The 242,907-nt window shown below is 42.0% G+C and overlaps 3 protein-coding genes across 8 annotated transcripts; 2 read left to right on the forward strand and 1 right to left on the reverse strand.

Moving 5' to 3' along the window:
• Positions 1–24,453: 24,453 nt before the first annotated feature.
• ddx42 (DEAD (Asp-Glu-Ala-Asp) box helicase 42) lies at positions 24,454–98,732 on the reverse strand. Its single transcript, XM_048560464.2, has 19 exons — positions 98,504–98,732; positions 84,065–84,292; positions 81,165–81,324; positions 77,164–77,225; positions 74,916–74,952; positions 71,904–72,050; positions 68,333–68,437; positions 67,450–67,569; positions 65,072–65,248; positions 60,907–61,035; positions 59,525–59,624; positions 57,880–57,927; positions 55,991–56,088; positions 45,886–46,162; positions 38,629–38,730; positions 33,313–33,437; positions 30,844–30,954; positions 28,335–28,433; positions 24,454–25,466 (listed from the first exon to the last, which is right to left on the reverse strand). Exons 2-19 carry the CDS (start codon positions 84,283–84,285, stop codon positions 24,738–24,740), a joined length of 2,847 nt encoding a protein of 948 aa, XP_048416421.1. The 5' UTR covers positions 84,286–84,292; positions 98,504–98,732; the 3' UTR covers positions 24,454–24,737.
• Positions 98,733–99,109: 377 nt separating this feature from the next.
• strada (STE20 related adaptor alpha) lies at positions 99,110–195,733 on the forward strand. 6 transcript variants are annotated; one of them, XM_048560984.1, is made up of 13 exons: positions 99,110–99,179; positions 113,942–113,997; positions 116,982–117,039; positions 128,792–128,820; positions 143,519–143,621; positions 148,425–148,546; positions 155,538–155,646; positions 156,624–156,747; positions 166,392–166,563; positions 167,436–167,540; positions 193,260–193,501; positions 194,391–194,433; positions 195,158–195,733. In XM_048560984.1, the coding sequence occupies exons 2-13, from the start codon at positions 113,986–113,988 to the stop codon at positions 195,308–195,310; spliced, it is 1,272 nt and encodes a 423-aa protein (XP_048416941.1). In that variant the 5' UTR covers positions 99,110–99,179; positions 113,942–113,985; the 3' UTR covers positions 195,311–195,733. The 6 variants fall into 6 exon arrangements, with proteins under 6 accessions (XP_048416941.1, XP_048416946.1, XP_048416944.1 ...); XM_048560990.2 differs by lacking the exon at positions 99,110–99,179 and adding an exon at positions 122,245–122,352 and having other exon boundaries at positions 113,940–113,997; XM_048560987.2 differs by lacking the exon at positions 128,792–128,820 and having other exon boundaries at positions 99,120–99,179.
• Positions 195,734–206,681: 10,948 nt separating this feature from the next.
• On the forward strand, positions 206,682–235,145 carry myl4 (myosin, light chain 4, alkali; atrial, embryonic). Its single transcript, XM_048560979.2, has 7 exons — positions 206,682–207,059; positions 226,587–226,614; positions 228,032–228,181; positions 228,744–228,917; positions 230,311–230,388; positions 230,881–230,923; positions 234,869–235,145. The coding sequence occupies exons 1-6, from the start codon at positions 206,949–206,951 to the stop codon at positions 230,907–230,909; spliced, it is 570 nt and encodes a 189-aa protein (XP_048416936.1). The 5' UTR covers positions 206,682–206,948; the 3' UTR covers positions 230,910–230,923; positions 234,869–235,145.
• The last annotated feature ends 7,762 nt before the right edge of the window (positions 235,146–242,907 follow it).

A 242,907-nucleotide genomic window follows, 5' to 3' on the forward strand; every position in this document is an offset into this window, starting at 1 on the left:
TGAGCACTAATTCTGACATGAGCAATTCTGCTGATGAAGCAAGTTGTTTTCCTTGACAGAGTGACTGCAATGAAACAGCCCTGTCAGATAAACATCAGCCGAATGCAGTTGCAAGGCCAAGTAATATTCCTGCTGCTGAGCAAAGACTGCTTGCTATTAATCATTAGAAATAATCCGTAACTGCTCATTGCCGATCACTGATAAACCCTCAATAAAAACCAAAAGAACTGTGGATGCTGTAAATCAGGAACAAAAACAAAGTTGTTGGAAAAGCTCAGCAGGTCTGGCAGCATCTGTGAAGGAGGAAACAGAGTTAACGTTTTGGGACCGGTGACCCTTCCTCAGAACTGATAAACCCTCACCCACTGTTCCTTCTACAGATGATATTGAGTGAATACACAGCTAGAATATCACTCACCTTTCAATTGTTCAGCAACATTCATAACCTGGTCTATGTTTGAAGAACGGTCACTTTGTTGAGGGAAGTCATTTCTTTACTTATAACATTCAGGAGAGGGGATGAGAAACGAACTCAGCCTCAGGGTTTCTAACATTGCTCAATATAACATTTTCCAGTCACTGCACTTGAAATTGAAGGGTAACTTGGTTTGATAATTGCAGATTCTGAGTTAGATCAACAGGAAAGTATGCAAAACAAGAAGTGTTAGATGGTGTCAGAGATAATGGGAACTGCAGATGCTGGAGAATCCAAGATAATAAAATGTGAGGCTGGATGAACACAGCAGGCCCAGCAGCATCTCAGGAGCACAAAAGCTGACGTTTCGGGCCTAGATCCTTCATCAGAGCGTCTCTCCCACCTCTCCCACCAGTTGTTTCTTTGTCCCCTTGGATATTATCAATTTAGGTGCAGTTTCTTTTTGGCATGGTCCGAGATCTACATTTCAGGTCTAATCTTAACAATGGACTCAAAATCAAATCAAACCCTAAACCTCAAATATGTTACTGTCCCCTCCCCACCCAGTCTTACGTGCTGGACTAAATACGTTAAATGCTGCTGAACAAACCATAAGAATTGTTACAATACTGACATTTATATTATCTAAGAGATTAAAATTATGACAGTAAAATGTGAGGCTGGATGAACACAGCAGGCCAAGCAGCATCTCAGGAGCTCAAAAGCTGCCGTTTCGGGCCTAGACCCTTCATCAGACAGGGGGATGGGGGGAGGGTTCTGGAATAAATAGGGAGAGAGGGGGAAGCGGACCGAAGATGGAGAGAAAAGAAGATAGGTGGAGAGAGTATAGATGGGGAGGTAGGAAGGGGATAGGTCAGTCCAGGGAAGACGGACAGGTCAAGGAGGTGGGATGAGGTTAGTAGGTAGATGGGGGTGCGGCTTGGCGTGGGAGGAAGGGATGGGTGAGAGGAAGAACAGGTTAGGGAGGCAGAGACAGGTTGGACTGGTTTTGGGATGCAGTGGGTGGAGGGGAAGAGCTGGGCTGGTTGTGTGGTGCAGTGGGGGGAGGGGTCGAACTGGGCTGGTTTTGGGATGCGTTGGGGGAAGGGGAGATTTTGAAGCTGGTGAACAAGGGAGTCACGGAGAGAGTGGTCTCTCCGGAAAGCAGACAGGGGTGGGGATGGAAAAATGTCTTGGGTGGTGGGGTCGGATACCCCACCAACCTCCGGATACAACGCATCATTCACCGACACTTCCGCCATCTACAATCCGACCCCACCACCCAAGACATTTTTCCATCCCCACCCCTATCTGCTTTCCGGAGAGACCACTCTCTCCGTGACTCCCTTGTTCGCTCCACACTGCCCTCCAACCCCACCACACCCGGCACCTTCCCCTGCAACCGCAGGAAATGCTACACTTGCCCCCACACCTCCTCCCTCACCCCTATCCCAGGCCCCACGATGACTTTCCACATTAAGCAGAGGTTCACCTGCACATCTGCCAATGTGGTATACTGCATCCACTGTACCCGGTGTGGCTTCCTCTACATTGGGGAAACCAAGCGGAGACTTGGGGACCGCTTTGCAGAACACCTCCGCTCAGTTCGCAACAAACAACTGCACCTCCCAGTCGCAAACCATTTCCACTCCCCCTCCCATTCCTTAGATGACATGTTCATCATGGGCCTCCTGCAGTGCCACAATGATGCCACCCGAAGGTTGCAGGAACAGCAACTCATATTCCGCCTGGGAACCCTGCAGCCTAATGGTATCAATGTGGACTTCACCAGTTTCAAAATCTCCCCTTCCCCCACCGCATCCCTAAACCAGCCCAATTCATCCCCTCCCCCCACTGCACCACACAACCAGCCCAGCTCTTCCCCTCCACCCACTGCATCCCAAAACCAGTCCAACCTGTCTCTGCCTCCCTAACTTGTTCTTCCTCTCACCCATCCCTTCCTCCCACCCCAAGCCGCAACCCCATCTACCTACTAACCTCATCCCACCTCCTTGACCTGTCCGTTTTCCCTGGACTGACCCATCTCCTCCCTACCTCCCCACCTATACTCTCTCCACCTATCTTCTTTTCTCTCCATCTTCGGTCCGCCTCCCCCTCTCTCCCTATTTATTCCAGAACCCTCACCCCATCCCCCTGTCTGATGAAGGGTCTAGGCCCGAAACGTCAGCTTTTGTGCTCCTGAGATGCTGCTTGGCCTGCTGTGTTCATCCAGCCTCACATTTTATTATCTTGGATTCTCCAGCATCTGCAGTTCCCACTATCTCTAAAATTATGACAGTGGTGCCTTCAGTTCAAAAGTAACAATTCCAATCTCTCCTGATTTTATATTTCTACTCCATTGATACCGAAGCTCTGACAACAGGAAATAAAATTCATAATTCAACTGCAGACTAAAGCACAATAGGGAGAAACCATCAATTTAAAAAGATTTTAAAAGTTTTGAGTGTAATAGATATAGATTGTTCCACTAAATCAGCACTGAAATGTGGAAGTCTGCGTCATGTTGACTGGTGACTAATCAGCATTAAACAGAATCTTTTGATGTTCTCCATCACAGATCGTTTGTTCTGCTTCAGCTGATACCTGTAGTCCATGGTCTGAATTAAATTTCATTTGATTACAGTCATGATCACACACATTAAATGCAGTCTGTTGCCCGAGTAACTTGATTTCATCGGTAATTAAACTGAGTATTTAACATATATCAAGAACTGGCACAATGCAACTCCAGAAAATATGGGAAAAAAAAACTGGAAAGAGGAAACACACATGACATTGATGGACACAAATCTTTTGCATCTGTTTTCCACCTGCGTTTGTCACGTCATCAGTGTTTTAGGCAGAATGAGCATAACTTCCTGACTTTTGTACTCACACAGTATTGGGCCAGTATTGTACTTCACAGCCACTGTGGTGCTTTTATACTGTGCCATATTCAAACCCAAACACCAAATTGGATGGTGGCTACTTGATGGCATGGTGTAGCCCTGTGGCTACAGTATAGCCAGTGGAGGGCTGCCTATTTTCAGTGTGGGAGAATTCCACTCAGCATTTTTTCAAGACAGCCTTGAGCAGCGCTGGGTCTTGAAGATCTGATTTCAGGCCTGCAGATCCCAGGTCATGGGTGGCAGCACTCTGTGCAGCTTGGCCAGCTAAATGGTGGAATAGCCAAGGTGGCAATGTCAATACATCCAACCCGAGAGAAGACAGCAGGTGCTTGCAGCACTCAGTAATCAGGAATTTGAGGGAAGCTGTGTCGAGGAGGGAGCGCAAGTACAGCCAATTCTAGTAACTTTGGTTATTGCAGTGAAGGGTGTACTTTGGACAAAAAAGTGAAAGAACTTCAGAAGCTGGAAATCAGAAACAAAAACCGAAATTGCACGAAAAGCTCAGCAGATCTGGCAGTATCTTTGGAGGAAAATCAGAGTTAACATTTTGGGGTCCAGCAGCCTTTCTGCAGAACTAATAGGAGCTAAGAAAAGGTTACATTAACCCAAAACATTCAGCTCAGCCTCATGCCTTCTGATGACTCCTCCTACTTTTTCTTATCTAAATCTACCATTGCAACCTCTGCTCCTTTCTCCCTCACGGGCCTGTCCCTGAAATCTAATATTATTCACATTAATCTCTCCCTGTTGTAGAAGTTCCAAATTCTCACCAGCATCTGGGTGAAATTTCTTTTGATTTCCCAATTGGATTACTTGGTGGCTGTCTTTTACAGACAATCTGTAGGTTTACTCATCCCCATTAGAGTAAACATTCTCTCTAGACCCACTCCAGCAACCATTCATGTTTTAATGACATTCACCCTCCAACCTTCTGAAAGGACTAGAATCTGCTAAATTCCAGGACCAGATAATCTACATCTCAGCCATGGATGGCTTTGTAAATAATGGATGCTTAAAGTTGTTGAGAAGATTTGTAGCTCGGGTTGTGGATGAAGTTGTAGACTTGCTTGCTGAGCCGGTGTGTTTGATTGCAGATGTTTCATCACCCTGCTAGGTAACGTTGTCAGTGTGCCTCCAGTGAAGGGCTGGTGTTCTGTCCCACTTGTTATTTATGTGCCTCGGTTTGCTGGGGTCGTTGGCCTGACTTTCAGTTCAGTTTTTCAGAAGTTTGTATGTTGAATCCAGTGCAATGTGTTTGTTGATGGAGTTCCAGTTGGAATGCCAGGCCTCAAGGAATTCCCTGGCATATCTATGTTTGGCTCGTGCTATTATGGATGTGTTGCTCCAGTCGAATTTGTGTCCTTCTTTGTCCGTGTGTATTGATACCAGTGAGAATTGGTCGTGCTTTTTTTGTGGCTAGTTGGTGTTCATATATCCTTATTATCAATTTGCTTCCAGTTTGACCTATGTAATGTTTCTCAAGTCCTTGCATGGTTTCTTCAGAGACATGCCAGGGAATTCCTGGAGGCCTGGTATTCCAAACAGAACTCCATCGACAAACGCATTGAACTTGTTCTGATATTCAAACTGCTGTAAAACAGAACCGGAAGTAGTGCCAGCCACCCCAGCAAACCGAGGCATACAAATGACAGAGATAGTAGGAACTGCAGATGCTGGAGAATCTGAGATAACAAGGTGTAGAGCTGGATGAACACAGCAGGCCAAGCAGCATCAGAGGGCCCCAAAACTGTTCATAATTATCCAGCTGTAATCTGATTAATGCCTTACATAGTTTTAGCAAGCCCTCCTCTTTTTTTATATTAAATTTCCTATGCGATAAAAGTCAACATTTCATTTGACTTCCCAAAAATATCCTGAATTTAAATGCTAGCTTTTTGTGTTTCATGTGCAAGGACTCCCAAATTTTGTTGTGCTGCACTTTTCTGCAGTCTTCTTTAGTGCACAATCTCACACTTTCCTGCTAAGTTTTGCTCACTTTATTAATCTATCAATATCTCTTTGCATGCCCCTTGTGTCATACTCGCTACTTGCTTTCCCACCTATTTCTATGAAATCTGCAAATTTAGCGATAGTACATTCACACCTGTCATCCAAATCATTGTAAATAACTGTGGTTTGATAATAACAATAAAAAAGCTGGGCTGAATATAGAATATTTAGAGGAAATGTGGGAAAGGAAATAAGAAAGGCAAAGGCAGCATATGAGAAAAGACTGGCAGCAAACATAGTAAGTCTTCTGTAGATATTTAAATAATGAAAAGGTAGAAGTCAAAGCAATGTGCCAATTAAGGACCAGAAAAGGGATCTACACTGAGAGGCCAGAGCCAGGATATTAATGAGCCCTCTGCTTTTGTCTTACCAAGGAAGAATTGGGGCCCAAAGTCAGAATGAAAAAGGAAATAGTTGAGACAATGTATTGGTTAAAATTGATAGAAGAGTGAACAGAAAAGCTTACTTAAAATTGAAAAGTTGGCAGGGCTGGGATGGGGGGTAATCAAGCATACAAAGGGAAGGGGATAATTGTGGTGGCATTAGTCATAATCTCACAATACTCCTTAGATATATGGATGGTGACGTGAAATTATAGACTCACAAATGTTAAATCCTTTTTCAGAAAGGGAGCAAGTATAATGCCAACATCTATAGGCCTGATAATTTAGATTCAATGTTGGGAAATCTTTTAGAGATGATAATGCGCAACAAATGGCTATTTGGACAAGTGCTATGATTGAGGGTTCATGATATATATTTTCCACTATTTGGAAATTTGGGTTCTAAAGTTGAAGAACATGTACAAACATAGTTGTCTGGTAAAACAGGACCTTGCTTGTTGTATACAGGGACATAATCAAATTGATCTGACAGTCTTTGTGATAAATATCAAAGTAGCTGTCATTACACTGGCATTGAAATTCATATGCCACATTGCTGTGTGAAACGCAGATTGTCTTTTTGGCTTGACAACAGCATCCTGTTTTGGTGAACACCACTTCTGTTGTTACTGCATAGGAGCTGTCTGTAACAACTGTGTTAATCTGTTGCTCAAATATTTGAGAGGCTATACTGCTGCAGAATAACATGAGTTCTTTTCAGGGCTTCAGGGCCATTTAAGAATTTGTGTGATATTTAGCAAGAAATGATCTGATCAGTTCTACAGGATGACTTTGATGAGACTTATTTCAGTATCAAGCCTCCAAAATGAATAAATCTCTTGGACCCTACTTGGGAGGTTGGCAATAAGGCCAATCTTAGTGAATGCAACTGTAGAAATCACAACGCGAATGCTAATAACTAGCAGGATACATAGGGTTCTGTTCTTTTACAGACAGAATTAATATACACAAACACTGCAACTGTTTCAGCCCAATAAAACAGGTTGCAGCCATTCACTGATTCATTTCTAAGGGCAATGCCTTGATGAATAAGACTCATCTGTTTGAAATATGAACAAAGCCTGGTAATTAAAAACCAGTCATCATTAACTTGTGAATTCTCCATGGTAATACCTCTACCAATTAAGGTTGACTTACTAACCAATCAGTACTCTCTCCTCACACAGTATAAATTTTTTCTGCCCTAAAATTGGTATTCTTGTATGTTGTCCTGAAGAGTGATAAAATGTGTCTTTTTTTAGCAACGCTCAATCATATAGAGGTTCAAGTTTGATTTGTATTTCAAAATATTGCATGTTAAAAAGGAAAAACATAGCTTTTAGTTTTATTTTTGAGTTCTGTCAATGGAACCGTGTTGTTTGGTGTTTTGCTTACATGCATCTATGTGAGGTCTTTAAAACTCTTGAGGAAGAGGCCTGTAACAGCAGCAGAGCAGTTTAGCAGTCCCCAAAACAGTCAGGACAGAAGAAAACAAGTCCTGTGTGGCTTCCAAAATTTGTAGCTGACTCCATACTTAGACATATGGTCAACTGTGATGAGGACAAGTGATAGACCTTTGGATAAAATTCACACACCAGGGGAATGGAATGGGCAGGCACATTCTGTATGAAATTTAATGCAAAGAAGTATGAAACTATTCCTTTGGGCATAATAACAAGTGGAGACAATAAAAAACAAACAGGGATAACTGTAAAGGTGCATAGGAACAGATTATCTTGACATTTGTGCACAAAAATATTGACAAAGGAAGGATAGGTTGAGAAAGTACTTAGAATGTATAGAATCTTAGGTTTATATTTGCAAGCATTGAGTCCAAAAGCCAGGGAATTATTATGAAATTTTATAAAACACTGATAGTGAACAATGAAGCTGCGGAGACTATTACTAACTGGTTGACCTATCTGGGAGTGAATGAGTCCAGTATCAAAGCTGTAAATGGAGCATTGATAGGTTTATCTGAACATATTTATTTCATACTGCAGTTTGTGAAGGGCATAACAGTCTTGGGAATGCTGTGGCAAGACGGGGTGGAACTGTTGTACATACTGTCATCCTTCTACTTGATTGTACATAAGTAGTTAGGTACACGCAGACTGGTTCCTGATGGTTAACCAGTTTCTCTCAATTCCTTCCTTGGAATTCCTATCTCACCACCAGTTACATGAATTTGGAACGCATGCCTAGCTCCAGAAATATATTCAACTTAACATTTAATGGTGGATCTTCTAGGACATTGTTTGAGATATCCTAGAGATTGGGCAGAAATGATCATTGTTTGTAGAGCTACTCTAAAGCCCCAGGTTAGACAAATACCAGGTTAGACACTTGCCCTCTGCCACTTGCATGTACAGAACAGAGATAAGTGGAGTTAGGTCAATCTCCCATAGACAAGGAGGTGGCTGGCTGGAACACAGGAGTAGTACAAGGGACAGGATGATTGTAAGGCAACAACTTCAACAACACAATGAGCACTCAAAGAAAAAAAGGTTTGCTTTTATCTTAGGCCTCAAACAATAATGACTGACTCCTGAATCTTGCACTAGCCTGGTAGCTTTGGATCCTGAATAAGTTCTATTCAGTACGACTGATGACTTGGAGCATGTAGATCTAAAATGTTGAACAGTCTTTCAGAGGACATTGGATCTTTGGAATCATCCTTTACCTAGGTAAGGAGGCACAAAGAAGGCAATCAATCCACCATGTTCACTCAGTTATAATCACACGGGGATTTGGTGTGGCCGAAAAGAAGTCACAGGGTGTTTGCTTAATACTGTCATCAGTTGGTGTAGTCAAATCAGACACCCTCATACTGAGATCACTGTGAGATCAGACATCGCAACTGTGCTGTTCCTGACTGATCTTTCCATGAAGGAGGTGGCTGGCTGGAACACAGGAGGAGTCCAAGGTACAGGATGATTGTAAAAGTGACACTGTTGTTTAAGAAGGGGGCAAAGGATAACCCAGGAAACTATAGACCTATCAGCAGACATTCGTAGTGTGAAAACTGATGGAGGCCATAACATGGGATAAGGTAAAGAGACACTCAGAGAAAATTGAGTACATATTACACAGTCAACATGGCTTCATCCTGGCCAAGTTACATTTGACCAAATTAATTGACAAGGTGAGGATAATGCTATGGACATTCTATATTTAGAGTTTCAGGAAGAGCATTTAATATGGTGTTACATGGTAGGTTGTTTCACAAATTAGAAATGTTTGGTATTGATGTATGCTTGGCAGCATGGATTAGAAATTGTCGAAGAGGTAGCAAAAAGAGGACAGGTATAGAGGAGCATTTCTCAGACCAGCAATTAGACACAATGAGGGACCAGGCGTTATGGTGGATGCAAGTTTCAGGAAGGTAGAAAAACTGCAGAAGTAGTCAGATAGATGGGTTACTCTAGGAAAGGTAGGTGAGGTAAACAGGTAGTTCAGGAATCTCCTGTGGCTATCCCCATCTCAAACAAGCACGCCGTTTGGAAAATGCAGATTAGATTAGATTCCCTACAGTATGGAAACAGGCCCTTCGGCCCAACAAGTCCACACCGCCCCTTGAAGAATCCCACTCAGACCCATCCCCCTATAACCCACTCACCCCTGAACACTATGGGCAATTTAGAATGGCCAATCCACCTAGCCTGCGCATCTTTGGACTGTGGGAGGAAACCGGAGCACCTGGAGGAAACCCACGCAGACACGGGGAGAATGTGCAAACTCTGCACAGACAGTCGCCCGAGGCTGGAATTGAACTCGGGTCCCTGGTGCTGTGAGGCTGCAGTGCTAACCACTGAGCTTTCGTGCTGCCCAAAAGAGAGTGATGGACTCTCAGGGTAATGTAGCTCTGACAGCCAGGTCTCTATTACTGAGATTAAATCTACTGTAATGAGGTGTACATCAGGTTCCAAGCAAGCGATTGTGATAGGAGACTGTCTATTCAGGGGCATAGCTGCCGATGGTGAGACATCAGAATGTTGCGTTGCCTTCCTCAATCCAGGGTCAAGGGTGTCTTGGAGAGGGTGCAGAATATTCTCAAAGGGGAGAGTGACCAGCAGGAGGTCATTGTATACATTGGTACCAAGGGCAGGAAGAGAAAGGGACGAGATTTTGAAAAGAGAACATAGGAAATTAGGCAAGAGATTAAGAAGTAGATCCTCAAGCGTAGAAATATCTGGATTACTTCCAGTGCCATGTCCTACTGAGAACAGGAATAAAAAAATAGAGCAGATGAATGCATGGCTGAGGAGCTGGTGCAGGGAAGAAGGATTCACTTTTTTGGAGAATTGCAATCTCTTCTTGGGTGGAAGTGACCTGTATTGGAAAGGGCCAATGTCCTGATAGGGAGATTTGCTTGTGCTACACGGGATGGCAGGGTTGGAGGGGGTGGCGGTGGGGGTGTTGGGGAACAGGACACCAGAAGAGATAAGTCTGAGGCTGGTATAGTTGAGAGGAGGAATGAGTCAAATAGTCAAGGCAGGCAAGAGCAAGGCAGAGAATGAGGTAAGACTGATAAGCTGCATAATTTCAAGCAAGAGGCCTGACAGGTAAAGCAGATGAACTTAGGCGTGGATGAGAACATGGGACTGGGATATTAGTACTGTCACAGAAACATTGCTAAGAGGTGAACAGGACAAGCATTTTTATGTTCAAGGCTATAGATGCCATAGAATGTGGAGCAAGAGAGGAGGGGGAATGGTGTTTTTGGTAAGGGATAACATTATGGCTGTAATTAGGGATGATATTCTTGGAAGTACATTCTGTGAAGTTACTTGGATAGAACTGAGAAATAAGAAAGGGATGACCACCTTAATGTGATCATCACATTAGGGAGCTATAGCTCCCTAATAGTCAGCAGGAAATTGAGAATTAAATTTGTAAGATGATCTCAGACATCTGAAAGAATTATTGGGTCAAACATGGTAGAGGATTTTATCTTTTCAAATATAGATTGGGACAGCCATATTGTTAAGGGTTTGGGTGGACAAGAATTTCTAAACTGTGTACATGAAAGTTTTCTTTTGCGGTATTTGGATGTAGCTACTATAGAAGGTGCAAAACCTGAACCTTCTCTTGGGAAATAAGGCAGGGCAAATGACTGAGGTGTCAGTGGGGGAGTACTTTGGGGCCAATGATCATAATTCTATTAGTTTTAAAATAGTTATGGAAAAGGATAGACTGAACCTAAAAGAATTCTAAATTGAAGTAAGGTCAATTTTGACAGTATTAGGCAAGAATGTTCAAAAGTTGAGTGGGAGAAGCTATTCACAGGTAAATTGACAGTTAGGAAGTGGAAGGCCTTCACAAATGAGTTAACAGGTGTCCAGAGGCAATGACTTCTTTTTGTGTGAACGGCAAGTCTGATAGGGATAAGGAATTCTGGATGACTAGAGAAATTGAAGCCTGGTCAAGAAAAACAAGGCATATGGCAGGCATAGACAGATGGGATAGAATGTATCCCTCAGATTATAAGGGCAGTAGGCGGTTACTCAAGAGGGAAATCAGGAGGGCAAAAAGGGGACATGGTAAATAGGGTTAAGGAAAATTCAAAAAGATTCTGCAAATATATCAAGGGCAAAAAAGTAACTACGGAGAGAATAGGGCCCCTTAATCACCAACAAGGCCATCTACGTGTGGAATAGCAGGAGGTGGGTGAGATACTAAACGAGAATTTCACATCAGTTATTGCTGTGGAGAAGAATATGAAAGCTAGAGAACTTAGAGAAATAAAGAATGACATCTTGAAAAATGTTCATATTATAGAAGAGGCGGTGCTGAATGCATTAAAAATGCATAAAGGTGGATAAATCCCCAGGATCTGATCAGGTGAATGCCAGGACTTGGTGGAAAGCTAGGGAACCAATTGCTGGGCCCCTTCCTGGGTTATTTGTAGAATCGAGAGCCTTGGGTGAAGTGCCAGAGGACTGGTGGTTGGGTAACATGGTGCCATTATTGAGGAAAGGTGGTAAGGAAAAGCCAGGGAACTATGGATTGGTGAGCCTGATGTCAGTAGTGGGTAAGTTATTGGAGGGGATTCTGAGGGACAGGATCTACATGTAGTTGGAAAGGCAAGGGCTGATTAGAGATGGTTAACATGGCTTTATACATGGGAAATTTGTCTTACTAACTTGATTTGAGTTTCTTGCAGAAGTGACAAAGAAGCTTGATGAAGACAAGAGTGATGGACATTGTGCATAAAGACTTCAGTAAGGCGTTCAACAAGGTTCCTCATGTAAGACTGGTTAGCAAGGTTAGATCACATGGGATCTGGGGAGAGCTAGCCATTTGAATACAAAAACGTCTCGAAGGTAGGAGACAGGGGGTGGTGGTGGAAGGTTATTTTCAGACTGGAGGCCTGTGACCCAGGGTGTGCTACAAGAATTTCTGCTGGATCCATTGCTTTTTGTCATTTATATAAATGATTTGGATGTGAATATAGGAGGAATGGTTAGTAAGTTTGCAGATAACACCAAAATTGACGGTGTAGTGGACAGTGAAAAGATTATCTCAGAGTACAAAAGGGACATTGATCACGTGGGCCGACGGGCTGAGGAGTGACAGATGGAGTTTAATTTAAATAAATGTGAGAAATGGCATTTTGGAAAGGTTAACCAGGGCAGGATTTATACTCCTAATGGTAGGGTCCTGGGGAGTGTTGCCCAGCATAGAGACCTTGGGGTGAGTCAGTGTAGTGAAGAAGGTGTTTGGTATAGGTGACTTTATCAGTCAGTGAATTCAGTTTAGGAGTTGGGAGATCATGTTGTGACGTACAGGTCACCTTTGGAATACTGCATTCAATCTGGTCTCCCTGCTATAGGAAAGATATTGTTTTGTTTTTGATTTCCAGCAAGTGCAGTTCCTTGATTTTTTTTTTGTTTCAAGTATTGTGTTCAATTCTGGGCACCTTACTTAAGGAAGGATGTTAAAACCTTGGAAAGTGTCCAAAGGAGAGTTACTAGAAAGGTGCCAGCAATGATAGATTTTAGATAAACGATTAGATAAATTGGGCTTATTCTCCTTGCAGCAGATAAAATCAAGAGGTGATCTTATTGTTTGTTTCGACTGGTTGGTATGTCAATAATTAGGGGTCACAATTTCAAAACTGTCAGCAAGAGAACTAGGAGTGAAATGAGGAGAAACCTCTTTCCCTAGAGAGTTGTTAGGATTTGGAATGCACTGCCTGGGAGAGGTGAAAACGGATTGCATTGGAGGTTTCTAAACAGAGCTGGATATATATTCAAAAGGGATGAATTTAGAGGGCTATGGGCATGGGGCTGGAGAATGGGACTAGCTGGGTACCTCTTTTGGGAGCTGGTACAGATGCATGGGTCGAATAGAATTTTACAGTACAAAAGGAGACTATGATTCTAAGAATTGAACAGGTCTACTTAGTGAAAGAAGTGTGACCAATGGCTAGGTCATCAACGAGTAGGTTAGACAGAAAACTGCAGGTACTGATGGCGTTTCTCAACATCGTTATTACACATCATTATTAATGAACGTCTCAGTGAGCAATTTAATCAGTATAACAAACACAAAGAAAATATAGATGCTGCTACGGGAACATGCTGAGCATAGGACATGGAAAACACATCATTGCCTTCAGCCTGGTTCCAGGATTTAGGGATATAGCAGGACGCAATAACTGGAGCCTGCAGCTCTAGGGTGCCACTCTGCTGGGGATGGGCCACAGTGCTCAGGATAGAGGCAATGCTGCTGTAAGATAGACAAAATGCTTTCATGCTCAAGATAGGGACAGGGCCACGGCTTAGGATGGAGTAGGGCCACTCTGCTCAGGATGGGGCAGGGTGACTGTTCTCAGGATGGGAGTAGGACCACGGTGCTCAGAATGGGACAGGGTCACTATGCTCAGGATGGGACAGGGCCACTCTTCTTAGGATGGGACAGGGCCACTTTGCTGGGTGGCATCAGGGTTGCTGTGCTCAGGGTGGGAAACTGTGGATCCAGGCCAGGACCAGCACTGATGCTAGTGATTTCTCTTCCTGCGTATTCTTAACACCAACTGCAAACCTGTGGCAGAACTCAGAACTAATCCCTGAAAAAAAACTGCATTGCAATATGTGCAACATATTTTATAGCTTTCCTCATATGGAAACTTATTCAATTCAGAAATACCGCATACAGATTCTGATTACAAATCTTCACTGGCTTGTTTCTGATGCCAGTTTTGTATTAAAAGAAGAAGATCTATTGCTTCTGGAGTCAGGCAACTGACAATTTGTTTCAAGAACTTTTTCACCACCTTACCTTCATTCTTCAAGTCTTGACCCTGAATTCCTTCGCACCCTTAATTAGTCATTCATTCTATTCCAAAACTATGATGGATTCTCCTGTCACTTTGATGGATGCATTTTCAGTAAACAAAAAAAAAGGACCAGTTTACAATCTCGGTTGATGTCATTTCGTGTGAAGTTGGATGAAATCTTGATTTGCATAATTGAATGCAAATATTACACATGAAGCCAGAGGATGGATAGAAGCGTTCATTTTACTTGTACTCCATCATGATGAAGGTACTTAACTATATTCTCCTCAAATGTTGAAATTGCCTGATGGCAAAGACATCTCTGTTTTGATTTATTCAAGGTTGTTTTTTTCATGCATCGGGATCCAGCTTGCAAGTTCTATAGTTTGCTTTCAGATTGCTCTTTATCTATGTTTCGGACATCCTAGGGGGAAGGTTTCTGCCTGTGACAACATACTGTAGAGTACTGTGTCTGCATCTGGGAACCCTTCATGTGAGCTACATAATCAAAGTTAAACTTAGTGGTGCCTGTCCAACATTTTCACCAAGGTGAGGCCCTTCACTTGATGAGCCAAATATTGGCATCACAAAGCAATTTTCACTCCCACTGGCACTACAGCGAAATCACATATGAAAAGAGATTTGTAAGTTTGAGGCAGGAAGTTACATTGCCAGATTCAACGATGGAAATCAAACTGAGCGGCATAGTGACTTAATGGTTAGCACTGCTGCCTCACAGTGCCAGGGAACCAGGTTTGATTGCACTGTTGGGTGACTATCCGCGTGCAGTTTGCATACTCACCTCGTGCCTGCACTGGTTTCCTCCCACACTCCAAAGGTGGATTGGTCAAGGTAATTGACCATAATGTCCAAGGATTTGGAACCAAATGGATTACCCATGGAAAATGCAGGGTTACAGGGATAGGGTAGGGGGTAGGTCTGAGTGGGATGCTCTTCAGAGAATCAGTGTGGATACGATAGGCTGAATGACCTGCTTCCACTCTGTAGGGATTCTACAATTCTATGAATGGATTCTGGCTGATTACTCTGGGATTGAATGTGGATGTGCAGAGTGTCGGAACTGCTTTGCTTTGTGAAACTGAGGCTGCTGTAAAAGATTGATTTTCACCTGCCCTTGAAAGCCTTCCTATTAAAAACATAGATTAATGCTCAGTGGGTGACAGTTAGGCATTCTCCACAATCAAACAAAGCAACTGGGAGCATTTTAACCTTGCTGTCTTAGTTCACTTTGCAATATCAGGTTGCAGGACAAAATTCCCAACTCCGAGGTTCTCACAAAACATTGCATACTCACCACAGAAAGCTTGCTCATCAGACCTCAGTTTTGGCCTGTTGTTGTAAATCAAGACTTGGTATAAAGCCATGCATAAAATGACATAACTTAAACTTTAAGCTGATCCTTTTTTCTCTTTTAAAAAAAGTTTGTAGACTCATCAAAGTGACAAGAGAATCCATCAACAGTTTTGGGGCGAAATGAATGGCTAATTAAAGGCAGACGATGAGACGGAACAGGTCAATAAATGAATTTGCTTCTGAAATTAATTACCAGGCTCAGAGCTACGTTGGAACTAACAGAAGTGGTAGCTACAGAAAGTTGTGAACACAGCGCAAACTATCACATGAGCCATTATCCCATCCACTGACTCCATCTACACTTCTCATTGCTGGGGAAGGGCAGCCAACATCATCAAAGACCACCCCACTCAAATTATACTCTCTGCCAACCTCTTCCTTCTGGCAGAAGACACAGAAACTGAGGTGAGCCTGATGTTAGTGGTGGATAAGTTGAAGAGGATTCTGAGGGGCAGGATCTACATGTATTTGGAAAGACAAAGACTGATTAGGACCAAAAACAGAAGTTGTTGGAAAAGCTCAGCAGCATTGGCAGCATCTATGAAGAAAAAAATCAGAGTTAATGTTTCTGATCTGGTCACCCTTCCTCAGAACTGATGGTAGCTGGGAAAATGTCAATTTATTTGCCGAAAGTAGGGAGGGGGATGGGGTAGGGAGTAAATAATAGGATAGAGTCTGAAGAGAGGAAAGAGAAGTTGGACAAAGGAGTTGATAACGATCTGGCTGGGAGGGCAAATTGTTGTTAATGGGGAATGTTAGTGACTAACAATATGATTAGGGATAGTCAACATGATTGTTAACATGGGAAATTGTGTCTCATTAACTTCACTGAATTTTTTGAAGAAATGACAAAAATTGATGAAGGCAGAACAGTGGATGTTGTCTATATGGACTTCGGCATGGCATTTGATAAGGTTCTGAATGGTAGACTTGTCAGCAAGGCTAGATCACATGGAATTCAGGGAGAGCTAGTCATTTGAATGGAAAAGTGGTTTGAAGGTAGGAGCCAGAGGGTGATGGTGGAAGGTTGTTTTTGGACCAAAGGCCTGTGACCATTGGTATGCCATAAAAATCGCCGCTGCGTCCATTGCTTTTTGTTATTTATACAAGTGATTTGGATGTGAATGTAGGAGGAAATTATTAGTAAGTGTGCAGATGACAAAATTAGTGGTGTAGTGGGCGGTGAGGAGGGTTACCAATGGGGGAGGAGAGTACAATGGAACCTTGATCTGATGGGCTGATGAACCAAGGACTGCTGGATGAGTTTAACTTCTGAGATATGGTATTTTGGTAAGGCAAATCAGGGCAGGACTTATACACTTAATGGCAGTGTCCAGAGGTGAGTGCATGCAATGAGCTGCCAGAGGAAGGGGTAAAGGCTGATACAATTATACTTAAAAGGCATCTGAATGGGTACATGAATAAAAAGGGTTAGGGGGACGTGGGCCAAATACTGGCAAATATGACTAGATTAATTTACAACATCTGGTGAGCATGGATGAGTTGGACTGAAGCGTCTGTTTCTATCTATGCCTGTAGTAAAACACATTGTATAAAACACTTTAGCAACTTGACCTGTATTGTTCTTTTTTATTTATTCCATAAATATGTTTGTCTATTTGTCTGTTTGGTGTTAATGGGACTGAAAACAGAGGCTTTTGAAAAGCAGACAAATCCAGTACCTCTGTCCTGTGCTTAAACAAAGGAGACTATGAAGGAATGAGGAAGGAGTTAGCTAAGGTAGAATGGTAGCAAAAACTTTATGGTGGGTCAATTGATGAATAGTGGAGGACTTTCAAAACAATTTTTCACAGTGCTCAGCAGAAGTTTATTCCAGTGATAAGGAAGAACTGGCAATAATATGCCAAAAACTAATGGCAAGAAGGTTATAGCAGGTGAGGACCTAGAAACTATCATTATCACTAAGGAGGCAGTGCTGGGCAAGCTAATGGGGATAATGGTAGACTAATCTTCTGGCCCAGATGTAATGCATCTCAGGTACTAAGAGAGGTGATGGGGGAAATAGCAAATGCACTAGTCATTATTTACCAAAATTCGCTGGGGTGATTCCTGCATATTGGAAAACAGCCAATGTGACGCCACTGTTTAAAAAAGGAAGTAGACAAAAAGCAGGTAACTATAGGCCAGTTAGCTTAACTTCAGTAGTGAGGAAATCTGGATATATATGGTCCCAATGGGAACACCCAGCATGGGTTCATGAAGGGTAGGTCATGTTTAATTAATTTGTCGGAATTCTTTGAGGACATTACTTGCATGGTGGACGATGGGGAACCTGTGGATGTGGTGTATCTGAACTTCCAGAAGGCATTTGACAAGGTGCCACACCAAAGGCTGCTACATAAGATAAAGTTGCACAGTATTACAGGTAATGTATTGGCATGGATAGAGGATTAGTTGACCAGTGGAAAGCAAAGAGTAGGGGTAAATGGGTGATTGGCAGTCAATGGCTAGCAGTGTGCCTCAGGGATCAGTGTTGGGACAGCAATAGTTTACAATTTACATAGATGATTTGGAGTTGGGGGCCTAAGTGTGGTATGTCAAAATTTGCAGATGACACTAAGATGAGTGGTAAAACATAGTGTGCAGAAGACACTGAAAGTCTGCAGACAGATATAGATAGCCTAAGTGAGTGGGCAAAGGTCTGGTGGATGGAATACAATATTGATAAGTGTGAGGTCATCCATTTGTAGGAATAACAGCAAAATGGACTATGTTTTAAATGGTGAAAAATTGCAGCACGCTGTTGTGCAGAGGGACTTGGGTGTCCTTGTGCATGAATCGCTGAAGGAAGGAGGTACAGCAGGTACTTAAAAAGGCAAATGGAATTTTGTCTGCCATTGTTAGAGGGATGGAGTTTAAAAACAGGGAGGCTATGCTGCAGCAGTACAGAGTCCTGGTGAGGCCACACCTAGAGTATTGTGCACAGTTTTGGTCTCCCTACTTGAGAAGAGATATACTAACACCGGAGGGGATGCAGAGATTCACTTGGTTGAATCCAGAGTTGAGAGGGTTGGATTTTGAGGAGACTGCATAGACTAGGATTATACTGATTGGAATTCAGTAGAATGAGGGGAGGTCTTATAGAAACATATAAGATTATGAAGGGAATAGATAAGGTGGAGGCAGAGATATTGTTTCCACTAGCAGGTGAAACTAAGACTAGAGGGCATTGCCTCAAAATAAAAGGAAATAGATATAGGACTGAGGTCAGGAGGAACTTCTTCACCCAAGGATTGTGAATCAGTGGAATTCCCTGCCCAGTGAAGCATTTGAACCTACCTCAATGTTTTTAAGGCAAGGCTAGACAAATTTTTGAATAGCAAAGGAATTAAGGGTTATGGTGAGTGGGTGGGTAAGTGAACACAGAAGAAAGAACATAGAACACTACAGCGCAGTACAGGCCCTTTGGCCCTCGATGTTGTGCCGACCTGTGAAACCAAACTGAAGCCCATCTAACCTACATTATTCCATTATCATTCATATGTTTATCCAATGACCATTTAAATGCCCTTAAACTTGGCCAGTCTACTACTGTTGCAGGCAGGGCATACCATGCCCTTATTACTGACATCTGTCTTATATCTATCACCCCTCAATTTAAAGCTACGTCCCCTCGTGCTAGCCATCTCCATCCGAGGAAAAAGGCTCCACTGTTCACCCTATCTAATCCTCTGATCATCTTGTATGTCTCTATTATGTCACCTCTTAACCTTATTCTAACAAAAACAGCAAGTCCCTCAGCCTTTCCTCATAAGACCTTCCTTCCATAACAGGCAACATCCTGGTAAAATCTCCTCTGCACCCTTTCCAATGCTTCCACATCCTTCCTATAATGCAGCAACCAGAACTGGATACAATACTCCAAGTGCGGCCGCACCAGAGTTTTGTACAGCTGCAACATGACCTCATGGCTCCAAAACTCAACCCCTCTACCAATAAAACCTAACACACCGTACAACTTCTTAACAACCCTTTCAACCTGCGTGGCAACTTTCAGGGATCTACGTACAGGGACACAGAGATCCCTCTGCTCATCCACACTACCAAGAATCCTACCATTAGTCCAGTACGCTGTATTTCTGCTACTCCTTCCAAAGTGAATCACCTCACACTTTTCTGTATTAAACTCCATTTGCCACCTCTCAGCCCATCTCTGCAGCTTATCTCTGTCCCTCTGTAACCTGCAACATCCTTCCGCACTATCCACAACTCCGACTTTAGTGTCATCTGCAAATTTATTAACCCATCCTTCTACGCACTCATCCTGGTCATTTATAAAAATGACAAAGCGCAGTGGCCCCAAAACAGATCCTTGCGGTACACCACTAGTAACTGAATTCCAGGATGAACATTTCCCATCAACCACCACACTCTATCTTCTTCCAACTTGCCAATTTTCGATCCAAACCACTAAATCACCCTCAATCCCATGACTCCGTATTTTATGCAATAGCCTACCGTGGGGCACCTTATCAAATGCTTTACCAAAATCCATATACACATCAACCACTTTACCCTCATCCACCTGTTTGGTCACCTCTTTAGCCTCATCCACCTGTTTGGTCACCTGAGTCTCAAAGATCAGCCATGCTCTAAAATGGTGGGGCAGGCTCGAGGGGCCAGATGGCCTACTCCTGCTCCTAGTTCTATGTTCTTATGATTCCAGTTTTGCTAGGTTTCAGTAATGTGACACTTAGTCAAATGCAACCTTGATGCAACACTCGGTTGAATGCAGTCTTGATGCCAAGGGCTGTCACTCTCACCTCTGGTATTCAGTTCTTTTGTCCATGTTTGAACCAAGGCTGTAATGAGGTCAGGAGCGGAGTGTCCCTGGCAGAATTCAAACTGGGCTTAAACAAGCAGGTTATTGCTGAGGAGGTCCTACTTGATACACACAGACAAAGAAGGACACCACTGAAGAAAAATCTGTTAAGCGTAGAGAAACTGCTTTCATGAATAAAAGATGACTATTTGAGCATTCACGCCCCTCTCTATGGTTATTGGGGTGGTCAAGTTACCGTTCCCTTCCACCACTGTTGAGTTGCCAGTGTATAGGTCTTTAATAAGACTTACAAAGGCTTTCGGTAGTTGCATTCTTTGCAGAGATTTGATTAATAGTTTGTGCCCAACCGAGTCGAACGCTTTTGCCAGATCAACAAAGACAACTGCGAGGTCCTGTTTTGCTCCCTTGATGATATTTTCGAGGATAACAATGTTCTCATTGCATCCGGGAGTGGCTGCTAGAAACCCTTTTTGCCTGGGGTTTATTTCGACTGTTTCACTTAGGCGTTTTGCCATTATTTTCGTGAACAGCCGGAGCAGCATTGGACCGATGGTTATTGGTCGCCAGTTATCAATGTTTTTCAGGTGTTCCTTATCCTCGCACTTAGGAATCAGGACTGTTCGACTCTTTTTTAGTGAATCGGGGATTGTACTTGACATTAGCCATAGGGAGAAGAGGCGGGGTAGACGAGTTTCCTCCTCCTCGTGGAGTGCTCTTATGTCCTGCAATTTCAGGCTGTCTGGCCCGGCGGCACTGTTCTCGTCTATCCCCTTGATGGCTGCTTCGACCTCCTCTGCCTCTATGGGTTTCATCAAGGACCCGTCATCAACTTTGCCTGAGTATGGGGCATACTTATTGATGTTGGATTTCTCGTTTGCTTTAGACAGTTTCTCACGGAAACATGTCTCCAATTCCTCTTTTGCGAGAGGACAAGCGGATGAGGTCGGCGCCCCCATGATCTCGCGAGCTAGTTGGCGCCGATTGGTTTTGTAAAGCAGCTGTGTTGTTCTGAACAGCGCTTTGCTTGCTGCCCACCGTTTTTTTGCTCCGGTATTGCTACCGGGCTTTTTGTCTTTCCTGGCCCGATCTTTTCGAGGCCTTTTGTTTTTGTCCTGTCTTTTCCTACAGTTTATTAGTAGGTCGGTAATGCTTTCCACTAGTCCGATTCCGATGAAGGGTCTAGGCCCAAAACGTCAGCTTTTGTGCTCCTGAGATGCTGCTTGGCCTGCTGTGTTCATCCAGCCTCACATTTTGTTGTCTTGGATTCTCCAGCATCTGCAGTTCCCATTATCTCTGATACTATTTGAACATTGGTCACTGGAAGTTATGAAGGTTCAGATTTCATTATTTGAAAACTTGGGTCCCCAAGTGGAAGGAAATTGACTTTAGGTTTCAATTCTGTGAGAATCTTTTTTTAAAAACTGTCAGCAAGCTACCCGAATAATGAATTCAAGACAACATTTACAGTGATTGCAGCAACCAGCAAGAAAACCGTTCAGGCGTTTGCCAAATTGAGATTATGTCACCTAAAGAGCAAGCTGCAACCAGGCTCAAGCAAGGGGAAACAGGCCCATAACAGCAGTCATGTGCTGTTCTTAGCAGTCAGGGAAATGGAGAAGTCCTGAGGTGCTTAGCAGTCAGTGGGACAAAACTTCCAAAAACAGAAGGTTCTGGGGTGCCAGAGGATAAGACACCCTACAAGATTGAAGGTATTAGTTTAGAGAATCTATGCTAAGTAGTAAAAACAGAAAGCTCTGGAGAATGCAACAGCCCTGGCAGAATCTGTGGACAGAGAAACAGACTTAACGAATTGAGTCCTATACGATTCTTCTTCGGAACTGAATGAGACAGTGAAGTGCTGGGTTTTATACTGTATAAAAAGAGGGGAGAAGTGGAACAGATGATGACAATGCCCCAGAGTAAAAGACAGAATATTAATGGTAGTGAAAAATACAGATTAGTTGTTCATAGCCAATAATGTGGATTTCCTGAGAGTAATTCCATGGAAACAGGGCATTGCGGAATCGTGGATGCATGACTAAACTAGTTTAGGAAGTATGATGACTATGTTAAATAGTGAGCTGAGACAGAAATATGACTTGAGGATTTGAAGGAGAAGCTGAAGAAAATAGCATCTAGTCAATGTGCTGAAAGGAAACTACATTTGCAGCAGCTGAGCAAAATACCTTCATGTAAAAATAGGTGTGTCCCTTCACTGAGGTTTGAATGTAAGCACATTGCTGAAAGGGTTAAATGTTTCTTTCTCACATTTGTAATGAGGTCTTTCCATTCTTTACCGGTCCAGTATATTATGGCTCAACTTTTTTCTTTTGTTAAAAGTACATCAGCAGCCTTGAGACAGTCTTCTGTGTAAGAAACAATTTTGTTTTGCCTTGCATGATTCTTTTGTAACTTACTCACTCCATTCAGTCAGACCTCCCTTTTGTTCTTTTCCTCTTCTCCCTGTTTGAACTTGCCTGAAACTGGTGACATTCTCAACTTTTCATACTTCTATTGAATGCAACTGATCAGAGATGTAATCCTATTTCTCTCCCTACAGATGTCGCCTGAGCATATTCTGTACAAAATAATGAGTTGAATCTTCTGAGAAATGGTAATCAGTTTGCTAACACAATTCCTTTTTCTCACCTTGCCCAGGAGCTCCGTATTTCTGATCTGGGCCTCTTGAAAATTGTGGGTTGTACCTGTTTTGGGATGTGCAAGATCTGCGATGAAGACAAAGCCATACCCCATTTTTCAATACTCACCAAGAAAATCTAGGGTTTAAAGGTTCCAAAGACACTTTCACAAGCTATGGAAGGAAGATAAGTGGGCAAGGGAGTAGGGCAGCAAGTAAGAGAGTTAGAGAGCCAGTGTTAATTTTATTGTAATCTGGAGTTAGATCAGGTATTAATTCCTCTAACCCTTGCTGAGAAGTACATAGATATGAGAGTCAGACACCTCCAAACTGGACTTGGAGATTTTTTTGGACAGTTACAGATACTGGTGATTGTCAAGCAGAAGGCCCAGTTGTTCATCCTTTATGATACATTGTTATGATCATTATTTTCCAATAACAAGAGTGAATCATTGTGTAGATGGGATTCATGAGAGTCAGTGGCATGGTTATTAAGCGAGAAAAGGTTGATTTCAGCAGACAGGCCGAATAAAGCCATTCTAAGGTCCAGTGCACAGAAGATTGCAAAACTACCCACTATATCAGGATCTCTGTAAGATTCATCTTACCACTGGATCACGACAATTCAGGATGGCACAGAGCAAAACAATTCAGGATGACAGAGCAAGACAGACGATGGGCAATCCCCCTGCACTATAATCCAATTCATGTACAAGTCATGTTTAACACCTTTCTAACATCTGCCAATCTGTTACAAGCCCTGTGGCAACAGCTAAGTGATACAACAGCAAATATGAATTCACTGGGAACTGCAGCTGACAAAGTGCAGCACTCTAAATGACCACACAACTTGCAGTTTGTAAATAAGATCTAAATATTATTTCTTCAGCTCTTTGACCAGCTCACTCGATTAACTGATCTGTATTTCTTTGCAGCCTCTTGCATTTCCTCACAATCTACATTTCCATCCAGGTTTGTAACGTTAACAAAGTGGGACCTACACTGGTATTTTACCCCAACTTAATTATAGAGTGTAAGGTGGTAAGGCTAAACTTCTTGCCGCATTTCGCTAGTTATCAAGCTGCCAACTTGAAAATGCCTCATCTATACCTACTTTTTGTTCCTGTCAGTTAGCCAAACCTTCATCAACGCTAATATAGCTACCCTGAAGTTTATGAACCCTTAGACTGTGGCGTACTTTACTGAATGCCTTTTGGAAATCTATCTACTGGTACACTTTTCTGGCTCCATCTTTAAAACTCTCTAATAAATTTGTCAAAACAGATTTCCCTTTTCCCTAGGAGAGCAACATGCACAACAGCAAACTTGCAGTACATAACTGTTCTTAAATATTGTTAGCAGTGCATCAATTAAAAGAGTTTCTTTAAACATTTACTTGGAACATCCTTTTAAAATTTTATTTCATAAAAGAGCCATATTCTCAAACATATGCGCAACTTAGTGATCAGGTTTCAACCAGAGTCTGCTAGCCCTAACCTGGGAAAAAGAAAATAAGAAAGTTCTCTCTTTTATAGCTTTCTCCTGTCAGAATAGCAATGTCAACTCAAACAAAGTTGTCTTTCACAACGCAAATCAGTGGAAATCAAAAGTAGACAGGTTTCAGGACAATTCCATAAACATTTGAGATGACTTTACTGTTTCACAAAAAGAACAGAGCAAAGGCAAAACAAGTGAAACAGAATATAGTCAAAGTACCTGACAATATGAAAAAGTTCTTTCCGTTTCGAAGACCAACACTAACATACAAGATACATAGTTTACTACTCTAAGTAAAAATCCATCCTGTAGTGTCCCTTTTTTGTATTGATGGTTAAGCGGATGAAACTATGCACTGAAGTTTCTAACAGAGATTCAAAATATAAGCCTGCAAGAGAATGTGAGATACACAAATGTTGGGATTTAACTGTCCCATCTGCTCTTTTTCTTTCTGGGAGGTGGTTCTGGCACAGCAAAGCCATCATTCTCAGCAGAACTGATTCTATTGCCACTTCTGCTGTCTCCATTCCTGCTTTCATTGCTGCTCCCGGTCTCATTCATGTTCCCACTCTCCACACCACTCCGGTTTTGGCTGGAACTCCTAGAATCGCTATGCCGACTATCACTACTTCGACTCTCACTGTGCCTATCACTATGCCGACTGTCGCTACGCCGATCGCTGTGCCGACCGTCACTGCGGTCCACATGCCGTTCACTGTTCCGATCACCATGCCTCTCACTGCCCCGTTCGCTGTGTCTGCCGTCACCTCCACGATCGTTGTATTTGCTGACAGAATGGCGGCTGCTGGAATCACTGTGGCGACTGCTGCTATCACTGTGACGGCTGCCACTGTCGCTATGACGACTGAAGTTGTCACTATGACGACTGCTGCTTTCAAAACGGCTAGAGCTGCCATCAACAAGACGATTGCTCTTGATCTCAGCAGAACGACTGTTGTTGTCTTTATTCCGAGCACCACTTCCACTGTTACTGCTGGGAACTGGCAGCTGGTTGGTGATTGGATTGCCCTGAGGACAAGTAGGAATAATACTGAGGCTCCCAGCACTTGTCCAGTTGCTAGTGCCAGCAGCAGACCCTGTGATCTTAGGAGCACTACCAGTGGCTGCAACAAAGTGTGATTTGTATTGTGACTGGTGGAATAAAATAAGTACATGTTAGTATGCAGTGGTTTACATTTGTAAACACCAGCTTTAGCACTGTAGACACTAAATGTATATTCAAAACAGTGGAACTATGGATTGAGCTAAGATGTGTTACTACTTCATGTTGCGGATGATATAATTAACATATATCAGAAAGGTCTGTTTGGGACTGAAAAAAATGGAGACTTTTTGAGTGATCCTCCTTTGCAGGATACTGAATGTGAAATGCAAATGATTTAGTCGGCCTGAGATACTTTCTATTATTGCAGAACACAACGGTTTACATTTTGTGGGGCCACTCATCTCAAGAAACCTATCAATTTGCCACATTCACCTAATGTTTGGTAGTATTCACAAAAAAAAATGATTATGGTTTTGTTGGTTTTGAGGTGAAACTAAATTGGTTGCACAGTGTAATGGAGCTACAGCAGATTGCACCCATACAATGAATGATGGAATGATGTTAGTGTTGGGCCTCTGCTTGTCAAGTGTTCAGCTAGTGTTCGGCTCCAAGCTTTAGAGAAGAGGAGGACTCAGCTTACATCATTATTCAATGCTAAACTAGACATTATTAGTAAGAGATTACACAGTGGGGAGCTGGAGGAGCACACCAAGCTAGGCAGCATCAGAGGAGCAGGAATGTTGATGTTTCAGATTAGGGCCCTTCTACAGACCCTTTTCTGAAGAAAGGTCCTAAACTGAAACATCAACTTTCCTGCTTCTCCGATGCTGCCTGGCCTCTGGGTCCTTACCCAAAACGTCAACGTTCCTGCTTCTCTGTTGCTGCCTGGCCTGCTGTCCTCCACCAGCTCCACTTTGTGTTATCTCTGACTCCAGCATATGCAGTTTTTACTACCTCACTGACAGTAATAGTACTATCATGATTGAGCCTACTGATTACCAGCAATTTTGATTGACATTGGAATGATTCAGATATCTGCATATGAGCCCAAAAATACAATGTGAGAACAACGTCCACAAGAAGATGTTCTTATGATTTTGGTGAGTACTGGAAACCTGTATAAACTTTGATGAGGGAATTAGAACTCATTCTTGTCCTTAGCCAATATGTTGCAGGAGGAAATCCTTCTACCAGCACATTGATACTAAAACCAATGCTGAGAACAACTAATGCAGCAGGTACAGGAACTAAATCTGGGGCACAGAGTGTGCTGGAATGACATTTTTTTCTTTACTTGTAGTAAACCATGTTGGGAAAGAGAATTCAAACGGAGCGAAAGACTGGGGAATGAGATTAAATTAATGACACATTAAATTTGATCTGTTGTGTAGAATTCTCTTCCAAATAACCTGCAATGCAGCTTCACTCTGAAACAAATCAAAATATAGTTGCAAGAACCACAAAGGTCATGCACAATCCTGATAAATGTAGCTATCATGTGGAAGTGCAGGGGTTGGACTGGGGTACACAAAGTCATAAGTCACATGACACCAGGTTATAGTCCAACAGATTTGTATAGAACACAGAACCGTACAGCACAGTACAGTACAGGCCCTTCAGCCCACGGTGTTGTGCCGAACTTTTACCCTAATCCTAAGGTCCAGCTATCCTCCACCCCTACCTGATACTATTATCCATATGCCTATCTACTTACTTGAAATCATTTGAGCTTTTGGAGCACAGCGCCTTCATCAGGTATAATAAGAGAGGGCAGCACACAGACACAACGTTTAGAGGCAGAGAGATCAAAAGATCATACAAATGATGTGAGTGGAATGTTCAATAGTAAATATTTGCAGGTGGCCAAGAGTGTTAGATTGCGAGTAAAGTGTTTATAAAGTCAATGTCAGTGCTGTACTATCATGACAATCAGGCAGAATGATAGGAATATACAAATGTAAAAGGCCTCACACCTACAATTCAGTGCCTGACCTGAGATGCCACCTTTTGTTTATTCCTAAGGCTCTGCCTAATTGTCATGATAGCACAGCAATGTCAGTGACTTTATAAACACTTCACTCGCCATCTAACACTTTGGTCACCTGCAGAGACTTATTATCTGACACTCTGTTCACACCAATTGTATGATTTTTTTTATCTCTCTCCCTATCAACTCTCTGTCCATGTCCTCTCCTCTCTCACTGCACCTGAAGGCTTGTGTGATTTCAAATAAACCTGTTGGATTATAACCTGGTGTTGTGACTTCTGACCTGGTTAATGTAAACATTTCTCTAAAAGAGATTTGCTTAGTGTAATGTTTAAAAGCAATTCCCCTGGAAACAATAATTTTGATTGGGTTGAACATCGTACAAAAGAGTATCTGTGTGGTCACCAAAGAGCCACCTGCATCTTCAGACATTTTTACTTGGTGCAATTCTGTTCAACTAATTGTTTGTAATGACTAGTTACTGATCAATGTGTACTTTTAAAAACCACACATCATTTGATATTTTGCTCCTGCAGTTTAGCCCTGTCCATCTTGGTGGTAGTTCCCCAATTAATACTTCAGTAACATCCTTGAGGATTTTGTATTCAGATGGCTATTCATACCACAACTAGGCCACTAGTCACCTTCAACTGATTAACTGTAAAAAGATTCCAACAATGTCTCATTGAATAGCTGAGCTCAGTAATATTTAAATACCTCCAGTCAGAAGGCCAGTTTTATTAATTCAATTTCAATTCAAAGGTGCCAACTTTTTGAGTGTTACATTGAAAAGTGAAGTTGTGCAGTTATTTTAGCAGCCATTTGAAGTTCTCTTCAAGTGAAAAAAAAGGATCATTTTTAATAATCCCAGGAACTTCAAATCAATTTTCCTGAAATGTGTTAGGGTAGCAACAACTTACCAAATGCTAGTCAACCTAATACCATAGCTCCATCAGACGACCTTTACCTGAAATGCTGCTTTCATAGCTGACATTCTATCTCCCATTGCTCCTGTAGATGGTTTGTATGCTTCATAGTTAGACAGCACATTGCTTGATGTTCTGTCCTGTATTAGACAAACAATTAACCATATGGTCACTATGCATCAAGTAACAGGTTTAAGGTTAGAGAAGAAATAAATCATCACAAAACTTATAAAATAGCAGAAATTCATGATCTGAGCAGGATACCATGTTAAGATTTGATGGAGGTTTTATATAAATGAATTGTAACCTGGTTATTAACTCTCTATTTTCAGCATTTTCTGTTCCAAAGAAAACACTAGCCTATCCAATCTTTCTATAAAGCTAAAATTTTCTATTGCAGGAAACATTATCATGAATCTCATTTGTACTCTTGCAATATCTTTCCTGCAATGCAATAACCAGAATCATACCCCACTCTAGCTATGGTCTGGCTAGTGCATTTTATGCCCTTCCATTCTAAATCCCAACCCATTAAGGAAAGTGGCCAGTGTGTTGGACATGACTTTCCCTTACAAAGCCATGCTGACTCTCCTTGATGAGTTTGTGCTTTTCCAAAGGTTGATTTATGCTAATTTTAAAATAGCTTCTCAACAGTTTTCCTGTCATTACGTGCTTTTACTCAGCGTACTCCTTTTTTCCCGTTTTAAATAAGAGCACAATGTCATCAACCATTTTTTTTTAAACACAACATCCACAGTCAGACTACAAAACGATGGTCAGAAGCTCATCCCTATTCAACTTCTCCTTGCACAGTGACATCGAGGCCTGGCAATTTATCCATTTTCAAAGATGCTAAACACCTTAATATTTGCTCGATTATTATGTTTATTCCACCCAATATTTCACAGTGCTCCAGCTATATGGTTTGCATTATCTTCCTCTTTGTGATGATAATTGCAATATTTCTATTAAGAACCATGGTCAAATCTCTTGTCTTTATGTACAAGGTCTCTAATAGACATTAGTTGTTCCTTAGTGTATTTATGGAACACTTGTGATTTTCTTCAATTTTACTTGCCAATATTTTTCCATTCAGCTTTTGCTTTTTTAATCTTTTTTTATGGCAAGCCTATACTTTTCCCACAGTACTGAGCCCTTGTTTTTGTTTTTGTCATATCTCACTCTGTATCCACTTTTGACTTCCATGGTGGGGTTATATAGATTTGGGAGTTCCGTCTGTTTTATTCATGGGAATGTATCCTTCCTTTGTCTCTCACTGCTCTGACACTGATTTATCTCCCAGTAGCTTTTTCAAGATCACTTTTGCCAAATTATATCTCAGCTTAGAAAAATTGATTTTTCCTTAATTTAAAACTTATATTTTTGGTCCAATTTTGTCATCTTCCCTAACTGTTAAATTATGATCGCTTTTACTAAAAACTGCTCTCCTGCTTTTTACTTGATTAGCTTTATTTCATAAACCAAATTTAACATTTGTTAGGTTTGCTATGTACTGACTAATGACGATTCTCCTAATTGCTGTTGAAGTATTTTATGCTTTCCTTTTCCCATATACTGAATTTATCACAGTTAATATAAGGACAATTGAAATCCCACTATTACTGAATTACACGCAAGAAAAATATTCAAAATAAGTCACTGGCTGTAGGGTGCTTTGAGACATCAGGCGGTTGTGCCAAGCACTGTATAAATGTCAGCAGACTCAAAACATTAACTCGTTCTTCCCACAGATGCTGCCAGACCTGCCGGGTTTCTCCTTTTGTTTCAGGTCTCCAGCATCTGCAGGTTTTAGTTTCATATTACTGTCTATCTTTCTTTACCACTCCTGTATTTTTCAGAATTTTGCAAACATTTTTGTCTTTCTGTATTTCTGACTGCTTAGGGATCTGTAGCATACCTCCAAAAGTGTACCATTTTTTATTTCATAACAATGCTTTTGAAGACCCTTCTTAGCATTATCACTTCTATGATAAGCCACAAATGTGATATTTTTTCTTTGTTCAATATTATAAGACCCATTTCCTTCATATTCCCATTTCTACCCTATCTGAAATCCTGTGTCTAGCAAATTTGAACTGCTATTCTTGCTCTTCCACAATCAGTTTTCCAGTAATAGCTAGTATACTTCCAAGTGCCTATTTATCAACTTCTTTATCTTAGTCACTGGACTCTGAAATAGGGTTTAACTTCAATTGGTTTTCATGGCTCAACATATCTGAACAGAGCGTAACACTCTTGAATATTCAAAACAATTCCACAGCACTACATTGCAACTGTGGACTAAACACGAAATTAGAACATTAGCTTTAGTTTAATTCACGCTGTTTTTGGCCATAATGTGGTTGGGAAACTTAGACAAGTCCTAGGCAGAACATGAAATTAACGGTAGTTTTCAACATACTAAGTCTTTTATATTTGCATTCAGCAGAAAAAAAACAAGTGCTTCAGTGTGATAGTAACTACACTATTTTCAACTCATGAGTATTTACTGACATTGATAACATCAAGCTTATCATTTGCAGTACTTACTGAGGTATCTGAACCCAGTCCTGGACGCTCTCTGTAGCCTAATCCTCCTCCTCCAATATTCATCCTCTTCCCTTTCCCAGCTTTGTAACGAGACTTTCGAAACCATGGATTCTGACAATTACAAAAATTATTAAAATGCTTATTCTAAACATAAATAGTAGCACAGAAAGTAAGAAACCAAAAGTTAACATTTTATATGAAAGAATTGGTACACAGTAACAAACTGAAGGCAATCCTTTAAATGTAGGAAGTTAATTATTTTGGTCCTATCTGTTTGTTTCTATTGCCATTCATGGTCAAGTTAGCAGATGATCCATCACCTGACCGTGATAAACATCAATGAAGCAGACAGTGGTGCAAGATATAGAATGAGAATTATCAGTTCCCTTCATTTTCTCCCCTTGCGGGTATCAGCTGTAATAGACAGATAGCCTTCAGAAGAAAATCTGTGTATACTCAGTAACCAGGTACACAAATGAAAATGGTTTCTAGCAGTAGAAGGAAATGTACAACAATGGCCATTATATTATGCAACTGCTTAGATTTGAAGGGGCTAGCATCTGAAAATAGAAAAAAGTGTTCTTAATATTTTGTGGGAAGCCCCTTTAAAATAGCTTGGGGAATTTTATTTGATGTTAGCCACTGTATATTATGACAGAACTATGAATTTCTAATGAATCATACAAGGAGAAAGCTGAGTACCATCAATGGATTCGGGAAAAAAAAGTCGTGAGTTGGGTAAGAAAAATTACATTTTTACATCTCATTCTACATACAAATAGTTTTTTAAGCATATCCTGTTTAATCAGTGACTGTGGGCCTAAATTATCTGGAGATATGGATGCACAGTGTTTTTGGTTATTCTCATCTCTATATTTGTATGGTAATTTTTTTGAATGATTGGCTATTTTGTACTCAATCAATGTTCCAGGTTTCATGAACAGTTTATGCAATATGTGAATGTAAAAGCTCTATCGCAAGGGATAAATTTTGGTCTGAAGTGGAGTTTGCATATTTGACAGTTAACAGTCAGGAAGCAAGTAATTTGAAAGACAGAAACTAGAAAAAGAATGAGATAGCTCTGCTAATTAAGAACATCATTAGTACAATGATGAGAGATGATCTTAGTTTGAAAGATAAGTTTGAAAGTTTCAAAATAAAAACTTTGAGAAAGCTAATTAAAATCAGTAAGTTTCAGTAAGTACTTAAATAGGAAATGAGCGGTTGTTCGTCCTCCAGAAAGGGTGTTTAGAGAATTGCGAACAGAAAACCAGGAAATAACAGGAATTTGTGCCTGTCTTCACACAGTAGGAGACTGAGGACATTTTTCCAAAGTTGAAAGTCGAGAGGTGCAAGGGAGGATGGAGCAATCACCAGTATCAGACAAGTGCTGGTGAAACTACCAGAGCAAGTCTCCTGGACCAGACGACATGTACCTCCGACCCTTCTTCAGAAAGATACGGGGATAGCCATTATAATCTAGAATTCCCCAAATTTTGAAACAGCAGATTGGAAAATTGCTAACGTAACACCATTTTTCAAGGAAGGCAAGAGAGACAAAAACAAGGGAGTGAGGCAGGCAGATAGGAGGGAGGAAAAAAGGGACACATACAGACTGAAGGGATGAAGAGAGGGAGGGACAGAGACAGACAGAGGAAGGGAGGGAGGGAGGGAGGGAAACAGAAAGGAGAGAAGAAGTAAAAGGAGACAGGAAGGGGAGGAAAGGAGAGGGGAGGTGGAAGGAAGGAAAGTACAGGCAAGTTAGGCTACCATCAGACATTGCTAGGGAAATTGCTAGAATCCATTATTAAGGAGGTTAAGTAGGATGCAGAGAAAATCATAATCTGATCAGGCCGAGTTAATATGGTTCTGGGAGAAGTAATTTGTGATCATTAACCTATCAAAGATTTTTAAGTAAGTTACAAGCAAGGTGAAATAAGAGGGCACCTATGGACGTTGTGTACTTGCTTTTCCAGAAAACAAATCTGATAAAGTGCCTCATCAACAGATTCTACACTAGACAAGAGTTCATGGTATAAGCGATTAGCTAACATGAAGCAGAAAGTAGGGATAAAGGGAACTTTTCAGCTACATTTCAGATTTTCTCTCTCTTGGAGAGCTGGTATGGCAATTATAAAAAGATATGACATAAAAAGTCATATCAGACTCGAAACATTAACATTAATTCCCTCTGTACAGATGCTGTCAGGCCAGCTGAGTTTCCCCAGCTCCTTTAGCTTTCATGTCCAGCAACCACAGTATTTGGTTTTTATTTGGGAGAAAAAGTGTGTTGTCTGTAATTGCGAGTCTTTTAAAGAGGCCTCAGAGGCAAACCTAAGAGAACTGAACATGGCCCTTAATTGACAGGCTTAGTGATCTAAGTGTATATTTAGATCTTAAGCACAAATTTTAAATCTTTCAGACACAGGAAAAAAAATTCAGTATCAATGGTCTTCCATTTGCGTCTACCTGCATAGCCAGGTCCAACAATTCTTTGGAAACATACTGGTTGGCTCCTTCCAAATTGCGAACAAGATCTCCAGCAAAATTACTGTCTTTGCTTGTCATCAACGTGTATGCAACACCTTTCTCTCCTGGATAGGGAGGAACAGAAAAAAGAAGTGGCAGCATTAAAATTTCCCTATAATGAGGCTAGAGTTAAATGGTTAAAATGAGTTCGACATTCAGGGAGGGAAATGCATTTTTGTTTAGAACAAACATGTATTTAAGTAAGACTTTTCCATTCCACAAAACATCCCAAAGCACCTTACAGGCCGTGAAACAAAAATAGAAATTGCTGGAGAAACTCAACCCATCTGGCAGCATTTGTGGGAAGGACAGTCAACATTTCAAGTCCAGTGACTCTTCATCAGCACTAAGTGACTAGGAGAAACCAGTATTAATGTTAAAGCTGGAGTTGAGCAGATAGGTGGAGATGGAATCCAGAGTGACAGAGATACAATAGAAGAAAAACTGAATAAAAGATAGTAAGATCTAGGAGTAGGAGAAAATTAGTCAGCTGTGCTGAATGCAACCCATATAATAAGAGACAACAAGGTGTAGAGCTGGATAAGCACAGCAGGCCAAGCAGCATCAGAGGAGCAGGAAGGCTGACGTTTCGGGCCTAGACCCTTTTTCTGAAAAAGGGTCCTGAAGCCAAAAACAAACACGACATCTGGTGCCGCTTTGTATATTTTTGTTTAGTTTTTCTCTGATCTCTGTCTTAGGAACTGTGGGTATGCCAGGATGGAGAACATCGACAACCATTTGCTTGCGTTGAAGCAAGCGATTTGTGATGAGCTTTCTGGTTCTAATGGTCACGGTGTCATTCTGCACTGCTCTGCACCTTGTTATCTCAGATTCTCCAGCATCTGCAGTTCCTGCTATCTCCCATATAATAACAGGCTGGGAGGATGTGAGAATGGGTAACTGTGCTAATAGCAACGCAAATCATATCAAGACTGAGTGCAGGGTGGATAAATATAGAAGAACAGAATCAGGTTCTCAAGTTATTGAACTTGATGTTGAGTTCTAGAGGTTGCATGATCCCTAAGTGGAAAATAAGATATTGTTCTTTGAGCGTGCGCTGAGGATTATTGGAACACTGCAGCAGAAATGCTGGCATGGGAACAAGGTGACGTGCTGAAGTCGCAGACACCTGGAGGTATAGGGTCATTTCAGATCTCCAGCATCCATTGTTTTACTTTGAGTCATCACTGCTATGAAGACAAGCAGCTTATTGTGCACAACAAAGTTATGTAAAAAGAGAAATAACAAGTTCCCTTTATTCATTCACAGGATGTGGGTGTTGCTGGCTAGGCAGCATTTATTGCCCACTCCTATTGTTCAGAGGGGAGTTAAGAGTCAACCACACTGCTGTGGGTGTGGAGTCACATGTAGGCCAGACCAGGTACGGATTGCAGTTTCCTTCCCTAAAGGGCATTAGTGAACCAGATGGGTTTTTTCCAACAAATGGCAAGGGATTCATGGTTGTCATTTAACTCTTCATTCCAGATTTCTTTTTTGGAATTCTAATTCCTCCATCTGCTGTGACCGGACTCAAACCAGACTCCCTAGAACATTAGCTGGGTCTCTGCATAAACAGTCCCGCGATAATACCACTAGACCATAGCTTCCCTCTTCCTCTTGCTGCTTTGTTAATTTTATTTGAGGAATACACATCACAGGATAACAGGCACTAGGTCTTTTCACTTCCTTTTCAATAGATGTGTACAAGCCTTGTTCAATATTTTATCCAAAATGGGCAACTTCAACAAATGCAGCAGTCCCTCTGTACTGAAATGAATTGTCATCATACTCACTAGCATGTTATAACTGAGCCATGCTGGTATAATTGCAAGGCTTTCGAGGTCAGGTATCTTCCAATGCGTTAAACAGGATGTCACCTGTGGCTTGGTGGTAGCCTTCTCACCTCTAAATCAGAAGGACTCAAGGTTCACTCTAGAGACCTGAGCAAAATGTCTAGGCTGATGTTTCAGGTGTTTTCTTTTGGACGAAAATTTAAACCAAGGTTCTGTTTACCCTCGCAGTATTCTATGGCACGATTTGAACAGCAGCAGGGAAGTTCTTTCCAGTGTCCTGGCTGATATTATCTCCTCTACCTGCTACAGAACAGATCCTTTGCTCAACACATTGCTGTTTGCAAGAGCTTGCTGTGCACAAGTGGCTATTGCATTTGTTACAACAATAACTACATTTCAAAATGACATAATCATCTTTAAAGAACTAAAATTTTGTACCACTGAAATTGCACATTCAATTAGGGGTTAGTGAGCAGATTTCCTAAACTATTGAAACCACTGCAGTGCTGGTATTTCAGTGATGGGGCAGTAAATTTGGTCATGTGGTGTGGAATAGCACGTAAGGTAGACAAGAAGTGGAATGTTTCAAGAAAATCCATTTGGAGTGTTATAGCAATCAGAGTTAATTATCTATCTATTTCATGTGCTTTGTGCACCCAGATCTAAAGAAAGCTATTGGTATACTTAACAACAATCTCCTTTCTGAAACATGCAATTGCTCATTATAAACTTTGTAGAACATCAATTGAGAACGAAAGGACAAGATTTGAAACAACACAGTTATGAAAGTGAAAGGTGTGCAATGCAAGAGCAGTTCTGGGGTCACAGTTAGTTTGAGAAGATGACACACAAAGATAAATGCAAGCTAAATGCAGAAAAGAACTGTTAAATTGAACTGATGAAAAGCCAACTGAACTACAGTGATACAGAAAAGGTCTACTAGGATGTTGCCTGGTATGGGGGATTTCAGCTGTTAAGAAAGGTTGGGTAGACTAGGTTTGTTTTCTTTGGAACGCAGTATGTTGAGGGGTGACAACAGTTTATAAGATTGTGAATGGCATGGATAAAATGGCAAGTATGAAGCTTTTCTCAGAGTGGAGAGGTGAATTACTAGGGGACATGGATTCAAGGTGCGAGGGAGTAAGTTAAAAGAGATGTGCGAGGCAAGTTTTTCACACAAAGGGTGGTGAGCGCCTGGAATGTGCTGCCAGAGGAGACAGTGGAAGCAAACACAATAGCAGCTTTCACAAAGCACTCGGACAAATACAGGAATAGGAAAAGAATAAAGGGATATGAATCCTATGAATGAAGACAGTTTTAGTATGGAAGGACAAAATGTAGTGGCACAGGCTTGGAGGGGTGAAGAGCCTGTTTCTGTGCTGTATTGTTCCTTGTTCTTGAATGGTTCTCTGCTCGTTAGAACTCGGAGAAATTCTAGGAGTTAGTATGCAGCTAAGTATTAGAGTCAGGAGTCCAAGAAGTCCTGGGATTTATGGGTGCTCAGAAAGTTAACTAGGATAATTCCATGTATGGATGGGACATTTCTTGAGCAAAGGCTAAACAGGTTGGGACTCTACTCACTACAGCTTAGAGAATGAGAGGGGATTTCATTGAAGCATATAGGATTCTTAAGGGATTTGCTCAGAGGATGTCTCCCCTTATGCCAGAGTCTAGGGCCAGAGGGCAGAATAAAGGGGTGCAAATTTAAGACTGAGATAAGGAGAAATTCCTTCTTGCAGAGAGTTGAGTGCCTTTGGAACTCCTTGACCCAGAGAACTATGGGGGCACAGCCCTTGTACATATGTGTATGTTCAAAGCCGAGACAGACAAATACTTGATCAGAAGGGAAAACAAGGGTTCTGGAGAAAGAGCAGAAAAGTGAACATGAGAAATGTTGAATAAGTCATGATCTTAGTGAATGGCGGAGAAGGCTTAAAGGGCCAAAAACCTGCTCCTATTCCTATTTCATATGTTCTTAAGCAGTGTACTATGAAAGGTTCAGTGCAACTGTAAGCAAGAATGAAGAAAACACAAAAGCAGTATTTATTTTGTGTGAATCATCCAGATTAGAGCTCAGGTAACAAACCTAGGAGCAGTACCGGCTTAGTGAAGCTCACTGTTTGTGAAAAATTGAGTAAATGCTGGAGGACAGTTTCTAAGAATCCAGGGGAGTGTAATTATTGGAAAGGAAGGTGGACCACCAGAAATAAACAGTCATTGAGGCAGTACATAGCAAAATGGCATTCATGGGAGTTTTTAAAACCAGGTTGTCGAAAGCGAAGACAATTTGTGGAGCTTTGATGAGATAAGGTGACCAGTGGAAGAGTGGGACTGGAAAAGATTCATTGTTTTACTCCAGCCTTGCTCGAAACAATGCAAAGTATTTTTTTTACATATATATAGAGATAGAGATAACACAGTATGGAGCTGGAGGAACACAGCAGACCAGACGGCATCAGAGGAGCAGGAAAGCTGACGTTTCAGGGTGGGATCCTTCAGAAATGAAGAAGGGTTCCAACTCCAAGCATCAACTTTCCTTCTCCTCTGATGCTGCCTGGCCTGCTGTGATCCTCCAGCCCCACACTTATCTCTGGCTCCAGCATCTGCAGTTCTTGCTATCTCTGAGTGAGTTATAACCCCACTGCGAAGCCTCTTCCAAGGATGCCCACCTTGAAGAAGTTGCCCTTCCCCCTCCGGAAAGACCTTAGTAGATCTCTCCCACCGCAACCCTCTGGTGATCTCTTCGGCCCTGAAACTCTTCGACCACATACTCAAGCAGACCAGGTACAACAGCCACATCTCCTTTCTATGTACCTGCCTATGGAACTGGATCATCCTCAATAGACTTCAATCTACATTCAGGCCATCGCAATTTGGCCCTGACCGTGACAATCCCTACACATACAACATCCAGAGCCTCCAAAAATGGTTTCCTCTACGGATCCTCAAGTACTCACTCTCAGTAATGCGCCTCCATTTATGAAATGTCAATTTTCCTGCTCCTCTGATGCTGCCTGGCCTGGTGTGTTCCTCCAGCCCACACTGTGTTATGTCTGACTCCAGCACCTGTAGTTCTTGCTATCTCTAATCTTTATAGATGTTCACTTACTTTACTGCTGACATTTGTAATGAATTGGAAAAATATCCTGTTACTGCTGAATTTATGGAATGATGCAAAGTTTGGAAGAGTTAAGGAAGAATGATTAATAAGCTGTTTGGAAGATATCTAGTGCAAAATTTCTTTAGTAAACAAACTGAAAATTGTAGAAAAACTGGTCAGAAAACACTGGTCAGAATTCCAGACCACTTGGAGAATTCTGCTAAGCCTGTATTATCAGAGTGTATGAAGTGGACATTCACCCATTCATGATCATTCGTACACAATACAAAATAATGCAGACTTTGTGAGTCTGTTGCTGGACATTAAATTGCATGCACATTGCTTAAGATAATATCTCCTTACCTGCTCTGCCAGTACGCCCAATTCTATGAGTGTGTGTATCAATATCACGAGCCACATCATAGTTAATCACTGTTTTAATGGATGGAATATCCAAACCACGTGCTGTAAAAACAGAGCAAAGAGATTATTCTAACATCAAAAGTTGCGAGGGACCTCAAAAACAGGCACATATTTGAAAGATGTTCAGCATCCTAGGGCAATTACAGACCTTGTTTATAAAGTGTGTATTTGAATAGTGTACAAATCACTTTGATCATTAACCTATTTACACCATACAACAGCATTTCACAATGTGCTAACTTTTATTCTCCCCCTGCTTGAAGGCAATGGTTGGCAACTTGACAAGCACTAATTCCTTACATGCATTTCTGAGTAGAAGACTACTGCTCTTGGGACTATTACTGTTAAGGGTCTGGATTAGGAATACTAGACTTATTTTCACGGTTTGCAAACTAATGGAATCCCACAAGGATTAATGTTTGCTTTAAATTAGACTATCAGGGGAATTGGAACCCAAATGAGGAGGCACAAGAATGGGAAAAAAAGATAGAACACAAGAAAGCAAAAATGAAGGCAGAAGAATCACGGACTAGCAGCAAAAATGGCCATTGGACCGAAAGAAAGTGGAAAAATGTTAAAAGGACAAACCTAACATTCTATATTAGATTGCTTCGAGCACTCAATAAATGTGAAAGTAACAATGCAATGAATTATAATCTCATTTGATATTATTCTGATTACATGTACAGCAACCAGGACTGGGAGCTGGCTATCTGGTGCTATTTAAAATTTAGGAAGAACAGGCAAAAAAAAAGGTATAATAAGGTACAGAGCTGAATGAACACAGCAGGCCAAGCAGCATCAGAGGAGCAGGAAAGCTGATACGTCAGGTCAGGACCCTTCTTGTCCCAACCCAAAACTTCAGCTTTCCTGCTCCTCTGATGCTGCTTGGCCTGCTGTGTCCATCCAGCTCTGCACCTTGTTATCTCTGATTCTCCAGCATCGCAAGTTCCTACTGTCTCTGTAACAAAACACAAAGGGAGATGGGATGGTGTTGTTATTAAAGAATGAAATCAATGTGATTGTAAGATAATATTGGCCTGGAAAATTTAGTCTGGAATCAGTCTGGGTGGAGCTATGAAATAACATGACGTAGAAAGCATTAGTGGGTACTATCTAAAGGCCTTGAAACAGCAGTTGTAAGGCAGGGGTCAGCATTTGGCATTAAACAAGAAATTAGAGATGCGCATGACAAAGGTGTTAAGTAATCAAGGTGACTTCAATCTACATACAGACGGAGCAAACCACATCAACAATAATTTGGTGATGGATAAATTTTTGGAATGTTTATAAGATTTGTTTTTACACTAGAATATTGAGAAACCTACTAGAGAACAGGATATCTTGGATTTGGTTTTTTGCAATGAGAAAGAGTTAACTAATAACTTTATTAGGAGAGGCCCTTTAGGAAAGAGTGACCATAACTTTAAGAATTCTTCACTGGGATAGAAAATGATATCTAGTCTGAAGCTAGGGTCCTGAAACTAAACAATGTAGTTGAAGGCGGGAGTTCACTGCAACAGATTAGATAAAATCTTTAAAAGGCATGATAGTGGATAGGCAACTGCTAATGTTTAAGGAACAAATGCACATGTTTCAACAGTATATATATTCCTTTTGGATACAAAAATACAATGGAGAAAGTGCCCAATCACAGTTAACAAAAGAAATTAAGGATAATAGTTGATCCAAAGAGTAGTATATGATGTTGCTAAACAAAATAGCAAGCCTGCGCATTAGGACTACTTAGACTTCAGTAAAGGAGGACCAAGAGATTAATTAAGAGGAACAAAAATAGAGTACAACAATAAACTTGCAAGGGACACAAGTAGATTGTGAAAGACTCTGTAACAATGTAATAAGAAAAAGGTTAAGCAAAGACAGATCTTTTACAGTCTAAAATGGGAGAGTAAAAATATAGAACATCAGAGATGCCACAAATATTGAACAAATACTTTTGTTCTGTCTTCAAAGAAGACAACGCATCATCTCAGGAATGTAAGAAAGCCTGGCTCTACTGAGAAGGATGAACTAAAGGAAATTGGTAATAGTAAAAACAAGTGGAGAAATTAATGAGAAAGAAAGCTGATAGGTCCCCACAGCCTGATAACCTATATCCCAGGGATACTCAAGGAGATGGCCACAGAAATAATGGGTGCTTTAGCTGCTGTTTTCCAAACTTCTGTAGCTTCTGGAACAGCCCCTGCAGAATGGAGGGTGGCAAATGTAACAAAAAAGGAGAAAGGAGGGAGAAAACAGGGAATTACAGACCAGTTAACATATTATCAATAGCAGGTAAAATGTGAGAATCTATGATAAAGGTGCATTAATAGGACACTTAGAAAATATCAAGGGGATTATAAAAGTCAACATGAATTTATTAAAGGGAAATATTGTTTGACAAACATATAGGAGTTTTTGTTTTGAGGATATAACTAGTATAATAGAAAAACGTACAATCAGTAGATTTGGTTTATCTAGATTTTCAGAAAGTGTTTGAGAAAGTCCCACAGAAGAGGTCAGTACACAAGGTTAAAGATTAGGGTAATATACTGGCATTGACTGAGAATTGCTTAGCAGACAGAAAACAGAATAGGAATAAATGGATTTTTTTCACTGAAAGGCGGTGACTCTGGAGTACTACAGAGACCAGTACTTGGGCCTACTTATTCACAGTAAATTTCAATTTTTTTTAATGATGGAATAAAATGTAATATTTCTCAGTTTGCTGATGTCAGAAATCTAAGGGGAACTGTGGGAGGCAAAAGGGAAATAAAGAGACTTCAAAATGATTTAAATAAGTTGAGTAAATGGGCAAACACATGGTAGATGTGGATAAATGTGATGTTATTCACTCTGGTGGGAAAAACAAACAGCAGAGTATTATTGAAACAGTGACAGATTAGGAAGTGTCCTTGTACACCAACCACTGAAAGCAAGTATGTATGGTGCAGGTGCAATGTGCAATTCAGAAGGTAACTGGTATAATGGTCTTCATTATGAAGTGTTTGAGTCCAGGAGTGAAGATGTTTTGTTGCATCTGTACAAAGCCTTGGTAAGCCCACACCTGGAATCTATGTGTAGTTTTGCTCTTCTTACCCAAGAAAATATATATTTGCCATATAGGGCGTACAATGAAGGTTTACCAGACTGATTCCTGGGATGGCAGGCTTAGTGTATAGAGTGTCAACCTGGCCTGCATTCACTGGACTTTAGAATAATGGGACAGGATCTCATTGAAATGCATACAATTCTGACAGGAGTTGAAAGATTGCGTGCACTAATGATGTTTCCCTGGACTTTGGCAGGAGAAGATGCAGAAGATATTTGGGGAAGTGACATGAGTGGGTAAAAAACTGTCAATGAAATATAAAGTTGAGAAAGTGGAAACCTTACATTTCTTACTTTGGTAGGAAATATAAAATTAAATGGAAAGAGGTCCACAACAGAGGGCAAAGTTTCAGAATAAGGAGTAGGTTGTTTAGGACTGTTAGGGTTTTCACTTTTTGGAATCCTTCATCCCAGAGGGCTGTGGAGGCTCAGTTGCTAAATATGTTTAAGACTGTGATTGATAGATTTCCTCACATTACAAACATTATGGAGTATGGCAATAGTGCAGGAAAATGGTGATGAGTTTGAAGATCAGCTATGATCTCGCTAATTGTCAAAGCAGGCTTAAGGGACTGACTGAGCTTCCTACTGCTCCTACTTCTTTTATTCTTACGGTACAAATCTTGGAAATACAGGAAACAATAAGTGAAAAGGAGCAGATCTCAGGGGCAACACTGTGGTCAAACAGGCAGACAGATGATGAAAGTTCAAAAATTAGAAAGAATGAGGGATGGTATGGTGAACACGAGAGCCTACAAATTTAAGTCAGCAGTCTGTAAACACAGACAAAAATCTTATGAAGGTGACAGAACAAACTGAGAAGTCTATTTTAAAAAATACAGGATGTTTTAAACTTTATCAATAGAGAAACAAGGGTACTAGTCCTTTTCTGAAGAAGGGTCTAGGCCTGAAACGTCTGCCATCCTGTTCCTCTGATACTGTTTGGCCTGCTGTGTTCACTCACATCTACACCTTGTTATTACAAAAGCAAGTAGCTTAATCAGTTTTAATGCAACACTGGTTAGGCCTTTGCCGAGGCCATGTGTTCAGCTATAAGCACTGTACTTCTGAAGGATTTCAAGGCCTTAGAGATAGTACAGCTGACATTTACTAGACTGGCATCAGAAATGAAGCATTTCAGTGATTTGGGGATTCTAGAAAAGCTGGGTTCTTAGGGCAGAGAAGGTTAAATTGAGATTCTGAAGAACCATTGGGTTTCTCAAGCACTTTGTTTTTATTTCAGATGTTCAGCAACTACAGTTTTTTGTTTGTTGTGCAGATTAGATGGTTTGGACATGCTAAATTACTCATAGTGTTCATGGATGTGCAGGTTGTGAACATTGGCCATGGGAAATGCAGGGTTAGAAGGTAGGGGTATGGCTCTAGGTGGAATGCTCTTCAGAGGGTTGGTGTGGACTTGTTGGGTCAAATGGCCTGCTTCCACAGTGTGGATTCTATATAAAAAAAGGATTCGATAAAAGAATGTTTTTGGTAGAAGTGTTTGAAATACTTCTGTTTGACATAATTCTATGATTTTATGTGGGTGAGGCAATGCTTTGTGGTTTAAATAACAGTAACTGACTTCTGACTGGAACTAGTTCAGTGCTGTGGAACGACCAAGTTATTTGTCAGGATTAATTCACAGAACATTAACAGCAGGATCTCAGGTTCATAAATGTTTAACACGCTTTTAGAATTTAGTTCAAAATGTAGAGTATTAAAAATCAAGATTCAACGAGGTGGTAATCACACCTCGGAGAAAAAGGTATTCTCTGAGTTGTTGTCAGTTCATTAAGAGATAATGGGAACTGCAGATGCTGGAGATTCCAAGATAATAAAATGTGAGGCTGGATGAACACAGCAGGCCAAGCAGCATCTCAGGAGCACAAAAGCTGACGTTTCGGGCCTAGACCCTTCATCAGTTCATTAAGCTGTTTTTCTAATTACTCCCATTACAATAACCCGACCAAGCACTGCAGGGATAGCTAAGTGAACATTTTTTTTAAAAAGGCACCAAAATACTGTGGATGCTGAAAATGTGATGTAAAAGCAAAAAAATGCTGGAATGGATAATGGGTATGATGAAAAATTATAAAAACTGAAAAGTTAACTCTGCATTTCATTCCAGGCACAGGATTAGCATTTCAGCTATTTGTGCTTAGTCTCCTTATAATCATTAAAACTCCTTTTGCTTTTTGTTTGATAGCGTTCTTGGTCTCTAAACACCCTCACCTCACCTGATGAAGGAGCAGCAGTCCAAAAGCTTGTGATTGCAAATAAACCTATTGGAATATTACCTGGTATAACGTGACTTCTAACTGTCCAACTTAGTCAAACAACGGCATCTCAACACTGCTCTAACTTTTATTTAACCTTTCACAGGAGCATAATATCCATCAACATTCCACCCTCTTCCACTTTAGTAGAGGTAAAGAAGATCACAGAATCCCTTACAGTGGGGAAAGAGGCCATTTGGCCTATCAAATCTGTAACCACCCTCCGAACAGCATCCCACCCAGACTCCTGCCCTATCCCCATAACCCAGCATGTACCTGCTTAATCCACCTGACCTGCACATCCCTGGGCACTATGGGGAAATTTAGCATGACCAATTCATCTAAGCTGCATGTCTTTGGGCTGTGGAAGGAAACCAAAGAACCCGGCAGAAACCCACACAGACAGAAGGAGAATGTGCAAACTCCACACAGACATTCACCCAAGACTGAAACTGAACTCTGGTCCCTGGTGCTGTGTGGTAGCAGTGCTAACTACTAAGCCACTGTGCTGCCTAAAGATGATAAAAGTACATGTAGAAACGATGTTTCTTCATATGAGGTAATCTAGGATAAGAGTTAATAGTTTTAGGAGAAGGGCTAGTAGATTTAAAACAGCAATAAATAGAAATTATTTCTCTCAAAGGGTAGTGAATCTGTGGAATCCATTAGTCCAGAGTATGATGATGCTGGGACTTTTGAGTAAATTTAAGGAGGAGATAAACAGGTTTTTAATTAGTAATGGGTTGAAAGGTTACAGAGAGCATGCATGGAAATAGAGTTGAGGCCAAGATGAGAAATGGAACTGCAGGCTCAAAAGACTCCTGGTTCTGAGTTGTGAAGAAGTGCCAAATTGGACTCAAATCAGTAATCGTTTAGCTTTCCATAGATACTGCCAGATCAATTCAGTTTTTCCAGCAGTTCGTTATTATTTTACTTTTAGCTTTTTATCATTATTTACCAGGGTACAAACAACAATTGCAAGAGAAGATCAGTGTTCAAAGATATCAATTTGTGCCATTTTCAAAGAAAGAACAAAGAACAAAGAAAATTACAGCACAGGAACAGGCCCTTCGGCCCTCCAAGCCTGCGCCGATCGAGATCTTCTGTCTAACCTGTCAAGTAAGTTTCTTTCATGTACCTTTCATGTAAGTTATCAATGAAACTTTAAACAGATTTCATTGAAGGAATAATAACTAAGTGCTGACGGGGCTATTTTCAGTTATAGGAAATACTTTTGTCTATTTTGCAATTTATTTAGGGCCAAGAACTATCAGCTCAATTAACTGTCCTGCTTGTACAATGAATAAGTTGCATGAAACTAACAGACTGACTATAATCATACAGTACCCACAATGGAGAAACAGGCCATTCAGCCTATCAAGTCCACACCAGCCCTCCAAACAGCATCCCACTCAGACCCGCTCTCCCCACCCTACTGCTGTAACCTAGCATTTCCCAAGGCCAGTCCACCTAACCTGCACATCTGAGGACTACAGGAGGAAACAGGAGCACCCAGAGGAAACCTACTCAGGCACTTGGAGAACATGCAAACTCCACACAGAATGTTGCCAAACGGTGGAACTGAACCCCGGTCCTTGGTGCTGACAGACAGCAGTGTTAATCACTGAGTGCCCATAAATGGTGAAAATTGCAGTGATTCACTTACAAGAGTAAGTAAAAGTCCCCACACTGCAGTATGCATTTTGTAGTTCCACTTGCAAAGCGCTGTAAAGGCATGGCAAAAAACACTGGAGGTGGTAATCTTGACAAATGGCCACGATTAACCCCTCTTGGGTAGGGAAATACTCACCTGCTACATCTGTAGCCACAAGAACAGGAATTGACTTCTTTTTGAAGTCGGATATGACTTTGTTTCTTTCGCTCTGATCCATATCACCATGTAACAGCCCAACAGTGTATCCTTCCTGGTTTAAATTGGCAGCAAGCTCTTCACTGTTAGCTTTCTTGGTCACAAAAATCAGTACACTGCCTCTAGATGTCAATTCTACCAGCCGTCTCATGAGCCAGTCCCACTTGTCTGGACCAGCTGCAAGAATCTCCACGATCTGAGTAATGTCCTCGTTGGCCTAAATCAGAAAGAACATAAGTTTGGTGAAATACAAGCACAAACAGCCATGTCGGTAAAGGGCTGTATTGCCAATTACAGTTTAACACCTGAGGTTAAAGGTTCATCCGACAGAACCCAGGTGTATGCATTTCAATTTACACATCACAAAACTCTAACACACCTATTACTTGTTCCTTATGTAGAATCTGTACTGTGCGGAAACAGGCCATTCAGCCTAACAGTCTACATCGCCCCTCCGAAGAGCATCCCACCCACGCCCAGTCCCCTAATTTCCCATGTTTAACCCACCTAATCTAAACATCCCTGAGCACTACTGGCAATTTAGTATGGTCAATCCACCTACCCTGGACATTTCTGGACTATGGGAGGAAACCAGAGCACTTGGAGGAAACCCACGCAGACACGGAGAGAATGTGCCAACTCCACACAAACAGTCATCCGAGGCTGGAACTGAACCTGGGTCCCTGGTGTTGTAAGGCAGCAGTGCTAACCACTGTGCCACTGTGACATCTATCAAATGTGTGTATGTATGTATACACAAACACACACACATACAATCAGTTCTCACCCAATTGTTGGCTAATTAGCACATAACCTTCAGCCCTGCCCAGATGCTTCTAGAATGACAATAGGTGGCAGTATAGGTTAGAGAAGAAAGGATGAACAAATCCACAGAAAAATCACAGAGATGAGTAAGAACTACAATACAGTGTTGATAATTAGGGTACATAAGTTACCCAATATCAACTGGAATAAATTTAGAATAAAATGTAAGGACTGGGAGGCATTTCAGGGGAACTTACTCAAGGACATAAGATCACTAAAATAAAAATCAGAGTAAGACTTGGCCATTCAGCCTCTGAAACCTGTTCAGCCATTTAACACAATCATGGCTGATCTGAATGTGGTTTTAATTCCACTTACCAGACTGCATTCATAACTTCAACTCCTCTGTAGATCAACAATCTGACAATATTCAAGGCCAAGTTAGACAATGGTCTTTCAGATTCCTCTTTACAAGGCAATATCCTCTCAACATCTTACTGTTAAGCCTCTCAAAACCTTACATGCTTCCTCATTCTTCAAACTTCAGTGAGCACGGCCAGACCAGCTGAAACCTTTTTCATAAAGCTAATGCCCAGAACTCATGTTTCAGTGTAGTGAACCTTGTTTGATTTGCTTCCATCCAACTATATCCCTTCATAAGTAAGGAGACAAAAATTGTATCCAGCACTTCAAGTGTGGTCTCACCAATGACCTCTACAATGCTATCAAAACTTAAATGCTTCATACTCTATGCCTCTCACCTTTTCTTTACACATGCATAGTACTTGACACTGGTCTGGCTTCCTGACAGCCAGCTCTCAAAGTGAACAGAACCTCTGACACACCCGTTTATATCTGTCAGCCAGGGTTCTCTGTATGGACCAGGCTCACAGCCCTAATTGGGGAACTCTTAATCTGACGTCCATCTGGCTGACCTCATTACAATCACTACACCTCTTGCAATAAAAAAAGACAACATTTCTTATGCCTGCCAAATTATTTGCTGTACCTCCACGTTAATGTTTTGAGTTCTGTGACGGACCTGAAACGTTAACTCTGTTTTTTCCTTCACAGATGCTGCCAGTCCTGCTGAGCTTTTCCAATAGCTTTGTTTTTATTACATCCTTTCTGCAGTCTCTCCGTATAAATATGCTAAATAACGAATACAAATTACTTGATTCTTCCTACCAAACAGGACGACCTCTTATTTTTCCCAGATCTTTACTGCATAAACAAAATTTTATCTACTCACTCAATCTAACTACAGCCCTTTGTAAATTATTTGTATCCTCCTCCTGACAAACTGTCCCAAACACACACTATACCTAACTTCAATACTAGCTTTGCTACTATGATTGCGCTAACTTATACGATCATTCAGTACTCTTGCAGCAACTTTCATATAAACACCCACTATTTCTCGATTTATACTGTCTTACAGTATAACTACTGTTAGAAGGGCAATAAAACTACTCACCAGTGATGTCGTTCATTTGTTATTTCTTATCCCCACCCAAACTAATTCAATATCTTGATCTTCTGAGCCAATATTATTTCTAACACCTTTCCCAACAGATCTATCCAATTTCCTTTACCTTCCTTCCTGTCCTTCAGAAATTTCTCTTGAATATGCAAATCTCAGCCTCGACCACTTGTACCATGTCTCTGAAGTGGCTATCATTTTCTTGTTTAGTTAAAATTATACCATCAATTCTTCCATACAGTTATATTTTCTCCACCCACTCAGGTAAAGAGCCTTTAATTTTATATTTTTACAATTTTTCTCTACATCAGCAAATAAGGTTAGTGTGAAAAACCAAAAGAACTGCGGATGCTGTAAATCAGGAACAAAAACAAAATCGCTGGAAAAGCTCAGCAGGTCTGGCAGCATCTATGGGTTAGAGTGTTGTTTGTTGTATTCTGCACCCCTTCTATCACACCATGGTTATGGAAATCATATTACTGTTCCATTGTCTTGACTCTAACTGTCCAAATCTCTCCTCATAAGAGCATTTTTTGCACAATGAACAGTCATACAGCCACAAAGCACAGGACAGGTCTTTCAGTCCATCAAGTCTGTACCGATTCTTCCACACTAATTCTACTTTCCAGCACTTCACAAAAGCCTTCAATGTTATGACATTTCCAGTGTTCAAACATATTGTTAAAATAAATGGGGTTTCCCATCTCTACTAAATGTGCAGACAGTGCATTCCAGACCACTACTACTCTCTAGGTTAAAAATATTCCCTCAAATCCCCTGTAAAATCCTCAGTCCTTCACCTTAAAATTATGCCCCACATTAGCCACTCTTAATTATGAACAGCTGCTTTCTATCTACCCTGTCCATGCCTTGCATAATCTTATACACCTCAATCACATCCCTTCTTAGTCTTCTCTACTCTACAGAAAACAACCCAAGCTATCCAGCCTCTCTTCCTAGCTCTAATGCTGCAACCCAGGCAACATCCTGGTGAACCCTGCAGCCCAATGGTATCAATGTGGACTTCACCAGCTTCAAAATCTCCCCTTCCCCCAACGCATTCCAAAACCAGCCCAGTTCGTCCCCTCCCCCCACTGCACCACACAACCAGCCCAGCTCTTCCCCTCTACCCACTGCATCCCATAACCAGTCCAACCTGTCTCTGCCTCCCTAACCTGTTCTTCCTCTCACCCATCCCTTCCTCCCACCCCGAGCCACACCTCCATCTCCTACCTACCAACCTCATCCCACCTCCTTGACCTGTCCGTCTTCCCTGGACTGACCTATCCCCTCCCTACCTCCATCAATTCCATCTCGCCGCCCCCACCCCCACCCCCCGACTCCCATACTCTCATCTGTACCATTCATACATTTATACCACGAAAAATAAGGGTGGGAACACTGATTTCTGAGGTGCCCCACTTGACACTAGCCTTTAGTCACCCAGCCTTCTGTATCAATGTCTGTCTCCCATTACTCAGCCAATATTGGATCAAATTGCCAAAGTACCCGAGATCTCTTCTTATATCAGTATCTCACGTGGTACCCCATTAAAGACTTTGTTGAAATCCACATAACTACCCTCAACTGCACACCTGACCACCGGCTTGAAAAATATCAAATTTGTTTGACATGACCTCCATCTGGCAAAGCCACAATAACACAATAACAAGTGGTGATTAATTCTCTCCCTCAGAATTTTCTCCAACCATTGATATTAGACTCATTGGTCTGTAATTCCTGGTTTATCCCAGCCACCCTTCTTGAAAAATAGGACCATATTGCTGTCCTCTAGTCCTCTGGCACTTCCCTGGTGACCAGAGAAGAATTAAAATTTGGGTCAGAGCCCATGTAATTTCATCTTTCACCTCCCATAGTAGCCTGGGACACAATTCATCTGGACCTGGAAGTCTGTACACTTTTAAGCTTGCCATATCCTCTGACATCACCTTCCTCCTTATGTCAATCTGCTCAAGAGCCTCACGGTTCCCCTCCTCAATTTCTGACCCTGCATCCTCCTCCTCCCAAATGAATGCAGAAGTGATGTACTCATTTAACATCCTAACAAGGTCCTCTGGCTCCATGCACATATTGCTCCCTTTGTCTCTACTTGCTAGATCCCTGAATTTTTGATGTAAAACTTCATCACTTATTCTATCTATACAATTCATACCAATGTGTACTGTGACTTCTGGCTTATCATCCCCTACCCTTCAGATGCCCTGTAATTGTCAGTGACATCGCCAACTGTGGCTCCTGGGAGCAAACACGCATTCCAGGATACTGACCCAGTGACAATGAAGGAATGGTGGTATATTTCCCACTCAGCATAGTGAGTGCTCGGAGGACAACTTGCGGTGGTCCCATGTACCTGCTGCCTTTGTCCTTCTAGATGTAATGGTCGTGGGCGTGGAAGGTGGTCTCCAAGGAGCCTTGGTGAATTTCTGCAGTACATCACGTAGAGGATACACACTGCTGCTACCGAACCTCTGGGATAGTGGGATTGAAAGTTTCTGGGTGTGGTGCAAATCAAGTGGGTTGCTTCGTTCTGGATGGTATCAAGGTTCTGCAGTGTTGTTGGAGCTGTACTCAACTGGGCAAGTGGGGAGTATTTCATCACAAACCTGACTTGAGCTTTGTAGATGAAAAACAGCCTTTCAAGACTTGGGAGATGAGTCGCTGTCTGATTTGATCATGTGGCCACAGTATTTATGTTATTCCAGTTAAGATTCTGGTCAATGGTAACTGACAGGATGCTGTTAGTGGATGGTACAGTGCAGGTGATGCCATTGAACGTCTAAGTGCGAAGGTTAGTTTCTCACTTGTTGGAGATGATCATTGTCCGGTTCTTGTGTGGCTCAAATGCTACTTGCTATTTTCCACCCCAAACTGGATACTTGCTGCATTTGAACAAGTACTGCTTCAATATCTAAGGAGATAGCGTTGCACATTGCGTAATCGTCAGCCAACATCTCCACTTCTGATCTTACAACAGAAGAAAGGTCGTTGATAAAGCAGCTAAAGTTGATTATTTCTAGGGCACTACCCTGAGAAACCCCTGCAGTGATGTCCTGGAGTTGAGATGATTGACCTCCAACAACCACAACCATCTTAGGTTGTGGTTGTTGGAGGGGGTATAGCTTTAAATTGAGGGGTGAAAGATATAGGACAGATGTCAGAAGTAGTTTCTTTACTCAGAGAGTAGTAAGGGAATGGAATGCTTTGTCTGCAACGGTAGTAGATTCGCCAACTTTAGGTACATTTAAGTCATCATTGGATAAGCATATGGACGTACATGGAATAGTGTAGGTTAGATGGGCTTGAGATTCGTATGACAGGTTGGCACAACATCGAGGGCCGAAGGGCCTGTACTGTGCTGTAATGTTCTATGTTATGTGCCAGGCACGACTCCAACCATCACAGAACTTTCCCCTTGATTCCCATTCACTCAAGTGTTGCTAGGGCTCCTTGATGCCACACTTAGTGAAACACAACATTGATGTCAAGGGCACTCATTCTCACCTCACCCTCTTTTGTCCATGCTTGAACAAAGGCTGTATCCAGGTGAGGAGTGACCCTTGAACTAGCTGATGGCTGGCATCCACGATGCTGGGGATCTCTGGAGGAGGTGAAGATATATCTCAGCATATTTGGATGAGGATTGTTACAAATGTTTCAGCCCCAACTTTTGCAATGATGCGCTGGGTTTCTCCATAATTAAGGAGGTGGACAGTTATTAACCTTCTTCCTCTTATTGGTTTAGTTATTCAACATCATTCATGACTAGATATGGCAACTCTGTAGAGGTTAGATCTGATTTGTTGCTCATAGAATTGCTTAGCTTTGTCTATCACTTGCTGCTTATGTTATTTATCATGCAAGTAGTCATGATTCTAAGCTTCACCGGTATAGATATGCCTCATACTGCTCTGGGCATGCTCTCCTAGTCTTAACTGAATTAGTCCTGTCTCTGGCTGTTGAATAAAGTGTGGAATATGAATGGGCCCAAGATTGCAGATTATGTTGGAGCACGATTCTGTTGCTGCTCCTGATGGCTGACAGCACTTCATGTATGCCCAGCCTTGAGTTGCTAGATCTGTTTGAAGTCTATGCCATTTAGCCGTGCATCGTGTTGTGTAACACTATCAAGGTATCCTCAATATAAAGAAGGGACTTTGTCTCCACAAAGACTGCGCACTGGTCATTTTTACCAATACTGTCATGGACAGACGCATCTGCAACAGGCAGAGGATGAGGTCAAATCTGTGTCTCCTTCTTGTTAGTTCCCTTACCACCTGCTGCTGATCTAGTCTAGCAGTTATGTCTGAAGTCAATTTTGAGGAATTCCAGGGAAATTCCCTCCAGAATTTATTCCACTGCACCACCAGCTCTGTTTGGTTTGTCAAGGATGGTGGTGGTGGTGGTGCTGGTGCTGCCCAGGACAATGCATGGAAGTTGCTCAAGTGACTTGTGAGAAAACTCTTGAGGCCGCAGTGGATGCAGTCCAGACGGTGACTGGAGGCAGTGGTGGCAGCGGTAATAGGGATGTCCACTTGGCATTCAGGGCTGGTGGTGGCAAAGCTCCTCCATCAACTGGAGGCAGCAGCAGTTGTGGGCCTTTCAAGATAGCTAGCAAGCAAGGAGACATCTCAGAGGCGAGCAGCTGGAGAGAGACTCGTGGCGTTGGTTTGGCAGCAGTTGTAGAATTGTATGCCTAGAGCCAGGATTCCTGGTTGTGGGGCGAATATGGGTTCAGCACGGAACCTGACATTGCCATTGACGAGGTAGGCCCAGTGATGTAGAGATGGTGTCTAAAGATTGGCGACTCCTAGGTGAGGCGGTGGAGGAGAGGTGGTGGTTGGTAAGCCAGCTCAGGACTCTCCTTCAGTTAGATCTGTTATTCTTATTATTTTTAAACTATTCAAAGTGGTACCAAATTGTGGCAACTGTTGAAGCTTTTCACTGTATTTTACTGTATTATTCACGGTAAAATGCAAGTGACAAAAAATTATTCATTCATTCAATTTTGGCACTGTCTTCCACGTGCTATCAAGGAAGGCCTTGTAGGGTTTAAAGGGCTGAGTATGCCATTGCTGTTACTGGTGCTTTTGGTGATGCTAGATGCTGTGTCCGGTTTCATTCCCCTTTTGAGTCTTTTTAGGGGCCAATACATTTAAGTGTCCTGCTGGGCTATTTCAGACAACAGTTAAGAGTTAACCACACTGCTATTGATCTGGAGTCACAAAAGGACACTGGGTGAAACAAATATTTTTACAACGGCTTTATGATCAACATTAGGCTTATAATTTCTGATTTTAATTGAATTCAAATTTCACCAACTGCTGTGATAGGATTCAAACCTGGGTCACTAGCTCATTAACTGGATCCAGCAGAAATACGACAATGCCACTGCCATCGTGCAGTATCAAGGGGAGTTATTCTGCAGACACATCCATGTTGCTTAGTCATGTCATACATGTCAATAGAAAGTGGGGTATCTGCACTAAATCTGCAAAGTGATCCTGACATAATTGTTAAGTCGAAAAATTAAAACTACACACCACAAGTTGAATCCAAATGGAAGCAATGGTGTAGTGGTAATAGAACATAGAACATAGAACAACACAGCGCAGAACAGGCCCTTCGGCCCTCGATGTTGCGCCGACCTGTGAACTAATCTAAGCCCATTCCCCTACACTATCCCATCATCATCCATTTACTTATCCAAGGGCTGTTTAAATGCCCCTCATGTGGCTGAGTTAACTACATTGGCAGGCAATGTTACTGGACTACTAATACAAAAGCCAATAAATATGCTGGGAGCTAGTAAAATTCAACTGATAAAATCTGGAATTAAAAATCTGGAATTAAAAGCTAGTCTCAGTCATGGTAACTCTGAAACAACTTTTGATTGTGAACAAGATGGGATTTTGTAACAAATGTTCTTTAGTGTAGTGTTCTTTAGTACACATGACTCCAGCACATCTGCAAAGTGACTGACTCTGAAGTGACCTTTGAACTAGCATCACAGAGTCATACAGCAAGGAATCAAGTCCTTTGGCCCAACTCATCCAAGCCAACGAAGTTTCCTAAACCGAACTATTCCCATTTGCCTCCATTTGGCCCATATCCTTTTAAACCTATCCCATCCATGTACCTGTCCAAATGTCTTTTAAAAGTAGTAACTGTACCCATCTCAACCATTTCCTCTGGCAGCGTGTTCCATATAGGCATCATCCTCTGCGTGAAAAAGTTGCCCCTCAGGTCCCTTTTAAATCTTTTCCCTCTCACTTTAAACCTATGCTCTCTAGTTTGGACTCCCCTACCCTGTGGTAAAGATCTTAGTTATTAACCTTATCGAAGCTCTATAAACCTCTATAAGGACACCTCAACCTCCTAGGTTCCAGGGGAAAAAATCCTAGCTTATCCAACATCTCCTTAAAACTCCAACCTTCCAGTCTAGGTAACATCCTTGTTGATCTTTTTTACACTCTTCCAGTTTAATAACATCCTTCCTTTAGCCGAACAACCAGAATGGTACACAGTACTCCAGTGTGGCCGTACCAATGTCTTGCACAGGTGTATTATGACATTCCAACTCCTATTCTCAATAATTGTATCAGAGATAATGGGAACTGCAGATGCTGGAGAATCCAAGATAATAAAGTGTGAAGCTGGATGAACACAGCAGGCCAAGCAGCATCTCAGGTGCACAAAAGCTGACGTTTCGGGCCTAGACCCTTCATCCCAAAACTTCAGCTTTTGTGCTCCTGAGATGCTGCTTGGCCTGCTGTGTTCATCCAGCTTCACACTTTATTATCCTATTCTCAATACTCTGACCAATGAAGGCAAGGGTGCCAAACACCTTCCTCACCATCCTGTATACCTGCAATGCCACTTTCAAGGAACTACAAACCTGCACCCCTAAGTCCCTCTGTTCAACAACACTCCCCAGGGCCGTATCATTAACTGTCTAAGTCCTGCCCTGGTTTGTCTCATCAAAATGCAACACCTCATTTACCTGAATTAAACTCCATCTGCTATTTCTTGGCCCACTGGACCCTTTGATCAAGATTTTGTTGTACTCTTAGATGAGCTTCTTCACTGTTCACTTTATCGCTAATTTTAGAGTCATCTGCAAACTTACTAACCATGCCTCCTATATTCTGATCCAAATCACTTACAAATATAAATCATTTATAGAAATGGACTAGCAACCATTAAGCTGAAGGGCAATATGGTAAGTAACAAGTGCTGATATTGCCAGTGAAGCTTCCATCCCACAAACGATAAAGATGTTGCCTCAGGAAGAAAAGGCTAATAATAGTCAATATATATTTTTGTAACTGGAAAGCTTTTTCCAATGAGGTTCCACAGTGCGGTATACCAGAAGCTCTTTGTTTTCATCAATAATTTAGACTTAGATCAAAGTGACATGAGTTTGCCACGATTGCAGACGACATTAAAATTAATGTATTCATATAATTTCCTTTGGAAACAATGTTAAACACAAAATTACAAAGGATCTCAGCAAAGGATTATGGGTGTCACTTTTGGTTTCAAACACTGTTGCAGGGATAAACCACTCCTAATACCTCTCTTTGCTTCCCAGGAAGAAACACCTAACCTACAGTGAAGGTTTGGTACTCAGTTAGCAAAAGATTTCAGCACACAACTCAAAAACTCTGACTCCTATTCAATACATCCCATGGCTGCAGCTGGAAATAGCTCAAACTTTATTGAGTTTAATATTCATATGGAAGATCAAGCCATGATCAACAATAAGATGGCCATTACCTCTCCTATGTCTCCCTGTACAACTCGAATAGGGTCAACGAGAATGTCACGAGCCAGCCTCTCAATCTTCTTCCGGAAGGTGGCACTGAACAACAGAGCTGTAAAACAATCCAAATTTAAGTGTATGTTGATAACACATCCATGAAATCACTCAGCCTGGCTGTGAAACCTACTGCCAGCCAATCACTGAAACATCAATTTCATATGTTTTAATCTCAAGTATAAAATATTTAGATTATGAGGGGCCAGAAAAGTAAGGCTCTGAGAGGAGGTGACTTCAATGGTAAACGTGGCTAAACGGAATAAAAACGAATGGATTCTAAGGACTGCTTAAGTACAAACATGATTGTGAACCCCAAACATGGGTGGAAGGTAACTTCAGGACATGCAGAGTAGTCAGTGCATAAAATTGTATCATTATGGTGTAACTCAATTCCCTACTCCCAAAAGCTTGTCCATCACCTACAAGGTACAAGTCAAGCGTGTGATAGAATACTCTGGATTTGCCTCTTTTGGGTGCAGCTTCAAAAAACTTAAGAAGCTTGATACCATCCAGGATGAAGCAGCCTACTTGATTGGCACCACATCCACAAGCATCCACTCCCTCTACTAATGTTCAGTAGCAGCAGTATGTAACCTCTACAAGATGAACTACAGAAATTCAGCAAGGTTCCTTTGGCTGTACCTACAAAATCCCTTACCACCAAAAAAGGCAGGGTCAGTAGACACAGAGGAACATCACCACTTGCAAATTCCCCTCCAAACCATTCACGTTCATGATCTGGAAACATTTTGTCGCTCTTTCAGTGTCACTGGGTCAAAGTCCTGGAACTCCCCCTGCTAACAGTTTTTGTAATCCAAATGAACTGCAGCTGTTCAAGAAGGTAGCTCATCACCATCTTCTCAAGGGCAACAAGTGATGAGCAATAAATGCTGGCTCAGCCAGGGATACCCATATCCCATAAATGAAAAAAAAGTCTCAGCCCTGGAATCCTGCAGCGTCTTTTTAAAATTTATCCTTAGCAGGCAGCCATTGTTTTTAAGGTCAGCACTTATTGCCAAAAAGGTGTCACTGGACCACCTTGTTGAATCATGGCACAAACGAGCAGTGAACCTGACCAGGTCACTTCAGAAAACAGCGAACAGTCATCCATTTGGATGTAGGACTGCGGTCATTTCGTGACAGACGAGTTCAGTTTTATTTTCTGCTTTTCTTAAGTTATAGTTAATTAGACACTTCCCCATCCACAATAAGGAGTAACGAATAAATCTAACAAATAAAACTGGTAATTGCTGCGCTCTTTCAAGCTGGACAAAGATGGCTACCTTTCTGATCGAAATAGAGTAAACAGTAAGGTTTATTACATTACTGCAAACATTTTCAGATTACATGAATATGACCTACATCACACCTACCAGCTCACCCTCTGGCAACACTGGTACAACACTACACAACAATAATGGAATCGCTACATCCAAGCAATTCATCAGTTCAAAAAAAGCCCAGAGAAGCTGCAGGAAACCCTAGTACCAGAGGGTTCTGGGAATCACTGATCCAAAATCACTTGATTTTCCCAAGTATTCTATACTTAGTATGTGTCATTTCTCAAATTACACGTAGTCTTAAATATTACCTTTTTCCTGAAACAAGTTGAGTCTGTATCTAAATTAATCATCCTAACTGGTTCCACCATCTCATGTGTTTCAACTAGCTTCTAAGGATTAGTTTTGAGTTTACACCCTTCGTTATAAAACAATTCAAAGCATTTCAAGCCATTGAATGAATAATAGCTCAAATTTCTCAGTATAATCACTGCTGTAAATGGTAAATTTTAGTTGAGCTCATACTGGTTACACAACTAAGAATACAATAAAACATCAACACTTACTTTGTCTGTCTGGACGGACATGATTTGCTAATGATCGGACCTGATACTCTGCAAAAGATAAAGAATTTATCATTAGATATTACATCATCAAAAGTATTCATCGTGATGTTATTATCCATGAGGTAACATTGTGTGTGTATGGCATCTAGAACATAGAACAGTATAGCACAGGAACAAGTTCTTCAGTCCACTGTGACTGTGCCGAACAACTGGGTCATTCTAAAATAATCATATCTACTTGCACATGGTCCATATCCCTCTGTTCATTACCTGTTCACAGGTATGACTAAGTTAAACTAAAGCATTGCTCCTACCACTTTCCCAGGCACCTACCACCCTCTGCAGTAAAAAAACTTGCCTCGCACACCTCCTTTAAACATTACCCCCCTTCACCTTAAACCTACACCCCGTCTTATTTAACATTTCCACGCTGGGAAAAAAAATCTGACTGTCAATCCCTAACTATGCCCCTCATAATTTTATATATTTCTATCAGGTCACCCTTCAGCCTCCAATGCTCCAGCAAAAACAATCAAAGTTTGTCCAATTCCTCTCCTTATTGCTAGTCACTCCAATCCAGGCAGCATCCTGATAAAGTTCTTTTGCACGGTCTCCAATGCCTCCATATCATTCCCGTAGTGTGGTGATCAGAACGGCACACAATACTGCAAATGTGGCTCACTAAAATTTTATTCTACTGCACTATGATTTGCCAACTCTTATACTCAATGCCTCAACTGATGAAGGCAAGCATGCTATAGCCTTCTTTACCACCTTACCAGTTATGTTGTCGCTTTCAGGGAGCCACAAACTTGCACCCCAAAATCCCAATGTATATCAATGTTCCCAAGGGTTCCCTCATTTACTGTACACTTTCCTCTTGCATTTGACCCCGCTAGATGCATCATCTCAGTTGTTTGGATTAAATTCCATCTGCTGTTTCTCCAACATTCAATTGGTCCACTGATAACCATCCTCACTTCCCATGATTTAACAAATTTTCATATCGTCTGCAAAGTTACTAATCAGACTACCGACATTTTCAATCAAAACATTTGTACATATTGTAAACAATGCTGATCCGAGCACTAATCTTTGCAGAACACCACTGGTCACAGATCTCCAGTCAGAAAAACACCTCTCACAACTACCTTCTATGGCCACGCCAATTTTGCATCCAACTTGCGAACTTACATGGATCCCATGTGACCTAATCTTCTGGACCAGCCTACCATGAGGGACTTTGTCAAATGATTTAGTAAAGTCCATGGAGACATCCACTGCTTTACCTTCTTTAATTAAAGCATCTAAAATCGTAATTTTAATGTTGTAAATAAATGTATGCTGGACAGAACACATATAGCTGAAGTACTTGTGTGTACCTCTGACAGCAATGGTAGGAGAAGCAGCAGCAGTTTGTGAAGATGCCTTTAAAACAGGACTGTACAACATAAAAGAATCCCATTCAGCCCATCATTCCTGGTTCATTGAAAAATTCATTTAAATATGTGCAAAAGTGTAGTGGCATAAAATTACAAAATATCATGTTCATTAAGATATAAGGATCCAAGACACCGCCATGTTAAATTCACCAAATCAACCAGAAGTAATTTTTTTTTACTTTTTTACAAATTTAATCTCTTACCAAAGCCCATGTCAAACATTCTGTCAGCTTCATCAAACACCAAATAGGTCACTCTCTGGAGATTGGTAGCTTTCTTTTTTACATGGTCTATTAATCGACCCTAGGGGAAAGAACAAAGTAAGAAGGAGCAACCAGAATGTAACATCCAACAATCTGTATTGTGTTTCAGATGGACACAAAGTTCACTGTTCAAATTTTGCATCAATTTCTATTTCTTGAATATTAATATGATTGGAATTTCAAAACATTTTTATAATTAATTGTAACACTACTGTTTTTCAAAGATCATATTTTCAAAAGTCTTGTATACATTCTGAATAACCCCAACAAGAAATATTTGACAGCCATTGCAAAATTGATGAAAAATGGTAAAAATAATTCTCAATCCAGCACAAAAGGGCAGAGGTAGTTTAAAAAGTAGTGACAGTGTCAGCAATGGCTCAGTTGGGAGTACTCTTGCCTTTAAGCAGAGGTCGTTAGTTCAAGTCAGGTCTTGAGCACAAAAATCAAGGCCAACACTTCAAGGTTGTCATGAGGGAGTGTTGCTCTGTCGGATCTGCCATCTTTCGACTGTGACATTAAATCGCAGTCTCATCTTCCCTCTTAAATAGATGTAAAAGATTTCACAGTACTATTCAGAAGAACAACTGGAGTTATCCCTAGACTCTGGCCAATATCTATTCGTTAATCATTACAAAATGTGATTGATGTTCTTAGAGCTTGTTATGTGCAAATTGACTCCCTTGCTCCTTATATCACAATAATTATAGTTCAAAAATATGTAAATTGTCAAATCGCCTCTGAAACTTCCTATGCTTGTGAAAAGTGTCAGTATGTGCTCGGATTTATTTTTCTTCTTAGTGAATTCTGAAAAGTGTATAATTTGAAAATCTAGATTTTAAGGCTAACTTTACAGATGGGCTAATCAGCTGATCTTCAATGTTAACACTTCGTTTCTTTTTTAACTCATTCGCAGTAGGTGTCAGTAGCCAGGCCATCATTTATTGCCCATCAGGCAGTGAAGAGTCAACCACATTGCTGTGGGTCAGGAGTCACACAGAAGCCCACTTGATAAGGACATTAATGACTCAGATGGGCTTTCATAACTGCTGTCAGTGAATTTTAAAAAAGTGTATAATTCCAAATTTTAATTTCCAAATTTCATCATTTGATTCTAGATTCTGGGTTTCTAGATTACAAGCCCAGTGACATCTTCACTCTGTCACTGCCTCTCAGAATCTATTAGACATTTCAATTCATAAACATTGTACTGTACAGCTTCACTATTTTTGACAGCAGCAGCAATTTACTTCTTTAATCTAGTACTCTGGAAGACATTTGGTTATCCAATCTCTTCAGGTTTTCCACCTCTTTATACTAACCGGTGTGCAAACGACGATCTCTGCCCCTTCTTGAAGAGCCTTTGCTTGTTCCCACATGCTGCCTCCACCGTAGACAGCCACTGACCTCAGGTTGTAGGCTTTTCCAAACTTGCGACATTCAGAATGGATCTGTATGTTTCATGAAGTGAGCTAATTTAATTTTGATCATACAGGGAGACTTGTAGTCACATCATGCAAAGTTATTTTACTACAAGAACCTAAACTGGGGGTAGCTGTGACAGTAATTGCTGAATTTATATCATGAAGTGTGTAAGTATGAAATCTGACCTTCTGTTGACAAGTACATGAAACGTCTAACAAACCAAGGTGGAAGACTTCAATGTTTGGACCAATCCGAATTCACTACAATAGACAATGAAAGTAACAGCAGATTCAAAATAATTTCTTTAATTACAATTATGATGTGGAGCAGTGCAAATGATTATTCCCACTGAAGCAAACTAGAGTTAAGGCTTTGGTGGCTCAATCTGTTAATGTGCAGCTGTAACAATCCTGCTTTTTTATTTTTCTGTGTTTTTGATTGTGGGCTGAAATGGGGATAAAAGACTTTTAAAAACCAAGGATAGTGGAAGATTTTGAAAGCAAGAGATCTGACATGCGTTATAAGCATTGTTTACACAGGTGCTGGTTCAAGAAGTAGTACGTAAAGGTGCAGATGAGCAGTAGTCAAAGATGAGTATGAATAGAGATTCAACCAACAACATGATTGATTACTGCTTAGTAGTGCACAGACTAATGATAAAGGCCCTCTGCTTGTCAACAACTGTAAGACTGGTTCTCAGTAGGTGAACAGTTTGGGGCTTTTAACAGGGAAGTGAGAAGCCACCAGATCTCCACCAGCTCAGCATTATTTCTCCTTGCGCAGTTGCTGTAAAGCTGCACTTTTAATTAATTAACTCAAGAGAACTTTACAAGTGTGAACCAGTCACCATGTGCCTCCTGCAAACTGAAAACTTTTGGTTAAAGGGCATCCAAGAAGCAGCCTTCTGATCAGCTCAAGAACCATCTCAACATATCCCGTGAACAGGAACAACTGAAGTGCTTTCCTAATATTTCCCTCTGGCCAGAATATCCATGTTTTTTCCGTCTGTAAGGGGCAGTTTATAAGGGGTTAGAATTTTAACTAGTAAGTGTTAAAAAAAACTCATGTCTACAGAGTCAGTTTGGGTTGAGGTCAGGAACAAGAAAGGAGCAGTCACTTCTTTGGGTTTGTTTTTTTTAATAGACCCCCTAATAGTTACAGAGAAGTAGAGGAGTAGATTGGGAGACAGATACTGGAAATGTGCAGAAGTCACAGGGTTGTAGTCATGGGTGACTTCAACTTTCCAAAATATTGATTGGGAACATTTTAGTTGTAATAGTTTAGATGGAGCAGATTTTGTCCAGTGCTTTCAGGAAGGATTCCTGACACAGTATGTAGACAGACAAACATGAGGAGAGATGACTTTGGAGTTGGTGCTTGGCAACAAACCGGGCCAAGTGTTAGACCTGTTGGTAGGAGAGCATTTTGGCGGGAGCGATCATAACTCTGTTTCTTTCACAATAGTCAAAGATAAGGATAGGTACATACGGCAGGGTAAAGTTTATAATTGGGGCAAGGGTAATTACAATTCAGTTAGGCAAGAACTGAGTAACATAAATTGGGAACAGATATTGTCAGGGAAGAGCACCACAGAAATATGGAGATTGTTTAAGGAATGCATACTGCATGTGCTCGAAATGTTTGTCCCTAGCAGGCAGAGAAGATGCGGTCGAGTGAGGGAGCCAAGGTTCTTGAGAGAGGCCGAACGACTGGTTAAGAGGAAGAAGGAGGCTTATGTAAGGTTTAGGAAAAGAGGAACGGAAAAGACTCTAGAGGGATACAAGTTAGCCAGGAAGGAGCTGAAGAAAGGGCTTAGGAAAGCTATAAGGGGGCATGAGAAAACCTTGGTGGATAGGATCGAAGAAAACTCCAAGGCTTTTTCCACAAACGTGCAGAATAAGAGAATGACCAGAGTAAGGGTAGAGCCAATCAAGGATTGTAAAGGGAAATTGCGCACAGAGCCCGAAGAGATAGGAGAGGTCCTAAATGAGTACTTTTCTTAAGTATTCACAACTGAGAGGGACCGAGTTGTAGAGGAGGATGTTGTGAAACAGGTAGGTAGGCTAGAGGAGGTTGATGTTAGTATAGAAGATATGCTACGAATCCTGGAGGAAGTTGAAGATAGATAAGTCTCCCGGGATTTATCCAAGGGTTCTATGGGAAGTGAGGAACGCAGGGCCTTTGGCGATGATCTTTTCGTCCACACTGTCCATGGGTAGAGTGCCGGAAGATTGGAAAGAGGCAAACATCATTCCCTTGTTCAAAAAAGAGAACAGGGATAACCCTGGAAATTACAGGCCAGTTAGTCGTATGTCAGTGGTGGGCAAATTACTGGAAAGGGCTCTGACAGACAGGATTTATGGTCACTTGGAAAGGCACAGTTTGATTCGTGATAATCAGCATGGACTTGTGAGAGGTAGATCATGCCTCACAAACCTTACCGAATTCTCTGAAGAGGTGACCAGCACATGGATGAAGGTGGAGCAATGGGTGTGGTATACATGGATTTAAGTAAGGCATTTGATAAGATTCCCCATGGTAGGCTCATGTAGAAGGTAAGGAGGCGTGGGATAGCGGGAAATGTGGCAGATTGGATTCAGAATTGGCTGACCCTTAGAAGACAAAGGGTGGTAGTGGACGGAAAATATTCAACATGGTGCTCAGTTATGAGTGGTGTACCACAAGGGTCTGTTCTGGGTCCTCTTCTATTTGTGATTTTTGTAAATGATTTGGAGGAGTGGTAGGGTGGATTAGCAAATTTGTGGACGATTCGAAGGTGGGTCACGCTGTAGACAGTGTGAAGGGCTGTTCTAGGTTATCAGGGGCATTGGTAGAATGCAGAACTGGGCTGAGAAGTGGCAGATGGAGTTTAACCCTGAAAATTGTGAGGTGATTCATTTTGGGAGGACAAAATTGAAAGCAGAATACAAGGTTAACAGAAAGATTCTTGGGAGTGTGGAGGAGCAGATGGATCTTGGGGTTCATGTCTACTGTTCCCTGGAAGCTGCCACCCAGGTGGAGAGAGTTGTTAAGAAGGCATATGGTGTGTTAGCTTTCATTAATAGAGGGATTGAGTTCAAGAGCTGTGAAGTTATGTTCCAGCTACACAAAACCCTGGTACAGCCACATCTGGAGTATTGTGTCCAGTTCTGTTCACCTCATTACAGGAAAGATGTGGAAGTGCTAGAAAAGGTGCAAAGGAGATTTACCAGGATGTTGCCTGGAATGGAGGGAAGGTCTTACGAGGAAAAGTTGAGCGATCTAGGGCTTTTCTCTTTAGACCGATGAAGGATGAGAGGTGACTTGATAGGGGTGTACAAAATGATCGGAAGTATAGATACAGTAGACAGCCAGAGACTTTTTCCTGGGGTGGAGGTCGCTTTTACGAGGAGACGTGGTTCCAAAGTGAAAGGAGGGAGATATTGGGGAGACATCAGAGGTAGGTTCTTTACTCAGAGTGGTAGGGGCATGGAATGCATTGCCGGAGAGGGTAGTGGAGTCGGCCTCACTAGGGACATTTAAGCTGTTATTAGAAAGGCATATGGATGATAGTATAAAGGTAGTGGTGGAGGTTAGATAGACCTTAGGTTTAGGGTAAACGTTCGGCACAACATTGTGGGCCAAAGGGCATGTATTGTGCTGGACTGTTCCATGTTCTACGTTCTATGAGTTATATGCTGACAGTTCATAAACACCTATAGCTACAGTCTATTCACTTGTAATGGGCAGAAAGTTTTGGTGTGTTCAAAAACCTTGTCTGTGCTTTCTGTCAACTTGGGTCTCAAAATCAGGTAAAAACTGGGGCATTTTGCACACTTCTGAAAGATCTTTAACTTTTGAGATTTCAGGTATTCTTGTTGCAGGTTTGTACTGGAGCTTTTTTTAAATTAATAGCTCCGCCTTAACATTCAAAGACAAAATTTTAGAGGATAAGGAACAATCATTTCTTAACTTGAGAAGCCATTACATCCAAAGCTCTGTTCCTAATTGGTACTGCATTAGCTGCCAGCACTGCACAGGCAGAAACCAATCGCTTTTGTAGACTGGGATTGTTGACGGTACCTGCTGACAAAGTTCTCTGGTTGGACAAACAATCACACCAATAGGCCCATCCCCAGGCTCCAGTTCCCTCTGGTCCATGATGTGAATCAACATCGGCCAGATAAAGGCTGCAGTTTTACCACTCCCAGTTTTGGCAATTCCGATCATGTCTCTGCCACTCAGCGCAATGGGGACACCCTGTGTTCAAACATACATGCGTACATATATAATTAGCACCGTGCAGTTATCCTTTTCTTAACAATCTTACTTTACAGCATTCGAAGAAAATCAAGGTTTTTGTTATGAATTTTGGTTGTTATAGATGAGGAGATGTGCCAGTCAATCAAACACACTATTTCAGACATCTAGCGTTAGGACAATGCATTGTCTAGCATGGGAGAACACAGTGGAAATCAGAGCAAAGTTTCCTTTACTCCGCAGCAATGTTATAATACAGCTCAATCTTAAAATAAAACAGTCCTTACTCCACCATTCCCAATGACACTGCTCAATTTGATCTAAGTAATGCTGCAGTGGAGACATGTTTAAATCTGAACTCCGACCAACAAGAATGACGCTGGGATAGATGTACCACAACGCCTTAATATTTGTGGCATTTTCTGTTTGTATTTCAGATTTCCAGTATCGATATAATTTTGCTTTGTCCTCAAGGTAAGTCAATTTGAATAAGAATAGATTACGTGACTTAAACTAGGAGCAAAGCGATTTTTCAGAACACAACAATGAAATGACTTGGCTGTCAATGAAAATCACTCAGCAAGGGGTGAAAGGGAATCAGATGCTACGTAAGGGATCCATGGGACAATGGAGGAGGCTGCAGCTTGACACTTAAAACAAAAGAAGAGCTTCTGTTTTAGGCAGACGGGGCTTAAGGAGATAGAATCAACATCAACACAGTACTGGATGAAGGCAAGTAGGGTGAAGAAAGGGAGTGATGTGGATGTTATTGATGAACAATGAAATCTTAAAAGTCTGAGTTTACGAGTAGAGCAGTGATAGAAATGGACATGAAGTAGGGGAAAATACGTTCACTTAAAGCAAAGGCCAAAGTGAAAAAATCAGATAAGGAGGATCAGTCAAAACATTTAAAATTAATTGATATAATTTCAAAGCAAACAAATGGTTAAGAAACAGTTAAATTCCAAAGGTAATGGAGCCACTGAGAGTGAAACAGATGGAAGAATTTAAGGATGTCTCTGCTTCACCGTCAATGTTTAAGGGATTCTTGTCGGGCAAACGATGCCTCTTGTTATAGAAGCCATATCCTTTCTTCCTACATTCCAACAGATAAAATGAAAAAGGGGATGGGTTGACCAACAGATTGCTTGAAAAAGAACTCCCATTTCCTTGGGTAATTTGCAACTCAACTTTAGGAAAAAAAAATTACTTTTCAGAATTTTACTGTTGCCTAGAGCTGATGAAGCTTCTCAATTAGAGCTGGCTGATGCAAACCAGGAATGGCCCAGAGAGCTACTAATGCCTTTGTCAGGAAGAAACATTACTGGACTTGTGCTCTTCTAGTGAGAACTTCACAAGAGCTGACTGGCAAATAGTAGTGTAACTCATTCACTGCTGGCATCAGTTAACCGTAAAAGTATCCAAATGGGACAGCAAGAATAGATGAGATAACTAGGTGTAGAGCTGGATGAACACAGCAGGCCAAGCAGCATCAGAGGAGCAGGAAGGCTCACATTTCGGGCCTAGACCCTTCTTCAGAGATTTCTGAAGTAGGATCTAGGCCCGGAAATGTCAGCCTTCCTGATCCTCTGATGCTGCTTTGGCCTGCTGTGTTCATCCAGCTCTACACCTTGTTATCTCAGATTCTCCAGCATCCACAGTTCCTACTATCTCTGGAGCAAGAAATAGATGTTGACTGTCATTTATTGATAAAGAGTTTTGTCTAGTTTGGGCTGCTAAGTCATAGGTCATAAGCAACATTGGTGCCAAATAAGTGCCACAGGTTGTCCTTTACATACAATGGCATTATTATCACTGAATCACCCCATCGCTCCATCACTATCAACATTCTGAGGGATGCCATTAACCAGAAACTGAGCTGGACGGGGCACATAAACACCATGGCTTCCAGCTTGGTGGGATACTTGGAATCCTGCAGCAAGTAACTCCTGAAAGCTTATCCACAAGGGACAAGTCAGAAGTATAATGGAATATTCTCCAATTGCCTGGATGAGTGTTGCTCCCTTTTGTGTCATTCTGTTTTCATACTCTTTCTTTTCCGGTCTTGGTTTCAGCTTCACTTTCCTTTTTAATTCATCATAGGTAGCCATCAACATGAAAATGTGATTGAGAACAGTCTATAATATTTGTAACCTTGGGTAAACAAAAAAAGGATATCTGTGAAATGCCTAAGTTCTTACCTGACACTGTATTGGTGTTGGCTGTGTATATTCTGACTTCCGTATTTGGTGCATTAACTGCTCATCAAAGCCAAAGTGAGCAAAACTACTGCAAGGTTTTGGGGGGTCAGCACCAGACACCTGGAGACGGAAACATTCAATTCTGTTCAATACTGTTCAACATACCTTTATGGCAAATAAACTCAGGTTACCAACTTCAGGACATACTTTTTTTGATTGCTGATTTTTCTCTTTTAATTATAGTTTAAGGATACAATATACTTCTGCAGTAAACTGTGAAAACTGTACCTGAAGTGTTCAAACAGTGATACCAGGAAAACAACTCAAACATTGCAGTCGTGTAACCATGCAAGATGATAAGGAGCTGAGTTATCCAAACAGAGCCATAACAATAAAAGCAAAGCTTAAAAAGACTGCACTGTAGATACACGTGGAGTAATCACTCTCACTATACACAAATACATTTCAGCTGACTTAAAGCACTTCACATCAACATCAATTCAGTTGTGACATGGCACAGCTAATAAGAAGTAAACAGTAAATATTTCACATGAAATTTGGCAGTGTTCTTGAAATGGGAAAGTCAAACACAGAGTTCATTCCCTGTCTGATTGAAACACAGGGTCTAAAATTCAGTGACGGCAACCTTCCACTCAGTGCAGATGAACACAATGTGATCACTGTCATTACACTAAGCTAGTCAGAGAAAACATTCAGCAGATTGATCAGCTTTGACCAAATTGCGATGTGAATTCAAAGATTAGGTGCTCACTTCCTCAGGCAGACTCAGTTGAAATTTTTAACAACAGAAAACAAACTTTTCATTTGTCAACTACTGTCAACACATAATGCAAAGTATTAATAGATAAAATTCTAAACTTACTCTCAAATTCAGTTTCTGCCGGAGTTCAGCTAATGGTATGAGTGAAAGTTTCGCCAAATCTTCATGTTCAATGTAGAAATTCTTCTCAAATGGCTGGTACTCGATCTAAAAGGATTTAAAAGTTACTGACACCACCTGCCTCATTTCAACAAGATATTAAAAGTGAAAAACAACCAAAATCTGATGTTTCTCTTTTGTTTAAAAGTAAGTTCTCACATTTCTTCAATGTGATGCAATTTTCTATTAGGATTGAATAACTCACCAAGCATTCACTGATTTGGGGTCAGTTCGCCCAGTGGACTGGGCGGCTGGTTTGTGATAGAGAATGATGCGACAGTACAGGTTCAATTTCCATTCCAGCTTGGGTCACATCTTAGCAAGCTTCCCCCCGCTTCAGGAATGTAACCTTCAGGTTAAACTTGCCAACAATTTATCTCTAATGAGAAAGCAGCTTCTTCTGCGGCTATGTTAACTTGCTATATTTTCACTAAACTGAGAGCGCAAGATCTCCTGATTAATATAAGCCTTATAGAAGGTCCAAAGCCATTTCAGAAGGCTTGTTTTTACTTGAGCTTCTTACATTTGGCGTCCTAATGAACTCAATCCATACTTAAGGCTCCACTGTTGAATATGTTTATGACCTTGATTTTGATGTAGCTCCAAGCCAGTTTTAATGGACACAATAATAAAATCTGCCCATAATTCAATAACACTCAGTTCTCTCAATGCTTCATGAAGACAAGTCGATGTGAAAATGATTCTTTTGTTTTAGAAAAGCGAAAGGAAGATTCTCTTAACTCAATATTTTTGTCAGAAAGATGGGTCAGCCGATCACCAATGGACCGAAATTAACGATTAAGACAGAAAGCAGTGCAATAAAGGAACTATAATTGAGCTAATATTCTACAGCCCTTGGTTAATGCTTTGGGAACATTGGTTTGAAACCTGTGACAAATGAAATTTGAATTTAATAATAAAAAATCCTAAACTAAAAAGCAAGCCTAATGAGGCAGATTAGTGTGTTCTGGAGAAACGGGATCAAACTGTCTTCACCAGCCAAGTCAGTTGTTTACAGCTGATACTCCATTTCAAACAACATCAAACAGAATAGAACTCTAACAGAATCCAACAGACAGAAATGAAGAATGATGGAGAAACTCAGGTCTGCCAGCATTTATGGACAGAGAAGCCCAGGTAACATTTCAAGTCTGATTTGACCCTTCCAAACACTTCCGACTCAAAATGTTAACTCTGTTTTTCTCTCCACAGATGCTGCCAAAACCGCTGAATTTCTCCAGCATTTGTTTCAAATTTCCAGCATCACATTTATTCGCCAGACACTGAGCAGCTTGGAAACTTTTCATACAGCCTTACAGCACAGAAACAGGCCATTTAGCCCATCCTGTCCACACTGGTTATCAAAGCACCTATTTACTCTAGGCTCACTTTCCAGTATTTAGCCCACAGCAGAGTATCCTTTGGCACTTCAAATTATCATCTAAATACTCAAATGCTGTGACTGTCTCTACCTCTGCCATCCTTTCAGGCAGTGTTCTCCAGACACCCACCACTCTCCTTAGAAAAAAAACTTCCTTAAATCCCCTCTAAACATCCTATCCTTTATGCTTAAAAATAAAACGCACCCTGGTTATTGATTCTTCTAAGGGAAAAAGTTTTCTCCTATCTACCCCATCCTTCCCCCCTTCATAATTTTGTATCCCTCACTCAGCTCTCTCTCTCTGTTCTAAGGAAAACAAGCCCAGTCTATTTATTTAATCTCTCTTCAAAATAAAATCTCTCCAGCCAAAGAATATCTTTGTGAATCTCTCTGCACACTCTTTCATGCTTTCACATCCTTCCCAACTTCTGATGACAAAAACTGCAGACAGTACTCCCGTTGTGGCCTAACTAATGTCTTAACTCAGCTCCATCATAACCTCCATCAGTCATACTCTCATCAATCATACTCTCATCAATCATATTCTCTCCCAATCTCACATGCCTTCTTAACAATCATATTTGCCTTCCGTTGCCTTCAAGGATCTGTGATCATTTACACAAAGGCTCCTGTAATTATCTGCACTTCCTAGTATTCTACTATATGTCCTGGACCCCCTTACTTTGATAATCCTGTAAAATGTATCATCCTACAATTTTCAGGATTAAAATCCATCTGCCTTTGTTCTGCCCATCAAATCAGCCCATCTATAGCTTCCTGCTGTTAAAGCTTTTGTCTTCACTATTTATCTCACAATTTTCATGAATTCTGAAAATTACTAATCATACCGCTTCTATTCATGTCTACATTATTAATATACACTACAAATAGCAAGGGGCCCAGCAATGCATCCTGTGGTATGCCACTGGTCAAAGGTGTCCAGTCACAAAAACATTCTTCAACCATTACCTCTGCCATCTGTCACTATGAAAACTTTGGTTCACCCACAGGCTCTCACCTTCTTTACCAGTTTTCTATGAAATCTTGGCACAAACTTTACCAAAGTCCATGTAGACCATATCCAGGCAATTAGTCACCTCCACAAACTCAGACAGGACTGCCCTCTGTTGAAGCTATGCTGAATATTCCTGATTAATCATTGTTGTCCAAGTAGAGGTTACTTCCGTACCTCAGATGTTTTTCCAATAATTTCCCACCACTGATGTTAGATCCACGTGTCTGTGATTCTCAGCTTTATCCCTATCACCCTTCTTGAATAATGGTATTATCTGTCCTCCAGGTGTCTGGCACCTCTTATGTGTAGAGAGGGAGTGAGAATTAATGTGAGGTTCCTGCATTTTTCCACCTTCCACTTCCACAGCAGCCTCGGATACATCTCATCTGGACCTGATGACCTATGCAATTGCAACCTGCTAAAACTCCTAATATCTCTTCCCTTTCAATTGTCATTTGTAAAGCACACCTTCCTTGATTTCTATACCTACACTACTCTTCTCTATCTAGAGTATAAACGTAAAGTAGTCATTTAAAGTCTCATTTATATTTTCTAGTTCCCCGCACAGTTTGTTGCTTAGGTCCCTAATGGCCTCTTCTCTTCCTTTACCTGGTTACACTCTTTCCCCTAATATACTTAGAAAATGCCTTCAGATTTTCATTTACCTTATCCATCAGCGCTTTTTCATGATTTCTTTCCACTTTGCTAAATTCTTATTTTCGTAACTGCTGCACTCTCTGTATGTACTCTGGTATTCTGAAACTTCAGTATCGACCATAACCTTCTCTTTCTTTCCTTGTCCAATGCATTCCTCAGTATTTGGGTTTCCCAGAACTTTTGGTCTAACTCTTCACCCTTATAGGAACACAATGGTTCTGCACTTTATTTCCTTTTACACTGCTCTCATGTAGACTTTCCAAGAAGTAGCTGTTCTCAGTCTGCTTTGGCCAGATGCTATTTTATCATATGTAAATCGTCCTTCCCCCAATTCAAAACCTTTAGTTCTGGTCCATCTTCGTCTTTTTTCATTTTTCATCTTAAACCTTACTGAGTTATAGTTACTATCACTGAAGTGTTTTCCCACTAACATTTCTACAACTTTTCAGATTTCCACTTACCTCAGAATGATCAATAGGAGGCAATGGATCAATGACTTTTTTTTGTGGAGGAATAGGATTACCATCACTGTCATATTCGATATCATCCTCCTCCTCCTGAATCACACCGGCATTTGGATTTTCAGCCATGTATCGAAAATAGGCTTCCTGCACATAAACGTAATCCACAAGTCAAACTGGAGAGAGAACGTAACACCAACTCAGTGTCCTGAATGCTTCTTCTACCTACATCAATCACCTGGAAAATTCAATACTTTCAAACTGTATTGATAAAGTTGACTGTACATTCAATATAAAAATAGTGTAAAAATTATTTGAAAGGGCACTCACCCTGAAATGACAAGCATTGAAATCAGTATGCAGTGCCTGTCTGCTGCCACAATATTGTTAGCTGTGGTATTGTGACTGAGGGAAGCGTTTTCTCCTTTAGTTGCGTCTAATAAAATTAGCAACCTGTGCTTTCGTAAGAATGTTGAAACACATACCACACACTCAATGGCAAATTTCTCACCAGTTTATAGTATAATCCAAAAAGACTTTTATTTATATTATTAGCATATAATTGTGTCATGATAATGTTCTGGAACTTCACAGAAAGTAACAATTTGTGATTCATACATGTATTTGATAAAAGAGTTACTCCTGAAATATTCTGACAGGAGCAGCCATGCATTTTCAGTATTTTCTGCCCTTTTCCTCATATTTGTTCTCACATTGTTTTGCTGTATTGCCCTCACATCTTGGTCCTCATTTGTTAATCAGCAAACCTCTACACCTTTAATCCTTCAGCTCAATGTCCCCCTAACCCTCCATCAGTATATACCTTTTGCTCCCTCAACGTGTGCATCTCTCGTCATTCTCCCCTATTTGACTCAATATTTCAGTTTCTGTTCTTCCTCATCTCATCATTTCTTCCACCGCGTCTCTATTGCTTTTTCAGAAGACTTGCCTCTTTCATTTAGCTGTATCTCATGCGATCATTCAAGGGGATCGGGGGAGGATTTTGTGGAGTTGTCAATGGACCCAACAGCCAGCTGGAAAATATGCAACACACCCATTCTCTTCAAGATCATATCTTATCCTCTTGGGCACATAATAGCCACTGGCAGATCTTCCCCAGTATCATGGGCCCAGAATGGATATGCCGCCATCTTTGAGCTATTCAGTCAGAAGCTGGCAGCTCTTTTGCTCAGTGTCACATTGAAAGCAGAAACAGCAGCAGCCAAAATCCATGACTGAGGAGCAACCCAAACCACAGACGCTTCATGACAGGTGGCACTATGCAAGACCACAGGGGAGGAAGGTGGGCAGCATGAGTGCAGGTACCTCTCAGCCGGTAGCCCACTTTCCAATGCTAGGTCTTTTAATCATCACTGTGGATCAATGACCCCCACTAGCAGCCTACAGCTTTACATACCCTGCATGTCACATGTTAACAGGCAGACTCACAGATGGATTATTACAGGCAGTAACACGATGAAGCTTTTAAGTGGTCATTAATAGGCATAAATTGATGGTTGGGTGGAAGTCCATCCATGGGTCTTCCTACCCAAGAGCTAAGTTTGGCTTAGGTGGGATACTTGTATGACTCCCTCCCGTCTTCAAACATGCCATGAGAGAGGATATAAAATTATCCCTCCAACTTTGAACCTCATTTTGCACTGCTTCATTTCCATGCCTTAGTACCTCTCACCTCTTGCTTGCTCTCTCTACCCTTCATCTCTGTCTACTCTTTTCACACCCCATCACACACTTACTTTTTTAAATGTTAGTTTATCCCTATGTCTACCTCACTCCTGCCCCAGTTTATTTCAGTATCACTGCCTGATACTTGTGTTAAAGATGCAGCTAGATAATAAAAGCAAAGATATATACAGTTAAGGGCAAATACTCGAAATGATAGTCAATCAGAAAAAAGTTCCCACTGTTTTCCTTTCAGAATTTGTTTTGAAAAAAATCAGGACTCATAACAAAACTATGGCAGTATAAAACCACAACAATTATTAATGATACTTCTTGAGCTAGTTACACCTACAGTTAGACAGACCACCAGACACCACAGCTAGTATAGGATTTATCTTTTGCTCAGTATGCCTGAGAAGTAGCACAAGGGCGAAATGCAAACAAGCATGCATCAACTTTTTCATGATATGAAAGGCATAGTTTATGTTAGCTTACTCATCCTTTTTGATAGTAAGGGCTGCTAAATGGAAACAAAATTAGCAAGAACACTGTTTTTGAAAAGAAACTAGTTGGAGTACAGGAATACCAATAACAAAAATCGTTCAATCACTTTTACAAACAGATTCTTACACTGCAGCCTAGAGTTAGCACCAAGTCATTGATATGAATCGGAGTTGACATGTTGAGCTTTTTTCATAAGTCAAGAAAATCCTTTCAGTGATGAGTGGAATTCAGTCAAAGCATCTGACAGGAAAGACAGAGATAATGGGAACTGCAGATGCTGGAGAATCCAAGATAATAAAATGTGAAGCTGGATGAACACAGCAGGCCAAGCAGCATCTCAGGAGCACAAAAGCCGACATTTCGGGCCTAGACCCTTCATCAGAGAGCTGATGAAGGGTCTAGGCCCGAAACGTCAGCTTTTGTGCTCCTGAGATGCTGCTTGGCCTGCTGTGTTCATCCAGCTTCACACTTTATTATCTTATGACAGGAAAGACAGTCTACTGACAACATCTGAACCACAAGTAAATTGTTAGAAATGTCAAATTAGGGCATCACTTATAACTAGATATTTGTGGTCCAGAGCAGTAGATCCTGAAAAAATGCTCCTCATGGAACAGCAAAGCAGAATTCTCTTTCAAAATGTGGACCTGACTTATTGAAAAACCTCAAGTCACAATAAGGGGTGGAATTAATCACCTCTTGAGAGATATGGCTGCATGACATGATTTGATCCAGACCAAGGCTACAGTGAATGAACAACAATCCACATTATTTGTTTAAAAGGTTATTTTCAATATATTCAAAAAAGACAACTCAAGAACTCACATGGTCATCTTCCTCTTCAATGTCATCCCTTATACCCCTGCAAAAACAAAGGGAAAAAACCAACTCCCTACAAGTGTTCAACAGACCCAGCGCAAATGCAGCAAAGCATGAAATGATCACAGTGTGAATAGCCAGAAGTTCCTGATTTCTTGAAAATCTTTACATATTTTACTCCTGTTTTAATCAGGGAGATACAAATAACAAATTGATTCTTCTGCTCAGCAGATTTGCCAACAATGTGGGCAGTTCTGTGCAGCATCCTTCTTAAGGGACAAATTTTAATTCCATTAAAAATAACAGTATTTTACAAAGTAATACTTGTTGATACTTTATTTGACTAGTACCATGTTACATAAATAAAACATAATATTCTTGAATAATATTTATTGTTGTGAACTATCAAAGGAATAATCTGGATATTATCACATTCAAACTGCAAAAATTACAACTATGAAGTGATGCTAAAAAATTGATTTAGACAACCACAGTTCTTAGTAGCTTCAGTGCTACTTTTGTTCAGCAAAAACAATTCAAGATGATTTCATTTCTGCACCTCATCAATATTCAATATATGTGGTGCTGTCATATATCTGAACAGATTAGGTCAATACTCTCAACTACTTTTGCTGCATAGTTTAAAAAAAATCACAAGTAATAAAGAAAAAGGGGGATATTAACTATGGTTTATCGAGAGGACCAATACTTGAAGCCCTGATCTCAGATAGTGATTACTCTTTCACAATATGCCTTAGCCTTCTGACTTCAGCCCAAGTGGGTATTGAAGGTATGAAGTGCCTTGCAAGTAGGGGGCAAGGCAGAGGTAAAACTTTTGAAGTCATCTTTCAAAAAATTTCTGCATCCAGAGTATAGCTCACATTGGCTTTGTGAGACTGTGCAGTATAAATCCTTCAGAAGGTGCCGCGATTCCACAAACCGCAGTGGTTTGGGAGGAGAACTGGTAAAGGGAACATGTGGGCACAGGGAAATTCGGGAACCAGGTCCTGCCCACCATTCTTAAAAGTCTGTAGTGTCTCTGTAACTGAAAATACTGTTCCATCTGTCTATGGAGATGGATTGCTATCAGCCCTGTGCACCAGAGCTAATTCTTTCCTTTTGGGGCAACTTGAGGCTAAGGAAAATTTAGTACATCCATTTAAGTACTCTATGCCATCCAAAATGACCCATCAGTCTTTACATCCTACTTAAATACCGCAGTACAAGTCCATTAAACAGGAAGTGCGTATTTAAAGTTTTTCAATTTTACAAAGTAAAACAGATGCACAAATTTTCATCATTATAATTACTGTAAAAACTTATCAGGGTCCTCAAATCAAGTCTGCTTCATGCTTCATTCAAAAAGGCAAGGCAGCTAGAAAAGTATACTGAATTTGAATATTCCATGAATATCAAAAGGAAAAGGAAATGGCATTTACAGATACATTCAGTCTTGATCTAGCTGAATGGCAAAACAAGCTTGAGGGACATTTTTCAATTTCCTATATTCCTACTTATTGGCTCCATCGGAATAGTAGGACTTGGTTGCAGATCCTTCTCATTCCAGCATTCAAACTTGTATTCAAATGACTGAATGTTTTTCATTAATTAATTCTGATGTACCTCAAAGGTTCTTCAAGGATGATCTAACATCTGTATTTCCACCCCCCAACCTCCACTGCTGTCTTTCCCTTTCTCAGTGCCCCTCCCAAATCACTGTAGTTGTGGAATTAAGCCACCCTCTGAAGGATATGTGCTTCATATTCTCACTGTAAGGATAGCCTGCATTACTGGAGATGACACTGTGTAAAACATTTCTACATTTTCATTACAATTTAAGGTGAAATAAAATGTAACAACTTTTGTTTTTGAAAATGTTGAGAAAACTAATCAATGTTTCAAAGCCAACACAAGCTAGTTCATGGGCATCTTCCATTGCAGGAATCATTATTTCCATGATGCAGTAAAAGATTCCTCTAGGCTCTCTGTATTACTTTTCAGTAAGAAACTTGCTTAGGAAGCATTTTGTTTGGCTATCCTGATTTCAATTACGATTACTTTATGTAATTAAACATGAACTGTACTGGAAAAGGATTGTCAATTTTATGTTTTTTCCCTTTTACGTAAGAAGACTAAGACATATTTATTAGTTCTGACAGGTGAATAATAAAGCACAGCTTACTGTAACAATGCAGTTACACATGAGTTGTGAGAAATTAAACAGTGGAAATTAAAGAGTAGAAGTGTTCCTTACTTTGCATTTTTCTTCTCAAACTCCTTTTCATCCAACCTTTTTATATCTTTTGCAGCCTGGTCCTAGAAAACAAAAAGGTACCACAATGAAAATCATAATCCTTTTAGTTAGTCGCTCTAGTTAATGAGGTGAATTATTTGTCACATTGCACGACCATTATATCAATTCATTTTATGCACCTTGAGGAAAATTAGCTGATTGCTGCTCTAATTTCTGCTGTTCCCAATGGTGTGAACCATATTTTCCATATCCCCAGTGTTAATACTTTAGTTAGCTATAGTCCCATGAACAAGGGCCTGCTAACTTTTCTGAGTGGATAAGCATTAACGAATATTAGTCGCTATTTAGCATAGAGGGGTCAATGTCTTGTCCAATTTCAAACTCTCCACATATATTTACTAAAAGATATGCTTCAGCTGAAACTGAGATCATCTAACTCTGTAACGAACACATATTGAACACAATGTGACTCACTCATTTGAACAGTTGTTGCAAATTTGACCAAGTGGAAAATTTCTATTTTATTTGCTCAAGTCTTGTTTGGTTATTATGTGGTTCATTTTTGTCTCTGTTACAAGTTGTTAAATTGAAACTAAATAGCCAATTCCACTAATTCCTGAGGACTAGAAACATTAATTACTTCGCAAGCATGTCAGAAGACAACGACATGGTGAGGACTGTTATGAAGTGTTATGAGGAATGGTGAGTCTTTTCAGCACAGTTCGTAGAAAAACAATGTACCCTATTAACCCCTCAAAATTCTTATATACCCCTTTCTGATTTATAAACCCAGATGACATTAGAGTTATTGATGTCCATGTTACTCTGGGACAGTACTTTGGATCAATATTTTATAATGAGCATTCAGGAGTGTAATTGGAGACCACGTACAGTTAATCTTACTTTTCATTGTCTCCAGTACACAGTATATGAGATTCACTCAATACATAATGGCCTAGGATTTTGGCTTTGTAAAAGATGCCAGATGGTGTGTTTTGTTTTGGAAGATTACAATTCACCTTCCAAGCTTAGGGAAGAGCCAGCATGTGTGGAGGTTAAAGCATGTTGATTTTGGGGAACTTCAGTTACTTATGTATGAATTGGGAAGATGTTGGAGAAAAGGAAGAGGAGGGGAGAATTTCTGAAGTGTGTTCAGAACCTCTTTGACTAAAATATTCTTGGGGTTCAACTGAAACAGAGATATTGCTAGCTTCAGTGATGGGAATGAGATAGGCCAAGCGGACAAACTGTCAGTGGGGGATTGTTACCTATTGTATATGCAAGAGTGACTATTTTTTTTCTAAGGTTTGGATTAGTAATGCAGAACTGCAATGGTAAAGATTGGAAAGAGATGAGAAGGCATCTAACCAGGCCAAAACAAAACCAAATACTGGCAGGGAAAAACATAACAGGAAACGCATGATTTTAAGGGTTTTTTTTCTTTCAGGACAGGCTAAGTGCATTCCAACAAGGCTGATAAGTAGGATGTAAGGACAATCCTAGTAACTACAGGCCATTTAATACAATATCAGAAGAGGTTGGTTTTTAAAAAACAATAAATACAGAAAGAAAGTTAAGAGGCACTTACAGATAGTAGGAGCTGCAGATGCTGCAGAATCTAAGATAACAAGGTGTAGAGCTGGATGAAGAAGGGTCTAGGCCCGAAACGTCAGCTTTCCAACTTCTCTGAGGCTGCTTGGCCTGCTGTGTTCATCCAGCTCTACAACTTGTTATCTCAGGCACTTAAGAGAAGTTTGAGTTAAGAAAGAATAGCTTGCACACATTTGTAAAAAGCAAAGTATGCTTAACTACACAAGAACTATAAGTAGTATGCAATTCAAACCCTCAAGCCGCCTGTGCCATTTGACATGATCATGGTTATCTCATCTTGGCCTCAACTCAACTTTCCTTGTCTGTTCTCCATAATCCTACAACCCACTACAAATGAAAAACCTGCCTATTTACACAAGGTCCCAACATTGAGACACAGCAGGGTAGTGAATTCCACTACCTTGTGAGAAATAACTTCTCATCATCTGTTAAATTCTGCTACCTTTATCATAAAACTATGATGTCTTATTCTAGATTATCAAAGTAACATCTATTCTTCATCTACTTTATCAATTCCCTTTAGCACCTCAGAGTCATGGAGTCATGCAGCACAGAAATAGAGCCTTCAGTCCAACCAGTCCATGCCCACCATAATCTCAAACTAAGCTAGTTCTACCTGCCTACGTTTGACCCATATCTCTACAACAATTTCTTATTTATGTACTTATCCAAACATCTTTTAAATGTTGTGACTGTACCTGCATTCACCACTTCCTCCGATAGTTCATTCCACACACAAAACACTCTCACATGTGAAAACAAAGAATAAAGAAAATTACAGCACAGGAACAGACCCTTTAGCCCTCCAAGCCTGCACCGATCCAGATCCTCTACCTAAACCTGTCACCTATTTTCCAATTACCTGTATCCCTCTGCTCCCTGCCCATTCATATATCTGTCTAGGTACAACTTAAGTGACACTATCGTGACTGCCTCTACCACCTCCACTGGCAACGTGTTTCAGGCACCCACCACCCTCTGCATAAAGAACTTTCCACACATATCTCCCTTAAACTTTTCCCCTCTCACTTTGAAACTGTGACCCCCTAGTAAGTGAGTCCCCCACTCTGGGAAAAAGCTTCTTGCTATCCACCCTGTCTATACCTCTCATAATTTTATAAACATTACCCTTCACGTCTTTTTTAAGTGTTTCTTCTCTCACCTTAAAAAAAGACCCTTTGTCTTGAAATCCCCATCCTAGGGAAAAGGAGCTTGACATGCACTATATTTATATGCTTCTATAAAGGTCACCTCTCAACATCCTATGCTCAATGCAAAAAGTCCCAGCCTATAAAAACTCTGCTTATTACTCAAAGTCCACATTCCCGGCAACATCCTTGTAAATCTTTTCTGAACCTCCACTAACTTAATAATATCCTTCCTATAACACGGTGACCAGAACTGGACATATTACTCCAGAAAAGGCTTCACCAACATCCTGCACAGCCTTATCATGACATCCCAACTCCCTTAATCAAAGATCTGAGCAATGAAGGCAAGCGTGCTAAATGTCTTCTTAACCACCATAACTACGTGATGCAAACTTCAAAGAATTATGTATCTGAACCCCTAGGTCTCTTTGTTCTACAACAGTAGCCAAGGACCTACTTTTAATTGTATAAGTCACTTAGGTCTTGTCTCATTTTACTAATCTCCAGACAGTATAGGTCTACACTGCACAATCTGTCTTCATTAAGACAAGAAAAACCTCATCTCTAAAATCAATCTAGTGAACCTCCACTGAATTAATCTTTGACTCTGATTAATCGAAATTAATTTTCTAATGAACTAACAGTGAAGTCTGATGAAGGAAACACAAAGGATGTTGTCTTCATGGTTTTTAAGGTAGATTTGTCATAAGCGTAAAGGCTGGTTAACAAATATGCTCATGGAATAGGATGACCAGTTTCAACTCAGATTAAAAAACAATGGCATAAAGCAGAAGAAGGTGAATCAACTAAACTGTTATGTTTCTAGATTGGAGGAAGGCAGACAGTGGTCCTCCTAATAGTGAATGCTAGGCCAATGTTCATTTGGATATATTGATTTGGATAATGCTAAATTTGGAAATATGGCAAACAAGACTCCGCTAATCAACTACAGTAGGACACACATAGGCTACTAGAATGAACAGACAAACAGCAGATGAAATTTATTAGAGAGAAGTACGGAGCTTGTTATACCTTAGTTTTGCAAAACATAAAATGAGACACATATGAAAATGTGCAGGAATAGACAACCTGAGAATTTATGTGCACACTTTTTTTTCATCAGAACACAATGAGACCAATTAGCAAAGGATGTGGGATCTTGATCATCAGACAGTGGGATATTGAGTATAAAAGTTAAATATTAGCACAAAATAAAATGAAAAACAATATAAAGACCACCTCCACTTCAGCCATGTATGCATCCAAAGGATCTTCCTCACTGTCTTCAGAGTCATCAGCTTTAGAAGCAAACTGTTGTCTGGTTGGAGAATTTTCTGCAGGGATGTAAGGCAAGTCGACACTTGCTGAACTGTCATCTTCGTCATCATCTTCAAAGTACCTAGAAAACCCAGCTCAACAATGTGAAGTTTTCTGCAGAGATAGAGGCAGTACAAATTACAGATCTTTCAAACCACAATGAAACAGAAGAAATTGTAATAACATACCAAACTGCACTGATTTGTTATCTTAAGCGAGGGAATAATGGAATTAATTGCGGTCTAATATTTTCCCATAATAAATAAATTTCATCCAGGAAATAAATGAATGATGCCAGACTGACATGTAAGCCAGACCAGGAAAGAATGGCACATCCCCTTACTTAAAGGATATTAGTGAGCAGATGGCAGTCGTTGCAGTCACCATTACAGAGACTGGCTTTCAATTTCAGATTTTATTGGTTAAACTTAGATTGCACCAGCTGCAGCGGTGGGATTGAAACCCTGATTCCAGAACATTAGCCTGGGCTTCTGTATTATTAGCTTCTCAATCTGCCATCTCCTCAATAATCTGTCAGAAACATGGACAGTTCTTCAAATCGGCTCTGCTCCAAAGAGAACAGCCCCAGCTTTTTGAAATTTAGCTTGTAACTAAAATACTCATCCCCTGAAACTATTCTGGTAAATCTGTTCTAGGTACTGTCAAAAACCCTCAATTTGCCTAAAGTGTGGTGATCAGTAATGGATCCAGTTACCAAGACAGGGTTTGATAACATTCCGTGTAACTTCTAGGCTTTTCTACTCGATGCCTACTTATGGTGCCTAAGATGCTTTGCTAATTACTCTCAATGTGTTGTCACATTCGAATGTCAATGCACCCCCATTCCGTTGCTGCACATTCTTGGGGCTGGATCTCACCATGTGACATGGCCCCTACATTTCCAGATAAAAATTCAGAAAGGAGACCATGCAGGGGAAAAATGGCCTGCTTTTGTTTAAGGATCAGTTGGCCGTTGGCTGCAGCCAGGATTTCCACCCTTCAGGGAAAGGAAGTCTGCTTGAGGGAGTGCCATCCAAACTGGATCTCTAGCCACTCTTGTTCTGGCAGCACCCAGTGGGAGTCGTATCCACTGGTGAAATACAGGCGGTTCCCCATGAAGATCTTCACTGGAACTGGACATCAAAGTTAATATGGGAAATTCTGCTGTCCAACTCCTACAGACACAAACGTGCAAGAAGGCCACAAGCTGCACTTTACGTCTGTTCCCACTTTCAAACCTGCCAGCAGGCCAAAGTGTAAAATTCAGCTCTTAAAAATAGTGACATTCAGTCTCCATTGCAATTTCTAATCTCTTCTGCCAAAAATGTATCACCTCATACTTTTCTTCATTAAAATTTTTTTGTCTTTACGTATATCCTGTTGCAGACTACTTGTATCATTCTCACTGCTTTCAAGTCCTCAATCATCAGCAAATTTTGACATTGTCATCATAGGATCCTAGTCATTGAGGAACTTCAGTCTATCATCCTTCATTCTGTAAAATAACTATTAACTCTGATGATATTTTTAATCTAACTGAACACTGATGCTCCTATGTAATGAACATCAATTTTGTTAGCCAGCCTCCTCAATTCCACATAAAAACTGAAAATGCTGGAAAAATTCAACAGTTCTGGTAGCACCTGTGAAGCATGAAACAGGGTTAACGTTTCATGTCCAAAGACAGCATTTTTGGTTTTTACTTCAGATTTCGAGCATCTGTAATATTTTGCATTTTGAGTCCTTAATTGCCTCAATAAGTTTTTTTATTCTTTCATGGGATGTGGTATCTGTGGCAAGGCCCTTGAGAAAGTGATGGTGAGCCGACTTCTTGAATTGCAGTAGTCAACCTGGTATCTGTACCGTTTTCTACAAATGAGTGCTTTGTTCTTTTTTACTAAGAAGCAACCACATTGTTGTGGATCTCAAGTTACATACAGGATAGACAACGTAAGGGCAACAAATTTCCTTCCCTAAAAGACATAGATGAACAGATTACACCTGATGATAGTTTCATGTTCACCTATGCTGAGACCAGATTTCAATTCCAGCTTTAATTAATTGAATTTAAATTCCTACAACTATCATTTAAATCACATGTCTTCAAGACACTAGCGTGGGCTACTGGAATACAAGCCCAGTGACATTACTACCATCTTTCCTATATATCCCATCAAATGACTATTGCCCATGTTTTGAACTCAGACTAAGGATACTTGAACTTTTTATTTGCTCAATTATAATTTACAAATGACACTGGGCTTGCAAACACCACAAAATCAAACAGTATTAACATTTTGAATCCAAAGATACTTTTCAGTTCCGTTTTTGTTATTGTTGCTTCAGGTTCCTAACATCTGCAATATTTTGCATTTTTTGAGTCCTCAATAAGTTTTTCTTAAATTCTTTCATTTGATGTGGCATCTCTGGAAGAGCCTTAGAAGGTGATGGTGAGCCTCTACTTGAACACCTGGTATCTGTATTGTTTTCTACAAATGAGTGGCTTGTTAGGCTTTTTCACAAGAATTTCATGACAGAAGAAAGAAAGAAAATGGCATAAAAGTCAGAGGTTGGACTTCAATTGGAAATTTTGAAAGAAAAAATTAGTAATAAATTTGCTTTATGAAAACCTCAAGAGGTACAGGACCAATGCAAGGAAATGGAGTTAAGATATGGATCAGCCATTGCTTAAATCGAAGGGAACAGCTGTCAGAGCCTGACTAGCTTCCTTATGTTTGTACTGATAGTAAGGTGACTTTCTTTCTATTTTACCCTCTGATTAGTTTACATAATCTGCAAACAATTAACAAAAAAATACTCACGCATTTTCTTCATCGAAGTTTGGACGTTTAGAACCCACTTTATAGAAACAAGGTGTTTGAGCAGGCTGCGTTTTTCCATAGCCTGCTGACGGGCCCAGCACACCAAATACTGAGTGCGCTGCCTTTGGCAGCTTTGGCTCTTCTTTCTTCCCAGGTGTAATGGCAAAGCCGCCAAAACCAAATCCCCTCTTTGCTCCACCACCTCCTTTATTCCAATTCATTGTTTAGCTGCATAGACATAAATCAAGTGTCAGAGAATCTCCCCAAAACATGTCCAACTGAATATTTCAGTTTATGGACAAGTACATACAGGAGAAGATTTTCTCCACTATCACAATAACAAACCATTTGGATTAAAAAGGAAAATGAATAATGAAAATGTCACCTCAGAGAAAATACAGAACAGCAGGAGTAATATATCCAATACATTGTATATCTATGAGAAAACTATTCAATACGGTCACGTTAACAGTCAGTGAAATATTTGACAATCATCAACTGGGCTCACAGTTCTAAGGAAGACAGCTTATTAACAGGACAGCTGGCAAAGAAATAAATATCAAATATTTAAACAGTTACACTGGCAATATGTTTTATAAAATCATTAACAACCCTTGTATGTGCAGCATACTACACATGAAAGACACAGGGTTAGAGTAACAGAAAGGGAATATCAAAAGAAATTTACAGAAGTTATAAGAACATAGATAGGAGCAACTGTAGACTGTAAGGTCTTTCAAGCCTATTCTGACATTCAATAATTGTGGTTCTTCATCAGCCTTAACTTCACTTTAACACCTGGTCCTGATATTCCTCGATTCCCTAAGACACAAAAAAACTGTTTGTCAAAGCCTTGAATACCTGTACATTCAAGACTGGAGCATTCACAGAACCCTAGTGTGCAGATTTCAAAAGATATCACAACACTTTCAGTGGAAAGAAATTCCTAACTCAGTACGAAATAATTGGCCACTTATCCACAACCATGTCCAATGTACTATATTCCCCTGCCAGATCAAACAACCCCTCATCCTAAGGCCATCAGAATCTTGTCAAATTGTTAAAGCAGAGAAGATCATTCAACCTATCATGTCTGCACTAGTTCTATGACCTAACATCAATTATGTCTTTTCTTCATATCCTCATGTCATTTTTACCCAAAAATGCGTCCTCTTGAATGCCTCAATTCAACTTCCCTTCACATTTCCAGCCAAGACATTCAACACCCTAACCATTCAGTGTGAAAGATTTTTCTTACGTCATCCTTGCTTCATTTGTAGTTCACTTCAAATCCATAGAGATGTTGTTCGGTTCACCGAGCTGACAGGCTTTCATGCAAACATTTCATCTCCCTTCTAGGTAACATCTTCAGTGCTGTCTACCCTCCGTTCAAGTGTTGTTGTTCTATCCCGCTCTGAATTTGCATGATCCAGTCTGTCATGGTGGGTAGTCCTGTTTCCAGTTATAGATTAGATTAGATTCCCTACAGTATGGAAACAGGCCCTTCGGCCCAACAAGTCCACACCGCCCCTTGGAACATCCCGCCCAGACACATCCCCCTATAACTCACACACCCCTCAATGTTACAGGCAATTTAGCATGGCGACCCTATCTTATATTAGAAACACATCAGAATGGACTACAAGATTCCTACAACCTCTTGGAATAAAGATAGCACACAAACCAACAGCCACACTTCGCCAGTTACTCTCCAAAACGAAAGACCCCACACCCACAATGAGTAGGACAAATGTAATATACAAAGTACTATGCAGCAACTATGAGAAACACTACATAGGACGGATGAGCAGGAAATTACAAACTGGATGGTCTGCCCTTGGGCCGGACTGGAACCAATGTCCTTGAAGGTGCTTTTGCTAATACTGTTTGGGGAGGGTTTAAACTAATGTGGCAGGGGGATGGGAACCAAATACTGGACAGGTTATTGGACAGAAAGGAGGTAGTAACTAAAGCCTGTAGGGAACTAGGTAATGAAGTCAGTGTGACTAAAGGGAAGAGTAGGCAGCAGATGATGAACACAAAGGGACAGGTGGTCTGAGGTGCATTTGTTTTAAAGCGAGAGGTGTAGTAAATAAGGCAGATGAACTTAAGGCTTGGATCCGTACCTGGGAGTATGATGTTGTTGCTATTACTGAGACTTGGTTGAGGGTAGGGCATGATTGACAACTAGATGTCCCAGAATATCAATGCTTCAGACGGGATAGAGAGGGAGGAAAAAGGGGTGGAGGAGTAGCATTACTGGTCAAAGATTGAAGGAGGGCACTATGGAGGACTCGAGCAGTGAGGCAATATGGGCAGAACTCAGAAATAGGAAAGGTGCAGTAACAATGTTGGGGCTGTATGACAGGCCTCCCAACAGCGAGCGTGAGATAGAGGTACAAATATATAAACAGGGTATGGAAAGATGTAGGAGCAACAGGGTGGTAGTGATGGGAGATTTTAGTTTTCCCAACATTGACTGGGATTACTTAGTGTTAGGGGTCAAGATGGAGCAGAATTCGTAAGGAGCCTCCAGGAGGGTTTTCTAGAGCAGTATGTAAGCAGTCCAACTTGGGAAGGGGCCATACCGGGCCTGGTGAATGAGCGCAGTCAGGTGGTTGGAATTACAGTAGGGGACTACTTCGGAAATAGTGACCACAATTCTGTAAGTTTTACAATACTCATGGACAAAGATGAGAGTGGTCCTAAAGGAAGAGAGATAAACTGGGGGAAGGCCATCTATACCACAACTCGGTATGGATCTGGGGGATGTAGATTGGGAGAAATTGTTTGAAGGTAAATCCACATTTGATATGTGGGAGGCTTTTAAAGAGAGGTTGATTAGCGTGCAGGAGAGACATGTTCCTGTGAAAATGAGGGATAGAAATGGCAAGATTAGGGAACCATGGATGACAGGTGAAATTGTGAGACTAGCTAAGAGGAAAAAGGAAGCATACATAAGGTCTAGGTGACTGAAGACAGACGAAGCTTTGGAAGAATATCAGGAATGTAGGCCGAATCTGAAACGAGGAATTAAGAGGGCTAAAAGGGGACATGAGATATCTTTAGCAAACATGGTTAAGGAAAATCCCAAAGCCTTTTATTCATATACAAAGAGCAAGAGGGTAACCAGAGAAAGGATTGGCCCACTTAAGGACAAAGAAGGAAAGTTATGCGTTGAGTCAGAGAAAATGGATGACATTCTTAATGAGTACTTTGCATCGGTATTTACAAGGAGAGGGACATGATGGATGTTGAGGTTAGAGATAGATGTTTTATTTCTCTAGGTAGGTAACAGGTATCTTGGTAGCATTCTTTAGCACGGGTGAGGTCCCGGAGGACTGGAGAATTGCTAATGTTGCCCCCTTGTTTAAGAAGCGTTGCAGAGATAATCCAGGTAATTATCGACCAGTGAGCCTGACGTCAATGGTAGGGAAACTGCTTGAAAAGATACTGAGGGATAGGATCTATTCCCATTTGGGAGAAAATGGGCTTATCAGTGATAGGCAACATGGTTTTGTGCAGGGAAGGTCATGTCTTACCAACTTAATAGAATTCTTTGAGGACATGACAAAGTGGATTGATGGGGGAAAGGTTGTAGATGTCATATACATGGACTTCAGTAAGGTGTTTGATAAGGTTCCCCATGGCAGGCTGATGGAAGAAGTGAAGTTCTGTGGGGTCCAGGGTGTGCTAGCTGGATAGATAAAAAACTGACTCAGCAACAGGAGACATAGAGTAGTAGTCGAAGGGGGTTTCTCAAATTGCAAACCTGTGACCAGTGGTGTTCCACAGGGATCTGTGCTGGGACCACTATTGTTTGTGATATACGTAAATGATTTGGAGGAAGGTATAAGTGGTCTGATTAGCAAGTTTGCAGATGACACGAAGATTGGTGGAGTAGCAGATAGTGAAGGGGACTGTCAGATATTACAGCAGAATATAGATAGATGGGAGAGTTGGTCTGATAAATGGCAGATGGCGTTCAATCTGGGCAAATGCAAGGTGATGCATTTTGGAAGATCTGATTCAAGAACAAATTATACAGTAAACAGAAAAGTCCTCGGGAAAATTGATGTACAAAGGGATCTGAGTGTTCAGGTCCATTGTTCCCTGAAGGTGGCAACGCCGGTCAATAGAGTGGTCAAGAAGGCATACGGCATGCTTTTCTTCATCAGACAGGGTATTTAGTATAAGAGTAGGCAGGTCATGTTGCAGTTGTATAAGACATTGGTTTGGCCGTTTAGAGTACTGCGTACAGTTCTGGTCACCACATTACCAAAAGGATTTGGATGCTTGGGCAAGGTGCAGAGGAGGTTCACCAGGATGTTGCCTGGTATGGAGGGCACTAGCTATGAAGAAAGGTTGAGTAGAATTGGATTATTTTCATTAGAAAGGCAGAGATTGAGGGGGAACCTGGTTGAGGTCTACAAAATCATGAGGGGTATAGACACAGTGGGTAGCAAGAAGCTTTTTCCCCCCAGAGTGGGGGACTCAATTGCTAGGGGTCACGAGTTCAAAGTGAGAGGAGTAAAGTTTATGGGAGATATGCATGGAAAGTTCTTTACGCAGAGGGTAGTGGGTACCTGGAATGCATTGCCAGCAAGTGTCTTTTAAGATGTATCTGGACAGGTACATGGATGGGCAGGGAGCAAAGGGATACAGACCCGGAGACATGTTTAGACAGAGGATCTCGATTGGCTCAGCCTTGGAGGGCCAAAGGGCCTGTTCCTGTGCTGTAATTTTCTTTGTTCTTAGTTCTTTGAAATTCTCCACCAGAATACACGAACATCAACTTGCAGCAAAACAGCACAACCAACTCTCCTTCATTTCAATACACAGAACATAGAACAGTACAGCACAGTACAGGCATTTCAGCCACGATGTCGTGCCGAACCTTTACCCTAAACCAAAGGTCTATCTAAACTCCACCCCTACCTTATAATATCATCCATATGCCTATCCAATAGCCGCTTAAACGTCCCTAATGAGGCTGACTGCACTACCTGTTCCAAGCCCCACCGCTCTGAGTAAAGAACATACCTCTGACGTCTCCCTTATATCTACCTCCACTCACTTTAAAACTATGCCCTCTCGTAATAGCTACCTCCACCCTAGAAAAATGTTTCTGGCTGTCGGCTCTATCTATACCTCTGATCATTCTGTTGACCTCTATCAAGTCACCTCTCATCCTTTGCCATTCTAAAGAGAAAAGCCCTAGCTCTCTTAACCTTTCCTCGTAAGACCTTCTCTCCATTCCAGGCAACATTCTGGGAAATCTCTTCTGCACCATTTCCAACGCTTCCACATCTTTCTTATAATGAGGCGACTAGAACTGGACACAACACTCCAGATGTGGCCAAACCAGGCTTTTGTATAGGTGGAGCATAATTTCACAGCTCTTGAACTTAATCTCTCTTTCAATGAAAATTAACACACTATGTGCCTTCTTAACAGCTCTATCCACCTGGGTTGCAGCTTTCAGGGAAAGGTGGACACGAACCACAAGATCCCTCTGCTCCTCCACACTGCCAAGAATCTATCCGTTAACCCTGTTTTCCGCTTTCAAAGGTGAGCTTCCAAAATGAATTCAACACAGACAGACATCAGTTTAACAGACAAAGTTACAGTATTAGGACAAGGCAAAATAAAGAGAACATGAGAATTTCTGGAGGCCTGGTTTTCAGCCACCGGTGCGATAAACACTTCATGTTGAAAAGACTCCATCTGCACACCAATATGGCACAAAACCAGAAACAAGACTTCTGGCCATTACAGACTGGACCAGATAAATTCAGAGTAGGACAGAACAACAGCCCTTCAAAAGCGGCTAAACAGCACTGAAGATGTTACCTAGAAGGGAGATGAAATGTTTGCATGAAAGCAAGTCAGCTCAGCGAGCCAACCAACAACTCCAACCACAACCACAGCTACAGATCTTTGTTAAAATATTAAAGTTCAAATCTATTCTCATTCCCTCTCATTCTTTTTTCATAAAGATACCCTCTCATTATTCTAAACTTCACAGTATCAGCCAAATTTTCTCAGCCTCTCATCACAAGACAACTCTCTTGTCCCAGCAACCAATCTATGGAACCTTCTCTGTACTTAAAACAAGTATATTCTTCTAACAGGTATATTCTTCTTTAAAAACGATTACCAAAACAGCATGAAAATCCAGAAGTAAAATCCAAAAATGGTGAAAATATTCAGCATGTCACGTAGCGTAGAGAGGAAGTGTTAATGTTTCAGATTAAAATACATTGCCATCCTGTAATGACCGGTGTCCTGACCTTTTCCTACGTCTCTACATCAACTTTATAATCCCCTACATTATATACGATTGGCTACATTGCAGCCCATCACTTCAACTATTTATTTTTCTCTGTATCCTCTTTGTGGAATTCTCGCAGTTTACTAGCATTGTATTGACGTTTTGTATTGTCAGAACACTTAACAGATTACCCTTGATTTCTTTGTCCAATTAATATAGATTGTAAATAGCCAAGTTCCCAAACTTTGGGAACTCCAGTAGTCACAGACTGCAAACTTGAAAATTAAATTCTACTCTCTATTTCCTGTCCAATCACTCTTCCATGCAGAAAAATTGAATCCATATCCATGAGTACTTACCATAAAATCCTGACGTGTGGAAACAGGCCCTTTGGCTCAACAAGTCCACACCAACTCTTGAAGCATCCCACCTGGACCCATTCTCTTATAACCCACCGAAGCTACACATCCCTGAGCACTACAGGCAATTTAGCATGGCGAATCTGCCTAACCTGCACATCTTTGGGCTGTGACAGAAAACTGGAGTACCCGGAGGAAACCGATGCAGGCATGGGAAGAAAGTGCAAACTCCACAGAGACAGTTGCCCGAGGGTGAAACTGAACCCAGGTCACTGGTACTGTAAGGCAGCAGTGCTAACCGCTGAGCCACTGCGCCACCCTCAGGTGTGCAGCTTAGGCGAATGCTTTTGGGAATCCAAATATACATTGCCTGGCACACTTCCATCTATTCTACCAGCTAGCATTACCAAAAAACTCAAACTTATCAAAGATGATTTTCCTTCTGCAGAACCATTTTGCCCTGTTCTAACCATACAATAACTTTCTAAGCACACCGTTAAGATTTCCATAAGAGATTCAAGCATTTTCTGGAGGACTGATGTCAGCCTAAGTGGAACTAAATTCCCTGTGTTGTCTGTTCCTTCCTTCCTTCCTAATCAGCAGGGGAAAATGCCATAACTTTCAATCCACAGGTATCATTTGATAATCTAAGGAATTCTGGGCAATTACAATCACCAAATTCAATATTCCCATAGCTACTCCTTTTCAAGGCTGTGGGCTATCACACTCTCGGGAATTTTAGCCCTTTGTGTTTATACAATGCTTTCTTTTCAGCTGATATCAATTACTTTAAGTTTCTTATGCTTTTGAGCACTTGCTTATTCTCCATTTCTGGTATGTAACTTGCATCTCCTCCAGGAACAGAGATGAAAAATATTTGTTCAGTGTTTCTGCCACCTAGGCATTCCTCATGGTAATTTATTCTGGCTGTTTCTAAGGGAGAAATATAAGGGACAAATATTTTCCTGTGCCCCCCTATTTTTTTTTTAAAAGACCTGTTATATCCTTGGATATATTCATATTCTACTCCCTTTTTATCAACTTTCTGGTGGCTTTTTGCTGATTTCTACAAAACTCTTAATCTTTTATTTTACCACTATTTTTTCCAGATTATAAAACTTCTTCTTTTAATCTAATAGCTTTAACCACCCTGGGTTTTCTTTATCAGATCTTTTTGTTTCTAAAATGTACTTTTGTTTAACATTTTGAATTGTTCTCCCTTTTGTTTATCACTATTTGTCAGCTTTCCGTTCATTCCCATGTAATTGGTTTTGATTGAAAGTCTTAATTGAGTTTAGGTTATATTATTTCCAGACTAAAAAGGGGATATTTTTGTGTTATAAGATAACAAGGTATACAGCTGGATGAACACAGCAGGCCGAGCAGCATTAGTGGAGCGGGAAAGCTGACATTTCGGGTCTGGACCTGATGCTGCGTGACCTGCTGTGTTCAACCAGGTCTACGCCTTGTTATCTCAGATTCTCTCGCATTGGCAGTTCCTACTATCTCTGAAACTATTTCTGTGTTATGATCTGTTTTGAATTACAGAGAACTTCTACAGTTTATGAACTAATGCAATGAAATAGTCTTGACAACTCCTCACTGTATCAGTTAAAAGAAAATGAATAAGTACCAACGTGACAGTATGGTGCACCCATAGAAATGGCATAGAGACAGCACCAAAGGAAGTAACAAGCAAAGTGGATAAAACAGATCCCAGGAAACGGGAAGGACATGGATTTCCATCAAACATTTGACTAGGTGCCATATCAACAGTTATTAACAAGAGCAGCTCAGGGTGTAGGGATAATAATAATAAAGCACGGACACAGGACTGTTGAGCTAGCAGGAAATTGTATAAATAGATGTCCCATTTTGGGCTAAGAAGACATAATAATAAGTGTACAGGGATCAGCACGAATTTCTCAACTACTTTCAATAATACTCAAGATTGTAAAAAGATGTTTTATTAAGATTCATTGGACCAACTCACAAGAACAACCATTTAAGGGCAGAAATCAACATTTATTTGAGGGAGCAGATCCTGACTGGTTGGCAAGTGATCTTTGGCTGGTAAAGGCATTGTCATAGAGAATGGATAGAGGATCAGCTAACTAATAAAATACAGACATGGGATAAGGCAGTCACTTTCTGGATGCCAACCTGTAACTAGCAGCATGACACAGGGATGAGGCAGGGAGATTAATTCTTTACACTATTTACCAAGGACTTGAATGAGAAAGTGAATATATTGTAGTCAAGTCTGTGAATGACACAAAAATACATGGGAAAGCAACTGGCTAGGATGACACAGAGTCCACAGAGAGATAAAACGCACTTTAGGTAAGCGGGCAAAAACGTGGCAAATGGAATATAATGAGGGAAAATGCAAATTTATGCACTTTAGCAACAAGAATAGAGCAGGTGCATATTATTTAAACAAAGCCAGACCAAAGGAAGGTACTGAAGGGAGGAATTTCCTCAGCCATGAATCAGAAAAAGCCAGCATTCAACTTCAGCAGGTGATAGGGAAGGTAGATTAAATGTTGGCCTTTTATTTAAAAGGAGCAGAGCATTAAAATAGGGAAGTTTTGCTGAAACTATACAAGGCACTAGTCAGACCACAGCTCCTGATCTAAAGGAGAATATACCAGCATTGGAGGCAGTCCACAGATAGTTCACTAGGTTCACACCAGGTAAGGAGGGCTATATTATGAGGACAGGTCGAGGAGACTGGGACACACTCATTGGAATACAGAAGAATAAGAGGTGACCTTATTGAACTGTACAAGATTAAGGAACTCGACAGGTTACAAGCAGAAAGGTTGCTTCCATTGTGAAAGAGTTTACAACCAGAGGACATAATCTCAGAATAAAGGGTTGCACATTTTAGACTGAAATAAGAAGGAATTTCTTCTCTCAGAGGATTGTAATCCATGGAATTCTTTATCAGAGGGCTGTAAAAGCTGTGACATTAAGTACATTCAAGGTTCAGAAAGACAGATTTTTAAGCAGTACAGAAATCAAGGGTTATTGGGAAAAAGCAAGGAAATGGAGTTGAGGATTACCAGATCAGATATCTCACTGAATCATGAAGCAGACTCAACGAGCTGAAATCCTACTTTAGTTCCCAACTTGTAAGGTAACACTTCTACCTCTTGGTTTTTAAAGTGTTAGATTAGATGGAACACAATCTAATGGATGTGAGTTTGCTCGGTGAGCTGGAAGGTTAGTTTTCAGACGTTTCGTCACCATTCTAGGCAACATCATCAGTGAGCCTCCGATGAAGCGCCAGTGTTATGTCCCGCTTTCTATTTATCTGTTTAGGTTTCCTTGGGTTGGTGATGTCACTTCCTGCATTGGTGATGTCAATAGAAACTCAACCTGAGCTACAAATCTTCTCAAAACTCGTTAACACCATCTAATTTACCAGTTTTAGTTCTTCATAACTAATAATACTCCCTGGAAATCCAACAAAACGGTTTATGTTGACAGTTCACTTCAACACATTGGTATTGACAAACATCACATATCTATATAGGTCCCTGGCAGTCATATTATTAGCAAGTTCAGTCCCAGATGACTGTTAAAATTGGGTCAGACCGGAACGTGGATTTGAAACCACAGTTAGATCACCCATAATCTTATTTGAATGAAAGAAAAGACTCAAAAAGCCTTCATTTTCTTATCCATACAGAAAACTTCATACTGAAATTATCTCAGTAGCCATTTGCCCTGCACTTCATAGAGTCCTTCCAGCGCGGAAGCAGGCCATTTGGCTTATTTAGTCCACACTGACCCTCTGAAGAGCATCCCACCCAAACCTCGACCCCCATCCCAATCCCCAGCCCCATAGTTCTGCATTTCCCATGACTAATCCACCCAACCTACACATCGTTGGGCACTGTAGGCAATTTACCATTGCCAATCCAGCTACCTACACATCTTTGGATTATGGTAAGAAACTGAAGCACTTGGAGGAAACCCATGCAGACACGGGAAGAACACACTCTTTGCATAAACAGTTACCTGAGGGCAAATCAAACCTGGGTCTGTGGTGATAAAATGTGAGGCTGGATGAACACAGCAGGCCACGCAGCATCTCAGGAGCACAAAAGCTGACGTTTCGGGCCTAGACCCTTCATCAGAGAGCGGGATGGGGAGAGGGAACTGGAATAAATAGGAAGAGAGGGGGAGGCGGACCGAAGATGGAGAGAAAAGAAGATAGGTGGAGAGAGTATAGGTGGGGAGGTAGGGAGGGGATAGGTCAGTCCAGGGAAGACGGACAGGTCAAGGAGGTGGGATGAGGTTAGTAGGTAGATGGGGGTGCGGCTTGGGGTGGGAGGAAGGGATGGGTGAGAGGAAGAACTGGTTAGGGAGGCAGAGACAGGTTGGACTGGTTTTGGGATGCAGTGGGTGGGGGGGGAAGAGCTGGGCTGGTTGTGTGGTGCAGTGGGGGGAGGGGACGAACTGGGCTGGTTTAGGGATGCTGTAGGGGAAGGGGAGATTTTGAAACTGGTGAAGTCCACATTGATACCATTAGGCTGCAGGGTTCCCAGGCGGAATATCAGTTGCTGTTCCTGCAACCTTCGGGTGGCATCATTGTGGCACTGCAGGAGGCCCATGATGGACATGTCATCTAAAGAATGGGAGGGGGAGAGGAAATGGTTTGCGACTGGGAGGTGCAGTTGTTTGTTGCGGACTGAGCGGAGGTGTTCTGCAAAGCGGTCTCCAAGCCTCCGCTTGGTTTCCCCAATAGGCCCTCCAACCCCACCACACCCGGCACCTTCCCCTGCAACCGCAGGAAATGCTACACTTGCCCCCACACCTCCTCCCTCACCCCTATCCCAGGCCCCAAGATGACATTCCACATTAAGCAGAGGTTCACCTGCACATCTGCCAATGTGGTATACTGCATCCACTGTACCCGGTGTGGCTTCCTCTACATTGGGGAAACCAAGCGGAGGCTTGTAGACTGCTTTGCAGAACACCTCCGCTCAGTTCGCAACAAACAACTGCACCTCCCAGTCGCAAACCATTTCCACTCCCCCTCCCATTCTCTAGATGACATGTCCATCATGGGCCTCCTGCAGTGCCACAATGATGCCACCCGAAAGTTGCATGAACAGCAACTCATATTCCGCCTGGGAACCCTGCAGCCTAATGGTATCAATGTGGACTTCACCAGTTTCAAAATCTCCCCTTCCCCTACAGCATCCCTAAACCAGCCCAGTTCGTCCCCTCCCCCCACTGCACCACACAACCAGCCCAGCTCTTCCCCCCCCCCACCCACTGCATCCCAAAACCAGTCCAACCTGTCTCTGCCTCCCTAACCTGTTCTTCCTCTCACCCACACAACCAGCCCAGCTCTTCCCCCCCCCACCCACTGCATCCCAAAACCAGTCCAACCTGTCTCTGCCTCCCTAACCTGTTCTTCCTCTCACCCATCCCTTCCTCCCACCCCAAGCCGCACCCCCATCTACCTACTAACCTCATCCCACCTCCTTGACCTGTCCGTCTTCCCTGGACTGACCTATCCCCTCCCTACCTCCCCACCTATACTCTCTCCACCTATCTTCTTTTCTCTCCATCTTCAGTCCGCCTCCCCCTCTCTTCCTATTTATTCCAGTTCCCTCTCCCCATCCCGCTCTCTGATGAAGGGTCTAGGCCCGAAACGTCAGCTTTTGTGCTCCTGAGATGCTGCTTGGCCTGCTGTGTTCATCCAGCCTCACATTTTATCATCTTGGAATTCTCCAGCATCTGCAGTTCCCATTATCTCTGGGTCCGTGGTGCTGTGAGGCAGCAGTGCTCACCATTCAGCCACTGTGCTGACCAATTGCAGGATTGTGGGCATTTTCAATGAACACATTCAACAGTAATACTGACAAAAGGGACAATTCTCAGGACACTCTTTACTCCGGTCAATATTGTTCAACAGCAGTTGTCATCGAGAAAGATAGACTCACCCAAGACCCTCCCTACTTGCTATCATAATATCTGGACTCTTAAATAATCTGCTTTAGTAGTACAGCTGTACCTGGGAAAGCTTAAATAAAACAGCACTCTCAACCAGGCCTATAATTCACAATGCAGAAACAGCTCAAATAGATTTCAACTTTGAGACAGTCCCTTGGCCACCACACAAAAATTTTTAATATGGTTAGTAAAATATTTGGAAGTCAAAATTACACCTCTGCCAGTCTGTTAACAAGGTAACTAGCAAACAGACAACACCTGAGAAGAATCATTAACATTTCAGATCAAAGCCTTTCAGGGAAAAGAGGGAATTATAGACCAGTTTGCCTGACATTGGGAGCAGGGAAAATGCTTGTGTCTTTATTATATATTTAATAGTGCAGTACTTGGGAAAAAAAAGTGGCATGATTGGGCAACGTCAGCATGGATTTACTAATGGGAAATCGTGCTTGACAAACCTACTGGAATTTTTCAAGGACCTTACTAGTAGAATTGTTGAGGAGAGCCAGTGTTTGGTAAGGTCCAATATAAAAGGAAACAACATGGGATTGGGATTAGTGCACTGACATAGATATTGAACTGATTGGCAGACAGGAAACAAAATAGGAATGAACAGGTCATTTTATGAGGGAAAACTATTGACCAATAGGGTTCAACAGGGATCAGTGCCTGCATCCCAGCTGTTCATAATATATATTAATGGTTTAGATTAGGGAAGTTTGTAGATTATACAAAACTGAGGGAATTGCTGGGAGGAAGAGAGATGCTATGGTTTGATTTGGACAGTTTGAGAGAGTGGGGCAATGTATGGCAGATAAATTGGAATATGAATAAACGTGAGGTTATCCACTTTGGTAGCAAAAACAAGGATGATTATCAGAATGGTGATAAATTGGGGAAGGGGAGAAGTGCACTGAAACTTGGAGACGTTGCACACTAATTGCTGTAAGTATGCATGCTGGTGCAGTTGGCAGTGAAGAAAGCAAAGGTTGGCCTTCATAGCAAGGCAATATGACTACAAAAGCAGGGCTGTCCTGGTGCATTTTAAGGCCATAATTGAGGTATTGTGTAGAGTTTTCATTTGATTATTTAAGGAAAGATGCTATGTCTTAGGAACGAGCACAGGAAATGTTTACCAGATTGATTCGTGGGATGCAGATAGAACCGTATAAACTAGAGATTGAGAATGTGAAGAGATCTTATGGAAGTCTATAAAAGTTTAAGAGGATTAGATGGAACAAATGCAGGGTGTTCTTGTTGACGGGGGAAGTCCAGAACTAGAGGCCAGCCATAAGACTGAACAGAAATGCCTTTTCCCACCCGAGTGGTGAACTTATGGAATTCTGCCATAGAAAATAATTAACAGAAAAACACCATCTCTTCAAGGAGTTCGACATAGTTCTTAGGGCTAAACGGATTCGAGGGTATGAGGAGAAAGCGAGAAGGGGCTACTGAGTTGATGATCAGCCACGATCATATTGAATGGCGGATCATACTCGAAGAACTAAATGGCTTTCACTTGCTCCTACTTTCTATCTGAGAAATGCGTTCGAAGGAGTCTCCGATCCAAATTCTTCCGCGGATTCCCCCTCGTTAGGCCTGTCACGATTGTAATATTAACTCGCTTGGCCAGCTCTAGGTACCTGCCGGTGCTCGGTATTTAAGCAGGACAGGTAAACGGTGCAGGTATACTGCTTAGATTTAATTGCTCGTGTTCGCAGTGTTGTAAACACCACCCGGGACGGGGAGAAGGCCCAGATCGAGCGGAGGGTCCAAATCGAGGCCCCAGGAGCCTACACTAGGGAGGACGAGCACTTGGCAGTTACACACCTTGTGACAACAGCCCGACCCTTTGTCTGCCCTCGGCTGCAGGCGCCACCCGGCCCAAGGAAATGGAGAAAATCCTCGAACGTCGTCGCCACCACCGAGCCGCAGCTCCCCACGCATGCGCACCCCTCGCCTCTTCTTTCCCCCACCTCACACATTTCACTTTTTTAAAAAACTGATTATTTTCCATTCATTTCTCTCAGAAATTGCCGGGCAGTGGAGGGAAACTTATAAATTCTGTATTTGGAGATCGCACAGTGCCACTTACGAAACTTCTTTTAATCAAACTGCCTGACGTCACTAGGTCAAGGGGTAACGCGGTTTTCCGGTTACTTTTGTTTTCGGAAATGACGCTGGAAACCGCAAAAGAGGCCGGGAGAAAATAAAGATGAAGGAAAAATAATTTCTGACTGACAGAAAATTTCAAAATACGAAAAGAGTTCAGGTCCGTGGTCTGGCGATGTCTAGGACCAAGCCGTGGCCGGTGAACTCTGACCTTATTTGCCGAAGGGTGGCGATTGACAGAGCACTAATCCAATCAGAGATAGGGACCTGTGGTACCGGACATGTCAATCATGGGTTCGGTGCCAATCGAAATAGTGATAGAAGGCGGGATTTCCGCAGGTGGCGGGTAGCCGTGAAGAAACGGGAGACGGCAGCGGCGGGCTCACGAATTGAGGTGAGTACAGGGACAAGATTGAGTTGACTCGGCTTGGCCCGTGGGGTTGCAGAGATAGAGCCACATGTATGCGGTTCTGAGGAAAGGTCACCGGACCCGAAACGTTAACTCTTCTTCTTCACTGATGCTGCCAGACTCGCTGAGCTTTTTCAGCAACTTTGTTTTTGTTCCTGATGTACAGAATCCACAGTTCTTTTGGTTTTTATATGCGGGCTATATTGACCAAACAGTCTGACTCTGCAGCATTAACCTGCGGCCAGGGCTGACTGTCAGAAAACGACAAAAACTCTTTACACTGCTCAGCTCAACTCAAATCAGCGCTGTGGGAGCGCCGTGCCAGAGGAGGGCTAGGAGCCTGTTTTCATGTTTTATGAGATTCAAAAATGTCTTTATGCCATTCTTTTCCTTTCTTGAAGTGTAGTGAGCTGTGCAAGCTATCGTGTATGTGGACGCCCTAAAAAGAGCAAATGTGTTAAATAATCAATGAATTGTTGCTAGGTATTAATGAACACCTATGTGTTTGATGAGCCTGGCATGGACTTCTTACTGTGTTTTGAAAAGTTGGTTTACCCTTGATTAGTTAGATTGAATTGCACTATAAAAACCTGAATGAATTGATAGTATCTAATAAAACAGTGCTCCCTGTAAATTCTGTCTGAGGGGAAGTATTTCAAAAAATGGTCATTGGAAAAAGTTGCTATGTAGCATTTACATTAAATCAAGTTAATCGGGCAGAGTCAGGATGGTTTTGCAAAAGGGAGGTCATGTTTGAGGAAGTAATGTGCTGTGGATGGAGGGGAACACGTAAAAAACTGAACTTGATTTCCAGATGGAAATTGTGAAAGGTTATTGTGGAAAATGAAAGCTCATGGTGTAATTGCTAGCTTATTGTCATGGTCAGAACTTTGACTGGATAACTGGAAGCAGAACGTAGGGTCTCTTTCAGTTTGGCAGTATGGAACGACTAATGGGCTGGTGCTTGGACCTCAACTGTACAATTAATAGAAGTGACTAGGATGAAGGGATGGACTGTTGCCAAATTTGCTGTTATGCACGTATATGTGAGAAAGTGACATAACAAGGAGACTGCAAAATGATGCAGGTAGATTACGTGAATGGCCAGGTGAAGTATAATATGGGGAAAATGAGAAAAATGTCTATCTTAACAGGAAGGATTTTAAAACAAAAAGACAACTCATCTAAACGGTGAGACACTGCAGAGGCCAGAGATGCAAAAAGATCTGGGTGTCTGCTAGTACACTAATTGAAAAAGTTTAGAATGCGGGTACAGCAGTTAATTAGGGTAACTTATAGAATGTTACTGTTTAATGCAAGAGGATTTAACTACAAAAATTGTGAATGCATATCTAGCATTCTGTGTACTGTGTTCGTCACTTCATTTACAGAAGCATGTAAATGCTTTCTAGTCAGTTTGGAGACTTACCAGACAAATAGCTGAATTGAGTGGATTGTCATTTAAGCAAAAGTTGGACAGTCTAGGTTTATTTATGGTGGAGTTCTGAAGAGCGGGGTGGGGGGGTGATCTTGATTTAAAACATAAGACTTTGAGAGGTCTTGACTCAGTAAGTATAGAGCTGGTGTGCATTCTTTTATTAGAGTTAAGAACTAGGGGTTACTGTTTAAAGCTCAGACGTCACCCGTTTAAAATAATCTGAGGTTTCAGGTTCTTTAGAACTCTTTTGAAAATGTGGTAGCAGAATCTCTTGTATTTTTTAAAGCAGACGTCGATAGATTCTTGATAACGGGTAGAAGATTGGAGTGAATCGATGACCTAGTGGTATTATCTCTGTTAATCCAGAAACCCAGATAATGTTCTGAGGACCAGGGTCCGAATCCTGCCAGGGCAGATGGTGGAATTTGAGCTCAATAAATACCTAGAAACAAGAATCTAATGATGACTGTGAATCCATCATCAATTGTCAGGAAAAAACCCATCTGAATCACGAATGTCCTTTTAGGGAAGGACCTGCCATCCTTAGCTTACGTGTGACGCAACCCACAGCAATGTGGTTGACTCAGCTGACCTCTGGGCTGTTAGGTATGGGCAATAAATGCTGCCCAGCCAGCAATGCCCTCCTCTTGTGAATGAACAAAAAAAAGGAAGAAATGTAGAACTGTGGTTACAAAACAATGGATTGAATAACCTACTCTTGCTCCTTCATATTGATACTCTGGTGGGGTACAGTAATTGCATCTTCCTCTCCTCCCATACCATGTTCCTCATTCTGTAACCCCAAGATGGTGTCATTAACTCTGACACTGAGTAGGCTGTCAGGGGACTTGTGTTCTGGGATGCAGAAAATAAGAGACTCCAACTGTACTGTCTTCTACGCCCGGCCACAACATTGCATTTTATTCTCAAATTCAATGGCTCCTGTATCAGTGGTCACTTTTGCTTATCCTCCATTTAGCCCTGGCTATTGGGGTGGCACAGCAACACTGGTCAGCATTATTAGCTCGCTGCACCAAGGACCTTTGTTCGATTCCACCCTTGGAACTGTCTGTGTTTGTATGTTCTCCCCATGTCTGCATGCCTTTGCTCTGGCTTCCTCGCACGGGATAGGGATAGGGTGGGTCTGGTTTGGATGTTTTTCAGGAGGTCAGTGTGGACTCGATGGGCCAAATGGCCTGCTTCCACACTGTAGGGATCCTATAATTCTTTAAGCACAGTATCAAGAAGCTTGAACTTGGGTGGATATGTGTCAGGGTTGTAGCTCATTCATTGCTATCTGATCTCTCACTGCTGCACGTCATCTTATGAAAAAAATGTGAATTACTTAGCCCCAGGGATGTGACTGTCTCTCTGAATACAATACTGAATTAGACCCCTCAAACTTCTTTTTCTCTTCTCCCCCCCCCCCCCCCCCCCCCCCCAGCCTGCACTTTGTGTGCATTTTTTCTTCAAAATATAGGGCAGCACAATGGCCCAGTGGTTAACAATGCTGCTTCAGTGCCAGGGACCTAGGTTTGATTCCAATCTCTGCTTGGAGTTTGCACGTTCTCCCCATGTGTTCCAGGTGCTGCAGTTTCCTGCCACTGTCCACAGATGTGCAGATTAGTTGGGTTGGCCATGCTAAATTGCCTATTGTGTCCAGGGATATGCAGGCTAAGTGGAGTGACCATGGGAAATGCTTGGTTACAGGGGTGGAGCGGGATGATTTGTGGATTCAATGGGCCAAATGCGGCTACCACATTGTACGGATTCAGTATCTCGCACCACCACCACCATGACCCTATGTATAGCAGTGTTTTAAATTTGGACTCTAGCTCATCAACTCTGAGGTGATGTTTCTCAAGCTCTGGACACTTACTGCTGATGAAGTTGCCATACAGTTGGTGTTGATCACTAGCTTTCAGAAACTGGAGCAGCATCACATCACTTGCATCTTAGTTTTCTTGATTAGTGTTTCAACTTTTGAAATGTGGCTCAACAATTGTGTGAAGTTATGTTAATGATTAATGATTTGCTGTGGCTAAGGTGATCAACCTTCAAACAGCAAAACATCCTCTTTATGGAGGTGAAGATCTCTTTAATTTTTCAGGTTCATTGTAGCATAAAAGGAAACTGTTCAGTCCAATGAATCCATGTTGGCTTCCTGTACAACAATTCAGTTAGATCTTTTTTCCTCCACTCTATCCTCTTTCCCTGAATGTTTCTTTTCTTCAGATGCCAGTCCAGTTTCCAAGTGACTCAGCATTCATTCACCACCCGCAGGCAGATGGTACGCATTAGTGCCACTCACTTCAGAAAAATGTTCCCCTTGCAAGTCATGCTGTGAATACAATGGATATTGGCTACTGGATGAGTGCTGCAGGGATCAACGCTCGAGTTCCACTGATGAGGGAATCACGTGCAATATTTCCATGTTTGCTGATGATGCAAAACCAGGTGATATTGTGAGGGCTGAGGAGAAGGTCAAGAAGCCTCGAGGCAAATTACACCAGTTTGGTGCATGGGCAAACGTGGTTGATTCAGTGTAATGGTGAACAGTGTGAAGTTATCTTCTCTGCTAGGAAAAACAAGGCAAATCATTACTTCACTGGTGAGCAAACAGGCAGGTGCAGTAAACACTTAGAATCCCTACAGTGTCGGGGGCAGGCTATTCAGCCCATCGGGTCTACACCGACCCTCCAAATAGCATCCCTCCCACCAGACCCACCTCCCTCCCCTACTTCTGTATTTCCCATGGCTAATCCACCTGCCCACTATGGGCAAGTTAACATTATCAATCTATCTAATCTGTATGTCTTTGGACTGGGGCGGGGGCAGAACCGGAGCACCAGGAGGAAACCCGCACTGACACGGGAGGGGAGAAGAATGTGCAAACTCACACCCTCGGTTAACTGTCTCTGTTAATTGAACTCGGGACCCTTGGTGCTGTTAGGCAGCAATACTAGCCATTGTGCTGCCTAGCTAGGCAGGCAAATGGTATGAGGTAACAAAGTTTTTGATGAAGGGTCTAGGCTGGAAACGTCAGCTTTTCTGCTCCTAAGTTGCTGCTTGGCCTGCTGTGTTCATCCAGCTCTACACTTTGTTATCTCAGATTCTCCAGCATCTGCAGTTCCTACTATCTCGGGCAAATGGTATGTTGGCTTTTAATGTGAGAGGATTTGATAGTTTGATAGAGCAAGGATGGTGTACTGTATCTGTACAGAGCTTTGGTGAAGCCACACGTGGAGTATTGTATGCCATTTTGGACTCAGTTTATCTAAGAAAAGATATACTTGCAAAGAGGTAGTTCATTTTATTGAACAATACAGGTTTCACAAGGAGATATTAGGTCTACTGGTCTTATATTCATTGGTTTTAGAAGAATGAGAGAGGATCTCATTGAAACGTAAAATTCTGACAAGGCTGGACAGAGTGGATCGAGAAATGTTGTTTACCTTTGCTCGGGTGCTCATCCCCTCAGGACGTGGGGTAGGCCATTCAGTACTGGGATAAGAAATTTCTTCACTGATGGTAAATCTGTGTGGAATTGTCTACCACAAAATGGCAAAGGCCATGTCACTGAATGTATTTATAAACGAAACAGATTCCGAAATACTAAAGGTGTCGAGGGATATGGAAGGGGCACAGGCGTGGCATTGAGCAGATCAGCCATAATCCTTTTGAATTGTTAAGTGAAACAAGGCTCCCAACCCAAAACGTCAACTTTCCTGTTCTTCTGATGCTGCCTGGCCTGCTGTGCTCCTCCAGCTCCACACTGTTCCTCTGACTACAATATCGGCAGTTCTTGCTTTCCGAGTGTGGTCTTAATGTCGTAACTAGGAAACTAGAATGTGGTAACATTTGAATTCAGTAGCAATTTGGAATTAAATATTAACGTAATGATCATGTAATTAGTGTCAATAGTTGTTAAAAAGAAATCTATTCACTCAAGTTCTTCAACAAAAAATATCTGCCATGCTTGCCTGGTCAGGCCTACGTGTGACTCCAGTGTGGTGACCTTAACTGCCTTCTGGGCAATTGAGGTTCAACAACAGATGTTAACATGGCCAGTGACACCCACATCCCATGAGCAGATTAAAAAAAATTTTCAGATCATAGACTCCCTACGGTGGAAGCAGGCCATTCGGCACACCAACACTCTGAAGAGCATCCCACCCAGACACACCTCCCTACTCTGTGTAACCCTGCATTTCCCATGGCCCAATACACCTAACTTGGGGATCTTTAAATTGTGGATGGAAGCCGGAGCACTCGGACAACCCACACAAACACGGAGAATGTACAAACACACACAGACAGTTGTCCAGGGGCAGAATCGAAGTCAGGGCCCTGGTGCAGTGAGGCAGCAGTGCCAGCTAGTCAGTTTCTGTTGCTTCAGGGAGAACAACGCCAGTTTTTCCAACTTAATCTGGCAACTAAAATCCCTCCTCTGGAACCAATCTGGTAAATCTCCTCCAAGCTTTCTCAAAGTCTCACTACCTTCCTAAGGTATGGTGGTGAGATCTGAAGGGAATGTTGTAATTGTAGATGAACCAGAATTTATAAAAATACAATATAATTTCCTTGCTTTTGTACTTGTATCTCTAACAATGAGGTCCAAGATCCCATGTGTTTTGCTAGCTGCTTTCTCAATTTGACCTGTTTTACTAGGCTCTTTGAAGCCACTTTCTATCAAATGCCGGAGAGCACTCTCCTCTCTCCTGGATTTCAGTTCTTTGGTCCATGCTTGATCATGGAGTCATAGAGCACGGAAACAGTCTCTTCTGTCCAACCATTCTATGCCAAACATAATCCTTAACTAAGTTAGTCCCACCTGCCTGCTCCTCGCTCAAATCCCTCCAAATCTTTCCTATTCATTTACTTATCCAAATGTCGTTTAAGTGTTGTAATTGTACCCACATCCGTCATGTCCTTAGGAAGTTCATTCTACATACGAACCACCCTCTTTTTGTTAAAAAAAAACAAAGTTTTTACCCCTTGTGTATCTTTTAAATTTCTCTCCTCTCCCCTTAATGTGCTCCCTAGTCTCGAAATCCCCCACAATAGGGAAAAGGCAACTGTCATTAATCCTACCTATACACATTATTTTATAAACTTATTATAATATCGCTTCTTGACTCCCTACACTCCAGTGAAAGAAGTCCCAGTCTATCCAGCCTTTCTTTAATTATAAAGAATGTGATCTGAAATTGAACCATACTGGTTAAACCCAAACTGAGTTTTGATGATCAGATGTTTCCTACGAAATTCATTCGTTGCTGCAATCATTCATTTCTGAAGATGGGTCTAGACCTGAAATGTCACTTTCCTGCTCTGCTACTTGGCCTGCTGTGTTCATGCAGCTGTACACCTTATTATCACAGATTCTCCAGCATCTGCAGTTCCTACTATCTCATGCCCATGAAATTGCAGCTTGATTGTGTATTTTGCTAACTTTCACTTTTCTGATATTTGAAGGCAAACTGGGAATGGTCATTGGTTGTTTGCATTTGTTCAGCTTTTTGTAGATGGATTGTACCTTCACGATATTCTACTTTTGTGTCATCCTGGTTCAGAGTCCAAATCAAAGTACAAAATATGTGCCCACAGAGGTTTTTGCATATTTCGAAAACCAATTAGTAAGTATGCAGATTGGAAATGTTGAAATACAGTATGACCAAATCCAGTTGGGACTGTTGGGGCCAATTAGAGACGCTTTCTCAAAAGTATGCAGCATTTGGCAAATTGCCAAGAAACATCAATGCTGTTCTGCTATGAAATTGTTTTTGAATTTTGATATCTAGTTTTATGTTTTTCTAATCAACTTTCACAGTGATGTCCTCTCAGGTATCTGGAGAAAGTGAATCTTGACCCCAGGCTTCTTAGCTCTGAGGTAGGCGTACTATTACTGCACCAAAAGAGCACCTTAATCTTCTGCTTTTCTTTCCCTGATGGTGCCTGCATGATGGGTCACAACCTCCAATCAAGAAAATGTAATGGCTGATTGAAATAGGGATTGATTGCAAATCGAACACCAGACTGCACCACCTCTGCTTTGAACTGTCAGCAGCAAATTTACTTAAGTGCTGAGGAGCCTTGATTGATATTGTGCAAGGAAGTCCTGTCTCCCTCACACAGGCAGTACTTTGAGGGCGATTTGCTGATTCCTGTGCCCTGCTACCCTCGAAATGTGGAATGTCAGAACTTTGCCAGAGGAGAGAGATTTTTGAAGTAAATGACTTCATTGCAACCCCTTTTCTTTTTCTTTTATGTATATAAACTTTCCCCAGCATAGATTTAAAGCAAGCAACTAAAATTGCATTTGTTTTGGCCTGTTCTTTGTAAAGTGGGAAATTGTGGTATGATGTTTCCGTCTGACTTCTTTTTGACCTTTGTTAGTAAAAGATAATGGAACGGTAGATATCTCATCCAGTTGAATCAGAAACAATATGGACCCACCATCACTAAGAGAACTGGTGCCAAAATCATTGTTTTAAGCATTCACTCCTTGCACTACTAATGTACAGTGGGAGCAGTCCGTGCCATCTACAAGGTGCACTGCAACAATTCACCCAACCACAGAGAGTATGTAACTTAATAGATGGTGGTTAGGTATTGCAGAGTCATGAGTTACTCACCACAAAATACCAAGTCTCTGACCATCTTCTGTAGCCACAGAATTTAATATTTATTATTTAATTCAATTTCTGATCATCACTAAATCCATAGAATTCTTAGGAAATAGGCCCTTTGGCCCAACAAGTCCACGCCAGCCCTCAGAACATCCCACCTAATCTACACACCCCTGAACATTACGGGCAATTTAGCATGGTCAATCTACCTAGCATGTGCGTCTTTGGACTGTGGGTGGAAACCAGACTTCCTGGAGAAAACTCATGCAGACACAGGAAGAATGTGCAAACTCCACACACAGCTGCCTGAGGGTGGATTCGAACCTGGGTCCCTGGTGCTGTGAGGCAGCAGTGCTAACCACTGAACCACCGTGCCACCCTAATTGTTGGATATACTTTAGTTTATTAGATGACCGTGTTCTGGAACATCCCAGAGAGCAGATTGAATTGGACCTAGTGTTGTATAATATGACAGGATTAATTCATCACCGCAAAATAAAAGCATCCCAAGGTAGCAGTGAGCCAAGCAGCATCTCAGGAGCACAAAAGCTGACGTTTCGGGCCTAGACCCTTCATCAGAATATTCCAGAACCCTCACCCCATTCCCCTCTCTGATGAAGGGTCTAGGCCCGAAACGTCAGCTTTTGTGCTCCTGAGATGCTGCTTGGCCTGCTGTGTTCATCCAGCCTCACATTTTATTATCTTGGATTCTCCAGCATCTGCAGTTCCCATTATCCAAGATAGCAGTGTCCGTTAGATGATGGACATTTTCATTCAGTTTGAAAGGAGTTTAAGACTTGTTTTTCAAATCTAAATAAGGACAACTGCGTGGGCATAAGTCTGCAGAATTCTTTGGTACGAGGGCTCCAGGGTCTTTAAACATCTAACTCAACCTTGAACATATTTAATCAGTAAAGGAAACGAAGGCAATGGCAAAAAGGCAGCAATGTGGAGTTTAGGATTGTTGGATCAACTCGTATCTCATTTGATTGCTGAGCAGATTTGAAAGGTTATATGGCTTACTTCTTATGAAAGTTGTGAGCTGAAGTAAAGAAGTGTACTAGGTTAGGGATTCTAGATCAATAGAGACACACTGGCTGATGTTTAAGGGGATATTGCAGAATAGGAATGTTCTGACTATCAAGAAAAATGTCTAAAGTGAGGACTCACTCTGTAGTTAACGGATTTCCTTAATACATTCAAACTTAAGGAGTAAGCCAATAGCTGCACAAAGGTGAGTCGCAGATCAGATGATTGGTTAGAATTTAAAGAATGGAGTGAATTGGAAGGAAGAAATTTAGAGTATGAAAGGAAGCTAGCTAGAAATGAAAAAATGCTGGTGATGGTTGCTATGGGTATTTAGAAAAGTGTAGGTAAAGGAAAACCATAAAACAGAAATTGCTGAAGAAATTCAGCAGGTCTGGCAGCATCTGTGAAGAGAAAGCAGAGTTAACCTTTTTTTGGAATCCAGTGACTCTTCAGAACTCAAACAAGACGGAGTAACTTGGGCAATGGAATGAAGTCTATACAGGATGTATAGTCCAGGTAACTACGGGAATTGTAGATTTACGGTGGATATTGGTGGCCAGTTTATTCCCAGAATTGGAAACATGGATTTTGAGGAAGGGTGGAGTTAGTTGGGCCAGGCGAAAGTGAGGGTTGCAGTTGGAAGTGAAATTCATTTTAAATTTTTCTAATTCCAAATGAGAGAGAGTAACAGCACTGTCATCGATTTTTAGCAGTGTGTGTTGTGGGGAGGGCTCCAAATTGGACTACAACAAGGAATGTTCCACGTACCCCACAAAGACAGGCGTAACTATGCGAGTACTAATGATCACAGCTTTGATCTGAGGAAAGTGAGAAGAGTTCAAGGAGAAGTTTTTCAATGTGAAAATGAGCTTGGCTAGGCAAAGGAGGGTTGTGGTGGATGCAAGTGTTTCAAACCTTTTTTCCAAGAAAAAAGCAGAGTGCCCTGACACCATTCTAAAGAGCATGGATGAATGAAGGGATTACACTTCCATGATGAAGGGGAGTTGGCTGGAGGCCATGAATTGGAAATTCCAGAAGTCGAGGTAGGAAGAGATGAGTTCTGTGCAGCAGGAGTTGGCAGAAACAATGTCAGCCCAGGCAACCCTGTTTCTAGATTTTGGAAAGGAAGTAGATGCTTAGTCTCCCAACCCCTAACCTGAGCTTGAAGGCTGTGTTGGGGAGATCTACAGATGTAATGCGATTAGTGATCATGTAGACACAATAGCCTGATGATTGGTGGTGTCATGGTCCGAGGGGGAGAGTTCAACCCATCTGAGAGTTGGGGCCTAAGCTCTGCAATGAAGTGGTTGGTACGGCAGACGTCAACAGCACCGCCCTGGTTAGCAGGCTTGATTGCAAAGTTAAGAGTTCAGTCTGAGAGCATAGAGTACAATGCATGACGTTAAGTGGGATCTCAGAATGCAACAGGAACCATTTTCTGAGGAAAGTTGTACCATCACAGAGATGTCTGTCATCCTGAGTGGATTGAAAATATGAAGGATAAAATTTCAGTTGGAATCCACGCAGAATGAGTCTAAGACTGTGAGAGAGTCACCAAGGATTGTGATGTGGCTGTGGAAGCAAGTCTTAGCAAATACGTTGTCAAAAACCAGGAATGAAAGTGAAAGTAATAATGGTGAGCAAGAAACAAAGATTAGAATGTAAATCCTGTCCAAGAGAGGAGCAGAACTTCTTCAAGGTGGGTGTACCTGGAGGAGATTTGGCAAAGTGTTAAGCACTGATATAAACCAAAGAACTCTGGATGCTGGAAATCTGAAGCAAAAACTGAAATTGCTGGAGAAACTCGCCAAGTCTGGGACTTTTGAAGAAAGGTCACTAGACCCAAAACACTGTCTTCTTTTCTCTCCACAGATCATAGAAACCCTACAGTATGGAAAGAGGCCATTAAGTCCATTCAATCACACAACCCTCTCGAGCATCCCACTTAGATCCAGCCCCGTAACCCTGTATTTACCATAGCTACTCCGCTTATTCTGCATGTCCCTGGAACATACAGGGAAACTTTAACATGGCCAGTCACCTAACCTTCTCATCTTTTGACTGGGAGGAAACTGGAGTACCCAGTGATAACCCTCACAGACACTGGGAGAATATGCAAACTTTCTACAGTCGGCTAAGGCAGATGCTGCCAGATGTGCTGAGTTTCTCCAGCAATTTCTGTTTTTATTTCTGATATCCAGTATCTGCAGTTCTTTGGTTTAGTTTAGGTAAAATAAATGTCGATCCTCTAGACATCTGACTTCTAACATTAACTAGATTTCTTTTTGTATCTTCTGTAGTGAAGACAAGCAAAATAATTATTCTTTTCATCTATATTTCCTTAATATCTACTAATAATTTTCCAATCAATTCTAGTTCTAGCTATAAATCAGAGTGGAAATGACAAGGGAACTTAAGATTAAAGTCATGAACTAAGTGGTACTAAACTTCATGGAGTTGAGGTGGCAAGTTTCCGGGTCTAGATGGAAGTCATCCTAGGTACTTAAAAAGCAGTAGCTAATAAGCTGTTTGCATTTTGTTTATTTTCCACAATTCCCTTGATTACACAAATGTTCCATCAGACTTGGAAAGTAACAAATATCATACTTCTGTTCCTGAAAGGAGAGAGACAGAAAACAGGAAATTATAAGCTTACATCTGTTGTGGAGAAGGTGTTAGAGTTGATCACTTAAATTGTCGCTGTACGTTTTGAAAAGCTGAAAGTGATTGGAGAGCGACAGCATGGCCATATTAGAGGGAAAGTATGTTTAACCGATTTTAATGTAGTAATTTGAAGGAGTAACTTGCTCTGTGGATAAAGTCAAACCTGTAGTTGTTCTGTACTTGGATTTCAGGAAGCTATTTGATAAGGTACCACGTGAAAGATTTATTGCAGGAAGTAGAAGCTCAGTATGAAAACCTACTTCTCTTCAGATTAGTCTGCTATGACAAGTGGACCCCCATGCAGTCAGTGCTGGAGCCCCGATTATTTTTTTTTCTCTCTGTCTCAATTTAGATTGATCACTTAGTTGAGGAGCATAAAGGTGTGGCAGATCAATGGACAATGGCTCAAAAACGGGTAGGAAAGTATTTTGTGAAGAAGACATAATGAGGTTGCATATAGTTTGGTATGTGGGCTTAAAGCTTTTGGATGGATTATAATGTGAGATATATCAAATTCTTTGTTTCAGAAGGACAAAAATGTGTTACTTTAATGGAAAATGACTGTGGAATTCTGAGATGCAGAAGGTTTTGATAGTTCTATTGCATTAGTCACGAAAGGTTACTGTGCAAGTACAGCATGTAACCAAAAAAAGCTAATGGGGTACTATACTTTATTATGAGAGAAATGGAACGTGGACGGATTTTGAATACCACTTACAGTTTTGGTCTCTTCATTTAAGGAAGGGTACAAATACTTTGGAGGCAGTTCGGAAGACGTTTTTTGGATTGATATCTAGAATGAGTTAGTTCTGTTCAGAGGAGAGGTGGAACAGACTAGCTTTGCTTCCACTGGCCTTTAGAAGAATCTAAAGGGATGTCATGAATGAAGCAGATGAAAATAGTAGGACTGGAGGTTAACCTGAGGAACTCCTGTAGACAGAGGGCAGCACGGTGCCTCAGTGATTAGCACTGCTGCCTCACGGCGCCAGGGACCCAGGTTTGATCCCACCCTCGGGTGTCTCTGTGTGGAGTTTGCACATTCTTCCTGTGTCTGCGTGTGTTTCCTCCGGGTGCTCCGGCTTCCTCCCACTGTCCAAAGATGTGCAGGCTAGGTGGATTGGCCATGCTAAATAGCTCAGTGTTCAGGGATGTATAGATTAGGTGGGTTATAGGGGGATGGGTCTTGGGGGGGATGCTGTGAAGTTCGGTGTGGACGTTTTGGGCCAAAGGGCCTAACCCTATCGCAGGTTCATTTTCTTGTACTAGAATGATTAATCTCCTCACGTTAATCCTAATCCTACGTCTGCTATGTGCTCTGCACGACTCCAACCAGTGCAGAGTTTTTCCTCTTCATTCTCATTGGCTCCAGTTTTGCTAGGACATCTTGATGCCACACTTGGTAGAATGCTCTCTTAATTTCAAGGGCAGTCACTCTTGTCTTCCAGTTAAGCTATTTTTTCCATGTTTGGCCCATGGTTGGAATGAGATAGGGAGCCAAAAATGACTGGCAGATTCTAAACTGAGTGTTAGCGATCAGGTGATTCCTCTTCAAATGATACTTGATAGCATTTGTCAACGACCCCTTTGATTCATTTCACTTGCTTAGACATCAGTCAGGATTTGCCTGGCTTTTGTGGACAGGGCGTACCTGTGTAAGTTCCCATGCTGCTGATGAGGTGTCTATGTTATTGAATTAACTCTCTTGGTAATTTATATCTTTAGCCATCCAGCTAATACTAGTTGTACATAGTGTTTACAATGCTGCAGCAGTGGGCAAAGTGAGAGATGACATAGAAGTGGGTGTGTATGCAGAACACAGTTGACTGGCAAGAAGTAGATGATTAGTTTGTACAATTGTGACCAGTCCTGGATGCCAGAATTCATCAATCCGATGACAACTCCAGGATTGCTGGGCAGCTGATGCGCTTTGTGTGTGTGTGAATGGTTCGTGGACACTTTCCAAATCTGATCAGAAGATGATGTTCAATATTACTTTGTCTCCTGAGGTAGTTATTCAGCTATGCTTCTTTCTCTCTTCTGAAACGTGCTGGTTAAGAAAGTTGGTTTCTATATTGAGAGAATTGGAGTTCGCCATTTTCACTTGTAGTTTGTTCTTGTCTTGTTATAATTTTGTTTGCAAACTGCTCCTGCTTTCTTCCTTCCCATTTTTTTGTTCATACCAAACAGTTCATTAGGTCCTTTATTTATTTCCTGAATCTGTTTTGACCCTTCAGCCAAAGCGTAATAATTTACTTGATCAACATTACCATTCACTTCTTTTAAATCATTTTTTTCTGGAATACTATGTAGCTCTGTTAATTTCCCAGCCATTACCTGTTTTGAACCAGGTCTGTTTCTGTCACAATGTGTACAGCGTGTACCTGCAGCTCATAACCTTATTTACTATGCCACATGCTTCTGTGCACATGCGACTCTATGCACTCCAGATCAATTTCAATCTGCCTCCCTTTTCCTAATCTGATCACTAGTTCTGAATTATTCTTTAATCTGGTGCCAGTACCAGTTCATTATGTGCCTTGTTTCTCATGGTTAGATCATTCCTAGAGCCCACATTCCCATATTTACTGAGTCTAAACTGTTTTGTCCGGATCTATATTAGGAGCGTAGATCAGACAGTGGAAGAAATAGGATTAGTATCAGTTTCGTTCTCCAAATATGATGAAACTACTAGGATGTGTAAAATCTATCTGGTCACCAATTTGTTTGCATTCTTTATTTGATGCTAATATAAGTGAAATGATATTATTTTCAAATAATAACTGATGTCACGTTGGTCCAGTGTTATTGAGATAGGTAATAAGTCATTGAGGAACAGGCCTTCTATCCTGTTGCCACATTTGAGGGAGGTAATTTGGTGAACATTCATTTGTGCTGCTAACCTCAAGAGTTTATGTATTCTCATAAGATAGGTGTGACGCACTGTGAAGTCATTGAATTTATGCTGTTGCTCTGTTTTGTGTTAGATATCTTAATGGCAGTGCCTATTTGGTAACACACCAGCTTTTCCATGTCATTTTTGGTAAGTCCTTTTTCTCTTCTGCATTTGCATGAATCTAAGTTTTTTTTTGTGTGAAGTATTGTTTCACCTGATAATTGAGCTAATTGAGATGCGATTGAATGCTGGATGAGAAAGTTTGTATATCTGGCCGGCAGGTGAATTGTCACAAAACACCAAATTCTTCCTTTAGTTTTCTTGAATCATTTTGCTGTGTAATTTCAGTGTTTAACACTGGTAAGGCTGACACAAGACAAATTATTGCTTCTAGACTTCAGAGATCTGGAGCTGGACTGCTTAATGTTAAGTTAAAGATCTCTTCACTCATATTAAAAGACCCCTCCCCCTGTTTTACACACCATTTGTCTGGTAATCTTAGCTGCAGGGGCAGCTTTGTCCTCCAGACTTGTGCTCACTTGTTGGAAACTTGCAGCCAGAAGTCAACATAAGACTTCAATCTAATCGGCGTGGTCCTTGCTGAATCTGGGCCAGTATTGAATATTTTGGCTGTACCCAGACCAAGTGCAAAGATAGTTATTGTGTCTAGTCTTTTTAAATAAAAGAAAATCGTATGTTGATACACTTAGTTTATTTCCAACCAACATTTCTGAGTTTGGAATATCAGTGTGAAAATCTCTGACTTCCTGGTAGTTTGTGTGAGAGGGGGTCAGTTGAGGGTAAAGATGAAACCTGTGATGCTATACGCAGAACAGAGTTGATTCCTATAGGCATAATTGATTATCTGTATTGTATATAGCAGGTACCTTTTTTTTTGGTTTTTCTTTGTGGGGCTCTGCAAAAGCAGCATATAACTGTGCTCCTTTATAATGTGTGGTTAGTACATACATCATGAGTAGGAAGGTCTATGAACTCCTAATAAGTTATTCAACAGTTTTGAGAAAAGTTAGAGTAAGAAATTTAAAGTGAATAACTACAGTTATTGATTTAAGTAATTGGATGTTTTGAAAGGATTCAAAAACAAATAAATCAGGAAGGGTTATCACCTAACACAGATAACCCTTCCTGATTTATTTGTTTTTGAATCCTTTCAAAACATCCAATTACTTAAATCAATAACTTTAGTTATTCACTTTAAATTTCTTACTCTAACTTTTCTCAAAACTGTTGAATAACTTATTAGGAGTTCATAGACCTTCCTACTCATGATGTATGTACTAACCACACAATCTCTGCCATTATTTGTCTTGTAGTGGGTTGACTTATGGACACTCCACTTAGCATATTTCCTCCAGTTCCTACTTATTAGTTATGATGGGAAGAATGTACATTGTACGGAGCTGTTCATTATCTTGCATTTCACACTTGCTCTGGAAATGAGATGGATGAACTTTAAATACAAAAGATCATTTCTGTGTCCTCAGTTATTGCCCTTTTCTAGCTGAGAAGCAGAGGGCCTGGAACATTCCTTGTCAATTTTCAGTGCAATTTCCCTGTGTACCAAGGCCTAAGTCAAGGGGTAGGAGCTTTCAGCGTAACAGTGCAACCTGTCCCTTTCCTTCTCCAGGTCCTAGAACAGTTGTGAAACTCCAGACCCGGCTTAAAGTGTTGATTTCTCACCGGGGGGATAGTTGAGATGAGAGAAGCTACCTTAAGAAAACAGAGGGAATGATGAACAAGAAATGCCTGGTATGGATGCCATTTTGTGCACTCACCTAGTGGATTATTCTGAGAGCCAGATTTGGTGTGCCTTTCAGAAACTTTACCCATGTAAAAGTAAATTTTAGGGGGTAGCATGGTGACTCAGTGGTTAGCACTGCTGCCTCTCAGCACCAAGGACCCAGGTTCAATTCCAACGTTGGGCAACTGTCTGTGTGGATTTTTCTTTTAGATTAGATTCCCTACAGTGTGGAAACAGGCTCTTCAGCCCAACAAGTCCACACCGCCCTTTGAAGTATCCCACCCAGACCCATCCACCCACTAGCGCACACACCCCTGAGCACTATGGGCAATTTAGCGCGGCCGATCCACCTAGCCTGCACATCTTTGGACTGTGGGAGGAAACCAGAGCACCCGGAGGAAACCCACGCAGACACGGGGAGAACGTGCAAACTCTGCACAGACAGCTGCCTGAGGCTGGAATCGAACCTGGGTCCCTGGCGCTGTGATGCTGCTGTGCTAACTAACAAGCCACCGTGCCGGAGTTTGCACGTTTTCCCCGTGTCTGCGTGGGTTTCCTCCAGGTGCTCAGGTTTCCTCCCACAGTCCAAAGATGTGCAGGTTAGGTGGATTGCCCATGCTAAATTGCCCATAATGCCTAGTGATGTACAAGTTGGTGGATTAGCCATGAGACGTGCAGGGTTACAGGGATAGGATAGGTTGGTGAGTCTGGGTGGGATGTTCTTCAGGGAATTGGTGTAGATTTGTTGGGCCAGATGGCCTGTTTCCACACTATGGGGATTCTGTGAATCTTTGAAAAATATGTTGTTGTAACCTGTTGTCCAAAATGCAAGTATATATGCAGCACAGACATTAGGTGCAGAAGATTGGTTGGACTTTCCTCTGTGACATCCAAGGCTATCCGTCTATTTCAAAAGCCTGTTGCTGCAAGCTGTCAGTAAACCTAATTGTTAGCACTTAACTACTCAAGATGTCCAATAGATTATTGCTTGGGCTCCAATCATGTACAGGTGCACAGTGATGAAGTGGCAAAGCACTGGATGATTGTTTATGTCCAAGGCCCAGTTGGCCGCGAATCACCGTCTCTAGAAAAGGATTGAGGGCAGATATTTAGAAGAGGGGATGCAAAGTCACTAATTTGTGATTTAAAAATTTGTACCCTCAACCTGAAGGCCCATACTGCAGACTTGGTAAAGTAATGAATTCGAACAAATTGCTCATCAGTTTCTCATCTTGCTTCTCGAATTGTTTTCTCATTATTTTGGAGTGACTAAACTCTTGTAAAAGCAGCAGCAGATTGCAAAACAAAACTGCTAATTGTGATTTCTCATCTCTTTGTCTGTTTTACTTATTGGAATTGCATGATCTAGAGGTGGGTGTCTGAGAAACTGAGCGTGGAGAGCCTGCAGGATGTGGGACTGTTTGGTGGTAAGTTAAATTTGAGTCATTGCTGTTTATTGTGAATAGGGCAGATAACTGAGGTGGGAGAGGGGTGGTCATCCATAAGGGACAATGACAATACTTTAGAATATCTTCTACAATTTCTGTATCTATCACTTGTCTTGTGATTTTTGCTGTTTCTTCTTCTCATTCCTATCATGCTATCAGTGTGCCAAAGGTATTTTTTGAGGCAAAGGGAATTGGTAATGGGTCCCCTGTCCCTCAATAGCATTCTGCAAATAACTCTTAAAATAGCATTTAGGGGGCAGGGAATAGTTCATAATTTTTACTGAACCAAGTCATTAAAATACGCTTTCACAATGCATATTCCACTACAACTTGTAACCTGATTTTTCAGTTTATCTTTCACGCTACCATTAAAAGTAAAGGAAAGTAAAGCCGCTGTAGTCCCAGAGGACCATCGGGCAGCTCTGTCATTGGAGAGATGACTAGTTGTGGTTCAACCTGAGGGTCAGCATGTCTCATATGCAGAGAAAGGTTGAGAAGGAGAGTCCTTGTCTCTTAGCAAGTTGTTCAATCATAAATGGGCTATTTCTGATTAGCATGATGCGATGAGAAGTGTGTCACGGGGATGTGTCACGGGCTGGAGCCTCAACTTTTAAAAACAAAAAAAATTGCATGAACAAAGTGGGTAAGTTTGCTAAGTTTGCTGATGACCAAGATAAATAGAAAAGTACATTGTAAACTACTTATGCTTCTTCACAAAGAGACATAGATGGGTGACTTAATGTATAAAGATTTAACAAGTGGAGTATAATGGGGAAGAATGTGAAATCATCTGTTTTGACTGGAAGAAGACAAAAGAAGCCAATAATCTAAATGATGAGAGATTGCCAAACTCTATAATTCAGAGGGATCTGGGTGTTCTAGTGAATGAATTACAAATCATTGTGCAGGTGCAACAACTAATTAGGGAAGCTCATAGAATATTGTTTGTCAGGGGAATTGTGTAAAATGTATTGGAAGAAGCCCAGATTAATACCTGGAATAAACAGGTAGTGTTATGAAGAAGAATTAGAGAGGCTTGACACCTAACTTCTGGATTTTACAGTAAGAGGTGACTTTGTTGAATCATAAGATCCTGAGAGGTCTTGACAGGGTTGATGTGGAAAAGATATTCCTTCTTGTGACAGAATCTACAACTTGGAACCCTTGTTTCAAAATAAGGGATAGTCCACTTCAAATAGATGAGAATTTTTCTCACACAGGGTCATGAGTCTTTGGAACTCTACTCTTGAAAAGGTGACAGAAGCAGAATCTTTGAATGTCCAAAGAGCAAAGTTAGATTCTTAACAAGCAAGGGGGGATACATTATCCAGTGGAGGCTGGATTGTGGAATAATCTGATCAGCCATGATCTTTTTGAATATAGCAGTATCAAGGAGCTGAAAAGCATACTTCTCTTAATTTATAATTATGCTTGTTGGATGTCATTTATCTAACTTGTGATATTGCTGCAGGAGTTCCTGGGTGTGATGCCCTAGGCTCAATCACTTTTAGCTGTTCCATCAATAAGCTTCCCTCCGTTAAACGATAAGATGTGGGGATGTTCACAGATGTCTACAGTGTTTATCATTCTTGACTCCTCAGTTACTGAAGCAATCAGTCATATAGGGCAGAAAGAGACCCTTCGTTCCACGCCAATCAGACGTACCAGCCTTACCTAATCCCATTTGCTAGCATATGGCCCTTACCCTCTTAAACCCTTTATACCCATCCAGATGCATTTTAAATGTTATAATTGTACCCACCTCTACCACTTCCTCTGGCAATTCGTTTCATACACGTACCACCCTCTGCGTGGGTGGGTGGGGGTGCAGAATTACTCCTCAGATCCTTTTTAAATCTCTCTCCCATTTCACCTACGTCCTCTAGTTTTGGACTCTCCCACCCTAAGAAAAAGACCTTGGCTAGTCACTATGTCCATGCCCCTGGTGATTTTATAAAGCTTTCAGCCTCTGACTCTCGAAAGAAAAAAGCCCCAGCCTATTCAGCCTCCCCGAATAGCTCAAATCCTCCAGACCCAGCAACATCCTTAAATCTTTTTGCTCCCTGTCAAGTTTAACAAGCCTCCTTGTATAGAAGGGTGACCAAAATTGTACATAGTATTGTGAAAGTGTTTTCACCAATCTCCTGTACAGCTGTAATCTGACCTCCCAACTCCTATACTCAAATGTTCTGACCACTGATGGCAATCACCACTTTTACCATTCTGTCTACCTGCAATTCCACGTTCAAATAACTGTGTACTTGCACCCTTGGGGCTCTGTTCAGCAACACTCTCCAGGGCACTGTCATTAACTTCTCTGGTCTGCTTTATCAAAGTACAACAACCTCGCATTTATCTCCCAAATATAATTTGACCTAAAAAGCATTTAAGTTTGGGCTGATCAGTGCCAAGTAGCATTTGCTCGATGCAAGTGCCAGATTACATGTATTTCCAAAAAAAAGACCAAGCTATCACCCCTGAATATTTAACCACCTTACCATTGGTTATGTTCTCTCTTGTTTGAGATAGTTAATCATTGCCGAACGTTTGTGGCCCAAATACGATTTGCACTCGTGAGCCAAAATCTGGGTATTGTATTTGAGTTGCAAATGCTGCTGAACATGATGCAATCATCTGTGAACATACCCACTTCTGACTTTTGATGGAGGGAATGTCGTTGATGAAGCAGCTGAAGATTCCTGGGCCAAGTATACTTGCCTGAGGAACTCCTGCAAAGATGACCTGGGGCTGAGATGATTTACCTCAAACAGCTACATCCATTTTTTCTTAATGCAAGCTAAGACTTTAACCAGCAGAGATTTTTTTTTCCCCCCTTAGTTCCCATTGGCTCTAGCTTGGCTGGAGCTCCTTAAAGTCAAACTTTATTGAAGATTGCCTTCATGTCAAGAGCAGTAACCTTTTATTTCCCCTGCCTCTTGAGTCAGTTTTTATCTCCATTTTTGCAGAGAAATCAGCACCAATTGTGATCCAACCCAGGAGCTTCCATCTTGCTTCCTTATACATGCCTCAGCAAGACTAGGTGGAAGTTTCCTGAGGATCTCCAATGCATTGTAGTTTTTCTGTTTCATTTCCTAAGACAAATGAGGGAGTATCACATCTCTCCTTAGGGTATCTAGTCTCACCCAGTTCTGTTAATACAGCTGCTCTATTTGATGTGTGAGCCTTGAAAACATCTCTCGCTGTCTTGTTACGTTGAATCCACTCAGCAATTGCTGTATTGCATCTGTACACGTGTATGACTAAATCTCCTCCCTCTGAATCTCAAACCCATGCCATGGGGAACTCCTAACTTTTGAATTGTGTTTTGACTCTGCGTATTTTCTTTCTTCTTTATCATCCCTCCCTGTGAGACACTTGCTGGAAACAAAGAATGTTTTGAAAATCCTGTAATTCATATCTATTGTCTTCAAAATCCTCTGATACCTGTCAGCAAAGCTGATGTGTCCAGACACATGTAAGCCAAGTGGAATGACACTCTGCCGTGATGCGCTGGCTAAGTGCAAAAGGTGTCCCCTTGTTAGCTTTGTACCAAATGAGAATTCATCTGTAAAACCATAGGCAGCTGGAAGTGTGCAGCCACATCAATGCCTGACTGAGGAAAGACTTAGACTTTCATGCAAACTGTTTTGGTATTGAAAGATCACATTGAATGTTCAGCATTTACTGTCTTCATTTCTGACGTCATAACAGAGAGATTAAAGTTTGTGTGCTGTTTGGGTGCCATCAGATGATGATGTGATATGGCATTGCACATGATTTCCCTGTGTCTTGAGCTGCCTCAACTATCATTGGTTTAGAGACAATGGGAACTGCAGATGCTGTAGAATCCAAGATAACAAAGTGTGGGACTGGATGAACACAGCAGGCCAAGCACAAAAGCTGACGTTTCGGGCCTAGACTCTTCATCCCAAAACCCACTGCATCCCAAAACCAGCGCAGCTCTTCCCCACCTGCCTAACCTGTTCTTCCTCTCACCTATCCCCTCCTCCCAACTCAAGCCGCAGCTCCATCTCCTACCTACTAACCTCATCCCACCCCCTTGACCTCTCCGTCCTCCCCGGACTACCTATCCCCTCCCTACCTCCTCACCCATACTGTCCTCTGCAGCCGTCTTCTCCTCTATCTATCTTCAGTCCGCCTCCCCTTCTCTCCTATTTCAGAATCCTCTTCCCATCCCCCTTTTCTGATGAAGGGTCTAGGCCCGAAGTGTCAACTTTTGTGCTCCTGAGATGCTGCTTGGCCTGCTGTGTTCATCCAGCCCCACACTTTGTTATCATTGGTTTACAGTTTGCCAGCTGACTCTACTCTGAGCCCTTCAATGGCGTAATTGTTGAAAAAGCTCATCATGGGGCTGAAAGTTACAGGACAAGAGCTAGTTTTGCTCTGTGAGACGTGACAGAAGAATGGTTACCTCGAGCTTATGTGAACGCTGAGAAATGGCATTTATAATCCTTAAGAGTGATTTTAAAGGTTGTCATTTTTATTTGCAATCCTGGTTGGATCTATGAAGTGAAGCAGAACTTTGGCTCTTGGGATATGAAGAGAAATGGCTTTCATTTTTGTCAATGAAGTGCTTTGCTGTCCAGGTATCAGCACCTCTCTGTCCTTGCCTGACTATAAGCCTGGTCATTCTGTCTCATTCTGACCATTGTCCCATGGAAGGTATCGCACCCAAGCCTAATCCTGTCCTCACCTGACACACCTCTCAGTAGGGATCACTGAATAGCAATTGAGAGCAGGAGCCTCACCTTATTCTCCTTTCAGTACCAGTGGCTGAGTGTGAGTGTCCAGTAGCTAGCTAGAAATCAAAATGATTTTGAAGGTAGAATATTGATGTAATATGACTATATTGCTTCCTTCCTTGTACAGAGAATCATCAAAATCTAAAGCATTGGAGGTCGATCTCTACCTCTCCTCCTTCTGCTATGGGTTAAGTAAGCATAGATCTTCTCTTCCTGCACACATTAGGAATTTGCTCAAAACCCCAAGCCTTTAATAACTTCGCCAATCAGAGTGGACTCTGTTTTTCTGTAATATAAATTGCTTAAAATTTGGTGTTCTTGGTTTTTGTCCTGATGAGTGCAAAATTGAAAAGTTTGCCAGCATGTAATTCTTGTGCCTTGTGGAAATTTTGGGACTCATTTCCTGGGTCTGTGTGCATAGGCAACGTCTTTTAGCTGAGGATTTATGAAATGCAGAGCATCAAGGAGGATGAGATTACGAGATCGAAAAGATGGCAATGGCGCGCACAGTAAGAACTCGTAATAGTTGGTAAGTAGGACCCTCAAGGTGATTTGGAAGAGGCAAGAAATACAGGAACCTTTAGGGCATATCGCATTTTCAAACAGATACTCTGCTTCGGAGATTGCTTGGAATGATAACATCTTGAAAGGGTGCAGTCCAAACCATGCTACCAGTGATCAAGGGACTACACCAGTAGGAACAGCAAAAAAATAAATATGCGGCTCTCAGAAGAGTCACTGTGAATGAGTCAGACGGACATCTCCATAACTTTCTTCGTGGGTCCCATGTGATATGTTGCATCCCTGCCAGGGCTAAAAGGCATAACAGAGGATGATATTCTGTAAGGAGCAGGGAGTGAGCATGAAATTTTGGCATACGCTCGTTAAACGCCATGGAGAGACAGACATCTAGATCCAGTGGTCAGATTTTCACAAGCACTACAGAAAATAGAAACTGGAAGATAGCAAGGATGACTTGAAGCTTGGCATTGGAGGGAAAGATTAAGATTCTTGGGAAACTGGGACCAATTCTGGAGCAAAAGCTCCTATTGAAAAGGGACATGCTGCACCTCAACAGCAATGGGATCAATATCCTGGGGACAGTCAGTAATATGGTTTGAGAGGATTTAACCTAAATTCACAGGGTCTGCATCAGCATATAGAAGAATAGGATACCAGATGTACAAAGTTAAATATTAGGTGGTCTTAGCTAGAGAAGAGAATTGTTTCCTAATAGATAGGAACAGACTAACATAAAATAGTAAGTTATTAACTAGGTTGAAAATGTGGTGAAAGCAGCAGTCTTAAAATCTGGCTGTTGGTCAAGTATATGAATGGAGTATGGTAAATAAGATTGATTTTGAGGTTACTTTGTAGGGAAATGGAATGTAGCTATAATGGAAATGTGACTCCAAGAAGTACAAGTAGGGATATTAAATATTCCTAGGTGTAAGATATGCAGGAGAAAGGAAGGGCCGACTCTATTTATTGAGGAGAACATTGCCGTTTTGGAGAAAGATCCTTACAGCACACTGGAAAATGCTGTTTGACCTGATCTGAGGAAAATTACAATGTCTACCTTAAGAAGTTATGTGGTATACTTGCCTTCATTAGTCAAGGTATGGATGTTATGCTGAAACTCTATAAGATGTTGCTTAGACCACATTTAGAGCACTGTGTGTGCAGTTCTGAGTCATGGGAGGGATGTGATCGCACTGGAGAGGGTGCAGAAGAGATTTACCAAGATGTTACCCGGGCTGGAGTATTTCAGTCATGGAGAGGTTGGACAGATTTGGTGTTGTTTTCCTTACAGCAGAAGAGATTGAGAGAGGACATGTTTAGGATATATTACATTGCAGGGCATTGAAAGTATTCACAGGAATAAACTTTCCCCTTGGTGAAGTGATCAGTGACCAGAACGGATAGATTGAAAGTATGGATGGAAGGTTTAGAGGATATGTCATCACCCAGGGGATGGTGGGAATATAGTTTACTGCCTCTTAAGGCAGAAACCTTCAAAACATTTATGAAGTATTTAGATGTGCACTTGTGATGCCAAGGAGTAGAAGGCCAAGAGCCCAGTGTTGGAAAATGAAATTAAAATAGTGAGTGGCTGTTTTTGACCCACAGGGTAATGATGGGCCAAATGGTGCTTTTTCTGTGCTATAAATCTGTCTCTGTGACTGTAAGGGAGCAATTGCATTGCTTGATATTATCCACAGGCCACCAACTACTGAGAAAAATGGTAAGGAGTAAATTTGTAAAGAAACTACAGGGCGAAGTAAAAGTATGTCGAGGATGGGAGACCGTCACAATGTTGATTTCGACATGGATAGTAGTCATACTAGAAAGAGCAGAGAGAAGCAAGAGTTCCTAGACTAGTACAGGAGATTTTTTTTCTTTGGTGGATTGGAAAACAGTTGAAAAAGAGAGACATTGCTGGACCTACTTCTTGAATGAAGTGGATAAAGCATCAGTACAGAATCCTTTAGGTGACAGCAATTATGGCGTCATAGGGTGTGGGCCAGTCATCAATAAGGACAAGGAGCAATCCTGAACAAGTAATTGTAGGAAATCCAACATAAATGGGGTGAGAATGGATCTGGACCAGGACAACTAGAATCAAAGGTTCAGAAGAGAATTGAAAAAGAAAATAAGAAAAGCAAAGAGAGCGTGAAAAACTAACATTATGAATCCAAAAGTCTTAAATTGGCATATAAATACTAAAAAGTGGTTAGAGGAGGAGTGAAGTCAGTTAGGGACCAAAAACAAGATTTACATGTTGAGGTGGACTTCACAAACTTCAAAATCTCCCCTTGCCCCGCTGCATCCCAAAACCAGCCCAGCTCGTCCCCTCCCCCCACTGCATCCCAAAACTAGCCTAGCCTGTCTCCGCCTCCCTAACCTGTTCTTCCTCTCACCCAACCCTTCCTCCCACCTCAAACTGCACCTCCATTTCCTACCTACTAACCTCATCCCGCCTCCTTGACCTGTCTGTCTTCCTTGGCCTGCTGTGTTCATCCAGCTTCACACTTTATCTTATTTACACGTTGAAGCAGGTTTAAGCATTAAGTGCCTCTCCACCTATCTTCTTTTCTCTCCATCTTCGATCCGCCTCCCCCTCTCTCCCTATTTATTCCAGAACCCTCACCCCATCCCCCTCTCTGATGAAGGGTCCAGGCCCGAAACGTCAGCTTTTGTGCTCCTGAGATGCTGCTGGGCCTGCTGTGTTCATCCAGCCTCACATTTTATTGTTAAGCATTAAGTGAATGCTTTGCATCTGACTTGACCAGGAATATATTCCTGAACGATGAGATAATTCGGACAATTGCAGACTTAAAACCGAAAAGCTAAGGTATTTTGTAGGCGGTCAGCACTTACAGATGATAAAGCATCATAGGCAGATGTTGTGCGACCAAGGATGCTGAAGGAAGTGAGGGAAATTGCAGTGATACTGCCCATAATTTGCCAGTCTTACTAAGACTTGGCAGTGGACTGGTGAATTATAAATGTTATGCCAGTGCTCAAAAACAGATGTAAAGGTAAACCCAACAACTGCAAAAGTGAACTTTTGTGGCGGGAAAGTTTAAAACAATAATGCAAGACAGAATTAATAGTTGATTAGGTGCATAGAGGTTAATTAAGGAAAACCAGCATGGGCTATTCATGTTTAACAAAAATAAAAGCAAAATGTTGTGTGTGCAGGATATCTGAAATAAAAATAGGAAGTGCTTGAAATGTTAACTCTCTTTTACTGTCCACAGATGGTGCCACACCCTTTGAGTTTCTCCAGCACTTGTTTTTATCTAAATTGCTGGGCTAATTTGCTCAATTAAATGAGAAGGTCAATGAGATTAATGTGTTTGTGTGCTGTACATGAACTTCCAGAAAGCATTTCGCACTCCAGTTCATAGAATAAAGGGGACAGGCACAACATCGATACAAGATGAGACAAATGATAGGAAACGCTTTTCCTGATTTTTATATTATTAACCTAAACTTGAGAATTCAGAGAATGTATTCAAAATTTGCAGGTGATTCAAAAATTGTACCAGTTGGAGGAGGAAAGTGTAGAAGTAAAAAAGTACAACACCTTGGTAGAATGGTCAGACATGAGACAAAATTAATGCACTAAATTACACAATTACACACAATTACAGAATACAAAATAGAGGATGCAGCTGTAGTGGTGATGTAGCTCCGGTTGTATATGCACGTAAATAATTCGAGGAGGTAAGAGTTTGAGAATGTATATGTTTCATTAATAGAAACAGGACACATGAGCAGGTAGATAAAATTGATCACTACTTTGGCCTTAGCCAGAGTATTGTTTTTGTCATACAAAGTGCTGGAGAAAGCTCCGGCAACATATGTGAAGAGAGTGTGTTTCAAGTGCAGTTTGACCTTTGGAGCAGTGAGTCCTGCTGAATTTCTCTAGCACTTTATTTTTGTTTCAGATTTCCAGCATGCATGCACTTTTGTTTCTGAGAGTAATGTGTACCGTTTTGAGTGTCACAGTTTGGGAAAGATATGAAAACATTGGAGACAGTAAGAAATGATTCACTAGAATGGTTCCAGCGCTGAGGAGCTTCAGTTTCCTTGAAGCATAGTAAGTTGAGGTGATTTTATTTAGGAATTTACAATCTTGATGTTTGGACTGAATAAATAGAGAATCTCCTTTCATTTTTGTAAGAATTGAAAGCAAGATGACACAGATTTAAGGTGATAGGCAAAAAAAAGCCATTGTAACATGAAAACCTAGTTCATACAGCAATTGCATGGAATGCACTGAGAATAGAATAAAATGCCTACAGTGTGAAAGCAGGCCATTCGGCCCGTCAAGTGCACAACAACCCTCCGAGAATCCCTGTAACTCTGCATTTCACATGCCCAGGCCACCTAACCTGCCCATCATTGGGAGTTGGGGGGAAACGAGAGCTCCTGGAGGATACTTACACAGACGTGGGGAGAGTGTGCAAACTCCACACAGACAGTTGACCGAGAGTGGAATCAAACACCTGTCTCTGGTGCTGTGAGGCAGCAATGCTAACCACTGAGCTACCGTGTCGCCCTGCACAGCCTGAGATAGTTGTGTAGGGAGGTACAATTAAGGTTTTCAAGAGCGAAATTGCTCATTTTCCAGATAATAAGCAATGTGCAGTCACAGGGAGTGGGCAGGGCATTGACAGTACATGAATTGTTCTTTTGGATAACTTTTACGGACACATTGGGCCACAGAATTTGATTCTGTGAAGTTGTAGTGATTGAAATGCACTGCCTAACAGGGTAGTAAAAACAGATTCTATTGTAACATTTAAAAGAAATACATAAGGGGACAAGTGTGTACAGGTCTATGGGAAAGACCATGGCAATTGGATTGATTGGATGTCTCTACCAAAGAGCAAACCCAGTCGCAATAGACTAAATGTCCTCCCTCCTATTGATCTATGTCAATACATGGACAATAAGATATATTTATGGAATAGCCTGTCCAGAGTGGTGGTGGGAATAGAGGATATTATAAATTCTGGAAGAATAATTTATCATATAAAGAATGTGTAAATCAAGGAAAATTGTAAATTGAATAAGAAATAATTGAATTTAATAGCGGATCATTAGCAATCATTGTGCCCTGAAATTTCTGTAAATATTTTGCTGAAAAACTGGTGTGGGCCCCATTTCTCTGTTGCCTTCCTCAGGCACTGGTATTAAGGTTGGGAAGATGGTTAGGGAGAAGGATGCTCACCAACCTGTATGTCAATGAGCCTTTACTCACATTTATATCTGATGAGTAACCCCTTTCTTAAACCCTTGCTTACACTGAATCTGGTTTGTATCTATTTGACTTGTTTTTAGGATGGTCTTAGCTATCTGTACTTGCCTTTTTTGTTCCTCCTGCTTCTTTTCCATAAACCCTAACTTTAAAACCTTCTTTGACTCTTGTTCCGTCAGCACTTAAATTTGGATCAGTGTCTTGCTTCCCCACAGTGTGTGCAGGCTTTAAAATCTATTTTGGTGGCTCTTTAACATCTTGAAGATCACCATCTGTCGTTGAGCAGTTTTTTTTAATTCTTAGATGGGATATGAGTATTACTGAGAAGGCCAACATTTGTCCATCCTTACTTGCCCTGGAACGGAATGGCTTACTGGGCCATTCCAGAGCACAGATAAAAGTAAAACACTTTGCTGTGGATCTTGAGTTGCATGTGAACTCGATCAAGAAGTTTTTAGCACATTTCCTTCCCTGAAGGGCATTGACGAACCAAATGAGTTTTTGCAATAATCAATGCAAGTTGTCATTGTCACCATTATTGAGACTATTTTATATTCCAGGTTAATTAATATAATTTAAAGTCCATCTGCCATCCCATTTCTTCTGGATACTCGTCCATTGACGCTACAGTTATCCACTGCCATCTCCCTGAAGTACGATGTGAAAATTGTTTTTAATAACATTGACTTCACTTGCACATTGCAATCCACTAGATGAGCATCCGTTGCTTTCCCCAAATGATCTTTCTATCCAATGGGAGAACAGTACTCTGAATTATAATGTACGCTATGTATAGTAATATAATATTATAACATATAATAATTTGAAATCTTGTAGTTTGGGATGTTTGTTGGGATGTTAATTCCATCACCTTTCACTCATGCAATCTAGCAATTGAGTTACTCTGAATTACTACTCTCTATTAATATCGTCATGAAGTCTGTAATATGTGCAAAATTAATGTAATTGGGTACAACTAATCTCGTACTGGTGTCGATGTTCAAAAACTACAGAAATCTCATTAATCATATGCTGTTATTGCTGTAAAATGTAACCTTTTTACTTACCCTCTGGAATCTGTAATTCTGTGCCTGTGCCATGTGACCATGATTTGGATTGAGGTGTCAGTTATAATCATGATTGCCAATTGTTCTGCCCCACAACTGAAAGTCAACTTTTAGTTTCTTTACTTCAGAGCGACCTCAGGCGGAATATCACAAAAAGGTGAGTACTGAGTACTAAAAGGTTGTCATATTGGTTGCATGTTGGTCATTGTGTAATGTCGTATATGACTTATGTTGCAGTCAGCTTCACAATAACTGCATCCTTGTGAAATTTGCCTTCCTGTATGTCCAGAAATTGCTGAAGAGAATTTTATTTTGTTGGCTTGTGTTTAAAAACAAGTTCCTCTTCTCTACAACATAACAAGGCGTAGAGCTGGATGAACACAGCAGGCCAGGCAGGAAGGCTGACGTTACAGGCCTAGACCCTTCATCAGAAAAAGATGGATCCTCCAGCATCTCCAGTTCCTATTATCTCTCATTTTCTCTACGGTATGGTAATAAAGGGAGTGATGTTTCAAATGATATTACATAGTATTACAGCACAGAAACAAGCCAGAGATAATAGGAACTGCCGATGCCGGAGAATCCGAGAAAACAATGAAGGGTCTAGGCCCAAAACGTCAGCTTTCCTGCCCCTAAGGTGCTGCTTGGCCTGCTGTGTTCATCCAGCTCTACACCTCGTTATCACAGAAACAGGCCATTTGACCCAACCGGTTTAGGACTATGTCATGCCTCACATGATCCTCCTCCCATTCCTCTTCATTTAACCCAGTCAATAAGTCCTCTTATTTCTTACTCCCTCAGGACTTCATCTAGTTTCACCTTAAATGCATCTGTGCTTTTTGTCTCAGCTACTTCATGCAGTAATCAGTATCATATTCTGACCACCGAGTAAGGAAGTTTCTGAATTCCTTATTTGATTTATTGGTGACTATCTTAAGGGGTCCTAAGATTTGTTCTTCCCTAGATAAAATCATGAAATGGATCATAATTCTAAACACATCTCTAAAAACACCCTTCAGTTCTCTCTAGAAAAGAGAAGAGCCCTTGCTGAATCAAAATTTCGTTCCAAGTACGTAACCTCTCGGCTTTACTATAGTCCAAGTCCATATTTTCCCACTTTTCCATTATGCGTTAAGGTTAAAGCTGTGCTTAATCTCCAAGGAATTTGATTCACCTGGAACCATTTCTAAAAATGTACATTTTAAAGTATGCAAGTTATCATTCTGTTGAATGGTAAGGTTTTTGATTTTGTATTTTAGAAGGGGAGCATGATGCCAGTAGCACTCAAATCTGCATAGCAGCCTTTGAGTTGCTCTAAAATTTTCCATTTGATGAGTTGTGGCTGCCTGTCACTCTTAAGGATCCCATCTGTCTCTAAGTATTACAAATAAGTGATCAAGGCGCTATGAAGAGCCCTTTATAACACCTCACCAGTAAAGGCAGCCATGACCTGAAGGCACAATGTTTGCATTCATTATGAGATGCTGAGGTTCACCTTGGGATGTGGAGCTAGCCAGAGACTCATCATTTGCTTACAGAGAAAATTTCAGAAATGGCATTGAGAGTAGGAGCAGAAGTAGGCCTTTGGTCTTTCAAGCCTGCTCAGCCGTTCATCCAGCTATATGCTTTGATCCCTTTTAACCCTAACAAAAATATCTAACTCCTCCTCCTTGAAAACATTGTAGTTTGCCCTCAACCCCTCATTCATTTTTTTTGTCAGTTCTACTTCTAGCTTTATCTTAAATTCGTGGGTACTTTTTGTCTCAGCTACTTCATGCATCAATAACTTTCACATTCTGACCATTGAATAAAACTATTTCTGTGGTAGATAATTCCAAAGGCTCACCACTCTGAAGAAATTTTCTCCTTATCTGTTCTAAGTGGCTATTCCGTATCCATAGACTGTGACTCTTGGGTCTGGACTTCCCAGTCATCAGGAACATCCCATTGTTAACCCAGCTAGCCCTGTTAGAACTTCATAGTTTCCTACGAGATCCTTCTGCCTTCTCCTAAACTCCAGTGAATACAGTTCTAACCTATCAAGTCTCTCCAATGTATCAGTCCTGCCATCTCAGGATTGAGCCCGGTAAACCTTTGTCACACTCCCTCCATGAGCAGACCATCCTTCCTCTGATAAGAAGGCCAAGACTGCATGCACTACTCCAGGTGTGGTCTGAGCAAGGCCCTGATCCATTGTAGCAAGTCATCCCTGCTCCTCCACTTGAGTCGTCTGGCCAGGAAGGTTAGCATTTGCTGTCTTCGTTGCCTGCTGCACCTGCACGCTTGCTTTCAGTGACTGGTATACAAGGGTACCCAGGTCTCATAGCACTTCCTTGTGTCCCAATCTGTTGCCATTCAGGTGTTGATCTTCCTGTTTTTGCTATCAAAATGGATAATCTCACATTTATGTGCGTTATACTCCATCTGCTGTGCACTTGTCCACTTGCTCAACTTGTCCAAATCACATTGAAACAACTGCATTCTCTTGGCAGCTTATTCTCCCACTCAGCTTTGTGTCGCCTGCAAAATTAATGAGGTCATTTGGCGACACACTGCTTAGTACATTGCTGCCAAATTCTATATATGGATATCAAAGACTTCAGGATTTTCCAGATTTTTAGTGTAAGTCAGTAGTTCAGCACAAACACCCTTCTCCTGTGCTCTTTTGCTGTTGAGAAGCTAACCCTGAATAGTGGAAGCTGTCAGTTTTTCTGTATAAAAGAAAAAAAATTACAAATGGCAAGAACCCAGCTTTCTCAACCAAATCATCAAACCACCAAGAACCAAGAATTAGGGGAAGATGAAGAAGGGTGACAAAAACAGTGTGGCGTTGGTAAGGGCAATAGTGCACTGCAGTCCCCTCAGTGTCCATCTATCCCAAAATGCTTCAAGCTTTTCAGTAAACATGTTATGCTGTCTCTCCAAGGCCACCCAGGGAAAGAACCCAACCTGTTGTTTTTTATTTGTGTTTTAATCAATGTGTTTGAACATGTCACAACACCCCTTCAGAACAGGTAGGACTTGAAGCTGAACAATCTGGTCCAGAGGAGAGACTACTACTGCACCACAAGAAGCTCTGAATTCAGCTGATTTTATTTTCTTAACCAATCTGTTCAAGATTTTATTACATTCCTCAGGAGGCTTCCTGGCTCAGAGGTAAAAAGTGCTATCATTATGCCATGGATCCAAAACCCCAGTGTTATTTTTATAGAAATTTTTAATCAACCTTTTATGACATCCAGCTCTGGAGCAGATATAACTTGAACCCAGGCCTTATGACTGAGAGGTAGGCACACTACCATGATGCCATTAAGAGCTCTCCAGCAAGCCAAGCCCTTGATACTTTCTAATTAACCTGTTCAGAACTATTATTACACACCTCCGCAGTCAATAAGAATTGAACCCAGGCGTCCTGGCTCAGAGGTAGCACCACATAATGGTGCTGCAAACTTGAATTTTTTTTCTCTTCAGAGATGCTATTACACTTCTTGGTTGGAATTTTTTAACACCCACCAAATCACCCATGTGCAAACTGAGCTCTTTCAGATATTTGTTTATTCACCCTGTTCAGGGTTATTCTGAACTTTTTTTTTTCTATCCAGAGATGCTGTTACATGCTTCTGGTCATTTTTATTTTTGGCCACCACCAACTGTTGCATGTCCAACTGAATCCAGCTTTTAATAAACACAAAGGACATTAAGAGTAGGTAATCAGCTTAAAGGGACCTGAGTTTTTAATATTGACAGTACCTCCCAATGTCCAGGTTATTTGCAAAAAGTGCTATCAAGTACAGAATGGTGGACAGCCATTGATGTTCACTTCTCACATGTGAATGAAAACAAACTGAGGGTGGTGGGGAAGGCGACGTATCGCAGTTATAGCAGGATAATTGATTAATATGGAACAAACTTCAAAATCCATTATATCAAGATCTGACCATTGCTCTATAGCGTTGACTTAACTATGGGAAAATATGACCGTTTCTTGTTAAGTTGCAGGTTATCATTTAATAGTGTATGCTACAACTTGGGAGGATACAGCAACCTTTGCACAAACATCTCTGCAGAGACCCTGACTGCTGCTCCATGGCTAAGCTGCTTTGGAGTGATGTTATGCTTATTCTCACGGCAATTTGAGATCAGAAAGATAATTTACAAACTGGATTCAGACTCCTGATATTGAGTGAAACTGTGTATGAATAGCAATGTAACATGCTCCTCACTGTTTTCTCTTCCCCACCCCTTCATTCATTCATTTTAAACCATCTGTATTTTACCACCTCCTCTTCTCTGAGCTCTAAATTACTGCATGTGAATACACAGCCTCGTAGAACCCTGCCCAAGTTTAAGCGTAAACAGGACCTGCCAATTGCAGCTACTGGAGCAACATCAATCTTGTGTTAATTCTACTTTAACCAATGAGGGGAGGTTCCTGGATGACGCTTGAAAATATGTGCATTGTGTGTAATACAGTGTCTGCGCAGTGTGTCTGCTGCATGGCTTTTGAGTTAAGTATATAGTGCTGTCATTCATGAGTTTAGCAATTTTCCAGTATTTATTTGTGGTTTGTCTTTGCCTCAGAAATTACTGCATTTGACAATGGAGGTGAAATGTAGTCAGGTACAAGGAGAAACTGGTAGCAGATTTCCCAAATTTCTAAACTGAGGAATTAAGATAATTAAACCATGTGCTTGGCTAAAGAACCTGCTATTGATAAGCAATATACCAAGGGATTGGAGGTCTGCAAATATTGTGCTATCATTTTTAACAGGTGTGTGGAATTACAAAATAATTCTCAGCCTTTCAATCTGATCTTGTGGATGATGTAAGCTGTTCAATAAGACCCATGGTTTTGGAAGTAATATGTTAGCATGTTGTGGTGGTGCCAGTGTTGGACTGGGATGGATAAGGCCAGAAACCACACGACACCAGGTGAAGAAGGAGTGATGCTCCAAAAGCTTGTGTTTTCAAATAAACCTGTTCAACTATAACCTGGTGTCACGTGATTTCTGACCTCTGCTAGCAAGGATAGTGAATTAGCTAATTAATAGAAAGAGTTGGTATAAGCAGAAGGCATTTTTGAGAACGAAAACCTGCAACTGGGATCCGTACCTAGGCCACAAATATATTTACAACATATTTAGGTGACATGAGTGGTGGAGGTGAAAGTACTATAGTCCAGCTTATGAATGACACACAAAAACGTGAGCAGACGAGTGGTGGAGGTGACACAAATCATTTGCACAGAGATACCAACAGGTTAAGCAGATATACAAACACTTGTCGAGTGGAATATGATGTGGAGAATAGAGGAGCTTAATGTTAACTAAATGGAGAAAGAGTGGATATGGAAGCAACGTGAATATAGATGTCCTTGTGCATAAATCGTAAAATGCTAGCATACAAGATCAACAGGTAACAGGGAAGGGAAAAAGAATGTTGCTTGCTTTATTTCAAGGGGAATTCATTGTAAAAATAAGGAAGTTTCAATAAACTATGCAAGATACACTTAGACTACCTGTGAAATATTGTAAACAGTTTTGGTCGCCATATTTAAAGAAACCATGATGTGGAGTGCCAGTGTTGGACTGGGTCGAAAATTACATGATACCAGGTCATAGTCCAACAGGTTTATCTGCAGATGCAAGCTTTTGGAGTCTCGGACGTTCAGGGGTCAGTGAGAGGTGGCATCGACACAAGTTATAAACAGAAGATTAAAGGGTCATAGAATTAAAGCAGTGTTGAATAAGTTTAAAATAGCTGTTAGATCTTTAATCCTTTCTAAATGATTAGCGATTTAATATGCAAATTCCATAATTTCTTTCAAGTCACTTCCCCTGAGATAACTAATGGTTTTATAAATTCCATCAGTGTACCAGAGGTGACACCCCAGCTCAGACAATCCATTTAGGTGTGAGGCCTTGTTCTGTGTATCAACTTGGAGTCAGATTGGTTTTACTTCTAAAGTAGGAATTTATAAAATGTCTCTTGACTGTCCACAAATTGTATGCTTTTTGAACAAAATAGAATGTATCTGCAAATGCAAACCTAACCCCTTTAGATTTTTGTGTGTGTGTGTGGTCGGTCACCTGAAGTGCATCTGTGCTTTGTGTATCCTGAAGTGCCCCCTCTGAGGACGTTTACCAAAGATCCAGATCATGTCTTCTGCTTATAAATTCTGTGTCTGATGCTACCCCTCTCACTGACAACTGAAGAAGGACCGAAACTCCGAAAACTTGTCTGCAAATAAACCTGTTGGGCTATAACCTGGTGCCATGTGACTTTTGACCAAATTTAAGAAAGATATGCACGCATTATAGGTGGTTCAGAGAATGTTCAAAGTTGGTCTCAGGTTTGAAGGAATTGCCTTATGACGAGAGAATGATCCTGTGTTAGTTGGGAATTTTTGAAAGATGAAGGGCAGCTGTATTGAGACATACAGAGAGCTTTAGAAGACTTACGGAGCGGTTGGCCTCACCGTCATGAGAGAGTCCAGGATCAGAGGACGTAATCTAAGAATAAGGAGTCACCCATTTTAGACACGGATGAGAAGGCATTTAAGGTTTTGGAGTAGATTTGTAGCTCAGGTTGTGGTGTTGAGGTTGGTTGGCTTGCCAAGCTGGTTTCTTATTTTGCAGACATTTCGTTTCCATGCTTAGTAACAACCATGCATGGTAACAACCTCAGTGCAGCCTCCGATGAAGCATCAGTGTTCCCGCCTGGGGTTTTTAAACTCTGGGGTCTGTTCAGATGAATTGCCTCACTTCCGGTTTTCCTTCGTATCATAGAATCTCTACAGTGTGGAAACGGGCCCTTCAGCCCAACGAGTTCACACTGAACCTCCGAGCATCCCACCCAGACCCATCCCATATAACCCACCTAATCTACACATCCCTGTGTGCAGTTTAGCATGGCCAGTCCACCCAACCTGCACATCTTTGGACTGTGGGAGGAAACTGGGGCACCTGGAGGAAACCCACACAGACATGGGGAGAATGTGCAGACTCCACACACAGTCGCCCGAGGGTGGAATTGAACCAGAGTCCCTGGTGATGTGAGGCAGCAGTGCTAACCACTAAGCCACCATGCCACCCCGAGTGGAATGTGTTTATTAATAGCATGCTTTGTGGAATGCCATGCTGCCAGGAATTCTCGTGCCTGTCTCTGCCCAGCTTGTCCCAGGATCTGGGGGTTGTCCCAGTCGAAGTGGTGGTTCTCCTTGTCCATGTGGATTGACATGAGTGAGTATTGGTCACGTCTCTGTAGCTTGTTGGTGTTCATGTACTCTTGTTAGTTTTTTTCCTGTTTGTAGTGTTTCTTGCAGTCTCTGCAGGGGATCTTGTAGATGACATTGGTCTTGTCCTTAGTGGGGAGTGGGTCCTTGGTTTAGGTGAGCAATTGTCGTAGGGTTGACATGGGCTTGTGTGCCACTGATGCCCGGTGGCCGTAGGAGTCTTGTGGTGAGTTCTGACATGTTTCTGATATAGGGTAGTGTGATGACTGTGTCAGGGCATGTAGTCTCTTTCTGGTGCTGCTCGTGTAGGCTTTTTTTAATTAATGGCATGCTTCATGGAACTTCTTGAGTGTAGTTAATCTGTGGAAATCTCTGTTAGCACAGAGCTCTATAAAGGCTGGGTTTCTGATTAAATTCAAAGCAGGGTAAAATTTTAATCAGGAAGGAAATTGAGAGTTACAAGGCAAGGGCAGGAAAGTGGTAGAGTTGAACACTAATAATCAGCCATGATCTTATTGAATGGCAGAGCAGAAGTTGAGGGAAATGATGCATTTCTGCTCAGTCTTAACGATTTTCAAGAAAATGGCAAGGTTTGAAAATTGCATCAGTGAGGAAAGCTCAGATTAGCTTAGGTTGTTTTCCTTAAAGCAGAGGAAGCTCAGGGTTGACGTAGCTGAAGAGTACAGAATGATTAAGGGGCTGAGAGTGGAAAAAGAAGTCTGTTTTCCATTTCAGCAAAGTTAATTACCAAGGGACACAGATTTAAGGTGTTGAGTGGAAGGATTAGAGGGCACGTGAGGGAACATTAATTTTTCACCCAGTGTGATATTTCTACTAGTTTTGGGGTTGAGAAAGAAACCATCAACTCATTTTAAAAGGGAGCTGGATCTATCTCTGAAGCACTGTAACTTTTAAGATTACAGCCTAGGTGGAAAGTGGGAATGGAATAGTTGGCCAGTTTATTAAAACATGCAGTCATGATGGCTGAATGGCCGATTCCATGCCATAGCTTTTCTGTGGTTTTATGTGAAATGGTTAAGATCAGGTGTTCCTTTTATACGCACCAGTGAAGATGAAGGCCCAGAAATCAGGAACAAAAACAATCAGAGGCTGCACTGAGGATGTTACCCAGCAAGGTAATGAAACGTCTGCGACAACAAGAAACCAGCTCGATGAGCCAATCAACCTAAAGTTTCCGAGAAAGTTCAGCAGTCTGGCAGCATCTGTGAACGAAATAAAATCAGTTAATGTTTCAGGTCCAGTAACCCTTTCTTTGGGTCTCAGCCCCAGAAATTGGGTATATATCTACTCCGTGCTTGATGAAGATTTTAGAGAGCCAAAGCCTGGTGTTGACTCCAAGGCCCAAATATTCTGGTGTCTCTGTGTGCACTATTTTGGCCAAGTGAGACATGTCTCATGCTCGTTTGTGTTTCTTTTTTTTTTGATCGTTCTTTGAACGAAGCCTGCTCTATCGTTGGCTGCCAGACTGAAAATGTTTAGCTGTTCAAATTGGGACTGAAATAGTAACTGAAAGACACATCAAACACCTTTCGCTTCAGAAAAGTGAGATTCCAGTCCATTGCTTGGGAACAGATTTGCAGTAATTAATTTAATTTGCAGTAATTAAGTTAGTAATTAAGCATGTTTTAACAGTTTGAGACCCCTTTTAATGCGCTGTTGCCTTTTAACAGAGCATTTAGCTCAAGATAAAGGGTACTAATTGTGGTTAAGGGACAGACAAGCCCCTGATAGTTCCAAATTGGACCAAGTAACTGCAGGTAGTTGCTGTACCAGAGCAAGATTGAAGATCATAGGTCATTATGATCTATGGTAAAAGCGCTAAAACAGGGGTGCACTGTGAAGTCATGGAGAATAACACTGATCTTTTTAAGATCTGTTTTGTAAACCAGGGATTCAATATTTAGTAACTCATTCCATTTTAGTTAACAACTGGGAGTTTCATTCTATCTGGGCTTGGAGATTTGTCAACCCACAGCACTATCAAAATTTTTTTCCTACCATTTCCCTTGTGATTGTAATTTTACTAAGTAGTCTCTGCCTTGCACTTCCTGACTTGCAGCTAGTACTAACGTTATCCCTGTTTGGGGCAATGCACAAGAATTGAAGCCCCTCTATCGTCAATTAAATTCAAAGTCTTATTAAAAAAAATACAAAACCCTCTAATTCTTTAATCCAGTTTGACAGAAAGCACAGACTGGGTTTCTATACTGAACAAGAGTTAATACTTATTACAACTAAATGGATCCTAACTACAGATAAATGATTATGAACTGTCAACCTATAATTAGTAGGTGAAACTGTAACCCTAATCTTTTCACACACGTCCAGCCAGGCTCACAGGAAAAGATACATAGGAGCAAAAGATTGAGAACCAGTTCAGTGATCCCTGTTCATAGTTTACTGAAAGAGTCATTGATTTTCCTTCTTGAGATATTTCAAGCCAGGATGGTGAGTGGTTTGGAAGGGAACTTGAACATGGCGGTGTTCCCGTGTATCTACTGCCCTTGTCTTTCTCGATGATAGTGGTCATGGGTTTGGATGACGCTGTCTGAAGATCTTTGGTGAATTTCTGCAGTGCATCTTGTAGATAGTACACGCTGCTGCTACTGAACTTCAGTGGTGGAGGAAGTGGATGCTTGTGGATGTAGTACCAGTAAAATGGGCTGCTTTGTTCTGCATGGTGTCAAGCTTCTTGAGTGTTGTGAGAGTGCACTCATCTAGGCAGGTGGGGAGTATTCCATCACACTCCTGACTTGTGCCCTGTAAATGGTGAACAGGATTCAGGGAGTCAGGAAGTGAGTTACTTGCTGCAGTATTCCTAGCTTCTGGCCAGCTGTTGTAGCCACTGTGTTTATCGGGTGAATATAGTTGAGTTTCTGGTCATTGATAACCCCCAGGATGTTCAAACTCAGAAGCCACACGGCACCACATTATAGTCCAAGCGGTTTATTTGAAATTGCAAGCTTTCGGAGCACAGTCCCCTTGCCAGGATCTGATAGTGGGGAATTGCACAATGGTACTGCCGTTGAATGTCATGGGGCAGTGATTAGATTGTCCCTTATTGGTGATGTTCATAGCCTGGCATTTGTGTGGAGTGAATGTAATTTACCACGTCAGCCCAAACCTGGATATTATTCAGATGCTGCATTTGAACTTGGACTGCTTCAGTATCTGAAGAGTCACGAATGGTGCTGTACATCATGCAATCATCGGTGAACATCCCCACTTCTGATCTTTAGGATAGAAAGAAGGTCATTGATGAAACAGCTGAAGGTGGTTGGGTCCAGAGCACTACCTTTAGGAACTCCTGTAGAGATGTTCTCAAGCTGAAATGATTGACTTCCAACATCCACCGCTGTCTTCCTGTGTGTCAGGTGTGACTCCAACCATCGGAGATTTTGCCCCTGATACCCATTGATTCCAGTTTTGCTAGGGCTCTTTGATAACATACTTGGTCAATTGCAACCTTAATGTCAAGGGCTGTCATTCTCATCTCGCCTCTGGAATTCTGCGGTTTTGTCCCTGTTTGAACCAAGACTGTAACGAGATCAGGAGTTGAGTGGCCCTGGTGGAATGTGGCTGAGCAGGAATTGCTTGAAAGCACTGTTGATAACACCTTCCAACACTAGTGATGAATGAGGGTAGACCAATGGGGCAGTAATTGGCTGGGTTGGATTTGTCCTTCTACATATTCCATTATTATATTGGCCCTGCCTTTCATTTATCCCTGGTTTTTTTTGTTAATCCCTGTATCCAAAAAAATACACCTTTATTAAAATCACAAACGAAGCAACATACCACTTTCCTATGGTGTTACTGTTTTGATTTGTTTTCCCAGTTGGCAATCTCCTGCAGCTGCTAGACTGGGAACCCCTTCTCTCTGCTCAGTTGAAGCTGAAAAATGTGGCCTCACAACTATAAATCCTGAAAAACGACCTTACTTCAAACAGCAATACAAAAAGCACCTTTTCCCCTGTGCACTGAACTTGCACTGAGCTCTCCATGTGTAGTATCTCTCACTTGGACTGTACCGCACTCTGGAAGTGCATTCTCTCAACTTCTCACAAAGCATACTGAAGCATCATTTAAAAACCGCACCCTTACTTAGACACACACACGTGCACGTGCACACACACGGGGACTCATTCGTGTTTTGCCCTTTTTATCCCCTTGCCTTCCCAAACACACACACGCACACTCATGCTCTCTCTCTCAAGCATGCACTCTGGCATGTGCACGTAACTCTATGGGGTGAATTTGTACTTGCAGATACATTCTATTTTGTTCAAGAAGTCCACAATTTATAGATGGTCAGTCAGTGTAGCATTTTATAAATTCCCATCTTAGAAATAAAACCAGTCTGACTCAAAACCAAATCTCTGATTATCGATAAGGCCTCTCACTTAACATGCATTATCTGACCTAAAATGTCACCTCATTTGCACTGATAAAACCTTTAGTTCTCTCGGGGCAATGACTTGAAAGGAATTCGGGGATTTACATATACATTTTAATGAATTAAAACATTCTAACTGATTAAAGATTTAACAGCATTTTTGGTTTGTTTAATGCCTCCTCATCAGTGGTGTTGCCCTTTGATCTTTTGCTTGCAAATTCTGTGTCAAATACCACCTCTGTCATTAACACCTGGAGGAACAAAGCTCCAAAGGCTTGTGTTTTCAAATAAATCTGTTGGACTATAACCTGGTGTTGTATGATTTCTGACCTTTTCCACCCCAACTCAACACTAGCACCTCCACATCATACAACTGGAGTCAACTAAAGTAGCTCACTTTTTAAACGTTAGTCATCCCCATCTGCTGAAGCTGTAATCAGGCTTCAGGTGATTGAGTGACAACTATCCCTTATTGCCTTTTAACTAGACTACTAAACTCAAAAATAAATAAAAGAAAAGGCTTCACTAGTTCATTTCTGACAGTGCACTAAATTTCCTGTACATTTCTGTCACTTGAGTTGTACCTCACTGTGGATATGCCTTCTCCCAACTGCTCATGCAAAGTGTCTCAACAAGTCATTTGAGGATCCTGAATGGAATAGAATGATGCCAGGTGGAGAAAAACCTTTAAGTGGAAATATGTTATAAAAAAAGTGCCATCCTTGATGAGCTTTTCTAATCAAGGTGTGTAGTGATTATTTACACCAACGTCCAAAGAGGGAAATTCCAATTTGGTGCTGGAGAAGATGATTTGGAAAACAAAAGCAACACACCTCGTCCAGAGACACATCCTTACAATGATACCAGAATCAAATAGACTCGATGAATTTTTATCTGTTGGATTCTGTTGCAATTGATTCACTGAGTTTCATAGAACATTACAGCGCAGTACAGGCCCTTCGGCCCTTGATGCTGCACCGACCTGTGAAACCAATCTGAAGCCCATTTAACCTACACTATTCCGTTATCAACCTTATGTTTATCCAAAGACCATTTAAATGCCCTTAAAGTCGGTGAGTCTACTACTGTTGCAGGCAGGGCATTCCACGCCCTTACTGCTCTCTGAGTAAAGAACCTACCTCTAACATCTGTCTTATATCCGCTCATCCACTTTACCAAGATTCTTACCATTAGCCCAGTACTTTGTATTCCTGTTACTCCTTCCAAAGTGAATCACCTCACACTTTTCCGCATTAAACTCCATTTGTCACCTCTCAGCCCAGCTCTACAGCTTATCTATGTCCCTCTGTAACCTGTCTTAGCATTAATTTATTCAATGAATTAATGCCATTTTAATATAATTTTTTCTACATCACAAAATGACTTCAAAAATTAATTTGTACATTGATATTTATGGTAATTATGTGACTTGATGATAAGACTACTAAGAAAGGGTGGGGGAATGGTGCTGGCTGAGTTTTTCTTGCAGGGATCTCTTTTTGTGCTCTATGAAATTCTATGAAATCACTATTGGGCCCAGACACCATAACTCTCTAGCTAATCAACCTATCCAGCTCTTGCCCTAACTATGCAGTCCTTTTTTGTCTCCAAAATATGAGTAGTTATACTTCCAATCTCAGTTACCTTTCCCCCATGATGATGTTCTTTCAAAAGCCACTGTTAACAAAAGTGAAACTCCTGGAATAAAAGTGGTGGTAGCAACATGGGTGCAAAGTTGAGAACAACATCGAAAAACCAAGTCATGGTGCCCGGCTCCTTTTCTGTCAGTTTAAAAGATTGTGGGTTTCAGTGATGGAGCTTAATATTAGGCATGAGAACTGCTGCTATTTTTAATACACATTTTGTGTAGGGAGCACAACCTCGAAAATGTAGTAAATGGAAACAAGTCATAATAGACTTCAATGGGCTATAGATGTACTGAAGCACAGTAGATGAAATTTATTACACGTGTAAGGCATTTTTGGAGGAAGAATGAAGAGGGGAAAAATGTGTTTTAAATAATAGAATTTTATAGGAGGTGCTGAAGTGGGTGTTTTAGGTCTTTGTTTCGTCACCTTTGAAAATGACAGGAAAGATTTGCAAAAGTTAGTAGAGCCTGAGGCATCCTGCGTATTATAAATAAGGCATGGAGTAGAAAAACCTAGATGTTGTGTTTAAATCGGTATTTTAAAAAAAAGTTATAACTGGAGCCAAAGTATCAAGTGCAATTCTAGGCACCACATTTCAGAAAGGATATGAAGGTTAAAGTATAGAAGAGATTAGTATGGTGAAGTGAGATGTTATAGATACGTGGATAAACTGGAAAAGATGAGGCTGTTTTCCTTTTATACCAGTGAAGGCTAAGAGCTGATGTAATTTAAAATCAGTAAGGACTGAGACAATAGGTTAAAAAGTGCTGAAGAGTTGCTAACCGGAAGCATAGATTTAAGATGACTGAAAATTTGATATTGAGGAAATGAGGAAGAACTATAGGATTTGCAGTGTGCTTCCTGTTAGCATGGTGGTAATAGATTTTAATAACAGCTTTCAAAAGCAGTTTGACAAATGCTATGAGAAAATCTTGTAATGAATGGGGAAAGAACAAAGAAGTAGAACTAACTGGTTTGTGCTTCAAAATAGACTGGCTGTGTCCTGTGCTATGTTACTCTTTCTGCGATTACTGATCGCATTGAAATTGCCTGTGTTATCTGTGTCTGCAGATGCTTTTCTTATCAGCTTACCTTCCTTATTCCTGCTTGCTGTTGACAGTTAATTGGAATTTTAACCTCCTGATCTCCGCCCCAATTGCTGCTGTTGATATTTTTAAGTTTCTGCTTGTTGTGTGTACCCTGCTCTGATATTAAATATCTACATATTATGCAACACCAGCTGATGGAACCATCTAACGGCAATGGAGAAAATGTGGCTGGTTTCTGAGATATTTGTTGTGGTATTGATTGTGTTGTTTTGAACACTATTATTAGTATGGTGATCTTGAAGGGAACTTGAATTGGACAGAGTGAACAGTCTTTATCACAAAATAAAGTCTGAATTAACAATTTGTAGAGCTGTGAAGATGTGCCAATTGAACTGAATGGCTCAACTGAACCTCTAGCTGGCAGCTTGTCTTATAACAGATCAAACTGAAGCTGTTCATTCACCAGTCTGCTACAATATCCATGTTCTGTTTCTTTCCTCCCTCAGCCAGATGAACACCCATCAGAAAATAGTACATCTCCCCAGAGCTGGGATACCGTGAACCACTTCCCAGCAGACAGTAATTCGTATGAGTTGCTGACTGCAATAGGTAATAATTCCGTGCACACACATGCGTTTGTATGCATTTGTGTAACTTGCCTGTGTTTGTTTTTTGTTTGCGGGTCATGTGTTGATGTGTCTTAATTTTCACTCCAGCCCAGTGATGTGATTGGCTTTGATTCATTTACTGTCAGCATACAGGGACTCATTATGAGAGTTCTAGGTTTGTGGTCTCTTAAGCATTTAAAGCTATTTGGTTCATTCTTCCAGCCAGATCAACACTCTAACTGATGATTGTCTATAACATGTTAATCACAGAAAATTAAGCATACCTGTACCATCTGGGACATTGAGACTGGGGTGAGGCAGGAATGAAGTGGACTCCAACAGTCCAAAAATGGGCTTGACGATTGGAAAATGCAATTGTCCCCTTCCTCTTCTCTCCTCTTTTCTTCTTCTCTCCTCCCCCGCAGCCCCCCCCATACTGAAAAATGACTCTGACAAAGTGACTGGCATATCTGAGTTAACAAAGAACTATATTTATCATCGATAACTTAAAAACAGGGCATGCCGTTTTTTCAAAAATAAAATGACTATGAACAAACTTGTTTGAACACTAGGCAGTAAAGTTAATTCCAGCATCAAAATAGGAGGATAACCCTGACGTTTTTGCTGTGCATCTGATTAATGTGAACGGATCATGGTGTCCCTTCTCTAACAACTAATGTAGTTTATGCAGCAGAAGTGAAAGTCAGAGACTGAACAAGATTTTTGTTAGCACTTGAAATCTTTGATAGAACGGACTTGAGATGGTTCCATTTAGGGTGCCCTAAATTATGACCATGGTATGTACGCATAGTCGCTATTAGGCTTCCATCTCATCACCACCAGTTCTGTCAACCCCTGCAGCAGTCTCTAAACTAACAGGTTGCTTTTCTGCCATTGGGAAATTGGCTAAGCGAACATTTTCTCCATTCTCTTTGGATCCAACTACAACTTTATTTCTGAGCCATGATTCCAACCTTCTCTTTGGCAGTTGTCACAGGTTGAATCAGATTGTGCGCGACCTTTGATATTTAATTCTGAAATGAGTTTCCAACTCCACATTTGCGTAAATTAATATAATCTATTTCTGACCCTGCTATTGCTTCAACTCATTTATTGAAGCACTCATTCATGCTTGACTTACTGCTCCCAATATGCTGCTGGCTAACCATCTATATTTTACTCTCTGTAAAATGTTCTGCTTCACATGTCCTAATTCACCCCAAGTCTCATTCATAGATTCATACAGCGCAGAAAAGATCCTTTGGGCTTGTTGCGTCTATACTGACATAACTAACTACCAAAGTGTGTGAATTCCAATTTCCACCACTTGTCCCATATCCTTGAAAGTCATGATATTTGAAGTGCTCATCCGAATTTTTTTTTAAAGGTTGTAAGATTCCCAGACTCCCCTACCTTCCCAAACAGATTCCCACCATCTACAGAGTGAAAAAGCTTTATCTCCTCTGAATCTCCTGCCTCTTACCTTTAAAACTATGTCCTCTTGTGATTGACTCCACAAACGAAGGGAACAGCTGCTCTCCATGCACCTTGTCCATACCCCTCAGTCTTCTACACCTCAATCGTGTGCCCCCTCAGTCTTCTCTGCTCTAAAGAAAGCAATCCAAGCCTATCTAGTCACTTATAGATCAACCACTCCATCCTGTTAACATGGTGAACCTACTCTATACCCAGGCCAGTGCTCTCACATCCTTCCTGTAATCAGGCAACCAAAACTGCACACAGTACTCCAGCTGAAACCTGACCAAGGCTCTGTACAACTCCAACATTACCACCTTGCTTTTATACTCTGTGCCACGACTGAAAGCAAGTGTTCCATGTGCTGCCTTAACTATCCTATTCACGTGCTGTGCTAACTTCAGGGATCTGTAAATAATTGTCCTAAGATTACTGTTGTTCCTCTAAGCTCCTGTGTCCTGCCATTCATTAAATACTCCTTCATCTTGTTTCTTCTTCCAGATTGCATCACCTCGCACTTAACGAGGTTAAGTACCATCTGCCTCTGTTCTGCTCATCTGACCAACCCATCTATGCTTTCCTGTAACCTACAGCCATCATCTTCACTATTAACCACTCTACCAACCTCTGTGCAAACTTGCTGAATGTGCCCTGGACATTTTCATCTAAATCATTTATGCATATAACCCAAACAATAAGGGCCCCAGTACTGATCCTTGTGGCATACCACTGTTTGCCAGTTTCTGACCCATCTCGCTATTTTCCCTCAATTCCAAGTTCTTTAACTTTCTTAATCAGTCTCCCATGCGGGACCTTGTCAAAAGCTTTGCTAAAATCCACATAAACTACATCAACTGAACGTCCGTCATCCACACATTTGAGCACATTTTCAAAAAATTCTAACAAATTTGTTAAGCATGGCCTTCCTCTGACAAAGCCATGCTAACTATCCCTAATGAATTCATACGTTTCCAAGTGGATATTAATTCGCTCCTTCAGAATTTTCCCCAATTGTTTCCCTACCACTGATGTAAGACTCACTGGTCACTAATTTCCTGGTTTATCTCTACCACTGTGCTTAAAAAGTGGAGGCTTATTTGCCGTCTTCCAGTCCTCTGGCACTTCACCCGTGGCCAGGCAGGAATTTAAAAATTTGTGTCAGAGCTCCTGCAATTTCCTGCCTCACCTCCCACAGCAGCCATGGATGCAATTTGTCCAGGCTGAGGGATTTGTCTGTTTTTAGTACCTTGCCATTTCCTATGTCAGACTGTGCAAGTTTCTCACAGCCCCTTTTCCTGAATTCCGTACCTATGTTTTCCTCGTCCAGAGTGAACACCAACGAGAAGTATTCATTCAACACCCTTCCAATATCCTGCAGCTTCTCTCACACAGGTTGCCCCTCTGGTCCCTAATGAGCCCTATTTATTCCCTGGTTAACTTTCCCCTTTTAATGTATTTATAAAAATTTACACCACATCCCTTAGTTTTTTGACCTATATTAACAATTTGTTCAGCAACACCTCTCTTTAAAATTCTGATCCTTGCTTTCAAACCTTAAACTTCCCTATCTCTGCAATTTCTCCTCGCCATACAGTCCTTCAAGTTAACTTACTGACTCCATTTCTCACCTCCTTGAGCATCTCCAATTTAAATTGCTCCATTAGCAGCTGTACCTTCAGCTGCCAAACCCTAAAGCTGTAAAATTTTCTCTCTAAACATCTGCAACTAAATACCTCTTTCTATCGTTGTAACACTCTTTGTAACAGAGCAGTATGGCCTTTGTTTTAAATAACCTGTGCAATATCCCTGCAGTTCAATGTTAAGTCAAATTTGGTGACACTTTTTAAGTTGTTTCAAGGTGTTTTCTTACTATAAAGATATTCTATGAATAGAAATTGTTCCTGTTAGTGGTGGTTCTGATCCCAGCTGGTGCTAACTATCCCTAATAACAATTGGGGAAAATTCTGAAGGAGCGAATTAATATCCACTTGGAAACGTATGAATTCATTAGGGATAGTTAGCATGGCCCATTTGATAAGTCAGATCACAGAATGAAACTCGATCCTTTCTTTGTTAGTTAACTTGGCAATCTATCACTGAGACCCATTCACACAAGACTGCAGATTTTCTTTACCAACTGAACAGAAGATTAGAAATGTAGAAACTAGGAGCAGGAGAAGGCATTTGGCTATTCAAGCCTGCCTTGCCATTCGTTATGATCATAGTTGATATCTTCTATCTCAATGTCAGTGACTTGGCCTCTATAGCCTTCTATAATAGAGAATTTCTTAGGTTCATCGCCCTCTGAGCAACAAGCCCTTGTTTTGGATCCCTCAGCCAGAAGAAACCTCATCCCCCCACAGCCAGTCTGTCCAGCCGTGTCAAAATATTATTTTGCAATGAGAACCCCTCATTCATCGAAACTCCAGTGAATACAAGCCCAGTCAAACTAATCTGTCACCTTAAAACAAACCTGTCTTCCAGGGAATCAGTTTGGTGAACTTTTGCAGGATTATTCTGGGACTGACTGGTTGGATTCTGCAGGATCCAAAGTTGAGCTTGAGATGATGAAGCCTGTGCAACATCTGTGAACAAACGAACCATTCTGTTGAATAAGCTGGTCAAGAATTTATCTCAAAATTAAAACTGAAATAAATAATTTGAAAAAAATCTTGAGTGAAGTTCATGATCTCCAGTGAGCCTTGTCCTTCACGAAAACTACAGATCTCTCAGATGAGGAGTTTGATCCTGGAATTCTCGGTCACTGAAGACCTAACCCCTGCATTTTCCATGGAGCTAGTGGCATTCTTGGTACCTATTTTGTCTGCAGCAAGTTCTCTCAAACAACATAAGGTCAAAGATAAATTAATCTAATTTCCATATTTGAAGAAGAAATCTCGGTGTGGATACCACGAAAGCTTCTTAGCTTCTTAACTCCTCACAGTGACAAGTAATTGTTAACATTAGCTGGAACAGATAAATAAAGCCATACTTTAATTATCTTAGAGGACAGCAACTTTGACAGTGCAGCATTTCATCATTACACCGGAATGATTATTCATTCAAGTCCTGAATGATTGTTCTGACTCAATCGATGAAATGATTGTTAACCTGACATCAACCAACAAATACAGAACAAAAATAATTGGAGACCTCAACTGAAGCACTACCAGCCTATTGACAATTTACCAAAAAAGCAAAAAGGCATATCACTTCTGTGCAAGTGAGTACAAAATGAATGAAATGCTGTATTGAAATCTATGGACCTGAAACTCTACTAGTTTTTGCTTTTTGCTCCCAGAGTGAAATGGTTGTGTCTCTTATACAGGTAAAGGATTTAATGACGTTATGACTGTGACTTTGGGGAGGTACAAGCGGACTGGTGAGCAGGTGGCTGTTCGAAGAATTAACTTGGACAACTGCACCAATGAGATGTTTGCTTTATTACAAGTAAGAACTTTTTGTTAGCTAATTTTGGGAAAACACAACAGCACTTGTTTGAAGGCTGCACTGATGTTACCCTGCAGGGTAATGAAACATCTGTGATCTAATGAACCAGCTCGACGAGTGAACTAACCACAACATCCACAATCCAAGCCACAAATCTACTCTATTTAGGAGTTAGTGGAGGAAAAGATGTTGTGCTTTTAGATTTGAAAGGACCCTAAGTGGTGTTTTATCAGAGATTCCCTACCATGTGGAACCAGGCTGTTCAGCCCTCCAAGCCCATACTGACCCCAGAACATCCCACCCAGTCCCATCCCCTTAAGCTACATATTCCTGAACACTTGAGCATTTTAGCAGGGCCAGTCCAGCTGGCCTGCACATCTTTGGACTGTGAGAGGAAACCGGAGCACCCACATGAAGCCCACGCAAACAAAACATGCAAACTCCACACAGTCACCGGAGGGTTGGATCGAACCTGGGTTCCTGGCGCTGTGAGGCAGCAGTGCTAACCACTGAGCTACCATGCTGCCCAAATTAAATTTAAATTAGTAGAGTTCCAGGTAACTAGTTGAAGCCAGTTTAAAATAATGTTTAAAATTTTCCCTCCTCATTCTAGTTCATGTGATTGATAATGTAAAGCTTGTAATATTTTGCTACTCTGAATGAAAAGCAGCGATCTCAAAGAACGCAGATTAATTAATTAATTAGATTTACCCTGCTCTCCTAGGGCTTTTGTAGTGCAGTGTAGTGTCCCCCCCGTCTCTCTGGGTTCTGGTCCCACCTGGTCCATAGGTATGCCATAACGTCTCAGAACTAGTTGATTAGAAAATATCTAGCACTGCTGTCCTGCAGTTTAAATTCACTGTCCGATCCATAGGTTGGATGCTTTATCACGGGACAAGACAATTTAACTATTACTTGATGGCTTGTAAGAAAAGCCTGGGTATATTAATGAAATATGTTAAGTATTTTAAATTCATGCTCCAGATAAGGAATAAAGGGCTAATACAAAAGATGTATCTATAAATCGAGAATGTAAATTTTAAGGGATGACTAAGGCAATTGATTGTGGTTTTGAGATAACAAGGTGTAGAGCTGGATGAACACAGCAGGCCAAGCAGCATCAGAGGAGCAGGAAAGCTGACATTTCGGGCCTAGACCCCTTCTTCTCCAGCATCTGCAGTTCCTACTATCTGTCATTTTGCTTTGGAAGAAAGATGACTTTGAGGAGATTGAAGATTTGAGATTATGAAGGGACGTGACAATTAAACCATAAAAATTGCATTGTGTGATAAAGGATTCAAATCCCATTAGATACGGGGTAAATTGAAAAAGCTAAGGGTAATCATACCGTACAGACAAGGTCCTTCAACACATCAAGCCTGTACACCAAAGCCACACCCAATCTGCACCATTTCCGCCTTCCAGCACTGGGCCGGTGGACTTGAATATTCATGACATTTCAAATGCTCATGAAGTACTTGTTATAATGTTACGTGCCTCAGTTAACCTCCTCGCCGCACTCTGGGTCGAAAAGTTTTTTTTTTCTTGAATCCCGTCTAAAATTCCTGCCTTTCACCTTAAAATTAGTAGGAAGTTTTCAAACAAGGCTGAGAGCTATGATATGAATTTGAATTAGGTTATTATCATGTGTTTTCACGTGAGTACAGTGAAAAGATTACAAGTCACCACTTGTGGTGCACCTTGGGCACAAAGGTACCTGGGTAAATAGATAAGATTATAGAAGCTGGAGAATGTGAATGGCTTCAATATTCAACGGAAGTGTATTTCTAGTGAAAGAATGATTTTGAGTGATATGATAGCATTTCATACTTAGAATGATAGAAAACTTACAGGACAGAAAGAACCACTTGGCTCATTGTGTTGCTGTGCATAAAATGAACTCAGCTAGATAATGATGGGATAGTGTACGGGGAGGGGCTTATATTAGTTCACAGGTCAGCGCAACATCAAGGGCCGAAGGGCCTGTTCTGCGCTGTATTGTTCTATGTTCTGCTTCCATGCCGTTTCGTCTTAACCTTCAAATGTTTCTCTTCAGATAATTATGCAATTTCATTATTCAATTTCACAATGTTCCCAGGCAGTGCATTCAGGAGCCAAAACTTTCAGGATGTTTAAAAAACAATTTCTTCATGTCATTTTTAATTTTAGAAAATTGAAGGCAGAAGAATCAGTGTCTTCTGCATTACAGGCAAGGTTGGTGGGGTGTACTGATACCTTGCTAGTTCCGATCTCCCACTAGTCATAACAGTGCCAATATAGCTAGTTATAAAGCTTCTAGGTTCCAACTGGTTTAATATGAGAAACAATTCAGCTACGGTTATGGTTAACAAAATAGGGTTTGACTGCAACTATAGACTACTTCTCTTTCTAACATCTCAAATCCAGTGAGACAAATATGGTTCACAAAAAAAGACAATGGTTGAACACCCCACAGAGTAAACCAAATGGGAAATGTGATCAAACGCTTCCTGGGGACAGCTACACCACCATCCATCGACCACCAACTCCATCATGGGATGCTTTACAGATGCTCATGTTTTGATAATGCATCTTTCTTTTCTGTGACTATCCCATGGATTCTTGGGACTGCACTTCAGCACTTATTGACAGGCTCTAGTTGTTCAGAAACAGCAAGTTTTACCAAACAAGTATTGCCCTGGATTTTTCTGAGGTCTAATCTTCCTCTGGTACCAAAAGAAAATACTGCTGATGGCATTTCAACATCCACTCCCTTCTGTACTAAACTGTTGTGCTATTATTATATTATATTATATTTTTATATTATTTGTGCTATTATTATATTATTATATTTTTCACAGCTCTTGGGACATCCTGAGTCCACTCAAATGCTCGAGGACTTCCCTGAGCCCCAACTGTACAAGACACACTCGGTTCAGTTTCCTAACATTAATTTTCTGGGGGCTTTCTTCAAGCCTTTCACAGCTTCTGGAACTCACTGAACCCTCACCCCACAAAGCTACTCAATGGCTGTAGGACATCCCTGAGTCCCAACTACACAATACCCATTTGGCTGTTGATTTCAACCAATTTACCCGAGCTACCAATATTTCGCAACATCTCTAACAATACCCATTTGTTAAGTATTTTGAGCAGCACCTGAACACGGAGTCCATGGGGTGGCACGGTGGTAGAGTGGCTAGTGCTGCAGCCTCGGCGCAGGGACCCGGCTTCGATTCTACCTTTGGGCGACTGTCTATTTGGAGTTTTCACGTTCTCCCTATGTCTGCGCAGGTTTCCTCCAGGTGCTCCGGTTTCCCCCAACAGTCCAAAAATATGCAGGCTAGGTGGATTGGCCACGCTAAATTGTCAGTAGTGTTCAGGGATGTATAGATTAATTGGGTTATGGGTGATGAGTCTGGGTGGGATGCTGTGAGGATTGGTGTGGACTTGTTGGGCCAAAGGGCCTGTTTCCATACTGTAGGGATTCTATGACTTATGTACATGCTTACTCTCGCATGCGTGCACTCAAGACTCATTACCTGACCTCTTGGGTAACTCCTGTGCTGTCCCGAGTGACCTATCAGAACAAGGCAAAACTGAATATAAGTAAAATTTTACAAGTCAAATGTGTCAAATTCTGAGAAGTCTGTTCCTTAAATGTTACCATTTTGACAATGCTGGCTTACAGCACAAATTGCAAATGACAAAATAATGGAAATTCTTCATGTCTATTTCTCAGCCTTTCCAGCAATGGGTAGCCACATCTTCCATGTTCAAACACCACTGGAGTTAGATTTACATCTCCCAATGACAGTTCTTCAATCCATCATGAAGTTACAGATGAAAAACAACGAACAGATCTTCAAATTAAACAGCGTTTTAACACTTAAGTGGATCAGGACAGATCTAATTCAATTCTATCTTAGTCATGCTGTTTAAAATCACTCTTATAAAATTCATCAGACCAAAAATATTTTTTCCCTCCAAAGTTTTAAAAACCTCCAGACTGAAATGCTACAACTTAGTTAAATTCCTCTTCACCACTGACCAATGCTAATGCATATTGGGGAATTAGGTGCGCTGCACATGTTCAGCATGCAATCCACATTTTCCTCTAGCGATAGATCTCGGCAAAGTATGTAGCTTCCAGAGATGATGGAACCTTCAGCTAAAACCTTTTGAGATGGTAAAAGAAACAAAACAGTAAACAAATGAACAGTGCAACCTTATTTTGAACACATTCTAATCACTGAAAGAGAGAACAGCATTTAAAATAAATTGCAGAAAACGTTTTGGGAGAATTGTTTTAGTTCACCAATGGGATTTTGCTATATTTGTTCTAGGTTAAGTCACGAGGATTCTTGCAGTATGGGAGGAAGTCATTTGATTCATCATTCCTGTGCATCTCTCCAAAGGAGCATCTCACACAGGAAAATGGCACTATCTTCTCCCCATAACTCTGCAGATTATCACTTCTGAAATAACCATTCCTTTCATTTTTGAAAGGTCCTAGATTGAATCTGACTCCTCCACTGTATTCTAGATCCTAACTAAAGTCGCCATAGTCCTAGCGGGCCATTGGGCTGCTCTCATGAGACAGTGACTGTAACTACTTGCTGCATGAAAGCGTTTTATCTTGTATCACTTTTCTTTGAATCAACGTCCTCTTGTTCTCGACCCTTACACAAGTGGGAATATTTTCTCCCCATTTACTCAGCGGAGACCTCTCATGATTTTCAAAACTTCAATCAGATCTGCTCTCAATGGTCTCCAAGGAGAGCAATGCTAGTTTCACTAGTGTTTCTCTATAATTGAAATTCCTCATACCTAGACACATTCTCATGAACTAATTCTTTGCCCTGTCCAATGTCTTCCCATCCCAAAGAGTGGCACCCAGAATTGGATGCAATGCTCCAGCTGAGGCTAAACTAATCACAGATAATAAGAACTGCAGATGCTGGAGTCAGATAACAGTGTGGAGCTGGAGGAATACAGCAGGCCAGGCAGCATCAGAGGAGCAGGAAAGTTGATGTCTCGGGTCAGGACCCTTCAGATTTGTGTCTTGTGGATTGTATATGTTTGAAGTTTTTCTTTTGCAGTTATTGAGCCATAGAGATGAACAGCACAGAAATGGACCCTTCGGTCCAACTTGTCCATGCTAGCCACACATCCTAAATTAATCTAGTCCCATTTTCCAACATTTGGCCTGTATCCCTCTAAACCCTTCCTATTCATGCACACATCCTGATGTCTTTTAATGTTGCAATTGTAACGTCCTCCATCACTTCCTCTGGTGGTTCATTCCATAAACACACCACTCTCTGCATTGAAAGGTTGCCCCTAGATTCTCTCTTAAATCTTTTCCCCTCTCACCTTAAACCTATACCCTCCTTTTATAAACTTCTCCAGGGTCGCATCTCAGCCTCTGACTCTCCAGAGGAAGTAGCCCCAGTCTATTCAGCCTCTCCCTGGAGCTCAAACCCTCCACCCTAGCAACATCCTTGCAAATCTTTTCTGAATGCTTTCAAGTTTCCTATGGCAGGATTAACAGAATTGAACGCAATATTCCAAGCATAAGATGTGGTGAGATGCTCTTGGAGAATATGCAATCTTAAAAAAAATCTTCCTCCTTAATACTGCAATGTTTCCACACTTAGCTTTCCTCTGTTAGCTCATTGACTATTTTTTAAGTGAGTCCTTGTCTGACTCTTCAGCAGAGTTGGATATCACAGTCATCATGCTACAGATTAGAAAAGATTCCCCACAGTGTGGAAATAGGCTCTTTGGCCCAACAAGTCCACTCCGCTCCTTGAAGCATCCCACCCAGATCCATTCCCCTGTAACCCATGCACCCCTGAACGCTATGGGCAACCTAGCATGGCCGATCCACTGAGCCTGCACATCTTTGTACGGTGGGAGGAAACCGGAGCACCCCGAGGAAACCCACTCAGACATGGGGAGAATGTGCAGACTCCACACAGACAGTTGCCCGAGGCTGGAATTGAACCCAGGTCCCTAGTGCTGTGAGGCTGCAGCGCTAACCACTGAGCCACTGTGCCACCTGTACCCAGATGGTTGGGTATGAGGAGAACCCCGAACACTGGTTGATTGTATTAATTTATCTCCCAGCCCATGGATTCTAGTAGGAATGTGGGTGAGATTGGTCACTTTGTACAGCATAACTCGATCTTGCATGGTCTGAGAAACTTTGACACCCTAGTCCAATAAAGTTGCATTGAAGAAACAGTTTATGTTCAACTTTGGGAGTCTGATACACAGAGTATGGCATTTATTGCATCAAGTTCTGAAGAAGGATCCCTGGACTCAAAAAGTTAATTCAGTTTTCTCTGCAAAAATGCTGCCAGGTCTACTGAGTTTCTCTACAAAATTCTGGTTTTGCTTGTATCAGATCTCTAGCATCTATAATTGTTTTCTTATTTTGTTATGGTATTTATGGCATTGGAATAAGTTTTTATACTAACAGATGGCAACACTGAGATTGTTCTGACTATACATGGCAGAGACATGCTGGTCCAGGGCGGCAAGCAGGTGCTAGCCATGGCATAACCATCACAATAAGCATATATTCAAAAGTTAATCCTGATTTGCTTAAGGAAAAGCTGCTGGAAACTCCACAGATCCATCCAGTATAGCTTCATTGGGTTCGCACATTGGGTTTATTTGCTGATGTCATAAAGTTTAAGAATTTGGTCAGAGCTTCAAACCTCAATTTTTAACTGAAAGACATAAACAGGGTAGCAGACAGTAAGTATGAGAGCTCACTGAGTGTGTGAAAGATTGCATTGGTCTTGGCCTTTTGTACAAAGAGTCTAGCACAAAGTACATGATGCTGATTGAGAGCCAGTTTGTGTTAAGAAGCAGCATTCGAACCACCTTGAAATGGTGGATTAGTATATAATTTGCTGGTTACCTCTCCCCTGTCAACTTATTAACAGCTGAAGCATGAGTGGTTTTGATGTGTAACCTAACAGTGCGTTTACTTCCCTAGAGTGAACTCCATGTATCGAAGCTTTTTCATCACCCTAATATATTGCCATATAGAGCCACATTGATAGCCAACAATGAGGTGTGGGTTGTGACACCATTCATGGCCTACGGTAAGTCTGTCTCTCGTACTATAGTTATTTTTCTCACTGCCAAAAGGCAACTTTGAAAAATGTTGTAGTTTTTCATGTTATTGACACCTCTTGCTCTAGCAGCATATTTGGAGTGAGAAAGAAGACTGGAGATATTTAACATTGCCCATGAATGCCTAGGTGTCAATCAAAGGTGTGTTGAGATATGTGCTATCACAATGACACAATGCAAGGTGTAGGATTATTACACGGATTGGATGGATCTAATGCTACCCTTGACACTGGAATATTGTTCACTAACTTCTGGAACATGGAAACAAACTTGGCTCCTAGTAAGGCAGTTTCAATCCTGTTCCTGATGTATGTGATTACAGTACGAAGATGTCTCTCATTCACCATGAAATTCAATGTGCTGTGCTTATCCTGGAAAGTGTAGTGGGAACTTAATTCTATCTAACCCCATATTGTACCTGTCCTGAGAGTGTTTGATGGGGACAGTGTAGAGAATCCTTTACTCTGTATCTAACTCTCTGTCGTACCTGCACTCAGGTTTTGTTAAGACCAGTGTAGAGAGAGCTCTGTTCTGTATCAAATACCATGCTGCATCTGTCCTGAGAGTATTTGATGGCGACAATGTAGAGAGAACTTTATATCTAGCCCTGGGCTGTATATGCCCCGGTTGCTTCAATATCATGCTAGCATTTTCTACTTCTTTTAATGTGAGAGGCACAATTTAAATGAAACTTGGCAAGAAAAGCTTTAAACATTCTCACTGAATCTAAAAGATAAACTACATGTTATAAATGAACGTGATTGTATAGTGTTGAAATTATTGAATCCTGAATATCTAATGAGTCTGAGATAACAAGTTGTAGAGCTGGATGAACACAGCAGGCTGCGCAGGAGAGCTGATGTGTCAGGGTTATGACAGATTTTCATCCCTGTCTTAGATAGGTCAGTTTATTGATTTTAATTGTTTTATCCCATCTAATTGCCAGGTTCTGCTAAAGATCTGATGAGCACCCATTTCACAGATGGTCTGAATGAGCCCACAATTGCATACATCCTGCAGGGGGTGCTAAAGGCCTTGGTTTATATTCATAGAATGGGATATGTGCACAGGTAATATGACTAATTGCTCAGATTGCAAAACATGAAATAGATATGCTGACATTGGAAACTCCTAACAGTGGTATTTATACCTCAATGATTTGCAAAACATGAAATAGATATGCTGACATTGGAAACTCCTAACAGTGGTATGTGTATCTCAATGATTTTAAATGTCTCCATCAGATAATTCTTTTATCTCCATTGTTCCAATCATTACACACCCTAGTTTCACACCCTAGTCCTTTCTCATATTTGTATTTTTCCCTGCCAAGCAACATAATCTATATCTGACCTCCTCTATTGGAAACTATGGTACACAAAACCATCAACACAGCCCAACTGTGAATATATAGATTCTTTTACATCCCTCCTTTAATGTTCTGTTCCTGTCATACAGCCCTATGTTTAACAGCATTTAGGGTCTTATTCACTTGAGGTTTCTTTAATGTCATGTGAGCCTAAGTTCACAGGTCCCTCTGCAGTTCCAAATTGCCATCCTGTTATCTAGCTGGTAAGTGTCAAGCTTTTCATATGCCCACCATCATCCGTAGCTGAGACATCAGTCATTGTAATTTTCTTTCAGAGTATACTCGTTCATTACATGGACATTTTACAGCACAGAAGTAGACAATCATGGCCATGCTGCTCAGCAAAGATCTGACTACATCAGTCCCGATTTCCTATTCTTGGCCCATAGCCATGGAGGCTATGACAATTCAGGTGAATATCTAAATATAGCTTAAATTTTATCAGAGTTTCTGACTCAGTCACCCTTTCGGGCAGAGTCCCAGACCCCCACCACCCTCAGGATAAAAAAAACTTTCTCCTTAATTCTTGTACCTTCTACATCTTGCCTTTAAATCTATAACCCTTGGTATTGACCCCTTTGCTAACGAAGTTAAAGTGCCTTCCTACCCACCTTGTCCAAGCCCCTCCTAATCTTTTATACCTTTAGCAGATTCCCTGTCAATCTTCTCTCTTTAGGGAAGACAGCCCAGTCTATCCAATCTATCCTCACAGCTTAGATCCTCCAGCCCAGGCAGCATCCTGCCACCCTCTCGACTGCAATCCATCCTTCATACAGAGGTAGTAGGAACTGCCGATGCTGTAGAATGTGAGATAACAAGGTGTAGAGCTGGATGAACACAGCAGACCAGGCAGCATCAGAGGAGCAGAGAGCTGACATTTCGGGTCAGACCTGAAACATCAGCTCTCCTGCTCCTCTGATGCTGCCTCGCTTGCTTTGTTTATCCATCCTACAGACAACGTGGTCACCAGACTACGTGCCATACTCCAGTTGAGACCTAACCAGCTTTTTGTACAGTTCCAACAGAGCCACCTTGTTTTTTCTTTTCTATGTGTCGGTTAATAAAGGCAAGTATCCCATTCCCTTTGCAACTATTTTAACCACCTGTCCCGCTGCCTTCGGGTATCTTTGAATGTGTACGCCAATGCCCCTTTGTCCTTCAGTACTTTCCAGGGCCCTACAATTCATAATGTCATCCCTTGCCTTGTTAGGCCTCCCCACGCTTTTCCAGTTTGAAGTTCATTTGTCACTCTGCCCACTTAACAAGTCTGTTAGTATCCTCTCGCCATTTACTGCTATCATCCTCACTGTTTATCATCGTCACTATTTATCACTCTGCCAATTTTCATATCGTTCTCAAACTTCACGATCTCACCACCTACATTTAAGTCAAAATCATTAATGTACATCACAAATAGCCACGGCCATGGCAGAGTCCTGTGAAGCACTAATGAAAACAAATATGTGAATATATCCTGGCCCTCTGAATTCCTTCTCATAACTTCTCAACCACTGAGAATTTTATCTTCAAAAGCTTACTTGATTTCCACAGTGTCCACTTTATATTTTTGCTCATCCTTCTCAGGGTTTTTTTTGGTTTGTCTTTTGTTACCCAATTGCTCTTACTGTAAAACATCTCAGGGCTAATTTATGAAGACCTGCGTAAATGCAAGTTGTTGTTGTGTCATCTGACGCGAATTGTGAGATTTGTCAGGTTGGGTGAGTTGGAAGAATGATAAAGTACACAGCGCAAATGATTTAATTCCCATGACACATTTAATTTAGCAGGTATTGCATTCACCCTTGTGGAGAGATGGTGAAATGCTAACCCCTACCAGCTCTGGCACCCTCCCAAGTTTATTACAAACCAAAACACAAAGTCATCATAGGTCTTCATTTGTTCACTTCCCTGGAGGCAATCATCACAGGGAATCTGGCTGGCATATGGATTATCATGGTGTTTCACCAAGCCTGAAGCTAACCTATCGGTTAGTAGAGTGGGAATATGACATTGCACTCATTATCTCAATGATCAACCTTACTTGATTTTCAACGGAGTTTATCTTTCTCACCTCTTACTAGGGCTCTTAACCGTAAACATGCAAATGGTCAACAAATTTACTTAAGAACTAGTCAGGTCAAAACCTGATGCCAAAAGGCTCATTTATGGAGATTTTAAATAAAAACCAATGTCTTGCAGTTGCAGGCGGTGTATTTATAGTAATTATGCTTTCAGCCTGTGGATAACTTTAGTCAGGTTGAATTTATTGCTTCTGCAAATGTGTTGGTGGTTTCATGCAATGATTATTTATAAAACGCTGACAGTTTCTTGCTAGGTACTTCATAGAATCCCTACAGTGCGGAAACCAGCCATTCAGCTCAAGAACCAATGTGTTTTCCCTTTCCCTTTCCCACCGCCGTAACCCTGCGTTTCCCATGGCCAGTCCACCTAACCTACATATTTTCAGACTGTGGGAAACCAGAGCACCCGAATGAAACCCTCTCAGACATGGGGAGAATGTTTGGAGTTTGCACAGACGGTTGCCCAGGGCTGGAATTGAACCAGTGTCCCTGACACTGTGAAGTAGTAGTGCTAACCACTGAGCCACCCATCCTGTTGCTTCAGAGAACATTGAGTCAACAATGTAATGTGGGGCTGGAGACCAGTGAAGGATGAGAGTTTATTGATGGTGGGTTTCTTCTTCTGTAGGGAATCAATAAGCCAGTTACAGTAATCAAGCAAGTTCTTGATATTAGTTCACATGCCGAAACACGACTGTCTAGATTTATGGAAATCAGTTTGCTGAATTGGAATGGTTCCTTTGTATTGATGCCCACATTAATTGTATCAGTTGAAGTTCAGTGAAGGATGCCAACTGAATGGCCACTTGAGCACATGTGGTGTTTGTTTACCCAGAGACACAGAAGGGGGCAACCAATCCGAATACCACTCCTGGAGTCTGCTTCTGGACCTGGCCAGGATGGCTATAAACAAGTCCTGGCAGTGAGCCTTGGAGAGAGTCATGAGCCCATCTGCCTGCCTCTGCACAATTTCTGCCAGTAAACTTGAAGCCTTCACAACCAGTAGGTGCTGCAGTGCAGCATCATCCCTTCAAAACAAAATTTTAATTTAAAGGTCTCAAGGGGAAATTAAGTTTAATGTTGCAGTGCCCCTTCAAAGGGCTGTTAACTCTAATTAGAGCTAATCATTTTTCTTAGTTTGAGTATAAAAAGAACATAGAAACTTTGGACTTATGTAGGAGGCTGTTATACCTAATTGCCTGTAGGATTCTTGTGGTGCAGTGGTAACATCCCTATCTCACAGCTAGTAGGCCTGGGTTCAGGTGCCGTTGACTCCAGAGGTATTTCATAACAACCCTAAACAAGTTGGTTTGAAAATAGCTACCCAACTGCCTGCCTGTCTTCAATGGTTATGTCCATGCCTGGTGTCTGAATAGAGAGCATTTGTGTCCATTGGCATGCTTGAGACCTTCCATGATTGTTGGACGCGACAGGGGCTGAAATGCATCATCTTCAAGTAAAGTTACATTTTAATTTAAACTTGATAAGTTTTTAATTTGAATATTTGATTTAAGTAACAGTACTTCATTTAAGGTCTATCATCTTTTTAATTTGATTTTATTTGACTTTAAATTTGTTTCCAAGAGAATGAAGAAATACTTACTGACACCAGTTGAATGGACTCAGGACCTGAATACCTGTAGTGTTTCACTCTAAATAAATCTGTCTGAAGTAAGGACCGGTTTTGGATTCTTTCACCAACTGGCTAACCGGAATATAACAATCAAGCTTTATAATTACTGCACCACCAATCAATTTGTTAAAGTAGATCATAACCGCCATTGACCATGTGTAGTTTTCTGAGGCTGCAATAAGACGCAGCATCTCTTTGGAGAGAACCCATGACATTTGATGTTCAGCTGCTGTTTCCCTCCTTCCCCATCATAGTTATAGCAACAGCTATTGCTTCTCATCTTTCACCAACATTTCCAGCTGACCTATTTTTAGCTGCAGGTGTGGGAATTGATGGAAGCTATTAAGAATCTTTGAACTGTGTTGAAGATAGCTGTGGAAAGCAAGACTGCTTCTAAATGCTCTGCTCGATAAGGTCAGAAGCCCAGTAAAAGCACCTAGCCTGACTTGTGTATATATAAGTATTACTTTGCTATTTTGCCTGACTATCCAGTTGGAAGCAGTACACTCTTTGGCATTCAGAGAGGCTATTGTACAACTTCAGAAGTTTACTCTTCTAGGGTGCACACTTGAGGTATCGGGACCAAACAACACAGAGCTAAAGAGACTGTCAGATGCATTCTGCATTATTAGAAACCTGCAGGGAAGAGCCCTGATAGGTGAAAGGTCATTCCCTACAGCCACTTACTTAGCATCCTTCAGTCCCCTTCCACTTGAATCAGTATTCATGAAACTGTCACCTGAAGAATGAACCTGAAATTTTCTGATAATCTGGATTTGATGTTACACTTATTTCTTGGCAGAACTTTATGATAACTGGAATGACCATTTCTCCCACTAATTGGTATGTTGCAACAGTGTGAGGAGAATAATGAAAGGTGGAGGGAGGGATTGAATATCTTGCAAGTACTAACGTGTTTATTCCTGAACGAAAATCTGCTTGTTATCACTTTGTGCATAACTTGACTGCCATATTTCCTAATAGACAATTTAACTAAACTATTGATGTGTCTTGGAACATCTGGAAGGTCATGAATGGTGCTATGAAAATGCAAGCGTTTTTCCTTTATTATCCTGTGTCAAATGTAATGTAACATATTTGTACCATAATCCCATCCAACCATTCCTTCAAACCTTGAAAGGATGGCAGTTTTGAACTTACGGTTAAGAATTACTTCAAATTGAACTTTCTTAATGTCCCAAGTGCAAAGCGTGGGAAGTGATGAGGAGCAGTTTCATCATGGACGTTGTGAGCTGACTTTAAATAAAGTTAATCAAGTTAGGTGTGATACTTGATACACAAATGCCTCCAAATGCAATTACACCCATGGAGAGATTTCACAGCTCAACATTTCTGGTCTTGTACAACAACATAAACAGGAATTTGTGCTTAAATAGCACATCTAACATTCAAAACTTCACTACACTGTACAGAAGGCAACAAGGTTAAGTTTGAAGCAGGATTTGGAGAGGCTCTTATTTTTGGTTAAGCTCATTCCTTTGTGGAATTTGCGATGCAGTACAGCTTTGTTGAATCTAACCACTACCACTCCATGGCTCTGAGACTTTGTCTCCTTCAAATATTTATTTAATTCCCATGTGAGATCAATAATTAAATTTGCTTCCACTACTTTTTCAGGTAGCACATTGCAGTTGAAACAATGTGATACAAAAAAAAAGTTTCTCATCTCACATCAGGTTCGCTTGTCAATTGTTATAACTCCAACCTGTGGCTATCAATCCTTTTGCCGGGGAAAAACACTTCTCATTTGTTATACCAAAATCTTTCATAATTTTGAATAACTTGTCAAGTATCCCATTAATCTTCCCCGCTGTAGGGAGAACAAAACCATGACAAGTTATTGGGTAACTACAGCATGGGAGGGAGACCATTTGTCACCATTTGATCTGCGCTATCTGTGGGGCAATCCAATGGATCACATTTCCCTACCAACTCCCCTGTAGCTGTTAAGTCAATTTTGTTCAAATGTACATTCAAATTACTTTAGAAATTGTTCATGGCGACCACTTCTGGTTTGATACTCACTGTTTTATATGTACGATATATGTCTATATATACATAAAATTGTCCTTCAAATCGTTTTTGTCTGTCTTGTTTAAACTAGACTATAATCTTGTACTCCTCCATCAAATCTCCCCCATAATTTCCTTTGCTCCAAGGAGAACAACCCCCATGGGGAGGAGGGGGGTCCTGATTGAGGTTTACAAAATCATGAGAGGTATAGACAGGGTGGATGACAAGTACTTTTTCCCAGAGTGGGGAACTTATTACTAGGGGTGATGACTTCAAGGTGAAAGGGCAAAAGTCTCAGAGAGATATGCGTGGAAACTTCTTTATGTAGATACTGGTGGGTGCCTGGAACGCATTGCCAGGAGGTGGTAGAGGTAGCACGATAGTGGCATTTAAGATGTATCTAGACAAATACATGAATGGGCACGGAGCAGAGGAATATGGATCCTTGGAGACAGGTTTAGATAGAGCACCTGGATCGGTACAGGCAGGGCCTGTTTCTGTGCTGTAATTTTCTATTATTCTTTGTTCTTTTTCCAACCTAACCCTTTCAATAGAATCCTTCATCACTGGAAGCATTCCCATAAATCACATCTGCACTTCTCAAGTCTTTCACATACTCTGTTAGTGTGGCAGCTGGAGTGGGACTCAATGCTAGTTGTGGCCTAATGAAAATTTATCCTATTTTTGTACTTCACCTTATTAAGTCCAAGATCCCATACGCTTTGTTCATGGATTTCCCACTTCTCTCAACATACCCCTCACCTCCAAAAATCTATGCATATACACAAGGCCTCTTCTTTAAAACTGCTCTATTTACTCCATTATTACCTCTTATTCCTTCTGCCAAAATGCATTCTCTAAAACATCTGTATTAAACTCGACTGACACTTTTGTCCATTTTGCTGACCGTCCATGACCCATTACACCCTTCTTTTGAATTAGTGTCACATTTGGCAATCCCAGACCGTTGGTATTTTCGCATGTCTCCACTGTCAACCTCTTGTAGCAACCTCGGATGCAAGCCATTTGGAACAGACAATTTATCCATGGAATACTTCACCCTATTACCTCTTTCAATTCGGTGTCAATCACAATTATGTAAGATGTTTTTCTTTAATTAAATACTGATAAAAGTGCCCAAGTCTTCTAGTCTTGTCTTCTGACACTAAGCATGTAAGATTTTTGTCTCTTGACGGTCTCGGTCTGCTTCTTAGTATCTGCTGTCTGCTTGCACGCTCATAGATGTTTCATTTGCTTTTAACAACTATTCCAATCTCATTATCTACCTGTTTTTCCTAATTTTCCCCATTCTGTTATTCTAAATGACCTGTTTTTCTTTCTTGAAACATTCTGTTTATATGCAGCATATTCCATTTTATTCTCCATTACCTTTATCATTCAAGGACCTCTCTTTTATTCCTCTACCTTTTGCCCTTGTTGGCATTCCTGTATCGAAAGAATTTCCTCCCCTCAGACCATTATCATATTGTAACTTTTCCTGTTAATTTTTTGAATCATTTTGCCCTGGTTAGATTTCAATTTATCCCATTGAAGTTAACTTTGATGTTCTGCTTTACCTTGTTCTTTGCTTTTCTCCAATGCTAATCTAAAGCTTTGGTAATCAATAGTTACTCTTAACCCAGTGCTTACCCACGTACATTTGGCCTAATGCATTTTCCAGCTTCAGATACAGCAATGCTTATTTCGACCGATTTATAAGTGAGACAGAAAAGAAACACGAAATATAGACCAATTCGCCTGATGTCAGTAGTGAGGAAAGTGCTTGAGTCCATTATCTTAAATAGAAGCTGAGCATTTGGAAAACAGTGGCAGGATCAGGCAGTAAGCATAAATTTATAAAAAGAAAGTCATGCTTGACAAATCTACTTGATTTCTTTAAGGATGTAACCAGTAGTGTTCATGAGGGGGAGCCAGTGGATATGCCTTATTTAGACTTTCAGAAGGCACTTGACAAAGTCCCACAGAAGAGATTAATGTGTAAAATTAAAGTGTATGGATACGGGGTAGTGTATTGATAAGCGTATGAATAAATAAGCCCTTTTCTAAATGACAGCCAGTGACTCATGGGTACCATGGGGACCAGTGCAAGGATCCCAGTTATTCACAATTAAATAATGTTGAATGAAGGATCTAAATGTAATATCTCCAAATTCGTATATGAGCTAAAGTTGGGTGGGAGGCTGAACTGTGAGGAGAATGCGTAAATGCTTCAGTATAATTTGGACATGTTGAATGAGTGGAAAAATGCATGACAGATGAAATATAGAGCAGATAAATGTGAGGTTAAACACTTCGGTAGCAAAAACAGGAAGGCAGACCACTATCTGAATAGTGATAGATTGAGAGAGGGGAATGTGCAATGTAACCTGGGTACCCCTTATACATCACTTTCCTTCAGAAAGTATTCAAGTGTAGCTGGCAGGAAAGAAGCAAATGGAATGTTAGCCTTCAAAATAAGTTGGTTCAATACAGGAACAAGGATGTCTTAATGCAGTTATATAGGGCCCTTGTGAGACCACACAACGGATATTGTGCGGTTTTGTTCTCCTTACTTGAGGAGGGCAGTTCTTGCTATAGAGAGAGTGCAGCAAAGGTTTCCAAGATTGATTATTGAGATGGTGGGACTGAAACATGTAATGTTGAAATGTGTCAGATTATATTTGCTGGAGTTCAGAAGAACGAGGGAGAATCTCATAGAAACCTATAAAATTCTAACAAGACTAGACAGAGTGAATGCTGAAAAGATGTTCCCAATGGAAGAGTTCAGAACCAGGGGTCACCATCTAAGGATACTATTTAGGACTGAGCATGGTGAACCTGTGAAATTCGCTACCACAGTGAGCTGTTGAGGCCAAACTATCGTACGGTTTCAAGAAGGGGTTGGATATAAGACTTTGGGCTAAAGGGATCAAAGGATATTGGATAAAATTAGGAATAGGTTATTGAGTTGGATGATCAACCTTGATTATAATGAATGACAGCAAGGTTGATGGAGCGAATGGGTGACTGTTCCTGTTTTCTATGTTGGTCTAAGTTATCCTGAAAGCATCTTAAAATACAGTCCCCTTGCACTAAGCCCCCTCCTCCTGCTACTCCCCCCTCATATCCACGCTCAGCCACACCCTCTGTTATTCTCACATTAAGTTGATTTTTGGGCACATAAAATCTTTTCACGTGCCTGTCTATTTCTATCACTAAATATTTGAAGGTCTATAAACATATTCCCGGTAACATGATCACTCAATTTTTCCTGCCAAGCTCAAGCTAAATGAGTTCTGTCTATGCCCCTCCATTTTCTCTTCTTCATCTTCTCTTTCCAAGATCACGATGATGGAATTGAAGGGTGATATGAGATCAGCCATGACTGGCAAAAGGTGCAGCAGGCTTGAATTGCATTTTCCTGCTCTATGTTCTCTCTTTCCAATGTGTCTGCGCTGCTTCCCACGGATTCTGTGCTACTGCTGTACACTGTGGGTCTTATAAATTGTTCTTTCTTGAAATCGGACACTTCAGTTATTGTTTATTTCACCATGCTGTAAATAGGGTAAAGTAATAAACCAGTTTCCTCCCTTTCAGGAGTGTTCAAGCAAGTCACATTCTAATATCATCAGATGGACAAGTTTATCTATCAGGACTCCGCAGTATTTTCAGTATGATCAGCCATGGGCAACGGCTACGGGTGATCCACGACTTCCCGAAATACAGTGTTAAGATATTACCATGGCTAAGCCCCGAGCTGCTGCAACAGGTAAGTCCATGCATTCTTTAGCCAAGATCATTTTAAACAGACTGACAGTGACGGAATTCTGATACTTTAGCATGGTGATCATTATAATACACGCATCTGACTTAAGAGGTGCAGCTTGCCTTGCTCTCAGAACTTTGCTGTTTATTGACCTGTCTTTCCACCCCATTAAAATGCCTCCCCAAAGTACCTTCTCGAACCAAAAATGGGGATCACATTGCATTCCCCCCTCCATTCTCTTAACAATATTCAGGCGCTCACAAGCAAGTGCTGACTTTTCAGGTACTTTTATCAGGCATGTTCTTCACTCAACAGAAAGTCATACCTATTAGTCAGGCTCATTACCAAGGGCACTACTCCTAGAAAAAATTCCATATTGTGGAATCAGAATTAGAAACATGTTCTGTGCAAAGCTATTTGCCAATGCCTTCCATACCTTTGTTGAACAGGATTGGAGGTATCTTTAAGACTCCTGACCAGATTCCAAGATACATGGCATTTATTACCCTGTTGTTTTAAAGGAGATCCATTGCTATTGGAAATCCATGTCTAATTACAGTCACTGTGCAGCAGCAGAGTCACCATCAAATTGATAAGTACCAGGAGGCTAGGTGTGAGCTCAGAGTGCGGTGATGAGAAGCCCACATTTTTGTTTGGATAAAGTAGCTGCATATATACTGTGTGTTCTTAGTAATCTCAATTTAAGCCTCCGAGTGTAGTCAGCCAGATTCTATGTGGTCCTTGCAGCTGATTGTGAGATACCTAGTCATCAAGCTGTACTTGTGTAACAAATTTTCCTTTGAAAACTTGGTGTTAATGCTGTGTTAGAATATTTACAACTAATGCATCCTGTAACTGTTTGTTCCTTCCTGTAGAATCTGCAGGGTTATGATGCCAAATCTGATATTTACAGTCTGGGAATAACTGCCTGCGAGCTAGCTAATGGACACGTTCCCTTCAAAAATATGCCTGCAACTCAGGTATGAGTGTTACAACTTCTGTTTTATCAGTAATTAGAAGCAGGAGTAGGTTCTTTAGCCTTTTTGAACCTGCTTCTTCATTCAATATGATCATGGCTGATCCTCTGTCTCAATACCATATTATTCTTTTCTTCCCATACCCCTTGATGTCTTTAACATCTAAAAATATATCCAACTCTTGAATATTTTCAGTGACTTGGCCTCCATAGCCTGTGTTAGAAAATTCCACAGGTTCACTAACCCCTGAGAAGAAATGTTCTTCCCTCAGTTCTAAATGACCTATCCAATATCCTGACACTGTCCTCCACTGTTTCTGTCTCCCCAACGAGGGAAGACTTCATCACTGTATCTAGTCTGTCCAGCATTGTTAGAACTTGTGCTTAATTCTACCCTTATCAATATAGACTGTAGCATGAAGTTAGAGATAATGGGAACTGCAGATGCTGGAGAATCCAAGATAACAAAATGTGAGGCTGGATGAACACAGCAGGCATCTCCTACCTACTAACCTCATCCCACCTCCTTGACCTGTCCGTCTTCCCTGGACTGACCTATCCCCTCCCTACCTCCCCACCTATACTCTCTCCACCTATCTTCTTTTCTCTCCATCTTCGGTCCGCGTCCCCCTCTCTTCCTATTTATTCCAGAACCCTCACCCCATCCCCCTCTCTGATGAAGGGTCTAGGCCCGAAACGTCAGCTTTTGTGCTCCTGAGATGCTGCTTGGCCTGCTGTGTTCATCCAGCCTCACATTTTGTTATGTAGCATGATGTTAGTGTGTTTCAGGGTTTTGGTAATGTCATGTTTAACAGATTGAGGACAAAGATAAAGGAGGATTTAATTGACAGCTTGAGAGGTAAGTGTTGGTCACACATTGAATTTCATTCAGTCATAGAATATCACTATCTTCCCTTTTAACTTTATAAAGTAAAACTTGATTGCACAAATCAAGACGTTCTTCTTTGTTGTTAAAGATATTTTTGTATTTGCTCAGGTTAGTTTCTACTTCAAAGGCTGAAAGTTGAAGTAACTGTAATTGTTAAAGATTAAATTCTAAATTATACTTTGTGTGCTGAAAGCCCAGAAGTAAGCTACTAGAAATACTTGTCACTCACACTTGAGTGAATCTAATTGTTGGTGTTACTTTTCACACCATTCTCAATGCCACTAGACATCAAATGTCTAATCTTATCTGATTAAGAAGCCACTGCTATGAGGCCATTATAGATTGGGCAGTTTATTGTAAAAAGGTGACAGGAAGATGGAACTGCTTTATTCAACTTTGTAAGGCAGACTTGTAAGGAGTGGAGGAGAAGTGAGGTAAGAATAATGTTGGGTATAAGTGAAGTGCAAGGAATTTCACAGTCATCATACAGCATGGAAACAGACCCATTCGGTCCAACTAGTCCATGTTGACTGTGTTCCCAAACTAAACTAGTCCCACCTGCCTGCGTTTCGCCCATCACTCACCAAATCTTGCCTATTCGGGTAATTATCCAATATTTTTAAACGTTGTACTGTATCTGCATCCAGCACTTTTTCTCTGACAGTTCGTTCTACGCATGAACCACTTTTTGTTTAAATGTTACCCTTCATGTCTTTTTTTACAACTTCCCCTCTCACCCCCTAGTTTTGATCTCCCCAACTTTAGGCCTTTCACCTTATCTATGCCCCTCATGATTTTATAAACTTTTGTAAAGTCACCCTTCAACCTCCTATGCTCCAGTGGAAAAAGTCCCAGCCTTCCCAGTCTTCGTTTATAACTCAAACCCTTCATTCCCAGCAACATCCTGGTAAACTTACTGAACCCTCTCCAATTTAATAATATCCTTCCTATAGCAGGGTGACCAGAACTGCACACAGTACTCCAGAAGAGGCGTCACCAATGTCCTGTACATCCTCAACGTCCTGTACATCCTCAACATGACATCCCAACTCCTGCACTCAGGTCTGAGCAATGAAGGCAACTCGTGAACTTAATTCTGAAAGAAAGTGACAGAACAGCCCCCTGTCTAATGGCAGGTAATGCAGATGTAATTGTATTGCAAGAGGTGGTTTGAGTGAAAGTAGATTGCAGCCATAGGAACCAACACCAAGAAGGATACTGTTTGCCCCATTGTGTGATAAGAACTTGATTACGCTTTCAATTAAAACAAACTAATAGATGACATTAGAATTTGAGCTGAGAAGACATTCAAGCAGATAGGAAGAAGAAATATTTGCCAAGTCAATAATTTTGAATAAGCAGCTGGATAAATAGAAATGATGGAATTGAGAGCAAGGCACATGATGTGTATAAAAGCAAAAACTGCAGACGCTGGGAATCTGAAACAACCACACAGAATGTTGGAGAAATATAGCAGTTTGAGCACATCTGTGGAGAGAGAAATGGGTAACATTTCAAGTCCAGTATCTGTATAGTTTGTAGGATGCAGAAAACCCTGGATCAGGAAAGGGGTATTTGTGTTGCTGATGCAGACCAATGCTAAGGACAGCTGGCTGCACCCTGTACCATATAAAGGAGAAAAATCTTCTGAAAGACACAGATTGGGACTTAGAAAGTGAAATGGGGAGTGGGAATCAGTAAAAGGATCACTAGGAACCATTTCATGAAAATCATCGGGTCTGCATTTTTTTTGACCACTTGCATTGCCTGACATCTATGACAAGTATAGAGGCACTTGGGGACTAACTTTATTCACTAATTTGCCATGATGTGGAAAAAAGGCTGATCCATAAGAATGGACCTTGGTTAGGAGTACTGTTGATCAAAAAAATCATAAGATTGTATGAGCGATTGATTTAAACCTATTTGGGGCAGGCACACAGTACTAAAAGCATTTTCAAATCAATGATTATGGGCCAACTGGAAGCTGAGATACAGGAGTGACCTAAGGGACATGTGTAGTGACATGCATCAGAAAGGTTTAGAGTACTGAGGATGGCAGGTGGAGCTAGACAACAAGTAAATACATAGATCAGTGGCAACATAAGATTAATCCAGTGGGAAAGAAAATGAACATGTGGCTGAACTTTTGAGATGGAGACTCAGCTGAGTTTAAGCATTGGGCACCAGAAAGAGGGATGATTCAGCCTTGGAAATAGTACACTTCTTTTAGGGTTGTGATTTAGGGTAGATATGTGTTCTGAGCCCTCTGAAATTCAGATCTCTGCATAGTGATTTGAATTCAGGGATTACAGCAGATGAAATTTGGGATAGTAGAGTGCAAAGCCTTAGATGGTGGAATAAAGTTGGAGCTGTAATAAAAGTAACCAAAATAGCTAAAGGAAAAGCTGAAAAATTTGTAACTGGTGAGAGGATTGATAAGGTGATGGTTCCACTTTCAACATGGAATTCTAAAACCAGAGAGTCTATCACTGACAATCCTGCGACATTTGCCATCAAAACAGAACTGATCTACAAGTATTCACCAAGTCTGAGTCCAAGGTAGTGGAGCAGTTTGATAAAATCAAGGAGGATAATGGTGAGGCAGACAACTGATAAAAATTCCAATGCAAAAGTACTTCTAATTCTTCAACGAACATAATGAAATATTCCTGGTGGTTTACAGTAGAATTCATAAATGCAAAAAAGGAAGATGAGGCAAAGTTAGTGGTTAGAAAACAACAGAATTTAAATATTGTAAAACAACTCTGCTGCTAGGTTCAGAGATAATGGGAACTGCAGATGCTGGAGATTCCAAGATAATAAAATGTGAGGCTGGATGAACACAGCAGGCCAAGCAGCATCTCAGGAGCACAAAAGCTGACGTTTCGGGCCTAGACCCTTCATCAGAGAGGGGGATGGGGGGAGGGAACTGGAATAAATAGGGAGAGAGGGGGAGGCGGATCGAAGATGGAGAGTAAAGAAGATAGGTGGAGAGAGTGTAGGTGGGGAGGTAGGGAGGGGATAGGTCAGTCCAGGGAAGACGGACAGGTCAAGGAGGTGGGATGAGGTTAGTAGGTAGCTGGGGGTGCGGCTTGGGGTGGGAGGAAGGGATGGGTGAGAGGAAGAACCGGTTAGGGAGGCAGAGACAAAACCAGTCCAACCTGTCTCTGCCTCCCTAACCGGTTCTTCCTCTCACCCATCCCTTCCTCCCACCCCAAGCCGCACCCCCAGCTACCTACTAACCTCATCCCACCTCCTTGACCTGTCCGTCTTCCCTGGACTGACCTATCCCCTCCCTACCTCCCCACCTACACTCTCTCCACCTATCTTCTTTACTCTCCATCTTCGGTCCGCCTCCCCCTCTCTCCCTATTTATTCCAGTTCCCTCCCCCCATCCCCGTCTCTGATGAAGGGTCTAGGCCCGAAACGTCAGCTTTTGTGCTCCTGAGATGCTGCTTGGCCTGCTGTGTTCATCCAGCCTCACATTTTATTATCTGCTGCTAGGTTGCAGGGAGTCAGGCAATTCACGACTGGCAGAAGATATCATTTTCAGCTTAGCTTTCATTTGTTCCTAATGCTTTTAAATTAAAAATGGGTTGAGGAGTTTGAAATTGATAATATCAGCAAGTGTTCCATTGCTAAAATGAATTAAAATAAGTGGAGTAGCACAGATCCCAGTTCTTGACTGCTACTTGGAAATAATGCTGTGTGTTCGTGTTAGAATGCAAGCTCACCTTTTTAAGTGTTCCCTACTTGCAATCATCTTGATCTGCCACAAATTTGAGAGCTGCACATAGTGTAACCATGAACAGTAAATCTATTCCCAATCAACAGAGAAAAATTTTAGCCATGTCTATATGGATTGAAAATGGTCCAAAGCAAATATCAGTCAATGACCTCACTTGACCAATCTTGGAATTCTTTGAAGAAACAGTAACTGTCAGATAAAATGTAGTAAATAGGAATTTAACAAAAAGGTATCAAATAAGAGATGGGAAAGATTAAAATCAAACAGCCTTCAATGGAACGTGGGCGTATGGAGAGATGCTTTTGTGAAAGAAAGCAAAATTTAAGAACTAAAGGAAGTCTGTTAGACAACAGAGATATGATAAGTGTTCTGTGGAATCCCAAGCTGTGATAAATGATTGGACTTGAGAATTGAGGAATCTTGACCTACAATTCCAATTTTGTGTTGGGCCAAATTTAAAAGGAGAATGTACATCTAAAAGAGCACATAGGTAGGATGATATGATGGGAAAATCTGAAGTACGAACGGGGGGGTGGGGGCTGGAGAAATTGCAAAAATTTCAAGTGGAGAAATCTGGATTGTTAAGAGTGATAACAAAACTAGGCAACATTTTAAAATGAAAGCAATGAAATGAAAGTTAAGGGCAGCACAGTGGCTTGGTGATTAGTGCTGCTGTGTCAGCGCCAGGGATCTGGGTTCGATTCCATCCTCGAGCGACTGTCTGTGCGGCGTTTGCACATTCTCCCCTTGTCTCTGAGGGTTTCCTCCAGGTGCTCCGGTTTCCACCCGCAGTCCAAAGATGTACCGGCTGGGTGGATTGGCCATACTAAATTGTCCATAGTGTTCAGTGATGTGTAGATGAGGTGGCTTATGGGGGGGATGGGTCTGGGTGGGATGCTTTATAAGAGACTTTATAAAGCTCTAATTAGGCCCCATTTAGAATACTGTGTCCAATTTTGGGCCCCACACCTCAGGAAGGACATAGTGGCACTGGAGCATGTCCAGCAGAGAGTCACTCAGATGAGCCCTGGAATAGTAGGCCTATCATACGATGAACAGCTGAGGATCCTGGGATTGTATTCATTAGCGTTTAGAAGGTTGAGGGGAGACCTAATAGAAACTTACAAGATGTGTGGGTTAGTAAGGGTGCACGCTGGGAAGTTGTTTCCGTTAGGCGGGGAGATTAGGACCCGTGGGCACAGCCTTAGAATTAGAGAGGGTCAATTTAGAACGGAAATGAGGAGACATTTCTTCAGCCAGAGTGTGGCGGACCTGTGGAATTCATTGCCATGGAGCGCGGTGGAGGCCGGGACGTCAAATGTCTTCAAGGCAGAGATTGATAATTTCTTGATCCCACAAGGAATTAAGGGCTTTGGGGACAGTGCAGTTAAGTGGAGTTGAAATGCACATCAGCCATGATTAAATGGTGGAGAGGACTCAATGGGCCAAATGGCCTTACTTCTGCTCCTATGTCTTATGGTATTATGGACTTGCTGGGCCGAAGCGCCTGTTTCCACACTGTAGATGTTCAGCTGGTAAGGAAAAGCAACCAGCAGAGCAAACGGTGTGAGCCTTGCTAAGTAAAATCATCATGGAAGCTTTGATCTTCCACGGGAGAGCTGAAAATAGAACTATTGCTTTGAAAGTAGAGATAATTGAAGACTCGAGCATAAGATGACAAAAGAAGAGATTAGTAAAAATGAAGGGAAGAATTAACAGTCTTTAGCACAGGATCCCAAGTTTCTGTAGCCAGTGTATTGAGCTGCAGCCACCTTATGTGGACTATGTGGTGATGTTCATTAGGTCATAACAGCAAAAGAACTAACAAAAATTTATATAACCGTTTCATGTAATTTCACAGGAAATTTTGAAAAGTCATGGAAATTCTAAAGAGAGGGATGAGACTTTTCTGGCTTCAGACAGAATCATAACTTTTTCCAATGTCCATTTAACTCTTCCAGTTATCTTTTGCTTTGCTTCACATGTCCAGAATTTAGTACAAGTTTTTGTTCTCCTACCTGATCCTGTTCATTTCTCCTGCTAACTGGCTGTAATGCCAGAACTGCTTCAGCCATTGGCTGAACGTTGCACAAGTTGCACAACAGATTCCCAGTCCCTTCTTTGGCAATATCTTCAGATTATCAGCAGTGCATTGATGACAGTTCCATATTTTGATTGTCGTGAAGGCAGAGGGCTTGGTTGTTTTCTTAAGCTAAGCACAGTAAACAAGGTAGGGCAGAGAAAGAATAGCCACCTACTGGAAGTGACAGTGCAAAATGTGGTATTGCACGTTCATTGTCCAGATCTTCTCTGATCTCCTGTGCAAGAACCACTGTAAATATCTTTTTAAACATGGATAAATCATGCATTTTTAATGAAATAAAATTCCAGGTAACCTGAGTATGATGCCAAGTAGCATAAAGAGATATTACATCAGATGGCCAAGAGAATTATTAAAGGAGTTTCTGCAAGTCATCTTAAAGGTGGAAAGTGGTTTGCGGCTGGAAGCCCAGAACATGGGGGCTGGGCAGCTGAAGGTATCTCTCGCAGTTTTGGAGAGATTATAATTGGGAATCAACATGAGACCAATATTAAAGGAATAGAATGGTCTTAGTGTCATCATGAATTTGAGATCAAAAATGTATCTCCAGATTAAATGTGACACTAAACTTGTGAAAGTACTGCTTTAATTTCCATGTTACATAGAACAGTACAGGCACTTCGGCCCATGATGTTGTGCCGACCTATTGTCCTACTAAGATCAATTTACCCTGCATACCCTACACTTTACTATCCTCCATATGCCTGTCCAAGAGTCGCTTAAAAGTCTCTAAATTAACTGACTCCACTACCACTGCCCCAGCACATTCCACACGCCCACCACTCTCTGTGTGAAGAACCTACCTCTGACATCCTCCCTATACCTTCCTCCAATCACCTTAAAATTATGCCTTCAGTGAGGAGTAATGTCATTACCAGGACTACAGATGTTTGATTAGGAGCTTAAGTGTCGGTCTTCCCAGTATTTAATTTGAGGAAAGTTCGGCTTGTCCAGTGCTGGATTTTGGTTAAATAGTCCGATAATTTTGCACCTGTGGGACAGTCCAGACAGGTGGTGCTGAGGTAGAGTGACTGTCATCAGCGTATACTTGAAAATTGAAATTATGCCTTCAGATAATGTGGCCAAGGTGCAGCATGTCGAAGAAAAATAGAAAGGAATCAAGGATTGATCCTTGGGGTGCATCAAAGGTAATGAAAGCAGAGAAACCTTTTTGCAAGTGATTCTGTGGCTACAGTTAGATAAGAATGAAGCCAAGTTAGACCAGTCATCCCCAGGCGGATGACAATGAAGAGAGGGATTGGCGGGCGATGGTATAGGTGACCAGTTTGTTAAAGTCCTTTTTTTTCATAGAATCCCTACAGTGTGGAAATGGGCTATTTGGCCCATTGAGTCCATGCTGACATCCTGAAGACCATCCCACTCAAACCTAGCACCCCCCCCCCCCCCCCCCCCCCCCAACCACCTCAACTCCACATTTCCCATGGCTAATCCACCTAGCTTGCATATCCATGTACACTATGAGCAATTTAGAATGGCCAATCCACCTAATCCACACATCTTTGGCCTTATGGAGGTCAAACTGGAGTACCTGGAGGCATCTCACGCAGACATTGGGAGAATATGCAGACTCCACACAGTCAGTTGCTGTCTCACAGGGACCCAGATTTGGTCCCTGTGAGACAGCAGTGCTAACCACTTAGCCACCATGCTGTCTCAGCCAACCAGAGACCAGGCCTTCTAGACCTGGTATTTTGTAACGATGGAAGACTATTTAATGATCTCAGAAGGTGCCTGTAAGTGGCAGCGATCATAATATGATTTGAGTTCTACGTTCAGCTTGAGAAAAAGAGGAGTGGGTCCAAGAATATTTGTTGAAACTTTTAGATAAGAGCAGTAGCAAGGGCGTGAAACCAGAACTGGCTGATGTGAATTGGCAGATTAGGTTAAACAGTGGATTAATACAGATGCAGTAGCAGAGATTTAAGAGGCTATTTCAGATTACACAAAATAGATATATTCCAAAGAGTATCGTAAATCAAAAGGGATGGACCCTCTGTCCATGGTTAACGGAGACAGTTGAAGATAGTATCAAACTTAAAAGGAGAGCATATAATTGTGCGAAGGCATTTGGCAGATCAGAAGAATGAATGAGAAAGAGAAACAAGGAACCACCAGAAACTGCAAACCAGACATGTTCCTGGCAAATCTCCTCTGCACCCTCTCCAGTGCTGTCACATCCTTCCTGTACAGTGGATTCCAAATCTGCACACAATTCTTTGGCTATGGCCTAATCAACATTTTGTACAGTTTCTGCATAACTTCCCTGCTCCTTATTCCTGGCCTATTAAAGGCAAGTGTAATATAATCCTCAACTACTTTATCTGCCTGTCCGGCCACCTTAAATGACACACACGGAGGTCCCCCTTATTTTTAAAAAAAAGTCTAAAGAACTCTGGATGCTGTAAATGAGAAACTCTGAACTGACAAAGGGTCTCTCAACCTGAAACATTAACTCTGATTTCTCTCCATAGATGCTGCCAGATCTGCTGAGCTTTTCTGGCAACTTCTATTTTTGTCCCTCTTATCTATGGTGCTTCCCAGGGTCCTTGCATACGTCATACGACCCTTAGATAACACGAACAGAATTAGGCCATTCTGCCCTTAGAGCCTGATCCCCAATTGGATTACGGATGATGTGTTTCTCAACCCCATTCTCCTCCCTTCTCCTTGTAACCCTTGATCTCCTTACTAATCAAGAACCCATCTATCCCTGTCTTAAATGCACTCAATGACTTAGAACATAGACTTGCGGCAATGAGTTCCATAGATTAGCCACCCTCTGGCTGAAGAAATTCCTACTCATCTCACTTCTAAAGGGTTGCCCTCACTCTGAGGATATGCCCTCAGGTCCTAGCCTCTCCAGCTACTGGAAACATTCTCTACGTCCAGTCTAACCACACCTCTCCGTATTCTGTAAGTGTCAATCAGATCCCCCTTTGTTCTTCTGAAGTCTAATGAGTACAGATCTAGAGTCCCCAAATGCTCCTCATATGGCAAGCCCTTCATCCCCAGGATCATTCTTGTAAACCTGCTCTGCGACTGGAGGCAGAGCCTAGCGGGGAAGACTGAGCAACAATGGCAGGAGTTTCTGGGTGTAATTGAGGGCACAGTACAGAGGTTCATCCCAAAGAAAAGATAGATTATCCGGGTTGGGATTAGACAGCCGTGGCTGACAAAGGAAGTCAGGAAATATATCAGAGAAAAAGAGACAGCCTATAAAGTGGCCAAGAACACTGGGAAATCAGAAGATTGGGAAGGCTACAAAAACAAATAGAGGATAACAAAGAGAGCAATAAGGAAGGAGAGGATCAAATATGAAGGTAGGCTAGCTAGTAATATTAGAAATGATAGTAAAAGTGTCTTTCAATACATAAGAAACAAACGAGAGGCAAAAGTAGATGTTGGGCCCCTCCAAATTGATGCTGGAAGGCTAGTGATGGGAGATAAGGAAATAGCTGAAGAACTTAATAAGTACTTTTACGTCTGTCTTCACAGTGGAAGACATGAGTAGTATGCCGACAATTAGGGAGAGTCAGGGGGCAGAGTTGAGTATGGTAGGCATTACAAAAGAGAAAGTGCTTGAAAAGCTAAAAGATCTAAAAATTGATAAATCTCCTGGCCCCAATGGGCTACATCCTAGAGTTCTGAGGGAGTTGACTGAGGAAATAGCAGAGGCTTTGGTTGTGATCTTTCAAAAGTCACTGGAGTCAGGGAAAGTCCCAGATGATTGGAAAATTGCTGCTGTATCCCCCTTGTTTAAGAAAGGATCAAGGCAAAAGATGGAAAATTACAGGCCAATTAGCCTAACCTCGGTAGTTGGTAAAATTCTAGAATCCATTGTCAAGGATGAGATATCTAAATTCCTGGAAGTGCAGGGTCAGATTAGAACAAATCAGCATGGATTTAGTAAGGGGAGGTTGTGCCTGACAAACCTGTTAGAATTCTTTGAAGAGGTAACAAGTATGTTAGACCAGAGAAACCCAGTAAATGTTATCTATCTAGACTTCCAAAAGGCCTTTGATGCGGTGCCTCACGGGAGGCTGCTGAGCAAGGTAAGGGCCCATGGTGTTCGAGGTGAGCTATTGGCTTAGATTGAGGATTGGTTGTCTGGCAGAAGGCAGAGAGTTGGGATAAAAGGCTCTTTTTCGGAATGGCAATCAGTGACGAGTGGTGTCCCGCAGGGTTCAGTGTTGGCGCTGCAGCTATTCACCTTGTATATTAATGATCTGGATGAAGGGACTGGGGGCATTCTGGCAAAGTTTGCCAATGATACAAAGATAGGTGGACAGGCAGGTAGTACTGAGGAGGTGGAGAAGCTGCAGAAAGATTTAGACAGTTCAGGAGAGTGGTCCAGGAAATGGCTGATGAAATTCAATGTGAGTAAATGTGAGGTTTTGCACTTGGAAAAAAGAATACAGGCATGGACTATTTTCTAAATGGTGAGAAAATTCATAAAGCAGAAGTACAAAGGGATCTGAGAGTGTTGGTCCAGGATTCTCTAAAGGTTAACTTGCAGGTCGAGTCCGTGATTAAGAAAGCGAATGTAATGTTGTCGTTTATCTCAAGAGGGTTGGAATATAAATGCAGTGATGTGCATCTGAGGCTTTATAAAGCTCTAGTTAGGCCCCATTTAGAATACTGTGTCCAATTTTGGGCCGCACACCTCAGGAAGGAGATACTAGTCCTGGAGCGTGTCCAGCGGAGATTCACTTGGATGATCCCTGGAATGGTAGGTTTAATGTATGACTGGCTAAGGATCCTGGGATTGTACTCATTAGAGTTTAGAAGGTTGAGGGGAGATCTAATAGAAACTTACAAGATAATGTATGGCTTAGAAGGGGTGGACGCTAGGAAGTTGTTTCCGTAAGGCGGGGAGACTAGGACCCGTGGGCACGGCCTTAAAATTAGAGGGGGTAAATTTAAAACTGAAATGAGATGACATTTCTTCATCCAGAGTGTGGTGGGCTTATGGAATTCATTGCCACGGATTGCAGTGGAGGCAGAGATCGACAAATTCTTGATCTCACAAGGAATCAAGGGCTACGGGGAGTGTGCAGGGAAGTGGAATTGAAATGCCCATCAGCCATGATTTAAATAGCGGAGTGGACTTGATGGGCCAAATGGCCTTACTTCCACTCCTATGTCTTATGGTCTTATGGATCCCCTCCAGAGCAGGCACATCCTTCTTTACATACAGGGCCCAAAGTTGTTCATGATATTCCTGTGGTCTAACCAATGCCTTGTCCAGCCTCAGCAGTACATTTCTGCTGTTGTATTCTAGCGCTCTCGAATTAATGCAGTCATTGGATTTGCCCTCTTAACTGCCAACTGAGCCTGCATGCTAACCTTAGGAATCCTAGTTCAGGATTCTCCTAAGTTTCTTTCTACTTCAGATTTCCAAAGCCTTTCCCTGATTACAAAATAATCTACGCCTCCATTCTTCCAATAAAAAATGCATAACCTCACACTTTCCCGCATTGTATTCCATCTGCCAGTCCTTCGTCCACTCTTAAAACTTGCCCAGCCTCACCACTTCCTCAACACTACTTGCCCCTCAACCTATTTTTGTGTCTATTGCAAACTTACCAACTGTGTTTTCGGTTCCTTTGCCCTCCACACGTGGAGAATGTGTTTCTAGTAGCTGGAGAGGCTAGGACCTGAGGGCACATTCTCGGATTGTTAATGTATAACATGAATAGTTCTCCCAACACTGACCCCTGTGGAACTCCATTAGTCACTGGCTGCCATCCTGAAAAAAATCCCTTTGTTCCTAACCTGCGTTCTGCCAGTCAGCCAATACTCTATATTTGCTGGATGTGAGTTTGCTTGCTGAGCTAGAAGGTTAGTTTTCAGACGTTTCGTCACGATTCTAGGTAACATCATCAGTGAGCATGCCAATCGGAACTCCATCAACAAACACATTGGCTCCAAATCAATTTACCATCCTCTGAGAAAAAGAACAGGAAATGACATCACCAACGCAGGAAATGACATCACCAACCCAAGGAAACCAAAACAGATAAATAGAAAGCAGGACATAACACCAGCACTTCATCGGAGGCTCACTGATGTTACCTAGAATCGTGACGAAACGTCTGAAAACTAACCTTCCAGCTCAGCAAGCAAACTCACATCCAGAAACTCAACCTGAGCTACAAATCTTCTCAAAACTCGCTAACTCTATATTTGCCGCTATCTTCTCCCCCCACCCCGCCCCCAAACCATTGTCAAAGGCCTTCTGGGAATCCAAATAAATCCCAACCACTGGCTCTCTTTTGTCAAATTTGCTCATTAGCTCCTCAAAGAAACCTAACAGATTTTTCAGGCATGACTCCGCCCTTGATAAAGCCATACTGATTCCACCTCACTTTACCATGCACTTCCAAGTACTCCACCGTCTCATCCTTACTGTAAAGGTCTGTAAAATCTACCAACGATCAAAATCGGACTAACCAGCCTACCCTATCTTCTGCCTCCCTCCCTTCTTAAACGGGGATACAATACCATCTTATAGTCCTCTGGCACCCTCCTTGACTCCAGTAATTCCTGAAAGATCACCATCAAGGCCTCTATGATCTCCTCAGCTGTCTCCTTCAAAATTCATAAGTTCTGGTATGCAGCTGATGTCTTCTACTGTGAAAACTGATGCAAGTTACCTGTTCAGTTTCTCCACCATTTCTTTGTTCCTCATTACTACTAATTCCACATTTTCCAGTGATCCAACATCCACTTTTGTCCCTCTTACTTTTTCAATATCTGAAAAAAAATCTTTTTTCTTTTGTATTACTAACTAGCTTAGTCACATTCCCCCCCCCCCCCCCCCCAACTTTTTTTTTGTTACGTTATCCTCCCAATAGTATATTTCTTCATCCTTGGGATGGATTTCTGCTGTGCCTCGAGAGCTACCCCCAGAAACTGCTGCCATTGCTGTTCCACCAATTTCCCTATTAGGCTTCCCTTCCAATTAACTCTGGCCAGCTCCTCCCTCTTGTACCAGTGATACCTCCCCATATACTCTCCTCTCCACCTATCTTCTTTTCTCCATCTTCGGTTCGCCTCCCCCTCTCTCCCTATTTATTCCAGAACCCTCACCCCAACACCCTCTCTGATGAAGGGTCTAGCCCAAAACGTCAGCTTTTGTGCTCCTGAGATGCTGCTGGGCCTGCTGTGCTCATCCAGCCTCTCATTTTATTATCCTCCCTCTTGTAGTTACCTTTACTTCATTGTTACAACACTGTATCTGATTGCAGCTTCTCCCCCCCGCCACCGAAACTGCACGGTGAATTCTGCAGTATTCTAGCAACTGGCACCTAGGGGTTCCTTCACCTTAAGCTCCCGATTCACATATGCCTCACTACACATCACTGACAGTAGGCAGTAGCCTAGTAGTATCAGAGATAATGGGAACTGCAGATGCTGGAGAATTCCAAGATAATAAAATGTGAGGCTGGATGAACACAGCAGGCCAAGCAGCATCTCAGGAGCACAAAAGCTGACGTCAGCTTTTGTGCTCCTGAGATGCTGCTTGGCCTGCTGTGTTCATCCAGCCTCACATTTTATTAGCCTATTAGTATTATCAGGGGGCTCTTAATCCAGAGACCAAGATGACATTCTGGGTTCAAATCATGCCATGGCAGATGGTGGAATTTGAATTCAATAAACTATCTGGAATTAAGAAGGGTAGGTAACTTAAGGTTGGGGCGGAAGGCATAAGTGACGTGGATATGAACTGTTCAAGCTCCTCATGGGCGCACGAGGTGGTGCCAATACAGTCATCAATGGAATGGAGGAAGAGGTGGGGTTTAGGGCCAGTGTAGCTACGGAAGAGGGATTGTTCCACATAACCTACAAAGACACAGACATAGATTGGGCCCATGCAGGAAACCATGGCCACCCCCCTCCTTCCTCCGTTACATTGATGACTATCGGCACCATCTCGTACGCCTATGAGGAGCTCAAACAGTTCACCCACTTCACCAACACCTTCCACCCCTACCTTAAGTTCACCTGGACCATCTCTAATACTTCCCTGTCCTTCCTGGACCTCTGTTTCCATGTCTGGCAACCAGTTAGAATCCGGTATCAACTTCAAGCCCACTGACTCCCATAGCTACCTAGAATACACCACCTCCCAACCAGCTTCCGGCAAATCTGCCACCCCCTATTCCCAATTCCTTTGCCTCCGCCGCATGTGCTCCCAGGATGAGGCATTCCACTCCTGCACATCTCTGATGTCTACGTTTTTCAAGGACCGCAACTCCTCCTCTTCCTCCCACCCCCAGGGGTTGAGAACACCCTCGACCGTGTTTCCCGCATTTCCCACAACTCATTCCTCACACCCCCTCCCCACAATTACAACCAAAATAGAATCCCCTCGTCCTTACGTACCACCTCACCAACCTCCGGATCCAATGCATCATCCTCTAACACTTCCGCCATCTCCAATCCAACCCCACCACCGAAAACATTTTTTCCTCCCCACCATTATCTGCTTTCCGGAGGGACCACTCTCTCCATGACTCCCTTGTCCGCCCCACACTCCAGCCCCACCACACCCAGCACATTTCCCTGCAGTCGCAGGAAGTGCTACACCTGCCCCTATACCTCCCCCGTCACCCCCATCCCAGGCCTCAAAACGACTTTCTACATCAAGCAGATGATCACCTGCACATTGCTTATGTGGTATACTGCATCCACTGTTCCTGTTGTGGCTTCCTGTACATTGGGGAAACCAAGCGGAGGCTTGGGCACTGCATTACAGAACACCTACACTCGGTTCGCACTAAACAACTGCACCTCCCAGTCACGAGCCATTACAACTGCGCCCCCCCCACCGGTTCCTCAGACGACATGTCCATCGTGGGCCTCCTGCAGTGCCACAACGATGACACCCGAAGGTTACAGGAACAGCAACTCCTATTCTGTTGGGATCCCTGCAGCCCAAAGGTATCAATGTGGACTTCTCAAGCTTCAAAATCTCCCCCTCTGCTACCATACCCCAAATCAGCCCAGCTCTCCACTTCGTCCCACCTACTAACCTCAACCCGCCTCCTTGACTTGTCTGTCTCCTCTCTGTCCCTATTTATTTCAGAACCCCCTTCCCCTCCCCCATCTCTGAAGAAGGGCCTAGGCCCAAAATGTCAGCCTTCCTGCTCCTCTGCTGCTTGGCCTGCTATGTCCGTCCAGCTGTACACCTTGTTATCTCTGGAATTGAGAATCTAGATTGGCATGGGGGTGGATTCCCAACATCAAGGAGGAAAGCAGAAGGCTGGAAGGACATACAGTAATCGAAAAGTTCAGGAGACAGGTCATGCTCTCATAGGACAAGTGGCAAGGAATGCCTGTTGGATTAAATTACATCATTTCAATGTAATAGGGCTGACAGATAAGGCCCATAAAACTCAGGGCATGAAAAGGTACTTGGGGCTGGGATATTGTAGCCATTACAGAAACGTGGCTAAGAGAGGGACAGGACTGGCAGCTTAATTTGCTGTAGGGCAGATGCTTTAGTTGGGATAGAGGGGGAGGAAAGAGTGGAGGGGAAGAAGGTGGCTCTTGAAGCAGGGTCCTGAACTGAAACACTGACTTTCCTCCTCTGATACTGCCTGGCCTGCTGTGTTCCACCAGTTCCACACTGTGTTGCCTCTGACTCCAGTATCTGCAGTTCTCACTATCTCAGAGAGCAAGGGGAGTTGCATTTTTGATTAAGGGGAGTATCTCAGCAGTAGGCTGAGATGAACTAACTGAGGGATCATACAGCAAGGCTTTGTGGTTTGAGATAAGAAATAAGAAGGGGATGGTGATGTTATTGGGTTTGTCCTATAGGCCCCAAATAGTCAACAGGAATTAGAGGAACAAATGTGCAGGGAGACTTGTAGGAGAAATAGGGTTCTCATTAGTGGGGGTTTTAAATTTTTCTAATATAGTGGACTGCCATAGCGTTAAGGGCTTAGGTGGGGTGGAATTTGTTAAATGTGTTAGGGAAAGCTTTCTCAAGCAGTATATAGAGGGTCCAACTGGGGAATGGGCAAAACTTGACCTACTCGTGGGAAATAGGGCAGGACAGGTGACTAATGTGACAGTGGGGGTGACTTTGGGACCAGTGACAATAATTCTATTCTTTTTAAAATAGTTATGGAGAATGACAAAACTGGCCCACAGGTTCAAGTTCAAATAGGTGCCAGGCGATTTTTGATGGAATTAGACAGGAGTTTGCAGGCGTTCATTGTAGTAGTTTATTTGCAGGTAAAGGATTCTCTGACAAGCAGGAGGCCTTTAAGCTCGATAGCTAGAGTTGAAGGTTTGTATGTCCCTGAGACGGTGAAAGGCAAGGTTGGCAGGAGTAGGGAACCCTTGATGACTAGAGATATTGAGTCTTTAACCAGAATTAAGTAGGAGGCATGGCTCAGGAACAGGTAACTAAGATCAAGGGTATCCCTGAAGGTAAATCAGCCTCCTCCTCCTCCCCTCACCCAGTTGAGAACTTTGAAATCAAGCCTATCCATATACTGGAAGAGGCAAGGGAGCAGATTGCTGGGGCCTATGGATGGGTCTGATTTCAAAGTTCTCAACTTGGTGGGGTGGGGAGTAAAGGCTGATTTTGACAAGATCAGATATAATATGGCCAGGGTGAACTGGGAGCAGAAACTTACAGGTAAATCTCTCTCAACACAGATGTGTTCAAGGAGAGAATATGGAGAGTACAAGATCAACATGTTCCAATAAAGAAAAAGGGTGGAACCATCGAATCCTGGATATCAAGGGGCGTACAGCTTTGGATTGAGAGAGAAGTGGGGTGGTGGTGGGGGGTGGGAGGGGGGGTGCAGTGGAGGCTCGCAGAAGATATCAAGCTTGAAACAGCCAAAGCACTAGAGATGTATGGAATGTGCAAATGGGAATGTTTGAGAGCTGTAAGGGGATATGAAAGAACGCTGTCAGATAAAATAAAGGAACTTCAACATTGTTTTACAAGTACATTAAGGGTAAAGGGAAAATGAGGGGAAAAGATTAAGGCCCATTAAAGACCAGAGTGGTGATTCATGTGTGGAACTAGAGGCTGTGGCTAGGGTATTCCCTTAAGCCATAAACAACCTCTGAGAAGACTGGAGAATAGCCAGTTTTGGTCACTTGTTTAATAAGGGCAACATAGATAATCCAGGATGTTACAGGTTGGTGAGTCTTATCTCAGTATTAGGAAAATTATTGAAGAAGATTCTTAGGCACGGGATTTACTTGCATTGGAAAAAAGAGGATTTATTAGGGATAATCAGCATGGCTTTATGTCTGGGGAGGATTGTCTCAAACTTGAGTTATTTGAGGAAGTGATGAAGGTGATTGTTTAGGGTAGGCCAGTGAATGTCTACATGGATTTGACTAGCAGGATTTGACAAGGTTCTTCATGGTAGGCTAATACAGAAGAATCAGTCATATGGAATCAGTGATGAAATGACAAATTGGCTGCAAAATTGACTTTGTCATCGGAACCAGAGGGTAATTGTGAAGATATGTTTTTCAGACTGGAAGTCTGTGGCCAGTGGTAAGAGCATAAGATGTAGAAGTAAAATTTAAGCCAATCGGCCCATCTAATCTGTTCCTCCATTCAATCGTGGCTGATCTGTTTCACAACCCCATTCTCCTTCCTTCTCCCTGTAACTCTTAATCTCCTTACTAGTCAAGAACCTAGCTCTGTCCTAAATACACTAAGGCTTGACATCAGTAGCCTTCTTTGGCAATGAGTTCCACAGATCCACCACCCTCTGGCTGCAGAAATTACTCCTCTCGGTTCTAAAGGGTCATCCCTTCATTCTGAAGCTGTGCCCTTTGGTTCTAGTCTCTCCTATTGGAGGGAACATCTCCTTCACATCCATTCTATCCAGGCTGCTCAGTATTCTGTAAAATTCAAGGAGATTGCCCACTCATCCTTCTAAGCTCCAATGAGTACAGACCTGAGTCCTCTACCACTCCTCATATGACATGCCCTTCATCCCCAGGATCATTTTCGTCAACCTCCTCTGGACCCTCTGTAAGGCTCGCACACCCTTAGATATAAAGTCCAGAATTGCTCTCAATATTCCAAATGTGGTCTAAATGTGTTTGTGCAGAGGAGATTTACCAGGATGGTGCCTGGTCAGGAGCGCAGGCCCTGTGAAGAAAGGCTGAGGGGCTTGGGTCTATTCTCATTGGAGAGGAGGAGGCTAAGAAGGGATTTAATAGAGACATAGAAGATGATCAGAGGATTAGATAGGGTGGACAGTGAGAGTCTTTTTCCAAGGATGATGACTTCAGCTTGTACAAGGGGGCATAGCTACAAATTGAGGAGTGATAGATTTAAGACAGATGTCAGAGGCAGGTTCTTTAATCAGAGAGTAGTAAGGGCCTGGAACTCCCTGCCTGCCAATGTAGTTAACTCAGCCACATTAGGGGCATTTAAACAGTCCTTGGATAAGCAAATGGATAATGATGGGATAGTGTAGGGGGAGGGGCTTAGATTAGTTCACAGGTCGGAGCAACATCAAGGGCCGAAGAGCCTGTTCTGCACTATATTGTTCTATGTTCTAACGAGGCTACACAGCCTGAACTGTATATCTCTGCTGTTGTATTCTAGCCATCTTGAAATGAATGCTAACAGTATATTTGACTTCCTAACTAGCAAATGAAATTGCATCTTAACCTTAAGAGAATCCTGAAGTTTTGTGAAGTCTTTTCCCATTTAGAAAATAATCTACACCTCTGTTTTTCCTACCAAAGTGCTCTGGAATGATCAGTGCTAGGACCTCTATTGTTTGTAATATGTCAATCATTTGGATGAAAATGTAGGCATTCAGATTAGTAATTTTGCTGGTAGCATGAATTTTGGAGGACTTGTGAATAGTGAGGAATATTATCAAAGTATGCAACACAGTATAGAGCAATTGGAAGATTGAGTGGATAAATGGCAGAAGGCATTTGATCCAGACAAGTGAAAAGCGATGCATCTTGGAAGGTCAAATGCAAGAGGAAGATACACAGTGAATGGCAGGACCTTGGGAGTATTTATATACAAAGGGTTTTGAAAGCAGTAACATAAGTGGATAAGGTGGTAGACAAGATGGATGGCATGCTTGCCTTCATCAGTTGCAGCATTGAGTATAAAGGTTGGCAAGTCATGTTGCAGCTTTATCAGACTTCAAATTGCCCATTAGTTGGGTATTCTGTACAATTCTGCTCACCATGCTCTAGGATAGATTTGGAGAGGTTGCAAAAGAGGTTTACCGGGATGTTGTCTATATTGGAGTGTATTAGCTGTTAGGAGAGGTTGGACAAACTTGGATTTTATTTGCTAGAGAATCAGGGACTGAAGGGTGCCATGACAGAAGCGTATAAAAGTATGAAGAGTGTTTTTTTTCCCCCCAAGGGTAGAAATGCCAAATACTTGGGCTGTACCAGTTGGCACAGAAATGGTGGCTCAAAGGGCCTGCCCCTGCGCTGTACTGATCTATTCTATGATTGTTCCCCATTGATACTTCAACCACTTTCCCAGCTTCATTGCCTAAAATTAAGTCCACAATTTCCCATCTCTGTATGGCCTCTATTTACTGGCTTTAAAAGCTCTCCTCGATACATATTAAGAATTCTGCTGCCTCTAAACTTTTCACACTATTATGGTTTCCCCACTTAATGTTGGGGAAGTTGAAATGCCCTACTATCATATGCCTACTACTTCAGTTCTTCTCTGAAATTTGCCTTTATAACTGCTCTACTATTTCTCTCAGGCTATTTCAGCACCTATAGTACACACCCAGCAATGCAATTGCTCCTTGCTGATTTTAAGTAATAACCATATAACTTATTTGATGAGAGATAATGGGAACTGCATCCTGGGCCTCCTGCAGTGCCACAATGATGCCACCCGAAGGTTGCAGGGACAGCATCTCATTCTGCTTGGGAACCCTGCAGCCCAATGGTATCAATGTGGATTTCACCAGCTTCAAAATCTCCCCTCCTCACCACTGCATCCCAAAACCAGCCCAGCTTGTCCCCACCTCCCTAACCTGTTCTTCCTCCCACCTATCCCCTCCTCCCACCTATCCCCTCCTCCCACCTATCCCCTCCTCCCACCTCAAGCCGCACCTCCATTTCCTACCTACTAACCTCATCCTGCTCCCTTGACCTGCCGTCCTCCCCGGACTGACCTATCCCCTCCCTACCTCCCCCACCCATACTCTCCTCTCCACCTATCTTTTCCTCTTTGATCCACCTCCACCTCTCTCCCTATTTATTTCAGAACCCTCTCCCCATCCCCCACTTTTCTGATGAAGGGTCTAGGCCCAAAACGTAGGCTTTTGTGTTCCTAAGATGCTGCTTGGCCTGCTGTGTTCATCCAGCTCCATGCTTTAATTTATTTGATGAACCTTCTAATGTTTCATCTCCTACTGCTTAAATAGATTCCCTCGTCGAAATTGTGACATACCCTCTTCTTTCACTACCTTTCTTATCTCTCCTGAAGACCCTGCATTCTGGAATATTGAGCTGTCAATCCCGCCTTTCCTCAACCATGTCTCAGTGACAGCAACAACGTCATACCCGTATGTTTTAATTTTTACCCTCAATTCATCTGCCCAGTTTGTCAGACTCCTAATATTAAAATAAAATGCTATCTAACCTTGCCAAACTCTGTGCCTTAACTGGCCTATGATGCCTATGCCTTCCTAAGTCGCTTGCTGTCACTTCTAATCTTGGCTGTTCATCTTCTGCTGAACATTCTCCCTGAAGCCCATACTTCCTACCAAATTAGTTTAAACTCTCTCTAACAGCAGGAGCACACTTTCCCATTCCAGTTCAAATGCAACCTGTCTGCCTTGTACAGATCCCACCACCCCCCAAACATGGCCCCAGTGTCCCAGATATCTAAAGTCATTTCTCCTTGTGCAATCTCTCCAGCCGCACACATCCAGACTAACCTGTGGATTGGTTTGCCCTCTCTTTCCTTTTTGTGGGAATATATCTCGACTCCGCCTGATTCATTTCCCCTGAGGGTAGTCCGTTTTTCAACTACCTTTTTTTCCTGCCAATCTTTGGTTCTAATTTATCCAGCCCAGGTCCATTCTTGCCCCATTGAAGTCCCCTCTCTGCCAGTTAACTAATCTCGCTCTCAATTGTTCACAGCCATTTTCTGCCATCATCCTAAGTGTAATGATGCAATGATCACTGTTGCTAAATGCTCTCTCACTGACACTTGATCTATTTGCACCCGTGTGCATTCACAACAACCAAGTCTAGCAGTGCATCTTTTCACATTGGAATTGACACACGCTGCTGTTCAGAAATTCTCTGAACACAATTAACACCATCCTAGTCTATATTTAGGTATTGAAGATCCCCATTATGACTATTCAAGACTTATTTCCTTGCAGATTGTTCCCCTGCATCCTTTTCAAAACTGGATGGTCTATGAATTACGTCAAGCAATGTGATTGCACTGTTCTTGTTCCTTAATTCTAGCTAAGTCAATTCTATCCGTGAACTCTACAGCTCTGCGGTGCTCTCCTTAACCAAAAACGCTACCTTTTCTTCCTTTCATAAAAAGGAACATCTTGTAATCGGGAATATTTATCACCCAGTCTCACCCTTCATTGAACTAGGTCTGTGTTATCACCTTGTATCATAACATCATATTCCCACATGGCAATCTGTGCCTGTAATTTCTGCATGGACTTCAGTAAGGTGTTTGATAAGGTTCCCTGTGGTAGGCTGATGGAGAAAGTGAAGTCGCATGGGGTCCAGAGTGTACTAGCTAGATGGATAGAGAACTGGCTGGGCAACAGGAGACAGTATGTTGTGGTGGAAGGGAGTTTCTCAAAATGGAGAACTGTGACCAGTGGTTTTCCACAGGGATCTGTGTTGGGACCACGTTTGTTTGTGATTATACATAAATGATCTGGAGGAAGGTAAAGATAGTCTGATTAGCAAGTTTGCAGATGACACTAAGATTGGTGGAGTAGCAGATAATGAAGGGGACTGCCCGACATTGCGCGAAATATAGATAGATTGGAGAGTTGGGCAGAGAAATGGCAGATGAAACTCAATCCGGGCAAATGCGAGGTGATGCATTTTGGAAGATCCAATTCAAGAGCGAACTATACAGTAAATGGAAAAGCCCCGGGGGAAAATTGATGCACAGATCTGAGAGCTCATGTCCATTGTACTCTGAAGGTGGCAACACCGGTGGATGGAGTGGTCAAGAAGGCATGCTTTCATTCATCAGACCGGGTATTGAGTACAAGAGTTGGCAGGTCATGTTACAGTTGTATAGGACTTTGGTTCGACCACATATGAAATACTGCGTACAGTTCTGGTCGCCGCATTATCAAAAAGATATGGATGCTTTGGAGAGGGTGCAGAGGAGGTTCACCAGGATGTTGCCTGGTATGGAGGGCGCTTGCTATGAAGAGAGTTTGAGTAGATTAGGATAATTTACATTAGAAAGACGGATGTTGAAGGGGGGGACCTGATTTGAGGGGTATAGACGGGGTGGACAGCAAGAAGCTTTTTCCCAGAGTGGGGTCTCAATTACTAGGGGTCACAATCTCAAGGTGAGAAGGGAAAAATTTAAGGGAGATATGTGTGGAAAGTTCTTTACACAGAGCGTGGTGAGTGTCTGGAATGTGTTGCCAGCGGAGGTGGTAGAGGCAGGCACGATATCGTCATTTAAGATGTATCTAGACAGGTACATGAATGGGCAGGGAGCAGAGGGATACAGATCCTTGGAAAGTAGGCAACAGGTTTAGATAGAGGATCTGGATCGGCACAGGCTTGGAGGGCCGAAGAGCCGGTTCCTGCGCTGTATTTTTCTTTGTTTATTGTGTATACTTGATGTATTCACATACATTCAACATATCTCTGATTTAGACTCCAATTATTTCTCCCTCACTCTGACTGTCTATTAGCTTTCTACTGTCCAGACTAGTGTTATCTGCTTCTCCCAGTAATTGTGCACCTTGTTATTATCATTTGGTTTAAACATCCGTGCTGAAATTAGCTTAAGTCTTGCCAAACAGCACGAGCAAATGCAGCAAAAGGAGCTTGCCTCTGGCTCTTTTCAGATGCAACGTCCAGCTTGTAGATATACTATTTCCATCAGTGCACTCCAGTAGTTCAGGAATCTAATGTCCTGTCTCCTGCACCATCTTTCAGCGACATTTTCATCTATTTTATGTTCCTGTTCCTACACTCATTTACACATGGTACTGGGAATAATTTGGAGATTGCTTCTTCAGTGGTTCTGCTTCCGAGGTTAAATTAAGATTGCAATACCATATTCTGTTTCCACCTGTGTCACTGGTTCCAATGTGGACCACAGTCTCTGGCAGTTCGCTGTCCCTCACAGGAAGATCTTGTGGCTGTTTTGTAATTATGACTGGCACCAGAAAGAAGCAACATTTCATCCTGTAGTCACATTAAGAGCCACAAGAAAAGCCTGTTTGCTTTCCTAACTAAAGAATCCCTTCTCTCTAATGCTCTCCCACTCATCTTTCTTTTCCATTTTGTACAGTTTAGCTACCTGTGGTGCCCTGAGCTTGGATCTGACTGCATTTCTCTGAGGAGCCTTTGCTAGTCTCCAAAATGAAAAACGAATTAGCAAACAGGATCGCTGGGGACTTGTGCACTGATTACCTGTTTATCTTGACCACTTCACAATCATCCATTGTTTCTGCTTGTTTGTCCGTAAGCCGCTACTCCAGCTGCTACTTGAAGCCAGTAGCTCAAACTTTTGTGGCCTGAAACACTTCCTATGCATGATTTGGCTGGGTCATGTGAAGTGTCCACGATTTCCCACAGGCCATAGAATGGACGTTCTGCTTCACTGAGCTGTCCAGCTGTACCATTGCGTGTTGTTATAAACTTAGTTTAACTTTACTGACTTTTCCTTATTTTAGCATTATTTTTGTATTGTAGTCTATACCAGAGATTGGTGGAAAGTAGAACTACCTCATTCTTAATATGAACCAGCTCCCCCTTCTGTACTTTTAAATTCTTAAATTTCTATTCCATTCTGGGAAGTTACTGCCACATATACTTCTATATGAAAAATATACCCTGTACTAGTTAAGAAATTTGTTTTACTAAAATTACTAAAATTTAAACACAATCTCTAACAGCAGCGTTAGGAGATGATGGCCTAGTGGTATTATAGCTGGACTGTTGACCGAGGGACCTATGTTCTGGGGACCTGGTTTTGAATCTCGCCACAGCAGATGGTGGAATTTTGAATTTATTAAAGAATTTGGAATTAAGAGTCTTGTATAACTCTATGGTGACCATCTGGTTCACTGATGCCCCTCTTGGCAGTTAGGGATGGGCAATAAATCCTGGCCTAGCCAGTTATGCCATCATCCCATTAATCAATTTTTTAGAAAGCTGCTCAACAATCAATCAACTCAACAATTTCCCTCTGATGCTACTAGTGTTATGATCCAATAGCGGGATCATGTTGTCAAGTCTCTATGTCTCCCTTTCCCTCTTCCCAGAGGGCCTCCACTGGACAATGTGCTTTACGGTCATTAAGGTCAATAACCTCCTGTACCATAATTATTCTGAGAGTTCTCTGATAGATATTTGTTATTTTTCTCTTTGCTTTCTTCTTTCCTTGTTTGCCTGTCTGTTGGAAATTATCCCCCAGGTTGAATGTTTAGATAAACCATCTTCTTATTTTCCTGCTAAAGACAGGCAACTCGCAACAAACTAAAATTTTGGACTGCACAGTGTTGAGAGTGCAGCCAAGTAAATCAATAGTGCAGAAAAGTTGTAGCAAACAGAGGATCAAAGGCAAGACAGTAGAGGCAATGATAGGGAAGGACCCCATCAAGTCCATGAATTCCTAATATTTTCTCCCACAGAGAATCAAGTTCATTGATTTGTTCGTTTTCAATACTTAGATTTCCACATTTCTCTCTCATTCCCATTGATCTTTTGCCGTCCTCAGATGTTGCTTGAGAAGCTGAATGGTACCGTGCCCTGCCTCCTGGACACCACTACTATCCCTGCAGAAGAGCTGTTGATGACAAACTCTCAGTCAGCAGTGGATTCAGGCATCGTGGAGAGTTCCGCTGCGTGTGGAACACGAACCACAAATGGAGAACAGGTGCAACATCCATACAACAGAACCTTCTCTGGGCTCTTCCACAACTTTGTGGAGTTGTGTTTACGGCGGGAGCCTGAGCAGAGGTACGATCATTGTGAGCGCAAACATGCTGTTAGCTGTTTCTGGCCTGGATTTCATTCCCAAAATTAGTCTTTACATAAAAATAAATCTTTAATGAACAAATAAGTTCTAATTTTTAGTTTAAACATATAAATATAAATGTTATAACATTGATAATCCTGGAAAGTGAAACCCTTTCCATTTTGGCTTTCTGACATCTTGAGGTCAGATAGAAGAATGTGTTGGATGTAAAGTTCCTTTGATTCTGCCCACTGTAGCTCTTGCTTTGATGCTTCGGCCAACCAACAAATCAATCTCTATGAATGAAAATAAAACAAAGAATTGTGGCTGCTAGGAATCTGAAACAAAAACAGAAATTGCTGGAGCAACTCAGCAGGTGTGGGACATCTGTGAGGAGAATGTAGAGTTAAAGTTTCAAGTCCAGTGACCTTTCTTCAGAATTTAGAAGAAGGGTCACTGAACCTGAAACATTAACTCTGCTTTCTCCTCACAGACACTGCCACACCTGCTGAGTTGCTCCAGCAATTTGTTTTCGTTTCAAACCTCCGTACATGATCTGAGACATTTGTTATTTCAGGACTGTCATCCAAGTCCGATTCTGATAACGACTTGTTCAGATTTCACTGTGGGTCATGGATTATTTGCTACTGTCTCCAGACTGATTTATAGCATTTGGCTAAAATTAATCAGTGCAACACAGTTAGGGATTGAACCCAAACTGCCTGGTCAATGTGGCACAGTTGCTCATTGCTGGTTTTACTAACTGCAGCTTTGAGGAGGCATTTTACCAACCTGTGATTTATCTGCATCACCCTCACTGGAATACTGCTTCAGTTAATGCAGTTTATTTCAACATTTTAACTGACTCTTGTTCTTGTGTGTTCATTGTAGACCCTCAGCCAATGCATTGCTCAACCATTCATTTGTGAAGCAGGTATGTCCATGTTGTGATTTATCCTTCATATATTCAGTTGTCCCATAAGTCGGTATCCTTCCACTTTATTAGTGGCATGGAGGACATGTTCTCAAGGGACAGGGCTTTCTCTTAAGCTCCTAGTAAGTCTGTCATTTTGATGAAATGTTCTTACTGTGAGGCATCTTGGGATGAGAGGTGGGAGTGAGAAATGGGAAGGTGGGAATGAAATGATGGGAGATAAAACATTGGAAGAATTACGAGAGAAGTATGCGCAAAGAGTAAGGTTCCTTGTCTTTTAATGGTTAGTGAGACGAACCAAGTATAATTCTGTTCAAGATTGATTGGGACTCCAGATACTGGGTGCTGAGTTATAAAAACACATTACAAAAGTGAATATAATTCTTGCCATTATTCCTCAGCATCTCAATACTGTGACCATTTAGGATACTTTTACTGGTAATTTCATAAACTCTCTAGCTAAGGATGTGCAAGAAATGCTCACCCACATCACAATCAGCGATGCCCACATCCCAAGACTGAATTTGAAAAAAAGTTGTTACAGATCTCAGCCTTGCCAGTGGTCCCCTCCCTTGCAAGAATATTTTTTTCAATTTCAACACAAAGGATTTGTGCAGGGAGGGGTTGTTGCTTTACGTTCGCTAGCTTATCAGCTCACCAAAGCCGTCATTTCCATTACTCTGACTTATGATACGAACTGACTTTGTTTTCTTTATTTTTCAAGCTAAAGCGTCGGGTGGTGGAGGTGCTTCCTGACCTGCTTCGACCCGTAACACCTATGACAGATCTGAAAGGAACTCACCCACGTGAGTTGCGAGGAGTGGCCGGGCTGACATCCAGCCTGGAGCAGCTGGATGTGGATGATTGGGACTTCTGAAAGTGGAGACCATGCAAAAACAGCAGCTGCATGATGCTGCTAGTCTTTCTTTGTATTTTTTTTTACATAAAAAGCTAACTTCATTAACTTACAAATGTTAGCTGGGATCCGGCGACCTGTGTGATCGAAGCTGAATAATGTGCGTGTCCTTTTGAACCAGCTCGGGTGGATCAGGGACCACCATCTGAACGTTGTTGCTCAACTGAACTTGAGAGATGTCAGATCAAAACCTTTGCCCTTTTGCTATAAATGTACCAGCAGTCAGTGAATCATGGATGCGGGTCTGCTGCCTTTGCATCCTTCATCACAGCGGAGGGGGTACGATATTCTCTGATGTTTCATTACCATCTTAAATGAAATCCCTTTATACCTGAATTGTTATTTATTCAGACTCAGTCAATATTAAAATAACATTTGAATATATATGCGTGGAACATTATATATTGAACAAGTCCCAGATGCACTATTATTGTTTGGCTCCTGCAAAGGAGAGAATCCAGCTGAAATTTCCAATTCTGACAGGTCGGTTGATTGGCTTTATTTCATCACACAGCTCTAGGACCCAGGATCATTTTCTAGTCAGTTGCTGGAATTTTACCTTGATTGCTGAGTCAAATCCAAATAAATAATGGCAGTCAGCAGAACATGGCCTTAACTCAGCTGTGTGAGACAATCCCACACATTAAGATTGTGATCACTCTTACTCCCAACAGAACTAGAACAGGAGTAGCAGCAATGGCAGTTATAGTTTTGATGAATCAGGGTCTCTTCTCAAAACTCCCTTCTTAACTGTCGAGCTGAGCCACAGTACAGAGAATTGGACGTCGTTTTGATGCCCCAGTCAGCGTCCTTCAAAGGATCTGAGCTGCCTCAGACCCTGCAACTTAACCAGATTTTCACAATCCCTTGAAATTCACACAAAGCTGTCTGACTTTCGGAGTCTGGACAAGTATGATCCTCCACCCCTCCAGGATTGCACTGGAGTCTATGGGAATTATAGTTTAATCTCTTGAACATTGCTAAGAGAAACCTACAGAAAATGAAATTTGATAATAAATATGAAAGGTGTCACTGGAAGTGACCTAACCAGATAAATAGAAAACGGGACATAACACCAGCGCTTCGTCGGAGGCTCACTGATGTTGTTACCTAGAATGGTGACGAAACGTCTGAAAACTAACCTTCCAGCTCAGCGAGCAAACTCACATCCAGTGATGTTTTTTTTTAATTTTAGCTGCTTGACCAAAATGAAGTATCAAGGAATTTTACGAGATTTTCACTGGAAATATAGCATGATGTGAAGCAGAATTTCAACCTCTACCAGCCATAAAACTGTATCTGGGCACATTGAATTGAAAACCTGAGGTTTTCATTTTCACAAATAAATGAGAGTTGTTTCAGTCAGTGATGAGTCCAACCAGTTTACTCTCCACAAGGTGAAGTTAAAGATTCTAAGTCATCCCCTTTCACCACCTCAAACCTGGATCCATCAAGTAAAGAAACTTAAAATGCTAACAGTCTCAATGTTTATAATTTAAAAAGCAAGATATAACTAAAAAAAACTAAAAAGCAACTCGAACAAAAAGGAAGATTTGCATTAATACGGCATCTTTCCCAACTTTGGAACACTCCAAAACACTTCACAGCAAATTAATAATTTCTGAAGCATGGTGGCTGTTTTAATACAGGAAGCACAGCCGTCAATATGTGTATAGTATAATGCCCAGATCTCCCAGTCAGTGTTAATGACGCATACATTAATTTTTGCCTGCAAAGATTTCTGCAACCTGAACCTTCTGTGACTCTTCCTTTCCCAACTGAAGTATCAACAGATCGATGCAGGCAGCTGCCGAAAAAAATGATTGAGCCTAAACTAAGAGTGTCAAGGATAGGATCTGTCCCTTTTTGAAGACAGTATTAAATCTTTGAAGGTCTCAAGAATTTCAGTTAATGAGTGTGTGAATGGATAGTTGTAACATTGATATCACAGCATCAACTTACACCAAGAGATTCCACTGGTGGCAATGACGAGGTGATGCATTCTAATGCTGGTTGAAGGGTAAATATTGCCAAGGTGCAATTGGTTATTTAGTTATAGTGAGACTGCATACTGTACATTTCACCTGAATTTTGGGCTCAATCCTGGTCAGCTGGCTTTCTTCGATGTCAGGAAATCCAACAGCTAAAGGGAGGTGAGGACTGCTGCATGGAAGAAGTAAACATTGTTTAATCCTCCTGTACCAGAAGGAATTGGGATGCTTGACCACTCCTATCTTTGGAAGCAAGTGGATTAATTTCAATGTTTTGGACCACCCAGGATTGTACAGTCCTTCCCATAATCAGTAACTTCTGGCCCTCAGCATAATGGATCTATGCTAAAATTTGGATCCCCCCCAGAATTGCCGAGTATTCCCTCTGATCTCCATCTTCATCCCAGGATCACCGATCCCCTCAGCCAACTTACAAGCTCCTGTGTTGTTGCTGGTCTGTCGCTTACTCCAGGACATTCCCACTTGACAAGGAGGCCTAACCTGGCAATTGTAATCACCCAAGTATTCTCATAGGAAAACATCACAATTAAGATTCCAGCCTTTAGCCACTCAATGGTATTTGTTCTGTGTGAGCAACTAGATCATGGCAATATAGTCCCTCTGGGAGCTGTATTAGATATTTATAAATTTGCTTTGTTTTTCTGCTTAGAATGTTGATGGGCTAGGATGATAGAATAGCAGAGTCAAGTAGGGATAAGAGCCATGGTCACAGATTGAAGGAGCAGTAAGTTCAGGCAATAATCTCAACTAACTAATAACCTGAACAATGTTGCAATTATTCAACACTGTCTACTGAGACTGGGTATGTTCCTGGAGAATCTTTAGCTGTAAAGTACTTTGGAATATGGATGTTTAGATTTAGGTGGCATGGTGGCTCAGTAGTTAGCACTGCTGCCTCACAGTGCCAGGAGCCACTGTTTGATTCCAGCTTTGGGGGATTGTCTGTGTGGAGTTTGCACATTATCCCTGAGTCTGCATGGGTTTCCTCTGACAATCCAAAGATGTATAGGGTAGATGGATTGGCCTCACAAAATAGTGTTCAGGGATGTTTAGGTTAGGTGGGTTAGACATGGGGAAATACAGGGGTAGGGGAATGGGTCTGGGTGGGATGATGTTCGGAGGGGCGGTGAACTTGTAGGGCTGAATGGCCTGATTCTGTACTGTAGGGCTTCTGATTCTTTTAGTAACCAAACATCTAGATTTAAAGTAATTGGCAAAATAGAAAAGGGAACTGGAGGAGAATTCTATTACAGAGTTAATGTTCAGAATTCACTACCTGATAGGGTGTGGCAATTTGATTTTGACTGAACAGTGAGCAGTATTATCATAGATTCTCAAACACAGAGGAAGACTTGCAATAATATGGTGTGCGACCCAACCGTGGCACATTTCAAAGTACTTTACAGCTAATTAATAATTTCTGAAGTGTGATGGCTGTTTTAATACATGAAGCATAGCAGTCAATTTGTGAACAGTACAATGCCCAGTTCTCCCAGCCTGTGTTAATGATGTGCACATTGATATTGCCTGCAAAAATTTCTGAGCCTTTTGTGACTCTTCCATTCCCAGCTGAAGTATCAACAGGTCGATGCAGACATCCACAGAAAAAATGATTGAGCCTAAACAAGCACTGTCAAGGATATGATTGTCCCTTCTTCCCAGTGTGGAAAGCAGGTCATTTGTCCCATCAAGTCCACACCACCCCCTCCCCACCCCATCCAATCCCTGTAACCCTGCATTTCTCATACCCAGTGCACCTAACCAACACATTTTTGGACTGTGGTGGGAAACAACAGGAAACCCTTACAACCATGGGGAGAACGTGTAGACTCCACACAGACAGTCACTTGAGGCTGGAATCAAGCCCGGGTCCCTGATACTGAGAGGCAGCAGTGCTAACCGCTGAGCCTCCATGCCACACGCATTATAGGGGAAGCCAGTCTGGAACTTTGCGTCAGAACTTTGTTTTCAATGAGCTGTCAGGAGTCTGCTGAAAGAGCTCTGACTGCTGTAAGATTCTAGGATTCCTGGGCCTGTCTGTGGTGTAATTGGTGTTGCTACTCAGCAGATTCCAGGAGTTTGTTGAAACTCCTGAGGGGTGAATTTTGTTACTGTCAGCATTAGCAGCCTCGCTAACCTTTTTAAAAATAACAGCATTCTCAATAACTGAATAGTGCATCACGGGTCAGAACAACGTGGGTTCAAAACATTCAATAACTTTAAAGAGCAAGACTGTATCGTAAGACAGTCCTTTAAGGGATCATCCAAGTGAATCTTCTCCTTCCAATTAAATAATGCCTTTCTTTAAATAAGGGGACCAAAATTGCTCAAGTACTTCAGATTTGGTCTCAGTAGCACCTTGTACAGTTGTCGTAAGACTTCCATACTCTTATACACTCCAACTCTCCTTGAAATAAGGGCCAACATTCTATTAGCCTTTCTGATTATTCCCTCCACCTGGAGAAAGAGAGGTTTTGGTTGAGAATGAGAAGGAAGTATATGTTGGGTATATACAGTAGAGATCTAGTGAATTCCTAGAAGAGTATGAAGGCATTGGGGTATACTTGAGAGAAATCAGGAGGGCAAAAACAGGACATGAGATAGTTTTGTCAAATAGGTTTAAACAGAATCCAAAGGGATTCTAGAAATACATTAAGGACAAAAGGGGTAACTGTGGAAAGAATAGGGCCCCTTAAAGATAAGCAAGGCCACCTGTGTGTGGAAAAGCAGGTGATCGGGGAGATACCAAACACTGATACTTCTATCAGTGTTTACTGTGGAGAAGGATATGGAAGGTAGGGAACATGGGGAAATAAATGGCAACCTCTTAAAAAATGCCCATGATACAGAAGGGGTGGTGCTGGACATCTTAAAATGCAGAAAGATGGATAAATTCCTAGGACCTGATCAGTTGTCCCCTAGAACTCTATGGGAAGCTAGGGAAGTGATATCTGGGCTACTTGCTGAGATACTTGGATCATCAATAGCCGTAGGAGAGGTGTCAGAAGACTGAAGATTGGCTAATTATGGTGCCACTATTTAAGTAAGGTGGTAAGGAAAAGCCAGGGAACTATAGACCAGTGAACCTGATATCAGTGGTAGACAAGTTTTTGGAGGGAATCTTGATGGACGGGAATTACATGTATTTGGAAAGGTGGCAAGCACTGATTATGGGATAACACAGTGTGGAGCTGGAGGAACATAGAAGGCCAAGCAGCATCAGGGGAGCAGGAAAGTTGACATTTCAGGTCAGGACCCTTCTTCAGAAATGGGGAAGGGGAAGGGAGCTCAGAAATAAAGAGAGAGGGGGCTGGGAAGGTAGATGGGATGGTGATAGGTGAGTGCAGGTAGGTAATAGTGGAAATTGGACAGTGAGGTGGGAGAGAAGATGGAAAGGTTGTGACAGGTCAAGGAGGTTGGGATGAGAGGGAGGGTTGGTCATGGAATGAGGCTGGGGGTGGGGAGATTTTGAAACTGGCAAAACCCATGTTTAGGTCATAGGGAGGAATTGCCCCAGTGGGTGCCCCCCCCCCCCATCTTTCTTCCCTCTATTTATTTCCCAGCTCCCTTTCCCCTTCCCAGTCTTGAGTAAGGGTCCCGACCTGAAACGTCAACTCTCCTGCTCCTTTGCTGCCTGCCTGCTGTGTTCCTCCATCTCCACACTGTATTGACTCTGACTCCAGCATCTGCAGTTCTCGCAATCACAGGCAGAAGGTTGGGAGGTGGGGCAGGGGGGATTGCCTTTCAGGCTGGAGGCCTGTGACCAGGGTGTGCCACAAGGATCAGGTCTGCTGCTTTTTGTCATTTTTATGAATGATTTGTTTGTAAACAAAGGAGGTGTGGTTTATAAGTTCGCAGATGATACCAAATTTGTAGGAGTAGTGGACAGTGAAGAAGGTTACCTCAGAATACAATGGAATCTTGATCAGATGAGCCAATGGGCTGAGGAGTCTCAGATGGAGTTTGATTTAGATAACTAGGAAGTGCTGTATTTTGGAAAGGCAAATCAGGGCAGGACTTGTACGTTTAATGGTAAGGTCCTTGGTAGTTTTGCTGAACATAGAGATCTTGGAATGCAGGTTCATAGTTCCTTGAAAGTGGGGTAAGATGTAGAACGGATACTGAAGAAGGCATTTGGTATGTTTGCCTTTATTGGTCAGTGGATTGAATATAGGAGTTTGGAGGTCATGTTGCAGCTGTACAGGACATTGGTTAGGCCATTATTGGAACACTACATGCAATTCTGGTCTCCCTGCTATAGGAAGAATATTGTGAAATTTGAAAGGGATTTGGAAAAGATTTACAAGGATGGGGGGAATTGAGCTATAGGGAGAGGCTGAACAAACGTGCTATTTTCCCTGGAGCTTTGGGGGTTGAGGGATGACCTTAGATCTATAAAATCATGAGGGGCATTGGATAGGGTAAATATACAAGGTCTTGTCCCTGGGTTGGGTGAGTCTAAAACTAGAGGGCTTAGGTTTAAGGTGAGAGGGGAAAATTTTAAAAGACGTAAGGGGCAGAGTCTTCATGTAGAGGGTGGTGTGTGTACGGAATGAGCTGCTAGAGGAAGTCATGGAGGCTGGTAACATTTCAATGTTTAAAAGGCGTCTGAATGTGTATATGAATGGGAACAGTATAGATGGATATGTACCAAATGCTGGCAATTGGGACTAGATTTATTTAGGATACCTGGTTGGTATGGACACATTGAACCAAGGGGTCTGTTTCCACGCTGTATATCTCTATAACTATATGATTATCTGCAGTACCCATGTACTAGCTTTCTGTGTTTCATTCAAAGTACCCCCAAGTCCTTCTGTTGCAGCTTTCTTTGACATAACCTTTTGGAAGGTACCTTGTCAAACAAGTCCAAATGCAACAAATCTACAGGTTCCCCTCTACATTCACTCTATTGAGTCTTCTTGAAAGCCTGTCATAAATTAATCAGACACAGTTATCCTTTCATGAAGCCATACTGACTTTGCTTGATTGGATTATGATTTCCCAAATGTGCTGCTGTTACTTCCTTAATATTGATTCTAATGTTTTCCCAAGAATAGGTATTGGGTTAATCAGCCTGCTTTTTGCTTCCCTGCCTTTCTAAATAGGCATTTCACACTAGGTTTCCAATCCTCTAGTACTTCTCCAGAATCTGAGGATTTTTGGAAAATTACAACCAGTGCATCTATTATCTCTGTAGCCACCTTAGGATCCTATGATTCAGGCCATCAGGGCCAGGAGAATTATTTGCCTTCAGCACCATTAGTTTGTCTAATATTACTGTTCTCTAGTGATAGTGATGGTACTTAATTCCTCCCCTATATTTTTTAGCATTAATTGGATGTTCAAAATATCTTCCACTGTAAAGTTTGATGCAAAGTACCTGTTTAACTCCTCTTCCATTTCCTTGTTCCCCGTAACTATCTCCTGAGGTTCATTTTCTACTGACCTAAGTTCACATTGACTTCTCTCTTCCATTTTATATGTTTAAGGATGAACTTTTATTGTAAGTTTTTTTTATTTTCCTTGCTAGTTGCTTTGTAGTTTATTTTCTCTCTCTATCTTTATAGTCCTTCTTCACCAAATTCTGAATATATCACAGTTTTTGGGACGATCACTTACTCTGCCTCCTAATTCTGCTTAACTTCCTTGGTTAACCAGGGTTGGTTTATCCCTCTCTTAGGATCTTTCCTCATGAGTGCAATTTATTTTGGATTAGAGTCTTGAATTTTCTCCTTTAAATGTCTGCCACTGCTTGCTTACTGTTTTCTGGTCCTGCTAATCTATCTGCCGAATCCACTTTAGCTACGTTTATCCTCGTTTCATCATAATATCCTTTATTTAAGTGAAACACAGTTGTTTCTGACCCAAGTTTCTCACACTCAAACTGAATTCTATCATGTAATGATCACTACTTCCTACTTGCCTCTGCTCGTTTAAACTAGAAGTCAAGGCCTTTCTGCAGCATCCCATTTAAAGGCTCCCAGGACAGATATAGCACTAGCTTCTTCTGCTGAAATGAACTTAAACTGAAACGAGTGCTGGATTAATCAAATTGGCCAGTGTAGCTTCAAGGGAGAGTTCATTGAATGTATTAGGGATTTGTTTCTTGGAGCAATATGTTGTGGAACTGACCAAAGAAGCCAGCTATTCTGGATTTGGTATTGGGATTAATTAATGATTTCAGTAAAGGATCCTCTAGAGAAGAGTGATCATAGAATGCTAAACTTTCAAATTCAGTTGGAGTGTGAGAAACCATATTCACGGACCAGCATTCTAGAGTTAAACAAAGATAATTATGTGGGCATGAGGACAGATCTTGTCCTAATGGACTGTGTGGGTTGAACAGAAAGTAGAACAGTTGGTGAGCAGTGACCGATGTTAAAGGAGATATTGAATTGCTCCCAACTAAAATATGTTTCAGAAATGAAGAATGATTGTAAGCGGGGGAGAAAACACCCAAGATAACATAAAAACATAAGGCATACCATGTTGCAAGGATGAGTGATAGCCTGAAAGATAAGGAAACTTCTAAAGATCAATAAAGGCTTATGACAAAAGTCCTAAAAAGAGCAAATGTAAACTATGAAAGAAAACTAGTACAAAGTATAAAAATGGATCCTAAAATCTTCTGTGAATATATAAAAATGAGAAGATTAACTAAAGTGAATGATGTTCCCTTGGATGATGAAACTGGGAGGTTAATAATTGTGAATACAGAAATGACTGAGTCACAATAAACATTTTGCATCAGTTTTCACAGTGGGGGACACTAGTACCATCCCATTAGTAACAGGTAAAGCAGAGATTATAGAAAGGGAGGAACTTAGAACAATTATCATCTCTGGGGGAAAAAAAGTACTGAGCAAACTATGGGAATTGAAGGCAGATAAATTCCCAACATCTAATGGCCTACACCCTAGGTTCTCAAAAGAAGAGGAAGCAGAGATTGTGGATCCATTGTCTATAATATTCCAGAATTCCCTGGATGTCAGAAAGATTCCAGTAGATTAGAAAAATTGTAATTTAATGACCTGATTCAAAATGGGTGGGAGACAGAAATTAGGAAAGTACAGACCGGTTAGTTTAATTTATGTTGTTGGGATATTGTTAGAATCTATTATTAAGGAAGTAATAACAGGGCATTTGGAAAGTCAAAACACAATCAGAGTAAGCAGGGTTTTGCGAAGAGTAAATCCTGTTTGACTAATTTGCTAGAATTCTTTGAAGATGTAATGAGCTAAGTGGATAATGGAGGTGATGTGGGGTAAAGGGGTAGGGGATTTAAAACAGGTGTGAGGCATTACTACTCTCGAAGGGTCATGAAACTATGGGATTCACTAACCTAGAGTGCAGTGAATGCTGGGACTTTGAGTAAACTTAAGGAAGAGATAGATTTTTAATTAGTAATAGATTGAAGGGTAATCTAGACATAAAGTTGTACAGCATTGGAAACAGACCCTTCTAATCCATGCTGACCAGATATCCTAAATTAGTCTAACCCCATTTGCCAGCATTTGGCCCATAGCCCTCTAAATCCTTCCTATTCATACACCCACCCAACTGTTTCTTAAATGTTGTAATTTTCCAGCCTCCACCACTTCCTTTGGCAGCTTATTCCATACATGTACCACCCTCTGTGTGAAAAAGTTGCCCCTTAGGTCCCTTTTAAATCTTACCCCTCTCACCTTAAATCTACGCTGTCTAGTTTTGGACTTCCCCACCCCAGGGAAAAGACGATGGCTATTCACCCTATCCATGCCCATGACTTTATAAACGTCTATAAAGTCACCCCTCAGTCTCCAATGCTCCAGGGAAAATAGCCCCAGCCTGTTCAGCCTCTCACTGTAGCTCAACCCCTCCAACCCTGGCAACATGCTTGTAAATCTTTTCTAAACCCCTTCAAGTTTTACAACATCCTTCCTATAGCAGGGGGACCGGAACTGCACACGGTATTCCAAAAGTAGCCTATCCAATGTCTTGTGCAGCCACAACATGACCTCCCAACTCCTATATGCAATGCACTGACCAATAAAGACAAGCCTTTATGGAGAACTGGCAGGAAAGTGAAGTTGAGCTGAGATGGGATCGTCCATGATCATGTTAAAAGGTGGAGCAGGCTCATGGGAGTCATTTACCTACTCCTGCTTTGGATTCTCATGTTGTCTCACACTGTGCCGTTCAAACACTCCATTGAGAGGTACAGAAGTTAAGCCCCCTGTCCCAGGAGATATCCCTGGGTGGGGCTGATCTAGTTCAAGTGAATAATTTAAGTGTTCGGCAGTGAAATGAAGATGATCAGTATTCTAATTGGACAATGAGTTTGAGTTTGGTTTTGGATGTAATCCGAGCCTGAATGCAAAATGACAGCCGAATATTCACTGTCCTCAATATGTATCAATTGTACTTTAAGTAATGTACTGGGCTGTGTAATCACATGAAACAGTAGTAACCTGCGACTGGAGGAATGTCTGCATGGGAATGCTTGCTGCTAGTGTCTATAGCTTAAACTATTGTAAAGCTGTCATTGCTGGGTCAGCTAAGAGTATATCGTGAATGAGACCTTAAATAAAATGATCAGTGTGTACTGGAGTACAGTGATCAATGGATGCAGCATACAGAGATCAGTGGGTACCGGATTGCAGAGATTAGTTGGTGCTAGAGTGCGGTGATCAATGGTACTAGAGTACAGTGATCAGTAGGTACTGGAATACCATGATCAGTGGTACTAAAGTACAATGATCAGTGAGTACTCTGGATGGCATGGTCTGTCATCAGTCAGTGCTTAGCGTTGGCAGTGAGTCCTAGGCAGAGTGGATGGTGAGTATGATGGTACATTGGGTGTAGTAATCAGAAAGGCAGAAGTAGAGTGAATTTCTTTCTAAAGGCTCCTTCCTCTCAGACTGCTCCTGCAGACTGGCACTGACAGATGGCTGCTCTTTCCGCTCCTTCAGACCAACATCAGGGTCCAGCCTCCCTCCTATTACCCGTGAAAAAGCTATTTAAAGATGTGGAACATCATCTCTGATCCCTAGGGCACTGAAGAACATCAGATAACGGATTATTGCTAAAATTTCACTGTGGACCCGCAACCCACATAAAACAAAAGATTAAATTCCTTTTCCCACCGCGCAGTTTAAAAAAAGTCATAAGCCCATTATTCCTTTGCAAACACAAAACCCAGTGAGAGAGGGTTTTTCAGAACGCACCTCCGCATCACTGCACCTTTACTCAAAATCTTACAGCGCACCTTCTTTCTTCTGGACTCCTCCCTAACCCTCCAGCTTTCATTTATCAAATACCTTCTCAGGAGGACACGTTCCCTTTAATTGTAAAAGCTCCGATTTTAAGAGCTGCTGGCTTTCTGGTTGTCATGGCAGTCCCGGCTGTTGGAAGCTGCCCCCACTGTTCGGTTATCCCCTGGTGGGATGGAGATTTCTTCCATTTATAGGCAGTGGTTACTGCTTTCTCAGCTGTCGAGTGGCTGGCTGAGGGTACTATATAAGAAGGGCCTGGGGGATGCGGATACTCGCGCGTGTGCTCACAGCTTCTGCACGCTTCCCAGCTCTTGCTGCTCCCGCTAAACCATGGCCCCTAAGAAAGAACTGAAGAAGGAACCTGCCAAGGCGGCTCCCCCACCCCCGCCTCCAGAACCAGAGCACCCCAAGGAGCCTGTCTTCGACCCCAAGAGTGTGATGGTAAGTAGAGCAGTGTGAGAGAATCATTATTGTATGGAGACCTGCAGTGAATGATTTTTTTAAGGACAATCCTAAAGAGGTTAGTGCCATGACAGAGGAGCTATGGGGGTAGCTGTAAGGTTTGTGTTGAGGTTTTTGTGCTTTTTACTAAATGTGCAGGAAACCCCGTTGTCCTTTTTCAGAAAAAAAAATTGTCCTGAACACAATAGTTGTCAAAGGCTCCAATAACATTTTGCGGATGCAGCTTGCACTGGGAGAGTGGATTCTGTTTCTGCCTGCTCCTTGTTCTTTTTGTGACCTTAATACATAACTGCAAATACCGTTATTCTTGCTCGTTCCTTCTCTCTGTACACCTCAGAAAGACTGTCACCCTCACCAGCCTCCTGTTTTTAGTAAAGTAAGCAACAGCTAACTGTTTATCACACCCCAAAGTGGGACATATTCTGATCTTGACTCAGCCAACACCCAGCCTTCAAGCAGGAACCTTGACTGAAGCCCTGGCTGTAGCCCAGATGGTGCTGAGGGGAGCCATTTCTTGCCTCCAATTCATACTGTGGTGTGGTAAATGAAAATCTTCTCCAGTTTAAACCACTCAAGTCTAAATTTGATTGACTGTGTATTTCCTATCAATTACCAGGAGCCTCAGGAAATAATGAACCAGCAGGAGGGGGTGTCCCTTCCAGCTGTAGCAATCTCTATCTTCTGAATAATGATTTCTCACTGCAGTGGTTCCGTGAACTGGAACAGTGTTGCTGAATATGAGTGTGATCTACATGTTGGGGCTCCATAAGACCATTAGATATAAGAACAGAATTAGACCATTTGGCCTTTTGAATCTGCTCCACAATTCGACCATAGCTGATATGTTTCACAATCCCATATTCCTGCCTTCTCCCTGTAACCTTGAACCCCTTACTAATGAAAAACCTACATATCTGTCTAAAAGACATTCCATGATTTGGCTTGACAACCGCACCTCCCAGTCGCGAACTATTTCAACTCCCCCTCCCATTCCTCAGACGACATGTCCATCCTGGGTCTCCTGCAGTGCCACAACAATACCACCCGAAGGTTGCAGGAACAGCAACTCATATTCCGCTTGGGAACCCTGCAGCCCAATGGTATCAATGTGGATTTCACCAGCTTCAAAATCTCCCCTACCCCCGCTGCATCCCAAAACCAGCCCAGCTAGTTATCACCTCCCTAACCTGTCCTTCCTCTCACCTATCCCCTCCTCCCACCTCAAGCTGCACCTCCGTTTCCTACCTACTAACCTCATCCCGCCCCCTTGACCTGTCTGTCCTCCCCAGACTGACCTATCCCCTCCCTACCTCCCCACCTACCTTCTCCTCTAACCATCTTCGCTCTGCCTCCCCCCCTCCCTATTTATTTCAGAACCCTCTCTCCCTCCCCCTTTTCTGATGAAGGATCTAGGCCCAAAACGTCAGCTTTTGTGCTCCTAAGATGCTGCTTGGCCTACTGTGTTCATTCAGCTCCACACTTTGTTATCAATGATTTGGCCTCCACAGCCCTCCCGACAATGAGTTCCACAGATTCACCACCCTCAGGTTGAAGACATTGGTCCTCATCTCAGTTCTAAAGGGTTGTCCTCTCACTCCTTTAGTAGAAGCACCTTCTCTACATCCATTTTATCCAGACCTCTGAGTATTCTGTAAGTTTCAATGAGATTCCCACCCTCTATCCTTCTAAACTCCTTCAAGTACAGACCCAGAGTCCTCAACCACTTCTCATATAACAAGCCCTTCATCTCCAGGATCATTCTTGTAAACCTCTTTGGACTCTCCTATGTCAGCACATCCTTACTTAGATACAGGACCCAGAACATCTCTCAACATTCCAAATGCAGTCCAACCAGGGTCTCACACAGCCTCAGCAGTACATCTTTGCTTTCATATCTAGCTGCCTCAAAATACATACTAACATTCCATTGCTTTCCTAACTGTCAACTGAGCCTGCATGTTAACCTTGAGAGAATCCTGACTAAGGATTTCCAAGTCCCTTCAAATTTCTGAAAACTTTCCCCATTTAGAAAATAGTCTATGCCTATGTTCTTTTCTTTGCCTGCCAAAGTACATAACCTCACACTTTCCCACAAAGTATTCCCCCATCTCCCACTTTATTGCCCTCTCTCCTAGCTTATCTAAATCCTTCTGCAGCCTTTCCAATTCCTCAACACTATCCTGTCCCTCCACCTATCCCTGCAAATTTAGCAACAATTCCCTCAGTTCCCTTGTACAGATTGTTAGTGTATAATGTGAGTAGCTGCAGACTCAGGATGAACCCCTGAGTCACTGGATGTCATCCTGAAAAAGACCCCTTTATGCCTACTCTTTGCCTTCTGCCAGTCAGACAATCTGCTATATAAATTTTTGAGAAGATTTGTAACTTGGGTTGTGGATGATCTTGCAGACTTGCTCACCAATCCAGTGGTTGATTGCAGATGTTTCATCACCCTACCATGCCCCTGATGTACAGCAGGGTGACTAGTGTGTCTGGCTGTGTTGTGTCTTCTTGCTGCGGTCTGGCATGGAGGTACAGCGAATAATTGCACCAGCAACCGCCCCAACACCCATAAATGGATCTGCATCAGGACATTATTCAAATTGGCCACAACACAGCAGCAGCAACCTGGAACTGCGCAAAGCAGAACAGGAGCACTTAGGTAGGGTTTTTAAAAGGAATGGATACCCAAAAAGCGCAATTACCTCTACGACACAACAACAAGAAGACGCAACACAGCCAGACACACCTGTCACCCTACTGTATATCAGAGAGGACCACAAGACTACTCAGACCCCTAGGTAACAGGGTAGACCACAAACCAACAACCACCCTGAGACTGCAACTGACAAATATAAAGGATCTCATACCCACAACTAATAAAACTAATGTAATATACAAAACACCATGAAAGGACTGTGAGAAACATTACATAGGCCAAATTGGAAGAAAACTGAAAAGGATCCAACTAGCCACCAAGAGACTCAAACAATTCTCACTGGTCTCACTACACATAGACAAAGAAGGACATGAATTCGACTGGGACAACACATCCATAATGGCACAAGCCGAACAGAAACATGTCAGGGAATTCCTGGAGGCCTGGCATTCAACCGGAACTCCATCAACAAACACATTGAACTGGACCCAATATACAAACCACGAAAAACAGAACCAGAAATAATGGCAACCACCCCAGCAAACTGAGGCATGTAAATAACAAGTGGTTCAGAACACCAATGCTTCACCAGAGGCACACTGACAATGTTACCTTGCAGGGCAACGAAACGTCTGCAACCAAGCCCATCAGCTCAGCGAGTAAGTCTGCAGCATCATCCTCTATCCATGCCAGCACCTTCCCCCTAACACCATGGGCTCTTATTTAACAGCTTCCTAAGTGGCATCTTCATATTCAATAGCTCTCCTTTGTCTAACACGCTCATTATCTCCACAAAGAATTCTAACAGATTGTCAGGCATGACCTCCCCTTGATAAGGTGGCACTGACTCAGCACTATTTTACAACGCATTTGCAAGAACTCTAAAATCTCATCCTTAATAATGGACTCTAAAATCTTAGCAATAACCGAGGTCAGGCTAACCAGCCTATAGTTTCCTCTCTCTGCCTCCCTCCTTTCTTAAGCAAGTGTGTTACGTTAGTTATTTTCCAGTCCTCTGGGACCGTCCCTAACTCCAGTGTTCCCTGAAAGATTACCACCCATGCCTCCACAATCTCTTCAGCTATCTCATTCAGAACTCTGGGGTATTGGTTTCCTCTTGCTTTCAGCGGCAGCAGTGTGAGCCAGTGCGCCGACATTAGTGAGGTACTATATTTGGGCAGTTACTTTCCCGAAACACTACTTAGTGTCTCCCACCCATCCTCCTCCTCTAACCAAAAAAAATCTGAGCGCTGATTTGGTAAGATCACTATTTTTTTTTTCTTTTTCAGTAGTCTGTGTGTGAATTTAGAACAGAGGAATGGGTGCCAGGGCAGTTGCATGCTCCTCCTGTAGAATGTGGGAAGTAAGGGTCGCTACTAGTGACCTCACTGACTTCATCTGCAGCAAGTGCCCCCAACTCCAGCTCCTCGGAAACCACGTCAGGGAACTGGAGCTGGAGCTGGATGAACTTCGAAGCATTTGGGAGGCTGAGGGGGTAATTGACAGGAGTTACTGGGAGGTGGTCACACCTCAGCTACGGGAAAAAGGTAGATGGGTTACAGTCAGGAGACAGAAAGGGAACAGGCAGACAGTGCAGGAATCCCCTGTGGCCATTCCCCTCAATAACAAGTATACCCGTTTTGGATACGGCTGGGGAGGGGTGGGCGACTTACCAGGGGTAAGCCATGGGGTACAGGTCTCTGGCACAGAGTCTGTCCCTGTTGCTCAGAAGGGAAGGGGGGAGAGAAGGAGACCATTAGTCATTGGCGACTCCATAGTTAGTGGGACAGATAGGAGATTCTGTGGGAACGAGACAGACTTGCGGTTGGTGTGTTGCCTCCCAGGTGCCAGGGTCCATGATGTCTCGGACCGTGTTTTTGGGATCCTCAAGGGGGAGGGGGAGCAGCCCCAAGTCATGGTCCACAGAGGCGCCAACGACATAGGCAGGGAAATGGATGGGGATGTAAGGCCGAAATTGAAGGAGCTAGGGTGGAAGCTTAGAGCTAGAACAAACAGAGTTATTATCTCTGGTTTGCTGTCCGTGCCACGTGCTAGCGAGGTGAGGAATAGGGAGAGAGCAGTTGAATACTTGGCTGCAGGGATGGTGCAGGAGGGAGGGATTCAGATACCAGGATAATTGGGACCCATTCTGGAGTTGGTGGGACCTCTACAAAAGGGATGGTCTACACCTGAACCAGAGAGGTACCAATATCCTCGGGGGGACAATTTGCTAATGCTCTTCGGGAGGATTTAAACTAATTCAGCAGGGGGATGGGAACCTGAATTGTAGCTCCAGTGTACAGGAGGTTGAGAGTAGTGAATAAGGTTTCAAGGTCACAGGAGTGTACCGGCAGGCAGGAAGGTGGTTTGAAGTGTGTCTACTTCAACACCAGGAGCATCCCGAATAAGGTGGGTGAAATTGCAGCATGGGTTGGTACTTGGGACTTCAATGTTGTGGCCATTTCGGAGACATGGATAGAGCAGGGACAGGAATGGTTGTTGCAGGTTCCGGGGTTTAAATGTGTCAGTAAGATCGGGGAAAGTGGTAAAAGAGGGGGAGGTGTGGCATTGTTAGTCAAGGACTGTAATACGGTGGCAGAAATTACGTTTGATGAGGACTCGTCTACTGAGGCTGAGGTTAGAAACAGGAAAGGAGGGGTCACCCTGTTATGTGTTTTCTACAGGCCTCCAAGAAGTTCCAGAGATGTAGAGGAAAGTATTGCCAAGATGATTTGGGATAGGAGCAAAGGTAACAGGGTAGTTGGTATGGAGGACTTTAACTTTCCAAATATTGACTGGAAACGCTATAGTTCGAGTACTTTAAATGGGTCAGTTTTTGTCCAATGTGTGCAGGAGGATTTTCTGACACAGTATGTAGATTGGCCAACTAGAGGCAAGGCCACTTTGGATTTGGTTCTGGGTAATGTACAAGGCCAGTTGTTTGATTTGGAGGTAGGTGTGCACTTTGGTGATAGTGACCACAGTTTGGTTATGTTTACTTTAGTGATGGAAAGGGATAGGTATATATCGCAGGGCAAGAGTTATAGGTGGGGTAAAGGCAATTATGAGGTGATTAGGCAAGACTTAGGATGCATAAGATAGAGAAGGAAACTGCCGTGGTTGGGCACGATTGAAATGTGGAGCTTGTTCAAGGAACAGCTACTGCATGTCTGTGATAAGTATGTACCTGTCAGGCAAGGAAGAAGTGGTCGAACGAGGGAACCGTGGTTTACTAAAGAAGTTGAATCTCTTGCCAAAAGGAAGAGGGAGGCCTATGTAAAGATGAGGTGTGAAGGCTCAGTTAGGGCACTTGGGAATTACAAGTTAGCCCGAAAGGACCTAAAGAGAGAGCTGAGAAGAGCCAGGAGGGGACATGAGAAGTCTTTGGCAGGTAGGATCAAGGAAAACCCTAAAGCTTTCTATGGATATGTCAGGGACAAAAGAATGGCTGGAGTAAGATGAGGGCCAGTCAAGGATATAGTGGGAAGTTGTGTATGGAGTCCGAAGAGATAGAAGAGGCTCTAGATGAACATTTTTCGTCAGTATTCACACAGGAAAAAACATTGTTGTCGAGGAGAATACTGAGATACAGGCTATTAGACTAGACAGGATTGAGGTTCTCAAGGAGGAGGTGTTAGCAATTCTGGAAGGTGTGAAAGTAGATAAGTCTCCTGGGCCAAATAAGATGTGTCCTAGGATTCTCTGAGAAGGTAGGGAAGAGATTGCAGAGCCTTTGGTTTTGATCTTTATGTCGTCATTATCTTCAGGGATAATGCCAGAAGACTGGAGGATAGCAAATGTTGTCCCCTTCTTCAAGAAGGGAAGGATGGATATTCCTGGTAATTACAGACCAGTGAGCCTTACTTCGGTTGTGGGTAAAGTGTTGGAGAGGATTACAAAAGATATGATTTATAATCATCTGGAAAGGAATAATTTGATTAGGGTTTTGTGAAGGGTAGGTCATGCCTCACAAACCTTATTGAGTTCTTTGAGAAGGTGACCAAAGAGGTGGATGAGGGTAAAGCAGTTGATTGTGGTGTATGTGGATTTCAGTAAAGTATTTGATAAGGATTCCCACGGTAGGCTATTGCATAAAATACAGAGTCATAGGATTGAGGGTGATTCGGCGGCTTAGATCAAAAATTGGCTAGTTGGAAGAAGACAGAGGGTGGTGGTTGATGGGAAATGTTCATCCTGGAGTTCTGTTACTAGTGGTGTACTGCAAGGATCTGTTTTGGGGCCACTGCTGTTTGTTATTTTTATAAATGACCTGGATGAGGGCATAGAAGGGTAGGCTAGTAAATTTGCAGATGACACTAAAGTTGTTGGAGTTGTGGATAGTGCGGAAGAATGTTGCAGGTTACAGAGGGACACAGATAAACTGCAGAGATGGGCTGAGAGGTGGCAAATGGAGTTTAATACAGAAAAGTGTGAGGTGATACACTTTGGAAGGAGTATCAGGAATGCAGAGTACTGGGCTAATGGTAAGATTCTTGGTAGTGTGGATGAGCAGAGAGATCTTGGTGTCCATGTGCATAGATCCCTGAAAGTTACCACCCAGGTTGATAGGGTTGTTAAGAAGGCGTATGGTGTGTTAGGTTTTATTGGTAGAGGGATTGAGTTTCGGAGCCATGAGGTCATGTTACAGCTGTACAAAACTCTGGTGCGGCTGCACTTGGAGTATTGCGTACAGTTCTGGTCACCGCATTATAGGAAGGATGTGGAAGCATTGGAAAGTGTGCAGAGGAGATTTGCCAGGATGTTGCCTGGTATGGAGCGAAGGTCTTATGAGGAAACGCTGAGGGACTTGAGGCTGTTTTCATTAGAGAGAAGAAGGTTGAGAGGTGACATAATAGAGACACATAAGATGATCAGAGGATTAGATAGGGTGAACAGTGAGAGCCTTTTTTCTCGGATGGTGATGGCTAGCTTGAGGGGTCATAGCTTTAAATTGAGGGGTGACAGATATAGGACAGATGTCAGAGGTAGGTTCTTTACTGAGAGAGTAGTAAGGGCGTGGAATGCCCTACCTGTAACAGTAGTAGACTCGACAACTTTAAGGGCATTTTGTTGGATAAGGGCAGCATGGTGGCTCAGTGGTTAGCACTGCAACCTCACAGCACCAGGGACCTGGGTTCGATTCCAACCTCAGGCTTCTGTCTGTATGGAGCTTGCACATTCTCCTTGTGTCTGGGTGGGTTTCCTCCGGGTATTCCGGTTTCCTCCCACAGTCCAAAGATGTGCAGGCTAGGTGGATCGGCCATGCTAAATTGCCCATAGTGTTCAGGGGTGTGTGGGTTATAGGGTGGAATGCTTCAAGGGGTGGTGTGGACTTGTTGGGCTGAAGGACCTGTTTCCACACTGTAGGAAATCTAATCTTATCATAAACATATGGATGATAATGGAATAGTGTAGGTTAGATGGGCTTCAGTTTGGTTTCACAGGTTGGCACAACATTGAGGGCAAAAGGGCCTATACTGCGCTGTAGTGTTCTCTGTATCGTCCACCTGATCTGGATGACCTATCGACCTTCGGACCTTTCAGCTTCCCCAGCACCCTCTCCTTAGTGATGGTCACTACACTTGCCTCTGCCTCCTGACTATTTTGAAGTTCTTGTATGCTGCTGGTGTCTGTCACTGTGAAGATTGGTGCAAAGTACCTATTCAGTTCTTCTGCCATGCCTTTGTTCCCCATTAGTACTTCTCCAGCCTAGTTTTCCATTGATCCAGTTTCTACCCTTGCTATTCTTTTACCTATTATGTATCTAAAAATACTCATGCAATCTTCTTTTATATTACTTGTGAGCTTACACCCTCATATTTCATTTTCTCCCCCTTTATTACTCTTTTTGTTATCCTTTATTGGTTTTAAAGACTTCCCAATCCCTTGGCTTCCTGCTGATTTTGAATATATTGTATACGCTTTCATTTGCTTTTCTGTTGTCTCTGACTTCCCTTGTCAGCCATGGTTGCCTTGTCCTCCCTTTAGTGTGTTTCTTCATCCTTGGGATGTATTTCTGCTGTGCCTCCTGAATTACCCCCAGAAACCCCTGCTATTGCTGCTCTACCATCTTCCCTGCTAATTTTCTTCCAATCAACTCTGGCCACCTCCTCCCTCAGGGAGTTACCTTCACTCAATTGTAAGACCATGACATCTGATTTCAGCTTCTCTCTCAAAAACTGCAGGCTGAGTTCTATCATATTATGGTCACTATCCCCTAGGGGTTCCTTCACCTTAAGCTCCCTAATCAAAGCTGCCTCATTGCATATCACCAAATCCAGAATTGCCTGTTCCCTCATGGATTCTACCACAAGCTGCTCCAATAAACTACCTCATAAAAATTGCACAAATACCTTTCCTTCAGATCTGCTACCAACCTGATTTCCCTACTCCACCTGCATAGAAGTCCCCCATGATTATTGTAAAAAGCTTTTTGTATACTTTTGTTTATTTTCTGCCCCACATTGTGACTACTGCTAGAAGGCCTGTGAAAAACTCCCATCTGGATCCTTTTTCCTTTTTGTTCCACAACTCTACATACACAGAATATTGATTGATTTAGTTATATTTTATACTAATAAGTCAGCCCCGCCCTCTCTGCCCATCGGCCTGTCGTTTTGATAGGACACATGTATCCTTGGATATTTAGTTTTCAGCCCTGATCCCTTTGCAGTCTCTGTAATCCCCACAATGTTGTACCTGCCAATTTCAATCTGCACTACAAGCTCATTTACCTTGTTTTGTATATTACACGCATTTAAGTACAACATACTCAGTCCTGCACTGATTGTTGCCCTTCCCAATGTTGTCCCCTTATCTGCTGTATCTGAAGTTAGATTCCTGACTGTTTCCATACTCTCTATCCTATTACTTGTTCTGAAATTTTAACAACCTCTTCTAAGAAAATTTTTGAAGAAGGGTCTCGGCCCCAAACGTCAGCCTTCCTGCTCCTCTGATGCTGCTTGGCCTGCTGTGTTCATCCAGCTCTTCACCTTGCTATCTCAAATTCTCCAGCATCTGCAGTTCCTACTATCTTCTGAGACCTTCCCCATATTTAAATGGCTTAAAGTGCTTGAGATTGATTTATGCTATCCATTCATCTAAACTGTTCTGATTTTTCTCACACACGAGGATACAAAGTCTTGGAGTTTATTCTGTTATCAAGTTTCCCTGCATTCATAGCTCTTTGGTTCCATTATGACATTCACACATCCTGTCATTTACTGGTAATAATGAACCCATCACTAACCCACAATGCTATTTCTCCTTTACCAACAACAGTACCCATTCCACTATTTACTTTAAAGCCCCATCTGCAGTCTTAGTTAGTTCTAGTTAGGTCGGTGGTGTTAATTGACTGGAAATCAGGTTTGTGATGTAGATTGATACCAATAGCATGGGTTCAATTCCTGCAGGAGCTGGGGTTACCATGAGATACTGTCCTTCTCAACCCTCCACCTTGCCTGAGGCATGGTGACCCTCAGGTGAAACCACCGCCAAGTGTCTCTCCCTAATGAAAGAGCAGCTCTATGGTCAGGTAGGACTACAGTAACTTTACCTTTGATCTGTCCTTTATCACAGAGTTACTTGGCACTACAGCCACATGCAGCATTGACCCTGAGAAAAGGAACATAACTATTTTACAAAAACAGAAGCTTAGGGAGAGACTCAAAGTCTTTACTCTGAATGAGACTGTGGAAATCTCAGGCACGCCAGACAGAAAGGGTGAGTTATGCAGGTTAGCACATTGTCCTCTGGCAATGTGATCCTCCACTCGTCTTGATGCACATCTAGGGACCTTACTGTCAGATGACAGCTGGCAGACTACTGGTCAACAAACCCAGTTCCTGTCTGAGTATTGAGATAACAAGGTGTAGAGCTGGATGAACACAGCAGGCCAAGCAGCATCAGACAAGCAGGAAAGCTGATGTTTCGGGCTTAGACCCTTCTTCAGAAATGGGGGAGGGGATGGGGCAAATGAAATAAATAGGGAGCAAGGGGGAGGCAGATAGAATGTGGATAGAGGAGAAGATAGGTGGAGAGGAGACAGACCAGTCAAAGAGGTGGGAATGGAGCTGGTAAAGGTGAGTGTAGGTGGGGAGTTAGTAGGTGGGAGACGGTGGTGGGGTTTGAGGTGAGCGGAGGGGATAGATGGGAGGAAGGACAGGTTAGGGAGGCAGGGACGAGCTGGGCTGGTTTTGGGATGCGGTAGTGGGAGGAGAGATTTTGAAACTTGTGAAGTCCATGTCCTGTGAAGTACCACGTCCTGAAGCAAAACTGCCCGACCTTGTTCTGAAGCAAACCAGATACTGTCCTGCATTTCCCACAACTCATCCCTCATGCCCTCTCCCCGCAAGAACAACCAAAACAGAATCCCTCTCGTCTTCACGTACCACCCCACTGACCTCCGGATTCAACACATCATCCTTCAACACTTCGACCATCTGCAACTTGATCCCACCACTAAGGACATTTTTCCCTCCCCACCCTTATCTGCTTTCCAGAGGGACCACTCTTTCCATGACTCCCTTGTCCGCTCCACACTCCCCTCCAGCCCCACCACACCCAGCACGTTTCCCTGCAACCGCAGGAAGTGCTACACCTGCCCCTACATCTTCCCCCTCACCTCCATCCTAGCCCCCAAGAAGACCTTCCACATCAAGCAGATATTCACCTGCACATTTGCTAATGTGGTATACTGCATCCGCTGTACCCGTTGTGGCCTCCTCTATACCAGGGAAACCAAGTGGCTTGGGGACCGCTTTGCAGAACACCTACGCTCAGTTTGCACTGAACAACTGCACCACACAGTAGTGAACCATTTCAACTCCCCATCCCACTCCGCAGATGACATGTGGCACTGCAGGAGGCCCAGGATGGACAACGATGTTACCCAAACATTGCAGGAACAGCAACTCATATTCCGCCTGGTATCAATGTGGACTTCACCAGCTTCAAAATCTCCCCTCCCCCTACTGCATTCCAAAATGAGCCCAGCTCATCCCCGCCTCCCTAACATGTCCTTCCACCTATCCCCTCCTCCCACCTCAAGTCCCACCCCCATCTCCCACCTACTAACCTCATCCTGCCCCCTTGAACTGTCCATCCTCCCTGGACTGACCTACCTCCCCACCTACACTCACCTTTACTGGCTCCATCCCCGCCTCTTTGACCGGTCTGTCACCTCTCCACCTATCTTCTCCTCTATCCATCTTCTATCCACCTCCCCCTCTCCCAATTTATTTCAGACCCCTCTTCTCCCTCCCCCTTTTCTGAAGAAGGGTCTAAGCCTGAGACGTCAGCCTTCCTGCTCCTCTGATACAGCTTAGCCTGCTGTGTTCATCCAGCTCTGCACCTTGTTATCTTAGGAACTGCAGATGCTGGAGAATCTGCTATCCCTGTCTGAGTATTTACACTTCCCAGGAATTGAGCCATGTGGGCCATATAGGAAAGTTAGCTTTGACACTGTGAACACTGAAGCCCATTAACTGAGAGAAATATGATCAGGAGAATTGTTCTTCATGACTGCATTCTCTCCCCATCAAACTGATTGCTGAAATTTCCCAGAGTGCACAAAACACACGAATGCTGCACCAATCCATACTGTATAACAGTAGCTGTTGCCCTCAAAGAATTATATTAAGAGTTCCTGGGAGACAGTAAGAACTGCAGATGCAAATGTGGAGCTGGAGGAACACAGCAGGTCAGGCTGCATCAGAGAAGCAGGAGAGTCAACATTTTGGGTTTACACCGTATATCAGTTCCTCTTGGACACAGTCAGTTCCTGGCTGTGTAGCTGACTGAAGGACCCAGCTGTGGACAGAAGGAAAGAGTCACAAAGTTCCAGCACCTGGTCCAGTTGCTTGTGTGGCAAATGCACTTGAGTGAAGATGCTCAGGTATGAACTGCGCTCCACCTCTGGAGAAAGGACTGAAGGGGTACCTGAAGGAAACAGGTAAATGAGAAGGAAATTGGAGGGAGAAAAACTGAAAAAGAAGGCTGGAAACTCAAACACTGGGAACAAGATGGAGTGTTATTGGGATTAAAGAAATATTAAATATTTACGTCAGCTAAATTTTCATCACAGAAGATCATGAAACAGAAACCTGACTTTAAGATAGGTTTAAAGAGATGATTGGGATCAAAAGTTAAAAATAAACTGACAGCTAGAGAATGATAAAAATATTCATATGTCATGTTCCCAAACATATTCAGAGGAAGTAGGAAAAAAAATATAAGTATTAGTTTATATTTACAAAGACTGCATAGAAGGTTGTGGGAATGCCACAGGTTTGGCAGGCAGCTAATGCTGTTCCTACATAAGTCTTGTTTAAACTCCTTTAAGAATTATGGAGCAATCAGCTTAATGTCAGTGATAGGCAGGGTAGTGGAATCTTTTCTGAATGCTGTTATGGAAGAATACCCAGCAACAGGAAATATAATAATTTATTTAGCATCAACTCCAAAAGCATACCTTATACTAATTAACCCGATATTTCTTTAAAGAGATAATGTAAAATGTAGATAAGGGTAATGTAGTGGTTATTATATATTTGGATTTTCAAAAGGCCTTTGATGAGGGGCGGCACAGTGGCTCAGTGGTTAGCACTGCAGCCTCACAGCACCAGGGACCCGGCTTCGATTCCAGCCTCGGGTGACTGTCTGTGTGGAGTTTGCACATTCTCCACGCGTCTGTGTGGGTTTCCTCCGGGTGATCCGGTTTCCTCCCACAGTCCAAAGATGTGCAGGCTACGTGGATTGGCCATACTAAATTGCCCATAGTGTTCAGGGGCGTGTGGGTTATAGGGGGATGAGTCTGGGTGGGATGCTCCATGGGGTGGTGTGGACTTGTTGGGCCGAAGGGCCTGTTTCCACACTGTAGATAATCTAATCTAATCTAATAAAAAATGGTAAATTCACAGCAAAGGTTAGGACATGTGAAGTTTGAAGATATATAGATGAAGGGGCTGAATTGGTTCCAATTTTTCAAACCTCCTTGGTTTGCTGCAACAAAGATTTGTTTTTAGAATGCAGTAATACCTTGCACCAATTAAAATGTGACTAACTAGTTCACCAGAGATATTAAAGAACCAATTATAAGGTTTTCTTGAATGGAAGAAAGCAAAATTTTATTATTTGTGAACCCAGGTAAAAAATTAATAAAGATACAACATCAAACAAATGCAAGCACATATATGAAATTTAAAAAGCAATAATGACCAATACAGATCAGCAGCATCCATGAATATTGCAGATATCTTTGAGTTCTCAATGTTCAGATATTCCCACAATTTTTGTTGATTGAGCAAGAGAAGAGAGAGAGAAAGCTCTGCTTTTACAAACCAATCTTCTCTACTCTGGCATAGAATTTGCTTGAATTATATAGTTCATTGATGTCTTCCTGTGCCTGTGTCATTGTTTCCAAGCTGGACAATCGCAGGAAAAATGTGTGAAATGTATTATTCAGGTGTAAATTAAAAATAGGGGACCCAAGTTTCTTTACACTTTGCTGGTTTCAATCTATTTGGATGAAGGGTTAATTTCAGTATAAACTATTTTGTTTCTCAGTTTCTCAATTTTATTGAGTCATGGAGAACTACAGCATGGGAAAAGGCCCTTGGGACCTGTTGCCAATCACAAACAACCACCCAACTATTCTAATCCCATTTTCTAGCACATTTTTTATTCATTCCAGTGATGAAGGTGTCACTTGCTATGCAACATTTGTTGCTCATCCCTAATTGCCCAGAGGATAATTAAGAGTCAATCACATTGCTGTGGGTCTTGGCTCACATGGAGGTCAGACCAGGAAAGGATGGCAATTTCCTTACCTAAAGGACATTAGTGAACCAGATGGGTTTTTCCAATAATTGGCAATGCATTCTTGTCAGTGTTAGCCTCTTAATTCCAGATTCTTTTTGTTTATTTAATTCAAATTCCACCATCTGCCGTGGTGGGATTTGAACCTAGGTCCACAGAACTGTGTCGCTGGATTAACAATCCGGTGACAATACCACTAGGCCATTGAGTACCCCTAAGCCTTGTCACCTGAGTGTGCATCTGAATACTCCTTAAATGTTATGACTGTTTCAACTATACTACCCTTACAGGCAGTGAGATCCAGGATCCCAAAACCTTCTGGATGAAAACATTTTTCCTCTAAACCTGCTGCCCCTTACCTTAATTCTATGCCTCTGGCCGTGCTTGGTTGAATCCAGCCTTCATGTCAAAGGCTATCACTTCTCACCTTACACTGGGAGTTCCCTCATTTGTTCGTGTTTGAGCCAAGACTGTAATGAAGTCAGGAGCTGCGGGACTCTGGAAGAACCCGAACTGAGCATCAGTCAATAGGTTAGTGCTGAGCAGGTGTTGCTTGATAACTCTGTCAGTGGACCCTTCCATCACTTTACTGATGATCAAGAATAAACTGATGGGATGGTAATTGGCTGGGCTGGATTTGCCCTGCTTTTTATATACAAGATATACCTGGGCAACTTTCCACATTGTTGGATAGATGCCAGTGTTGTAATTGTACTGAAAGAGCTTGGCTAGAGAAGCAGCAAAGTCCTGAAGCACAAATCTTCAATACTATTGCCAGAATGTTGTCAGGGCCTTTGCAGTATCAATTGCCTTCAACCATTTCTTAATATCAGGTGAAGTGCATCAAATTGGCTGAAAACTGTCATCTGTGATTCTGAGGAGCTCTGGAGGAAGCTGAGATGAATCATTCACATGGCATTTCTGGCTGAAGAAAGGCTGAGAGAGGGGTTCATGAAGCAAATGGGTTTCTGGACCTTATAAATAGAGGAATACATGGAAGCTGTGAGGAATCTATACAAAATAGTGATTCAACCTTAACTGTACAATTTATCCAATTTACAAACTACTGAGGTACCACAGGGATCAGTGCTTGAACCCCAGCCACTCTTTCTCTCTCTATATATATACTTGGATGAAGGTATTAAATACACTATCTTCAGGATTGCACATGACACAGAGCTTGGTGGGAGATGAGCTAAGAAGGGGATGCAGAAATGCTTCATTGCGATTTGGACAAGTTGAGCGGTAAAATGCATGGCAGATGAAGTGTAATGTGGATAAATTGAGGTTATCCACTTTGGCAGTAAACACAGAAGGCAAATTATTGTCTGATTGGCAATAGGTTGGGAAAGAGGGAGGGAATGAGATCTGGATGTCTTTGTCTTTGTCTTTGTATGTCAGTTGCTGAAAGCAAGCATGCAGGCGCAATAGGCACTGAAAAATGCAAATAGTGTGTTGGTCTTTGTAGCAAGATGATTTGTACAAGAGCAGGGATGTGTTGCTACAACTGTACACTGCCTTGGTGAACTCACGCCTGGATTATTGTGTGTATTTTGGCTTCCTTCCCTGGAGAAGGATGATCTAGCTACGGAGGAAGTAAAATGAAGATTTACTAGACTAATTCCTAGGATGGCAGGACTAATGTGGGAAGAGATACTGGATCATTTAGCAATACATTCACTGGAGTCCACAGTAATGAAGAAGGATTCTTAGAGGTTTATAGATTTCTATTACAGGATTAGATGTGCTAAACAGAGAAAGGATATTCTCAATGACAGCGGAGTACAGCACCATGAGTCATAGCATTTGGATATGCGTAGGCCATTTAGGAAGCAGTTGAGGAGAAATTTTTTCACCCATAGTGTGATCAGCTTGTGGAATTCTGCCTCAGGACTAGAGTGTTTTCTAGAGTAACTGGATAAAGTTCTTAGGGACAAAGGGATCAAAGGGTATGTGGAGAAAACAGGAGAAGCGTACAGGGTTCAATGATCAGCTATGGTCATATTGAATGGTGGCGAAGGCTCAAAGGGCTGAATGGCCTGCTCTTATTTTCTATTTTTCAATATTTTATTCAAACAATGCATAGCATTCAATTGTAGGGAGCCTTGACAACATCCTCAGCTCAACAAAATTTTCTAAATCTCCTCAGAATTTTTGTCAGCTCAAGAAACATATGATTAAATTAGGATTTTTATGGAATTTGTAATCTACAGAAGTCTTATTGCCTCAGATCCCAAATAAAGTATCTAACTTCCTGTTTCTATGAAAACTAAGCTAGAGCTGTTAGTATCATTAATCTACTGGCCTAATTTTGTTTCATTCATTTGGATGCACTATTAGCCCATTAGCTCCAAAAATCTAGTGCAGACTAATGAGATAAAGGTTATTTACTGTCATACTAATATAGAGTGTACTTTAACAAAAGCCTTAATTCAATGTTAGACATCAGGGGACAAATGGCTAATTGGATTGTTCACTGGTTCAAGACAAAGGAAAACACAGAATAAAGGGTGGATGTTAGAGTAGCAGATATCTGGAAATTTGTTCCACTGGCTGGGACAACTGCAATTCGTAAGTTACCTCAAGGACTTTGGAATCAAAATCACAATTTCTAACTTTTCACATATTGTTAAATGGGAGCAGTGAGGATAAAGAGTGCAGAGAAGTGATTAGCCAATACTGAAGAGATCTGCAACGAATTTTTGGAGGACATAATTTACCCATTCTTCAAGAGAGTGGTAGGGGCATGGAATGCATTGCCGGAGAGGGTTGCAGGGTCAGCCTCAATAGGGGCATTTAAGCAGCTATTAGATAGGCATGTGGATGATAGTATAAGGTAGGAGTGGAGGTTAGATAGACCTTAGGTTTAGGGTAAAAGTTTGGCACCACATCATGGGCAGAAGTGCCTGTACTGTACTGTTCTAATTTATCCCGTTCTAAGACACTGCACTTCAGCGAAGATGTTAGCAGACTGCAGGCAAAGGGTGAAGGAATGGGACTAGCTCAATGCATCTTATAGAGTTGACTAGTGTTCGGTGGGCTGGATGGTTCTTTTAATGCTGATTGTATGGAGGACAGAGAATCAGGAGATTGAAGAGGTAATTACTCTCATGCTGATGACACATTGAACAATGATAACTTCAGTGAGATTGAGGAATGATCTGAATCTGAAAAAGTGCAGCAACAAATATTGTGATTAGCTGGATTTTAGAATCATAGAATCCCGACAGTGTGGAAACAGGCGCTTTGGCCCAACAAGGCCACACTGACCCACAGAGCATCCCACCCAGACCCATTTCCCCAAAACACACCTAATCTACACATCCCTGAATGCTACGGGCAATTTAGCATGGCCAATCCACCTACCCTGCACATCTTTGGACTGTGGGAGGAAACTAGAGCACCCAGAGGAAACTCACACAGACACAGGGTGAATGTGCAAACTCCACACAGACAGTCACTCGAGACTGGAATCGAACCCAGGTCCCTGGTGCTGTGAGGCTGCAGTGCTAACCACTGAGCCACCGTGCCGCCCTTAAAGTATATACCTTAATACTATGAATTCACAACGAGGTTGGTTGTTGCAGTTTGGGCCAAATAATTGGTGGCATGAGTGAGTAATGCAGCACTTTGGGATTGGTGATTAGTGACGTGATGGGTAATGTGGAGCAGCATTGTGTTTGGGTGTTAACAGTCAGCTGGTTTGGTTGCATACTGACTGTATGCCAGCTCTGTACTGTGAATGAATGATAAGGTTCACTGTTCCGACTGAGTGGGAGGAATGTATGTAGTTCATAAGTCAACATTTCAAGAAGTATTGTGACATTGCTAACAGTTATTCACATAACAACAATCGGGAGTGAGTTACTGGAAAAGAATTGAGGGATTCGGATGGTTTATATATAGAATAATGGATATGATGAGTTCTAGGCTGGAGTCTGTTGTATGTTGCATTTATAGCAGTAAAATTGTGTAATTTGCTGGTGGTATAATGTTTCTGCAGTTTGCTTTCAGTGACTGCTTTTTTACAGTAAGTGACAGGCAAGTGCACCTTCTCTGTGTAGCAGTGGAATGTTTGTGACAGACACAGAACTGTCAGTTAGTAACTGAGCTGCTAATGGCGCCATTCCACAGATACAACGTTGGAAGAGTCAGTGTCAGCGTTCTTAAGGTCTTAAGCTCCAGGGTACAGAGAGACACAAAGTGTGTCAATTTTTGATCAGCTCAGCTCATGTTGTGAAGTAGTGACCAAGTCGGCAGTTTCTACACTCTGTGCTGATGTACTCAGGATACCTGCATCACTTATGGAGCAAGTTCATGTTTGCAGTCTCTGATGTTAATGAAAGAAAACTACCTTCTTCTAAGACAGGCTCAAATAATTTCTGCAGACTTCTCATTTCCTGTAGCTTGGTCTCTGAAACTAATCAGCAGATTGTTGACACCATTCAAGGTGGAATGTGTCAACGGCAGAGATGTTGAAGAGTGAGCACGCTGGAGCTGCTCATGACTATGGACCAGGAATATTGGAGTAGCTTAACTTGTGGGGAATTTATTAATTTAATTTATTGAGCTCAACAAGACAGTATACCTGTATACAGGTCATCACATAGCTTCCTCTGCACTGTCCCATCAAGCTGTGAGCTTCCCTACAGCACATTGACAGCAGCAGTTTAAGAAGGCAGCCCACCACCACCTTCTCTGAGCAATTACCAACAGACATTAAATGCTGGGCCAGGCAACGACACCCATGCCCTGTGTATTAATTTAAATAAAATTCTCACAGCTCCTGTGAATTGGTTGATGTGGGTGCAGGTTTTGATTAAGTTGGTGGAGTGAAAAGAGGGAGATGAAAGGGAGTCATGAGGGCCTGAGGGTCATGTTGACTGACATGGAGAAGGATTTGACTTACTCCTCAGCCTGACACCTGTCTGATATGATATGTAACTTGCAGGATGGCACAGTGTGAGATATACTATCTCCTCATCAATATTTGCTGTTTACTAAAGCTGGCTTTGTTTCTGTTTCAGATTGATTTCAGTTCGGATCAGATTGAAGGTGAGTTTTCACTATTCTAAAGCAAACACTATTAACTCTTCCATTGTTGGTGTCAGCTGATTGTGCTGCCAGTCTTCTCAAAGTGGCTGACTGAGCCAAGAGAATGGGCTACAGCAATGGAAACCAGAGCATAGGCTTCTCTGGTGCCCCTGACAGGGCAGCTGTAAGATGTAGCCTGACAACACAACAATGGCAGCGAAAAGCAGTTCAGAGGAACGAAAGCAAGAAAGGATTTTTACTAACCAAACACAAAGACAGAGGAAGATGAATGGCCCATGACTTGCTTGTCATCAGGCTTTAGAGCTCAATATCATAAAACTGTGAATATATTAAAGTGAGGACATGAGAGAAAATCTTTATAAAATCTTGCTGGGACCACTGTTGAAGACTCCACAGAGTAGGGAGGGAATTGATGTAACAGAAATGGAAGGGTACTTTATTGACTTACTGAGATGCTGTCTGCGATAAAGGAATACAAACACAAAGACTTGAAAAATGTTGCACGTATTCCTTAAGCCACAGGAAATTACAGGGTATTTTGACAGGGCTGTTGAAAATGATGAAAGGATTCAGGTAAATAAAAACAGTGTTCGAGGAGCAAGAGGACTCAGAAGATGGATTAAGTACTACAAGGATTAGACAATGAGTAGGAGAAAGTATTTTCCACATTGGGTTGTGAGATTGTGGAATGATTGACCACAGTTTATAATTGAAGTAGGGACCATGTCAACATTTAACAAAACACTTGCGGGACCAGACAATACTTGGATATTACAGAGAAAAGACATATTTTTTGAAGCTTTTGTCTTGCACTCATCATTCACAAGAATACCAATTCAAGGGAAACACCAGCATTTAGACTGGAAGAGAGGAGGGTGCTGATTGGCTAGCAAAGTGGACTTTGACAGGTAGAGGTATTGTAATGGAGTATGCAAATGGAATTTTGATTAGCAACGCCCTCCTCTCGTTCAGTATAAATAGTGGTTTTCCCTTAAAATGGTACATTTGCAAATTTAGCAATACATTAAATCATTACTTGGAGGAAAGTTGCAGGAGAGGAGGTTTAAGGGAAAAGGAGAGCAAACAGTTCCTGGTAAGATGTATAAGCAAAACTCTATAGATGATGGAAATCTGAAACAAGCACAAGAGAATGCTGGAGAAACTCAGCAGCTCTGGCAGCATCTGTGAAGACAGAAACCGATTTAATATTTCAGGTCCAGTGACTCTTCTTTTGAACTGGACTTACAGGCTTAGGTTCAATTTGTGGTACAGGTCGTTTATTTAACCAATAGTGCACTGAAGCCAGTGTTGTCAGCAGCCAACTGGTTGTGTATGGTTGAACTCAGTTATGTTCACTTTCTGTTCGGTTCCTCAGGTGTGAAGAGTAATAATCACATCACTGTGTCTCTAATTTCAGAATTCAAGGAGGCTTTTGCCCTTTTTGACAGGACTCCCACCTGTGAAATGAAGATTACCTACGCACAGTGTGGGGATGTCTTGCGTGCCTTAGGACAGAACCCTACTAATGCTGAAGTTATGAAAGTACTTGGCAAACCCAAACCAGAAGGTGAGTGTCAGGGACTGGGGCTACCTCATTCTATAGGCATGAGTCAATCTGCATCATACATCAGCGAAGGTGGCTCCAAGACACTGGAGTGATAGTCCATGGGGCCATAGAACAATGGGATAAGAAAGAAACTTAGAATACCTCGGTACAAAATACAACATGTACACACATACACATACGTTGACACATATACACACACCTACATGTACATTTATACAAACAGACACACACACAAGATACATTGACACATATATACATGTAGAAACATATACAATGAAAGACAAACTTGATTGTGCATCTGAATGAACTTCCTATCTCACTGAAAGATGACATGTACATATCTTCATTAAGATCCATTAACTGGGCTTTAATCTGTATTCAGTTCATTTCCTGAGTTTCTGAGCCGGTACAATTGAGCCTTTAATTTTTTTAAACATTTTGTTTTGTGTCATGAGGAGATTCAAGTTCCCTTGAATCTCCCTTGAATGGAGACTCAGTCCCTTCAGAGACACATTCTGAAGGACCCTGTGAGTCTGAGTCACAGTCTGCTTGTCCCTGGCAGAGATGAACCAGAAGATGCTGGACTTTGAGACCTTCCTCCCCATGCTGCAGCACATCACCAGAAACAAGGACCAAGGCACATATGAAGACTTTGTAGAAGGTTTGAAAGTCTTTGACAAGGAAGGAAATGGCACTGTCATGGGAGCTGAGCTCCGTCACGTGCTAGCAACACTGGGTGAGTTGTGTGTCTTCAATCTAGGAGGGGGAGGTATGTGAAAGGTATTTCTGTTGCACCTGGTGGGTTTGGAGATTGATGTTAAAATGTCATTGGTCTTACATTTCTGTGCGTTTCCCTAAATGTGACCCTCCCCAGCTCCTTATTTTTGCTGCTGTGCCTTCCATTGATTACCAGCCACAGACCATTGCTGCAGTATGGAATAGGCTGGAGTTGAGACTCATTCGCACAGAATTCTTCCTAAAAAGAGCACCAGGCAGTTCTGAAGAAGGGCCACTGGACCCAAAACTTTAATTCTGATTTCTCTCCATAGATGCTGCCAATTTCTGTTTTTGTTTGAAGTTAGATATGGTTTTGCCCCAGCCTTGCAGTTTTTTTCTGCCAAGTTACCATAACTGAATGACCTTTCGTTCTCTAGCGCCCAGTGTGACTTCGGCCTGTCTGCTCGAGTTGGTACCTGGATGAAACCGGTATGCAGCTTCTCTCATCATCAGGACAATTCACTAACAATCTCCAGCTCCATTTCCATCTCGGCTGAGCTCCTGCTGAAACCCTCAGCTGTGTCTTTGTCATGTCTAAACAAAGCTATTCCAGTTCTCCTCCCTCCAGCTTCCATATCCACTCTAAACCTGAGCACATCCCAATCTCTGTTAGGCCATCATGGGGTTACCCATACTGCACCAAACCCCCAATCCAGTGTCAATGATCAAATGCTCTCCTGTTCATTCTGAAGCAGATCAATCTGAATCCCCAGAACCTCTTCCTGTGGGGCCTGTTGACAAGATTTTCTCCATCATCAGAAATATGATCACTCCCAGCACATCAAGCCTATCAGTGATCAGCATTCTGGCCAATGGATCACTCACGGATCATTGACCCTATTAATGATCAGCATTCCAATCTACTAGATCACTCTCAGATGACAGAGCATTGGGGTGATCTCTGAGATAAGGGAACTTTATTTTTACATATCTCAAACCCCTCAATCAGATTCCAGTCTGGAATACTGACTCCTGGTTATCTGTTGTTCTATAAACTCCACAGAAGCTGTTAATTAGATTCCAGCCTGTAACTCACTCCCAGACATCTGCTATTCTATATATAAACCACCACCTGCACCCCACCCCAAACCCATCAATTAGATTCCAGTCTGTAAGGCACTCTCGTGTATCTATTATTCTTTATGTTAAACACTCCAAACCCTCGATTAGATTCCAGATTATATATAATGTTACTTTAAATTGAGTTTAGCCATGTTGTGGGACAGTTAAATGCTTTTAAACCTGAAAAAATAATCATGGCTGTATTATTACTGGAATAAGCAGTAGAAAGGTTCATGGCTGGACTGAGCTAATCTCCTGTGTTGTGATCTAATGATTCCATGATCCGGTAGGTGAGAAGATGTCAGAAAGTGAGGTGGAGCAGCTACTGGCGGGTCATGAGGACTCGAATGGATGTGTCAATTATGAAGGTGAGATCAGGATGAAAACCATCTCCCTAATCTCGGAGCGAAAACTCAAGGAGACACGCAACTCACTCCAATTCACACATTCCGTTCCTCACTCCAACTCTCACACAGTCCCTCACTCCAACTCCATGTGCCTCTCCAAGAGTTGCTTAAAAGACTCTAAAGTATCTGACTCCACTATCGCTGCCGGCAGCACATTCCACACGCCCAACACTCTCTGTGTGAAGAGGCTACCTCTGACATTTAGCATTTAAAGACCTGAATTATATTTTAGAACCCATGTGTACATGGTTTATATTTTAACAAAGTTAGAAGACTATTTGTCATAATGCCCAACTCGAATTGTAGTTAATGAGAATAGATGATGGAGAGGTTAAAAACCAGGAACAATGTCGAGCTCACTGCAACATGCCTATGTTCTGGTTTACCAGTACACACTGCGTGCACAGATCTTGTTCATTGAATGGCAGTAATTGTCTGGTTTTATTTTTGCAGCTTTTGCGAAACACATCTTATCAGGATGAAGCATCGTGTTCTGGTGAGTTAAACCACATGACTGCTTTGATGCTTTACATTTTGAGATGGCAAGAACCATTCAGTGAAACTAAGGCGCAGCCACTCCCTAAAAATGGTTTTGCTGTAGACAAAACTTCACCCCCAGAAGCAAGTTTAGGAAGTGGGAGTTGGAGTAGACCATTCAGCCCCCTCAAGCCTGCCCTCCCATTCAGTAAGATCATGTCTGTCATCACAGTTCAGTATCACTTGCCCATACTACCCCTGTAACTCTGAACTTCTGTAGCACCCAAAATAGTAATAGCTTCTGTTTTGGAAAATCTCAAAGATTGAGTATCTACACTCCCCTGGGGTACAGAATCACAAAGATGCACAAACCTTTGAGTTCAGTGGTCATTTATCAGATTTTATATTGGACAATGCAGTTTCAGCTGGTTTGACCACTGTTTGCTAATGGATGCCATTATTTCTGACAGTGTGATCCGTGGTGTCTGTACCTGAGTGTAGCAGCAGAGTCTCTGCTCACTCCTTCCCCCATCTAGGGGAGCCTGGCTGTGAAGGTGCACAGGCAACTGGTTTGATTCACACATTTCTTTCCCCTCCCTGTCATGACAATGTGAAATCTCCAAATGTGGTAATATCACTGCGTATAGTGCTGGCATCACCCACTGTGGAATGAAAGATGGCCATTGGCCTACCCCAGTTTTGAGACAGGAGTCTCTCCTTGTCTCTGTATAAAATGACCAATCTCTCAAGCTGACACCAGTATGTCTCCACACTCGGACCTGGATCCAAGTGTGTGTGTGCTAAGTCCACCTTTGTGTTTTTAATCATTAAGTACAGGGGCTACAAGAATGCATCAGAGACTAGGAATACTCGTAACTCACTCCCTGACTCCCCAAAGCCTGTCCACTTCTACAAGGTATAAATTAGGAGTGTAATGGAATACATGCCATTTTCCTGGATGGGTGCAGCTCCAACAACACTCAAGAAGCTTGACATCGTCCAGAACGCACAAGTCAATGCACACTGGAGAGCAGATGGATTCTGTGTGAACAGCGGGATTGAGTGGCACCAGATCCTTGATTGGCACCGTATCCACCAGCATCCATTCTCTCCACTACCAATATTCAATAGCAGCAGTGTGTACTATCTACAGGATATACTGCAGAAATTCACCAAAACTTAGACAGCACCTTCTCACCTATGGCCACTTCCATCTAGAAGGGGAAGGGCAGTAGGCAAATAGGAACACCATCACTTCAACTTCCCTGCCAAGTGACTCACCGTCCTGACTTGCACATATGTTGCTCTTCGTTCGATGTTACTGTGTCAAAATCATGGAATATCCTCCATAATGGCAAAATGGGTCAACCCACAGCAGGAGGACCTCAGCGGTTCAAGAAGGCAGTTCACCACTGCCATCTCAAGGGCAGCTTGGGATGGGCAATAAATACTGGCTCTGCCAACAAGGCTGTCACCTCCTGAAGTAATTTTAAAAGAATTGGAAATATTCCAGGACTTCACACTGACAGATGTCTGCGATGATGCCATGGGCCTGAAAAGGCTGCATTTCCAATAACCAAAATTATTTTCCTTTGTGCTCCATATGACTCCAACCAGCAGAGAGTTGTCGCTCTGCTTCTGCATGACAGCAGCCTTTCTTAGGCTCCTTGAAGTTAAGTGCAGTAAGTCTCACCTCACACCTAGAGTTTACTCATAGACTCGTAGAGTTTTCCAGCATGGAGAAAGTGCCTTTGGCCCATTGTGACTGTGCCAGGCATGTATTCTAATTTCATTTGCCACTGCTTCGTGTGTAGCCTTGTCTGCTCTAGCATTTCAAATGCTGATCTAAATATTACTAAAATGTTATGAGGCTATCTGCAGCTACCACCCTCACAGACAGTGAATTCTAGATTCCCACACCCTTCTGGGTGAAAAATATTTCTTCAAGTTGCCTTGCTCAGGTAGATGCCAGTGTTGTAGCTGGACTGGAACAGCTTGACTAGGTGAGCGGCATGTTCTAGAACACAAGTTTCCAGTACTTTTGCTCAGGCCTTTCAGTATCCATTGTGTCCAACCATTTTTTTGATATCATGTAGAGTGAATTAAATTGGCTGAAGACTGGTATCATAGAAAATCGTAGAACATAGAATCCGTACAGTGTGGAAACATGCCCTTTGGCCCAACAAGCCCACACCAGTCCTCAGAGCATCCCACCCAGACCCATCCCCCTCTAACCCACCTAATCTACACGTCCCTGAACACTACGGGCAACTTAGCATGGCCAATCCACCCTAACCTGCACATCTTTGGACTGTGGGAGGAAACCAGAGCACCCAGAGGAAATCCAAGTGGACATGGGGAAAATCACAGTCTATCTGTGATGCTAGAGACCACTGAAGGAGTCAGAGATAGATCAACCACTTGGCACTTCTGGTTAAAGATTGTTGCAAATGATTTAGCTTTACCTTTGCACTTGTTTGCTGTGGTCTTCCATCATTGAAGATGGGGATACTTGTAGAGTCTTCTCCTCAAATGAGTTATTTAATTGTTCCCACAATTCACAACTGGGTGCGACAGGGCTGCAGAGCTTAGATTTGATCAGCTGGTTCATGGCTCAACTGTAGTCCTGTTTGGTAGTTTCACCCAGACTGATACCTCATTTTTTTTTAGCTTTATCTGCTACTGCTGCACCTGCATTCTTCATTGAGCCCCAGTTTGATCTCCTGGCTTGATAATCAATATGACTTTGATGAAGCATTTGAAGCAATCCAGCTGAGATGTTGTCAGGATTCATAACCTTTGCTCTATCCCATGCCTTCAGCCATTTTTTGGCTTGTAGAGTGAATTGTATTGACTGGAATTGATTATGATGGTAGGACATAAGAGGGAACATTACTCTGGAGTTTATATACTTTATAATCTGCATTGTACTATCCTGGGATTGTTCAATAGATATTGTAGAGCTGGGAACTTTGCATTTCACGCATGTCAATTCTTGCAAAAGCAGTCAGTGTCTATCCATTATTGAGTATCAGTTACAATTCAGTCATGGCTGTCCAATATTTGAGTCAGATTTTGTGAGTTCAAATTCAACCTCAGAAACATGGAACAAAGCCCCCATGGTGACCCTCCTTGCAATACTGAAGCAGTGGAGTCCTTGGATGAGCCATTAAACCAATAAGGGCAGGGGACTATCTCTCAGTTTCCTAGCCAATATTAATCTATCTAACAATCGTCCAAAGGCAGATCATGATCATTTTTTTCATTGTTATTTATGGCAACAACTTTCGTTCCAACAATGACCACAGTTCAAAATGAACTGAAAACAACAAATGCTGGAGATTACAGCCGGTCAGACAGCATCCATGGAGAGAGCAAGCTAACATTTTGAGTCTAGATGTCTCATCATCAGCTTTGATGCAACATTAGCTTGTTCTCTCTCCATGCTGTCTGACCTGCTGTGATCTCCAGCACTTGTTGTTTTCAGTACAGATTCAAGCATCTGCGGTAAATTGCTCCTACACTGTTCAAAATTATATCACTTGGAGGATCTTGAGGATGTGAAACTGGCAGTTGAAAATGCAAATGATATACTGATTGTCTGAGAGGAAAAGAGATGGGAGACATAGAAAATAAGAGAAGGGGAAGGCCATTTGGCCCTTCAAGCTTTCTCCATTGTTCAACATGATCATCAACTCACTACCTTGCTCCCACTTTCTCCCCATGCCCTTTGATTTCTTTAGCCCCCAAGAACTATATCTCCCTCCTTCTTGAAAACACTTAATAGTTTGAGGTTCATGTGGGGCATGAGTACCACATGGATTTGATGGGCTGAATGGTCTGTTTCTACTTTTGTGCTGGCAATTTTTATTTAATTCTCAGTCGTGTTAATTTCAAATTGAAGTACTGTGCAAGTTAATGCCTGGCCTCCTTTCTAAATTCTGATTTTGTTTTCTTTTTCCAGAGTGTGAGTATTGCAATTGCTAATAAACACCAGGAGCAGCAATCAGTAAAATATTTACAACAACAACTGACTTTCTTGATGACACTTCGTGAGTGAGAAGCCGTAGCGTGTCACTGGCAAGAACCACTCAATCCCGTTGTTCGCACTGAATACATCTGCACCCCAGTGTGCATTGACTAGCGTGTGCTTCACCACACTCAAGCTGTCTCATTATCCAGTACATTTTTAATTTCTATGAGTTTTTACCCCAAATTAAATGCAACAAAAGACCTTTCCATTTCTTCTTCCTGAGTGTCTCTTTGGGGTGTGAGTGAGAAATATAACTGCACAGCATAGACATGGTTGACAGCTCCAGGCAGAGGCAGAATTTATATTATGTTAACCGAAGCCACAGCCTCACTGACACCATTGAAAAAACTTCATTTCCAGGTTAACATTTTCAACTCTGGTTTGACAAATTCTTGGAGATTTGTCCGTGTGGCATTTGACCACGCAGCACTCGATAACATTACATACTCATGGTAGGTAATCACATGACATTTGATCATGTGACATGGTGGATTTTGTTCTCATTATCCCAGATGGATGTCTCAATATCACAGAACACACCCCCGCACCAAAAATATTAGCCTTCCTGTTTTATAGTGATGATATTCATCAATGAAATAACAGAATAGACTCAAAACATGAAGGGTAAGAAATCTTGAAGTGTAAGGTACGGTGGCTTTGTGGTCAGCACTGTTGTTTCACAGCACCAGGGATGCAGGTTTGATCCCAGCCCAGATGACTGTGTGGAGTTTGCACATTCTCCCTGTGTCTGCCTGGGTTTCCTCCGCGTGCTTGGGCTTCCTTCTGCAACAAAGATGTGCAGGTTAGGGTGGATTGGTCATAGAGCGCAGGCTAAATGGATTAGCCGTGGAAAATATGATGTTTGGGCAGGATACTTTTCAGAGGGTTGGTGCGGACTGAATGGCCTCTTTCTGCACTGTAGTGATAATTTTTTAAAAACTTCTTGCCCTGTTTCTTCATGTTGATCATAATGAGAAGCTCAATATCGATTCAAAAATCAATATAAATCATTTCTCAATGTTCTACATTTTTATAATAGGCAAATTGCAAAATATAAATGAACCCAAAACCAAATGTAATCAACACTCTGTACAACGGCTGCTTACAGCCTCCCAGTGAAGCCCAGCCTTGAGGAGAAGTACCTCAGGAAGACTCCCAGAATAAAACACTTTTGACAACAGAGCAGCACACACTGACAGAAACTTCTCCCTCTTCTGTATATTTGTCTCTCTCTTCCCCAGTTCTTTTTTCTCTCACCCCTTAGTGTCTCTCTCTTCCCAGTTTCTCTCCCTCTCTTTTTCTCTCTCTCATTCTCTTCCACCCTCTCCCCAGGTATTCTCTTCTCTCTTACCCCCTCCACATTTCTCTCTTTCTGTCTCTCTCCCAGTTTTTTTTTTCTCTCTATCACTCTGACCTCTTGCTTTCCCTGCACATACAAACACAGCCAGAGTAAATGCTGTCAACACAAATCAATACAGCCAGGATTCTGTACATTCAAAAACCATAAGATATTGGTGATAATGGGAACTGCAGATGCTGGAGAATCCAAGATAACAAAGTGTGGAGCTGGATGAACACAGCAGGCCAAGCAGCATCTCAGGAGCACAAAAACTGATGTTTCGGGCCTAGACCCTTCATCAGAGAGGGGGATGAAGGGTCTAGGCCCAAAATGCAGCTTTTGTGCCCCTGAGATGCTGCTTGGCCTGCTGTGTTCATCCAGCTCCACACTTTGTTATCTCAGTAAGGATATTGTCGTGTTTTGCTTTTGCTTGCAACTTGCTCAGTTCTTAATGTAAATGGTTGCAACATCAAATTCCACTAAAATAATCCATGGCTCTTTGTTCTGAAGAACATAATTGGTGATCTGTATGAATGAGTACCTGCCCCATAATAATCAAGATTCGGACAAACCTTATTACCTCCTTCCTAAAACTTAGAATATAGAACAGTACAGCATCGAAACAGTCTCTTCAGCTCACCCCGGCTGTGCTGACCATGATGCCATTCTAAAGTAAACCCATCTGACTGTACATGCTCCATATCCTTTATTCTCTAACTATCCATGTGTCAGCCCAAATGCCTCTTAAATGCTGCTATTGTATCACTTCTACCACCTCCCCTGGCAGCATGTTCCAGGTAGCAACCACACTCTATGTAAAAATCATTCTTTACACATGCCCACATTAAATATTTACCGTCTCACCTTAAATCATGCCCCCTCCCATTTGACATTTTCACCCTGGGAAAGAGACTGTGACTATCTACGCTATCAATGACTCTCATAATTTTATGTACATCCATCAGGTTGCCCCTCAGACTTCGACACTCTAGCAAAAACAATCCACGTTTATCCAACGTGTCTTTCCAGATAATACATTCCAACCTGGTAAACCTCTTTTGCACACTCTTCAAGACCTCCAAATTCTTCCTACAGTGTGGTGATCAGAACTGCACACAATACTCCAAATGTGGCCTAACTAAACTTCTAAATGGCTGCAACATGATTTGCCACCTTTCATACTCAATGCCCGAACATATGAGGGAAGCATGTCATACATCTTCTTTACCACCTTATCCACGTGTGTTGCCACGTGGAGCTATAACCTTGCACCCCAAGATCCATCTGTATCTCAATGCAGTGAAGCGTACACCCTCTTGGATATGTACCCCCAAAGTACATCAGCTCACACTTGTCTGGACTAAACTCCATCTGCCATTTGTCCACTCAACTTTCCAGCTGACCTATAACCTGCTGTAAACTTTGACAACCTTCCTCACTATCCACAACTTCACCAATTTTCTACTCATCTGCAAACTTACTCAACAGACCATATACATTTTCAACCAAATTATTGATATATATTACAACAGAAGTCCCAGCACTGATCCTCGTGGAATAGCACTGGTCGTGGACTTCCAGTCAGAGAAATGCCCCTCCACAACCACCCTCTGTCTTCAATGACCAAACTAATTTTGTATCCAAATTACCTTATGATCACTGTTCCTAGAAAAGTTTCCCCAATGAAACTTTCATAACCTAGCCAGGCTCATTCCCTAGTATTAGGTCCAGAATCCCTCTTGGATGCACCGAGCAAGTCCTGCCCCATCCAAGTCCTGGCTCTAAGGGTGTTCCGGTCAATATTGGGACAGTTAAAATCACCCATTACAACAACCCTGCTGTTTTTACATTTTTCTGTGATCTGTTTACATATCTGTTGCTCTATCCCCCATTGGGTTATTGGGAGGTCTATTGTATAACCCCATCATAGGATTGCACATTTCCTATTCCTGAGTTCTACCCATATGGCCTTGCTGGATGAGCCCTCCAAGATGTCCTCTCTTAGTGCAGCAGTGATATTCTCTGTACTCAGTAATGCAATTCCTTACCCATTTTTATATCCCTTTCTATTTGCCTTAAACATTTAAACCTTGAACTGCCAATCCTGTCCTTCTGTCAACTGAGTTTCTCTAATGGCTACAACATCATAGTTCCATGTACCGATCCAGGCTGTAAGTTCATCTAACTTACCTGTTATATTCCTTGCTTTGAAACAAACACACCCCACACCGCCGGTCCCATGTTCACTAGTCTGGTCCTGCCTGTTCTTCCTATTAGACTTGATTTAATCTCTATCGTATCTTGATTCCCTCCCACCCAACTACCACCCTCCGTCTACACTGGCTTAAAACCTCTCAAGTGGAACAAACAATGCTTCTGCCAGGATATTGGTGCCCCTCCAGTTCAGTGCAACCCATCCTTCTTGTACAGGTCCTACTTATCCTGGATGAGATCCCAATGATCCAGATAGCTGAATCCCTTTCTCCTATGCCAGCTCGTTAGCCATGCATTCAACTGTATTATTTTCCTGCCACGTGACACAGAGAGTAATCCCAAGAGATCCTGCTTTTAAATTCCCTACCTAACTCCCAAAATTCCCTTTGCAGGACATCATCTCTCTTTCTGCCTAGGTCATTAGTACAGTATGTACCACAAATCTCTGGTTGCTCACCCTCCCCTTCAGAAGGTCCTGAGCTGGCTCAAAGACATCCTTGACTTTGGCACTAGGAAGGCAACACACAAACCTGGAGTCTTGCTTGCAGCCACAAAAGATCTTACTTGTACCCCTGACTATAGAGTCTCCTACCACTACCACTCACCTACACTTCAACCCTCCCTGCTGTATCACAGAGCCAGGCGTGGTGATCTGGCTGCTGCTACTGCTTTCCCCTGGAAGGCCATTCCCTCCAACAGTATCCAAAACAGAATCCATGCCTGAGAGGGGAATGGCCACAGGGGAGTCCTGCACTGCTTGTCCACTCTTACTCATCTTCCTGGCGGTCACCCAATACGTTTTTGCTTATGTAGTCCCTACTTGTGGTAATTGGTGGTCAGATGCTTTCTTTGATGCTTATCGTGTTTCCTCGAAAAGTAGCTAAATAACCACCACTAACACATCTCTTGGTCAGTCTATCAGCCCAGCTTGTCATTAGGAAAACAGCTCCCATGTTAAGTTACCCCTGCTTTTGCAGAGTCTATTAAATCCCCCTCTGCAACCTGGTTTTCAGTCCTGTATACCTGTTAGGGTAGGACCCTTTCTTTCTATGTTCTTTCTACCAAAATGCAACACCTCATATTGAATTTCAGAAATCACATATCCGCCCACTCTACCAATTTGTCCAAGAGACAGTAGGAGCTGCAGATACTGGAGAATCTGGGATAGACACGGTGTAGAGCTGGATGAACACAACAGGCCAAGCAGCATCAGAGGAGCAGGAAGGCTGACATTTCGGGCTTAGACTCTTCTTCAGAAAAGGGCCCTTCAAGCTTGCACTGACATTCTGCCCATCACAAATAAAACTCCCTACCCTTCCGGGGACCATATCCCTCTATTCCCATTCTATTCATTTATTTGTCAAGACACCTTCTAAAAATCATTATCATATCATCTTCCACTACCTCCCCCGGCAGCAGGTTCCAGACATCCACCATCCTCTGTGTAAAAGTCTTGCTTCATACATCACCTTTAAACCCATGCCCTCTCGTAACTGACTCTTCCAGCCTGGGAAAAAGCTTCTGACTACCCAATCTGCCCTTCATAATCTTGTAGACCTGTCATATCACCCCTTAATCTCTGTCGTGCCAGTGAGAGCAACTGGAGTTTCTTCAACCTGCCCTCATAGCTAATTGCCCTCCATACCAGGCAACATCCTGGTAAATCTTTTCTATACCCTCTTCAAAGCCACCACATCCTTCTGGCAGTGTGGTGACCAGAATTGAACACAATATTCCAAATGTGGCCTAACTAAGGTTCTGTAAAGATGCAACATAATCTGCCAATTTTTAAACTCAGTGCGCCGGCTGATGAAGGCAAGCATGCCACATACCTTGTTGAGCACCTTTTCCACCTGTGTTGCCACTTTCAGTGACCTGTATACTGGTACACCCAGAACCCCCTGCCTATCAGTACTCTTAAGGGTACTGCCATTTACTGTGTGTTTTCCATCTGGATTGGACCTTCCAAAATGCATTACCTCACATTTTTCCTGATTAAACTCCATCTGCCAGCTCCCTGCCCAAGTCACTAACCGATCTATATCTTGCTGTACCCTTTGACAGTCCTCATCGCTAGCCACAATTCCACTAACCTTTATGTCATCCATAAACTTTTTAATCGGGCCAGTTACATTTTCCTCCAAATCATTTATATATATTACAAACAGCAAAGGTCCCAACATTGATCCTTGAGGAACGCCACTAGTCACAGCCCTCCATTCAGAAATGTACCCTTCCACTGCTACCCTCTGTCTTCTATAACCCAGCCAGTCTTTTTATCCATCTTGCAAGCTCACCTCTAGACCCCATATGACTGTAAATTCTGTATCAGCCTGCCATGAGGGACCTTGTCAAAGGCCTTACTGAAGTCCATGTAGATTGTCCACTGCCCTACCCTCATCAATCATCTTCGTCACTTGCTCAAAAAACTCAACCAAGTTAGTGAGAAAGGAGCTCCCTTTCACAAAACCATTTTACCTCTCACTAATATGCCCACTTATTTCCAAATGGGAGTAAATTCTGTCTCAAAGAATCCTCTCCAATAATTTTGGATCATCCCTGCCATCCTTCTTAAAGAAAGGAAAACATTGGCTATTCTGCAATCCTCAGGGGCCTCCCATGTAGCCAGTGAGGATACAAAGATTTCCCTCAAGGTCCCAGCAATTTCCTCCCTTGCCTGTCTAAGTAGTTTGGAATATCTCCCATCAGGCCCTGGGGACTTGTCTTTCTTAATGCTTTTCAAGATCCCCAATACCTTTTCCCTTTTGATCTCAGCATGACCCAAACTATCTACACACCCTTCCCCAATCCATCCACCAATTCCTTCTCTATGGTGAATACTAATGCAAAGTACCCATTTAATACCGCGCCCATTTCCTTTGCGTCCACACATAAATTCCCTTCCCTGTCCTTGAGTGGGCCAACCCGCTCTCTGGCTACCCTCTTGCTCTTAATATATGTATAAAAAGTCTTAGGATTTTCCTTAATTCTGTTGGCCAATGACTTCTCATGACCCCCTTCTAGCCCTCCTGACTCCTTACTGAAGTTTCTTTCAACTTTCCTTATATCCCACCCTTGCTTTGTGTGTTCCCAGCCTCCTAGCCTTGATAAATGTGTGCTTTTTCTTTTTGATTAGGCTCACAATATCGCTCATTATCCAAGGTTCCCTAAACTTGCCATACTTATCCTTTATCCTCACAGGAACGTGCCGGTCCTGCGTTCCCAGCAACTTAGACTTGAAAGCCTCACACATACCAGATGTTGATTGCCCTCAAACATCTGCCTCCAATCTGCATTCTTCAGTTCCTGCCTAATAATGTAATTAGCCTTCTGCCATTTTAGCATCTTCACCTGACAACTACACTTATCTTTATCCATCAGTACCTTAGAGTTTACTGAATTATGGTCACTATTCCCGAGCTGCTCCCCTACTGAAATGTTGACCAGGCCAGGCTCATTCCCCAATACTAGGTCCAGTATGGCCCCTTTCCTAGCTGGACTATCTATGCACTATTTCAAAATGTCCTCCTGTATGTGCCTTACAAGCTCTGCCCCATCTGCATTCCGAGCATTAAGTGAGTCCCAGTCAATATAGTTAAAAATCACCCACGACAACAACTGTGTTGCTTTTACATCTTACCAAAATCTGCCTAAATATCTGTTCTTCTACCTCCCACTAGCTGTTGGGAGGCCTTTAGTAAACCCCAAACACTGTGATTGCACCCTTTCTGTTCCTGACCTCTACCCATATTGCTCGCTGTATGAGCCATCCAAGGTGACCTCCCGTAGTACAGCTGCGATATACTACATAATAAGTAGTGCAAATCCCCCATCCCTTTTATATCCCCTTCTATCCCATCTGAAACATCCAAATCCTGAAATGTTAAGCTGCCAATCCTGTCCTTCCCTTAACCAAATCTCTGTAATAGCGACAACATCAGTTACAAGTACTAATCCAAGCTCTAAGTTCACCTGCCTTACCTGTTACACTTCTCACATTGAAACAGATGCAGTTCAGACCACCAGACCTGCTTTGATCAGCAACCACACCCTGCTTACTCTTACTCTGAGTCTTATTGGCCCTATTCTCTAGTTCCCTTTCAGTCCATTCACCCTTGCATAGGTTCCAACCTCCCTGCCGAGTTCGTTTAAATGTTCCCAAGTGACAACAGCAAAACTCCCTGCCAGAATATTTGTGCCCCTCCAGTTTAGATGCAACCCGTCCTTCTTGTACAAGTCCCACTACCCCAGAAGACATCCCAATGGTCCAGATATCTGAAACTCTCCCCCCACACCATCTGTTTAGCCCCATGTTGAACTGTACTATCCTTCTATTTCTAGCCTCACTGGCACATGGTACAGGGAGTAATCCTGAGATTCAACCTTGGAGGCCCTGCTCTGTAACTTTCTACCTAAC

Source organism: Stegostoma tigrinum, chromosome 31 (genome assembly GCF_030684315.1).
Source record: "Stegostoma tigrinum isolate sSteTig4 chromosome 31, sSteTig4.hap1, whole genome shotgun sequence".
Taxonomy (NCBI): domain Eukaryota; kingdom Metazoa; phylum Chordata; class Chondrichthyes; order Orectolobiformes; family Stegostomatidae; genus Stegostoma; species Stegostoma tigrinum.

What these genes read in the sequence shown, in the direction of transcription:
- ddx42 (XM_048560464.2), bottom strand. Translation starts at nt 84,285, where the DNA reads ATGAATTGGAATAAAGGAGGTGGTGGAGCAAAGAGGGGATTTGGTTTT. An exon ending in TGTCCGTCCAGACAGACAAA is followed by an intron (nt 56,089 to 57,879) that starts GTAAGTGTTGAT and finishes ATTGTTTTACAG; the next exon opens with CTCTGTTGTTCAGTGCCACC. An exon ending in TGTGGCTACAGATGTAGCAG is followed by an intron (nt 38,731 to 45,885) that starts GTGAGTATTTCC and finishes CTGTTTTTACAG; the next exon opens with CACGTGGTTTGGATATTCCA.
- strada (XM_048560984.1), top strand. An exon ending in GGATGTGGGACTGTTTGGTG is followed by an intron (nt 117,040 to 128,791) that starts GTAAGTTAAATT and finishes TCTTTACTTCAG; the next exon opens with AGCGACCTCAGGCGGAATAT. An exon ending in AGATGTTTGCTTTATTACAA is followed by an intron (nt 148,547 to 155,537) that starts GTAAGAACTTTT and finishes TTACTTCCCTAG; the next exon opens with AGTGAACTCCATGTATCGAA.
- myl4 (XM_048560979.2), top strand. Translation starts at nt 206,949, where the DNA reads ATGGCCCCTAAGAAAGAACTGAAGAAGGAACCTGCCAAGGCGGCTCCC. An exon ending in TGGCAAACCCAAACCAGAAG is followed by an intron (nt 228,182 to 228,743) that starts GTGAGTGTCAGG and finishes TGTCCCTGGCAG; the next exon opens with AGATGAACCAGAAGATGCTG. An exon ending in TCACGTGCTAGCAACACTGG is followed by an intron (nt 228,918 to 230,310) that starts GTGAGTTGTGTG and finishes ATGATCCGGTAG; the next exon opens with GTGAGAAGATGTCAGAAAGT.